The 243,793-nt window shown below is 40.3% G+C and overlaps 2 protein-coding genes and 1 long non-coding RNA gene across 4 annotated transcripts; 1 reads left to right on the forward strand and 2 right to left on the reverse strand.

Annotated features, from left to right (window-relative positions):
- Positions 1-109,277: 109,277 nt before the first annotated feature.
- Positions 109,278-204,309, reverse strand: TMEM245 (transmembrane protein 245). 2 transcript variants are annotated; one of them, XM_068396433.1, is made up of 19 exons: positions 203,677-204,309; positions 192,423-192,540; positions 191,097-191,198; positions 190,037-190,144; positions 184,478-184,558; positions 182,901-183,113; positions 177,681-177,850; positions 172,716-172,739; positions 166,182-166,286; positions 164,782-164,864; positions 162,585-162,675; positions 161,704-161,802; positions 158,265-158,396; positions 150,082-150,204; positions 142,202-142,347; positions 123,693-123,793; positions 121,644-121,818; positions 118,731-118,925; positions 109,278-117,711 (listed from the first exon to the last, which is right to left on the reverse strand). In XM_068396433.1, the coding sequence occupies exons 1-19, from the start codon at positions 204,307-204,309 to the stop codon at positions 117,666-117,668; spliced, it is 2,745 nt and encodes a 914-aa protein (XP_068252534.1). In that variant the 3' UTR covers positions 109,278-117,665. The 2 variants fall into 2 exon arrangements, with proteins under 2 accessions (XP_068252534.1, XP_068252535.1); XM_068396434.1 differs by lacking the exon at positions 184,478-184,558.
- A 16,192-nt stretch (positions 204,310-220,501) lies between these two features.
- On the reverse strand, positions 220,502-227,518 carry FRRS1L (ferric chelate reductase 1 like). Its single transcript, XM_068396117.1, has 5 exons — positions 227,311-227,518; positions 225,472-225,556; positions 224,860-224,998; positions 221,412-221,658; positions 220,502-220,945 (listed from the first exon to the last, which is right to left on the reverse strand). Exons 1-5 carry the CDS (start codon positions 227,516-227,518, stop codon positions 220,773-220,775), a joined length of 852 nt encoding a protein of 283 aa, XP_068252218.1. The 3' UTR covers positions 220,502-220,772.
- Positions 227,304-228,577, forward strand: LOC137660912 (uncharacterized). Its single transcript, XR_011047808.1, has 3 exons — positions 227,304-227,374; positions 228,231-228,368; positions 228,491-228,577. It is a non-coding gene; the product is annotated as an uncharacterized lncRNA (long non-coding RNA).
- Positions 228,578-243,793: the final 15,216 nt, after the last annotated feature.

Below are 243,793 nucleotides of genomic sequence, written 5' to 3' on the forward strand. Positions count from 1 at the left end.
ATAGGCTATATTCCCCCCCCCTCACCCCTTTGCTTAAGTGTCAAAATGAAGAACACTTTTATAACAGATAAATGCAAGTGGTGAAAAGATTGTTCTAGGAGCTTCACTTTTGCAGAAGTTCATCCCCACTGTTAGCCCTGCATTTCTAAAGTGTGAAAGTTTCCCAATAAAACACTATCATCAGCCTCATCTTACTTTTGTAAACAAAGTTGAAGCCAGGTGCAGCACAATAAAAAAATTTATTTAGGTTCACTTACATCTTTAACAGGATGAGAAGCTACTTAAAACTTAGAGAATAGTTACAAAATAATCATTTATAAAGACAAAAGGAAGTAATATGGACTCTTAAGAAAAAATTAAGACTTTCAGGGACTGCACTATTCCAGAGGGATCTATATTTTTACAATAAACTGACAAAACTTGAAGATACAGTGAGATATTATTTGGAGACTAACATCTAAATTCAGCCACTGGAAAGGGCTAGTCATGCTCTGCTGGTGAGTGCTTTGAAGGCAGACTCTAGAATGACAAGGAAATGAACAGGGAGATCGAGAGAACTAGTTGGAGCTATGCCAAGGATCCTTAAGGAGAGTTCAGAAGGACAGACAGCACCCTGGAAAAACAAAAACACCCTAACATACCATGCCTTTTCATCTTCCAGCAAGCACTGAATAAACAAGGATGATCTGTGTTTAATATGCACTTATTCTACACCTAAATACAATGCCCCAGGACCACAGTGATTTGAAAGCATCATTCTCCTCAGCAATGGGCTACATATGGAATACATTTGTCTTCAATGGACTTCAACGCAGTTGTTTGGTCCTGCACTTTGCAGACCTTCCCACCGTTAGTGAACACCTCTCTTTAAAAGCCTCATCTTTTGGAATTTGCAACATGAAAAGTTTCCATCAACTTTTCCTGTTGGTGATTAAATGTTGACATTGTCCTTTGTATTTGGCTCTTGGCAAATCATGAGCACTGTAGAGGCAGCAACACCTGTTGTTTCTTTATCTGTCTCTAACTAGAGCCGTTTAGGAACTTTACCACCAATCATTTAATATTGTGCTCCATTAACGAGCATCTTTCCCCTGTTTTTTCATCCATCCTTCATTGACCTTGATTAATGTGAGGAAGATTATGATGACAATAAAAACCTAACCATTGAAAAAGAGGGAGCGAGAACACAGTAACTGACTAACCACACCAACTGACACTAACCAAGTGCCTTTGGCTGCTCAGTCTCATTGCTGATGTTACAGATCTTTCGGAGTGAATATCTGTTCAGAGAAGCCAGTATATCTTCCAGCTGCTGATTTTCATCAGTCTCCTCCTGTGCATCCATCCTTCATCCCATATATACTGTCTTTATGTATTCAAACCGTGCATTTCTTAAGTCTTTGCAAGGATGCCCACTTCTCTTGCATTAATTCTTGTGAGGTAAAATTGCTTTGTTATCCCATCAAGCTGCTATGCGCTGTGCTTTTCAGGGACATATCCTCAACGGCAGTGCTGCACAGCAGCAGCTATGTTTGTGTTTGTTCCACAGCTCTAAAAATGAAAGCAAAGAAGTCTTAAACAAGTCTGCTGCATTGTAGCAGCAAACTTTCTTTCCCATTAGCCCACCCACTGCTGGCACCCATATTTTTGCATTAGTGTCTAGAGAAATGGACAAGAGACTTTAATGTGTGTCAATATTCTCTTCAAAAATATTCACTATTCTTTCCACAAACACTAGTTTCATTAGCAAAGGGAAGTGTCATCCATGTTTCATCTGATGAAAAGGTCAGTCCATAAACCCCAGAACATGCCTGCTTGTGGAAAATAAGCAGTCTTACTTCCCACAAGGCAAAAATTGACACTTCACCTGCAAAAATGTACCTGTCATGCTCTCCTAGGTCTGCAGTGCTCCCTGCAGCCTTGTCATCCCTCCCCAGCATACTGGCATGCTGCAGAAACCTGCTTGCTAACAATGCTGTGGCCTCACATTGCCCTGTTGAATACTGAGGACAGTACTACTGCACATCCCAACTTGTGATTTCACCTGGAGCTGTGGGTGCTTTGTACTCTCAAAATCCTGAAACAGCACTTTTAGTGATGCACTAATTGGTTTGTGCTCATCAAAAGCCTCGTAAACTTGTCTCAGTTTGTGTTACACGTTATCGCTAGACAGAAGAAAGACTTTCTGGTTCACTAGACATTTGGAACTCATCTCTCTCAAGCAGACTTTTTGTTTCTTTCAGATTTCCAGTAGGTTTATCACAAAATTGTGTTAACTGATGAGGGATCAATGGACTTAATCTGTAACAAAACCAGTAAGGATTAACAGTTAGTTAGTAGTCACTACAATTATTTTATTTTAGAAAAACCCTTCCATTTTCAGTATTTCCTAAAGGGGTTTAGCATTTAGATATAAAATGCATTTCCACTGGTATTTTGCTTTAATATTTTGTGTTAGCCTGCTAATATATTACTAAATGACGTCAGTGAAATCCAGTCTCTGGCATTTGAAACAAGGCAAGCAAAACAATTCCACTCACTGCATGGAACTAACATTTTCAAATGGCCAAGTTATCTAGACATATAGTAGAAATTAATAACACCAAATTTATCTTTGGACTTGTGGTCTTAATCAGTTTGTAGATACTCTCCATCATCTTTGCTAAGTCGTGGGCAACGGGAGAGGTGCCTGAGGACTGGAGGAAAGCGAATGTCACTCCAGTCTTCAAAAAGGGCAAGAAGGAGGACCCGGGTAACTATAGACCGGTCAGCCTCACCTCCATCCCCGGAAAGGTGATGGAACAACTTGTTCTTGATGCTGTCTCTAGGCACATCAAGGATAGGGGGATCATTAGGGGCACTCAGCATGGCTTCACCAACGGGAAGTCATGCTTAACCAACTTGATAGCCTTTTATGAGGACGCAACCAGGCGGATAGATGATGGTAAAGCTGTGGATGTGGTCTATCTCGATTTCAGTAAAGCGTTTGACACGGTCTCCCACAGCATCCTCGCAGCTAAACTGAGGAAGTGTGGTCTGGATGATCGGGTAGTGAGGTGGATTCTGAACTGGCTGAAGGAAAGAAGCCAGAGAGTGGTGGTCAATGTGACAGAGTCCAGTTGGAGGCCTGTGTCTAGTGGAGTCCCTCAAGGGTCGGTACTGGGACCAGTACTATTCAATATATTCATTAATGACTTGGATGAGGGAATAGAGTGCACTGTCAGCAAGTTCGCTGATGACACAAAACTGGGAGGAGTGGCTGACACACCGGAAGGCTGCGCAGCCATTCAGAGAGACCTGGACAGGCTGGAGAGTTGGGCGGGGAGAAATTTAATGAAATATAACAAGGGCAAGTGTAGAGTCCTGCATCTGGGCAAGAACAACCCCATGTACCAGTACAAGTTGGGGGCAGACCTGTTGGAGAGCAGCATAGGGGAAAGGGACCTGGGGGTCCTAGTGGACAGCAGGATGACCATGAGCCAGCAATGTGCCTTTGTGGCCAAGAAGGCCAATGGCATCCTGGGGTGTATTAGAAGGGGTGTGGTTAGCAGGTCAAGAGAGGTTCTCCTCCCCCTCTACTCTGCCCTGGTGAGGCCGCATCTGGAATATTGTGTTCAGTTCTGGGCCCCTTAGTTCAAGAAGGACAGGGAACTGCTAGAGAGAGTCCAGCGCAGAGCCACGAAGATGATTAAGGGAGTGGAACATCTCCCTTATGAGGAGAGGCTGAGGGAGCTGGGTCTCTTTAGCTTGGAGAAGAGGAGACTGAGGGGTGACCTCATTAATGTTTATAAATATGTAAAGGGCAAGTGTCATGAGGATGGAGCCAGGCTCTTCTCAGTGACATCCCTTGACAGGACAAGGGGCAATGGGTGCAAGCTGGAACACAGGAGGTTCCACATAAATATGAGGAAAAACTTCTTTACGGTGAGGGTGACCGAACACTGGAACAGGCTGCCCAGAGAGGTTGTGGAGTCTCCTTCTCTGGAGACATTCAAAACCCGCCTGGACGTGTTCCTGTGTGATATGGTCTAGGCAATCCTGCTCCGGCAGGGGGATTGGACTAGATGATCTTTCGAGGTCCCTTCCAATCCCTAACATTCTGTGATTCTGTGATACACACTTGTTTCTTTTTTCAACTCTAACAATAAAAGTATTTTCTACAAGTATTTTTAAATTCACATTTAAAAATACCTTGGAGTAAGAAAATAAGTGCTGCTTTCGAAGTGCACAAAATCTTATTTGGTCAAATAACTTAATATTTTCAGAAGTATTTATCTTTATGTATAAATAACTAGAAAGTGGCTGTCATCTAACAGCCTAACATAGCGGTTCTTACAATTTTATTTAATGTTTGTAATAAAACTACAATGCCTGATGCTTGCAATAGAGAGTCAAGGCACTCATACACGCAATGAAGCTAGTGCTTGACAAATTTATAATGATCTTATACATGCGTGCCCAAACCTGGCAGCTGTCCAAAGCTTAAGATTTGACATTTGGTTTAAGCCATATCCTTCAGTTCCCAACTCTCAAAAAATGATGGGAAAAGTGAGAAAAAGGGGTGCAAATACAGCAGACAGTCAAGGGAAAAAAAGGGATAAAAGGGCATAACGTAAGAAAACATGGGCAAACTGTTCCAGTGAAGAAGTAGTAAATTTTCCTTTCTGTGTGAAGTCTGTTTCATTAATTCACTGGACTGCTATTTAAAAAAAAAAAAAACACAACCCAAACATGCAAGTTAAAAATAATTTCAGTCTGTAAGGGGAATTCACCATAATTGTAGCCTCTTGCAACTTTCAGATGCACAGGATACACTCCGTGGAAGTTTAGCATACACACAGATTGTGGAGTTACAGCCCTTCCTTATCTCTAGTGGTGTTTGCTATATATGTGCAAATGACTGAGTGTACTGCAGTTACTCTGCTAGCAGCACTGGTAAGAGCCACTTTAAAGTCAGCCTTCTGTTTTGCTGAGCATGAAGCAGTTTTGAAAGTCCTGATGGTTACTAAACACCAAAGGAAACAGCAGGATCTTCTTGGGTGGCACACAGGGATGATCAGTATCTCTCAGGAAGTTTGCAGGATCTTTGACTTCCCAACAAAAGTTTGTCTGCTTGAGACTTCATGAGCCTGCTACATCTTCCTTTCATAAATACAAAATCATTAACTATTACAGTTATAACATTATAATTTTTTGGCAAGTTTATTCACAGGAAATCCATACTGATGCTTCATAATTTTCATGGTAGTCTTCTCACTGTTGCAAGACAAAGCTTTCTGTTGTAAGACAGAGCTAAGGCAAACCACTCTCCAGGTATGCCTAATGCAGAAAAAAAGTTAGGTAGAAAATTTACGGAAGGACATCATTTTACCAGAAAAATAGGACAGGTGTCCAGACAGAACTCTTTCTGTACCAGTATTCCTTACCCTGATCTATGGGCAATTTAGAGCATTGAGCCCTAAAGCCACCCCTATTTTAAACAGGCAATAATGTTACTATGAATTTACTGTAAATAAAGCTGACTTAAAATTTTGCATGGGGAAATCTGCATTCTGCCAGCTGTATACAAAGCTGGAAACCAGGTTCCCACAGTGCCCATAACCTTGAACACCCTGATGGCCTGTGAAGCCTGCTGCCTAGGGAATGGCTTAAAATAAAATGTTTTTCTTTTTTTTTTTTTTGTTTCACCGTGTTTCTCCTCATAAATATTTAAACTACATTAAAAATACTCTTTTTATAAGCATTTGATCCAACTTTGTAGCAAAATAATTCCTTCTTCCAACCCCTTCCCCACACCAGCTAAGAAGAATATTTTCCTCCACATGAAAATTGCATGGGAGACAAATTCTCTTTTCTAGCCAGCACCATCTGGATGTGAAGCTTAAAATGTCAAGATGGCATGAGGAGAACTGCAGCAGGCCAGCAAGTAGATGGGGAAGGCTAATGTTCATTTGCATACTCATAAAAATTCAGCATGCTTCAAAGAGATAGAAGAAAATCGAAAGAGATAATGTATAAATGCAGTACAAAATAACAACAAGCAAAGATAGCCTAAAACCAGGAAAGAGAGAAAAATTACTGCAAATATCAGGGCAAAAAAAAAGTTCAGTACTTCCAACTGGAAAATTGAACAATTTGAGAAAGGAGACTGCTGAAAAGTCAGAACTTGAAACAGCACTTTAAATAAAAAATAAAAATTACTTCATATGGAAATCCGGCAAATGCTTCTAGATCAGCAGTTCTCAAGCTTGTTTGGACTAGGGCTTCATCCAACAGCAGAAGCTATTTCCAGTCCCCAACCCCATATCATTACTTAGAAGATCAAAGCTGCTGAATACTCAAGACTCTCAATGGACCATTACTGCTCCTGGTGCTCTAGAAGTTCTTCCCCAGTTTGGCTTTACACATTGAGACAATAAAGCACAGTAAATGTAGAAGGAGCGTTCTTAGTGCAGAAGTGCCCTGAAGCTACTATAATTGGTCCAAGTAGGATTTCCTCAGTTCAGGGGATAGCATGCAGCAGTCTCATCCATTTTCATAATTACCACAGAGAGCTAAATGTCCTCCCCCTCACATGAACATGCAGGCAGCCTTATAATGTCACAGTCCCAGGTTCATAAAGGCACTTTATATAGGCTTCTCAACATCTTTCTGTGGTATTTACACAAATTTCCTTCACTGGACTCCAGAATCAGACACTTGGAAACATTTTTGCTGTCTTTCTCCATATCACTGCATTGCTCTATACTATAGGAAGAAGAGAGATCACTCTGCCATGCATCATGGGATCTCAGAAGCATAATGAAGCCTCTGGAACTCGCTAGCATCAATTTTATCCTTCTTACTCTTGACATTGGAATCAGTCCAGAACACAAAACTTACATTACACAAAAATTGTACAATATCCTACAAGGGACACTAAATTCATTTAATCTCTAAAGTTTTGTATAAACTCTGCACACTTAGCTAAATAATCACCAGAACTCAGAAGAAGAATATATAGACTAGTTGGAAGGAGTCTAATGATATATGCAGTCCACCATCAGTGTCCAAATGCCAAGCATACAGAAGCATAAAAGTCGTCAGTCACAGAAGTAGAAATCCTAATTGCAGAAGGGAAAAAAAAAATCCAGCAGAATGTGCCTATATCAATATTTTATGCACTGAACCACAGGATACAGCAGAAATGTTGCACCAGCTCTTCTCACCAATATCAACCACACATTCCTTCTAAATCAAAAAAAGGGTTCACTGCATCTTGAAGATAATACTAACATGCAGGAAAGTGTAATGGAGAGTGCTTTACAGGCTTCACAGTAAGTAATTTGCACAACACACCACCTAATAGAGATACATCTATTAGATAGCTATGGTAAACTCAAGAATTATTTCTACCTTAAATGTATTACACATGGTAAAGCCTTCATAAACACATGCTGGTGCCACAGTAAAGATAAAAGAAACTGCTGAACATGTGGTAGGAATATCCTCAGGCAGACATACAGGAAAATCAGCTGGCACTAGAACAAGGTTGATTGGGTCTTTAGCATTAAGAAACATGCAACCAGCTTCCACCCCATGAACTGGGGCCTTATAAATTCACAAAGGCAGCCATAATCACAAAGCCTCTCTGATGTTGCTCCTCGGGGAAGGGTCATGCTGCACAACAAACCTGAGAATGTGAGTGTGAAGAAATGTGGGATCATGCCTTGGAACAGTTGAAGCTTCAGAAGCTCATTACCCAGGCCTGCTCTCTACCGTTTCCTTTCTCAGGTCTTCCTTCTTGTTTACACCGTTTCCCTTTATCTTGCCTGCCTTCCCTTTGGTAGATGCAAAGTTAAGACTTCACCGTTTTATTACTAGCTTTAAATCTAGCTTTAAATTATTAATATTTCATTCTTATAGTCAATGTTAATGCTATCCAGCATAATAAAGTTAATATTGATCTCTGTACTACAGGTAGTGATTTGGAGCTTGCTGTTTTCACAGAGGGCAGAGCTTTTGTTTTGTGCTGTGACCTTTGCCATGAAAAATGAGAAAAAAAATTAACCAGTCCCATGAAATGGCTCCTCCTGGCAAAGATTCTTCACATGGTGGTTTTCACTCAGTTCTAACCCAGCACCTCATAAAATCATAGGATCAGGGGGCTCCAAGCAGATAGAAAAACATGTACACATCGTCACTGACAACACAGGCCTGAATGAGGCCAAGGAGGTGCCTGTATTTCACAGCAGGATGCCCAGTGCCAGCTGGAAACACCAGGTCAGTGAAAGTGACAGGCACTGCAGAGATTACAAATTTCACCACTTTTCATCTCAACCCACTTAAGAGTTTTCAGGGTCAAGTAAGTCCAAAATTCAGCGCGCAGGCCAGCAAAACAAATCCTTTGAAGCAAAGATTCTTGCGGGGGCTCATGGAAGCCATAAGATTCGGGAACAGCAGATTCATTTGCTCAATACAGCTTTCAGAGCAACTCTTAACAGAAAGGTAATACAGTCTTTATTTAACAAAGGGCTTAAGCACAAAGGCCTACGACTAAAGCACCAGCATTTAAGGATGAAGCTGTGGTGAGAATTTCAAACGTGCTAGCTCTCAAGTCTGTAACAACAAGGTAACAAATCAGCAAGATTCAGACCAAGTCTACAGAAGCCACATCTTAATCTGGCAACTTGTATGACTTTAGTCTCATACTCCTAAGAAAGTAATATCCCCATGTCCTCATTCTGTCACTCTAGATTTCAATGGTGCGTATAGAGTTTTGTCAGCTTGATTCCTGACACAAAAAAAAAAAAAAAAAAAAAAAGAAACGGTTTGAAAAAAGCAAAAAATATATGTGTCTGTCTCTCCCACCACCCCTCTTTATTATTAAATAGAAGCCTAACAAGCTAACTCCTAGGGATTTTATTTTTATCATCTTGTTAGGAGTCATGATCTCTTCAGAATTAATTACAACAGCAGAAACAAGAGAAGGTGCTTTGTTTCACAAAAACACACACTTAAAGACAACGAAGCTGCTTTGATTTATTTCTTAACCAGGAAGATGTTCCTGTAAATTAAGATTAGCGATACAAACAACACTCAGAGCTCGACCCCCAAACGTTATAGTCAGTAACTTTACTGTGTTGGGTGACCTGTGCTCTAGCAGCCATATCACCAAGTCTTTAATGTCTTAGGGGTAGATGCAGCACTGCCGTCTTAGTGCTTGCTCTAAGCCAGCCACAGAACCGACACACTGAACATCCAGAATATAATTCCATAGTCTCAAGAGCATGCAGCAAGTCATAAATATGTATAGCCAATCAAGCTTACAAAAGTATCTGTATATACAAACTGAGCTTGGTTTCATTCAAAAACCAAAAGCAGCTTACTTTTGTTTTATGTCAAAAGAAAGATTTTAGCCAGCCAGAGTATTATAACAATCTACAGTTCTTTCACAAAGAACACTTACTAAAACTACATGCAATAATTTTTCAAAAGTGTGTTTTAAAAGGTTTAGTCCTTGAATTAATCAAACCAAGTGTATTTCAGAGTAGTCAGAACTAGAGCTACAGAACAAATTGACTTCTTGGTTCAGTAGCTGAAATGGGAAGGTGTAGGCAGGGAAATCAGTTTCAGGATGACCCAAACAAAATATTTTTCACTTTCAGCTGACATAAACTGAAAATATTTTGGTTTGGGTTGAAACATGAAGTTTTGTTTCCTTTGTGAATGCTTTTCCTTTTCTTAAAATTATGTTTACTACAGCTTTCTATAAAAAATACACTTCAGGGGAAAAAAAAAAAAAAAAAGTGTTTTCATTTCCTCACTGTTCTTGTAATTTTGACTGCAGATGAGACTGTTTCCAAGTTTCACCAAAATCCATAGGTGGTTTTGCTGACTTGAAACTGCACCTTTTGGCAGCAAAGCTCCATACCAATTTTTGTGCTTGACTTTACCAGTCAGCTTGTGTTACTGAGTCATAAACACCCGGTGACATCCTGTCAACCAAATTCACTGCAGGCAACATACAGGCAGATAACTATCTTTGTGCTACATTATATCAGTTATGGACTCAATCTGGTGATGTGTAAACCAGTACAAGGAAAGCAACAGGATTATTTTTTCTCTCTCCCTCAGATTAAATTCAATTTGCTTAGTGCAACCAGGAGGAAAGGGAAGGGGAGTGAGGGGAGTTCCCCAATATTACTTTAGCTAAATATGTTGTAGATCTGAATTCACTGCTGTATTGTGGGGGGTGTTATGTGTATGGTAAATGGCCCCAAGATTTTTTCTGTGCAGTTCAGCAACAGCTAGTGCATGTTATTCGTCACCTCGCACTTCCTCTGAAAAAGCCTCTTTCCCATTCTCTTTAAAAACATAGTAAATAAATATAAATACTAAACCAAACAATCTTCTGTCCCTAGTAGAAAGCCAATAATGCCAGGACAAAGATTTCATACAACATAGAGCAATTATTTAAATTCTTTCCTTTCTTAACACAATTTTGTAGGTTCAGGTGGGAGTGGCTAGAGAAGTAACTTAAAGGGGGCAAGAAGCCCCGATACACAAGGAAAAATCAAAACACATCTGGCATGGCAACGTACCTGCAGTGTAAAACCACTGGTGACATAAGTTAGCATGAAAAGCAGCAGGAAGTAGAAAAGAGACAACAGAGCAACTTTGTAAGGAGGAGAAAGAATGCAAAGAAAGAAATTGCAAGGAAGGAGCAAGTGTATGGATTAATATCTTGAGTGCTAGAAGAGCCTGTTGAACAAAAGATAATTCAGTGGATCAAGGCGGTAGTGTGCAGACCCCTTGATCCAAAAGCAGAGTCAGTGTCCCTTTAGGACACAAAGGCAATGGGGTCACTAGCAACAGGAACATCTGCACCTTTCAAAATGCATCATGGTCCCCTTCTGAAATTTTGCCAAATGTCACAAGCTAGGCAAGGTCTGGCTCAGAGGCCTCACAGAGAATGAGGTGACCCAGCTGGTGAGCTGGTGATCACATGGAAGCAATGATGTCTTCTATAAGTCACTCCTGAACTTCCTTCATTTTTGGATGCTGAAGGTGCCATCTTTAACTGTGAGGCATGAATGATATTTGGCTTACCTGAGCTTAAAAAGCCCAGTTTTCCAGAACTGGTCATTTTATATTGTTTCCTTGGCCAAATTTAACTTTCGGGGAAACACATTTCTCCGACCCAAGTTCTCACTGCACTTTCAACCATCTGCTCTTGAACACTTTCTACCAGTTGACCCAACTGTGACTGGTGATGGGGTTCGCATGATTCAGTCTGGAAGTTACTGTGGCTTACAACACTGTCTCAATCCTCAAATCTCTATCATCAAAGAAAGGCATCTCTATACAAATAGGATGGTCTGTGTGAAAATAGGTGAAAACCGTTTGTCACATCTTTTCCTCTGGAATATTCATTGCTTCCAGGAGTTAATCCATATACTCTGTTTATAAGATGAAACACCTTCTCTCATTTTTTTCAATAAATATCATGAAAATACATTAGATTGTTGGGATTTATACAGAGATATTTGGCAGGATTTCAGGGCTGTCAAAGATAAATTGAATATGTGGTTCTACACAGAGTGAATATCTGAATAAATAATGTATTAGGAGAATTTCACTTCTTATCTATTTGTGATTCATTCTCAGATAAATATATATACTTTCACACTGATGTCAGTGAGGCTGCAGAACACATAACAGCAGAAAGTATGTCCTTAGGCTGTTTCTGTAATATCCATGATGGAAAACTGACCAATAATACTGATACAGTAAAACAAACAAAAACCATCTCTTGAGGTATAGGAAAGGGAGCAATTTATTTTGCTTGTTTCAGCTTTTCATTATGCTTGGTTTTAGTTTTACCTTGTAAAGTTTTAACACAGGAAACACATATAACCAGCAATAAAACCTTTATCAATTGCATCTCACACAACACTGCAAAGCACTTCCCAACAGCTCTTAATTATGGAAAGCCAGCACTAGGTTTAGAAGGGCAATTGGCTTCCTACTATTTTTGGACATATATCGGGCCACCAGGCCACTTGCCTGTACACATGGACGATGTCACAGCATAGCATACACAAACCTATTATAGATAGGCAACTGATATGTGCATATAATCAGGCTTGACATACACTTGTCTCCATAAACTGAGAGAAACTACAGAGGTGCTTACCTGTGTAGCTCTGAAGGAGAACGTCATGATCCTCTACAAATTTTCACTCTTTCAGATACTGGAACATACAACCTTTTGTTACTGGTATCAGAGAAGTGTTCAGTCTCACAAGGAAGATATACTGTCCCTCACTCTGGAACTACTGTGAAGTCAATGACAACTGACTGTTCATATCTCAAGAAGGAAAAAAAAAAAAAAAAAAAAAAAAGTTGCAGTTGAGAAGACTGTTCCTGTTCCAAAAGAAAAGGGAGCAAAACCACCTTAATTCCAGCAGAGATGAAAGAAAATAGTGGTATCTGCTTTACTTCTCCAAAACCTCAAACATTTGAAAATTCTGTCAAGGGAAGAGACCATGTATGGATGGTCCTCCCATATCCATTTAGTGATATAACCATGCAACATTCAACTAATACTGAACTCTTCTATATGTTCATCTTAAAGATATGTCATGCAATTAATACAGTAGATCCTACTTTTGTCAATGAAAGATATCTTCCTTAAGCATTTTTTTAATTTTAGTTTTTCAATTACAAGAAACGTAAGATATTTCTGCCTTAGATCTGTAAGAGACAAGTGTGGATGCAAAGATGTTTTTTTAAAGACAGTCTCCTACTACTCAAGAGCAGATGACAACTTTCTTTGCTGGACAACATAGTAACACTTTTCATGTTTGTCAATGGTTGTTTCAAAGAGTGAGGGAACCCTCTGTTCCCCTTACCCAATTGGTTATATCCATGATATAAGTAACAGGATTAAGTTGCAAATTCATATTTGACAATAGAAAGTTTTGAATGACCAAAGATAACAAAGCACTAGACAGATTATTCATCTTTAGACTGTGAGACTATCTTCAGTTTTCCTGGACAGAAACATGTGGTTTTGCAACACAAAAAAGGGTAGGTCTACAACACCACCATGCAAACAGGCAGCTGCTCTGGCCAGGCTTCCTCTGTGTCAGTGAAATATCTACAGTCCACAACACCTGCCTGAACAAAAATTGTTGGCAGGAAAATTGAGAGGTAGCTGGAAAAACTCAAACAGAGGCTATCCTAAATCTCAGTGTTTCAGAAGTCAAAAGAGCTTTGAGCAAGCAGCTCACCAGCCAAGATTGATCTGGCTTGGCCTTATCTTCCAGTGAAAAGACTGAGAAAGACAGATGGAGCTCAACAGAAGATGACATCTCTGATTCTAGATCTGCTTATCCAGCATTAAGACGAAGCCCAAACATTTCGCTGCACCTTCCATTAAAACATACAACCACCATGATTGCTTATAACTGCAACAAAAATAAAAAGCTAGAGCTCCAAAATTTATTTGAATATCAATTTCATGCAAAACTTACCCAGGTACTCACTTTCTATTCCTTTTGCAATTGGAAAGATAAAGTGTATTCCAGCTGCCTGCTGCAGCACTGGCTCACAAAAACCGTGGCGATCACACACTGGCCACTACAGGTGATAGGAATACAGATGGAGTAAACTTCAGTCCTTACTTCGCATGCCAAAGATACAGAGGATTTGACACGGGTACCTTATATTGAGCATGAAACGAGAGAAATCACTCAGATGCTCAACGGCTGTTTTTCTTTTATTCTATAATTTCTCATATCCTAAAAAGATTTGTTATGCCTCAGAAAAGTAGAGCTGTCCTAGATTAAAGCAACAGAGAAAAACAGCAGCATCTTACAGGTTGCTTGCCATGCAGAAGCCCAAAAAAAAAAAAAAAACAACCCAAAAAAACAAGAGACGTGGGTTCTCTACCTGCAAGACTGAGCAAATCTCTAATGTTCAGCTTTCTCTTCCCTCATTTGTAAGACAAATAACAGCAATCATCTGTCTCAAAGGACGACCATGAGAGTTAGCCATAGATCGAAAAGCACATTAGAGGTGTTGAATATCTCTTTCAGAAAACTAGAATTATTAAACTGATAAAACAGCAAAATAATTTAGGATTGCAATAATTTGACTTCAGATTAAAATAAAAAAACACACCACTGAAAATTCTCTTTCGAAAGAATTCCCATCACAAATTCCACTTGCAAATTTCAAAGCAAGGTCTCAATCCTATGTACGTTCAATATGGATTTAGAAAAAAGCCATATAGAAGAGAAAGAATCAAGATTTCCTTTTCTTATGGGGGAGCTCAAGTTGGAGGATTTTAAAAGAAAGCAAAACTAGAGAAGCCACTAGACTATTTCTGGTGCAAGTTTCCCAGAATAGTACTTTAAATGAGTCCTTGGGCAATACCTCTTCTTCCAAGGGAAACTATAGAGTCACTCAGATGCCTACGCATACACTCTACCACTTTAAAGAGAATTAAGGTTTAGTTCACATTTAGGAAATGCCTTTTAGTTTTTATACTTTTTTAAAAAAATAACAGTGTCAATGGGAAAGTACAAGAAAGTGCTGCCATCTTCAGTAAAAATTCCCCACAGCATCTAGGGCACACCTGCTTTGGGCACAGACATTTTGAACCTCACCTAGCCCAGCAGGGTGGACTTGTACTCTAAGAAACCTGTCACCCCACCTACCCACCTTCAGTCATCACTAGCCTCCAGCTAATTAGCTGCCAGCATGAGTGGACCACATAGAGCTTTTGGGCTAGAAACTGACATGATGTGATGGTTTGCCAATGAGAAAACCTGGAGAAATCTCATTTTCTGTCATTCCTCCTGTATTCCTATTGGAAGTAGGAGGACGATGGAATTAAAACAAATCACCAAAAGGAACCTGAAGTTAAATGTCAATGGGCCAGCACTGATTGAGATTGTTCCCTAGCATAAAATTCTAAGCTTTTAGAATAAGCTACCATCAAAAAATTATGACAACCTGTAGGTCTGTTAAGACTTTTCCCTCTTCCTTAGAGCATTGCGTTGCTCATAAAGAGCAGACATTGTCATCATCACTATTTACTGAACATGAGGAAACACAGTGCCTGAAGAGCAGCTGTCTCTCAATTCACTCAGTTTTCGTGTTCTTTCCACAAAGGATCCTATTGTCCAAACATATTTACATTTGAAATATATAACATATGGTCACAATAACGTTTAACACAACTCTTGCTTTCCTTGTGACCATGCAAGCCAGTCTGGCTGTTATCATGCCTACCCCACCCACCTCCCTCCAGCCCAATAAGCCACAAACCCATGGGCCAGTTTCAAGCCAACATGAAGGGAGATTGAACCTGTGGCAGTGAGGACAGGACAGACCCGACTACCAGAACAGGGCAGCAGCCTGTCCCTCACTGACAGTGCTACCAAGAGCCTTCCAGAGCAGCAGAGGACGAACACCAGTGATGCCAACAGCCAATGTCTAGGTGCCACAGGAATATGAAAGAGTCAGGCTCGGGTATTTGCTACCTGACCCCAGAAGGGAGGGGGCCTGCAGCCACTGCAGGAGAGGCCCAGAAGAGACCCTCAGGAGCACCTGAGGAGTAGCAGAGGAGACCCCCAGACCAGTCCAGGACTGTGCACCTCATAGTTGGACCTACTATATTGACATGCTCTCTCTCCCACCAGACACAGAAGTCATGCCTCTCTCCAACATTAGTTACAGAATAACCTGTCCTAAAACATAGAAAACACCTGTCTAATATAAACAAGACTCCCGCTACAGCTGAATCTGTCAGCAACAGTTCTTCATTCTCTGTACTGATCTAGACTGAATAACTTTTTCAAACTCTGAACAGCTATCTAAACTGAACTTCCATGAGTTTTTTCAGTTTCACTAGTCTCTTCAAGATAAAACATGAAAATATGATTCTGGCAAAAGCAGATTAGTCCAGCCACCAGGGAAGCAAAACTTGTACATTGAGTGATTGCTTTGGCTCCGAGCAAATTTAATCTTTTCCCATCAATTCCTTTCCCCTTTTTTCTGGCATTAGGCAAAAGCTTCATATCAGACTACACTTTTTCTATGGGCTCTGATCCAAGTTATGGTTTGACAACATACAATTAAAATAACTTTAAGTAAGAGAGCATGATTAATGTGTGTCCATGCCTGTAAACTATCTAGAGAATTAATTCAATTAAATATCCACCAGTTACGACATAAGAAAGACTACTACCATTAAATCTCTATCAAGAAAGGATAAATCAACAAAATAAGATTTGTAAAAGAATCCAAGTAACCAAAATTTACTCCCTTCCAGTAATGTAATACTTTGCTTTCCCTCCTCAAATGACAGATGCCAGACAATTTAGTCTCTTCTTTGAGAAGAACCTTAATTTATGTTTAAATGGTCATTAATTCCAGATTTTTCCATTCACATGGGGGAAGTTTTATTATAGTCAAAGGGACCCTGTGAAAACTGAGAAAGAAAACACACAGATATACAGATACATTTAAAAAAGATGACTAGCACTGCTTTTTTCCTGCTGACTTTTTCTAAAGATCTGTCTTTGCTCTGTTTGCCTTCCTACAAAATCATTGATTTTTATCTGGTTTTAAATTATCACATCCTAAAATATGCTGTGAAACCTCTGAATGCCCATTTCCTCTTAAAGCCATTCAGATTCTCAAGCAACACAGAGAAGATGCTCAAAGATTTATCTATTACCAGCTATACGTATTACTTACAAACTGTTAGCAAGTTGGTGATTTTCTCTCATTTACTATCACTTAACAGGAAAAGTGACAAGACATACATCAAACCTTCACACTTGCACTGTTGATTTTTAAGTATTTGGCCGTGTCCCTCTACTACGCTGCAGCCACCACATCCTGCAACTCCTAAATAAAAACACTGTGAACTTCTGTCTCCTTCTGGAAACACTCTCCGGAACTTACTGCTTCTCCTGCTGTGAGAATGGTAAATTGCTCCAAGGGTCAGTATCCAAAGTTTCCAGTTTGGCAGATCACATAGCTCCGTTCCCATCACAAAAGCTGCAGTACATACACTGTACAGTTAGTCTATACCTGTGTAGTAGGTCAGACTTTTTCCAGAAATGCAGTATATGAACTACAAGTTATACCTTTGATAAAATTGTACCTTTGAAAGCATTGGTAGCAAGGAACAAGCCCTTGTCCTGGAAGAGGACAAACAGTCCAGGAACAACAGGCTGACCCTAACTACTGCAAGGCCATTTTTCGGCAAGTGACACCCATATGTATGTAATTATTGTTCAGTGTTTTCTTCTTGCACTTCACTATTATTATTATTTTTTTAATATATGGATGCTTCTGCATTTTAAGGCTAAGGAAACTAGCAGTGCAAAGAGACTTGGGCATGGCTATGACTCCTAGTTGGAAGGAAAATGCTATGTGCTACAGAGGCAGAAAGACAATCTGACAGCTGTCCATAATTAGGCTTTTCTAACCCTGACTTATCAGAGGTAACTCACACATATCATACCTGTACTCGACCCATTTCCTTTATACTTACTTTCCCCAAATGCAAGAAACCTGACCGCAGGATTTGCGGTAGCAAGGATTACATTTTTGTGTTCCGCTGGTGGGGAAAGGGGGCAAGGTGCGGGGAAAAAAACACAGAGCTCAAAACTCTAGAGAAGGTAGTAGGATTGTCTTCATCTCCAACAGCTCTCAAGTGAGGATGGGAGAGAAGATAGATGATTTCGTCTATCACAGAACAGGAATATTTCGTCAGAAAAAGGGCAGACCTTTACTTTTCTGGGGGATGTGGTCAGGTCTCTCTTTTACAACAAAAAGGGTGGGTCAGCTGAACTCTCTATGAAGAAGATGATCACTTTCTGTTGCTTTTGTTCATAAAAATGACAAGTAGCTACAAGCAGAGAGTTTATACAAAGCCTATCAAATACATGTCTCCTTTTCCTAGAATGATGTGGGTGAACTGTGAAACTCCCAAATCCTTACAGCTAGCTGTTGCACCCTCTACCTCACTCTTGCAGGATCTCATCTAACCTTCAAGATAAGTTTTGCAGGATCCTTCCTTCCTGGCCTCAGTCAGGGAAAAAATAATTTTCCCTGTTCACTGAAAAAGGACTGATGTTTTCCTGCACTTTCTTGTGCTATTGACCAATCAGTAACCACTCCCTAACAAATAAAAAGGCAAAACATGTTAATGCCCAACTAGAACTCACAAGGGTGCGGTTTTGGTTGGGTGTTTTTTTTTTTTTTAATTTAAGTCAATCAGTTATTCTGGCTTTAGCTGACACCACCTATTTCAAGATCAGAAGTTTTGACTGTCATATTAAATATACCAAATAACTAAGATTTTTCTGAATAAGATACCCATTTTTCAAAGCTCTTTCTAGAGACTGTAAACCCCAATACACTATTCATCAACTACAAGAGTTTTCTGTTCATTCCAGAGAGCAAAGTCAAGATAGGGGAATCTTGGGATAGAGGGGATGTATCTGTTAGGCAAAAAGTAAGTATGTGCTTAACTAACAAATACAGATGAGTCTTCTGAGGTATTTTATTATATCATAAAAAAAAAAAAATCAAGATTAAATTTTCATGACATATATTCCCCAGCTACCGTAAATACAGGATAACTAATGGCATTTGGGAGTTAATTTTATTTCATTGCTTCAGAATAAGTTTTAAGTCCAGTATCCGCTGCTTTATCTGCCCCAATGCACATCTCTCAACCTCATTCTCTCTGTACTCTTTCAATTCAATTGTAAGTAGTATTTCCACATTCTTAACAATGTTTTTGTTTCTAAAACAGCCAGTTCCAAAAGTTTGATTAAAAAAGAAATCAAAATCTTGCTACTTTTTCATACATGCACACCAATGCCTAGAGAATGAGTTCTAGAGACCACCACCCCCACCCTCCAGACTGTTCTGAGTCTTTAAGTCATTGACTGTATTGCTGGAGCATGGGCAGCCAGCCACCCTCAAGCCTGCTTGCAAGGAAAACATGCACACTGTAATTGGAGATACACAGATCAAAGGTCAGTCCCCTCCCCTCTAATCACCCCGCTCACCACCTATGCATGGTAGTGAAGCAGAGGATATGCAAGAAAAGACTCCTTTTGAGGGGTGAGGTTTGCAATACATGGTTCCACTTTTTTGCGAAGCAGATCATAGCCCTAAGTTTAGAGCAACTTTGTCACTGTTTCTGAGCTCTTCAGAAACAACCAGGAGCTATACAATGCATAACAGTTATGTACCAACAGCCTAGAGTATTTTTTCCATTCACTGTTTTGGGAGAAACAGATGCCTGCCTCAGGAGGATCAAAAATGTTACATGCTAAGCAGACATACCACCTTACTGCAGGGAAGACACATTCAAAGGAACAAAGAGGGTTGCAGACATTGGCTTACCATAATTTTTCCTTCATTTGGCTAGACTACAGTCATTCTGCTAATTGATACTCCTACCACGGTGTCAAACAAACAAATCAGATAAAACACAGTTTGCCAGTATTTTGTCAGATTCCAGGCTTCCTGGCATTAGTTACTGACTGTGTATCCTGGGGCACCAACAGATGTAAGGTCTGATAAAAGCTGTTTCCCTAATTTCATGTCCAAGAAAAATGCAGGCTTTATTCTGCAATGTATGCACACCTGGCAGATTAAAAAAAAGACCACAACCAACCAACCCCTGCCCCCTCACCCACGCTGGATTTCAGAGTTTAAAAAGGGTTTTAAGCTTCTCCACTCCACTCTCCATCTGTCACAGGCTACATAAACCTGGGAGAGGGTCTGCAAGTGTCAGTTTTTCCTAGCAAAGATGCCTGAAGAATCTATCCATTCTTCAGCTCCTCAAGAAGATAATGTGGGAAGGAATTTACCTCAGATGGGCCCAGATCGCAAGTGCTTAATCAACCAGAACCCAAAGTTGCTGCCACTGAGCACTACTCCAAAGTAGGTTACACTTTGCACACATGTACACTTCAAACACTGAAGAATGTCTGGGCTGGGCCTACAACACATCCGGTCAAGGTTTTCCTTAAAAACTGTTCATTGAAACTGAGGAGGATTACAAAATGCCACCAAATAGCAACAGTGGCCCACAAAACCGGGGAAAGTTAATGAGTCACCACACAAAGTCAGCACCAGAGCCAGATCCAAAACTACTCTTTAGTTTGATACTTAATTTCTTCAAGAACACCTTGAGATGCTAAGCATTCAAGATAAGCACCCAGCAGTGCTTGCTCCTCCTGGCGAGGTTAGGTCCTGGCATATCTTGTGAGGGAAGAGTCAGCCTACTTCAGTTGTGCCAGCTGAATTACTTTCTCCAGAAAGATTGATCTAATCTGTCTCTGGAGTCAATGTGTGTGTTTTACTCTCAACATTTCTGTTTAAAATAGTGCGTATACATAAGAGAAGACTAAGTGGTAGACATTTAAAGTTTTTAAGTAAGGTAGCACAGACAAAAAACTCAACTGGAAACTAAAAGACAAATGTTGAAGACTAACTTAATGTCTCCATTTGTGGAGCTATTCTGCTATACTGCTTGAAACATAGCTGTGATGTCTATCACAGCTCTCTTCTCACACAAATCCTGACCCAACTCATTTAGATTTCTTCTTCCCATAGAATATCAGGGTTTTCATCTTTTCTTCATACATTCTCAGTTCCTACACTGGGGAAGTCAGGGTTTGTCACTGCAGATAAAATTCAGAAGGCTCCCTCAAAAAGTCAGGATTTGGACACTTAACAACGATTCTTCATATATGTTGACCCTAAGGTTTCTTATGGAGCCATCACTGTTGACCTGTTGAAGCGCAAGAGACTTCAGTTTTATCAGGTGGTGCTTATAGCCTGCTTGGGCCCCTGAAACTAAAAAGAGTGAAAGACAGGTGTGATATATCAACTTGATGTCCAGGCCTTACACAAAATTAATCTGAAATACTTTTCAATGCTCTGTTTCCAGATTTTCTCTGCTTCTCAGCTCCCAGGGATTCCTCTTTTATTGTTTGCTGTGAACATATCTGCACTGAGCCATTTCATTATAACAAGCTCTTTTTGTAACCAACCACAACAGTAACAGCTGTTCATTCCAGAGCCAGCACAGACACGTTGCACCCAAGTGGCACGCTGAACTCTAGCACTTTAGCTACCCAAATCAAAGGCAATAATAACACAAAGTACGTGTTGGGGAGATGCCAAAAGGGTCTCGCCTGATTCTGAGTGGTCCAGGATTGCAACAAACCTTATTGTCCATGACTGTAACAATAAACCAGACATTTTTGTAGGGCATAATTTCAACTTAAGGTACAATGCAAAAAAATACAAAGCTTGTCCAAACTAGGAGAACAGAAAAGCCCATGAAATATAATAGAAAATAAAGTAACTGAAAAAGAATGTGAAGAGTGTTTTGTAAATACTCAAGACTAAACAGTAAAAAGTCTCTTAACTACACTAGAAGTAGGAGACCAGCAAGGGAGCTGGTAGGACTACTTGATGACTGTGTTATAAAAGGGGCACTCAGGAATGATAAGGCCACAGCTAAGAAACTCAATGCACTCTTTTGGTCAGTTGTTGCTCCAGAAGGTACTGGAGAGATCCCACACCTTACGTATTCATCACAGCAGACAGCTTGGAGGAGCTAGATCAGTTTAAAGCAAGAACACAGGAAGTATTACATCAAATGGACAAACTGGAGGATTAGTACATCACCAGGAGAAGATGGCATTTACCTGAGAGCTCTGAGGAAACTCAGATGTGGAACTGCAGAACTGCTGGCCAAGGTCTGTAGCTGATAACCATAAAGAGCTGCGATGTCAGAGGACTGCCAATGGACTTCCATTTACAAAAAGAGTTCCAAAGGGCATCATGGGAACAACTGGAGAGTGATTTCTAGCAGCAGTATGATATATGCAGTCTATAATAAACAATAAGACCAGTGAGAACACAGGTAAACTGAGTCTGTGTCAAGGAGTCACCATGGCTTCTGCAAAAGGTAATCCTGCTTCATCAACTGGCTGGACTTCTACAGGGGTGTCAATAAGTACACAGATACATTATACCTGCAGGATCCCATTTATCTAGATTTTAAAAAAGCCTTGAGCAAGCTTCCACACAAAATTAAGATGCCATAGGACTGGATAATAAAGGCTCTTTCACATATGAAAAATGGCCGAAATGATAAGAAGGAAAGGATAAGCCTTCAAGCCTAACAATCACTTTTAAGGATTAAGAAGAGTAAGCAGCGGGGTCTTTCAGGAATCAGAGTTGAGACTCGCTTTGCTCAATATCTTCATCAGTGACCTGGAGAGGGGAATGAACAACTAAACCTTGGAGTTTGTGAATGCTACTGAACACTTTTAAGCAGCCGAATGCTATTCTGATGGCAAGGAACTTCAGAAGGAGCTCACAGAACCAAGTGAGGAGACAAAAAGAAACTGGCAGGTGAGAAAACTGCAGTGAAAACTAGACGTAAGAGGTTATTCTTCCACTATGCAACATCTCTGCATGGCCACATCTTGTGTACTACATGCAGTTCTCATCTCAAGAAGGATGCAGTTGAGTCAGAGACAGAATCACAGAACTGTTGACACTGGAAGGGACCTCTTGAAATCATTTAGTACAACTTCCCTGCTCAAGCAGGCTCAGCTAGAGCAGGTTGCACAGGACCATGTCTGGTTGGGTTTTAAATGCCTCCACAAATGGAGCAAACTGTTTCAATTTTCACCACCCTCACAGCAAAAAAGGGGTTTTCTCGCATCAGATGGAATCTCATATGTTTTAACTTATGCCTGTTGCCTCTTGGCAATTAAATGATTGATGAGTGGATCCAGGGGGTAAGTGCTTTACAGGGAGACACTAGAGGCTGAGAGAGAAGGTGAGTGGAGAGTGGTATCTCTGAGGTTTACACTGTCATGAGCACAAATGGAAAACTGCTGTTATCATCTCTGGCTAGCCAAAAGACTATACCACCATCTAAGGATATGCTGCTTAACTCTAATATCAATTCACATATTACCTATGAACCAAAGAACAATGATGACTCAAGGTGACAGCAAACTGCTGTTCCCCACTTGACAAAGAGAGCATATTTCTCCACCACACTGATCTCGCCACTTGTTCCATACTGAATAAATAGGTAAGTAAAAAACTTTTGTAACTTTGACAGTAACCCACTACACTAACTTCTGGCCTCCCAGGGGCAACCTTTCAGATGACCAACATCCCAGCCCATCCTATCCACACTCAAAAATCTTCTCCCATACCAGCAGGCACAGGCTACCAAAACTAAATTCTGGCCTGAAGCATCACTCTCTTCTAAAGAAAATGAAGAGCTTAGTTAACAGAAACTCCTAGAAGAATTATGAAAGAAAGTCTCCAGACAATAGGGGAAAGGAAATACAATCACATTTAGATTATAGAACAATGAATTTTATTTAAAGAATCTTACAGTTCTTGCTAGCACTAGCATTGTGAAACTTGTAAATTTTCCACTCCTTCATTTTCAGTGCTGAAGAAACAAACCAAGCTATGTTTGTTTAATTCTCTGGATTAACATTTACTTTTCTACTTACTTCATCAGTTGCATTAGCAAAGGTGTAAACAACTTTAGAACTGGGATATCACAGTGATTCCTGTAAATCTTACTAGTCCTTATATAGGCCAATCTAATATTGCTATTGATAGCAGAAGACACTTCAACATTAAAGCTATACAACTCTGCAAAGTAATACACCCAAGCTGGGTCACTCCCAATAATGTCAGTGCTACCAGTCTTTGCATGCTGTAACAAAATACTTCATGTCCTGCCTCCTTACATTCAGCCAGACCAGTATTGCACCATTCTGGCAGTGTTGAGCTAACAGATGGTAATTCAGGAAAGCTTTTCAGTGGAGGTCATTAATAACATCAAGTTCATTTGATACTTCAGTCATAGCTATCCCTTCAGAAGAGCCGTAGCCATCTATCCTTTTCCCACAAGGAAGAAAAATTGAGGGACCACAAGCCAGTTCTGCTCTCCTAACCCTCAGTTCTTTTGAAGCCTAGAAGCTTCCTGACAAGTGAATTCTTGGACTTGTTTCCGCACATTATCACTTAATAAAAGACCCCAAGAACTGTCATTAGAGCAAGAGCAAAATGGCAGAATGTTTAAGCTGAACCCAAATACTCTTTTTTTATTGCCTGAGTCTTTTCAGTGAAATGTAACAGTGCAAGAGATTAAAATGAAACATTTCAGAGATTCTACAATCCCAATTTTCTTAAAGTTTGTATTTAGTTACAAACTTCAGCCTCTCTTTCCAGATCCCAAAATTTCTTACAAATTGCTAATTCTAGCTCCAAACCAGAATTGCTTCACATTTCATAGTGGGAAAACAAGCAAAGAATTAGGCCTATGTATTTCCTTTAAGTGTCCATGAATTTGTCTCTTAACTACTTCACATATGACACCTAGGGTCAATCATCCAGTTTTAAGGCACTGAACAGCACAGGTCTATTGCCCTGAAACAACTACCCAAAAATCAAACTGCTCAGATTTTGTGGATAGTTCCAAACAACAAGGCCTTTGTGATTTGTCCAAGACCACAGAGAAAGTCAGTGGCAGAACTGGAAATACAACCCATCTTTCAGATTCCTGTTCCAATATTATAACCAGAAGAGCCTTTCTTTCTGAAAAACCTTTTCTCTTTCACAGAATTTTTTTTTTTTTATAAGAAATTTCAGTCAGGAATGAAGAAGCTTTCCTGACAAAGCTCCTTTACAAAAACCTCTTACTGCTGACAGTAAGCTTAAATGAACTTGCATTTTCCAAACAAATCTGCTTCCAACATAAAACAGCTCCACCGTCAAATATGCTCCACTGATAGTTTATGACAATACTTATCAAATTACCATTTATCTGAAGAAATTCAAAGACCTTCAGCCTAGTCAAAGAGACATCTTGAACATAGAAAATGCAGGAATAATTGACTGAGAGCTTGAAAATGTACAGTTGGCTTGGAGAAACGAGTTGTATTTTCCTCTTTTACTCCCTTCATTTTCACAGACATACAGTTTTTCTTAAAGGATTTTAAAAACTACTTTCTTTGAATAAACTTTTAACTGTTTGGTATTCAGTTTTTTCCCCAAAAAATGTTTTTACATGAAAACACAAAAACTGAGGCATTTTGATTGACAAAACACTCTAGCCAGTCATGTAGCATGAGTCAGACTGCAATGTTTGGACCCCTTTAGCTACTCCAAGTCTTGGCAGACTGTGGCATTTGGTTTCTTCACATTGGAGAGGCAGGGAGTGAAGAGAAGCCCAACTGCCTTGACCCTGCAAGAAAAGTGCTACCTTTTCCACCTAGAAGCTTATGTATATGTTCTGACTATTATCCAGGTATGCCGTACTACAATTAAACCCTACAGAGTTATGCATCAAGTATTTATTCAAGCTAGACTCTACTCAGTTGTTCCATAACTAAGACTGCTCTTTAGTTAACATGAGAAATACGGGTCAAGAAGAAAGAAAATACATTCCTTGCATATTCACCTCTCATTTTTTTTTTTGGCCATTCAGAGCTAAGTTTTGGGTTGTGTCAAGTTCCTTCTGATGGTAGCCCAGGATTCTCTTGGCAGATTACAATTTGTCTCCTGAAGTCTTCCCAGCTCATTCACGTTGTCTGACCTGGTGGGTCTCAGCAAAGTCAAGCACCCTCACTGCCCTAACAGAACAGAGTTCTCTCTCAAGGTTCTTTTTATTCCCTTCCTTATCACCTCTACTCTTTTGTTCTCCCTGAGAGATGCATTTCCTACATCCCTCTCACTGAAAACAGAGGGCAAAAGGTATCTACTCACCATGCAGCCCTGAGGAGAAGGACTTGGGGGTGACGATTGATGAGAAACTCAACATGAGCCAGCAATGTGCGCTTGCAGCCCAGAAGGCCAACTGTATCCTGGTGTCACGGTTTAAAGCTGGGCTGGCTATTAAACCTGCAGCAGACGCTCTCTGTTAACCCTCCCCCCCCCACCCGAAGGGAAAGGGAAAGGGAAAAGGGAGAGAGACTTACGGGTTGGAAAGTTAAAACAGTTTTAATAAACCTATAATAATGAAAAAGAGTATAATAATAATATTGGAATAATCAAATATATACAAATATATATACAAAACCAAGATCGAGCTCCCCCGATGTCGGCAACGTCACCACCGGCACTGCAGGGCAGGCTCCGGGAAGGCCCAGGCTGGGCCTAGCGACGGTCGAGAGCTGGATTCAGGGATGCACGGATCGGGATCGGGGGCAGCAGGAAAACAGTCGGAGTCCTCCTTGGACACCGGCCATAGCAGAAAGAGCAAGAAGCCCGAGACCCTCCTGATCCCCCCGCTTTATACCGAGAATGACGTGTATGGGATGGAATACCCTCGTTGGTCAATTTTGGGTCACCTGCCCTGTCTGCTTCCCCCTGCAGCTGCGACCCCTCTTCGGCTCTTCACTCATAAGCAGTGAGGAATTCAGCAGTGACCTTGGTTTCTCTAAGAACAAGTACAGCAAGAGCCTTACTGCACAACATCCCTACCGGTGCCTCAGCGATAACTACAAACTTCGAGCGTTATCAGTCCTGGAAGCAGACACTGTCTGCAAAACATGTAGTTAGTTTCAGAAAGTGCAGTTACTTAGAGGAGACTTAGCTGAAAGTAAAAATCACTGAAAGGAAAATCGGCCTGGTTTAGGCCAAACCAAGACACCTGGGCTGCATGAAAAGCAGTGTGGCCAGCAGGTTGAGGAAGGTGATTCTCCCCCACTCTGCTCTGCTTTTGTGAGACCCCACCTGGAGTACTGCGTTCAGCTCTGGGGCCCCCAACATAAGGAGGACATAGACCTGTTGGAGCGAGTCCAGAGGAGGGCCACGAAGATGATTAGAGGGCTGGAGAACCTCCCCTATGAAGACAGGCTGAGAGAGTTGGGCTTGTTCAGCCTGAAGAAGAGAAAGTTCTGGGGAGGCCTTATAGCAGCCTTCCAGTACCTGAAGGGGTGGCCTACAGGAAAGCTGGAGAGGGACTTTTTACAAGGGCATGTACTGATAGGATGAGGGGAAACCATTTTAAACTGAAAGAGGGGAGATTTAGATTAGATATTAGGTAGAAATTCTTCCCTGTGAGGGTGGTGAGACACTGGAACAGGTTGCCCAGAGAAGTTGTGGATGCCCCCCTCCCCTGGCAGTGTTTAAGGCCAGGTTGGATGGGGTTTTGAGCAACCTGATCTAGTGGAAGGTGTCCCTGCCCATGGCAGGGGGTTGGAACTAGATGATCTTTAAGGTCCCTTCCAACCCAAACCATTCTATGATTCTATGATTTTGTTTCTCAAAGCAGAATTGCAAAAGTTCAGTGCTTCCCATTGTCTCCAGTCTGGTGTGTATGTGTTAACGAACTCATCAGCCAAGCAGTATACACAGAAGTCTTTCGGATTAACAGCTTCACACGTATCAACCACATTTGAAGTTGCACCCACCTAGAGGCCCCATGGTGTCACAATATTTTCTCACAACACTCTTTAGCCTCCACCCATACTCATGCATAACCCTGGCTTTGCACAAGAACTGACTCAAGCAATGCTCTGGAGAACCAACAGCCCATAATAGGTGACTCTACCCAACTACCTTCCTCTTTCATCTTGATCAAAAAAACCAACTACTCAGTTACAACCTCCATACTCAGAGCTAAAGTTTTTCAATACCTTTAAAATGCTATTTCACAGAGAGAGGTTAGTTCCATTAAAAATCAATTATGGGCTCAAAATTCAGGATAAGCGGTAATGGTAGTTTAGGGCCTTCACTGGGTGCCACATACATGTCTGTTTCCAATTTAGTTCTCTGATACAATGTCACTTACCTTTAAGCCAGTCCAGCAAAAATACTTCCTTAACTCTCTTCAAAATCAGTGTTGTTATAGCAAGCAACATCAATTTTCATTTGGTTCTCTGCTCAGAGATCGAGAACTGAATACGGAGAGAAAAAAGGGCCATTTTTCTTCTCTGAGAAGACCTCTGTAGGTCAGGGCTGCATGGAAGTGCAATCAGCAAGGGTAAAAGGAAGGTAAAGGGCTATCAGTCTGTAACTCCTTGGAGGTACTAAAATTACTATGATGAGAAAGAGGAGGAGGAAAAGGATAAAAGTCTTTCTACTGCCCTCAGGTGCAGAGCAGCTGAGCAGTGACACAGTACAGGCTGGCAGCCATTTGACTTCTGAGACAAAAGAACAAAATGTCCAAGCACTGCCAGTCCTGACAGCAAAAGTGTGTCACTCCTCCATCTTCTTTGCAGATTAAAGAATCAATAGCAGCAGCTTGGAAGATACTGAGTTTGCAAAAGCTCCTGAGACATGACTTTAAAGCGGCTGGGCCATTCCATTTGAGCCGATAACAGTGATCATTGCAGCTGCTTCCTGCAACACAGCACTAACCTGCCCCCTTCCTCCATTCAAATTACTGTTTTGTTTGTTTGGGGTTTTTTTCTAGCCAATTCACCCAAAAGCGAAAAGCCACTGACTTGTCTGTCGGAGTTTAAGATCTGCCTGTTCTGCCAGGTCTTTTCTGAGAGAGAAGAAACAAGGCAAAACAGATGAGTTTCAGCTTGGTCTCAGCAACTGTTAATCAGTGCTTACATAAATGTTAAAGGGAAACCATTTTATAAACTAATTTCTCAATATACTTTCAAACATCTTCAAAAGATATTCCTCTCACTAGTAGCTACTAAAATAAGTTATTCCATTTATTCTCATTTAAGCAGGTCTTAAGGGCAAGAAGACACTGAATTAGGCTTTCTGGTATTCATACAGTTCGCTTTGCCCACAAAAAGGCAAAAACTATCTACAAAAATCCAAATATTCTTCCTCCAGACTGCCTCAGACTTCTGAGGTGGGTCATGAGGTATTCCTCCCTGCTATAGGAGACATCAGCAGGACAAATACACTCCCTCGCAGAGCTGCAAATTCCTGTAGCTCTCCCAACAACAGCTATCAGGAAGCAGACAATCATTCCTGCTTGACTGCTGCAGAGAAGCAAGAAAAACAGAATGCAGTTTACAACCTATTCAAATTGCATCCATTTATTTCAAAATGGAATTTAACTCCGGGTACAGGATGAAACCAGAAGTCTCTCAGAGAGCAGTATAGCAGGTCAATCTATGAGACAACAGCGTCTCACCTGGCTCCCAGACACATCTACATAGTATGACTGCTTTCCAAGATGTCCTTTCCCAGAAATACAAGTGATCTAAACAGAACACAAAGATGGGAATAAGAACAACTGCCTAAATATCCTTCCAAAATGTTAGAGAGTTCAAGGTTTTTGTCAGATGCATCAAATGCATTCAAAGGGATCTTAACTTAAAGGGTCATTTAATTATTAATCCGTCTGCCAAATAATCACAGAATCAACTAGGTTGGAAGAGACCTCTGGGACCATCAAGTCCAGCCTTTGACCTAACACCACTGTGTCAACTAGACCATGGCAGTAAGTGCCACATCTAGTCTTTTCTTAAACACCTCCAGGGATGGTGACTCCACCACCTCCCTGGGTAGCCCATTCCAATGCCTAATAACCATTTCTGTGAAGAAATTTTTCCTAATGTCTAACCTGAACCTCCTCTGGCGCAGCCTGAAGCTCTCCCAGGTTAGTCTCTTTCCTTCCTTCCCAGCATAACAGAGAGACCTCTCTTGTAGTCATGACAGAGCTGCATATTGTTTAAACACAAATGTTTATGGCAAGAAGCAAGTCATCTGTCAGCTGGCACAGTGAACTATGAAACAATTACTGGGAAGTGATAAAGTATTATCAAAATAATAGTCTATTCGTGCTACAGCTGTATTTGTTATTTCAGAGTATCTGAACCACCCTAGCAGGTTTCAAAAGGCAGCAACAGAAGAGGCCTTGCAGTGGTGGGTACAGGACAGAATGCACCCTACTTAGGTGCTGGTTCAGATTCAAAGGAAAAAGGTTTGGTAGCTGGAAAAGACAGTCTGTACTTTTGGTTTTCCTGCATTTGTGTCCATTTTCTCCCCCGAAAGCACACAAAGTCAGACAGAACCAGGGAAGAAGAAAGTCTGGGGCCAGATTCTTCTTGGTGGTGCCCAGCGACAGGACAAGGGACAATGGGCACAGACTGAAACATGGGAAGTTATATCTGAACATGAGGAAAAACTTCTTTGAGGGTGACAGAGCACTGGAACAGGCTGCCCAGAGAGGTTGTGGACTCTGCTTCTCTGGAGATATTCAAAACCTGCCTGGACATGATCCTGTGCAACCTGCTGTAGGTGAACCTGCTTTAGTAGGGGGTTGGACTGGATGATGTCCAGAGGTCCCTTCCAACCCCAACCATTCTGTGATTCTGTAACATGAAAAGACTCCTGTGACTCATGTCCCAGGGTGCCTTATTAGATGTGGGCTATGATGGAAGCGCTAAGAATTGAGGCCACAATCTCAACCGCACTTGCTGGGACTACAAGCAACACAACCCCCAGGCCAACTCCTCAGTCTGGACTTTGACACTACAGGAGTCTCAGTGCTGAAAAATAAGTGCTTCCAAAACTGTGGTGCTGCTCACAGACTGAACACAGATCTCAGCTCCACAATCAAACATCCTTTATTACACTCCAAAATAAAACCAGAGTCTCAAACCCTTAGATATTTTTATGTGGCTGGTGATAATTTCAAAAACTTAGAGAGCTGGTCAAATATCCGGATGGGAGTCAATGTAATGTGTCATTCAAACAGTGCCCTTCCGACTACAGAAGCCCTCCTGAATGGCTTGCACAGCTGTGACCCAGGGCATAACATCAGAACAACCTATCCCAGCCATTTCTTCTGAGGAGGTGTTTGGAGGCAGTGAAGGTGACTAACTATGCTTTCTGGTGCATCATCTATGTTAGGCTAGCAATTACCAACCACACAGGGAACACAGGGGATGTCTATGCAACTGCAAGTATTTCTAGTCCTCTTTCCAAAAGCTGTTACAAGTGTTTTCTATTATTGTCTGAAATACACTTCACACAGCAATAAGAAAATTATCATAAAACCATAGGATAAAATACCTTAGCCTTATGGGCTTACTTACATTTTGAACAGATTTTTGTTTGTTTGTTTTAAGAAACACAACACTGAGTCAAACCAAAGTTACACTGCGGCATCTATAATGAGATTTCCTTAGCTATCAGAGCTGTGAAGCAAAGGTCACTGTGTTGATATTCCATGAAAGCCTGCAGCATTTAAGGCATTTTGAATACTGTAAGAATACCTCTGCATTTGCACAAAAGTCTCCCCAAAATACCTAATGACATTGTCAGCACGAGGTGGTTAGTCAACATTTCTAAGATCTATGCAAAGGTCAAAGCAAATAAAATATGTTGGAGTACTGAGCCCAAGGGCACTCTCAGAAATTTAGTTTGAACACAATCCATCAATATGTACTTTTTCTGTTCTATTACACACATAATCACCAGCCCTGTTTCACCATAAATCTGTTGTTCAAAAGTGTTCAAAACTGTCACAGTATTGGTCATCTGTGTCAGTTGCCCAAGAGTGATTTATTAAAAAGTTTGGCTAAACAGGTCATCATCCCAATGGCACATAATAAATCGGGAAGCACTTGACAATATTGCTGTTACAATAGGTGTGACTGATGGTGATGCCAAATATTAGAGTTGCCAGGCATTTCCATGAAGAAGCCCTGTTTTCAGTTACTTGCAGCTTTGTCAAATTGTTCAAGTTGAAGTTTTCCATGCTAGTGCTGCCTTAGACTTTTTTTTATTTTGTTTAATGGAAAATTTTAGCCAAAACAGTTCACTTGTTGTGCAAGCAGGCCAGGGTATAGTATGTTTTATTTCTGTCAAGAAAAAAAAAAAACAAGAATGTAGTCTGTTAGAAGCTCTAGCACTCTCGTGTTTTTGAGAAGCCATCTTGACATTCAACGAGGATGGGCTGCATTTATCGTTGTGATCTCAGCTACCTAAATATCATCCTAGATTAGGTCAAGTTGACAGCTTGAGAAAAATTGTACTACAGTTTGCTAGGTGTTACAAGCACCATAATAGCATGGTCTGAATCCCATGTGTGCCTTCTGACCAAGCAGTTATGTTGCCCTACAGGTACAGCTCCCAGCTGCTTTGGGCAAGCCTGAGCCTAGGCACTGATTAAAGACTGAGAGCCTGGAAGGGGGGAGCTGCTTCTGTCAGATCTTGAAGAAAGGAGATAAAGCAAGACTAGTCAGAGAAGCAAGAAGCAGCTCTGTGATGCTGCCAGCAGAAACACCCATGTGAGGGATGTGTAAGCTATAAGGTAGGCACTGACCCAGGACTGCTGCAGCCGGGTTTGCAAGGAGGCTCAGAAGCCACTGGAGACTCTAAGGAACCATTTTCAGCTAGTACTTGTGAAGTAAGCTCATCAGGATTGCAGCTGCATGACAGCTTTACAGATTTAGTTTTTTGTTATAAATTCAAAGAGAAATTTGATTTGCTGGCCCCTCTGTGTAGGGGTCAGCATCATCTGCTGTTGTATCTCACACCCAGAATGACAAACAATTCACAAGCAGCACCTTTATAGAATCTGTGGTTATTGATTAAAATAAAATCTTACGGAATCCTCCAGAAAGCTGAGGTACCAAATAGGAGACAGTGAATGAAAAAGTCCTTTTAATAATCAACCACTAAAATAAAAGCTTCATTTAGACTGACCAGGTTAGCAATTCTACACATACTACCAATCCCAAAGCACCTGGGCTTTAACTGACAATCAGCTACAGTCCAAGAAGGGCAATGTATTAAATCATTATTTCAGCCCTCAGAAAATGACAGGTGAGTACCTCTGAAAAACTAAGTCTGTACACAGGGTTACTACAGCAGAGGAAGTAACACATCTCCCAGAGCTTGGAAGTTTCTTACTCAAGTGCTTCAGCCTCTGCTGATGGAAGTAGTAAAAGCCTGTTAGTGACACTGCTCAAATACACACACACGCACCTCCGAACTGCACTGACATCAAAACTGCCTTCCCACAAACAACCGCACAGCTATGAGGGGTGATGAAGCCCTCAGTCATGATTCGAAAAAACCCAAGAGGCTGAGAGGCAAAAGGAGCCAACTGCCTTCCCTAGAAAAAGCTACTACCTATATATTGATTTCAGTAAAGCATTTGACACGGTCTCCCACAGCATCCTCGCAGCTAAACTGAGGAAGTGTGGTCTGGATGATCGGGTAGTGAGGTGGATTCTGAACTGGCTGAAGGAAAGAAGCCAGAGAGTGGTGGTCAATGGGACAGAGTCCAGTTGGAGGCCTGTATCTAGTGGAGTCCCTCAAGAGTTGGTACTGGGACCAGTTCTATTCAATATATTCATTAATGACTTGGAAGAGGGAGTAGAGTGCACTGTCAGCAAGTTCGCTGATGACACAAAACTGGGAGGAGTGGCTGACACAACGGAAGGCTGTGCTGCCATTCAGAGGGACCTAGACAGGCTGGAGAGTTGGGCGGGGAGAAATTTAATGAAATATAACAGGGGCAAGTGTAGAGTCCTGCATCTGGGCAAGAACAACCCCATGTATGAGTATAAATTGGGGACAGACCTGTTGGAGAGCAGCATAGGGGAAAGAGACCTGGGGGTCCTAGTGGACAGCAGGATGAGCATGAACCAGCAGTGTGCCCTTGTGGCCAAGAAGGCCAATGGCATCCTGGGGTGTATTAGAAGGGGTGTGGTTAGTAGGTCAAGAGAGGTTCTCCTCCCCCTCTACTCTGCCCTGGTGAGGCCGCATCTGGAATATTGTGTTCAGTTCTGGGCCCCTCAGTTCAAGAAGGACAGGGAACTGCTAGAGAGAGTCCAGCGCAGAGCCACGAAGATGATTAAGGGAGTGGAACATCTCCCTTATGAGGAGAGGCTGAGGTAGCTGGGTCTCTTTAGCTTGGAGAAGAGGAGACTGAGGGGTGACCTCATTAATGTTTATAAATATGTAAAGAGCAAGTGTCATGAGGATGGAGCCAGGCTCTTCTCAGTGACATCCCTTGACAGGACAAGGGGCAACGGGTACAAGCTGGAACACAGGAGGTTCCACTTAAATACGAGGAAAAACTTCTTTACAGTGAGGGTAACTGAACACTGGAACAGGCTGCCCAGAGAGGTTGTGGAGTCTCCTTCTCTGGAGACATTCAAAACATGCCTGGATGCATTCCTATGTGACATGATCTAGGTAATCCTACTCTGGCAGGGGGATTGAACTAGATGATCTTTCGAGGTCCCTTCCAATCCCTAACATTCTGTGATTCTGTGATATTTAACAATATTCAATAAAACCATCTTAAACTAAGTGCTGAATAGCCTCCAATAACTTGCACACAAACATATCCCAAGGAGCCAGTGATCTGTGGCAGGTCTGAATGACTCGTGCCTGAAGACAGAACTGAATGTGAGCTCTCCAACAACACAGTGCCTAGTCTTCACACCACAGTTCTCTCATGCCTCTAGAGCTGGTTGCAAAAAGCCTGCATTCCTCATAAAGTAAATACAAGCAAAAAGATTCACAATCAAGAAAATACACACTCCAACTATACAGGAAGAATATATTAGGTTATACTTAAGGAACACCTAGAATAAACTTGCAACAAAACAATTTAAGCAACCTGTCAAATATTGAGAGCTGGAAGACTGCTGAAATTGAGAAAATGGTTTTGAAAGTACATTCAACACCAGCAGAAAGGCACAGATTCCAAGGAAAGAAGTAAAGAAAAAAAATCAGCAGAGTGCCTAGGTGACACCAGCTCCCAAACTTGTCTTTAAGTAAGGCTTTTGGACAAAAAACCTCCCTCTTCCCTTCCCACTATAGAAAACAACAGTGAACTTGTGTTTTCTGTTGATTAAATGTGCTTTCTCATGCCCAGGAGGAGTACAGTTACTTTACAGAACAGCAGCTGAGAGAGAAAATTGTACAGCAGCAGTGAGCGTGCTTCAGGGCTTCCTCCTCCCGGGGTGGGGGAGAAAAAAACCCAATGTCCTGTTTTCCTGAAACCATTTCAGGTCATAGTCTCTGTAAAGCACTAGGCAACACTCTCACACTGGCAGAGTCTTCTCTCTCCAGCTTAGGTAACAGCCAGTGTCCCTCAGCAACTGCTGTGTTGTGGCTCAAGGTTGTTTCTTTTCACTATCCAGAAATATAGAGAGTGAGTATATACACAGAGAGAACATATACACTGAAGGCAACACATCACAAGAACGTGCAGCTTAACTGTATAGCTAACTCACAATAAAACCCCGAGACCATGACTGTTGCAACACAAGTCAGCAAGCGCAAACGCTTGGTTATTTAAATAGAAAGTATTGCATTCTGGGTATTGGTACGCAATTTCATGGAAGTGAGAATTTCATCTGCACAGAAAATAAAAATATTAAGTTTTGTTCTACTTCTCACGATGCATTTCTAATGGTCCGAGGACAAGCTATTGATGGGCAAGTGTCAAATACAGAGATGCACGGTTAAACAAACAAACAGATCTCTCAAGTCTCAAGCACTTACCAAAACCACATTTCAACATTTCTGAACACTGTGGACTTCCCTCCATTTTCCTCTCTCAAGTCTACCCAAATATAATCATGACTTTTCCCTTTAATCACCAATTCAAGCCAAAACTTAAGGTGCCAGTTTTTGGCAATCACTCCAATCTTGATACCATGCTCTCCTGTGGAATCCAGTCAGCCAATTTATTCAACGCAGGATATATTACCAGGCTTCTCCGAATCAAATTATTAGGGCACTTCAGTTCCCTGATTTGGTTAGGTTATATTCACCTAAGGGTAAAGAAAATTCTAGCTTGGAAAAGTTATTCTTGTTAGTTGTGATAGTTATTTTAGAAGCTGCTTTATATACCATAAATGTGTTCCCTGTCTCTTCAAATATCACAAAAAGGCTGCTAATATCTATCTGTCCAAGAAAAAAAAAAGAGAAAAACAAAAAACCCACCAAACCCAACACCAGTCCCTCCCCCCAAACACTATATTACACATTAAAAAAAAAGTTTCCTGCTAAAAACTTTCAAAATTCATTTCATGCTTGCTACCCTTTATTTGAAATAGCCTTTCTCTGCATATGTGTTCAGGAATCTGTCATTAAAACATTCTGGTTTTTAGGAGTTAGATACAACACGTTAATGAAAAACAGTGTGAAAAGATAACACTGTGAACAAGCCTCACTAGACTAGAAGGGGCAAATTAATCAAATTCCAGATGGGATTTAACCTTCAAAAGTAACTGCAGGCACTTATCAGCACTGCTCACACCCTTCCTCCTCCTCTCTCCTGTTAGATTTGAAGTTGCAGAGCACAAACCATGGCAGAGGGTAGAAAACAGGACAAGGACTACACTCTAATTGCAACCTTTTAGTCACCACGCTGGTCCAAACATAGCACACCCAGAGGCAGCTGTACATCTCCTGTTCACTGAAACAGGAAGATAATGAACTTCCATTCTGAGTTTTTCTCACCTGCACTGGCCTTAGGAGGGGAAACAGCATTGCTAGGGGCAGACTTTTTTTGCTACCTGCCACAGAGCTTTCCTTTCAAGCATGGGTTGCCTGAGACTACTGAAAAATTTATGTGAATCAAAACTGATCTGCTTAAGAGTCTACTTAAAAAACCTCCCTCTCAGGAACTTTTGTAACATCCTCAAGTGACTAACCCATTTCTGAATAATAACAGATACGCTAAACCAGATACTAAATTACATTATCTGATATCACACCTTGACATGCATGAAGTATAAACAACATTAAAGGCAAGCGCAAGAAAAAAAGGAAGCTGATGCTCTGATTTTACTTTTGTTCTTTAAGTTTCCGGCAAGATTTCTTGCAAGACACATGGATCCTTGAAAATTCATCTGTTTGTTCTTGTAATGCCCCAAAATATTTCTGATAGTATATTTAAAAATCCAAAATCCTCTGCAGATCAGCAGAAAAAGAAAAATGAGATCAGTTGGAGAAAAATCTTAATTATATTTTTTTCTACAGAACTACAAAGAGAAGCTACCAGTGCACTTACTCTAGACACAGTAATAGTATATAAGGACTCTCATTTCTTCAGCCAAAAAAAAAAAAAAAACAAAAACATCTCATCTAGCTCCCCCTTGACTAAGATAAAGCAACTTTTATGACTTGATGCTATTCATTCTATGAGTAGTTAGTGTACAGAGGAACTTGTTACCTATGGATTTGAGAGGTTTATTGAATCTCTGTAAGTCAAATCGCACTTTACTGAAGGAAACCATAACAATATGAAATTCAATCTGTACCACAGTCCCTTACCCAGTTCGTCAAAGGTCCCTTCACTCTGGTGTTCTGGTCTTGTTCTGCATGCAGCCTTTCATCTACGTGCCATGAAAGAAGACAGCATCAGTCTGGTCTAACCTGACTAGAATTTAGGAAGAGGCTTTTTCCTTCTCAGGATCAGAAACCTGGTATCACTGTATGCAGCAAGCTTAAAGTCTACCAATATCAAATGAAAAAGTCAAATGCCCTTGCACGGCAAGTAGCATCAACACAGTCCCTTTGCAAAGACTGGATCAGTGCTCCTTTTTGTAGTATGCTGGGGGGAAATGAAAAGGGGAGGAGAGGTGAGTTTTCCTAAAGGTAACATTTTCTTAAAGCCTAAAGGCTTACAGGAGTTTGGAGTCAGTCTACTGAGCCCAAGAGAGACAGCAACCTCATTTTCTTGCATAAGAATACAACTGCTATGCCTGACCTCTGGGCCTAGACATAGACTGCCCCATCCCACCTTAAGATACTCTCCAGCCTCACTAGCTGAGACTCTCTCGTCACTCTCAGAATCCCTGACCTGATGATTCACACTGCTGGCCCCACAGTGCTGTTTTCTGCCAGCTATGAAAATAAATAAAAAAGCTCCCACTTTTTATTGTCAGTTATTAGCCACCAAACTGGGTCCTCCTCAACTGGTCTCACCAGAAACTTTCACTGCATCCTATCTGGCTCTACTCCTCTGCTTCCCTCTCCTTAAAGCTGTATGCCCAAGTGAAAACCTCAACTGATGTTATAAAGCATTACTCCTTTGACACCACTGGTAGCCCTGGCTCTGAACTTGACTAGACTCTTAGTAGGAAAAAAAAAAAAAACACACCAAAACCCCTAATATTTGCCTATTTTCATGAAACAGACTTTTAATGTCTCTGATTTAAACAGAGTGTGGCCCTACTGCAACAACTTGTACACAAAAACTGCTGAGTTTTCCATTGCTTTTCCTCAGGATCTGGTGGTATGCTGCCATCCTTACAGGGTCCTGGAAACATATAAGCTCTGTCCGTGACATGCTACTCCTGTCTTTTCTATAATGTATGTACTGCCCCTTGCTCTTGTTCTTGGATAAATGTGGACCATTTCCCTTTCTCGAGGATCAGTTCTGCATCCTTTGCACACAATGCAAAACCATCCTTCCTTCCTTGCACATGCACTTACCCATCACATGCACCTTTTTGAAGGCATGAATGGCCATTCACTGCACACAAGTTTTTCTCAGGTAGCCACAGAAGTACGATTATCTCTTATTGTACAGCAAAAATCTATCAATTTCAGAGGAAAGGCCAGTTCTTGCCAAAGATCCCACCTGTATTTCCTTTTATAATCTCAGGAGCTGACTACACAGAATACTGTATAGACTCATGACATCATACTTCACTTTTTTAAAAATTCATTGAGTCATGCACAAGGACATACCTGAAAAATACCCTCATTTGCACTACCAGTGCAAAGGATTTCTCTGGGATTCAAAGCTAGGAAAACTGCATTAGTACCTAACATGTTTTCTTTAAAGCCACATGAGTTTTATAACCATCATCACTAAGTAAAAATAGTAATTAGATGTTATTACTGCTTTTGTATTTTTTATGGACACATTGAAACAGATTAGTTTGCTAAATGTTATTTAGTATTAATACTGCTATCAGAACTGCTTAATATCCAAGAAGATCTCACTTGATTTCAAACATTCTTGCTAATGTTCAAATGAAAAGCTATTTAGAAAATGATGTTTCAATTACAATTAAAAAAATCCCAAATCTTTCAAGGTAACATTTCGTGTTTGAGCAGATAGCTGGAGGTGCCAACCTAGCTGCCTGTGGCTGTTGCGTTACTCACACATTACCCAGAAACTGAGAGTATGTGTTCAGCATTTGCTGAAACCCTTTACGGTTTAGTATGTATATGAATAATGCAAGAATAAAACGTTACCTGGTTTTGCTTCTTTTTTTGCCATCAATACTCCATCTCTATTTGTATCCCAGAGAGTAAGAAAGAATCCACTGTGCTATACACTGCTTGTGTAGCTACCCCATTTTCACATGGACATGCAGAGGAAAGACTACCTTACAGTAGAGTCCAGAACTCACGCCAGTAAGATACCAGAATCATCTCAAATACCACACAAGCATCAATAACGACATTTTACTGTGTGTCTTACTGCTTATTACCGAGTGTTTAGGAAGACACAGCTGCATGCTGCCCTTGCTGTGCCAAGTTTCCCATGAACCTTCTCTCCAAGACCCACTGTCTCTATATACAGGGCTTTGAAGGTACACCTGGTTCTCATCACAAACCACCCAGCACAATCCCATGCTAATTCCTATTGGCTTTTAATTCCAAGAATACTTATTCTTAGATGGCATGGATAATCCTGGGACAGACAACAACTTCTCCTTGCTTGCTTTTCCCTCCTCCCCATCTGCTGCCTTCACTGTTGTATTTCAATTAGTTTTACTAAAGGAATCCATGGGGAGTGAAGGTTCAACCTCCTTTCCCACAACTAAATGGACCATAATGCATTTCTTGCAGCCTCCAAGTAAACTGTACCTTTATTTGCACTTCTTCTGATTGCCAAAAGAATTACTCTTGTCCTTCCCTGTCACACGCTATGAGGAAGTCGTGGCACTACAAGACTGACACCAAGTAATTGCTCCAGTGATCTCCTGCTACTTTAGTGACTTAGAACCCATGATTCCCATTTTTCCCCTCAGTCTTAGGAAAGCAACAGGCAACAGCTATCTGACAACCACAAGCTCCACAGTTCTTCAATTATTTAATGTCAGGCTCCCTCCCCGTGCTGCCAGAAACATGCTAGAAATACAGCTGCTAGGTTAGCTACAGAATAGACTTGAACTATACCAGCTTATTTCTTACTGGAGAGATAAACAAGGGGTGATATTACACAGCAGAGCCTTTCTGCAGTGTGCATTAGCAGTGTTCGGAGACTATTCCCACTTCTAAGAGGATACCAGACTGTCTCAGACAGCGATGGACAACCTCATCTATAGTTCCAGCCAAGTATTATTTTGGGACTATTTTTTTGTTGTTTGTTTTTAAGGACTGAAGACATGAATGTTAGTTAGCACTAAGAAACCACCAGCTTCATATATCAAGGGAAAACAGCATACTATAGTTTTCTCAAGCATCTGAAGGGATCAGATTCTTTTCCCTATTTACTGTGTTTCTTACGGCAAAGGTTTTCAACCTGCTATGAAAGGGACAAACAGCACTTACAGAATGCCCCATGCAACAGGGAGATAAATCAACTCTTTTTATCTTATTCTCTAATATGGAACTACAGAGTATGCAATGCCTCTGAAAAAAAATAATTTGTATAAGATAGCATCTCCCATTAATTGCACAATTAGCATCTCCTGCCATAGGGTATCTTTCACCATAACTGCTTTTTCCAAATTCATCCAGTAAAAGGAAAACACTGTCCTGCTAGGATGACAAGTCTCGCAATAAAAATATCTTTATTAAACTCTGTGGCAGAGGCAGAGTAGCTCTCTGTAAAAATGAAATACTGATTAAGAAAACTGTCAGCAACCTGATCACATAACAGAACAGATTACCCACACAAGAGCAGAAAATCTTGCATTCCTTCAGTCTTGCTCACGCTTTTCCTCATAGCCTGCTGCACAAAACATATATTGCAGTCCCACTGAAAAACAGCAATCCTGTATTAACTGAACATTAAGCCAGCACTGTAATATTCCAGAGGTGCAAAACCTAAGGCTAGATCAGTAAACTTAGCCCTGCTTCTTCAAACGCAAACATTACAAGGCAGAATAACCATATGAGAGCGCATTAAAATGCAGTCAGACCAGTATGGCTGTCATACACCTCCTTTCCTGGTCCTACAGAAGCACAGAACAGCTCCCCCTCAGATCTATGACCTAATCTGTCCTACGTGCGGTCAGCAGTCAGGAATCCCAGATGTCCATCAACTCCTGTCATTCTGCCATGCCTCAGTAATGCTGGGCAACGGAGTTCATCTCTTCTTGCTTTCTAGCTTCTCACACAGGTGTACAGACAATGGCAGTCATTTTCTTTTAGCTTCTATTCTGACACACTCACTTTACCTTTGTGCTCTGACATTTTAACTCCATGATCTCCATCTGTTCATCCTCCAGCTCAGCTATGTATCCCTGTCCTCTTCCTTATTAAGCTGAAAAGCATCTCTGTTTATTAATGTGTCTGTCTGACCTAAATGCTCCTAAACACCTGTCTGCCTTTCTCAGCTCCTAATTTAAATAACTCCCAACTACCAGTCTGTTTTTTCTGCCAGAAGTTGCACCCTGGCTAAATGAGAATTCATTCAAATTTGACAGGTAAAAGAAAGAAGCAGGATCCTGCAGATCTGTCATTTAAAACAAATGCAGTTCTACTTTTTTAAAATTAGAAACATATTTGATGAATACATTTTTATTCCTTCTACTGCTCACCTCCTCAACCCCAAACAGTATTTTTAAATATTTAAGAAAAAATTGATACTGTAGAGGTCAGCCCAAAATAAGCATAGTGGCTTTTCAGCTGAGTTCATAACATGAAGAATAATTGCCAATTAAAGCTAAAGAGTTTATAAAAACATCAGTCACAAAGAAAATAGTATTTTGACTTTACCAGTTTAGATAAGAGGTAATGTCTATGTTGGCATTAGATCATCTCTTCATTGATCAGCTTTCTACCCTTGGAAAAGTCATGTGAGTGACCCTACCCCTTCAGCTTCTTCATCTCCAGATGTACCCTTTTTCCTCCCTAGTTTGTAACAGTACAGACTAGAATATCAAGCTGTCAAAGGCGCTAGTCACATACAGTTATCCTACATTGGATAACTTTTTGAAACATAAAAAAATAGTCTCAAGGTTTTTTTGATGGAGAAGATACTAGTGAAAAGAACAATAATGTTTCCAGCCAGAGATACTACGTATAATAGCAGCACGAGACATGCAGCAAAGAACCCAATTCTGTAAGCACAAAGCACTTCCCAACATACCACTAAATACGACATCAAAGCATAAAAAATTGCATTGAAGCGCTAAGCACCAAGGCACCAAATACCTCCCTCATGATCAGTACTCAGGCTCTGTATCATCATTTGAGAAAGTCTCAAAACTCAGCACATGTTAATGGGTCATAAATACCCAGCTGCTCAGGGAGAGCTAGTTTGCCTTGCATGCAAGCTGTTTCTACAAATGTCCACAAAAACGTAGGAAGACCTACTAAAATGGCTGGGAAACAGCCTACGAAGCTATTTGCCATCTACACAGAGGACAGGAGGAGTTAAATTCAAACCACCACAAGAGAAAAGAAATGGGGAAGTGCCCGGCAGTACTTTGAGGGAGAAGGAAAAAGTTCAGTCTAGTCCTGCAAAGATAAACAAGCAGCAAGGAAAAGTGGGGAGGGGGGGATAAAGATCCTCATATCTGCCTAGCTAGAAGGTGGGCAGGAAAGACAATGAAAACTTATCTGGGACTCTTCAGGTTCTCTCCACGACAGAGTAAGATCACAGTTCTGCACACACAGCTCCAGAGGCTGTTGGTTCCTCTCTCCTCACAATGCTTGTTTCAGTAGTATTCCAGGATCTTAAAATGCTTTTCTTTGAAAAATATCACACAAAAATATACAAAGAAATAACAGCTTTGATATTCTTTAAGTGCTCAGAACATAGCAATATGACAGAATATTGCAAACAAATGGTTTTTTTTAAGCATACTACCTGTATGCAATCCTCCAATTGGGTTTCAGAATATTTGAAAGTCAATGCTAGAGGTGCTGACTGATAGTTTTTATTTGGCATATAATTAACAGTGAACTGGTTTACACAGATGTAATAATGAGCTGAAAAGTAAGGCTTCCTACCCTCCTTGCTTAAAAAAAAAAAAAAAAAAAGAATTCTTTCCTGTGAAACTACAAATGTCAGAGTAAGGAAAATAATTTTGCCCTATTATCTAAATTGAAATCATCTGAATATCCCAGCAAATAATGGATAGAACTCTTCCACTGTTAATATCTTTCTGGATCCTCTTTAATGTATCATAAGGACATATAGGCTCTGAAAAATCAAGAAACGTACTCTTCTTTTTCCTCCATTAGAGAAAACAAGCCTGATTAGTAAGAACTTGTACTTAAACCCCATTCAGCAAGTAGCCAGGAGAGCAGAAACTGAGTTAATAAATGTCGTAAGTTTCCGAATGGAATACTTTTAATTAAAAGTAGAAAAGGAAGTGACACAAGTAATTCCTGAAAATAGATATTTTTTTTTTTTTTTTTTTATTTAAAAAAGCAACCTCTTCAAGTTCTTTTACCTAAGCATCTTTTTCTCAGAGTGACCTTTCTAGAAGACAAACACCTCATTCAAAAAGATCGGGTTATGTCTCTCATACCAATGCCTTCTGCAACTTTTACACTAGCATACTTAGGTTACAGTAAGATGGAATGTAACCAAGACCAACCTCTAACAAGGACAATTGTGCCTGACCAATCTATAATAGCTCTTTAAGTTCATCAATAAAATAGCGAATAGAGGAGAACCAGATGACAATTGGTGATGAAAAATCAATTGCATTTATTCCTGGTCATTACAGCTTGCCAAAAAAAACCAACCCAGCAGGTTATGAGGGCACAGGAGAAGGCATAACATGAATATTGTTATCGCTGTCACAGTTTGATTGTTGAACCTGAGGTACGATAGTCATTTCAGATAGCAGAATGGGTTAAAACTCTGGTCAATTGCAAAGATTGGGGCTTTCCTGTTTGCTGAATCAAAGAATTCTGAAATGTACTTGACAACACATTTGCATGAATGGGTTGGAAAAGGGGACTCTACACACTCATCCCGCAGAAGACAAAGGCACCAACAAAATCAAAAGGTCCTTTAGTCATTCCCAACAAAAGGAAACATTATGAAGAAGCCACAGAAATTACAAACACTGAAGGAAGCAAGTCAGACATTTTGTACAGATGACTACACTGACTAGAATCATATATCAGAGAACAGCACAAGATACAGGAGGAGCTGGCGACAGAGCACACTTCCCAAACTGCAGTGGGCACTGGAGCCGATGAAGTTCTCTTAAGCAAAAGTGTAACTACAAACTAGATACCACTAAACATCTCCAGCTATCGGAGTGGGTAAGCCAGTGCAAGATGAAACAGCAACAAATATTCTTAGAGCACCCATCTAAAGAGGCCTTGTAAAACAAAACACTGCCATTTTCCTGTTGTTGCAGGACAACAGGAATCAGTACGCGACCAAATATTTGCTCCTAACAGTGAAAATGAATTAACTTATTTTATAGCAAACCCTAGCACTAAAGGTACATTATCTTCAGTTATTAAACAAATCAGCAACTCCGGAATCATTTTGACCTCCAAAGGGCACTGCACATTTAAACAGATCTACAGATATAGATAAATATCTTTTAGCCTGTAGAGCTCCTCAATACATTCAGTAGGTTCAACCAGACATTTCTCACCTTGGATTTTGGAGCCACGGTGAGCAAGAAAATTGGGCATCTTTAGGAAACACTAGTGAGTACAAAACAAAACACCACCTTGACAAGAGAGCCATAAGCTTTTCATTTCATCACTCAAGTGTATTTATTCAGCTGAGAACCAGGGAACGCGAGATATTGTGTTCTGCATAGATGTTGTTCCTGTATTAACTGCACTACACTAGATGTACAGATACTAGCATTAACAGTGACCAGACTGGCTCAGACACCACAGACCATGAAATCTCATCAGTTCGCTGTTTTATCTAAGGCAATTAGCTTTGCCAAGAGGCAAAGTTTATTAGCTCAGAGTAATGCTGTGCTTACAACATCAAAGCGCTTCTAAGACCTCACGTGTTATCTCTGCAGAGAACTGCGATGAGCTGCATGAATGTATAACCCTACTCATGAAGCACTGTATTATACTATGCTACAAGACTTATACTGAGCTCAGAGGATATTCATTAATGACTTGGATGAGGGAGTAGAGTGCACTGTCAGCAAGTTCGCTGATGACACAAAACTGGGAGGAGTGGCTGACACAACGGAAGGCTGTGCTGCCATTCAGAGGGACCTAGACAGGCTGGAGAGTTGGGTGGGGAGAAATTTAATGAAATATAACAGGGGCAAGTGTAGAGTCCTGCATCTGGGCAAGAACAACCCCATGTATGAGTACAAGTTGGGGACAGACCTGTTGGAGAGCAGCGTCGGGGAAAGGGACCTGGGGGTCCTAGTGGACAGCAGGATGACCATGAGCCAGCAATGTGCCCTGGTGGCCAAGAAGGCCAATGGCATCCTGGGGTGTATTAGAAGGGGTGTGGTTAGTAGGTCAAGAGAGGTTCTCCTCCCCCTCTACTCTGCCCTGGTGAGGCCGCATCTGGAATATTGTGTTCAGTTCTGGGCCCCTCAGTTCAAGAAGGACAGGGAACTGCTAGAGAGAGTCCAGCGCAGAGCCACGAAGATGATTAAGGGAGTGGAACATCTCCCTTATGAGGAGAGGCTGAGGGAGCTGGGTCTCTTTAGCTTGGAGGAGACTGAGGGGTGACCTCATTAATGTTTATAAATATGTAAAGGGCAAGTGTCATGAGGATGGAGCCAGGCTCTTCTCAGTGACATCCCTTGACAGGACAAGGGGCAATGGGTGCAAGCTGGAACACAGGAGGTTCCACATAAATATGAGGAAAAACTTCTTTACGGTGAGGGTAACTGAACACTGGAACAGGCTGCCCAGAGAGGTTGTAGAGTCTCCTTCTCTGGAGATGTTCAAAACATGCCTGGACGTGTTCCTGTGTGACATGATCTAGGTAATCCTGCTCCAGCAGGGGGATTGGACTAGATGATCTTTTGAGGTCCCTTCCAATCCCTAACATTCTGTGATTCTGTGATACTCACCCTTACTATCGTAACTATCTTCAAAGTAACCACACACAAAGAGTACAAAGAAGCTGACAACAAGGAAAAGAATGGAGTTGGCTTTAGACTAAAGAAACGGTAAGGAGCTACCCACAGACAGTCTCCACAGGAATAACCTTTTTTTTCAGTTTTACTTTTCCCTCAGCAAAGTCATTACATGCATACACACACATACACAACCCAATATTCTCAGATTAAGACAGATAAATATTTAAACTTGATTAACAGATAATGCTTGCACATTTTTGGAAGAGCTCACAGCTTTTTTTAGTGCTCCAAAAAATTAAGACAAATGCATGAACGTATAGCTTTCTCCTCCTCTACCCCATCCATGACTCTACCAGTCAGTGGCACTCAGAGGTGACCTAAACAGACTTGATATATTTCTTGTAACTATAAACGCTAGACTGTATTAATGATGAGGCCTTTCATTGATCCACTGTCGCTTACTAAATAAAACAGAATGAATGTACTGGATATGAGTCTTTGCCCAGAATAGTAGAGATCAGGATTCAAAACACATCTAGAACAGATTTTAAGGGACAAAGACAGAAAAGAGTAAAAGGAGTCAAGAGTTCTCACTCTCTTGTCAGCTAGTTGCTAATTCTTCCTTCAAATAAATAAATTTAACATACTTATTAAGGAACAACACATTACAGAGAACAGTTTATTTCCTTTTAACTTTTTTTTTTTTACTATCATTAAGCAAGAATTATAATGAAAGAATATTTCCTTGAGTCCTCATTCTGTATTCTCCCCAGGCAGGAGTGCCAGGTGGTACTACATATGAGGTCAGCAGAAGAGAGCTACAAGCATTTCTTGAGCTTTAGTAAGGCATATGTGATTTGATGCCATATGTTGCTCACAAAACAGTTTTCAAAGTACAATAATAAGTACCTTCTTATAGCCCTAGATTTAGATGAGAAAAATGTTGGGTGGCTCAAACGTGAAATAAATAAATAAATCTTGATCTTCTCTGATATATATATATGACCATCTTGTCACACCACTCCTCTTATTTCTTTTCCTTGACCTTCAGCTGCTGTATGATGTTCTTCTGAACTTCAGGCATCCTTCTACTTTTGAAGGTGGAACATGTGACCTTGGAAATAAAGCCCAAGGACAAAAAAAACCAGAACTTAGTGTGGTTTCTGCAGCTTTCTTTAAACAATCTGTAAAGCAGGAAGGAAAGCCAGTCACCTTTATAATTTGAAGAGCATCACACCTGACCCAAAGCCTCAAGCAGGAATCATTTTCCCTCTGATAAAAGTCAAGGAATTTACATATTCTGAAAATAGAAAAGGAAAACTTCTTCCACGCATGAGCCCTGAAAGCACTTTTGCTACTGCTCCAGTTATTCTCACATTAAAAAAAATAATGCTGCTATTGACCACTCCATATTTAAATGGGTATTCACAACCTCTTATCTCCTAAAACTTTTGTTACATGTGTGTACTAGTTCAAAAGCATCAGATCTGGAAACAAGGCATGCAACTACCACGAGTCATGATACAGCAGACATAATGACAGGTGAAATAGTTCCATTTTGTTGTAGAGGGGTTTTTTGCCTGCATTTATATCACATTATTACCTCCTGTCATGAGAATCTGGTTGAATATTTTATCCAGGCTCTAACACATCTCCAGTTGCTCCCCAAAGAACAACCTTAACAACCCATTCCACAACATCTGTCAGCCATACAGACTGGAACAATCATGTTTTCAACACTCAGCCTTCCAGTCACATCTGTTGGAAACAACTGGCTGAACTGAAAGCCATTACTTGGTTTCTGAAGAGCACCTTAGGAATTTTCAAAATCCACTCAAGAGAATTATGTGGGTGCATATGCACACACAGAGGACTACTGATGATGATGATGAACATCCATCCTCCTGCCTGTTACAAAGTTTTCCTCCCATTGCCACTATCACGGCTGACAAACTAGTGAAAGATTTCCTAAGCGCAGTCTCACAGCATAACATACAGCAGATCAAACATACACAGGAGCATGTAACATACTCACACAAAGAGTTTACAGAACACAGCAATCTTGAATGCAAAATTACATACGTGTAACATAACAAAAACAAACTATCCCTCTCCTACATAGGGAACACCTATGTAAGTACATAAGTAACTTATGTACTTAATAAGTACATAAATAAGTAATTTACTATAGTAAGTTTTTTGTTGCTCTTTGAATGCAAGTTGTACTGCATAAAGATTTTAGGAGTAGATGCACAGTGGATGTTGCCATGTCCACGCACTCCATGAGCTAAGTTAATAAGGAAATAAAAAAGCAAGCTGCAGGACTGTGATACAAGATGGGACACTTAGCCCCTCCAAGCAGCCTAGCAAACGGCAAATATAAGCATAAGCAACCCCAACTAATGAGGAGGCATTGTAGCATTTCCAACACAACAATTTTTTTTGGCCCAACTACTTTCATTTTCACTTGCTTCTCATCAAAAGACAACACTGTCTCTAGATGTTTTTCCCTAAGTAAAAATCAGTTCAAAATTCTCTGAAAGATTCTAGGAAAATTTTCCAAGAGTGCTGCTATTTTTCACCGATCCCCACTGTTAGCACTGGATACATGAATTACCAATTTACTGAGCCCCACATTCAGCTAAGATGCTCTGAGTTCCAAAGTACTAGCATAAAAATGGATACTAATATTGCCTTATAATTGATTCCAAGACAACAATGCTGTACATGTGCTAATGGCACATCTGTCAGGGATAAGGCAGGAAGAAGCACAACCTGTGATTCACTTTACTATAGCAAGCTTTCTTAAACTTGGTAGACTAGGAATAGGTTATACTGGAATAGTCAATAGAACTAAAACCCAGGTGGATCTTCCCAACAATATGCAGAGTATACCCAAGTCCCAAAGTGAAGGACTTGGTTTCAGTAGGGAACTATAAATATAGTGATAAAGGTTATCTTCTTTTGAGGGGCAAAGAGGTATATTTCTTTACATATTTGTTTTAAATCAACTTTTTATCCTTTTGAGAGCTGACCTTCACACAGTGGAAGGGCTCATATGAGCTGACAGCTAAGCCAGCAGCTCCTTTGACTTCTGGTAGAACATAAGATCTGTTAAGACTAATAGCCAAAGTAAAACAGCCACTTGATGCTGATAGAAGAAGGCTTGAACACAATTCACTTCCTTTAAAAATCAATACAGATATAAAATATGACAGCTATTCCAGGAAATGGCATTACAGCTATGGATGGTATACACTCATCTGTGCTTCAAGAAAAATCCCACAGCCTGGGAAGGAATCAGGGGTACAGTAAGATACTTGGCTACTAAAATGAGGGTATAAATACTGAGTCTACCAGCATGAAGAACTCCAAAACCCAGCCTCACCCCTGGAGCTGCACTTCTGTCATCACAGGATGAACTTCACAGTATGTCTGCTTGCTGTTCAGCTTGAGGCACCAAGGGTGTCCTGGTTTGGCCTAAACCAGGCCAATTTTCCTTTCAGTGATTTTTACTTTCAGCTAAGTCTCTTCTAAGTAACTGCACTTTCTGAAACTAACTGCATGTTTTGCAGACAGTGTCTGCTTCTAGGACTGATAACACTCAAAGTTTGTAGTTATCACTGAGGCACCAGTAGCAATGTTATTCAGAAAGGCTCTTGCTGTACTTATTCTTAGAGAAACCAAGGTCACTGCTAAATTCCTCCCTGCTTACGAGTGAAGAGCCGAAGGGGGGTCGCACCTCCAGGGAGGAGCTGACAGGGCAGGTGACCCAAAATTGACCAACAAATATATTCCATCCCATGCATGTCATTCTAGGTATAAAGAGGGGGGATCATGAGGGTCTCGGCCTGTTTGGGAGCTTTTGCTTGAGGCTTGGGCTGCTTCTGCTGCTTGAGCCTTCAGCCCTTTCTTCTCCCTTCTCGCCCTTCTGCTATGGCCGGTGTCCAAAAGGACTCTGTCTGTTTTCCTGCTGCCCCCGATCCTGATCTGTGCATCCCTGAATCCAGTTCCTGTCCATTGCTGGGCCCAGCCTGGGCTTCCCCAGAGCCTGCCCTGCAGTGCCGGTGGTGACATGGCCGACATCAGGGGAGCTCGATCTTGGTTTTGTATATATTTGTATATATTTAATTATTTCTATTATTATTATTATACTCTTTTTCATTATTACAGTTTATTAAAACTGTTTTAACTTTCCAACCCGTAGGTCTCTCTCCCTTTTCCTTTTCCCTTCAGGGGGAGGGGGGGAGGGTTAACAGAGAGCATCTGCCACAGGTTTAATAGCTGGCCCAGCTTTAAACCATGACAAAGGGTTAACCCAAATCCCTCATCTTCATTTAAACTTGCTATGGTGCTGGCACTACCCACATTCCCAGGACAGCAACTTCCTCCCATTTTCTGAACCTCACACTCACTTCACACATGCTTAGGAGAGCTTGAAAGAAGCCATAGTGCTGCCCTAGAGATTTGAAAAGAGACACAGGTGAAGGAGAAGGACAGGAACACTTATGCCCTCACCTGCAAAAGTTTTAAAGCCATTCTTTAATCAGCAAACATGTACCAGCAGTCTTCCTCTTGATTAGGTCTAGCCATCACACAGAAAGTGAAAACACCAGATCCATATTGCTCCTGGGACATTGCAGGAACACTAAATTGGAAGTGTATCATCTGTGTGTGTACCAGCACTCAGCTCCTCTCAAGCACCTTGCAATGCACATGCATGACACCAACCAGCAACTTCTCAGTCATGCTAGGTTTAACTAGCTTAAAATTGCAGGTTCTAGATTCACACATTAACAAGAGAAGCTTTTCTTTCCCCCTGTTTAAAGTAATTAAATAAATATTGCTGAACCTCATACTATTAAATAAACACTCAAAAACATGACTGAGATACAGTCTCAGCATTCAAAAGCAAATAAAAATAACTGATGTTATTAAAATCTTGTGATTTCTAGCCCAGTCTATTGAGTTCAAGGTTTTCAAACACTTCCAGCCACCAACACTATGTTAACAAAGGTTTCCAATATAATTGTCATTAAGCCCTTATTGTTTCCAAAGATAGAACCTTACAATAAAGTTTTGACATTCGAAGATCCCCAAAAGTGGAAGGCGTAAAAAACATCTCCCCCCCCCAGCAGTAATATTCCCCAGAGTACTAAAATCCATGTCAACCTCAAAAAAGACAGCTTGCATCACAGATGTATAAACTGTTTTAGGATACGTTGACAATCATATTGTGCCAGTAATACTGCATGGCATATATGAGAGAGCTTCCACTCACCATATGAGCCAGTGGCCTAGAGCTCAAAACAATTCCACAAGACCACCTCAGAGGTAGGGAGGGACTTGGATGGCAAACCTGTGCTGAGCTTCATGCACAACTGATTAAGCAGTTAAAATACTCAAGTTAGATACCTCAGGTGTGTCCGTATCGCACTGCTTCCCCAGCATTATCCGCATCCCAGGAAAGCCCAGAGCTTCACTCATGTTAGGACACTGAGGACCATTTACACTAGGCAATCAGCTGATGAATTACATCTTCACACCTCCATTTATTTAGGGAATCATTACAATACCATCCACATATTGTGTTGCTCAGCCCTTATATACAATCTCTTTGTAACAGAGCCTTGCTTGACAGAATTAGTATTTTCTCCCTTACTTGCCAAAGAGTTAGAGGGGTCTGCTAGTGCACTTCAGAGTTTCTTCAACACTAGTACAACTTCATCCGTTAAACAAATCTGGTATCTATTTCTGCACATGAACAAGCTTTAAATGAGAAGCTTCTCTGGTCTATCATTACCTTTTCTTCCATTTCTGTGTGACTCTTCCTCTTCCCTCATCAAATGATAATAACCTCCCAGAGATGTTTTTTCAGATGAGCTCAATATCAAGCAGAACAGAGCAGTAGGAAATGCACATGTATTATGAAATTTTGCAAAGTCTGCTGAATTCCAGTTTATGGAGGAACTTAACAGAAACTCACCCAAGTAATATAAATTACAGAGGCTTTCACTAGCAAAAGCAATGGAATCAGTGCGCTGGGTTGTTTTTTGTTTTTTTTCCCCCTATCTTTCAATCTGTTCCTGAGAGGGAACCATACCAACTGGGGACATGCTATGCAAAGTTGGTAAATATTGTAACTATTAGCTTTGCATACATTTGATTACTTGTGATGTCTATTTGCCTTGTGGGTACAGAGGAAGCAGCAGAGGATAAATGATAGCTTATTTGCTTCTTCTCATTGCTCTTTTCATCCTTCTCTCTCTCCCCCCCACCCTGTTGAGGGCTGCTGAGTGACTGCCCCAGCTGTAATACCAGCATGGTTCCATGAATCACATGAACAAAGGGTGTGCAGACAGTGTTGTTCAGTGGCAATATCAGAGCTCCCAGCTCACATCTCTCCCACAGGCTATGAATGCATCAATCCTCTAACCTAATTTGCTTTTTACTGGTATGGTAGCTTGTCAGCTGCTTTGCTCCCAGCAGACATTAGAACAACACAGGACTTTCTGAATATTCAGAGAATCAAAAAAAAAAAAAATAGTCTGGGAGCTTACTCAAGCCTATCCCCCTGCCTCAGGGAAGACCAGCTAGACACAAACCATTCATGGCAGATTTGTCTCACCTGCTCTTACCAGCCTCCAATGAGGCACTCACAACTTTCTTAGGTAACCTAATCCAGCACTGAGCTATTTTTCTGGCTATTTTTCTCACCTAAGGCTAGAGAAATATCTCATGCTCCAATGTGATCCCATTATTTCTTGCCCTGCCCACCACAGCCATAGAGAACACACTGTTCTCTTCCTATTTTACATTGTCTTTTTCATATTCCAGTCTTCTCATGACTAAGTTTGCTCCTGAGAGCAAAATCTCCCAGGTCTCCCTTGCTGGTTATGCTCTGGATTCTCCACATTTTTCTTCAGGCTCAGAGTCCCAAACAGGACATCACACTACGCAGAAGACTTAGCAATGCCCACTGTTAAGGTTACTATTCATGTATTACATGCATCTCTCATATCTATGTTTTGCTTGCACCAGTATTAATATCATGATCTGGCAATAGTCATGAAAACACACACTTCTTTTTAAAAAGCTTGTGCTTCCCTTATGGCAAATCTGAGGGAAGCAAAAATCTGTTAGAGGATAGGCTACATGTTATACTACCAAAGTTCACAAACAGAAGAAGCAGAGCTAAACCTTACAAAAAGGGAACATTTTGTTTTGATTTGAGCAGGGTTAGGATAACTTATTACCACTACCATCTTGTTCTTCAGCAACTGGAAACAGAGCCAGCATGCTGAGCATCTTAATCTGACATTCCAGCCTGGTCCCTCACTATACCAACTGAGCACATTTCTGATGCCTCTACTGCTGCTTCTAAAAACAGACAAAACAGCATAGTCATGTAAACCCAGTGCCAAGTCCCATGCTATGGCCACCTCTCCTCAAGCATGGTAAAAATCTGTGAAGTAGTTGGGTATGAACATCTACCAGTTTCTTAGCTTCTCCCAGAGGGCATGACACCTTGCACAACAACTGTTGGCAGCAGTGAAGTGGCAAGTGGAATATAAGGCACTTAAGTCACAACAGAAAGAACTGTAGCAGAGGGAGACCATTTATTTATTGCTTCTGGTGCACGGATCATCAAGATTATTTACTAGGGTGAATGAAGAGCCTGCTGAATGTTTTGCCCATTCTACACCTCCTGATCCACAGCACTGCAGGGCGGCAGTGCCTGAAACCATGTCAGCGAAGACTTAGGTCTTCCAAATAATAAGGAAGTCTGACTGAACGGTTTATTTATGGAACTGTAACACCTCCACTTGGGGTGCCCTCCCTCAGCCAAGCAGAAAGGCTTCCATCATGCCTTTCCTTTCAATTACCCTTTCAGCCTTCATAAAGCAGAGTCTTGTCCCTGCCCCAGGCAGGCTGGGATACTGAGCCCCTCTTCTCATTCCTCTACCTTCACCCCAAGGGCTCCTCAGGCTTCCTCCTCTTTTTCCAGGGCTGCTTACAGGAAGCACCTGCTTCCTCCAGCTGAGCCCTTAGTGGTTCCAGAGACAACTGGTGAGCCCCAGGCAAGGCTTTGGTCAACTCTCTCACCTACACTTTCAGAGTTAAGGTGGTCAGCCACCAAACTACCGACCATTCTCCTCCAGCCTCCTGCAAATCCTTTCCAAGACTTGGATCAAAAAAATTTACCAGGAAACCATTAGATATTAGTCATCCACTGTCAAAAGTCATTTTAGAAGCCACTATGCCCACACAAGGATTTCTGGCTTCAGAACTGCTATAGTTCAGCCATGTAATATCCTTCCCCCCCAAATTTAAGGGCCATCTCTGTTCAAAATATTATTTATAAAGGCTTCTGTTATAAGCTGGGAAGATTACAAAGAGAAAAATATTAGAAGACCAAGTGCATCTAATGCTAGTTCAGGTACGTCTATCCAGACTCTAGAAGAGCCTGTACTAGGAGTTATAACAGATGAAGTTGTATGCCATATATTGCACTCTACTTTAGAGCTCATGCTCACTCCCACATATGTGAGCCCCAAACCACCTTTCCTGTCCGTCTGGAAGAATAGCAAAACAAACACTTAAGTTTAGGAGCACTGCACTTCCACAGGTCCATTAAGAAAAACAAAGTATATGAATAATTTAATAAAGGACTTACAGGAAAAATTTACTTTTGAAGTGCTTTTCTGTAACCTCAAAAATTGCACAGACAGAAGTTGGCTGACATTTCCCCAAACTTGAGAGTGCAACTAGCTGACCTGTCCAGACTCCAGTATAATTACCGACTAGCACCCTTTTCACATACACCTCCCAATATTTTCAGGTGTCTTTTGCCTTCTTTTTCATTTGCTGTCCTTAACTGTTGTTGTTCACTGTTAAAGAGCTGTTAGGGTTTACTCTGAAAGCAACTGAGTATCAGCGCTATCTGTGAAATGCCTTTATACATTACCATACATTACATACTACTATACATTATTATTTCTTCCAAAGATAAGGCATCTGCTAACAAAGACACAAATTCCTGTGAATAAACACTGCTGGATTTTGGGGTGTGTGTGGTGTATGTGTGCACATATATACAGATTCATGCATGTTTGCATGTGTGTGCATATACATAGGCAGATACACATACACAATCTATATGTCATAAAAACATAAACGGGGAAAAGCTAGAAAAATCTATCAAGGAAAGAAGCATCAACTCTTTGAAACGCAGAGCTGGTACTGCTATTAACAGAATGAATATTGGGCCGTAACTAACACTGGTAACCAAGGGGTTAACGGTTAACAGTAAGCCACTAAAACGTGTGTGAACTCTTGTCACACCAAATAGTCCATGACCCCTACATGAAATCCCAAGCAAAAAGCACCGCATCAGCTTTAACAAAACTTCCTGATTTCTGTCTGTTTAGAGTGAAATGGCTGCAGAGCAAAATCCCTACAGGGAAGAGCGTGGGGGACCCAGCAGGAAGCCTGGCCCACAGTCCATTGCTTCCTGCAGTCAACAAGCTTAAAGAACTTGCACAGAAACAACTCCTAGCTGTTTTAGCAGCTGCTGCTGCTTATACTGTCACAGACCTACAATTATAAGTAGGCTTTAAAAATAATTTTGGGGGGATGAAATTGGGAAAGAGCCTTCTCAGGCAATGAAAGAAACACGCTACAGTGAGGGGAGCACTTTGCTCATCTAGAACAGGCCAACACACAAACCTTGCCTGCTCTCCCAGTACAGTTCTGATTTTTAGATACAGGGTTTGAAAACAGATCTTCTAGTTTTCAGCTATTCTTAGTTCACCTGTATGGAAAGAGCATGCACTGGCCTTTATTTTGCCATGGGAGGAGACCAGTTGACATTATTTAAGATACCATTTTCCTACACTGTACGTACCTAAAAGCACCAAAATATACAGCCAGGCTGAGCTTTAATGGAGCTAAAGTGGACAAAACATATTTTTAAATTTAAATCTGTATGTTGAATCCTGTTTAATAAATTTCTCACTGTAGGGAAACTTTTTACATGAGAAACACTCAAGGGAAGAGGTTTTTGGTACCTGTGCAAGAAGCAGATGATACATAGGATGCAGTTTAGTGGGGATCCAAACAATTACAAAAAAAAGATTACAAACATCAAGAGGAGATTACACTTAATTGGAACTGCTGTACGATGAACAAGCTTTCAAGTCCTTGAGTCACTCAAAGGCTAATTCTGATGTCTTATTTGATCTGATAAAAAAGATTAGTAAAGCACTTAAAAAGACTAAACTGCATAAGTAGGGCTTCCTACAATAGTGACATAACAAAAAAGGGATTCATTGTGTGTGCTTTGTAACTCTAAATCAACATGCCGTTCTGAGTTTTTAGAAAAGTGAAATAAGGAAACATAAAATGGAAAAAAGAAATGGTAAATACTAATACACATCTTTCACGCAAGTTTTGCTTCTTAGACTTCACCACTGTCAATTATTACAAAAGTGACAGACATTGTTCTGGTTTTAACACATCTGTATAAACAAAGATAAATCATCAGCAAAACCCAGTATCAATATTGTTATAACATGGGTCAGGTTTCACTGATCTTTTCAATTAAAATTTAGCAAATATTTCTCAGTAACTGAAAAGAATGGAGGCTTTAAGGTCAGTTGTAATGGGGCTTTTAAGGTCAGTTCTCCTCATCTAGAATTAATCCTAATTTTCACCCTGTGAAAAATCTTCAGGAAGAAAACCATTTCCAAACACTTAAGTATATTTATTACTCTCATTTCCACCCTAATTATGCAGACTACTGACTAGAATAAACCAATTTGCCATGTATTCTAACAAGGGTGCTGTTATTGGCAACCCACTTCAACTGAAGGACCTACACTGGCAACTTTCCTGCAAATGGCAGTGAACTTGCATAAAAGCCAGAAGATTGCTGCTATCACCTTTCTAGCACAAGGGCACAGCCTATGAAAGGTACCAGCCTCAGCATGCATAGCCTAAGATCCAAATCTGTGTGCAACCTGTGGTCCAGGCTTGGCTTGCCAAACACACATGCGATCCTATGATTCATCAAACACAGTAAATGCTAACAATGAAAGAGCATCCAGTTCTTGTCTGCTGCAAGAAGTGGGCCTTTCTGTCTGGTTGGTTGGTTTTCACATCTCAGCCTTCACTGTATCACAGGTGGAGAGGAACTGAAGTGGTTTGATTTGTGCCTGTAGGAAAACAATAATTAGGCAGCTCAATTCAGAAAAAAAAAAAAGGATCAAATTCAATTTACGTGGGATTTGCTGCTTGAGGTAATTATTCCTTCAAGAGCTGAACTGCTGTGCACTAATGCATTTGATAGAACCTAGTGGAGAACCAAGAAAGACAAGTTCACATTTCTTTACTAGAGTGACTCAAGAAGACTTGAGGTCAGTGACATCTGAAAATAAAACTAACAACAAAACTGCATAAATACCTCACACATCTCAACAACTTCTATCGTAGAGCCTACAAGGTTTTTGCCAATTATGCACTAAGCATAATACCTTCATAAGACAGCAGGGTAAACAGCTGAATAATTAATGTTAGCATAAGCAGTGCCCTCTCTGTCACTGGTGATGTTACACAATTGAAAGGAGGCAGGATGGACACTTCTTGAATACACATTGTGATTCTGGGATTCAACCTCAAATAAATCAGGGAAATGGAAAGCCACTTCAAAACTAAATCTCACAGGAAGCGTTCCTGGCAAAATTTATTTCCACTGTACGTCATGGTAATACAGCTAGGGAAAAAGTAACTGAAAGTCTACAACTTGTTTGTTCCTGTGTGTGGTACGAGGGGAAAAAAAATTATTGCACATTTAATACACATTCCACTTTGAGAATGATCATTTGAGAAAGCATTAATCAGATCTCTTTCTAGGCACATGCAGGCTATCTGGTAATTTATGCACAATGAACACATTCTAAAAGCCAGGCAGTTCAACAGGACTTGCAAAATCTTAAGTTTGCAAATACTTCACATTGCAGTGTTTCAAACTAATGTGTTATTGTGCTGTAAACAAAAATACAGTGTCCATGAGCAGCAGCATTATAGGGTAACTGGAACACAAAACAGAGACTCAGAGATTTTTAAGTTGGAAAGAGACTGTTACCATTGTCTAGTCTTACTCTTGCGCCATTATGTGACAGAAACCAAGATGTTTTAGGGTACTAAATAACCCCCAGTTGGACAACATGATTGTAAAGACAATACACGTTTCGCTATAATTAAAGCGGCAGATATCTGCAGAACTTACTAAAGTATAAATAAAAGCTACAATAAACTGAAAATAAAATAACAGATAGTGTATAAGACATTAAGAAAGCCACATTGTTAAACTAAAGGATTTCAATAAAGATCATCATAACCAGTGAAGTGGAAAGCAAGGCAAAAGCTGATGAAAATGCAATAATAAATCCAGAGTAAAGACTGAGAGTAGATAGCCGGCTCCAACACAATCACCCCTGCTTTTGTGTGTGAAAGGATTCACACACAATGGAAAATAGAAAAAAAAAAAAAAAAAAATCAAACTGATGGTAAACCCTTTCACGCCTTAATCAGAACAGTGTTTTGGAACAAAAGAGGCAAAAGAATGGAGAAATTAGTTGAGAAGGCAATAACAGAAGCAAAATCCACATTGGTCCCTATTTAGTCACAAACACTACACGCATGCTGTGGATTCCCCATGCAGCCCACATGGTGTTCTGATGATTTGCTGCCATCTAGAAACAGAGCTCCATCTATGTGATTGCTACTTGGCTGCTCAAAGACTTCGATCTCCAAGCAAATCAATTCAGCTCCCTTTATTAGTGCCAATGTTTTTTGTCAATAAAGTTGAAGTGTTCCACATATTAAAAAAAAAAACCCCAAGCAAATAAATTCAGGCATGAAGTTAAATTCATCTAAAACAATATGTTAGTAATAATCCCTAAGCTTTTCACATTGTTCATAACTGATATTCACTTGTTTAAGCATGTCTTGCAACTGCTGTGTCTTCATTGCACCTTCTCGTACTTCAGAGGGTCTCAGGCATCTCTACTCGGGCACACAGCTTGTTCTGGGTGTTAACTGCTGAACTATTCACCAACGCAGATGTGCATTTTCAATGTGTAACAGAACTTATTTCTTGGATAATACATAGAAAATGCAGAAAGGAATTTCTGCTTAGAAAGTAGCCTCAAAGCCCCCACCCCAAAGTCACAAAGACAAGTGAATAATCCAATGGATTAGCACTCTCTCTTACGTTTTTTCTGGAAAGCAAAGCTCACATTGAACATTAGCAGTGGTGTTTTCAGCACAGCACAGAAGCAGTAACATTGTACTTTAAGGACTGCTTTGTACTGGCAAGATGAAGTTAATTTTCTCCCCTAGCTGTAAGATGTCCTGCTTTGTAACGTGGGTCTTACTAATGGAACAAGTTGGGTTTGGTCTCTGCTGCCAAAGCACATTAATTCCAATGCAACCTATTTATCATTCCTAGTGTTTTGTGGAGGTCAGAAACAGGCTCTTAATGTTTATTAAGCAATGAAGAATGATGTTACTCAGAGACAGCACTGTGACATAAATCAGCCCAATTTATGATCCAGAAGCAGACTGTTCCAAATCAGAAATTATCTCTGTTCTTTTCACAGCTGTGAGAGCCTTACAAACACAGCACTTTGCTTTGCTAATCCTTTTCTTAACCCATCCTTACTGGGTGGAAATGGTGAACTCCCTCAGAAAAAAAAAAAAAAAAAAAAGTAACTGCCTTTGGGAAGTAATTCAGCTCCTCCTGAGGCAGAAAGAGATTCACTCCACCTAACCCAGGCAGCTAAAAGACATTTAAGTGTGAGCTCTTTCCAAGCCACCCTTTATAGTCAAAGGAGACAAAAGGGCACCTGAAGAAGGAAAGTCATTTCATTCTCACACTGGTTTCTGAAGCACATCAGAGGAACACCTCTCTGGAGGTGCCAGTTTCTCTCCAACAACAGTAAATACATGCTAGGATAGCTAGTCATTTAGATGCAGACGTGCAATTTTCAGCTAAGGTCAGAAGATATGAATACCACCTCAAGTGTCTGAAAGAAAACCGTGAGACTTCCGAGAACAACCTCTGAATCATGTTACTTGGAAAGAATATCAGACAGTGGTGGCACCACCCAGAAACAAAGAGCTTGAACAGAAGGCTTCTTCGTGCAGGTGCTGCTACTTCACAGCACCTCAAAGATTTCCCTGACTGTTTTTTCCAACTCTGCTTCAAGGTCTCCACTGTGAGGACAGCGGCCAGTTGCTTAAAGCAAATTCTATTTATTTTATCATGCTGCAAGTTAGTTTCATAAGGCTGTTTCTTTCAAAATATTTTTACATAAAGTGCTTCAGAGTCAAGGGGAAGGAGGAGAAATAAGAATACTCAGCTGAAAACATTCAAGAAATAACTGGTGCTTTTAAATAGAAAGTTCAACAGTTAGGGAAACTGCTCTTTAACTCTTATTACTAGATTATTTACTCTTATTCACTACAGCACAAGTCCAAGTATGCTTTAGTCTCAAAGGCAAGAATCATAAGAAAAAAAATTCCTTAACTTGCACTTTGCTATAAAATGATTTCTTTTTATTAATGATATCCTTTAATGAATTTCTAAATATTTCAGAAACAGTAACAGATGCAAAGAATGTGCTACATCAGGACTATATATAATTCCTTTGACATATTTATTTTCCTATTGTCTCTCCACAGCACATTCACTAGTTACACAAAGTACATGTTACTAGATCTGCTTAACAGTGCACTCTCCTTCCTCTGCCAACTCCAACCCAACTGAGAATAAAAAAAAAAAAGCAAATGCCACCAAATATCCAAAAGTAGACGATTTCAATTTCAGAGAAACAAAGCAGGGTATCTGATGCTAACAGAGAATCATGAGATCAAACCATTTATATTTCTGACACAATCTTTTAGTAGGACTAAATGGGCCCTCGACAATGTCAACCACATTTTCTCTACCTATAAAGTTTTCTTATCTCGTACCTGTACCATTCCCTTTCTTCAGCTAAAGAACTGAAGTAACAAGGCAGATTAAATAGCACTGCTAGCATTCATGATTTTTTCAGGTATTTTTAAAACACACTCCCTAGTAGCTTCAGTACTTTGGCAATTACATGAGAATCACATCTTACTTCAGTAGTTAAAAATGCGTGGAAAATGTGGATTTAAAGCTTGTACGTGTTTGTGAATATAAAAAGTTTTCATAACCCTAGAGAAACGGCAGCAAAAAAAATAAAGTGAGTTGTCTAAAGTCACACCACAAATCTGCAAAGTCCCCAGGGCATCTAGCCAGTGCTCTGTCTAATGGCTGTCCTGTTCTGCTCTAAAAGGAAAGACACTCCAAGACTGGGAACTCAATCTGACTAGTAGTGAGACTTTGAAATCCCAGTTAAAGGATCAACAGAAAGAGTAGACTCTAATTGGATATGTTTTAGGAGGAACACCTTGAAAAAATTATTATAGTTCTGGGTTTTTTCCCCATACACCTACAGGCCATGTTAAAAATTTATAACACTGCCTTTCAAGGTCGTATACCACACACTGAATTACATTTACAAACAGAATGAAGAGCATGCACAACAGTTTTGCTTACAGGCACCTAGATCAATTTATAATTGCTACTTCAAAGAGCATACAGCAGGACACGGAACTATTACGGCTATATCCATGCAAGACAAGAAAAAACCCTGAAAAAGCTAAAGTAAATTAGGCATAATATTGTGAAACTGTCACACTAATAGCAAATGTTCCCACTTAGAAGAATAAATGAGAACTGACTGACTGTTTTTCCTCAAAAGTTCCCCTCTCCTCCCTGTTTTCTATCGCCACTGGCTGCAATAAGAACTTTTAAAAAACCAACCAACAGGCAATATTCTTCAATGACTGAATATTAAGTATGCGTTTCTACAGTGATGCAAAAGCACTTTGTCCTGAGAGCGCTGTGTTTAAATAGCTAAACACAGAAATGTGAAAACAGAGATTCGTACTCCCAGATCTTCCCTTTACTTCCACTGCAACAGCGACCAGCAAACACTGCCTATACATGATGCCTCTGATAGCCACTACTTTTTGAGAGGCAGAGTGAAAGCCCAGAAAAGCTGGAAAGAGGCACAAAGATCTAATGATGGGACTGTGTTTTGAGAAGTATAAGCTAGCATTAGTAAGGGATGTTCTTCTGTAAGCAGCCAAGCTCGTTCAGTGCAAGAGTTTTAAAATTCTGCAGCTCAGTGGAATTGTAGTTGCCACTGGTTACATGTGCACTTCAGCAGCATTTTGCGGTTGTGGCACCATAAAAAGTCCCAGTGACCTCCTGTTCTCGCAACAGGGAAAATTATGTTTCCCCATGTCTTTATTTGATCTCAGAATCCTTTTTTTTTTTATTTCAGTAAAGTGACAGGACAAGCCATACAATACATCTATGAGAGATGACAGCCCTAAGTGTTATGAAGTAGAGGCAAAAGTTTAGAAACATCAAGCATTCATGGTGCAATTTTATGTAGTCTGCCACTGCACAAAGCCTTTTCTGCCATCACAAAACAGCAGTTTATATACAAGAAAGCAGAAATCAACCTCTTCCTTCAAAGCAAGGATTATTGCTACTGGCTGATACCGACTGCAGAAGAGAGAGCTTCATTAGGTCCTGGCATTCCAAAGCAATTGTATAATAAACACATAAGGTAGACCCTTTCAAATATTCAGGTCCCATAAAAGACATTTAGAGATTGTGTTTTTTAAAACTAACTTGCTAAATTCTGCAGATCTCTCTGTGATGCTTCTGTCTTCTCATTCCAGTGAAGTCCCTGAAATAAGTAACTAGCCCAGAAGCCCCAGAACTTTAAAACATGCATGTAGTAGGTTTTAAATGGCTATTTGTTGTAACAACTTTGACAATAATTGCACTGTCAAAACAGCTACAGAAACCAGCCAATGTTAGTCCCCAACACCCAACATCAGTATTATCCTTTCATAAACTCAAAAAAGCCAGGGGCTTCAGGACTAGGAAATGAAATTCAGTCTCCTGCCATCACTTTATTAAATGGCTTCTGAAGTGATCAATGGAATAAGGCAAATAAAACCAATTAACCAGACCACTATTTCTGAAAAAGCAACTAACAGAACTAGAGACAGCACTCTCAGCACTTACAAATTTTTCCTCAACACAAGTACTGGTGTCAAATAAGGTTGTCGAGGGCAAATTCCCCCATGCTACAGCACATAACAAGAAAAGATTTCCAGAAAGTATGCAGTGTATTTGGGTGTAGATGTCAGAAGTATCAAGCTGCTAGAAAAAGTCACTCAAAATATGGCTCCTTCTAAAACATCATTAATATTTTGACTTTTAAATCAATCCACATTGAACGAAGCCCCTTTCAATACCTTGACTGAACCTACATAAACTCTGAACAGTCAAACTGATCCAAGACCACAGCAGCCCCAGAACCAGCAGCCCTGTCTTACCCTAGGTTGATGCACAGTCTAGTGACACTTCAGTATTCAGGGTCTGTACCCAGAAGCTGACCTGATTGAAAATTAGCTTTTTTGTTGTTGTTGTTGTGTATTTTCAGTTGGGCTAATTTTTCAGCAACATCACCTTGTGTCTATGAGAGAAACTACTCCCTTTAGCAGGCACTATTACCACCAGCTAATTTCACCAACAGCCACACAAGAAACTCCATCGGGTTCCAGAGCAACCACAGAAGAAGGATGTTATCCATACCTGTTAAAACTTCATGACTGCTAAGGAGGAGAGTGGGAATAGGCACATACCTTTGATCGAGATGAATTTCACCCTGGAAATTGCCTTTTATTTCCATTTGCTATAAAAAGAGGTGAGAGTGAGCAGCTCAAACATACATGTTTAACTTTGAAAACCTACTTTCACTAGGTTGGCAAGTAGACAATGGGGTCGTATGTCTCTTTTCTCATTGTATCCTTCTTTGTTCTGCTTCCCAGTTACACTTCAAATACTTTCAGGTTGGATCTGTCTGTCCCCATCATTTTTAGGTGCCCATACTGAGCAGAAGTTAAACATGCAACCAATTAAAAGTTAGATATGCAAGTTTAAGCTGTTCACCCTCACCTCCTTTTACAGCAAACAAAGACTTCACAAAGAGGAAAAAAACCTCAAAATGTACTCAAGCAACAACACGTTTCTTAAAAAAAAAGATTGTTGTAATGCAAAAACGCCCAAGAAACAAAGAAAGTTCAAAGTGTTAGATACTACTTGGTTCTGAAACACGGGAACGAAAAGTCCCATCTAGACAGGCTGGGAAGGAAAGTCTGCAGATGTGAATTGTGATGTAGGCTTTTTTTTTTTTTTTTCTGTGGGACGTATGTAAAACATAAAATGTTTAATAGATAGAGGGACATATTAACACTAAAATAATGAATGTTTGCAGCAGAAATACTCCCTCTAGCTATGGAAAGTAAAATGAAACTGAATCTGGCTCCGTAGCCAAATGATGACTGAATGAGGTCAGATAAAAACAAGCTGGGTTGAAAGGAGTGGTGGATTTAGACTGCTCAAACACAGCTCAGGCAGCTAGAACAACTGGAAATTATTAGTAAAATTTTCAAAAGTACTTTTGAAGCAGACACAGTTCTTCAGTCATTTGCATGTTTTCATGGCCTGAATATGATTCAGCAACTTTAGCTAGAGACAGGAGAAGCGCAAGCCAAAGGTTTTGCCACATCAGGTATAATAAAGGCAATAAATAACCCACTCTACTTTTTCTTTAGAATAGGCAGATTTTTGAGATGTGCTTGAAGAATTACTGTAAGACCTGAATTAACATGGTACTAGAGAGTTTTCAATCAATCCTCTCCAAGTCTTCCAAAGCAAAGTGCAGGGATTCTTTTTAATGTGTTCTTCTGACATGCCAAAGGAAAAAAAAGCCCCAGAGAGCTTAAACTGAGTAAATGTGAGGCTGCACAAGCCAGGGAAATAAATCCAAGAATCTCCTCCTAAAACTTGGAAAATCTCTACAAAACCAAATTGCTGATGACTAGAAATGAGACCAAGGCAGTAGTCATGAGTCTGTAGAGTGTTGCATTGTCTAGCAAAGACACAGACATATTGTAAGACAGAGAGATTCCTGGAGGTCTGAGCAATACTGTGGCATTTACAGCACTCGAGCAGCAAGGCGTGCCTTTGGAGACTCAGAGGCACAGTAACATCTCTGATCAAATTTACCCTCATCTGGCCATAATTAGATTCTCAGTCAGAGTGCTGGCTGAGGACAGAAGATGTTGACAAGGAGAAAAACATTTTGGAACTTAAGACAGAAAAGCTATACACATCAATAATCTGAGGGCTGGATCTGATAAAGGGTTTGGGTATGCATGGACTAGAGGTTGCAATATCTAACTTCGAGTGCCTGGCTCCCAAAGTGGGAATGAGAGCAGGATGCAGTTTGACAATAGACTTATAGCAATCTAAGATCACAATGCTGCAAAATAGGCTGCCCCTCTACCACCCTTCCAGAGATCCTCCTGAACACAGTCATGTGTTCACTATTCCTACCCCATCTCATGAAAGAATTAGTAAACCTGTGACCACAGTCACATAAAAACACATTTCCACCACCATCTCTCACTTATTTCCAATCAAAATGGGGAGACAACGGTACTCCCCACACATCAGTATCACTAACTACACCGATAAAAGGAAGGAAACAAAAACCTACCATAGCAGAAGCATCAGGGCACAGCAAGGGCTGACTGCTCTCTAGGGAAAGGCAAGCCCAGGGTGACCCCAGCGCAGGCAGTGTCCTTACCAACCAGGGCCAGTCGCACAGCACCTGAACACAGACGGAAGAGCCAGGCACCGGTAACAGGCTCCACTGACAGCCCCAGACACGGTGAGGGAGCAAACGAGGTGCAGGGTCCATGTAGGGATCCAGCCAAAAGCAACAGACAAGGCAGAGACAAGCCTGCAGCCAGGTACACCTCCAACATAGCTCAGAAGAGGAGTGAAAGCCCAGACCTGAGCTTAAATGGAGCTCAGGTGGAGGCCCCAGGTGAGGTTGGTCAGGATAATTAATGCCTAGCAGTGCCCTGAGTGCCCTGACAAGGACTTCTACAGCAACACAGTCTGAACACCTATACCAGGATTTTGGTGAGGGGGTGCTGCAGGGGTGGCCTCTGTGGGAAGAGGTCAGGGGCTGCCCTGTGCTGGACACAGTCAGCTCTGCCATGGTCCCACTGCTGGCCAAAGCTGAGCCCATCAGCCACATGTGTGGTGCTGGGAAAACATATTTAAGGAAAGGCAGAAAACACCCGACAGGCAGGACAGGAAAAAACAAAATAAAAGTGAGAAACAACAGGGAGAACACTGAGGTCAGAGAAGGAGGGGGAGGAGGTGCTCCATGGTGCTGGAGCAGACACTACTGCTGTCGATGGAGGAGACCCTGCCAGAGCAGATGTCCCCACTGCGGCCTGTGGAGGACCCACGGCGGAGCAGTTGGATACTTCCCGAAGGAACTGACACCTGTGGAGAGCCCACACTGGAGCAGATTTTTCCAGAAGGATTGCAGCCTGTGGAAGGACAAATGCTGGAGCAGGAGAACAACGTGAGGAGGGGGGAACAGCAGAGACAGTGTGTTATCTATTGACTGCCACCTCCCTCACCCCCTGTGCCGCTCAGGGTGAAGTGGAGAGGAGTCAGATATGAATCATTGAAGCTGACCCTGTGAAAAGGAAGGGAAGGTGTTCTTTTAGTGTTTGTTTTCTGTTTTTCACTACCTACATCTGTTTTAATTGCAATCAATTAAAGTAATTTTCCCCAAGTTGAGTCTGTTTTGCCCATGACTGTAACTGATAAGCTGTCTCCCTGTTTTTATCTTGACCTATTAGCTTCTTCATCCTATTTTCTCCCCCAACCTTCTGAGGAGGGGCAGTGAGTGAGCAGCACCAAAAATCAATTGCCTCCACTAATGCTTTCCAAATTTACCAGCTCTCTTCCCCAAATCCTACAGTTTGAGCAAAGAGATAGAAAGAGCTAGTTTACACGTAATGAGCAAAACAATTACTCCCTTGAGAAATAAAATAAAATGTAATTAATTTAAATAATTAGTTAATATAATTTAATGTATTAATTAGAGTAAAACGAGGCAACAGGATTAAGAGCTGTTAGCAAGCATCTCTCTCCTCAATCTAGAGTCCCAAATCCTCTCCTGCAAATGTGAGATACCCACATGTTGAGCAAAAAAGAAAAGAATACTGAGCAAGGCTCACTGTCATCTTTGGAAAAACAAGAGAGAAAGGTGCCACAGTGGGCTATCTTTAATCACCTCCCTCTTAAAACAGTAAGCCAGCAAATAGAAGACCTGAGGTCAATGCTTAATTGAGCCTGACGGGATTCAAATTTATATTTTCTGCCTCCTCAAGGCATACCTTAACCACTTGCTGAGTATGGCTAAACGGGGGAAACTTTCCAGCCACTCTGGGCCACTGTGCAGAGGAAAATGCAAAAATCAGCCCGCTAAGTCTTGCTGGTGATCATGAGTCCTGCTTCCTCCTATTGTAACATCACTGAAGCAAACAGAATAATCCAAAACAGAGAGTTTAGGATTTTTCTCCCAGATGAATGCCCCAGTCACTACAGTAACATTCCCCTTGTGCTCTCTCTCTTTTGATCAAAGACTCTTACATTCTCAATCTTATACTAACCCTGTTTAAGGGAAGGCAGCCTGATTCAGCCTGGGAAAAGAGCTTCCACTCAGCATTTCTACTCTGGTAGACGAGTAACGAACGTTAAAACTCCTTCAAACTGAGGAAGGAATTTATCCTGGTCACACACTCTCAGTAGGTGTTCTAGCCAATTAGGCTGTAATACAAAAGATATGTAGGTGGACTGTCACACCACTCTCGCAGCTTTGGAAAGGATGTGATCAAATCTGCTTCTTGTGAAAGATTCTCTGTAAGCAGGCATTAACTGAAATCCATTTGATCTGATTAAGCTCCTGAAAGCTGGAAGAATGACTGCCCATTTTCTGAACCTTTATTACACTCAGGGGACCTCGGTGCTAACAGATCCAGCCTGTCCTTGAAACTGCCACAGCAATGAGGAGCTACCCACAGGGAAAGATGTTTAAACTCCTACCTGTGATGGGCTGTGCTTTTGAAAGGAATTGACCCTTATGATCCATGCTTCTCCAGCACTGAACTGGCTGATCTTGTTCAGTTTTCAAGCTGAAAAAACACAGCTTAACTTCTTTGACTGGTTTATTAACCAACTTGCTTGCAGCTTTATCCAAGTATAGTGATTGTTTATCAGCTTTTTGGTCTGTCATGTACTAACCTTTCTGCCGGGCAGTTTGACTTCCAAAGTTCTTTAAAAACTGCATAGTCATCATTCAGAAATTAAATTACACCACATGAGTATTCATGATAAACAGTATGCCCACCTGCATGCAAAAATCCTAGGGTTAAACAAACAGCTCTTTCATTCAAAGGAAAGAGCAAACAATGAAAACATGTAATGTCCAAATAATGAATCAGATACTTCAGCAGCAGGCCTGACCCCAGCCTTTCCCTCAACATCTGCAAGTTGCTGCTTGGTCAGCGTTAGCAGTTCATTAAAAAACTTCTCTCCTAATTACATCCCATTGACCAAGCTTGAAAGAGTCTAATTGCAGGCAGGTCTGTCCTTTGACACACAGGAAGCCCCCACTTTTTAAGTATTCTGCTATGTATCCCAGCAGAAGCAATCACAGCTCTGACACTGAGCAGGAGGTTCTTAACGATGCCAGTACAGGCATCCTTGTCTGCAGAATGTTCTTAACAATGCCAGTATGGCAGCGGGCTCAAGGTCTTCACAGTAAAACCAGTCTTCTCATGCCACCCTCCACTTCAATCAAAGCCCTTTCACTTCAGCTTGTCAACCACAAAAAAAATCTTCTTTACAGACTCAGGCTTTTAGGCATGCAGAATTGCCAGTAACATTTAAATGAGTGTCCCTAAATTGTGGGAGAGGTGCATTCCTTTGGTATTTCCAGCAGGTTTTGCCTTCCACAGCTGCATTCTCTGCCCATATCCACATAGCACATCATGATGAGACCAGGATGCGCATCCATCCCTCCTGTTCCCTGGTATCCCTTGAAGGAACTCAGTGGCATAAGCAAGGAAGGAGCCACATGCACTTCAAGATCTCTCCCCTGATCTCAAGCAGAGTGTTCAGGGATCTGTGTTCAACCATAGTCACACTGCAGAAGACAATTCAAGAAAGTACATCTAACATGCCTACTGGCTTTCAAAGCAACTTCATCCCACCACTTCAGCCTGTGGCAGAAGGGGAGTGCTCTCCACTTAGGTATGTAAGGAAATCCCAGACTAGTGCCAACCTCACCTTCTAAATCAAATGAAGTTTTAACAAGAATGTCCCAACTGTTTAGATCTACCAGAATCCTAAAGGGCACCTGGCACACCCCCTCTGCTCCCCAAGCTGCTCCTTCACCTATGTTCATCTGGAAATCTTGCTTATTCTTGTCCATACCATCAAATCTTGATGCTGAGTTCCTCATATTTTTTCTGCCTAGAGGAATGTCACAGCCAAGTCAAAGTTTGCTGAGGCTCTGTTGTCTATGTATTTGTCACGATTTTACTTGAAATGGCTGCTGTTCTCTGCAGAACAATTTAAACTACCCAGTAGGTTCACATGTGTCCATGGTCTAACAAACCAAGGCCAAGTGAACGAAACCACCAATTCACAATCAGAACTGGGATGAATGATGATGTTCCTAGTTTCACCTCACTTCAACTCAGGTTATCTTTTCATGCAATTGCAGTCTACCATGCGTCAATTCAGGAAGTAATATATGGATATCAAAGACAGCAAAAATACCTGGAGAGCCTGGGTACTGTGAAACACAGAGGAAAACACGGTGCCAGCACCACAGTGGCTGTACACAAAGCCATCTTAGGTTCAGCAGGGTGTGCCAGTCTGAGTTGTGCACTGACTCTCAGACCTGGACTATCTCCGCAAGCCACAGTGTTGTCTCTGCCCCAGGCTACTTAACGCTTCTCTGCTTTCTAGCAAGACCCATTAGCTTATGCATGGCACTGGATGAGGCCCTTAGCTAACAGGGAAACCCAACAGCCCATGCAGAAAGAATGAAGAGCTCCCTTTTATGATAGCAGGCAAGTAATTATGTTAACTAAAGAGTTAACCTGAACAGTAACTTACTAAAATTTTAGGCAGCTTCCAGAGAGCTAAAGAGGAATATCACAGCTTTTTGCTTTTTTCCTGGGCCTCCTCTTTTTAATAAATAACTCACTGCTTGGACAGTGTTCAGCAGAAATTAGTCTTTAATTAGAATTTAGCAAAATACATTCCTTATGCTGGCTGACTGGACTTCCCTAAACAGTTTCATTATCCTTCCTTGATGAAGTAAACAGCACAGCTACAATTTTCAGGAGCACTTTAATATTTTTGCTCTACTAAAGGCATCTTCATGTTCATTTCCTAGCTTGAAATCAATGCCTGCACCACAAAGACAATGCAGCTTTCCTGTAATAAGGTTAGTTGTGCCTGTGATGAATTACTTTTGGGTCTTAATGACTCTCAGCATGGGGTTTCTTTTCCTCCTGCTTCACTGCTTGGAACATTTGAATTATTTTTTTTCCCCTTTTAACTGATGTCAAATATCACTGCTTTGGATCTTAATTAAAGCAGTTAATTGTTGAGCTGATTTTGTTCCTCACTAAGGTGGGACAAGATACTGTTGGCCTGTTATTATTTCTCTCTTTCTTTTTCTTTTTTTTTTTCTTTCTTATACCTTTTAAGGAAGAACTCTCATTGCAGACGTTTAACCAGGGTTTTTTTCCTACTGGGGGTGGGTTTCTCTTTTTATCACATTCTTTTCAGTCATTCCAAATATATTGTCTCTAATCTACTATCTGGCATGTCTCAATCCTCTGTTTGAATCACTTCAAAAAGAATTCCAAGCAGAATATTCAACTAGAATGACATGACTGAAAAATAAAAATGAAAGTTTAATGATCTAGTTATAGCCCATGGCTACTTCAGCTAGGTTACCTCTAGTTCTGCTTTCATGAGCCCAAATGTATTCAATCATTTGGGCCACAAACTGTTCTTGCTGTCATCTCTTCATTAGTTAAACAAACTCAAAAAAAAACCAAAAAAGAAATAAGAGGAGGAAAAATAAAAAGCAAGAAGTCTGATCGTTGATCTAGAAGAGGCTCTCCTATAGAAGCAGCACATCCAGTCATAAGCAATGACAATGACACAAGGAAGGGGACTTCACATTGATCAGTGTTTATGAGACAAATGAGAGTTAATTCCTCACTTTTCACCATACTGGGTCTTTTAAATCAGCACAAATGAATCGCTCAATAGTCCCTCTCCTAGCACATGACACGAGTCACTGCATGGATTCTAGCTACGCTTAAGAATACAGGGGGCTGAAACACTGCTCGTCAAAATTAAAACAGATAGACTCCATCTCATAAATTATTTCCTTTTTGTAACCAGCAGCCTCAGAAGACGTAGCACACAGACACCCTGACCTGCTTATCATACAGACAGTTGACTTTCATCTTGCAAGGTGGTTATGATTATCTGCCAGATTATACTCTGGCAACAAATTGGAATGGAGCTGTACACCTACAGAGCTTCTGGCAACCATTTACAATGGGATCACCACGGAGAATAAAAGCACACAGAAATGAAAAAAGAGGACTTTCTCCCACAACTAACTACATCTCTTACAAATATCCAGCTATTGTTAGAAGCTATAAGTGCGACTACTCAAAGCAAAAGCAGAAAGGTTCAATCCAAACCAGAAAAAAAAAAAATATCTGTTCCATGTGTTGGTAGAGGACAGACCAAATCATAGAAATTAAATATGGGGGTAAAGGAGAATTCATTAAATGCCTGAGACAGGCAAGTCGTCAAGTCTGTGCTATGCTTCCGAGGTTTCATGAACAAGGTGGAAAAAATCTCAGCTGAAATAAAGTACCACCGGGGCCTCCTGCCAAATATAACAAAAACAGTGAAGGCAACAGTGGGAAAATCACTCCTCAACAACAGGATACGTGCAAAATGTCCAGGGCATGATACCAAAAAAGCTGTATGTGACCAGGAAAACCACAGGAAGTAAAACAATCTACCTTGCTAGAAGATGTTAAGATGTCAGCCTTGACAGAAACTGAAGGACAACAATTATCATTAAGGACGCAAGAAATCGCCTGACACCAGCTTTCCCACAGGACAAGGAAATTACCTAGCCTAGCTTGTTTCTGCATTTTTTTCACACTGGTTGTTCATAGCAAACTGGTTAAAATGTTATTTAAGGCATTGCAAGCATAAAAGTTAAAGGGATACAACATGGATATGTATGTTAAGTCCAAAAAAGCCAATGGTGTTGCCAGAAGGGGTGTGGGACCATAGTGTAGAGCACTGAAGGTGTCGTAGGTAGTGAGAAAGTACAAGTGTATGCAATTGGCATTACCAGCTCTCACTACAACTCTATTATGTAGGCTCACATGGGCTCCCAAAAAATTTACATCAAGGAGACGAAACTCAGCACTGGAAGAGGAATGAGACAATTAGGCTATGCTAAGCAAGGACTTCACGGAAATGTTTGATTTTAGCATTACAATGGCAGAAAATATTACACATGCTATGGCAGAACCAGTTCAGAAGCTTAGGAACTTAATGGGATGAATGTAAGAAGAACTTGCAACAAAATAAACTCCAAAACATTATTTTGCTGAGGTGGTAGTGGTGTGATGGACTCTTTTTTTTTTTAAAAAAAAACCCCACAACTTATTTAAATGCTGTATGATTTTTCCAGGTGTTTGTGTACATGGACATAGGACCGCTACATCACTAAAGTTGGAGAGAGGAAATAAAAAATAATTTGAAGGCTCGGGCACTCCTGAAAGAAGTCATTTGGGATTAACTACATGTTTCTGACAGAATATTACCCATGTTGCAGACAATACAGAAATTTATACCATCAGATTCAACAGTGACTGGGGTGATTCACCAGCAGTTTCAGGCTACAGCATGCAGCAGTGATTAGCATGCATTTGTCTTCTTTTGCTATACAGATTTTGTCCACTTGGGTTTTTTAACCCAAAAAGTGCTATTTAGAAGAGGAAGGCAAAATGGTTTTAAAGAGCTACTGCTGAATATGGGACATAATTTTGGCAGGGAGAGGAAAAGAAGTACATTCTAAGTTCAGTTTTCGTGGCAACTTTGACAAATAACAGCACAGACAAAAACTTGTTCAGATTCTAGTTTTGCCTCCCAGCAATATTTTGTGCTTTCCATGTTACTGACACCCTGAAATCAGTCATGCCTTCAAACATGAGCCTTTAACATGTTAAGACCTAGGCTACTTCTATTTCTGCTAAAATATAGGATTTGAAATATACATTTAACTTTTCTGGCTGTAATTCTTTTCTCGGCATCTTTTTCCACATTGCTGCAGAGCACAGGAAGCTCTCAGACAGCCTGAGTAGCAAAATACCTCTGATTTCTCTAATCCTTGCATTCAGCAGGGAGAGGTCACACTGTAATGATAAAAGCACGCTGACAGATAGGAAGTCAGCTATGATAGAATTAAATTAGAATTCATGTTCATCCTCTCTGGAACAACCTGACAGCTTCTCTTCTCCTTCATTAACAGAAAGAGGATGAGAAGGGAATGTAAGTATGCAACGGTATAATTTAAACAACAAATTCGAACAGGAAGGAATGTGATAAACACAAGTAACCATTATAAAAGGTGACTATACAGAAAACGCCAGCAGAGAGTCATTTCACTTTCATATATTTCCCTTAAGGAAAAACAATACAAAAATTAGATATTCAAAGAATTTGCTGTTACATAAAAGAAATGCCTCTTGGAGTAGTCACTCTGAACACGTACCACACAACAGCAAAAGTATTCCAGCATTAGCTTTCAAATTTTACACCATCTGCACCTAAGGGAAACCTGGAAAAATAACAGTAGACTTGTTCTTGTCTAAATCACCTGCTTAGAAACCAAGACATACAGCAAGGGATGTCTAGGGAACACAACCACATACAATATTTATATGTCATCTATCCAATGAGAACTTATCCATGAGGAAAAGGGCACATTTTTAGATTATATTTTATTGTGAACTTTGGGCATCTCTAATCCCTTTCCTTGTATGACAAGCTGTTTGCTGGGAATACAGAAGATTGCTTTCAAATGGAGAAAAATGAATTTGCGCACACATCTGAACATAAAATGGTGAAGCCCAACAAGGAACATAACCTGAAGAAATTCTTGGGAGTCTATTAAGAAGTCAACCCACCTGGCCTCTTCAAAAGCTTCTCCTTCTCCTTGATCTCTATAGGGAACTCAGATGTCTGCTGGCAAATACCTCTGAAGGCCATACTGCCAAGTCTCAGAGTTGGCAGCTGTGGGGTTCCTACAGGGCCATTACAATTTGATCCCAAGCTTGCTAAGTGCTGCACAAAAGGCCATCAGATGTCTGACCAGCATATGGGTCCCAGGGCCATTTCGGGAAGAGAAGAATAAAATTAAATTTTAAAATGTGATCTTTTGAGGAAACAGCTTGTCTGATGTGCAAACCAGAACTAAAAGGACAGCCCTTGTATGTGTTTCTCCTGTTGTATTTTTTCACTGAGAGGACAGATCTGTATCTTGTGAAAGGAATACGGAGAGCTTTGTAAAGTAATATTGGTATATTCACATCTGTCACTAGTTTTCAACACCAGTGGTCTAGGCTAACCAAAGGGGTGAGCTACTTAATGAGGGATATGTACATACACTTTTCAGGTATGAGTATGCATCATTTCCCACTGGAAGGATAGCTACTTCCTTCAGAAATGTCATAGATGCAGCAAATTGGAAAGCTCTTGAGTAAGAGTTGAATATCGCTATTGCTCTCTCTCTATACACACACATAGATATGCATACATGCTATATATATATGCTACATATGTTTTTATAGCATATATATATATATGTTGCTTTGTTGTTGAATAGCTACAGTTGCTTCAGCTCCATAGCACTTCTTGGACAACAGACAGGATCATTCTCTGTATTTCACAGGCAAGAAGATATAGCTAAGCATCTGCCCAAGGTCATGCACAAAGTCTGTGGCAGGGCTGAGAACTGAACTCTGGGCATAAAAATACCTTTGCCTGTTGAGGGAAAACCCAGAACATTCATTTTTCTAACTCTTAGTGAAGAACAGATGTTTCACTGATGTAGATTTGATAGACCAAGCTATGCCAGGAATTACAACAGGATTCAGATCCAGGCCAGGACAAACCATGTCCTGTCTACAGTTGTCAAGGTAACAGCAGCCTTAGGTGTCCTAGCTACAGAGGAGCTCTGGTAACTCCAAATTCTCCCCTTTAGGAAGTACTTATTGGCTGGTTCATAGTCACACTGTGATATACTCACTGATCCTGCTCAGAAGACACTAAGCCTGTTCAATTCGCCAAAGAATGGCAGCACTGTTGGAAAATAATTCACAGAACCTATAGCATAACTCAAATGTCCTACATGCTGAAGCCAGGAGTTAGATGTATATTTGAGCAGCAACACGAGGGAGTGTATTTCTTGGTAGCAAAGCCTCTAGTCCCTTTATATGTATGTGATGCCAAGGAAGGATCACGAAGCTGACAGAAAAGTTACAAGGCTAGTCCCCTCTGTAGTCAAGGAAGAGAGACAGCTTTCTTTAAAGTATCATTTGGAGGTGAAGGCAGACACTGATGGAATGGAGAAATGAAACAAAGGGTAGCAGTACCAGGATACCAAGAGTAGCCATCCCTTGCGGAAACAACATAGATCTAGTACTGTTACCAAATCTCTCAGCTCTTTGAAACAGGAAGTTACAGCCTTGTTATCTTTCAAAGCTTTATTCAGCTAAAAGACACGGGACAACTTGCCAGAGGAAGAGACCCTCAGGTAAGCGTGAAGTAGCAAGATGGTGAAAGAACCACATTAGTAGGTAGTGATTAAGGCACATACAGTAGCCTCAAAGGATTTCCTTGAGCCTGGATCTTAGAGTGGAGAGAACTCTCCCTCCGCCCTGTGGTCCATTCCTCATCCCATGACCCGCACAGCTGCTCAGCGGAACATAGAGCAAACAGCAACTAGCACAGAGTTGGGCTACAGCACTGCTATTGAACTTGCAAGAGGATAAAACAAGACCAAGGCTGACTGTGGGATGATGATGTTCATGCACAGCATCTGGCTCATCCAGACCACATGGAGTATGGAAGAGGTCTACACCACTGATAGAACAGTTCATAGGGAACAGGTTTTTATTCATAAGCTGCCGTATCCCCCATTCCCTGACACTCATACAGTGAGACAAGACTGTGATACTACTTCAGAGTAGCAGTGGTGTTCAATGCTCGTTACTCTCCAAAGGGGAGTATTTTAATCTTTTTTTTTCTTTTTAAACTAACTGCATTTCCTTCAGCACAGACACAAAAATTCATTTCACTTCTGTTTACACTTACAGTCAACATAGGGTCAGTCCTCTGTGCTTCAGGATTTGGGTTTTCAAACAGTCCAGGGAAATGCCTGCATGTTTTGTTTATTGTAAAATGAGAAGATTTTTTTTCCCCTATCAGTCTTAGTATTTTTTACAGCTTATTTATACAAGATGCTAACGATGGGTGGGATTTAAGCTGACAATATCTCCTTAAGTTAAGGCTGGTTAATTCTACAGTCTAATAAATTTTAACATTCCTATAAATATATAAACTTCTTCTTCTTCTCAGGACTAGCTTGACTTTGGCAGTTTTTGGGAGAAGGTCATCAGGTCTCTTTACAAAGCTGACACAGGAATGGAGAGCCATCCGAAAGCTGGATCACACTTTGAAGGGGATCTCACTAATATGACAAAAAGGAACTGCTTTCCAGCTAACTTCAGTATGAATGTCTCCTCCTCTCTTGCCAATACAATGGCAGTAATACCAGTAATATCATTCTTTAAATGGAGATACTTCAGCAGATCAACAAGGAAACAATGTTAAAAAAAAAAAAGTGGCTTAAGAGCTAGTGAGAATATGACTGATTAGGCAGACCGAGTTACTAAGATACAGCTGCTGTTTAAATATGCCCGAAGAGAAACTTTCTGGGAAGTACCTTTATGCTGCTTTAATGTTAACAGACTCTTAGTTTACTATCATCTTCACTAGCAATGGCATTATTGCATTCATCCTTCATCCATGGATCTTTCACAGAGGAAGAAACTGAGACAGATGGGTCATGCAAGGCCAGCATCAGCAATGTAAGCAGCCTAAGCACCTTGTGTACTCACTCTGATCTCCATCTGCCTGGTACACTCTATGCCTCAGGTAAGAGCAAAGAGGGGCCTGGATCAGTTACAGGGCTCATCGCCTTTCTTTGCATCCAGTCACACAGAACAGAAAGGCTACCATTACCTGTTACTCTTTGCCAGGTAAATATTGAGATGCTATCCTCAGTTATTTGGGCATAAACTGTTCAGGTAACGATGCCCTTTGGCTGAGTTCTAATGTTTTTGCATTCAAACCTGTCATTCCAATCTAAATCTTACGTGCAGCTGCCTACTTCAGAATGAATGGTCTATTTTAACTTTCCAAAAATAAGGATTCACGTCCTTTAAAAACATCTAAGCTATTTGCACTGCCAAGGTCTTTCCCTGTCTCCTTGACATCTCTTCCTGCATTGAGATGTAGGATGAAATTCTCTGCTCCTTAGAAAGGACTGGAAAGAGCTAAAATGCAAGTAGATGAAGGGGAGTTGCTTCTTTCTCCTTTAAAGGAGTGTCTCCCAAGTGTCTGTAATTTGTCCTCCGGTCCGTCCTTGCTCTTTGCTTCCAGTACCCTCTGGCTTTAGCAGAGCTGTGCTGGAGAGCTTCCAATCATTTACGGGAATGAAAAGTTTAAAAATAAAATAGACGCTTTGATCAAAAGAGAAGTTCAGCTAGGAAGGAAAAAGGGAAACACAAGCACTGACAACTCAGGCGGAAAGCAAGGCAAAAGCAGGTTCATTATGAGCTGACAAACATTTCTATGCCTGCTTGCAAACCAAAACTCTCCCTGCTGCTCATTCTTCTTCAAAATGCTCTGCATTAACAGTGAAAAATATGTTTTGTTTTCACCTCTGGCTTTTCTCCATGTGCCAGGATTCTTTGTTTTTTCAATTGCAAAATATAATTTTGCAGGAGCTGTCAACTGTACTAAACTCTGTGTGTGTGTGTGCATGCACATGTACGTGTATACACACATGACATACAAGCATCAGTTTTTCAATTTCTGTTTATCCATAGCCAGTTCTCCCCCCCCCTCCTCCATGTATTTATGTCTTAGTTTGCAATAGCCATGCCAGCTGCTGCTAATGGAGAGATCTCTTCACTATTTTTCAATTATAAAGGGGGTAAAAAAGCCAACATGAAAAGGTAGAGTAGCAGCCCTCTCCCAAATTTTTCATGATATACACAACCTAGGCATGAGTTTTAGGCATGAGAATTAGGTCTATGAGCAGATTATTCTTGTATTTGTATCCCGATTCTAATACTGGCTCTTCGAAGAGTTGAGCCAATCCTGTTCAGTGCCTCAGTTTTGTCACTTTGAAAGTAGGTGGGAGTTTATTGACATATGGAAGATTATAATGGCTTCATACTCAGATGATTGTTATGGCATGCTTGGTTCTCTTGCATACACTTCAAGAATGACATTGAAAAAGCGGAGGAAGTGTTGCAAAGCATGACTGGAAAACTGTAAGATACATCTTCCAGTGAAGGACTTCCAGAACTCCATTTGTTTAGCTTTATTGCACAGAGAGGTGACTAGATGAGTGAATTTCACAAGTACTTTTATGAGAAGAAAATGCTGAGTTCTTAAAAGGCCGTTTAATCTTGCAGAGAGAAGCATAACAAGAAGCAAAGGCTGGAAACTAAATACAGACAAACTCTGTTTGAGAGAGGAACAGTTAAGTTCGGGAAACAGTGCACGTGTTTTTAACAGGGAGAGTGATTAACTACTGGGATAAACTGACAAGCTCTCAAAGTTTTCAAGAAAGAATGCGATGCCTTGCTGAAGGATGTACCATAGCAAAATATAAGTTGTTGGGTTGAAGCAGGCTTGACAGGCTTTTACTGTATAGCAGATTGAAGTAAATGATCTAGTGCTCATTTCTGGTTTTAAAACTCAGAGCTCTATGCGCATAACATGATCCTCAGCACCTCCACCTTCCTCCTCCCCAAAGCAGCATGAGACACACCACCCTATCACATTCATCTTCATGCCTAGACCAAACCAGATTCAGTCATCTGTATCTAATCAAGAGACAATCTCAAAATACAATGAGAACAGACCACTTTCAAGGAGATTTAAATGGCAATCATTCAAATCGCACCCTTATCTAGTTTTACACACAGGACAGAGGAAGTTTTCCTAATTAAAAAAACAACTAAATGACTTAAAATTCAAATATCATAAAAATGTCAAGCAGGAGGGAGGAAATTGTGAATGGGAAAACTCCAGTCTAACTAATTATCCAGTATAATAAAAGTGAGGTAGCCACAAAACACCTCACAGACTGTTATTAGACTCAACTCGGTTATGTCTAATTAAGGTAACAAGGAAACTGCACACGTATAGACAGTTGTATGCAATCCTGTTTACTGTCTGTATGTGACCATCCAAGGCCTGGTTACATTCACATACTGTTCCTGTTTGGATCAGGCGGCTTCTACAGGAGACTGGAAAGCCACAAGAGGAAGCTCTCACAGCTGAGGGACACCACCCAGTTCTTGCACAGAGTTACAGAGGGTCACAAATGCTGCACTTCAGATTCCTAGGGCAATCACTCTTGATTTTTCATGTTTTTCCTTCAGCAGAAAATGATGTTGCAAGGTAACAGTGCCTTGGTGCAGGAATAGCCAGTACCTCCACCCACAGCACTGTTGCTCTCCAGTTTCCCAACAGAAATGCTCACACTGAACAGAAATGTGTTGGCAGCTAAGCATCTTGTCATGGTTTAACTCCAGCCGGCAACTAAGCCCCAAACAGCTGCTCGCTCACTCCCCCTCAGTGGGATGAGGGAGAGAATCAGAAGGGTAAAAGTGAGAAAACTTGTGGGCTGAGATAAAGACAGTTTAATAGGTAAAGCAAAAGCAAAAGCTTTGCGTAAGCAAAGCAAAACAAGGAGTTCATTCACTGCTTCCCATGGGCAGGCAGGTGTTCAGCCATCTCCAGCAAAGCAGGGCTCCATCACGCATAACGGTGACTTGGGAAGACAAATGCCATCACTCCAAACATCCTCCTCTTCCTTCTTCTTCCCGCAGCTTTATATGCTGAGCATGACGTCACATGGTATGGAATATCCCTTTGGTCAGTTGGGGTCAGCTGTCCCGGCTGTGTCCCCTCCCAGCTTCTTGTGCACCCCCAGCCCACTCGCTGGTGGGGTGCTGTGAGAAGCAGAAAAGGCCTTTACTCAGTGTAAGCACTGCTCAGAAGTAACAAAAACATCTCTGCATTATCAACGCTGTTTTCAGCACAAATGCAAAACACAGCCCCATACCAGCTACTATGAAGAAAATTAACTCTATCCTAGCCAAAACCAGCACATATGTGCATGACAGTTATAATGTATTAATTGCCCAAACTGATTGTGAAATTGCCCCAGCCCTAATTCTGGGGGTTTCGTTTGGTGGTTGTTTTTTAAAAAAGAAACCACACAAACCACACTTGGTCAAGTTTTCATTCCATAACCAACAAAACAAGAATGTACATAACATTCTCACTGTCTTCTTGCTACAGGCACTCACAGCCTGCATCGGTATTTGTGGCTGTAGTCCAGAAATTGCTCCTACAGTTTAGCAACCATTCAACTCCATGGAGAGCTGATATTCAATTTTCTTTCAGCCTGCTCTGTTGGATTCTTTACTCATAGCTGTGGTAATTGCTGTGCAAAATCTAGAATGGATCTTTGCTTCCCTAGATGTCTACTCTACCCTTTCCTCCCCCCCTCCCAACCTCCCACATCTCTCTGGCACACAGGGATTGTGGTTGAATCCTGCAATTTAGAAAAGGTTATGAAATGGGCTGTAGGTTTTTTTTGTGGAAGTGCATCTAAGTGGTGGAGAGAAAGACATTTAGAAAATCATTAGCTTCCTCTTCCTTTTAGAAATCACAGGGTCACAGCAAAGAATCTTGGGAGTTCACTACTTGCAACCCAGCAATGGGACCAGCGCTCCAGAACAGGGATACACATCTTTGTAAGGCAGGACAACCCATGGGAATTCAACCCTCTACCAAATGATACATGAGAAATATTTTCTTATGGGGGTTCAGAGAAGAAAATAAAGCACAAAGAAGAATGTGTCACCTCAACATGCTGTTCAGCCTCTGAGAAGCAAAAGACAACCAGTTAAAAATATAATGTCATGACAATACTGATGTGCTGGAGTGCCTCCCTTTCAGTTGAAAGATCCCCATTTAAGACCTCACCCTGGATGTTCTGGTCTCATTTGTACTTGTTTACAGGGTTCAGTAGTCATAATGCTTAATGGCAGAAAACAACATTTTTCAGAAATGTTTGAAATTACCTCCCCAAATAACTGCCTCCAGCCTAGCGAGGAACCCATGTATTCTTACCCCGTGTACACTACAGACCCATATAAAGGCCTCTGCACTACTCGTGGCACTTACACAAGTCAGGGCTTATATCTCCCTCTGCGATGGTATCTCACCGATTTTCCCACTCAGACAAGTGGGATGTTGCCCAAAGGCACTCCAGGCATACTGGACACAGAAATGAGATACATCTAATTGCTTTTGCCATATTACTTTGAGAACAAACAAGCCAAGCTTACAGACCTGCATATGCTGCAAGTCTGTGTGTAAGCACTGCTTCAGCCACCACGCTACACCTTGCCAGAAAGCGAAGCTACTGTTTATGATACAGTGTTTAAAAATATGCTGGCTACCAGAATCCCTAAACTTAGAGCCAAAGTTTAGAGATACGTCCTCTGCAGGCACCCCATACATGAGAGAGAAACCCTGATCTGTGAGAAGCCTAGGACAGCTATGTGGAAAACACGGTATGTTCTCCTAAAACTAAGGGCTGTGACTATGCAAGTTGATCCATCTTTGAATAAGGATTACACACATAACCTTTCCTCTTGCATTCACTATGTTCAACCACACAATTTAAATGTTCTTTGAAAAGTTACTGGTGTGTCCCAAGGGCACAGATAATCACCTCAGAGCCAACTGTCTGTGCTTTACCTGTGGGTCAGGATTAAATTCTGTTTCCATTTAGGCCAGGTGGTGGCATGTGGATGCAATATATTTTCTCTGTCTCAGAACTAGCTTATCATTGCACTTTGCAGTAATTAGCAGTGTGAGCAGAAGAGACCAGACATATACGTACCATGCAGATTAAACTAATTACTGCTCCTAAGAAAATTCCTTAAACTTCCCCATCCCAAAAGGCATGCTTGCACATTTATGTATTACAGTTACTTTTTCTAGTTAATCTTCTTCCACAGCACTATCAAGAGGACATCTCTTACCAGCATTACATCCAGACTGTTAAATAAAAAGGGACAGGTGGTGGTGCGTGAGAGAATTATCATTAGTGCAAAAAGGGTATTATCTTCTGATTTTTATACCATTTCACACACATAGCAGCACAGCAGCTGAGCCAAATTCCTCCAAGAGTATTATTCTGGGGCTTGCAGTTAGATAAAGAGGTCCCCAAGAGTTTTGGAGGTCTCCCCAAATATCTTCAGAGAAGTTCCGATGAGACCTGATCAGCCAGAACCAAAAAAAGAGAGGCCGTAAGAGGACAAAACAGTCAGAAAATACATCGCCTATATATGCAGTTGTTGCAGGTTCACCCTACCTGTAAAATCACTGCAGACAGCCTGACCCATATCAGGCTTTGTTTCTTCCATAAGATCAATCAAAGACAGGTAACAGCGTTGCAAATACATTCAACCTTCTCTCCAGAAAGTTAGATGTAATTAAAAAAGAAAAAGAAACTGTATATTGTAAAGAAAATTTCTAAGAATTGCCACGTTTTAACCTAATTTATTTCTATGGTCCCTAACCATAAGTCAGACTATCTGCCATCCCACCAGTGATCTTTATTCAGTCTGAAATACTCCAAAGCCTCCAGGAATATATGGTGGTTGTTTTGTATTTAGTTTTTAATCTATCATTTAAGCTGCAAGGTGGCTGTGAAAACACAGAAGTTACATTTCTACTTACAGGTGCAAATTGCTTAAAGATGTCACAATACTTCCAGGACATTCGTAACTGCTCTCGGGTAGACATGATTTAGAAGTGACATGAAGTTCATTCTCTGACTTCCCTTCAACTAAAACTAAGTATGTGAGAAAAATTAGCGTACCTCAATGGATGATTGGTTAGTGGTTCACTAAGTGTTGTTGTAGTTAAATTACAAAAGCTCAGACTTAACTCAAATTTACACATGATAATTGAGAAAGTAAACACTATTGATTTTAGTTCAGTTAATCAGTTTAATTTAGTTCAGTTCAGTTTAATCTTCATTCCATCAAGGACAGAGAGAAGTGAGACTTGTAAAGTTCTGATTAAATCAATCTAATGTAATTAGCCTTGAAACATCTCTCTGCCATTGTGATTGTATCATGATAGTGGGAAAATAAGACTGCAAACCCAAAGCATATTATAGAAAAAGGTGGTCATGCAATACAGATATTTCCATCACAACCAGATACAGCTCTCATGCACTTTTTAACAGCCAGCCACATAGTTCTCAACAACCTGTCAGTCCTCTCCACAAGAGTGTCACAAATACCTTTAGAAATAGTACAAAAATATCTACAGAGAGACTTTTCGAAAATTGATGCCTCACCTGTCAAATTTGCCAAGTCTCAGAAATAAATACTTTTGCACACCTCTTTGAATATATATAAGACAATAATCTATGTCCCTCATTCTGACCTTGGGAGGAAGCCAGTAGTGTCACAGAGCATTATTTTTATGGCAATTAAGCCTTACATAAATGTATGTAACCAACTTTCTTGGTAAGCAAGTTTTTTCTTTTTTAAAAGGAAAAAAACAGAACATGTAAATTGAACTTCTCAGAGAAAGTAAAATAAAAAATCTCCCCTGATCATGCCAAAGTTTTTGTCTAAATAAAATACTTCCCTAATACAAATAAAGTGTAAAGAAATTAATAAACAGCTTCTGAGTTATCCACCATGTAACAAAATATACAAGAGTGATGTTTCTGAAGGTGACATGGAGAATTTATTTGGAGTTTCTGAAAACTTTTAATAATGACCCTCACAGAAGCTTTATTTAGAAAAGTCAGTCAGTCAAGCCTCCTCTCATTAGCTCACAGTACGGGACAAAAGTAGGAGAGTAACAGAAACTAAATGGATAAACAAACAGCTTCTTAAACTTGAGCAAAGTCAACAGCAAGGCACACCAGAATGGTTGCAGAGATAAGAGGTAGTTCATATACTTATTAGTGAATCACAAGGAACATCAAATTAAGTTTTGGATTACATCAATGTTTTCTAGCTGTTAAACACTGTAAGAAGCTTTGGAAAGAAACGTATTGAAGAACTGAGCAGCAAAGTGGCAGAAAATTTGCTTTTTTAATACATTTATAGCAGTTAGAGCACTAGCAAAGAACAAGCACTCTTCTCACACATGTTAATGAACTTGGAATTTTCTGGCATTCTTCAAGATGTGACTGATAGCAGTGGTAGGTCAGTAAGAACATTTCAGTGAGAATCGTGGACAACTTTGCAGCAGCAGCTGAACACAAATTTAGCCTGAAAGCAACTGGGATGCTTAAGTTGGATAAGGATGCGATCAATGCAGTATCAGAAACAGTGACATGAGCAATGAAAGGGATGTCAAAAAACATGTTTGTAGGGTTTGTAATAGTGAGCTAACCCTCACTAGAACAGCGAGATAAAACATGTGAGTAAATACCAAAGGTGAACAAGTACGTTTTTAACACTTCTAGATTAAATGGATTAGAACATGTTCATACCTAGATGGTACACACAGTGGAGGGGCAATGAATAAACAAATAAAGGAAAGAAGTCTTACGAAGTCTGTCAGCAGAAACAGAAACCTCTCACTGAGCACAGTACAGGTCTGAACAGCAGGAACGATGCTTGCATTGGGAGCTGCTGACATTTTGTTCAACAGGCAATAGGAAGATCTGTGTTGTGAGAAACGAGTTGGGGCTCTGCAAACAATCAAGACGAAAGAGACAAGCAAGAGAAAAGCAACTCACTATAATTTGGAGTCCCTTTAGTTGCCGCAAAGTCAGGTAAGTAATACTGAGCACAACTTGCAGAGGAAACAGCAGTTATAAAAACAAGCCAGACAACTAGAGTACCCTGTAAAGTTGTCATCAAAAAGGGACGTGTCTGGAGAATCAGGTGATAACCCAAGATGAAAAACAAAGGGCCCTAAGACTCAAAAAGTTCTCAAACAAGCAACAGCCAGATCTTGCAAACTTGTAAACAAAGAGAAGCAATGTTGCCTTTGCAGGAAAGCCTAACTGATCCATGGAAAAGCGTACGAGCCATATGCAGATGGAAATATGCCGATTAATTTAAGGACTCCTCATTATAATTTCTGTATTTTATTAATTGTAATGTTGCTTGTAAATTCTCATTATTATCACTGTTTGCCTGGGAAAGGAAGACACAGAACGGTGCTTGAAGATGCTCTTTGTAGTCAACTGGAAGTAGACATTATATTACGCGTAATTCCCCTGGATATAGATCAAACATGAAGGCAAAGGTGGATCGCATGGCATATTTACAAAGATACAGAAAGGAAGCTCATCACCTAACACAGGTGCCTAAATTATCCAGATCCCTTTAGTCACTGTTACAAATGTGCAGGGCATTTACACAGTGTTCTACCAAAAGCAGAGGGAGTTCAGTACCAGTAAGGATACAAGTCAGGCTACTTCTACACTTGGAAAAATTACAACCAATACTCATTCCATCTTCCCACTCACACCTATACTCCTTTTCATAAGCAGGCCATTAAGCACTCCAAAGCAAGATAAGTATCATTATTCCCGTTTTGCAGATGGAAAAAAAGAAACAAACCACAAACCTTGCACGTGAAATCGTTTCACCAGCGTCACCTAGCAAGGCAATGGCAGAAATGGAAATTAAATTGAAGTTGGAGGAATCTTAGTGAACCAACACAGTTGGTTGGCCATTCTGCCAACTTCAAGTGCTTTAAAATGTCATTAAACTAATGTAGAATGGTTTTCCAGTCTTTACCCCACAAAGCTGGATTCAATTTACAACTGCCATTTTCCACGTTCCCTAGGTCACTTTCAAGCATACTTTCAGATCTTATTCTTTTGTTTTCAGCTGCTGATGTTCTAAAAAACAAAACAAAAAACGCCCAAGAAAAAAACAATCATTGTGATATAACAATCACAAGAATGGGTAACAATGCCTGCCTTAGGAACGAAGAAATGCAATTGCTTGGGCTGGATCTTTCCTTACTGACTATTCTTTTTTACAGATCTGTTACATTCTACTTCCATGACTATCTCTATTTCTGTCAACTGTATTACAGAGATTTTGTTCATACCAGTTTTTTTTATTATAAGGTCACAAACCCAATCTGCTTCTGTGACCTTAAAGAGCAGTTTCACAAACCCCCAAGGCCTTACCTATTCTGAGCTAATGCTGCCTTTGAAAAGGTGTATCAAATGTTATCTCATAGCATTCCTTGAGGCATCCAAGTCTTCCTCTTGTGCAGAAGTGGAAGAATGAGGCACTGATCACTCTCTGTTGTGGATACAGTCCCACAGGCAAGGGCTAACCCAAACTTACACCTTCTCTCCTGCCTCTCCCATCAGCACCTCTTATATATTCTGAGTCATAGGATACAGTAGTTGTTACATGAATCTACACCACCTTCCTCCATTCCTGTTCCCAGCAGCAACATAGCTGCATACAGCCCTCTATAGTTCTTGAAATGCACTTAAATATTGTATTTGGTACTACAACACAAAGATATCACAATTTATGAAAATTTTTCTTGGGGTTCAATAATTTGTTCCAGAAAACTCAACACAGCCAAGCTTTCCTGATGGTCCTGATACCAGACGGTTCAGTTCAGCAATGGTTTAGCAAGAGTAGGCCTCAGAGTTAGCAATGGTTTAGCAAGAGCAGGCCTCAGAGTAGGCTCTAAAAGGCCTGCTCTGTGTTACCTTTACACAGAACAAGCTTTCCTGTCAATAATTTTCCTTTTAGCTAGAATAACAGAGAATAACAATAGGTTCTGAAGCAAACTACATGTTTTGTAGATAGAGTTTGTTTATGGGATTGATAACAAGGTTCTAGTAGACAATGATTCATGCTATTTACGCTTAGTCTTAGAAAAACAAAGGTCTCTGCTAATCATAAAAGGGCCAAAAGACAAAAATAAACTGTAGAGAACAACTTTGTGATGTCTAAATTAACTTGATTCATAAACTCTTGTGTCAGAGGAGAGATAAGTTCAAAACGATATCTTCTTCTTGAGAACACATGTACTTGTAAACAAGAAGGCCTCGACCACGCTTGCGCACAAGCACGATTAAAGGGGGATTGCGACCACCAGCGACCCCCAGAGACCACCCAAGACCCCTTCCCCAATTTAGTACGCATGCGTAAAGACATTACGTAATGCATTACATAACGTAAGTTTTTTTTTTGGAATGGGTGGGCTTTTCTTGGAATTATGTATATAAGGAGCAAGCTTTTGTTCCTAGGTGTGCATGCTAGGAGGAAAGATCCCCCATGCACCCAGCGCTGCAATAAACCAATGTCGGCTTTCTATCATTTGGTTTAGAGAGTTTTCTTGGTTACTATTTTCCGGTAACAGTCCTAACTCCTCTAGTCTGTAACAGAGGAAAAATTTTCCCCTACCATATAAAACAGAGAATTGCAAAAGACAGGTTCTTTTCAGCAAGGGGCTTTGTAGGTAATGGTCAGTTCATGCTGTTGCCAGAGATATGAGGCAGCTGCTCCCCTGATAAGATTGGCATACACGACTACCCTAAACACATCCTGTAAACTATTCATGCTTAACACTTATTTGAAGTCTGTTGACATTTATTTTTTCTCTCCCTCTCTAAAACATCAAAGTATTTAACTGACTCTAAACATAGGGTCAATCTTCCACTTTCCTCCTCCCTCCCTCTGAAAAATTCAGCAACCTGGAAGTTTAGAGATTCACCACATTGAAACTTGCTGTATACAAAGCCTGGATTTCACTTTACTCAAAAAACATCTCTATGTCATATATATCTTAAAAAATTAAACATTTTTTTCTGAAGGATATAAATATCCCACAAACTTTGCCTGTATTTTTCAACTCTAAAGTTAACTAAAAAATGGCCTGGTATTACAAACTCCATCCCTTTTCCATTTTTCCACCCCTAAATCCTTTATTTGTCTCTTGCTCTGTATCTGCCTCCTCCTTTTCAATCTCCACACCTGTTCCACTTCTCTCCTTTCTGGCTGACATGCTGAATATAATCACATGCAGTGACTATCTCCCCTGCCACTGCTGCCACATCACTTCATCCCTTGAACTCCCTTGTCAAAGTGCTTTTGCAACATTCCCAGCCTTAACTACTCATTCAAAGCTCTCCAGCTACACCAGAAGTGTACCAAAACCCATCTTCTAGAAATCTTCTTATACTCCATTGCATTCACATTTTACTCACCCCTTTCAATCACAACTCCATGAGGTCTCCCCTGCTGTGCCCTTGGGCAGTGCTCCCACCAAGCTTCAGTTCACCTTCCCCCAGATCCCACATACTCACACTCTTTTAAGTCATCTTGATCTGAATAGGGGCCATCACAACACCTGGCAGATCAATAGGTTTGGAATGCAAAGCAGAGGAGGGAAGAAAAACAAATTTCAAACAAAAAAGCCCACCTTCAGGCCATTGAGTAACAGCCAATGAACAACACTGAAAGGAGGTGAACTAAAGAAATGCTTCCTCCCGAGTTTACCTCTGTCTCTGCTTTCACTGACACCGTCCTCACCCTCCTCAAATACATCACTGCCTTATTCCAGCTGCACAAATCAGACTGAAGAGGCCTCGGAGGCTTTGCTCATCTTGTATCTGAAAAATGTCAAGCAGATCTAGACTGCAGTAGGTGGTGACAGGTGATAGAAAAGGCTGTGTTTTTATTTAGCTCTAATTTAAGTATCTTAAGACCAAATTAAAACACAAGTCCTAATACACATGCATGATAAACTGGGAAGTCACTCTTCTTCATAAGAAAACTTGTCACTGACCGCTTGTTTGCCCCTCCACTTGCTAATATCTCTCTCCTCAGCAAGCATTTCAAACATGTTTGTCATCCCAGTATCCCAGCATAAATGCAACATGCAAAGAACCTAATCCCAATGGTTGATGTGGCAGAAGCTGGGCTGCTGAAAAAAAGAGTCTAAACTTGAGGCAAGGTCTGTCCATAATGATTCCTATTTTTTGCCACACATCTTCAGAGCAGTGGCAGATCGGGTCTTCAGACTTGAAGGTCTTGGGGGTGCTAGAAGAACCTGGCACACAGCTCCTGCCATTGGGCATGTTACTCTCTTGCAGAACTGCACTCTGACCCTTGCAGCCCCCGCTCACAGAGGCAGAGCCTTTCTGAAAACCAGACATTACAGCCTTGTCTTTGTATATGGGCTAACACGCTCTGCTCATTTCTCCCAGCTGAGCTCATGAAGCTGAATTTGCAATCCCACATGAACAGCAGCAGCCCTTCTCCTGTCAAGGGCAGAATCACCCTGATGACAGCAGTGCTTGCAGACTCCAGGGGAAGTACTCAAACACTTCAGATTCTGCAGCACAAAAAATTAGAAACACAACTGATCACAGAGATTGCCGTTTGGTTAAATATTCTCTTTCTCCACATTCACTGCACTGCAAAATCACTTCCCCTTGCCTTAAGCTCTTTTATCAAGTGTTTCCCTAAGGAAATATTTCTTATTACCCAAATCAATATCCACTGAAGTGGATTTAAGAATTTTAAAGGCCTTGATGTTTGCTAATAACATCAGCTCGGGTAGCTACTCTGTTAAACAAACACACATGCTTTCAGTGGTGATTCATTTGGAAGAGTCTGTGTGCCCGGGCTAGTGAGTTTATTTTCCATCAGAATATTCTGTACCAGCTTCTAGAAGGCATCACTGGATTGTCACTGTTTGTGGCAGAGAATTGTTTTATGACTAACTAGAGTGTTTGCCTGAAAGCATTAGGCTTCCTCCACCTATCCTATACCATCACCCTGAGACTCCTACCTACTTTTAAGAGGTTGGCATGAGTAAATCATCCACACTGCCTATTGGATCATCATGAAGCATCCAGAATAGAGGGGAAAAAAGTCACAAACACTTTACATAATGTAAACAGCACATTTTCCCACATTTCAAATGAAGAAATACCTCAGAGTTACAAAAATGTACACTTATTTTGTTTGTAAGTTTCTGTTTACCTAACAAACTCGATTTGTGTCTACATTTTCTCAAAAACTAAATCAAGTTTTATAAGAATTTACAGTACCTCTGCTTCCAAAGTTAATGTCTATTAATGATGCGTATTTATGTTAATAATACACAATATCACTAATACCTAACCCTTAAATAGTTTGATGTCATATGTATGCTGTGTTCACATATTCATGCATCTTTCTTCATCAGTGAAAAGACCTAGCCACAGAGGGCTTGACCTCCTGAATACTAAACACTCCTGACTGCTACAGAACTCCCACAGTTGCAGGTGCTCAACATTTCACAGAACTGAGATCTACAGCTGTATGAAGGGTTTTAACATAACAAATGCATGTGCAACAAGGCATCAGAGAGTAGCTACGTACAGACAAGCACACACTAAGGCCACTCTATAGCTACAAAAACTGTATGAAGCTATACACATGAATACATACTTATTAATAAAACCTAAAGTATACATTAAGATTTTTTTCCATTTCTTGTGACTCTGCTGCACCCTTTCTCCTACAGTCAAAGGCAAAAAAAGCAGGCTGGATGACAGGGCAGAGCCTGTTGGTTACAAAAGGGCCACCATGCTGCATTCAGCTCACAGCCTTCTGCATCACGAATCCCGCGCAAAGATGTTTCTGCAGAAAGAAGCTCATGACTGAACCAAGGCGCAACCCAGCCTAATTCAAGAATGTACAAACAGATGGTCACTGGAGTTAGGTTCTTCTGAAGACCTTTTACAATTTTGGCTCTTCAGGCTCACTTGACTAGGGGGAGACCCCATCTTAGCTGTTATACACATAAGCCTGAAGGGAAAAAAGTGGCTAACTATGCAAAAAACTCAAAGCCTATTCCTCACGACAATCCGTTAGGCCCAGAGTGTCAAAATGCACGTGAAGGCCTTAACTTACACTTGCAGACTCTCACAAGTGTAGAGAGGCTTGGGATGTTTGTCTCTGTATTTCTTAAATCTACTAGCTGTAACTGATTCCAAAGAAAATCTTATCAACATCAAATCTTTCCATCCTCATATATACACCTCCTCCTTCACAATGTATAGAAAAATCAAAGCTTAAAGACGGTATAAATGCAATTAACCTTAATTCACCTATCCATTCTGGGAAACTGAAGTTCTTGTCCGTCAAGCTGAACATACTTAAACTGAGGGACTCCTATGTGGTTTTAATCTTTGAAAACTTGTTAAGTTGTTCTTAAATGGTAGATGAATTATTTACTTCAATCTTTATACAAATTCCTGTCTGACAAGTACTCAGGTAGAAGAAACTGAAGTTTTTAAATTAAGGAATCTGATAACCCATTCCATATGAAACATTCCATCTGTGGAATGTGTTCACTGTGTATCACTGATGCTGCCAAGACAGAGTTTCTAACTCAGCTAAAATTTGCAGAATTTCACATCCTTATGTTTTATGGTGGTGTTTTTGGTGGCTGTTTGGTTGTGTTTTTTTTTTTTTATTTTTACATTATCGCTTAAGTTACTTAAATCTTTCAAATTCTTCTTGCATATTTCCTTATTTAAATTTTACTTAACATTTTAAATCAAATATGAAATAGTAATTGCATTGTATATAATTAGGCAAAATGCACCAACATCTTTTACACTAAGAGAAAAAATTTATTTAAATAAGAAAATAGATCTAGTGTATTTATATAGCCTCAACTATACTTCGCACTTGTGTAAAAAAAAAATCTCTAAAGAAAGTTTAACTCTTCATGAAAGACATACTGAACAGTGATTTGTTTTTCATCCACAGCACCTTGTAAAAAATCCATTCAATCCATTTACAAAAGTGTAGCATGAAATGTTTTGGGATACTTTTTTCTTCTACAGTACCGCTTTTGCACAATTTTTCAGACAGAGCAAGAGGGAAGCCAGGAGAAGTCCATTTGTGTGCTTGATGATTTACTGCACTTCATGGACTCAGAACCATAGTTTGCTAGCTTTATTTCCTTCGTGAGCAAGGTTCATCTTAAGAAATCTACACCAGATTCACCTCCCATGCTCCACAAGCCTCTGACTGGAACATACTGCAGATGGCGTTTACACAGCAGCTAACCAGCACTGAACCTCTTTGCATTACGCAGTAATTACTATTGTCATCACTTACCAAAGACTCCCTTAATTCATTGATTGCACCTTGGATTCTTCCCTCTTCTTAAAACTGAAAGCTGCTGACCTTCATTTTAGAAGGAAAGGAATTTTAAAATTCTGTTCTGACACAATGCTGGTAAACTACTGTGAAAGGGATCACTTATATCACAGCGAGGTGACGGGCAGCTTTAGACCCAACAGCTCATATTAATGGAAATCAAATCAGCTGAGGGAAAAGACATTTGAGAGGTATACATGTAATAAATGTTTTGAAAATTTACAGCAGAGTGGGGAAAAAACCCCACAAACAAGTATAAATTAGGGGAATTTGTACCATTTTTCATTTTTTACCAGTTCCATTATATAATCTCTAGTGAAGGGGTATTTGTAACTTACCCATAAAATTCTCAAAGCTAAAATCTTTACATAGAAAATCTCAACACAAATTTCATTATCTAGATGCAAATTCAATAACATAAAACTGCGAAAAAATCATTCTTCTTCAAATGCATCCATCTACTTCTTCACTTCAAAACCTGTTCTAAATGAAGAGTCAGGCTACCAGTAAATATATTAAGACAAAATAACAAATACTTTGATTGCAAAACCTAAGTTTCTTATACTAAAAGTGAAGGTCTCAAGGAAAGAGAAAAAATCCTGGAGTGATTGTGGGATGGTTCTCTGCCACAGAGAAACAGCAGGACTGAAGTACCTTTTGGTTGACATTTCATCAGGCAGCATGTAACTCTGTTAGTTCCACAACAGCAAGCTGCATTCTTATACTCTAAAAATCTAAGCTCTTCATCACACTGACTCAGAGGGATGATTACAAATAACCAGTTGTATGCACAACTGGAAATGGAAATGGAAAAATTTGCAGATGTTTGATAAACACACAGATGTAATTATCACTTCTGATTTTTCAGCTAATGCTGAAGAAATCCTTTACTCTCACTGCAATGCAGGCACAAATACACAATAGCTATGATATTTCTTCGACACTGCCCTCCAGCTGTTTGCTCATCCAATATAAAAAATTACTTTAATTATTATTTTGGATAAACATACTTGAGATTTCAAAAAATGTTGTCGTATTTATTTCACTGCAAAGAATGCAAAAAAAATCATCTGATCCCTGTAATCCTTAGATCTCTTGCAGTAGCATAACAAGGCAAGAGGAAACCAAGGCAAATTAACATATAATTCAGTTGGGTTCCCCTTTCTCCTGCACCTCAGAACAGCCCTTGGCTGAAGTACAGGCTGAATTCTATTTTTCCTGAAAGCATTACTGAATTCTCAAGATTCTCATACACAAGGGATATATGTCAGCAGCTCCACGTCAACTCTCACAGGGCATACCACACAGTTTCTAAATAACAGCATTTAGACTTCATGGGGAACATTGCAAACAGTATTTAGAAAAGTCAGAATTTTTAAACTTTTACACTTATAAAATCTATTACAAAGTAAATCCAGTGGTTTCTTAACTTTTCCCCTTTATTCCTGTTAAAACAGAAATTATAATGCAAAGTTACAGTATAAAACATTTATATTTCTGTGCTTTACTACACACGCAAAATGTATTTTCCCCTATCTCTTTCAGAGGTGACACCTTAGGGCTCAGACACGCAACCAGGTTACCATGGGTCCTATGAGCACTAAGAATAGCTGATGGGCACTCTCTAATACCAGGGAAAATGCAAGGTAAGGCAACTCTACTGAAACACTCTTTATTACATCAACTTCCCTTGCATTTGCCCTGGGCTAAGAGCACACACAGAGACATGCAGAAATGTCATAACTCAGTCCCATGCCTGAACACTTGGCCTTGACAGTGCGGCTATCAGACAACTCCATGTTAACTGGAGTCAGAGACTGAGGAGAAAGGCAAATATCTCTATCCTTGACCTCCACCTAAAACTCAGTCATCAAATAGGCTGGGGTCTCTGTAGCTACAGTATTTCTCTACTGCTTAAATTAATTGTTAGACACAAAAGCAGAAATCTGTAGCCTGTGTCTAAAGCAGAGAAGGACCACACTACCTACCTGCACAAGAACCTCTCCCCTACGGCTAGGCTCAAGCATAGGCTAGGACTCTGATCACGGTTAGGAAAACTAATGGTCAAACAGCGCTCTTCCTTGTTTCAAGTGAATCTTACTTCAAGTATACATATAAACACGCAGTCAATGTTGTCTTTTATATTTCCTTGTTATAAATCCAACTAAATCACACGTACAATCTTGCTCTGACTTATTTTCCTCACAGTGCTCTCTGTAGCCTCTGGATTCCTAACTTGTCCTCCTCGGGACACAACTAAGCTCTCCAGAGGTAACCGGATAGTTGACTACTCAAAATGAAACTTCCCTATACCGTTTCAAAAATACCTACTGATCAGTTCATGTCTTCTCTCCTTTGCATCTCTTCCTTTCTTTTGGCCAAAGACAAGACAGACAGTACAAAAGAGTAGTAGAAAGTTAACTGCAACCTGAAAATCCAGTGAAAACTTTAACACAGTTAAGTACTGTTTCTTTGACAGACTTAAGAATGAAACTGGCAGCAGTGTCACATTTTCTATGAAAAATGTATGACCTGGGGTAGAAATGTTCAGCTTCCAAGGGAATATATATGTCTATATGAAAGGTTGCATGGGAGTAGACTGAACAGCTGACAGCTCCCTTATGTACATGAAAGTCATAGTTTAGATTTAAAAAATATTTTTAATAAGACAAGAAATAAAAAATTACTCAAATGCATGCCAGCATTATCTGTTAAATGCTAAAGCTTTCAAGTGACCTTTACTTTCAGATGTTAATTATGCATCAGACAACACAGTCTTCCAAGTTCCTGCTAAGACAAAACAAATCAATACAGATACTTTCCCCAAGAAATAACAGCCTTACTTTACAACAGCATAAGTCTGTTGACAGCACTGCATACTAAATTCTGAAATAATCCACTGGAAGTAGCAGTTTCTCCAATACTGTTGGCTTAGTAATCAGTACCAGTCAGTACAGACTGGTCAGTAATGGCACCTGATGAGTACAGGATACTCAGCTGTTCCCAGGATGAAACTATTTGCTGACACTGAAGATCACAAGATTACTATTATTTATCAAGTGTCAATGAGATAAAACTGTAATATATGCAAATATGGCACATCTCTCCCAAGGTATTTACCGTACATATTAGAAAGATAATACAGTTTATCACACCACAGTGAGTAATTAGGTAAACTAACTTCAAATCAGGATTTTTCCTTGGGAGTTGCTGTTTGTTCTAATGATATAGAGAGACCGGTTTTGCAAACCAAACTTCTCCTGAACCAAGGGAACTACCTTTATTTTCTAAGGTCACTGCTGAGTCCCTATTGAAAAAAAAAAAAACTTTTGGATTAAAGAAGTATATTAAATATATAGTAGACTTGGAAAGTCCTAGCTTGGTAAACTACTACAATAAACAGCCTATTCACATCCATTTTTTTTTCAAATCACCTACTTGCAAGGATAGGATCAGTAGCAATGCCTTTATGCAAAAATACTTCTGTTTACAAAGTTCAAAGCCTATTTGTTGCTTTTCTGACCTACTATCTTTTTGCTTCCAAGATGATGATAGTTTCCCTGACAGAACTGTTCTGTTAAGGAGAAAAATATACCGCAGCTTCGAACTAAGGTAGCCTTTGATTAACATTATCAGAAAGTGATAATATCGACTGGCAGTAAGGACTGTGCATGTTAAACACAAGTCTTAAGAGAATTCTTATGACATCACTTGTATCTGGTTTTATTTACTGAAGTCTGTGCATATTTCTCAAATAAACATTTACATAACCAATCATATTAGACTATTTTATATCAACCATTGCACTAACCATATGCTGTGCCTACAACCTTTGCTTACACGCAACTCCACATAACACATGTAGCTATTCATATTTAATTTCTGGTTTTTTTTAAACAGTTTGCCTAAATACTTATTTTAGCGATGGTTCCAGATTACCTTCCTTTTCAGACCAGTCTCGAATGAATTTGTCGGTTGATAATAGGTAGGTATTCCTCCTTATCACTCACCACATGCCAGACTGGCATATTTTAACTCTTTCTTTACTTGACCACACAGTGTTAGTCTAGGTCAAAATTATCAAGGTGGAATAAAGCAAGTACAGAGTCCTGAAATTTCCTTCTTTCTTCAGAGTCTGCTTTAGACCTTCATTTAAGTATGAAGTTCCATGCAAAGCATCTCTCCCATGGTCAACAGCCTCTACAGCAATACACAGTAAAACTGCCCGGGGCTGGCATTGCTACTGTTCCCTGGGCTTACAGGAACATTCCTCTGATGGAATCATCAAAGACACACAAAGCACCCTGAAGCTACCTAGGATCTTCCTTATCAGAAAGAACTTCTCAGAGCAGAATCAATGAGAGTTCTGACTTTCTGCTTCATGAAACAAGAAGCCTTCTAAGAAACATTCTTCTACATCTTTTGTCTGTTGTTGAAGATAAGACAAAATTCATATTTTAATCTGGTGTGCCCCACAACACGCCAGCAATACATTTTTCTCTGCTGGACTTCTTTGGTTATTCTCCCATATCCTCTGAACCAATTCTATCTTCCTAAAAGGGACAATCAAAAATTTTGCGTAGGTAGTCCTCCTCTCAGAAGCTTCTTAACTGAATTTTTCCCACAGGAATGTGGCAATTCCCAGCAAACATTTCAGATAACCGGTGAGAAATATTCAAGTGATAATTATGTGTTCAACACAAGTATTGCTTCAATATTCAGCTTGGAAAAAATTATTCTGAAACTTGGTCAATGACAGATGAAAGCAACTCGAAGTTTAGTTTTCAGGAAAAGCACTCACCTTTTTAGTTTGCCATTTCTGGTGGAAAATTTTTTGCATTTTCATTTTGTGCCATTTTCTTAGTGGTTCCACTTCCTGTTTTAATTAAAACCTCATTTTGAAATGTCAAAATTATTTGCAAGATTGTTGTCTTTTCTAAAGAACTGCAGCTCCTAGAAAGAATATGGTCATCAGCACAGCTGCAAACAGAACATCAGAACCTGCTAAACATGAAGGTCTTCACAAGTTTCTGTTACGTAAGCTGCCAAGTAGATCTTTATTAGGAATTTAATTTTCAACTGTGCAGTCACACCCCGCTGTTAGATGGTTTACTCGTCCATGAAAACAGATCTACTGCTGAAAATTGGGTATACTACACAGCTAATGCTATCACGCCATTGCTTTTTGGAGAAATGGCTATTATATGAAGAGCAGCATCTGCTTTTCATAATGTTCTAACCTGTTCAGGAACCTGCTAAGTGGATGTTCTGGAAATAGCAAGTTAAATGGACAACACCTACAGAATTCAGAATCATACCCTCATTGTTTTTTTTTCTTACATTCTCCTTCAACACAGACAGACATGCTCTGAGCAATACCTACTGGACACTTATGCCAAGGATGTGTTTTACATCCATTTTCCCTCGTGCTTAAGCAACCTTGCTTGGCACCATTGGAGGAACACTCTTTGGCTTAGGACTAAAAGCTTGGGACCTTCTCCCAAAAGCACATTTCTGATACAGACCAGCAGGTCTCTTTTGTCATAAAGCAGCCAAAATGAAGAGGGTTGCATCCAGCCCCTTTTTACCCAACTGTTAAGCGTTTGAACACCTGCCTGAGAGGGTTCAATATTCTGCCTAAAGAGACTAAAACATTACTCTTTCCTCCTCACTGCTTCTTCCATCTAGAGCTGGGGAGGCAGTTTCCTTTCTCAGCTGAAGCTGTTCTGTTACACACTGAATATTTAAATAGCAATTAAATCAGAGCGAGCAGCAGTCTCTAGCCTGGGTATAAAAATAAGTTCACTTGCTTTATATGACATTGCTACCAGAGCAGCAGCAAGATATTAGGATCCTCTTCCACACAGACTGCTCTCAGGAAGAAGAGTAAACTGAACTTGCACGCCCAATAAATATTTAAGCTACCAGGGTCATTTACAAGGGGAAAAAACCCAACATATATAATGCTGATATTGGCTGTGCTTTACAATACAATGGCAGTTACTTGTCTGTTGGGCCAACAGCCCAAATTCAGACATACAGATAGGTCTACTGAGAGTATGTGCACTTGACAGAGGCAGAGGAACACCACCAAGTTACAGGTTTGGAAGGGCTCACAGGCATTTGCATTACTGAGCTCCTCAGATTGGCCAAGCTGATGGGCTTCTAAGCTCATCCAAGAACAGATTCTGGGGAACATGGTAATAAAAACAGCAATCCTACAAACTTCAGCTGCCTTCAAGATTAAAATCAACTCAGTAATTCATCAAAGCAATTGTGATACTGGGGGCATACAGATCCCAGTTCTCTTTCCAGATATGACCTTTAGCCCATTCCTCTATTCTATGTCTCTGTGGGGATGTATACCAACATATAAATAACAGCTTCCCTTGCTTATACTTCACAGAATCACAGAACGGTTAGGGTTTAAAGGGACATCTGGAGATCATCCAGTCCAACCCCCTGCTAAAGCAGGTTCACCTACAGCGGGTTGCATGGGGTTGCATCCAGGCGGGTTTTGAATATCTCCAGAGAAGAGAGACTTCAAAACTTGTTGGCAAACAAAAGCAAAGGGGTGCCTGGAAAGAAAAGTGGAATGAAATCCAAAAGGTAATTAGCACCATCAGCGGTCAGAGCGAGAGCCTAAAGCTCCAAGTGTCTGACAGAGCCTGAGGAAACCCTGATGTAGCAGCACTGCCAGAACCATCAGCAGAGCCGTGATTATTTTTTAGCCTTTCAGTGGAAAAAGGCAGCTGTAAACGCAATCTGCAGTGAGCAACAAAGGATATTCCATAGCTTACAACAGCCATGAACATTAAACAAGCCCACAGAAGTAACAAGGGTGCCCATTGTGCCAAAAGACAAATCCAGAACAGATCCAGAAGGGGGACGTCCGCTTCCCCCAGGCTGCTCCCATGTCACACAGCACAACACCGCAGCTCAACAGGGACACAAGGCAGCCCTGTGCCTTCACCCCACATGCAGCCTCACCCCCCCAGCACCCTCCTTCCAGCAGCCCCACCCGCTGCATGGTCCCACATCACGCTAAAGCCCCACCGCCTCTGCACACCCCCAGCAATGGCTGGCCCCACAGGTGCCATTTAACGGCCAGGTGAAGGAGGCAGCTGCTGCAGTGCTTGGGTTTGCCTGGCAGGTTGTTTAAAAAAAAAAAAAGAGGGAGGGGGTATTAGGCAAACCTGAAAAGGCTTTAATCAAAATAATCTAAATGAGAGCTAATTAGAAAATTAACTAGCCAATTAGTTCAGGCGGTGCAAGCAGCCGGGAGGGGTAGGGAGTGCTCCGAGGCCTTACCCCTCTTTCCAGGCCGGTGCGGCCCTGCATAGGCTCTGCCCTGCCTCGGGCAGGTCAGCCGCCACAGCCACCACCTGTGGCCCCAGGGCCTGGGGAAGGGAGAAGTGTGTCTGCTGCCACACATCTCAGGGAGGCAGCAAACACCATTTAGGGACTTGGAGGTGGCTGGGTGTGAGAAGGGAGTGCTTCAGGAGGCTTCATCCGGTTACACCCAAAGGGCTCCTTCACACCTGTAACACATCTGCCCAAATTGCTCAGCTTTATCTTTACACAAATCCACATTATCTGCTGGAGAGGTATCCCAAACACTCTGAAGTGTCTCTCAGATAACGCAGCTTTGGTGGTAGTAGGTACACATAGATGTCGCGGATGCATGGTGTATCCTTTATACATCATGCATCAGGTAGCGCACATGGGAAACCAAAATCCCTGATCCCTTCTGCCACCACGCTGCTGGCTTCCTCCATCTTCAAAGCAAACCATGCACGGTGGGATTTTTCGAAGTCACTTAGTACGTTGGTTTGACTCTGATGCCACTGAAGTACCCAATTAAACTCCTGTTTGTAGTGAAGGCACAGTTATATCAACACTGCTTGTCCCACCCAGAATTTCCCACTATCTCATTTTATCTGTGAAAATAAACTATTATCAACAGTCTCCCACTTTGCAGTAGGCTGAGATGTGCTGTTAACAAGTTACCCAAACATCCTCATCTGGAAAGAAGTAAAAGAACTGTCTGGCAGTAGGAATATCCATCTTTTTCCATGAAGGACTCCATGCATTAGCAAAAATCTTCCACTATTTTTTTTTTTTGATAAAATACTTCCATTATGAGGGAAAAAATGGCTTTAAAGGTAAAATATAAAGCCATGAGTCTTGCTCCACATGTATGCAAACAGTACAAGAAAAAGGTCAGTCTCTTTACAAAAATGGCACCAATACCTCAGTAACACTTAACTGTGACAAAGAGGCTGCAGCCAGCAAGAGTTTACCCAGTTCTTCTGAACTGGATTTCAGTTGGTGCCAGTGGGACTTACCCATACTTTTATCAACTCAGCAAAGCTACAAGGTCATTCTTGTGCACCTTAGAGCTTTATGGGTTAGATTGCTCCTTCCCTAAAGAGCAATTAATACTTGGAGGACAGCTGGACACTACATGTCATTCCAGAAAATATACTGACCATGGAAGAAAATGAAGCACCTAAGCAAGCCAGGAAAGTCGACAGCATTTTCCAGCACCACAAGCAATGAATGTTACTGTTAAGAGAGATCAAGGCAAGGCATCATTTTTTAAAAAACAAGACAAAAAAAGCAGAATGTTTTTTCACTCGACATCACAGATACTTGTTTGGAAAACATAAAAGTCAACAAGCTAACATCAAAGTAAATCCTCACAGAGATAAAGAACTTCTTTTGCTTCAGCATGATTCATGAACCCATTTCCACTTCGTAATCCCCAGTAAAATGCCTTTTTGCAGCCACCATTTTTGTGTTACGATAAAAAGATACATTAAAGGACAAAGATCAGTAGAATGCAAGGAATTATCATGAAATTGCAGGTCCTGATCTTGCAGCTGCCATGACAGCAGGCCTTGCTTATCTTTGTAGACAACAGATGCTTTAAGCACATGAGGGGGTTTAACTGAATGAAACATTCCCTATTTTAAGCCTTCACAGAATTTTGTGACAAAGGGATTGTTCTAGCTGCTATTTTCCATCCTATACAACAGAGGCCATAGAATTCTTTCATTCAGAAACACAGTTGTCCTAGAGACTCTGTAATAAATGATTTTAAATCCTCAAGGATGGTTAATACCTTAATGAGTGAAATTTTTCCATTGGTTAATTAGTGTTAAAATATGTGCTTTGACTCTAGTCCGAATTTGTTTAGAATCAACTTCCATCCATCTGATATTGACATTGTTTCCTACTTGAAAGGAGGACTCTGATTTTTAAATTTGCTTTTCCTTGAGTTTGATCAATACATCATCAATAACTCCTTTCTTGGCTAAACTCCAAAGGTGGAATTTCTTTAATCTCTCATTAGAAGGAAAATTTGTCAGGCCTGAATCACCTTTTTCTCTTGTTTCAGGACTTTTTCTACTATCCAACATCCTTTTCAATGCATAAGCCTCAGAACCATCCCAATTATTTTCTCAATTTTCCTATTAATGCCATAGACATATACCTGGTACACCTGGTCCTGTTTATATATCTAGGGACCACATTTGTTTTAACCATCATCCAACACCAGAAATATTCATCCTGTCAGATATCTAAGCTGAACCATAAACCCCTTAAAGAGGCATTTGCTTCCAAAACACAATCCTCATAACAGATGTATAATCCTGAATACACCACCTCGCATTTGGCTCTATGTAAATTGTTAAAATGAGACCAGTTTGATATGTAAAGAAGCAATTTCTACCTATCCTTGCAAATACTGATCGTTACCACATTTAACCTTCAAATAATTACACTTTTTCTTCCTATCTTGGTATAGATCAACGATATTGTGATAGACCAAGAACAGTTTTTCACAGGAACCTACCGCAATGCTTTCTAGAACAAATATTCTCATTTCTGCTCTCTATAGTCACTTGACCAGTGTGTAATCCACCTATTTTTCCTGTGTGATACCAATTTTTTAATCTTGATGTTATTTTGACATAGTGTTTGTCAGCTCTCGCAGGAGCCTGCCAGGTCAACAAAACTCTTCATGGTCAATCAAAATGAAAGTATTTCCTTTGGCAACACCTGCCATGTGCATGACTGTCCAGAAGACAGGAACACCCTTTATCAAAGGATCATTTCATTTTAGCCAAATAATTATTTTTTTTGTGTTTTATTTAATTCGTATGAATATTCAGAGCACTTCTACTTTGAAAGACAGGACATAACTGTAGAAATAGGCTGCTGTATCTAGGAAGAAGAGAGTGTATTATTTGCTCAGTGGCCACGGATATGGTGGATTTTTCCCAGCTGGGAGAACTTACCCTCAGAATCCTTTCCTTCAGATATTTATTCCTGAGAGATAAAGAGAGTAACAACATTTGAAAGTGCACAGGCAAATCTGATGTTCTCATACAGGTACTGAGAAATTTCCATTTAGCTACTTAATAACTACCAGTGCAAGGTAGCTCATTCTGACCAGAAAATTAAATGTATTGGAAGCTTTTGTCACCACAGGACATTCATTTGCTCTCATAAGAGACCAGAAGTGCTTTGAAGGCAAGCTTTTTAATACCTATAAACCAGTGGTGTTGGCAAGCAGAAAGGCAAATTAATTGCCATCTCCATAGTTTTATTAGGAACCCACAGGCATAAAGTTGACACTTTCTCAGATAAATATGGCTGGGAAAACATATAGGACTTCATCAATTTGCAATAATTGGCAATACTCCAAAGAGAAAATCAAAGTTATTTCATCCTTGAGAGAAAAAATTATTTAATCTCCACAAAGAAATTGGCTTTGCAGTGTACAGGCAGCTCACAGTCTGTCAGGATGTATCGAAAAATGAGATGAGAGTAACCACCGCTAGAATGATTGCAGTAGTACATCAGTGACAGTCTAGCTACATCTATCTACTAACTGTATTTCATAAAGCAAAGAAATAACTTATTACATGTCAGTTACAGACCACTGAGAAGCATACAAGAAAATATGACATTCCCAGTGTCTAAGCTTCTGAATTCCCCTGCCACTGCCTCAGTTCTTGAGAGTCTACAGCAAAACCAGCATTTGATGAAAGCCAGCAGCCTTGCTCTTAACAGAACAGAATTTATTTGAAAAATTCTGTAGGTTATTAACTTAAAGAAAAAAAAAAAAAATCTATCTAAAGAAAATCTGACATTGCTGCCTCCTGACGGGGATATCTACTGGTTATAGGCTTTTACTCAGACATCTGAACAGGAAGCTGTGATTTTTAACTGGTTGAACTGAAATGAGTAGAACTGAACTGTATTGACCAAGAAAAAGTTCTGGAACACCTCAGGGAAAGATGATTTTTTTAGGACTTTTCTTTGACAGGGATCTAAAGAACTATTTCCTTTGATAAAAATCAGATCTAGATTCCCTTTCTGAATTGTACATACTGTTTTTTTTAAACCCATCACATTTAAGCAAAATCTTCTAACAGGCCATACCACATAGCCCTCTTGAAGCATCACATGTTCTCACTGCAAGACTGATATCCCCATTGTCACAAAATACTGCAGCAAACTCCCAACCAGCAAACATAAAATAATGAAGCTACACTTTAATTATCAATTAATATTATTCCACTCTTTCATCCTACTTTTGGAGATCCACAGACTTGTAACCTGTATGTGGACACTGTTTGGGAACTTCTATGCCTTGACACCCACTGGACACGTGTTATTTTTGACATTTAGCCTCTAAAGCCTTCCTGTCATCAGTCCAGTGCCAAAATCTCTGGGATGGTTCTGGCTAGCAGAGCTGCCATCTCAACTTTGCCATCATTAGTTTGAGTTCTAAAGCTACTCAGGGTAGACCTGTTCTTGAAAATCCCCCTCGTTTGATAAATGTACCTGGATAAAGTCTCCCTTTAAATAGTAATTATAAACATATACATCATTACAACTCATGGACTGTGGCATCTTAGAAAAGATTAATTATTTAAAGTGTAACAGGTCAGTTACCTCTGTTGGTAAAACAGAGGCAGAAGAGAATTTTATGGAAATACTTCTTTGCCACAGTGCTTCTTGTTCATCTGGTAATCATTAACCTGTTTGCACCATTAGTTACTCATTAATTTCTAAATCTCCATATCAAGTGCTCTTAGCCTTTCAATCCATAATCCCAGACTGGGGGCAGCAAGTTTAACTCACCAGCATAAGGGGCTGATCCCCCCAAGAAACTGCTGAAGTTCAAACAGGCCAAAATTACCAAAGTATGCCTTTTCTAAACAAGCCCAATTTCATTCACAGCCCTGACAATGAAGAGAAATTTTTTTCTTCTGAAAACTGAGAAACAGACTAAGATACAAAACTTGCAACCTAACCTCTCTCCAGTTTTTAGAGCAATCACAGTGTGTAGTTAGCAGTGCTGCAAAAAGGATGTGCTCAGTAGGGTCGTGCAAAGGTTTTCAATTAGATTTTTCTTCTCCCATAAAAAAACCAAGGCGGCTAAGTCAGGCCAGCCAAGATTATGTGTGAGTTTCCCTACAACTTGTCAGACAACTTCAGCTGAAAGATGCTTATCAGGAAATTATGAAAGCACCAAAGGTTCTTTCTTACAACTTTTATCACAAAAAGTGAAAAAAAGCCTAAAACCCAAACCAACACAATACCCATCACCCCACACAGCTGTTGGTACATACTTGGACCCCAGCTTTCAACTGCATGCATTGCAAATACCTTCAGTGTTTAAAACCGAGTTATACTGAAGGGAGGAGGAACTAGCTGATGGAGATTTTTATAGCTATTACTATACTACACACAAAGAATGGTGTAGAAACAGTGGAAGAGTCTAGTGTGCTTCATTTTGGTTGTACATTGCACAGGGGGCTGATACAGTATTCCTGCCAGGCAGACCATCAGCTCTGTTGCATGTGGTCACAAACACAGTTTTGGATGGGGTGACAGTGAGGGCAATGTCTCCATAAGCAGCTTTCAATAATTGTTGCTGCTTCCAGACATTTCCAGATACACAGCCTGGTCTTGGTGCTACTCAGGCATGTTCTTGGCTTCCCACTGCACTTTGGTACTGTGCTCCTATCCTACACACCTAAACTCAAGCTTATTCTAGTCTTAGCACTGGGGAACATGGCACAAATTAAGAACATAAAATAAGGAGCCTAAGAGACCAGTAAGGGAGTTTGGGAAACAAAATTATATTATTCCTTTGCTTCATGGCTCCCATCCTATCTTTCTCGGCTCTTCTCTGCTCCAAGGCAGCAGAAGCCCATGCAACACATGACAAGACAGAGCTCTTGAGGATCTAGAACACTTGGGGTTTTGTTTGCTTAAGACAGATCGTTTCAGCCCTACAGAAGGCTATGCACTCCCCTGCAGCCACCACATCAGTAACCCTTGTGGTAGGTTGTACCTTTCAGAGAAGCACCCCTCTTTAGTTGAGCAGAGCCATGAATTAGTAGTTTTCTACCATTGCGCACCTGTTAAATGCATTTCCTGTCTCTTCCTTAAACCATCTTGCATCCACCAACTGGACCAAAACGCTTGCAAGTGTGAATGCTCAGAACTTCAGGGAAGTGGAACTGGATCCTCAAAGAAGTTGTCAGGGTCCATCACAGCACAAATAATTGCAGCATTACTATAATTCCAAAGATTACCTCATATAAAGAAAACAAAAGGAACTACTTGCGTTTCACTCATGTGAAACATGAACTTCCTTGTGAAAAGTAATTACTATGGAGTAGTTTCTGATTTGGGGCAGTAGAAGAAATCTATTAATTGTTTAATACAAAGCTATGTCAAAGAATTTAAATATCCTTCAGTCAAAGGTAAGAATAAACTTTATGTTTCATATGGAAGGTCAATTCTTTTTAAATTTGATATGTCAGGATTACATTATATATTTCAGTTGCAGCATGAAATTTTATACGGCAGCATGAGATACCATCTCGGTGTTTTTCTGAATTGCTTTCATTCTTCATAGTTTTGTTATCATTCATTGTGTGTTTGGATTCATGTCAACTAGATATACTTGAATGTCTAGAGTACTCGTTTCTCAAAATGACAATTGCTATTTTAGCGAGTGCTAAAGCCAAAAGACTGCAACTGCTTTGTTAACAAGGGACTTCAATGTCCATGAGATTTAAAAAAAAAAAACCAAACAACAACTTACCAGCTATTACTTTTCAGTGCTGTTTAACTGAAAAACAAAACTTAAGTGTATCACTACAGTCTTCTGAAGCAGTAAGAATAAAAAGAGTTGAAAGGAATCTTTGGAAAATTTACCAGCATTCAGTGAGTGTTTCAATCTGATTTTTCAAACGGAAGGTGCGGGTTGTGTCTACTCACTGTCTAGGAAAAGATACTCCAACCTTACCAAGCAAACATCTTCACAGCTAACTGCCCAGACCTGAAGCTACATAAAACTGTCTCTTACATCATCAGTCTACTCAAAATAAATGGACTTGAACTATGTGCTTTGAGTGTACATACACATAAACCACCATGGATGAACAAGAGAGTGCATTTTGACATAGGCAGACATGGTGTTTAGTACGGCAGTCGTTTGCTTTGGCCGCACTAAACAGGGAGAGGAAATGCATGTGTCGCTGCTCATCTTGAAAAACTTTGGAACATATATTAGAAACCAACCTAAGATAAAATTTTGCTCCAATTTATAACACATACAACAATAATTATTTCAGAATGGCTGAAAAAAATGCACTATATGGTAAAGGCTACTCTTCCAGTTTTAGTTCCCACAAACCCCCCAAAAAACAGCTACTTGCCACAGATTTCTTCTCACTTTTCAATTAAATGCTAACAGCTGAATCCATCTGATGGAGAAGCTTTTACTCCCCCTTTCCCAGAACTGAGGAGGGAATGGAGAAGGTGTAAGGCCTTCAGAGGCTTACATATATTCAGTGCACATCCTCAAAAGCAACAGAGGCGTTGTAACAAACACTGTGGTCTCGAGTAGGCAAAGTGACTCTGTTCGGAGGTTAAACGACAGTTTGATTTTCTTTTTTTTTTTAAAAAAAACCCTCAGTATGAGAGAGAAATTAATCTCCAAGGAAATCTCCTACAGTATAAATCACTGTACCAGAAAATCTTTGCATAGATTAACAAGCCAATTGAATTCTCCAAAGAGTAAATTTGTAGTTTGGAAGTGATGATTACATCTTACAATGAAACAATTACCTTCTAAAATGTATCTCTGGTCAAGCTCAAAAGACATTGGTAACATACTTTCAGCATATTTTTTGTTTATGTATCTGCCTGACAACTCTCATATTCTCTACCGTCCCACACGCAAAATATTAATCAACGATACTGGACATATGCCTCCTGAATTGCTTTTGAGGAAACAACTGAGACTGAGCAAATAGGCTGCTTCAGCAGTGCCACATCATTATAAAGCTGTATCTGCTGTAGGTGCTGAACAGAACTACTTATTATATCTTAATAAAAACAAACACTGTATCTGCACATTAAAACCACTAAAAAAAACAAAGGAGAGCTAAGGAGTTCTCACAGAAGTGCACGTACTTTGGGCTGCCTGATTACAGCTGCATTTGTCTTGGTTCCAACTTAAAAGGAATTCTGAGCATCTTGAAAGACTTATCCCAATTTTCAAAAAAAATCATTATTATGTTACTAGCATAAATTGCTAAAAAAACCCACCTTCCATGCACTAAACTGAACAAGGTTTGATCCCTTCAGAGAACTAAAGAGATATTAGCTAAAATTGACTGTGCTATATGAATTACTTCAAGGTGATGAGTCTGGTCACAGAACAGTGAGAGGGATGAAAAGTGGAACATCAGCCATCTCTCTTTTTAAAAGGTGTGAGCAGTCATGCAGGGAGGGTTTGATCACCTCTGCTTTATAGTCAATAAAATTATCTAAAATTACGCTTATATGCTAAACAACCAGTTCCATTTCAGAGAGTAAGCCATAATGGGAGTAACTTGAATAACCTACAGGTGCTGAACCTAAGTTTTTGTAGGGTCTGGACACATGTTGCTGCAGGCAGTGTAGCAAGTTGCCAGATGTCAGCTGAACCATAGTTACTGCTGAGGCACATGTCCTTCCTTACCCTGCGGAAAATGTGAAGAAAAAAAGAAAAGTACAGCTTCTCTCAGTGAAATGAAGTTATGCTGAGGGATTGCAGATCCAATGCCATTATTTGTGCTTCGTCTCCAGCAAACCTGTTACTTCAACAGATTAACAGGTGCCTTTGTGGCACTTTCCAAAGATCCCATCATTCAAATCAAACTCAGATTTCTTTACATTAACAGCATTTTATTTCAAAATATATTAACCGTTCTATGCTTACAAAGAACTGCAGTGTGAATACAATATTAAGTTAAAAGCTTCTTAAACCTGCTACAAAAAACTGTCTTATTAGGAAGAGGACTGCTGCATACAACCAAAATTATTTAGTTTAAATAGCTCTGCAGTCTACACAAGTACTTCTCAATCTTAACTCACACATTTTGTTCTGCCACAGACAGACACAGGGGTTATATTATACATGCAAAACCAGGTACTGTACCAAAACCAATTATGGTAACATTAGTTTTAAACATAGGTCCATTCTGAAGATGGATCACATGTACATTTACAGACAAAATTTATGTCAACGGACAACAGAAGTTATTGCTCCAAAACCCCACAGGTTCTGGGTAGGAACGCACGCTTTACAACAACCCACGCTCTGTAATGCAAAAGGTCTGGTGTTAGGTTTGAGTAGCGTCTATCCAGTCTTAGGACCCAATGTCAAAAGTCTCTTTGGATTTGGTTTGGTGAAATTTACCAAAGGGAAAAAAAACCCTTCCCTAGTCTTCTGACCAAAACATCAAACACTAGTTAACATATATATAGGCAAACACCTAACTATTAGTATAAAAAGTTGGTTTCCAACCATCACTGAAGCATAGAAAATCTGTTTTTAAAGGTAACAATCTGAACAAATTGTGTGCTTGCAGAATATACTGGTGATGACATTGGAAACTGAAAACATTGATCTACACAGCCAGTAAGTTATAAACAACACAAAAATATTTTTTACTGATACTTCTTGAAATAGCTTCCGTTTTGGACTGAGACTGGCAGAAAGGAGGCCAAAAATTTGGATTTTGTTTTTCCAACCTTATGGCATGGATGTCAGTTCTTAAGCTTACGAACTTCTGTTCTGTGGCTACTTTTTGTCTTTGTGATGCCTCTTACATTTAATCTACACCAATACCATGAAAAGTTGCTTTGACTTTAGGTCCTCATTGGATCATTGTATACAACAGTGAAGTGGTAAAAAGTGAGGCTAGGAAAAGAAATCAACATTTTTGCTTTAAAACCATCAGTCTGAAAATTCTTCAGATATATACATGGATGCTAGAGCACTCACTCTGACTTTATTAGCTTGCAAATGCATCTTGCTGCAAACAAATATGCCCTGCTTCTAACTCAAACCTAGCTTTGGTATCGCTACATAGTGCTGCATTCAAAGAACAATCTCTAATTCAACACAACAAGAGTTATGTTTGTCCAAGTCCATCTACATGCAGAGCACATCAAGGATGCATTTACTTTCCAATTAGTAATTCCTTCCTGAATTGTACATACTATTTCTGTATGGAAATTCAAAGCATACCCTGGAATCGATCCCAAAAGAGCGTGAAGCAGTACTCTCATGTATTAAAGCAGATTCAAAACAAGGTACCAGATGAGGTATGGAAGAGGTTAAGAGACAGAGGAACTGAAGACGTATTTCATGACCTATTTATTTTGGCAGCTCTTTAGTGGATGTATGCAAATACTTCCAGAAACAGTAATCTCTTAGCAATGGATTACTAGACAGGAGAACAGTTTTTCCCAACTTTATATTAACTACAACAAAACAGTTCTAGTTACCCTACCGGTATTTGCTTGGCTCTTCCCCGACGTTTATCAAGTAAACATTAATTCTAGAAAATGTTGCTTGTTTTCACTATATACAGGCACTATTTTGTTCTCAGATATCTTTAAAAAAAAAGGTAGGACAAAATTTCAGTTAAAGTCTGAATAGGACAGACACTGCTCGTATTTATATAATGCTGCATATCAATATATACACTTACAAACCCAATGTAGAATACCTGAATATGCTCATCACTTCTGGCATTATTTCTGGTTTCAAAATACCAAGTTCATTTTCCGTGTTGCAATTTTTTTTTTTTCATTTCCAATTTTATCATTTAAAAGCAATTTTGGAGCATTTTATCATAAAGCATTACGGTATTTTACTAAAAGTGACAGATAAACAGTAACAGGCTGAAGATCAAGCAAACCTCCCTAACATTTGTTAAAGAGTTCTAGCCAACTCTAGTTTCGTAGAATTAGAAAAAAAGAAGGGAATTGCCAAAGTATGCTTCACCAAAAAGTGTAAGAAATAACAAGAAATCCTTTGAAATACAAGCCAAGATAAAATTTATAAAGATGATGCATCCATGGATTTAAGAGATGCCAGCTGTCATTCAATAAAGATTATTTAATTGGGAAATCATTTTTCTCTCGTAAAATTGCAAACTTCAAGGCAAAGAACTGCATCTCTAGAAGAATGCTGCTTCCATTATTAAACATAATGAATACTAACTCCAATCCTAACAGCTTTCAGCACCCTCTGAAGAAAGTTGTAGCTGTTTCCAGAGGTAGTATCCATAAAGATGGCACTATCCACAGTGACAAACTTAAGCAAATATAATATAAACACAATATTTGAATAAAGGCAATTGTGGGAGCATCTTCTGCCACTGATGCAAAGCTTCAGAGTCTCAGCAGAATAATGGTATTTTCCCCATCCCTAGTGTATCAGGTCTCTCAGGAAGGCAGCACTCTGCAGTGTTCTGTCACCAGTACCAGGAATTAGCAGCATAGCAATTCTGCTGCTGCTTTTACTGGCAGACAATTTTATCCTGTTTTGTATTTTCAGGCCTTCTGAAAAACAATGTTTAACACTGCAGCCATACACCTATTTCAGAATATACACTGATACCCACAACGTATAACACTGGAGACAGCATCCAATTTTCCCTACACAATGCTTTTCTCTTAGTTTGTTTTTTTTAAACAGATTATGAATTTCCTAATCCAATAATCACTGAGAAAATACACATAAGTATATCTTTCTCCCCAAAGTCTTGAAGAGAAGCCACATAGTCCTTGAAATCAGAGAAGCCTAAATGTACCCTAGATGAGCTGCAAATACATACCATTGCACATGGAAATATCTCACTGTTGTCTCCATTATTAGATACGTGCATATCAACTTAATATCTGAAAAATGTATATTGTATAAATGTCTACAATGTTGAACTTTTTTTTTTTAAAGCAGTGTCCTGGTTTGGCCTAAACCAAGCCGATTTTCCTTTCAGTGATTTTTGCTTTCAGCTAAGTCTCCTGTAAGTAACTGCACTTTCTGAAACTAACTGCATGTTTGCAGACAGTGTCTGCCTCCAGGACTGATAACGCTCGAAGTTTGTAGTTATCGCTGAGGCACCGGTAGGGATGTTGTGCAGTAAGGCTCTTGCTGTACTTATTCTTAGAGAAACCAAGGTCACTGCTGAATTCCTCACTGCTTACAAGTGAAGAGCCGAAGGGGGGTTGCAGCTGCAGCGGGGAGCAGACAGGGCAGGTGACCCAAAATTGACCAACGAGGGTATTCCATCCCATACACGTCATTCTCGGTATAAAGGGGGGGGGATCACGAGGGTCTCGCTCTCTTTCTGCTATGGCCGGTGTCCAAGGAGGACTCCGTCTGTTTTCCTGCTGCCCCCGATCCCGATCCGTGCGTTCCTGAATCCAGCTCTCAACCGTCACTAGGCCCAACCTGGGCCTTCCCGGAGCCTGCCCTGCAGTGCCGGTGGTGACGTGGCTGACTTCAGGGGAGCTCAATCTTGGTTTTTTATATATATATATTTGTATATATTTGATTATCTCTATTATTATTATTATACTCTTTTTCATTATTATAGTTTATTAAAACTGTTTTAATTTTCCAACCCAGACGTTCAAATAAGTCATTACTGCTCCCAGCTGGTCATGGTGCATCTATGCTGAAAGTCACCGTATTGTAGTAAGGCTGGCAAAACGAATGTGTGACAGATCTCGCCCATTGCAGTTTGTTGCTTCATGTATTCAATTAAGCCAGTATTTACAGTGACCTGAAGTTAACATGCTGGGCTGTAAACTGGCACACGTTCACTTCTGCTAGCTCTGCTACAGCACAGTAATGTTCAGCTAAGGTACAGGAAGGGGAGGAAGGGCTAACTCAGTGCAAAAACCAGTTGCCACTAGCCCTTTGGCACTACACTTATTTGCAACAAGCCTTATTTGCTAGAAGAGAATGATAAAAACCAGCACAGTTGTATTTTACAATACCATGAGCCCACATTGTCTTGGTTTACCACAAGCATTCCTTTCTGAATTCTAAATTGGTTTTGTTCCAACTGAATACTAAATGTACTAAATACAAGTAAGTACCTGCTCCTGGAATGACTGTTTACACTAAAGCTAAAGACCATCAACTTTTTGCCTATAAGCACTATGAAAAAGATGGTCTCTCCTAAGAAAACAATAGTTTAATGACACTACAGAAAAGGGCGTGTGAGGAGTATTCCCCCCCCACCCCGCCTTTTTTTTTTTTTTATTTTGAAACCCACAAGCCATCTGAAAGCTCATCCCACAGAGCTGCTGCTTGCTTTTGCAGATGAGGGAATATAACCAGGAACTGGACATTACAATGACCAGAAGTCAAAATGACCAGTTTGATTATTTTCACATTAATGTGAGATTGATCTAAACTAAACTGTTCTTAAAGAGGCTAAGTCTTTTCAGAAAAGAAGATAGATTGTTAAATATACAAGGACGAGTTTTTCTATTGCTACTGGTAATTAGACACTAAAGACAAACGCTAAATAATCAAGATACGCTTTTTCATAAGGTGGTGGTTTGTTTTTTTTAAAGAGAAATTCAGGTAGTATTTCATATTCTAAGAAGGTATTATTGGAGGTTGTGTTTCTTCTTTTTCTTTTCTTTTTGGCAATATACTGTAACTGTACCACCACTGAACCATAAAATTGGTTCTTGAATCAGACATGGCACATAGCATGAGCTCCTTAATCTACATTTACTGAGAAAGACTGTACTACAGGTGGTTCTTCATGGCAAGTCTTAGCTGAATTTGAAACAGGAAGCAGTAATATGAAGTCTCATTTAAAAGCAGGGTCAACTAACACGACTACATCAGATCTGAATTCTCTATACAAAACGATTCTCCGCATGTTGGGAAAGGAACATTTCAAAATAGCAACATATCTTCTCAGCTGGCTTTACTGATTTGCCATTATTGAAGATAATTGTATCTGAAATACCATTTTGATCTTCACAACGATCCTTTGATGTTGTCCTGGTTTGGCCTAAACCAGGCCGATTTTCCTTTCAGTGATTTTTGCTTTCAGCTAAGTCTCCTCTAAGTAACTGCATGTTTGCAGACAGTGTCTGCCTCCAAGACTGATCCATTCATTTTCAGTTAGGCTCACTTCGGCCTCCAATACAGATAACGCCCGAAGTTTGTAGTTATCGCTGAGGCACCGGTAGGGATGTTGTGCAGTAAGGCTCTTGCTGTACTTATTCTTAGAGAAACCAAGGTCACTGATGAATTCCTCACTGCTTACAAGTGAAGAGCCGAAGGGGGGTTGCAGCTGCAGTGGGGAGCAGACAGGGCAGGTGACCCAAAATTGACCAACGAGGGTATTCCATTCCACACACGTCATTCTCGGTATAAAGGGGGGGGATCACGAGGGTCGCGCCCTTTTTCTGCTATGGCCGGTGTCCAAGGAGGACTCCGTCTGTTTTCCTGCTGCCCCCGATCCCGATCCGTGCGTTCCTGAATCCAGCTCTCGACCGTTGCTAGGCCCAGCCTGGGCCTTCCCGGAGCCTGCCCTGCAGTGCCGGTGGTGACGTGGCTGACTTCAGGGGAGCTCAATCTTGGTTTTGTATATATATTTGTATATATTTGATTATTTCTATTATTATTATTATATTTTTTTTTTCATTATTATAGTTTATTAAAACTGTTTTAACTTTCCAACCCGGAAGCCTCTCTCCCTTTTCCCTTTCCCTTTCCCTTTGGGGGGAGGGGGGGGGGATAACAGAGGGCATCTGCCACAGGTTTAATAACTGGCCCAGCTTTAAACCGTGACAGATGTAAGGAGGTCGGCATGAAGGGAGAGGGAGAAGAGAACACTTAAAAACAAACAAAAGAATGCTTTATAATGACTCTTTAAAATTACTATGTTGAGTACCATAAGAATCTGCAAGACTGTGTCAGAAATAACTGGGATAGCAAATGTGGACAATAGAAATGTCTTGACAAGTGAGTAAAGAGGAGCAATGGAAAACTGGAAATACATTAAAGATGCATATTTCTTGCTAGTAATCTTCTTTAAATGCTGTCTACAAGAAGCTATAATGAGAACACAACATTTCTGTGCAAAATTCTGAAGTAAGAAAGTAATATAATAAAGAAGCTTCCCAAGTATCACGGTGGACTCGTTCAAGCTAGTTAGAATGTTGGGGGAATACTAGGAACAGCCTCAGGTTCTTTATCATCCTCCACCATAGCGAGCAATAATTATAAAAATGTGTTTCATTAAAGGTTTTACAAAAATGAAACACAGGACAGTTACCTGAATTCAAGCAATACATCCTTCCTATTCAGTTAGTTGGAACTGATGTGTAGGTCTTTCAGAATTTAAAACACTAAATGGGATGTTTCCGTATTTCAATGAACTTGAGTCAAACCACTAAATTAAGCCTGTGTCTTTCCTCCAAACACATACCTGCAAGTTTGCAAGTGCAAAACCAGCATGCTTGAAACCCCACATTTAAGCATAAAATTTCATCAGTAAAATTGCAGCAGCTAATTTAGAGAAGCTGAGGAGTAGGCTGCCTGGATCTTAACAGGCAGCCTGTTTATTGCAAACCTATACCAGGACTTTCTTGCCTAGTAAATATCAGAGTACTTTACAATCACTTTCTATGGCAACGTAGTCTTAGAAACAATCTAAAAATACATGCAATATCATGAAAATAGGAGCATTCCAAATCCATCAGCACTTCTGCAACTCGAGTAGAACAAACATTTAACTTACCAAGAGCTGTTTGTACACAAATCTCAGATATCCTTATCCCTAGATAAGACAGATTTTTGTTCCAACAGTTGCATTACCATCAACAATAAGTGCAAGGCATGCCTGTATTTTGTATAACTCATTACCAATCAAACACTGAAATAAATTCAAAAGAAGTTACTAACTGAAAGGTGGTTCTTTGGTTAAGCATGTGCACCTGCTACTTTGTACCTAGGGCCTCACTGTATTTGTGGAAGAGCTGTTCAAGTACGAAATGTCTACCAAAAAAACCCCTTCCTATTTATAAAAAGGATCCATTTATAAAGATACATTGTGTCAAAATACTTTAACAATCAATACAAAAGGTCTTAACTGTCACCAAAACTGCTATTTAAGCAAAATTATGTATGGAAGAAAAGCACTAGAGTAGTTCGATGCTGTAACCTAGGCACCATACCACTTCAGGAATTTAAGAACTCTGTTTATTATTAAGATATATCTTAATATATATCTTATATCTTATTAAGATATTTGGCCAGAGACTTACAGGGGGAAAAAAACAAACTAAACTAAATCAAAATCCATGCTCTCTCCCCTTCCTCTTTGGAAATAAGCTTAAATTTGTTTGAAAAGTTAATTGAACTCAGCCACAGTATTTGGAAACCAACATTAAACAATCCCCATTCAACTTCTTCCTATTACTGGAAGTAGACGTGACAATTGTACATTACCTTGGCCTGAAAACACTTAAGGCCTTTGATTAAATTTAGTTGACAGGATGACTGCACTGGGATGGTGTGTAAACTGCAAAATTCTATGAGATTTCACGGCAAATGAGAGCAAGAGTTAAACTATTTAAACAAGTCCTCCTATTTCAATATGCGGAAACCTCACATTTAACAATTTGCATGTCTACTAATTTCAGGAAGATATTAGAAATACCAGTCTCCAACAACATTAAATGTCAGTGTGTTCAAGAAGATAATATTTAAGTGTTATTATAAGTTACAGATGATGGTCAAAGCCTCTAAAGAAATACTTTGAGGAGCAGCATATAATTATATTCTACTTTCACTCAACACTGAGTGGTTTACACCTTTTTGCCACCAGACTAACTGAGAATAAATATTTTGGAATTAGCTTTCTTTAAAGATACTACAATTTAATAACACAAATAACCCAATAAAAAAAACCTAAGTTAGTCATTTCAGCAGATAAGATAATGACTCCAGTGCATATACCTGTCCTCTTAATCATTCTTTTTATGAAGACAGAAGGGTCTTTAAGGTCTTAAACAAAGCAGCTGAACTGTGTGTTAGTATGCAGAGCCATGGGAAGCAGACATTCTCTCTTGAAGAGGCAAAGTGCACAATAATGTAAGGCCAGCAGATGTTCAAGAAGTGGTTTCTCCTAAAACCCAAGCTATGCTTCCCGGTGAGCTGCCCCTAAGCACAGCTAGAATAGAACAGAAGGCCATGGCTGTTGTGAACTCAAGACAGAAGACAGTGATTCTCTCATGTTGAACAGGTGCAGCACAGCACCTTCCTCACTCTGCAGCCGTTTTCATCTCCTCAGGACTCTCTCTAGATGACCTGGGGGGTGGGGAGAGAAAAAAAAGCAAGACTCAAATCTGTTGAGTGATTACAAATATCTAGTTTCCTAAAATGAAACAGGAAATGAACACACATGCAGATTTTTGTGTGTACTGGGGGAAGCTCTGTCTACGGTGTATATAGGAAGTCTTGGAACACAACTTCTACGAGTCAGAGACTACAGACAGCTCCAATTAGTGGTTTTTCTCCTAAGTACCCATATGAAAGATGACAACATTATTCATGTGGATGAAGCAAAGGATTATTTCTGACAAGCACAGAATCCTCTTTAATATATATGTATAATGAGCTAACCTATGTAATTGAACAAGACTGTACAGACATTTAAATGGTTACTGTCATTAATAACTTCACAATGTGATTTCCAACTCTAATTAAGTATTCAATTAGGAGTTTATTCAACCCATTCCTTAACTGTACAGTTTAAAGATACATTTCTATATTCCATGTTCGGTAACTTCAATAAAGAGATTTATCAAGATCATACTTTTAATGGCATAATGGCATATAACGTTATCTCATTTTTTAAATTCAAGTACGTTTATTTATATTTTGCAGTATTTACAGTAACACACAAAAATGCAGTATTTGTAGGCAGGCCTCTTATTAAGTCAGTGTTTGTTGTCCTATTAGCTACCCATGAATAATAGTTTTACACAGGAAAAGGATGTTCAATCATCTCCTAGCACAACGGCAACATATAAATTATAGGATACAAAGGTATCATCAGCGACTTTTCTAAAAGAGCCTTCTGTAATAAGTTGAGAGACATGAAACAAACATTTCAAGTTTACAAGCTCCAGTGAGTATTTTACTTTACCCTAATTTTTATTTCTAGAATATAGGACAGCTGAATCCTCTCCAAATACTTCAATACACATGGAGGTGTGTATGCACACTCACATATAAAACTCATGCACACATTCTCTATACCTACGCATACATATACTAATCCATTTAAAAACATAATGAATACATGTAAGACACACATATCTTACCGGTGAATCTGTAATGGCCATGCTGCTTGTGATGGAGTGGGCACCGAATTTGTTGGACTCACCAACATGGCACTATATATGTTGGAAGCAACCACAAGTATACAAAGTAGAATTGGTCCTATGATGGCTCCTTCCAGTCCCAGGTAATATGCCCCTCCAGCTACCGCAAGACCTGTCAGGTAAGGATGACCACCTCTGGAATTAAGGCACAAGCAGAATAAAATTAAATTAAGAACAACAAACAACAATACTATCAATTATGAAATATGAATTCATCATAAAGTTTTATTAAGCTTAGAAAATGACATAGCTAGTTATAGATACCCATATTTACACTATAAACTGCTGTTTGAATGACTGCATAAATATTCCAAGCTGTATTCTGCACTATATTTGCACAAGAGATCAAACACTGTTTTATAGCGTCTAACACTGGTAAAATCCACAATGGAGTGGCTACTTTATAGACATCTGCTGAAGAATGTCTGAACGAGTCAGTGGCAAAAACATTTCCATTTTGAAAATGGAAAGATGATTGATTACAAAGACTGTTCATGCTTTATGATCAAGAATTATTAAATTTTAATACAACTAGCAACATGTGCTGTGAGTGCCCCTGAGCAAAGACATCAATTTACACAATGATAGCAACTTGCATTGCATCTTCAAAGAATAGTTAGCATATATTCTTCAAATGAACAGTCATGTCTTCTCATTCTGTTACAAAACAACCTCTCAGATTGAGTGTTTGTTATCATTAGCTTTTAATGTTTTCAGATGAAAAACAAAACCAGATTTTTATGAACATATTATTTACTGGAAATTTGGGGCCAACGGAGCTTTTGATATTATGGCTGGAAGTAAGCCATTCCGTTTTTCTTTTCCATGTTTCAGTTCAGATGCACAACACGAATCCTACCAACAGCATTTACACAAAACCTGCTCATCATGCTTAATCCTTATAGGTAAAATAATGATGTTAATATGGAATTATATAAGAAAAGCTAGATTAGCACCCGATTTTCAGGAAGTTGCTCTAAAGCCTGAGTGTAATGGAGTGAAAATACCAGCTAGTCAGTTTAGAGCTCCAGCAGTTTCTGCCTGATTTCTACCCAACTCCCACATTGGCAATCTTTGCCTTCATCACAACTGAGTGGGAATGAGACCATGAGACGTGACCTATTACATCATACACACCTCAATCATGTCTTACCTAGATCAAATGTAACTTACTGGTAGGGCCAGATTAATTTTTGAGGGGACAGACTTGACCTTAAAGTTTTATCTTTGTCCAACAGTAGACACAGGATTCATTTCTAAACCTTGTAAAACTTCAAATAATTTTTTCCAGCATTTGCATCAGTTTAAACGTTCTTCTGGCTAGTCTGATAAATTAAACAACATATCACCTCATGAAATAGGACTATAGTATAAATTTAATGCATTCGGAAAACCCTGCATAAGCTAATTATAGCTATTTCAAATAGATTTAATCTAATCTGCAAGATAACATGATGCTTACTGTTCTATTTAATGGGAAGAATACAATTTTGCTCCATTTAGGAAAATCTATTCCTGCCACAAGTCTTCTGGACAGTAAACAGAGCCTGCATCCCCTACAGTCAAAAAATGTTTTCTAATAAGTAGAAGAATTATTGTCTGGTTAAATAGCTACTAGCCTTAAATTTATCCATGATTTATTGTTGGAAAAAAATCGTAATTTGATTATACTTCACCTGTTAGCTTTAATTCATGCAAAATAATTACTGTCACAGTCAATGAAAATTATTAATATCACGCATATTATCATTAGGTTCTCTCTGGTTCAGTGTAATTATATTTGGTGAACAAAAATATTAATTTTTAACTTAACAAAGAACTGAAACACTTAATGTCCTTATTCTACGTTAACTCCACTATAATAAAAATCAGCAGAAATGAAGGACTAGTACCAGCATGTAACTAAGTCTGGACCATGATGTTCTCAATTCAAACAGTTTACTAGGATTGTTTCTGATGATCAAGACTGAAGCAGTGACTAGAGGAGTACAACTTTCTATCTGTCTTGTACATGGTTGTGAACACGTCTTGCACACACAAAACTTTGCCAGCTCTGTTACACAGCGCTGCTTTATCTTCTAATCTGAATTGCATAAAGGAACTAACTAGGTGGACATTTCAGTTGCACTCCAGATAACAACTGCAGACGTTGACTTTGCCTCCATAGTTTGGAGTTTGCTTCTCTGTGTACAAACTCAAAGCTGAAACCAGGAGACATTTCAAGTCAATAGAGGCAGTCAAACACCTGGCAAGATTTTTCAAGAAAACTGTGCCTACCTCCCACAACAGGAAAACAGCACTGGCTACTGTCTCAGTAGGAGCCTATCTCCAGTTTCGCAATTTCATCTGTCTCAACACATTTAAAGATCAATCCATAATCAAACGATTTTTATACTGGGGTATGGTGACAGACCACAAAGGCTGGCTTCAAAAAAAATCCTCAAAATTCTCACAATCCTTTCTGAAAAATTAAAGTATTTTTTCAGGTCCCTAACTAGCTCATGGATTTCTTGTTTGTTCTGCAGCATCATCTGACATTAGGTGATGGAAAGGAAAATGCTACATGTCTTTAGTAAATGATTAAATAAATAGCAAAGGTATTCTTAGAATTACTTTACCAACTGAAACAGTTGATTTTGCTGGCCTCTGAAGTGACAAAGTTCAGAAAAAAGAAGCCTGGGAAAGTAAAGGCACTTAGGCCAGTAAGACTTCTTACTATGAGGTGGTATCACTTCACCTGTTCCTATGCTTGAAGATACTTTTCTGCATGGTTCAGAAAAGTTTAATTGAAGGCATCAATGATCGTTAAGCATTTTTACAATATTAACTTTAAAAAGTCTTCAATGTACTTACCCTGATATATCTGAATAAATTGCTGTATCTACAAAATAGGTTGGCAAGAGGTGAAAAACCAAGAGCAAAATGGCTTTGCATCCCTGTCCTTGCACAAGCCACAAATCTAGGACTGCAGGGATGGCTGCCCAGTATGTCCCCAGAAACGGCACTGCTCCAAGGATTGCTGCTAATGCTAGAGCACACAGAAGCAGAGGTGAGAAAAAGACCAGAGAAACATATTTCACAAATATATTTACAGTTAAATTCTGCCACTTTTGACACACCGGTCATCCCACTTCTATCAGCTGTTGTAAATAAGACACTGAAGAAGTGCTACATGAGGCTCTTGGTGTTTTATAGCTGTGGTTTAAGAAAAAAAAAGAAAATTACACTATTCCCCATACAGAAAAGCTTCACCAACTGTCAGTCATGAGGAGTTACTTCCCAAAGAGGCACCAATTCAAAAAAAATTTAAAGTTATACCAATCATGCTCATTTCAAACTTTTATATAACTACAAACTAGCAACTGCATCCAAGGAAGTATACAAGCAGAAGTCTCATGGTAACTTACTGGATCCCCTGCAGTCAACCACAATAATGTAGGCAGTACTGTGAGAAACCAGGCAAATATAAAATCCATGACTTAATGTATTTCTGTATGCACATGTGTACACACAGGCATACACCCTTCTGATTATACAAATACCTGTTGTAATCTAAAGTGATGCAGTACTGCTGTCATTCTAATTTAATGCAACAGGAATGAACATAATACAAAAAAAAATTAATTTTTTTCTCTCTTTTTTGTCTCATTAACCAGAAAGCAAAAACTTTCAAGATTTTGCATGTAGCTGAAAGAAAAAGAACAATTATCTTCTAAGTAGGTCTAATGACAACCAATGCCTTTAAGGTAGTTGCACTTTATAATACAGCCATTTCCTATTATATTGGGTTTTGTTTCTTTATGGCTTTCCCTTTTGTTCCCTCACACATGAAAGTATATTATTATTATTATTATTATTATTATTATTATTATTATTATTATTAACCTTAGGGGAAGAGAGGCAGAAGAGGAACAGGGGAGAAGATTTTTCAGTGAAAACTGTTCAGCTATTTCCAAAGCTAAGATTAAAGAATAACAGAAACCCAGAGGCTGGTAATACAGTCAGGCAACAGTACTGAGAATAAGAAGCATGCCTCTATCCTGCATTTTCATGATACCACGTCTTCCTGCATTTAAACATCTTGAAAAATCAGCACCCGTCAACTATGGAAGAAACAAAAGCAAAGGCAGGCAGAATGAAGTTAAAACCTGGAAAGACTTGGACTGAAGAGAGAAAGAATTACATTCAGCAAAAGAAACAGACAGAAGAAGTGAAATAGCTGGCAGGGGATGTGTTATGAAAACAGAAGAAGGCAAGGCTCGGAGGTAAGATAGCAATCTGGGACTTCTCACCACCTTACCCATGGCCATCCTGAAACACCCCTGGAATAAGTTTTCAGCAGTGCTACATACATTCAGAGTTGGAACTAAAGATTTTGAAAATAAGAGCTATGAAAAGCTGTACGGTCTTCAAAGAATAATTAAATATACAGTAGTTTAAATTAAACTTGGAAGAATCAATCAATGCTAAGAAGTTCTTTGGAACCACAATGCATATCACAAAAGTATTAAACTTCTCATAGTATTTTCATAGTGGGGTTTGAACAATAAACAGGAAATAAAAGATGAGGTCACATATTGAACAGGAAATAAAGAAAAAAATTCTGAATAGCTAGCTACTCATTAAGTTAATACTATATACTGAGTTCATCAACAGACTCAGGTGTTATGATAAAAAAGTAGCCAATTCTGTAAGTAGAAACGGTCTTAAGACATTTGCACAAATCAACCATATTAGGGTTGCCTGTGCAACTCTAATTCTGATAGTTGCCAGCTTCTGATTTAATGTTCTCTAAAAATAACTTCAAGACTAATCTTATCAGCAACACTTAATCCTACTAATTTTGTACAATAAATAATGTAATGTAATCTATAAATAGATTATAATTGTTCACATTCTTACCAGATGGTATGAAGACTATGTTAATGCCAAATATAGTGTGAGTCAGCCAAGTGTAGAGTCCATAGAACCCAGCCATTTTGAGGGAAGCATCAAATACACCTCTAAAACAAGCAAAGAAACTCTGTTAAATTTTATTGGCAATAGTATTCTGGGAACTATAAAGATATAATTAAAAACTGCAAAGCCATTAGTGCCACAGATAACAACTCAAAACATAACGCTGAACCCTTTATGCATTTGTTCCCTATGAAAAGAATAAGCATCCATCACATCTGTCATTTAAGGCATTTAGACACAAAAAACCCAGACTGTTCTTTACTGTACAATGGGTTCCAGGGATAAACTCCTTGAAAGAAACTGCTCAAGCATCAGACCACATCCTCTATCAAAAATAACCTTTTATCTATGAGAAGCACTACCATTCCACGTACGAACTACTTTTTCTTTGCCCTTTTTCACTTTCACCTCTTCATTCATTTTCTATATCTCCTTACATTTCTATATCTGCTCATTCTCATCTGATTAAAGCCACCGGTCTGTGAAGTGGAACGGGCTGCTTAAACTCTTACTTTACTACATACTTACATGGCTTTCCGGATGAAAATAATAAAGCACCTCATATTCATTACTGGATTTTAGCCTCAATATCTTTATATTCCCAGCTTTTAGGTTGCTTACTAGGTTACATCGCTAACAACCAAATAGAAATTCTGGTAATCTAATTCAATCCTGCTGAATCTACGTCCAACCTGCTGGTCACAAAACAAAGTTGTCCTCTCTTAAGTGAGGCCACAGCTTCATGAGACAGCAAACAGGCAGCTAAGTGCTGTATCATTTTTACAGCACTAGCGCACTTACACATGTGGAGTATCCTATTACTGAACTGAAAACCTGTGGCTTAGGACTACAATCACAAAAATTACACTCTCAAACTGGTATATCTCACCATGTATTATGGCAGGTTTTCACTCTCATTTGAGAAAGGCATGAAGTTTCCTGAAACCACTATTTTAGTCTGGATCCGAGTAACGAAACTATCCCCGAGTTTCTCTCCTCAGAACAGTCTTAACAGTTACATCACTGCAGAAGTGGTGGCACACACACCCTCTTAGCAAAGATAAATGCAAAGTTTGCTGACGTTCACTTCCCATTTTACATTTCATGCTTTTAGTTACATTGTTTGTGTCTTTGCAGTTTTGGGAACTCTGGCAGGAGGGCAGAGAGGACAGGAAGACATGCAACAGAAATCATGGAGCCAGATGATTAGTAGAGAGGTTTTATTTGCACTTAAAAAAGGAACAAAGTTTGCACAGAAAACAGTCCTTTCTGGAACTAAAGCCTCTGAGAGTACAGCTTCTTTCCTCTGTTGAGTCAATACAGCCTTCTAGAAGAGAAACCTTCTCTGCTATTAAACTACTAGGTAGAATCTTTTGAACTACTGTCAAGAATTCCAAGACTTCCAGTTTTTGGCTCTTTGATCACTATCCTCATTATTATTTCCTTGGGCAGTTTGCATATTTTTGCCCTCCCTTCCCACCTAAAGGCATGCATAGATTCCCAAACGACTGCTGAATCAAAATTATCTTATTTAACATTCACCCACTGGAAGTTATGAGTGCATAATAAACCTCACACATAGAATCACCGAATGGTTTGGGTTGGAAGGGACCTTAAAGATCATCTAGTTCCAACCTCCACATCAACACTGTTGTTGAAAATGTGAGATTCTCCTAATAGACTAACTAGGAACAGCTGTTGTCAGCCATTTTGCCCCTAAAAATAGGGAAAGGGAAAATATGGAAAAAAGCAAGCTTTAAAGAATGACCTGAAATAACAAATTTAACCTTTGACAGACAAATACTATGTGGTGCGTGAGAAGGGGAAGGAATATTTACAAATATGTGGTGGCCTCAGTGAAAAGAGCCTAATACTTCGCAGTTTAGATAAACTACTATAATATTAAAATGGAAAATCAGAGACTAAAATATACAGAATATATGGATTTTGAAGAGTGAAATACTCATCTGTATTTTAGTTATAAGAAAAGTAAACTTCTGGCATAAAAAAAATTTGGCAAGGAGGAGAGAAGACCCCAAAAACCAAAGCCACAGTGAGAATGCTAAACATGAGTTTGCATTAAAAACTCAAGATGTTTTCATACTTCAGCTACTCAAAAGTCTTAATTTTCTGTATTTTCTGTGACATTTAATTAATGTCTGCTCTTTCTGAGAATATCAAAGGAGCATAATATTTTTGTAACAAGAACCTGTTTATTAATTGAAACTGATTCTGTCAACCATGAAGTATAAACATCATATAAAATGCAGGGAAAAATAATCAATCAACATTTTATTTAAAGATACCTTACAAAAACAGAAGGCTAAACACCGCTTTAATCCATATGGGCAAGTTATCTGTGGTTGGATTTTAAGAATTTAGAACATGAACAATTACAATAGGGTCTTTGGCAATGGAAGCCTCCAGGCAGCTGGAGAGATGAAGTGTTATCTGCACTGTGATGATCATGAGGGTGCAACAAAAAAACTCTCATCATTTCTCCTGGTTGCACTAAAGATACATTTGCTCCCACTAAACCCTTATGCTTTTGTCAAGCCCACTTCCTCAGCCTTGCTAGTCTCTTAAATCTTAGACCTGTCCCATAGAAATCCCTTTGCACTATAAAGAAGGTATCTCAATTTCTGAAACTCTTCATCGGTGACTCAAAGTTTTCAACTTTTTGTAATGCAAGTTGCTAGGTCCTTCCAAAACACAACCAAAATGACAAAAATCCCAACATGTCCAGAACAATTTCTTAGAAGGAAGCATTAAATCTAAATATTTAATAGCATCTATAAGAACCCAGATTTCAACGTTATAAATAAGTCTTTGCGTAAATCTTTTTCCTATCAATCAAACAGGAACTGTGGCACAAATACATCTCAGTTGTCAAAAATATTTTAAAACTGTCCTTGAAGTATCTCCTTATTTTTCCCATAAGGATGTTTTCTGTACTGTAGTAAAATTAACAAGGTCTTAACAACTTCTGTAAGTATGCCCCAAAACTACATTTCAGTACAGAGGAGGCAAGGTAGGCCTCTGGCTTGAAGAAGGTATCTGAAGTATCAACTTCACCTGAAATTAAAATATCCATTTACAGTTACAGGGAAGACTGACTTTTTAAACAAGCAAACATTTTAGATTTCTGCACAGGGACTACAAAAGAAGGGAGGACAGTCTTATTATGGTAACCAAATGAAAGACAACAACCCAGAAAAATTACTCCAACAGCCAGAATTAATTGCTGTGTATTTAACTATGCTAGCGAGTAACTGCAAAACCGTTCCTCATGCATAAGAAAGCATCCAAAACTGCCATTCTAATTTATGCAGCTTTCACGTTTCAGTTCAGACAAGCATAATTTTTATCCTCAGATGAATTATACTCAAATTTACATTCAAGTTCTGCCATGTCTTTTGCTGATGTAGTCATGCAACTTATAAGAAAATTTTACACTGTTAAGTCCATTACTCATTACAGATACACTAGCAGAGTAACAGAAAAGCTAATCATGGACCAACAGGTATGTCCTGGTCTGATGTCATTCTGCAAGTTGATACGTAATATATTTCAATAGCAAAATAGCATATACCTCTAAAAGACTGTGGAACAGTACGGCATCTCTCTAGCTCCTTGCTTCTAGTGCACACAACTAAGAAGCTGAAAGGAGGAGGCATCGCACAGTGCTGAGAAGCTGTGAGGTGCCAGTAGTCAAGCAGGAAGCGAGGCTATACCTAATTTCATTCTCATCCTCTCCTTCACCTTTCTTTGTGTCTGCCTCAACTAATCAGAAAAAAGCACAGGAGATCCTACTTTGAGGCGAGCGTGGCCCAGGAGAACTCTAAAGTCTCTGAAGGCTCATGTTTGTTACTTCTGACAGAAAAACTAAGAATCAATATCTTAAAGTTTCTAGAAATTAATATTCATTTGACTTCATGGTTAAGGCAGCTAAAAAAATAATGCTGAAAACACTAACCAGAATCTTCATGAACAGTCTGCTTCAGCTACTCTGCACCTGCGATACCAGATCTTAAAGATGATGTGGTAGGCTAACACAGACGCTGAAGGAATTTATTACCATCTGTACAATGCAGACCTTCCTGGTGAAATTATGACAATAAATTAATCTCATCTCTTAATGTGTTATTGGCATACATACAGCTTCCTTGTATATACAAGAGTAATTGTATGTTTCAGAAATCACAAAATCCAGTTGCTGCTCATGTCTCACTTTGGCACTGTATCTGGATGAACCACTTTACCTGCAAGAGCTGTCGTCTGCATACATGTAATTTATGAGCACTTCATGGCAATTTGGTGTAAGGAGTACTTAGACATATGTATTCCATTTTACTGAGCTTTGAAAAGCATGTAAAATTAAAAATAAAATTAAAAAAATCAGAGGATATGGGTCATACTTCACATTATTCAAATTAAAAATGAAGAAACTTCTGTCAAATTGTCAAATGTTTCTGCATGGCTGGCCTAAGTCTTTTTTTGTTGCAGTTCTTTCTACTTCACTGAAAAGCTAGGGAATTTGCCTGTAGATTTCACATTACAGGTTTTGTGGGTTTTAGTGGATTTTTTTTTTTCTCTTTTACTGATTTGCCATAAGAAGTCTACAGCTTCCCCTTGTTTCTACTGAAGTTTACACTAAACATATGTCCACCTTAATTCAGGTTCACTTCACAGAGCCTGCAGGTAAGGTCTGCTCACCATTAGCGACACAGTGAAATTTAAAAAATTTCAACGTAATGCTGCAACAACCCCAGTTCAAATGAAAGAGGCAGAAAAGTGAAGACTCCTGGGATGCAGAACAAAACTCAAGCTTCAACTCAGAGCATTGACCTAAGTCAATATGATTTTCTAGATCTCTCTGTTCCCAGAGCGCTGGAGGAAAGAAGAGCATACGGGCTGAAATCACAGAATCACAGAATCAATCAGGTTGGAAGAGACCTCTGGGATCACAGAGTCCAACCATTGCCCTGACACCACCATGTCAATGAGTCCATGGCACTAAGTGCCATGTCCAGTCTTTTCTTAAACACATCTAGAGATGGTGACTCCACCACCTCCCTGGGCAGCCCGTTCCAATGTCTAATGACCCTTTCTGAAAAGAAATTCTTCCTAATGTCCAACCTGAACCTTCCCTGGCGAAGCTTGAGGATATGTCCTCTTGTCCTATCGCTAGTTGCCTGGGAGAAGAGGCCAACTTCCACTCCACTACAACCTCCCTTCAGATGAGAACTAGAGTTTCCAGAAAGATCAGAGTAAGCATACGACAAGTTCAGAAGAGAGATTTACTGGTTACTATACTAAATTTATAATGAAGGCATATTGACCCTGGCCGCTGAATGGGCATAAGAGTAAAAAAATAGACAAAAGCAACACTTGTCTTTGGAAACGTTTGCAAGAATTAGCATTACCCTAAATACCTTACAAAACACTTTACAACCCATGCAGTGGTCTATAATCCAATTAAAATGCAAGTTTGATAACAGGAACACCCTAAGGCAAAAATACTATTAGAAAAAGACAATTTCACTCTTTTGTCATCTTCTTTACACCACTGATGTTTGGAATTTTACCATATTCTCTAAGTTAACATTACGAGGATTGCACATTATCTTTGGTGCAAAATCTTCCTGTATACAGGACTAGTTCAAAATGATGCTTTAAGAAACTCCAGCTACTCAATTTCTTTTGAGAAAACAACTTCACATCTTAAAAGTAGAGGGTTCAAGGTATAAAAACAAATGCAATGCATTCCAAACTTCACAGCACAGTTTCACAATTTATTTCAAATCAGGTTAACTCAGAACTGCCACAAGAAGAGAGCGCTCCCATTCCCCTGTTCTCAAGCATGCAGTTCTGCCCCAGACCACCCTTCCTCTGTCTACCTGCCAGCAGAGTCTCTTTTATGTGCCACAATGGTTTTTACAATGAATTCAGCTAACAACTATTTTTTGCTGGGTTGGTTTTAACTAACTAGCTCAGCTCCCTACTCCCCATCCAACTCATAGGGCAGTGGCATAAATAGCTGCGTTCCCAGCAGAAAAGAAGCCAGCACGCTCACGGCTGGAGGGCAGGAACTCTTGCTTTGCACAATACTGCTGCCTTATCCCAGCTGAAACTAACAGCTGCTGTCACCACAACTTCAAAACCAAATAACTAATTTTCTTCCTTCAGACACCACCAAGATCCGTTGCAAAAGACAAGCTACCAGTGACAATCAAAGGACAGCTACTACCTTAAAAAGGACTATATTATTCCTCTTCTACAATGATCCTCCACTTTTCAAGTGATCGCTAGGAGAAAACTGAAGAACGAAATGACTGAAGGAAGTCCTTTTGCAAAAAAATCTTAAGCTGTTCTTTGACTCTCTTCAAGAGTTCTTTTAGGAATAAAAAAGACCCTCACTATTTTCCAGTTTCAAATTACACATGAAAACAAGCAAAGAGTGCTAAGATATACTCCACCTATGAATAAAGCAGAAGTGGCAGTAAGTGTTTCTTGACAGAGTAAGATCATCTCACGAGCAATATAAACATGCAGATAAATTTCAGAAACGACTCCATGACATGACACTTTTGCTGTTGAAATTAATTTCTCCTTAGGAATGATATAACCGAACAAAGAGAGGTAACAGCTCCAACACATGGAGGCTAGTAATGACACTAGTCAAGTAAAGTGATATAGCCTTGAACAAAGCATAGGTCCTTGAGATGGTGTAACTGATGCAAGTATTACACCTCTCAAGGCAGGACAGGGCCCCAGTGACTGTATCAAAACATCAGACTTTTAAACAGTGGGAACTAGTCCAAAGGACACAGCAGTGAATGGTCTTTCTTCTCTAACAGAGAAACATCTGCATTCTCTGAAAAAGACCAATTAACATGTAGTCTAACTTGTAAGAAATTCTACATCTGATTATTTCTTTGTAATACTTCGAATATTTTTGAATGACTATTTGTGCCTGGTCATATATACTACATAACTTACAACGATTCTTCTGAGAAGTGCATTTGAAAGCATTAGTTATTTCTGAATCAACTATTTCTAACACTTTCAGATTTTTATCATGAGCAGACCACAATGCTTACTAAGTGCAATACCTAACTATTCCTAAAATGGATCTTGGAACATCACATATAAAAAGCCAAACTAGTTCAGACCAAAGGTCTGTCTAGCCAGCATCCCACCTCCAGTAGAGGCCAGAAGCAGACACTAAGGGAACACAAGAAACAGGACAAACACATTTAACAGTCCCCTCTGCACATTTTTCCAGCCTCTATTTCCACCTCAGGGGATATCATGAACCTGATGCAGGCTGTCTATTTAGTAATCCTCAGTTAATATCTATTCTTAGCCCTGTCCAATCCTGCAAGTTGCTGCAACTCCCAACTTTTTTTGGCAAGACCTTCCCCATGTCTACTGCCTGTTGCATGAACCAGCACACCTTTCTTATTTTTTGAACCTGCCTGCTTGCTTTTTGATGATCCCACGATTTTATGTTGGAAGAGACCACGAGCAGTCCAACCCCAGTCATCCTTTTCACACTGGTTCTGATTTTGCAAACCTCAATTGTGTAACATCCTTTTTCCAGGCTGAAGAATCCTAACCAGCTCAGTCACTCATACAGAAGCTGCTGCACACCTTCATTCCTCTAATCAGTCTTGTTGCCCTCCTAGCTTTCTGAGATGCAGGAACCAGAATGGCACACAGTAATTCAGGATATAGGCAAACCATAGATTCATAGAATGAGTAATATTCTGTGTTCCTGTTGTCTACGTCTGTTGTAACAGATCTTAATGTTTGATATGCCTGGCAGATGTCTTTAAGTATTAGCAAGCACTGAGCTAGCATGCCTACATGAAAATATATCAGAACTTCTCTCTGTAAAAACTCTATTGATTCTTTGCAACTAAATCATATTTACCAGGTGCTGGTATGTCCTTAACTTTAGTACTGATGTCCATCTTACACATCTGTACTTCCTGTGTTCCCGGAACTTTTTTTTTTTTCCCTAATTTTGCTCTTGAGTTTTCTTTGGTGAGTTAGTATGACCCACTCTCACCAATTTGCTATTGCTCATTTTGTCTGTTCTTCTACAATCTCTTGCACAGTCACTGTAATTTCTGAGCTATTCTGCTGCAGCTCACCCATAAGAAGGGTTTTACAGTGTGCCTCCCTCCACTTACCTTCACGGCAAAGAAGAACACCGCATCAATTTAACCTCCCTGCTCTGCAACAGCCTGCAGCAGCCTTGTTGCAGAGTACTCGTCATCCCTCAGCCCCACTGAGTGCTTCCTGCTCCTGCTCCATGTGAAAAGTGGTATTTTGGTTTAATAGCATTTTGTGGAGCTTTGAGCAAATGAATCAAACTCTCTCTCCCCCTCTGCCCCTTTCTGGACTATTTCTATCTGCCAAAGTTTATGATCCTTCTGTTTTCTTCATTTAACTAAAACGTCACCTTTATCAAGGATAGTTTCTCATTTCCCGTGACCTTTGTTACTTTGCTGTTTAGCTATGCAGTCAGTCTTCCCTTTAGCCTTTTACTCAAGCCTTTCTTAGCAGCTGCCATGCATTGGCACGGCACATTGAACATTTATTAATCTCCACACCACTTGTAAGGATATAACACTTTTAGATCCCCATTTCAGCTTGAAAACTTAATGAATGAGAGCAACAGCTAGTTGGACGCCATAAAGCTCGAGATCCATTGCAGTCTTATATTAAGAAACTCCCACTCTGTACAGATTATTACTATTATAAAATTATGAATCACAAGCATAGAGAAGAGGGTATATTGATTGCTTATGCTGGTGAGAGAATAAGTAATGGATTGACCTTATAATTTGACCTAAGATGACAAAAAAGCAAAAAGTTAAGCTGTGATGTTAAATCTTTGAAATGTTAGGAAATCTTGAAGTTTTTTATCAGACTTCATGCTGTCTTCTCACATTACAATAAATGGGTATTTTAAACAGCAGAAATCTAACTAAGGTTATAATAATATATACTGCAAACTTAAATACACACATGAAGAATTATTAGATATGCAAGCACAGAATTTTGCAATATGTTATACTAAAAATAATTCCCATAGTATCCCTTTATTCTTAGAAATGCCTGATAGAAGATCTCTTCCCTATATATTTAATAATTCTTTCAGCAACCCTTGTCTTTCCATCCCTCCAAGTTAGCTACTGGCCTGCCTTAGAAGCAAGGAGAAAAACTAACTGGCTGAGCTGAATTCCAGATGCAAGTGTCACTGTTCTTACTCATACAGTCTACATCATGTAGCAACTCAACTTTCTTTCAAATAAAGGTTGCAAGTTGTAACATACAAATAACTGTTTAAAGAAGTTGGTGGTGTAGAAAAAGCAGTGTAAATACATAATTGCATAAGTGCAATATGTAATTAAAGGATTAGTATCTAAGACGCAATGTAGTTACACTACTCTTAAAGATTGTGTGCAAATCTGCTTATGTGTTTAAAAGTGCGTGCACACGCACACACACGCAAAAACCCACATCCTCTACGTGTTTACAGATACCCCCAGTCTTAAACAAACTGGACAGTCACAGAATTACAAACTACAAAAACGCACTAAGAGCAATTGCTGTTAGACCATACAGAATGTGCCATCTGGAACACGAAAGAAGCAAATGGCAGACTATTGGCACTGCCTGATATAAAACAAGGCAGCCCTCAATAACCCGTCAATGTGTTTGAAAATACACTCTACCAGTCTGCGCAGCATAGAGAACGGGACTGTTTGTTTCAGCATCACATTATGCACTTGCATAATCTCGTGAATTAAGGGTATCAAACTTCAGAATTCCTACAGACTTTGTGACATGCTTGACCCAAACTATGTGTGTACAATAATGAACATTTTTTCACAGTTTCAGGTAAATTTGGAAAAAGAGTAAAGATTAAGCATGAGCAAATAAATTATTTTCTGAAATTTTATTTGAATATGTTTTTCTTTGAATTATTCTTTGAATAACTTTCAAAAATCACGTGTACGTAAAGAATATACAGACAGCTGTGTTTAATAAGAACAAGTATTTTTGATATAAAAGAAAAAGGAAGTACAGGTAAAGAGAAATCTTTTTTTTTTTTCATATAGGAGAATATTTAAGACTAAAATAGTGGTACGAGCAAGTCATGTGCTTATTGCTAGTAAAACCATCAGCCGATAAATACTACTATCTATCCCACTAGGATAATCAGGTTACAATTACTGTCAATTTGGTTCTGTAAATGTACTGAAACATTGCGGCATCTCTTCTGGATTTATAGACTACTTTCTACTTTTTATTCAGGAACTCCACTGAAGCTTTCCTTTCCTCCATGTAATTTAAAAAAATAACTATCGGTTATTCCCAGTTTTAGTCTAGGATATGATTTCATTAAGACACAATCATTTTCAATTCTATTCCCATCTCGTAACACACACCATAAGTAGAGCTTATGAAATCCCAGTAAGGTCCTGTGAAAAGCATTCCTGTGACAGAAGAGATTTCTGCAAGAGACACTCGTGCTACTTGTGCTACATTGCATGCAAAAATTCAGTCAAAACATAATCAGTTAACAGTTGTCTTTGAAAAATTAATCTGAAAGACATTATTAATGGTGCAGTAAAGTAAACAAGATCACACATTTTGCTTTTTCTATGCATTAGCTTAACATGCTGGAAGATTATTGTTTTCTGTGGGAATTGTATCACCATCTCATTTTCTCCATCATTACTGCTGGGATGCCACTGCAAACCAGCTAGGTGCTTCAACAGCTGAGATTTTTTTTGTTTGTTTGTTCACACGGTAGATCATTTCAGATCTCTTTAAATTTTAATAAGTAGAAGTTGAAAAACCAGTAAGAACCTATGTCAGCCATCAAGGCACTATAGGTTTTCTTCATATCAAATCTCTCTTTCTGGCAAATTTCAATTAAGGATATGATTACTATCTCCCCTTTAAAAACACCTAGTATTTTATATAACTTTTATATAACCAATGAAAAATCTGATCAAATTTGAGGTGTACATGGCAAATGAAGAAAATGAAGCAAATAATGATAACCCTTCTCAAACTGAAAACAAACAGTACTCATCTTCCTGGCATTACAGAACAAACTTCCACTAACACAAGTTTCAAGGCATCACTCAAAATACTGATCAGGGTTTAAGACCATTTCATAATGTAATTAGGCCCCACCAAAATTGAAAGCTGCAGTAACTTTAAGCCACAGCCATACCCGTGTGCATGCACTCATGTGAAAGTATCGCACACACTAAATTGCACTGAGGCCGTGACAACATGCAACTTAGTAATGTGCAATATCTCCACCAGAGCAAGCGGAATGGGAGCTTCAGGGAAGAAGGGTATGGTGCATTCAGGAAGAGAACGACATGCTGCTCAGGGAAAGGAAAATGGTTCAGGCAAAGGTGTGCATGCTACTACTTTGGAGACCTGTGAATTGGAGAATTACTGCTTCATCCATTCAGGGGAAAAAAAAAATCCAGACAAGAGCACTGCCTCCCTATTTCAGGGGTAAAGGCCATACTTTTCCTACTTATGCAGTGAGGTAGTGACCTATAAATTAACTTGATTTTACAGAACCTTTATGAACAAAGCAAATCTCACACTGATATGTGCAGATAACGATCTCCTCCTGACCCTCAAAATACTACATTATTAATATAATTATAATTACATGAAAAATTTCACGAACTAGTATTGAGAATTAAAATGATCTAAATCCAGTAAACTGGTCCAAGTGGTCCTCATATTTCTAAAGCAAATCATCTTCCCAACCCTGACTGAGAGTGCTGCCAAAAGAATTCCTGCAGCTCAACCTACTATGGCATACTCCTTCTGCCACAGTCGCCAGTCCTCTCCCTATTCCCATTTCTCCATTGGTTCCCGTAGCTGACTTTTAGCATTTTCAGTGAAAGAAAATAATGTATTTACTATATCCACAGGCTAATAAACACCGCTGCCAGTCAAGGGAGACTCTTGCACATGATGAAGGTGCAATGCTACCTTCATAAATAATCACATTTTTGTGTTGATACCCACTTATGTAATATGGAAAACAGGAAAAAATAAAAATTAAAAAAGAAAAGAAAGGACAGAATGGCAGGAGGGGCGAAAGGCAAAGGGCAAATGGAGCATTTATCAAGAAGAAGAAATAGTAATGAAGTGTGCCACACCAAGAAAGTTAAAATTGCAGTGAGAAAGACCTGACATTTGATTGCATACCAAAGAAAAAGAGAAACAGATAAACCAGCTGGGCATGAAAGACCAACACTGTTACAGAACAGAAGCTATTTTGCTACTGAGGCATTAGCATATTAAGGATTATTACCATTTTCCTCAATGTTTACTTCCCGTCTCATTTGCAGGCAATAGCACACAAAATTCCAGCACAGAATTTGGCACTGTGAATTCTGAGTGAGTTGCTTTATCTGAAGTAGCACCAGTACTTCAGACATGGGTTAGAAAATCCTGCGGTCACACGTGCCTTTGAGAGTGATCTTCCTCCCAGGCTTTTAAATGTTTTTTAGGGAATCATCATCATCTGGGTGGAAACATAGTGATAAAGGATGAGGAAAAGGCTGAGGTGCTTAATGCCTTCTTTGCCTCAGTCTTTAGTAGTAAGATCAGTTGTTCTCTGGGTACCCAGCCCCCTGAGCTGGAAGACAGGGATGGGGAGCAGAGTGAAGCCCCATAATCCAGGGGGAAATGGTTAGTGACCTGCTACGCCACTTAGACACACACAAGTCCATGGGGCTGGATGGGATCCACCCAAGGGTACTGAAGGAGCTGGTGGAAGTGCTTACCAAGCCACTTTCCATTATTTACCAGCAGTCCTGGCTAAGCAGGAAATTAGCGAACGCGATGCCCATCTCCAAGAAGGGCTGGAAGGAGGATCCAGGGAACTACAGGCCTGTCAGTCTGACCTCAGTGCCAGGGAAGGTTATGGAGTAGATCATCTTAAGTGCCATCACACGGCACATACAGGACAACCAGGCAATCAGGCCCAGTCAGCATGGGGTTTATGAAAGGCAGGTCCTGCTTGACTAACCTGATCTCCTTCTATGACAAGGTGACCCGCTTACTGGATGAGGGAAAGGCTGTGGATGTTGTCCACCTAGACTTTAGAAAAGCCTTTGACTGTTTCCCACAGCATTCTCCTGGAGAAACTGGCTGCTCATGGCTTGGACAGGTATATGCTTCGCTGGGTAAAAAAACTGGCTGGATGGCCGGGCCCAAAGAGTTGTCATGAATGGAGTTAAATCCAGTTGGTGGCCGGTCACAAGTGGTGTTCCCCAGGGCTCAGTATTGGGACCAGTTCTCTTTAACATCTTTTCAATGATCTGGACAAGGGGACTGAGTGCACCCTCAGTTAATTCGTAGACAACACCAAGTTGGTTGGGAGTGTTGATCTGCTTGAGGGTAGGAAGGCTCTGCAGAGGGATCTGGACAGGTTGGATCGATGGGCTGAGGCCAAGCGTATGAGGTTCAACACAGCTAAGCGCCGGGTCCTGCACTTGGGGCACAACAACCCCATGCAACTCTACAGGCTTGGGGAAGAGTGGCTGGAAAGCCGCTCAGCAGAAAAGGACCTGGAGCTGTTGGTCGATCACCAGCTGAGTATGAGCCAGTAGTGTGCCCAGGTGGCCAAGAAGGCCAACAGCATCCTGGCTTGTATCAGAAACAGTGTGGCCAGCAGGGCAAGGGAAGCAATAGTCCCCCTGTACTTGGCACTAGTGAGACCGCACCTCGAATACCGTGTTCAGTTTTGGGCCCCTTACTACAAGAAAGACATTGAGGTGCTGGAGAGAGTCCAAAGAAGGGCAACGAAGCTGGTGAAAAGGGTCTGGAGAACAAGTCTTATGAGGAGTGGCTGAGGGAATCGGGGTTGTTTAGCCGGGAGAAAAGGAGGCTCAGGGGAGACCTTATCACTCTCTACAACTACCTGAAAGGAGGTTGTAGCAGGGCAGGAGTTGGTCTCTTCTCCCAGGTAACAAGTGATAGGACAAGAGGAAACAGCCTCAAGTTGCACCAGGGGAGGTTTAGACTGGATATCAGGAAATATTTCTTCACCGAAAAGGTTATCAAAGCAGTGAAACAGGGACATGGTTTAGAGGTGGACTTGGCAGTGCTAGGTTAATGGTTGAACTTGATGATCTTAAAGGTCTTTTCCAACCAAAATGATTCTATCATTAGGCAAATATTGATCCTCCCTCTCCCCCACAGATTAAATGCTGCCTTCCCCAAGATGCAATCAATCAGGAGGAGCAAAGGCAGTATATGGTGACAAAGCACACACAAGTGCTTGCTCTAAAATGATAGAAGTGTTTTCATCATTAAATTACTCAAAATTGGGAAAACTGATTTATGAACGGTTTGCAAAACCGCATTTGTTCTATAGTCCAAACACTGTCGGTCCCTTTCTAGAGGATAGCTTGGAGGCTGGCAGGACTTACCTGTGAGAACTGGGAAAACTCCGTCAAAGGCAGATATCTGGCGCAAAGGCAAATGCCCAGCTTACAAACTGAATTGCATTTGCAACACGGGAAAAACCAAACCAGCAGCCTTTTTTTAGCCTGTAACATCAATAATGTGATTATATGTTTTTAAATGAAGTGATAAAGGCATTGAACTCTTGGAATTTCTTGTTCCCAAATTATCAGTCTCACTTCAGTGCCAGGTAAAATTACGGAGGTCATTCTGGGAGTTACTGAAAAGCTCTGCTGGGTGTTCCCTGATGTCACCTTGTTCTTCGTGTGCCCTCCAAGTGACCTTCTGTCATTCACCACTCTGCCCCTGTAGCACTAGGCTAGCCAATCAAGCTCTCGTGTCAGGCACGGCATGACTTGCACTTGGCGAATCCCTGGCTGGTTCCCACCACCTCATACGTGCTGTTGGCGTTTTGCCTCTCTTCTGTCCTGGATGAACAGATTTCCTGTCAAAGGCTGGGAGGGCATTTTGGCCCATGGCTTCCAGCAGGTAACTCTTGTATTCCCTTCAGCGTCTTTAAAACTCCTGCAGTGTCACCACAGCTGCATCTTTTTTTCTCCCACTACTCAAGCGCAAATTTAACACCTGAGGTACTGTGACAGAAACAGTTACATTTAACACTTGGCTCAGAATAGGCTTGAAAGCTGTTCTTACCCCAATACAGCTCATAAATCAATCTGCCTGTACGGAGAACTATCAACTGTCTTTGCAAACTCATCACCGAGGGAGTTATAAAAATATTTATAAAATCTATAGCTACTTTTAGTCAGGACAATAAAAATCACAACACAGCTCTGCTGAGAGAAACTGCAATGGGAAAAGCTCTCTGATTAGGTCTTGCTGGATTACAGCTTCAGGTTAAGGGATTGCTCGAGCTACAGAAACCATTTGCTGATTGTCCCCCTCTTCTTTCCCCGTTGCTCTTCTCACAAATAAATGGCGAAGGACACAAAGGAACATACTTCCTGATTGTATCCAAGTTCCCTAGCGCTTTTCAAGAACACGTTTTAAGTAAAAGAGGAATGGAAGTGACTGACAACGTGGAAGAAGAGTATTTTCATGTCATTTGGTCCATGAGCAACAGAGATGTAACTGCATCTCTTGCCGGGAGGATCCCTGCCCTCCGGACAGCACTAGGTAGATGCACTCTTAGCTTTGTGCAAGTGCTATGTCCTGCTGAAGAGTGATGGCAGCTGGAACACAGCTGGTGACTTTCAACATTTATAACCTGATCTTTCTGTACTTCTGGTCAACTTCAATGCATGAATATTCTGAGGCTGAATTCGTGTTGTGTAATGCCGTCACAGCCTAATGATGAAAGTGACTCCAGAAGTTTCATTATTTGATAATTCATAATACAAATGGAGCCTCTTCCTCCCATCTTACCACCAAGTACTAACATGTATTTTTCATATCTTTTATAGATGAGGGGAACAAGCCATTTTTAGGTTTCTACCCTTCTAGCAACAACTCATCTTCAAAAACAAAGGACAGCTGCTGCTTTGTGACAAAAGAGATGGCTTGCAGTGGCAATTGTTTTCGTATGGCAATAGACTGGGCGTGCATAAACTCATGGGAATTTGTTACTATGCTCTTCATATTTATGTACTGAAGATCACATAAGTATTGAGTGGAATGCAAGCTAATCTAGAAGCATTATGATAAAATCCTTAGGTACAACTAAGCAAGAGAGAGGAACTTCTGAAAATCTCAGAAAAAGCATTTCAAAGAAGTCAAATAAGGCACCAAGCACAGGCTACTCCAAAGAAATACGAATGACTTATTCAGGCTACCGCAGTGAACACACAGACCGAGTTCCCTTGCGTACGACAAGCAGCTTCACATTCCACATTCTCCAGACACTGACTTTTTCTCATCATATTTGCAGTTACTGATGCTTGCTGGCTCTTTCCTACTTGTTTTCCTGTGGCTTCTCACAGAACTGCAGAATGGTTAGGTTTGGAAGGGACCTCTGGAGATCATCTAGTCCAACCCCCTGCTAAAGCAGGTTCACCTAGAGCACGTTGCACAGGGTCGCATCCAGGCGGGTTTTGAATATCTCCAGAGAAGGAGACTCCACAACCTCCCTGCGCAGACTGTTCCAGTGCTCTGTCATCCTCAAAGTAAAGAAGTTTTTCCTTGTATTTAGACAGAACTTCCTGTGTTTCGGTTTGTGCCCATTGCCCCTTGTCCTGTTGCTGGGCACCACTGAGAAGAGTCTGTCCCCATCCTCTTGACACCTACTCTTAAGGTATCTGTAAGTATTTGTGAGTTCCCCCCTCAATCTTCTCTTCTCCAGGCTAAACAGATACAGCTCTCTCAGCCTCTCCTCGTAAGAGAGACGCTCCAGTCAAATTCTCCAACATTATTTTCTTTCCTTCCACCATTCTAAACTCTATGACAAATATTGTGGGCCACCTGTGTCACAGACCTTTAAAATTAAAATCGCATTTACTACAATCCTCCTTGCAGGGTATCCATGCCCAGAGAAGCCATATCCTATTTTTTGGCACTGTTCCCCTCCACCAAGGACTAAAGAGAACAATTTGAGACAAGTTTCAGTTTCTAAATCTGCTTGCATTCTTCACAAGAGATAGAACTGAGATATTAACCATGTGGTCAATGAAAACTCAATAGCAGTCATGCAAGAGAAGGTCTATTAACTTTTTGTCAGAATCCCAAAATCATTGTTTTCTTCCTGGATTGCCCCTTCATTTGAAACAACTACAGTTATCATTGCTGTTTAAGATCTTATGCAGCATAACATAAACTTCTCATTGTTAAAATGGACCCAGAAACAGCTTATTTCCAGTAACAGACAACACCACTCACTTGTCAAGTACACCTAAGAACAATGGCGAACATTTAGCAATGAGTTTGGAAAGCAGTTTTAATACATCACTGGTCTAAAGTCTATTCATGTTTTGTATGTATACACAAGATGACACAGAAAGCAGTAGTGTAAGAGACAATAGCTGTATAGAATTTAGCATGGAGTCTGTTGACTTTGCCTAGTCCATCAATTTTTTTGAAAAAGTGAGTTATGACTTAAATCCCTTATTTGAAACCCATTTATTATTACGTTACCAACATATTAGTGTTTCAGGCTGCTAACAGGTGAAAGCTGACAGTTTCATTCATCTGTGCTCAATGAAATACATTACTGTACCACCCCAAAAATTGCTTTACTGTGAAATCTCAGTGAACCATATTTAAAAACACAAAAAAATGCTCCTTCATTTATGGTAGCAGTTTAGAGGTGAAACGTAAAAACGGTAACCAAGCATGAAACACTATGGATGCACTCTGGAACTGCAGTACAGTAGTGGTTTAAGTGGAATAAGGAATAGCGCTCTCCTGTTGTTCCCTTTGGTGTAATTTGGTTCATGGAGATCATGAACTAGATTTCTCTCAGATGAAACTGCACTGGAAAATGCACTCCAGATGCATATCTAATACACTCCAGCTGCAAATGGGCACTGAGTCCCCAAGATTAGACTAAAAATAGTTCACACTAAATAACTCTGAAATGTATACAGCACAGATGTCAGGTCCTCCGTTTCAACTGTTTTGCTATATGAATCTGCTCCTACTGAGCTGCACTAGCTGTTAATGCCAACATAGCTGCAAACACACTGCTTCCTGATGGGTTAGGGATGTGATGGGTGTATTGGTTTTATAAAACACTAGTATTCACTACAGCACCGAGCTCTGAGATTTTTTTTTTAGGCAAGTCCAATAAAATTGCTCTTTTAACAATCAAGGGGGAAAAATCATCAATGCTAGGTTCTTGAAAATCTCAAAGATTTGCAACTCATCTTTGAAACATGAGCTGTTGCAATTGCTAAGAATTTGTAGTTTAACATCAAATTTAAAAAGAATTTTCCAGAAGGGGCAAGAAATCAACAACATACCTTATTGCTTCCTCCACAGATTGGCCAACTATATTTGAGGAGGGACCTGGCTGAGACAAAGGTGTCAGGCTTATCACCCACTTTACTGGCTTGTAGTACTCATCACTGGAACTCAATAGGTAGAACAGTGTGGTCAGAAAAATCACCTGCAAAACAAATGGGAGTTTTAAAATTAAAGGCAATAAATACTTTCCAGAACTACAGTATGCAGCTATGCTTCAGGTATTGAACTTCATTGAAAAGGCAAAATATACTACTCCACAAGCTGGAATTTAGAGAAACACACAGAGCTACAAGAATAACTTTCTTCCCTGCTCCACAAAGGACTTCACAGTTATAGCTAAAACACTATAAAACTTTCAGCTCTGTTCAGCTCCTTCCCAAAGTCGCATCTAGATCAAACAACTAGAATGTTGATCAGCTGTTGATCAACGTTCTAGCTGGTGGGGTTTTTTTTCCCAGCATGTTTAACAGATCAAAGAATTGCTGAATAGTAACATTTATTCTTAAAAAAACAAACAAACCAACCCACCCAAAATCCCCCCAAAAAAGGTCAAATAAATCTTGAGTTGTCTCAAGAGTCATTATGCAGCTGGATATTGGATATGAATTAAACAAAAACTCACAAACAGAAAATTCATAATATTTATTAGGCTGCCAATCCTGACTGAATACTCCTTCTGTGAGCTTGAAGATGAGTCTCAGCAGAAGTAATGGCAGTTCCATCGTTTCAGTTTAAAGACTAAAAAAATACAATCAGATTGTATTAGTTTCCTGTATGTTGCAGTCCACTATGTTTTTTATAACACATTATCCTATCAGTGGGCTCCGCAACTTCTTGGGCTAAACATACATCACAAAAAAGTGTCCAGCTTGAAAGAGAACACCTCAAACAAGGAAAATCCATTCTATATGTTCCAAGGGTAAACTATGGTTTATATTTGCTTCATCCGCAAACCTTAGATCTTTTTTCTTTCTTCCTAAGATTAAGAAGAATTCTTTCAACTTTCCTTATTTCCAACCTACTCATACGCCAGAATAATCCACATCTTAATCTTTTGATAGGCCAAACAGCCTGACCTCCTTAAGTCTCTTACTTTCAAGCATGTTATCCGGTCTGTAGACACCTCATGCCCTTTTCCTGCGTTGTCTCTGAATAAGCTCAGGAAAAAAAAAAACCAACAAACCGCAGACAGCACAACATGCAATATTCCATTACCAGTCTCAAGAATGCCATCCATTTGTCTCTGTTCCTAATTCCTTTCTACTCTGTGAAATGTTACTACAACTCCCCCCCACCCTCCCAGTCTTTAACTTGGAAGTCACACTCAGCTGTTCACCTGCTGTGACCCCTTTCCAAAATGTCATATATAGGTGTAGGCTGTATTGCATCTTCCCAGGTATGTAACTCCTGCCTTAGGTGATAAACCAATCTATCAACTAAAACAAGTCACTACATCAGCACATTTAAACAGCATACTGTTAACATTCATTTTAAGATCATAAAAAAAAAACAAACCACAACACAAAAACACTGAATTAGGCCTTGATTTAATAGGAAATAATCCAGCGCCAGCAGCACTATCACCTATGGTTTTGTTACAATTTCAAATGAGTAAATCTTAAAACATGAATCAGATTTTAACATCCTCTGTAACGCTGCAAGTATGGTTATTTTCTTCTTGATAGGGCCTGCCATTTCTCCTAAGCTACTGTAATATTTCCTGATTTCGCTACAAAACTCCCTATACCAAAGCAGGCATCCAGGTGGTGTTTTGACTTCCTTCCACTGGGATCCAGCTACAGATCCTTCCTGCAGCGCAGTTTTCAACACCAGAAGCAGCATATTGCTCTAAGTACAATATCTGCTCGTCCTGATACTCAGAAAAAGCAAAGTGAAAAACAGCTCCACTGGATCTTGTTTTATTAGGACAGCCTATGTTAACTTTTGAAGATGTTGCCTTCTGAAACGAATGCAGCAGCCAGGGAACGAGCAACTTAACTGCAGCAAACAGGCAAAGCTTGGTTCCCGGTGGTACGAGAAACATACAGAGCCGACTTGAGGCAGGCTATGAATAAGAGCTGGGGATTAGTTCAAGTGGCAACACTGACTGGAAAAGCTGTTCTTCCCCATGTTTACACAAGAAACTTGCTTTCTTAGGGAGTAACAGCACACCAACCTACACATACCCACCTTAACTGTAAAAGCCAAAGTGATGGCTGCGGATGAACAGCAATGGAATAAAATGGTGTTAAACTGAACTACAAGCTAGGAGAAGATACAAACCTAACCCAATTTCTGTTAAGACAAGATTCACAGCACCACACAAAATCAACTGAATTTTAGATTATCTGCATTTTGGGAAATTAACATATTTGCTTTAGCTCAATAGGCACAGAAATGCAAAAAGAAACAGTAGCCACAGAATATAATAATTTATCATCAAGTGGCTTACTGATTCTTCAAACAAGTAGAATAGCCTCAATAGTACATTTAGCAGTAAAAAGATATGTCCTACCTTATATCAACTGGAGCCTGAAAGTTTTCAGACCTCTTTTACAGGATATCTGAGATTTCAGACACTACCTAAATGGTTTCCTAAGCAGCAGTTCAAGATCCTGCTGATGACTATGAGGAAGAATTCACTAAAGATAAAATAATAAAAGATCTTTCCATTGTTAAACAATTGACAGATTACTATTTCTTGCTGTAGAATTTGTTCTGTAGCCCAAAATGTTAAATACTCTAATTAGAGTGTGGAGAGACTGAATTCAAGGAGAAAGCTACAGGTAAACACTATATACTAAATGGTAATTCTGCATCTCCACATATATCAAGAAACACATGACTTAACTGCTTGTGCGTCAGGTCTATAGACATGGGAAACATTTTTCTATCTGCCTTTCATACTCAATTTTCTGCCCAAAAGCTGTGTTATTGGTTGTTTTGTTTTTGGTTTTGTGGGTTTTGTTTTGTTTTAAAAAAAAAAAAAAACAGGATCAAAAATTTGCATATTCCCCACAGGACTGTAAATGCCCATCAACCAAATGGAGCTTTTCTCTTCTGATCTTTGTAACTGAATATGAGCAGAGTGTGTGTGTACTTGTGAGCATACATGTGTATATATATATCATAGAATGGTTTGGGTTGGAATGAACCTTAAAGACCATCTAGATCCAACCCCCTGCCATGGGCAGGGACACCTTCCACTAGACCAGGTTGCTCAAAGCCTCATCCAATTTGGCCTTAAATACTGCCAGGGAGGGGGCAGCCACAGCTTCGCTGGGCAACCTGTTCCAGTGTCTCACCAACCTCACAGGAAAGAACTTCTTCCTAAAGTCTAAACTATATCTACCCTCTTTCAGTTTAAAACCATTCCCCCTCATCCTATCACTACATGCCCCTGCAAAATGCCCCTCTCCAGCTTTCCTGTAGACCCCTTCATGTACTGGAAGGCTGCTATGAGGTCTCCCCGGAGCCTTCTCTTCTCCAGGCTGAACAGCCCCAACACTCTCAGACTGTCTTCATAGGAGAGGTGCTCCAGCCCTCTGATCATCTTCGTGGCCCTCCTCTGAACACACTCCAACAGCTCCATGTCCTTCTTATGTTGGGGGCCCCCAGAGCTGAACGCAGTACTCCAGCTGGGGTCTCACGAGAGCAGAGGGGCAGAATCACCTCCCTTGACCTGCTGGCCACGCTGCTTTTGATGCAGCTCAGGGTACAATTGGCCTTCTGGGCTGCAAACGCACATTGCCGGCTTACGTTGAGCTTCTCGTCAACTGTCACCCCCAAGTCCTTCTCCTCAGGGCTGCTCTCAATCCATTCTCCACCCAGCCTGTATTTGTGCTTGGGATTGCCCCAAACCACATGCAAGACCTTGCACTTGGCCTTATTGAACTTCAGGCAGTTCGCACGGGCCCAGCTCTCAAGCCTGTCAAGGTTCCTCTGGATGGCATCCCTTCCCTCCAGCGTGTCGACTGCACCACACAGCTTGGTGTCGTCGGCAAACTTGCTGAGGGCGCACTCAATCCCACTGTCCACGTCATCGACAAAGATGTTAAGCAGCACCAGTCCTGTATATACACACACACAAAGGCATATATATACATCCATGTGCACGTGTGTGTGGACAGGTACTTGTATTCAGAAGTGAAATAGAAGTGGCACACTGGTAACTAATGATCAGTTTTCAAACGCCTCTTGAGGATTTGAACATGGTCTTACTGGATCATGGATGGATATGCTACACAGATTACTTCCTACAGAATGTTTTGACAGAAGATGTATTTTTCAAAATTGAGGTTCTGAACAAAGCGTTCGTTATTTCTACGTTTTATAGCACAATTTTTTAAACCATTTATCAGAAGAAAATTCACTATTTCAATTTTTATTCAAGATGACTAAAACTGGACTGAAATGTAAACAGTTGAAAAGCTAACCACTTCAGGAATTATCTTGTTGGAAAATTTAAATTAGTTTGTGCCACTTCAAACTAGTAAAAACTCTTCTGTAGCAACTAAGAATCCTGCAAAATGAAAAGTAAGAGTACAGTTAAAGCTGGAGTAGTACCTTCTTTTAAACATAGCTCTACCTAGACATAGTTTAAAAGAATTCCTTCTGTTTCACATTTACAAAAAAAAAAAATCCCCTCAGTAGCCCATTAAATACATCTTTTGTCAAAACACAGACATGTCATTTTCAAGAGAGTTAGTTTTTTCAGCTGATGCTGCTGGCTGGACCACAGCAACAAAATGTGCTCAAATGCTGCCTACCTAGCTTTAGTGTTCAGTCCATCCAAAAAGTAAAGATTCCATTCCAAAACAGGGCTAAAAAAAGGGAGATGGAGAAGGGAGATCAGGCCAGGTAGCAGTCAAAGATGTAAGCAACTAAACTAGAGCAATCAAAAACTCTTGAAACTATTTGCCTTCACATTCAAAATGAACTCTATACAAAAGCTCTTTCCCCTTACTGGAGAATAGTGAGGGTTTTCCCAGGAAACCATGAACTTCTTAATTCAAGGCCTTCCAAAACAGCAGAAAACAGCTCATGCTGAAATCTCAGCTTAAAGAAAAACTAAACTGTTAAAGATATCCACCTTTGGAAAACAAATTATTGGAAAAAAAAAAATCTCACTACAGCAAAAGATGTAAGCATGCCTTGAGACCTCAGAAGAATATGAACTGTTAAGATCACTTCTAGTCCTCTCCTCCTCACTTGGAAGGTGTTTTTCTTTAGCTCTGAAGGAAGGAACAAGAATAGCAGGGAAACCTAACAATCACATAATACCAAATGGGATTCAGTAACAATGCGCATCACAAAAGTTAAGAAAGCTGCAGTGATTTATCCTAGGGTCACATCTGGATTTTCTCTGCTTATTGCATTAAGCTGTTGCAGCAGGGAAAGAGGAAAAAAAAGCACAAGGAAAAATTAAGAAGCAGTTATATTATTGGACTCCATGACAGTTCAGTTAAGTTATCCTAAAAAGTACTTTAAGGCTCAGCTAAATTCTCACAACAGCTAGCATTTTCATTTACTTATTGCCTCAAAAAATGGGCTCTATTAATCTTTTTTTAGTGCAGGCTATTTACTGAATATCCTAAATTTAAGTCCTTTCTCTTTCAGTCATAAGCTATTAACAAACTGACACTAAACACTATTAAAACACGTTTAATTAATTTACTTGTTGTTTTTTAAGAAAATCTGTTTAGTTTTTGTAGCAAGAACCTTTGCGAAAGGCTTCCATAAATATGAGAAACCATGCCTCTGAATAGACAAAACAGCCTATGAACTGCACAGTGCAAACAAGACTAAGTTATAGCACTCTCCCACAATGTTTAACAGCATTAATAACTAGTCTTCAGATAGATGTGCAAATTTTAAACACCTTCAAAAGAGGTAGTTCATACAGTTACAAGAACACCAGCACTTATACATGACATTTTCTGTGCATCGAAATGGAGTCAAGCATAACCCTTTACCCTGGCATATTTTAAGTACAGTTAACACCACACAAAATTGTTCAGTGACTTTTTGTCTTCTTAAAAGTTGAAGTACTTCTGATTTATCAGTTCTGCTGTTTGCATTTCAAGGCTACCATTATCAAGCACCTACAGAAAGAACCTATACATGTATTAAAACAAATCTTTCCTATATATGGAAGATTACTAGGAGCGCAAAATGGAAGCTCATGGTCAAATCCAAGAAACCAAGAGTGTAGGACTGATGTGTTTTGGTGGGGAAAGTTTTATTTGACCATTTTTAAGTAACATGTTCAACCTACAACAGAAGTGGAGGAAACAGAGGCCTTTAGGGCATCTAATCTTTAAAAGAATTCCAACGCAGCAGTGTCCCAACTAGCTCTGCTAAACCAGCTGACTGCACAGAGCCCCAGCAAGTGGCAGGACCCTGACGACACACAAAAAGGGAGGATCATGCATCACAGCAACAGCATGTAATGAACTTGGTATACGCCATTAGGCATCTAGAGCTAAATTTTGTGTCTGAGCAATGAGTGCATTGAAATCATCTGCAATTATTATCCAAACTTGAAAAAGTTAGTACACTTAAAAATGACAAGTTACACTTGAAACACTGTTTTCAACATGTCATCACTGGTGAAGCTGTGTACTAAGAAAGAAAAGAAAATCAAATATAAAGAAAAGAAATTAAAGAAAAGAAATTAAATATTCCCATGCAATCTTTTCTTGACTAACTGGAAGATAATCAGAGAACAACAAAATTAAGTGGCAGTAATTTTCTTCAGTTCAAGACAGCCATTCCATTAAGTCTTATTGTGAACTGTTCTTTCTTCAATATTGAAGAGAATCCACACAGCTGCCTTGTAATGCTGTTAAACATTATTTCAATTTTGCAGCTTTGTCTACGAAGACCTCCCTCCTGAGCAAGCATCAATGAAGGCAATGAAGTTAAACTGGCAAAACACTTTGCTTTCTAGCAAATGTTTTTGAATCCTGAACTAAAATCCAGGACATGGATTTCAGCCAATCAATCAGTATTTGTTTAGTTAAAACAGGAAAAAATGCCAGGCCACTGTCTCAGATGAAGATGATCACAAGCTTTCAGCTCTGTTCCAGCTATTACAGGTCATTTTAAGAGATTTTTATTTTGAGTAACAGCTGTCACAGCAAATGACAAGAAAGGAGTTACCTTTATGATTATAAATTACTCCACATAGCTGTAGCATTTAGAAACAAAAGCAGCTATAAAAATCTAGCTCACATAATACACTAAAAAGTAATACATCCTTTAAAGAAAACACTCTTAATAAAAAACGTTTCAGAGACTACTACTTAGTGTGGGCAACAACATTAACAAGAATTAACTTTGTATAGGAAGCATTCTGCAATGAAGAACTCACAGAGGTTAAACAAAAACAACACAACAACCCCCTCACACAGATTTGCTGAAGACACTTCATTAAAAAAAAGGGAATATAAGGTAATCCTTGTGAAATAAATACTTTTGCTGACATTTCCCTGTAACGATTTTTCCCCTCTTCTGAGAGCACTGACTTGTTTAAGGATAAGCTTATGAGGACACGCCATTAGATTTCAGTAGTTATGTAGGCTATCACAAGTTACAGCTCAGCAGCTTCAATGCCAGAAACAAGAATTTTCCAGGAATAGAATGACAGGAAGACTGCCAGCTCCTTAACGTGGAAGTTACACAGATATTGCCCTTTGCCTAGAATGCCCCTCACACAATAGATTTGAAAGTTGCAAAATCTTAACGGATTTTGGTATTAGATAAGGTTAGAAAATGTTTTCAATGCTCTAGGTTTGATTTTTCATTGTTAAAACATGTGCAATTAGATTCCTTCAGTAAAATGGACCATGTAAATCAATGACATACTACTTACCACTGAAAGCACAAAATTGAGAAGAGCTGTCCCACTGTGGAAGAGGATTGTCACTAATGTTGTAACTGTAGTAAATAAGAGGCTCACATTGCGACTCATCACTATCCACAGAGACTCCAAGATCTGGAAAAGGAGTGGGAAGCGAAGACAAAGTCAGGTACCAGGTGGAATTAGCTACGACAGAGAACTGCTTACAGAGTGATTCATCTCCATCAAGCCATACAAAGACCTTTTTTTTTTTAAAAAATCATCTTCCCTCACTCCTAAATTACAGCAGGTAATATCAAGTGAAAATGTCTACTTTACCAAAGACAAGTTTCTAGGTAGATGGTTACAGGGTTTTAGAATTTTTCTCCCAATGTTCAAAATTATTTCATTATGTAAAATTGCAAAAAGTCTAGATGCAGTGACACTTGTTTATTGTGATTAACATCACCATCAATTGAAAGCAGATCTTGTCTTGGAAGAGAAAACTTATCTTTTCAAAAGCAGAAATGCTAAAACATGAAAACCAAGGAGTAGCGCCACAAGGCAGAAATATATCTGAAGACCGCTTCAAATCAAATAATAGAATTACTACATCAATAAATTTGTTTTAAAAACTTTTTATGTTAATGAGATGCATAATTTTTATAACATGTGCAGACAACTACTCAAGTTGTGATTTTCAGTAGGGATGCATCAGTTAGTCAAGTAACTATGGAAAACAGATCAAACAATGCTAGACAATCTACTAAACTTTGTACTGGTTTGGGGAACTGATTGCTTATTAGTTACAGATAGTAAAGAGTAGCTTTGAGACATGCCTTTAAACACAGAATACCTATTACAGCCAAATTAGTTTACATGTGGATGCAGACTATCAATCTGAATAGGGCAGCGACTTCATGAGACAGTAAGGACATAAAGGCATGGCATGGCACATGGAGGCATCCTAAATGCAATGCACAGCAGTTTCATAACAAATATTTCATTCAGAAGGAATACAGCAAGAAAGTATGGGCCAAAGTGATTCAAACATAGAAAAGAAGCAATGTTACAAACAAAAAGCCATATCTTCTTTCAGGCTAACTAATAGAATTGGAAAAACTGTAAAAGCTCTGACACAAAAGCCCTTCTCCAGGTTCAAAGCTGTAAGTAAAGACTTCAAAACTAGCAACAGTTACTCTTGGTTTAATGAATATCTTAATCAATTAGACTTGAATTAAAAACAAAAAAAAAAACTAATACAAAAACAAAACAAAAAAAACCCCACCAAACCAACCAGTAGTTGGCATTTGTAGAGCAGACAAGGGAGCATAAACCATGAGATCGCCTCTCCTTTGGAACCAAGTGAAACAAACGGAAGATAATTTATTAAGCGTAAACTTGGGAGGGAATAAGTGCTAGGGAAAGTGACAGGGAATTACAACACATAGTAAAAACAGAAAGATCTACTTAGTCCATGCTTCTTACTATTTAATGGGAATTATTAATTTTAAGACTCATCTTTTGAACAGATTTTATTAGCCTCTCTTGAGAATTCAAGTGAGGTTAGAAGTGAAGAAGACATTCTACTGAAATATGTTCTCCCACTAGTACCTGACCCCTTCCTTCTTCTATGGATTAAGAATTCATTCTGGGAGTGCAGTAGTGGTATAAATTCACACAGCCACCAGGTAACTTTATTAAATGTACACTACACTATAAGGACTAAACACAGAAGACAGAGATCTTTTTCGAGGGAACAGTTTGTAGCTAAAGCAGGGGCCTTTCAGTTGGTTTTCAGTAAGAATAGTACTGCCATTGCTAATAACAGGCCCTCAGTTGTATGCTAACTGTGCAAGGCTCCAGTCCCAGATATTTAAGCCTGTTATTAGAAACTGGAGTGTGAATAGGAGTGTGGTGCCACAGGTCTCCTGTCATGATGTGGAATTTAATCACAGAACAGCAGCAAAGGCCTTGAAAACAGGAAGACACAGGTTGAAAACAAAGGCCCCTGAAACACAAGCACCTGCCATGGCCTAGAAAAGTAATGCCTCCAAGTATCACACAGCATACAGTCCACAGCAAAGGTCAAGGGGTAGGAGTTGTCCAGAAACAAAAACACCTTATGAAAGGACAAGCTCCTTAATTTGGGGGAAGATGATGTCCATTTCAGTTCCAGCTTTCCCTATTTAAGAGGTCTTGAGCCTGCTCACTTTGACTTCTGTGTCTTGGACCATCAAGGATAGTGGCTGTCAATGCCAACTACACAGTATCACCGCGATGGTATTCCATCCTCCCAGCTCATGTAGGATATGACTGTTAAGGACTGACCACTTAGAATATGTAACAATAACAATTAGTAGACTGGAAAACAAACCATTTGCATCAAGTGTGTTGTTAATAAAAGTTGGTCTAGTAAAGTTTTGTTTTAAAGATTAAAACTGGCCTGACTTATCAGTCTTCTAGATACTAGTCACGGCAATCGTTAATTCCCTCCCCTGCGCACTGTCACTTGCAACACATCAGCCGAGCTGATACTGCTGAGCAGCTCACAAGGAGAGGGGCTTCTTTCATCTGCTACAAGAGAGCGTACATCTGGTGGGGGCTGTGAAAGTTTCCTTCAAAATAGAATGTTCCTCCAGTATAGGTTGTATTTGTTTAACACTTTCCCCAGAAGCTTTAGCCTAAGGAGCTGATAACCAGGAGTACAGAGCTCCAGTCAGGGCAGCACCTCTTTCCCCAAAACACTGCTTTGGATGTAGCCTTAAGACATCAGTGTTTAAAAGAGCTATGAAGCTGTACAGAATTCAAGACTCCCTTACGCATCACACTGGATGCGTCACCATCAGCGTAAGTTGCTGTGTCTTTCCAGTCTCTAACAGGCAAGAAATCAAAATTGCCCTTAATGTTCTTAGCCACGTAAGGTGTCCTATCAGCCACTTAAACTGGCCAATATCCGAAAGCAAGGTTTAAAAGGCACTTGACCAAAACAAGTTATTTGCTGAGAAGTTCAAGTCAACAAACTTCTGGAAGCCAGGTAAATTCATGCACCTAATTTGAATATAGAGATCATTAACTGATTTATAAAGGGAATAAAACTGGACACAAGAGGTATTAGGAAAAAAACCTTGTCCTTCTGTATACTTTTAATTATTTTTCTGTTCAGAAAGATGTATCATCCTGACAACTCAAAAATGGCAGCAACAGAACAACTCAATAAACCTTTACGGTAAAAGACAAGCAATGGACTTTGTGAAGAATAATACAGCATGCACAAGATCAAAGGCTTCCTGCTCCAATTAAAAGCTGATTTAAAAATCAATGCTTACCCATAAAGTTCTGGGCTAACGCTTCAGGGCTCAACAGCTTATTTTTGAAAAAACGTATTTGCTGGACCTTTACATGAAATGGAGACAAAATAACAACAGAAAAAGGACTATCCTCCAGCGTCATGTCTTTGACTTTGTGATTGTAAAGAAATCAACTCCTTCTCTAAAAATACCCATCAGGTTGAATTTCACCTATCCTGAAAACAACAACACCTCTTATGAGGAAGAGAACACCAAACCTCTGAATGCTTACCTTACTAGGAAAAAAAAAACCAACGCACAGTAATCGAATTATTACTGAAGAATGGACTCTATTAGCTATAAACTTAGGAGATATTACTTGAAGAAATTCTCAGGACCAGAGAAAACATTAGAATATATGGTAACTCAGTGAAATATTTGAGAAACGGACTTGATTTGGAACGCACAGATCAGTCATGTTAAAGGCACGGATAGAGAAAACTAACTGAGCTGAAGCTCGCTGTGTATGTCTTAATGGAAAGTCTTCTGTCTTTCTGTCTGGGAAATCTCTGAATGAGATACCGGCTGCTGGTGGAATGATGAATATTCTAGTGCAAGAAGCAAAAGGATCAATTTAAGGAGACATTAGCACTGTCTCATACACCATCAAGGGAGTTCTGAGTGATCATTCACAGATTTAGCCAGCAGCAATTTACTTTTTCAAGGTCTCAAGCTTTCAAGAAATGGAGGAAAAGGGTATGAATGGAAAAGCAAGTAAGTGAAGAAGGAATGAGGCTTTTTTATTTTTCAGAAATTAAATCTTAATAGGCCAGCTATGTATTGCTGAAAAACTACCTTAGAATAGAGCATAGGGTGCAAAATACAAGGCATAAGTGAGGATCCACTCTAGTTCTTTCCCTAAACTAAGAATAGGATGAAATAAACCCCACTTCAGAAACACTTCACTGGATAAACTGGTTTATAACGCTACTGCTTCGAAAGAATACTAGAAAAATCCGAAGATGAAAGGCAGCAGTGCTGCTAACACCAAAGCTTTTAGAAAAAAAAAGCAATCAGATTATTTGGAAAAGCTTATCTTCATATTAAATCCTCAGGCAATTTACATGTTTATATGGTGAATTACTTTAAAATAATTAAAGTAATTAAGGTCTGTCTACATCATCTACGAGCTAAGTATAACTGTTATAACGAAGAGCACATTTTGAGGGGGGGGGTACAGAAGTCTTCTGTGCTTTATCTGACACTCATAGTTAAAAGTACTGAATGCATATTGTTACAAATTAAATGAATGCCAGTAATCCCCCAGCACAGCTATACCAGTGATTTTATTATATTCTTTCAACTCTAATATGAAAGTCTCTTCCCCTACAGGAAAAGCCTGAAGTGAAACACTTGAATCTGTCTTAACATTTTTCTTACATTTGAAGATGAACACTTCCTAGGATTTCCATCAATGGAAAAGAGCTTCTCTCTTTGCGACTGCAATATGACACTGTCAAATAGCTATATTTTCAGAGAATAAAGAGTCACCTGTACTATTCAAAAATATTTCAGAAAGCCAAGGTGCTAGCAAGACAGTTATTCTATGGTAAACTCTAGCTTCAATCTATGCGTAAGTATTTATTATGAGCAAGTAGTGTAATCTTAGTTTATTCTTTTCCAAAGGTGGAGGAAATCTCACTATAGCTGCATATTCACACACATTTCAAGGAAAGAAGCCAGAGAGTGGTGGTCAATGGGACAGAGTCCAGTTGGAGGCCTGTGCCTAGCGGAGTCCCTCAAGGGTCGGTACTGGGACCAGTACTATTCAATATATTCATTAATGACTTGGATGAGGGAATGGAGTGCACTGTCAGCAAGTTTGCTGATGACACAAAACTGGGAGGAGTGGCTGACACACCGGAAGGCTGCGCAGCCATTCAGAGAGACCTGGACAGGCTGGAGAGTTGGGCGGGGAGAAATTTAATGAAATATAACAAGGGCAAGTGTAGAGTCCTGCATCTGGGCAAGAACAACCCCATGTACCAGTACAAGTTGGGGACAGACCTGTTGGAGAGCAGCGGAGGGGAAAGGGACCTGGGGGTCCTAGTGGACAGCAGGATGACCATGAGCCAGCAGTGTGCCCTTGTGGCCAAAAAGGCCAATGGCATCCTGGGGTGTATTAGAAGGGCTGTGGTTAGCAGGTCAAGAGAGGTTCTCCTCCCCCTCTACTCTGCCCTGGTGACGCTGCATCTGGAATAGTGTCCAGTTCTGGGCCCCTCAGTTCAAGAAGGACAGGGAACTGCTAGAGAGAGTCCAGCGCAGAGCCACGAAGATGAGTAAGGGGGTGGAACATCTCCCTTATGAGGAGAGGCTGAGGGAGCTGGGTCTCTTTAGCTTGGAGAAGAGGAGACTGAGGGGTGACCTCATTAATGTTTATAAATATGTAAAGGGCAAGTGTCATGAGGATGGAGCCAGGCTCTTCTCAGTGACATCCCTTGACAGGACAAGGGGCAATGGGTGCAAGCTGGAACACAGGAGGTTCCACATAAACTGAGGAAAAACTTCTTTACGGTGAGGGTACCTGAACACTGGAACAGGCTGCCCAGAGAGGTTGTGGAGTCTGCTTCTCTGGAGACATTCAAAACCCGCCTGGATGCATTCCTGTGTGATATGGTCTAGGTAATCCTGCTCCGGCAGGGGGATTGGACTAGACGATCTTTCGAGGTCCCTTCCAATCCCTAACATTCTGTGATTCTGTGTTATCTCATTGTCTTTAAACGGTTTGTGTTTTAAAGAACTGTCAGAACAATTTTGGGACTGTACTTGCCTTGCTGTATTCTTAAGAATTGCAGGTTAGCATTGATTTAAAGTGTCCAAATGCAGAAACATCCTACAGTTTGAATTATAGCTAAACTATTTAAGTCCCCCAACCCCCCTCACAATCCCCCACCACACACAATACACTCAACCAAAAAAAAAAAAAATCCCAAAGTCCCACAAAACACAAAAAAGCCAACAAAAAAAGCCAAAAAAATCCCAAACCAATCACAAACAAAATCCAACGAAAAGAAGAAAGAAACCCCCCTCAAAAGCACCCACATAATTTAAAATATTGATCCTTCCCAATTCAGTGTGCCATTTTAACAACTCATTGTTCGTCTTCAAAATACCAAGAGAAACATTTTCATGCTCTGATAAAAATATAAATCTTGAACACAGTAAGCTTCCATTGTATCCTAGGGTAGGTAAGCAACTTGCTTAGAAAAAACAGACTTAAGTCAAAACTATTCTTACTTTCATCATCTCCAGGTTTTAATGACCTAAACAAGCACAGAAACCAGACTTCCATCAATTTTTATTTGAAATATCAGTGTGAGTAATTTTTATGCAATGCACTGTGGATGAGCAAGCCAGCAAAGAAAATGCTGCCCAGTAAGGATGTGAAATCGGGATTTAGAGCTTCATACTATGCTGACTGGTTTACAGTCTGTCATCAAGGACATGAGTGTATGGAGAAAAAGGACAGGTGTTTCCCCACAGTTGATGAGTAATGAGTTCATGGAAATAAACAGGAAAGCAGGTCAACTTCTGGCACTTTTTTTCCTGAACTTCTAAACTAGATTTTTGAAGTAAAGCAAAGCATGCTAGCTAGATGAAAATTTTAATATTAATGTATTTCAGTCTTAAATATTTATTCTCTTTACACTATTTCCTGCATTATTCTATCCTATTTAGATTACTGAAGCACACTTCTCATCATGGTTTCTGAGCACTGTGCAGCAGTGCTGTAAATGACATGGCTAGCACCTATCGTGTAGTTTCTCTTCCTTCTCTCCCTCCTGTCTAGAGGGAAACTCCATATTGATTTTAAATGATGATGTGTTTTGCATATTTATAACTCTGCCTCAAGCATGCACGGTCAATCTTGAGAAAGTATCAAGCGAATTTCACTATTAACTGAAAAAAGGTTCACTGCAATAAAAAGTTTCTCTCAACTTTTTCTTGACTCACATTATCTTCTATGATAGAAACTATAACCATTTAAGGAGCAGTTGAGGAAGGACAGAAGAAGCACACATGCCCATCAGTCTAAACCAAGAACTGCCTTGAGGCAAATACTACCTTTAATTGCATCCACAAAAACATGTTGCAAGTTAGGTATAAATAATATCCTAAGGCTAAAATGGATAAACAGTAACCTGAAGATACTTCTAGTTTATGACAACAGCTCAAGTCAAAGACAAACTGTATCAGGGATTGACTCTGTATATAAAGCATTTCAGACTTAACATAATTTTTTAGATAAATGTAGCTGCTTCAGGTTGTATTGCTTTCAATGCTTTTTCTTTTCCTCCTCATGAGGTGAAAGGTCCAGTGCATTAATTCAGGAATTCAGATGGTGTAAAATATTAATGTCATTCTCCAAAGAACTTTCACAAAAGAGAGAAAGCAGCTGCTTTCAACCCAATGAATAATAATCTGAGGGGAAAAAAGTAAGACTACAAAAAATATATATATTTTCTTTTCACAATCTCTTGGTCAATAGTTTCCTCAATTATAACCTAGACAATTTGGTATCTTTTTTTAAAAAAGAAAAGACTATATAATATAAAGCATTTAAAATCATCTTGCAGGTGACACGGGTAATCCCACAGTAAGAATCTCTCTCAGGAAGAAGTCTGGGAAGCTAGTATTAATGAAGATGCTGAAATCAGGAGGACTTCTTCATCACAACCATTTGTTTGTAGTATGGTTATATCTTAAGCAGGCTTACAATAACTGCTTAGGTAATTGTAAGTAACACTAACAGTGTTTCCATAATTTTCCACGTACTGGAATCCATAACCTTAGTGGTAGTCCAAGGAGGAACTATTATCAGTTAAAAATGAGACCAATTTGGTAACAAGGTCAAAAAATACATACCGAAAGAAATGTTTCAATGTTATCATGAACAAATGATGCAACATCTTGCCAGTCCAGAATATCACCAAGCCAGCTGTTTTGACGGTTTATGTGCCATTTGTGTCCTTTGTGTCTTCCAGAATGCGTTATGTTCTTAAAAAGAGAGACAAAGATGTAAAGAAAAGAGACATTTCAATAACCTACAGATATAAGAAAGCCAAAGACTAATGTTTTCTTAATGAGGAACAGATCCAACATGCATCTAAATACTTAGAGCTGCTTTAATCTGCATCCTCAAAAATACCTGGAAGTACTCTGTACACTGGAGAAATTAAAATCTGACAGAAAACTGTAGTTAATTATTCCATATAATTACCATCCTGTATATAGTACTGATTCACCTCAGTTAAACCTTAGCTTTACTGCTTGACTGATACAATGGTATATATCTTGCTCTTTATGAAAGCACACGACAGAGGTAATGATTTCAGTTACTGCCTACATAATTTACTGTTTACAACATACAATTTTCCCAGTACAACCCACAAAGGAAAACACAAGCAGGAGCCAAAACAAGTGGTTTTCTCACAATTAAGTGTCTATTTCTCCACTGACAATGTTCAGCCATGCAAAGACTAAAAGCTAAACTGGAACCATGGAGGACGTGTTCTGACTAAACAGCTTTGTAACTGCAACACAGCAAGACAACAGGAAATGGCCATAACCACAACAGCTAATTCCTAAATTGGCTTCACCCTCATTATGAAATTGCCTATTGTCCAACTGAATCACACCTGATCATTGTCTAGTATGAGACTATTTCACTCAGTCTGGGACTGTGACAAGTGTTTCAAAAAAGGATGCCAAAATTCTACTGCAAGCAAGTCTAAGTGAACCTGTTGACTACAACAGATCTCATCCTAATCTTTAATAGCAAGAGACTTCTCAAGCTCTCAGCTCTGATGTTTATATAAGCATCCCACTACTTTTGGTAGAATTTTCCCAAAACTTTTAACCTTACTAGCCTGCATTCAAAACAACAGTATCTTTTTTGGCATATATGGCAAGTAGTATTCAAAGTGAAGTCCCTGCACTGATTTATATAAGAGCATTATTTTTTTCTGCTTATTACAAGTTCTCCTTAGATGCAGTTACACTTCATGATGTGCAATTAGCAACATTCTTTAACAATCCACAGCAACACAGAGATCTTTCTTCTGAGCTGGCAGTTTATTTAGAGCAGAAACATAGGAGTAGTCAAAAACCTCCCTCCAATAGGCCTTCTGTATTTGTAAACTGTATCAAGAACCTGTTTTCTGTTCATCTAGTTCTGCTTTCAAAGACAGCTCTCACCCTTGACTAGCAAAATTAGGTATCATTTGCAAATTTTGTAACATTGTTATTGATACACATTTCAAGTTCATTGTTACTCAGCAACTATACTGTTGTAGCACCTATCACCTCAGGTGTTGATAAATATGGGATTCAAAGAAATTGTCAGCTGGTTCCTCTTCAACAAATTCACTAGATCTTAAAAACAAAACCAAACCCCACACCTGAATGGACCACGAAAAGGAGATTCTTCTCTTTGAAAGAGACACATTGATTGCAGAGTTATGCCGTGATCTTCCAGGTGGTTTATTATTCTGCTGCTATTGTACTTCATTGGGTACATAGATGCAATGGTAACTGATCTATCACAACACCTCTAGAACCTTTTAAAATATACACTATTTGCTCTCTACTGATCTTCTCAGCAAGCAGCAGTTAATGGTTGAATCCACATTTGGTCAGCAATTCTTCCTCAGTTCCACAGCTTTCATGGAAGAGTATCACCTGAGCATGGCTTCTTCAGTCACCTACAGGCTACAGCAACACTATGCAGGCCTCAACAGTGAAATGTAATTATTACGCTCATACAAATAAAATAGTGGGGAGCTTGAAAGCTGTACTGAGAGAGTTAGATATGGTACAGATGTCCTCCACACTGCACTATCATCTAGTTTATCAGTTTTCAGATACACTGAAGGACAAGCAAGGCTACTGCAATATTACAGAAGGAACTAGCCAGGTGGAAAGCACTCAGATGAGACATTTATGTGGATACGAAGTGCGACAGAAGGGGCTAGATTAGAAATAGACTCTGGAGAAGCTACCTGCAGCCCACAGATAATCAGTTGCAGCCCAGCATGCCAATAGTAACACAGGGTCTCTAGTGTGCAAACAGCAGCCAGGGGAACAGATTTTAAGCAAGCATCAGAGCATTCCTGCAGCTCTTTCTGCCATTTTGATTCCTAGGAAAGCTGTTTCTTACCCTACCAGAAGAGTATCTACAAAAAAGAAGCCTCATAGTATTCCCTCAGATAACAGCTGCAGAAAGAAATCACATAACGCAATGAATAAAGACACAACCTGTGCTGCATGCTGCAGCAACACAAGTACTCCTGCAGCACACGAAGTGACACAGAGCCCTACTGAACGATACAGTGCTTCGGACCATCTGACACACAGGTTTTATCAGTAAAAGCAACAGATTTATCAGTATAACTCTATCAAAAGTACATGCTTTTCTTGGTCAAGCATTTAACACTGAATACTGCCAAGTGCTTAAGGCCAGCAAAGAGCTTTAATTTCTCCTCAGTGGTCCCATATTCCTCAACAGCATGATGTTATCTCTTCACATGCTCTTCTACAGCATTATCTGGTCAGAAAAAGAAACTGGTTCTTTCCCCTACTATACTGAAGCTCTCTTACTTGTTTTAATACAGAGATGATCTTGGAACTTTAGAGGTACTTTAAAAACGACTGTATAAAGAAAAGGTGTTAATATACTACAATTGCAATTATTTAAATATAGAGAAGTACTTCAGGGGTACAACTTCTGGATTTTGATTATTTCCATTGCACCATGGCTAATTAATTGCTTGCGTTTTCCTTTAAAAGGCAAACAGCATTGGAGGCATGAAAATGATTTAACTCTCATGACCTTTTCAAGATTCACCGTGCAGAAGCCATTATAGGAAGGCAAGTACAGCTGGCAAAAATGCATTGTAAGAAACTCAGTGAAAGGATATTTTTCTCAAAATTTCAAATTAATAAAAGTTACACAAATGATACAGAATACCATTTTCCTTCTCCTAACCCCTCAAGATCGCAAAAATTCAACAGAAAGCTCTAAACTATGAAATACTAAATGTAAAAAGTGAGCAAAGTATAAATTAGATAGCATACATAAAAACACATAACTACTTAAGTGAAGGACATAGTTCTGGCTGTACTCAAACCGTGACTGTAGAATGATCTGTCTTATACACTTGAAATTTTTACCAACTTTTTATTATTATGACCTTTACTCAGCATTCCAACTTTTTGCTAAACTGCTTCTCAGAAATGCAAACTTAGCATAATTACCTCAAAGCACTGACAGTTTATATAAATGCCATTTAAATAAGTCACCCACCTTCACAAACCAAGAGTGATAAAGCCTGTCCCAGAGCTCTAGCACTTGTTTTTCAATCACAGCGGTGTTATTCACTTTTTCTCCTAAAATCTTATGGAGCTAAAACATATAGAAATCTTTTATTATACAGGACAATGAAGCTGGCATCTACTGACGCACTCCAAGCTAGATGAATCACATAAGATTGTCAGTAAAGGCATGTCTCAAACCCAAATGATTAGAAAAGCTGAATGTCGGTATGGAATACACACTTCAGACAACATGGTTCACAACATGAAGATCTTGTCTGTAAAAAACATTCTGCTGCACTAAGCTGAGGACTTCTTTTTGCACTGAAAAACCAATGCTGTCTCTAAAATGCTTAATCCAAAATCCTTGCTCAGCTTTAAATATTTCAAATAATTTGAGATGTGTGCTAGATACCAAAATATATAAATAAGAATCTTGGCAAATTCTTCTCAAGAAAGTTAACTTAAATAAATAAATTATAATTTAAAAAAATCCAATCTATACACCCAGCCCACATAGAAATTGGAATACTGGTGGGGAAAAAAATAATAAGTCTACATTGCCTACAACTGGACAGCTAAAGCCAGATGAAAAAAATTACTCATCTTTATTTGATGCATTTTCACTGGCCATCTTATTAAAATGATGACAGATTTTTCAGCTCTTAAAAATAAATATTCCTCTGAGCAGAAAAGACTACTGAAATGACTCCCACGCTTCCTTCAACTCAGAAACTAGAGTGGAAAGAATAGATCTGTCAACAAAATGGTTAACCACATAGAAAAGAATCACTGACAAAAATCTGTTTCTTTTTACTTCTATGAAATACAAGAAATGAAAACATTAAAAAAGGTGGGGGAGCTCACCCTTACCTTATGTGTAATCCATTCTCGGCCATATTGGTATACATTATTAGCTGCTGAATTGAGTGCCTTCTGAATAACCTGGGCTTCTGGGAGCCAGCTAGTTTTAAAGAAGGAAAACAAAGTTAACTGCTACGTATTTTACCCATTTCATTATACCTGAAACACATTACAAATTAACCTTTTGAAACAACAAACAGTTTAGGTTAAGAACATATAAACTTACTGCAACTAGAATATTTCCTTCTACATATCAAGGAACAGACTTTCTCATAAGCAAAGCACAATTAACTCTAGGGCATGTCATTGCATTTGGAATTCTCAAAGGTTCCTGAAACCTTAGTCAAATTGGTATCTCAACATTTTCCAAGAGATCTGCTCTTCATCTATATGTGTGCTATTCACATTACCTTCTTAGAAATTTTCCTAGTGTTCTAGTTTTCTGAAACTACTATATGAAGCAGTCTCATCTAGCTGCAAAGACAACCTTATATGAATTACAAATGGAATGTAAACTATTAACGTAGTTTCCCTGAAAAAGCAACCAGATGAAGCAACAAGTTTGGGAACCAGTTATTTCTAAGTCTCCACCAAACTATCTGCTCATGAATTTCTTGAGGGATTCATGTCACTTTCAAGCAACGGACCTAATGAGTTGCCAGTATTCCAACACTTATGAATACAAGGCACACATTCTCTGCTTTGACTTTCTTTCTACATCTTGATTCAATGGCACATGTTGGAGCCCTTTCAAAAGAAGGAAGCATTCAGGAAATAAAACTGCTGCATTTGTTCACCTGACTGAAGATCAACATGGAAGCTTTTCTGCCTGTATAATCCTTCAGAAATGTTCTTCACTGGAATTCTAAGACATTTCAGTCACTCACCTCTAAACGTAATGTGAGCAACAAGCTCTGAAAGCTGGTGAAGCTTGATGGATTTGACAATAGGTATACTTACTCTTAATGAATTAAAAGATAGTGTTTTGGATGCTTCAACTTTGGATGCAAAATTCTAACTACTCAACTAGAACTTCAGTATATTCATTATGTGAATAAGCTTCTCACGGTCAAATTTCCATTTTCATTAGTCCTATTTACTTCCATCTTACGGCAAAATGGAAAGGCCAAACAACACAAGAGATGCCATGAAGGAATAAACAAACACATTTTTCTGTTCTCTTGATTGTGATTACTTATGTATTGGTAAAGCACGTATTACTATAGCATTTATTAACTATATCATTTTAGTTCTGTTTTGAAAATTTCTCTTGATTTTATAATACAGCATGCACTTTCTTTCAATCCTGTTAAGCCGTCATCACTTTTGTTTAGAAAGTGCCCTTGAAAAAAGTCAACCATTCTTGTCCAGGTGACATGGTAAGTGCCTGGACTCACCTTTACTCAATGTCTGTTTAGCTGAAGCAGAACGAAAGCAAACTGGAATACCTCCCCCTCAAAATCGTACTCCTCAGTCTTACCTATTCACCCTCTTGCTGCCCATGCAACCAGTTCTTTGCTCACCAGTGTGCCCCTGTTTTTCTCTCTATGCATTTCTCTCAAAATCTTCTCTCCCCCTTAATATTTGCCTTGGTGTTTGCTTTAATCCTTACATAGACTGTATCTTACTAACTTCCCACTGTGTACACTATACACACCTACTCTTAATAGGAACAGCCCTTCCCAACTGATTCATACCAAACTCTCCCATCCACCATTCTTTCCACCCTTGAACTCTTTTTCAGTTCACTCCAAAAACATTTTCTTCTAATCCTATTCCCTCAAAGGCACTCTGCAACCAGCTCTCCACGTTGTAAAAATAATTCAGCTCTCATCTTGCAACCTTCTCCAGAGATCATTCTGTGCCATTACTTTTCTTTCGCCGGTAAAAGGGAAAAGAATATTGATCTCTTTATTCTCTGCACTAGGCAAGTTTTTTGCCAAAACTGTAACTAGAGAAGTTTATACAGCTGTCCTTCTCCACCAAAGTCCAACTAGTCCTCAAATGAGATACCACACTGACAGTCCTCCAGAGTAATGCATAAACACTACTGTTGCCTGAGAGTTTAGCTTTTACATCTGCCTGCAACAGCCACTCCTATTTCTGTTCACCTAGGGGATTTTTTTTAAATTAAAAACTATGCATAAGAGTACCTGGAATCTTGTTCACCCACCCTATACTATTCGCTTAACTTCAGCATTCTTACTTTGCCCATTCTGGGTGACTGGCTACTGTCTCATTGATCAAGCTGCTTGTGACTTGAATCATGTGAACACTCTCTTGATGTACCTAAATTAAATATAGAGAAGAGAAATGTTATGTAATGCAAACTAGAACTCTTCCTACATTCAGAGAGGCTTCTATTTTATTTTTGGGGGGGGGGGGGGGGGGGGGGGGGGGGGGGGGGGGCTGGAGGAAGAGTGGTGACCAGTTTGTACATTTAAAGAATAATTCTTCCAATGCAGACAACCCATTACGAAGAAGTGCCATTAACCCAAAAAAAAGCAGTCAATACAATAATCATCAGTCTGTTCTGACAATTTTGGTCACACACTGTGTGACTAGTAATAGCAAATGGAAATTTAAGCCTTATCTCATCAGCGGAAAAAAACTTAACAATACAGCAGTGCTGTCAAGGGAAAAACTAAAATACAAAGCACGGTTTCAGGTATAACTTTTTATGCCATGGATCAAAGAAGTGTAAAAATTAATGAATGCTCAGCTCTAACATTACCAACCATGCTATGAAGTGCCTCACCAAATTAATTCTTCAATAAGAATGATAAAAGACACCTTTTACAAATATCTTAATGTTCCTTTTATGAATATAAGGAAGCTTTAGGAAGGAATGTTTGCACAACTTTTAAAGCTTTCAAGTTTAAGTACTCAACATTATATTAGCCTACATTTTGGAAAAAGGAGATTGACATAAGAACCCATTCATTCTTGGTCCGTAACTGTATTCAAGTCAAACATTCAATCCCCATTGACTATTTCAAGTATGAACACAGCTCCATTAAAAAAGGAGAGGGGAGGGGGGGAAAAAAAAAAAAAGTATGAGTGACCTCTTCTGGTGAGCAAAAAAAAAAACACAAACCAAAAATCAATTTCCGAGAACATCCGATCACAAATCTCAGCACATTTAAAATCAGAACAGGATACCATGAGGTTATTACAGGCAATTACACAAACAAATTGACAAATACACCTTAAGCATTTTGCAAATACATTTCTGATGCAAGATAAATTAAAAAAAAAAAATTCTAAGTGGCTCTGCTGTTGACAAAAAAAGTGTAACATGATGCAAAACGGATCTGTTCTTCTAATATATAAGCTAGTAATTCTTCTAGAATAAACTTCTTATTTCCAAATGTCTATATACTAGTTTTGTCATGTATGTAAATAAACATATTAATATAAATAAATACAAATATATAGATTTTTATATATAAGTAGTCTTGGAATGGTAACAAGTTCAACTAGAGAGCATTTAGTTGCTACATTTTTCAAAAAATTATTTAAGCTACACAATTTTGCATAAATGTCAGTAACTTTCATTCAGTATTTAAAACAAGCTCTGTGAGTACATTCCTTAACGCACTGTACCTTTGCAGTAAGGAGCAGGGCTAGCAGAAGGGTTCCTATCACTAGCAAAAATATTATGAAAATGCTGATTATTTTATCTAGCATTTTCTCCAACCACACGATCATCTGCACAGAAAAAAGAAAAAACAAATCATAGCATATAAATAAATCTTTAATAAAAGCAACACAATATGACAGTATTGTTATCTTTATTTACAATCAGAGTGCAAAATCAGGCTCTAATAAAACAGCATTTATACCCAAGCTTGGAGATGAACAATTAACAAGCGATGTTAGCATGATTAAGGTCATGATATGACATGTGATTTTGCAAATGACATTTACACATTACCACAAGACACAGCAAGCTCTCTGCAAAGCAAGCAATAATTCAACATTTACTTACTAGACCTAAAAGCTAGCATTCATGTCAGCTATGAACCTAGATATTTGTCTTTGTTTCTTGTCCTTCAGCAATTTGGAAACTTATAGACACTATCTGCACAGGACTTGGAAGCTATCAAGGTATACTGTAAAGTACAACTGTGACTTTCAAATTTGAATAGCTAATAGCCATCTAAACAACAAATGAGGTATTTCTGCAAGTAACCAAATTTTTAAAGCTGCTCATCAGCTTCTGAACTGAAATGGGGCTGGAGGTTTTCTACATTATTAAACATCAGGCCAATTATTCAGCACTGACTATTTCTGCCCACTTTCAGTCTTGAAAGGATGCTCAGCATTAAATATGCATCAGCTAAACCTACTGATACAGCAAACAAGTGTGTATGTTGGTCTGTCGGTTTATGGAAAGGCCCATTCTATACATGTCCACAAACAAATAATGATACCACTTAAGATTAGAGAAATTCTGATAACGTCATTCAAAACAATGAAACTGCTCAGCCACATGACTATGCAGAGTGCTCTAGAATAGCGCAAGCTGAGCTTCATCTCACACACAAATTGACTGTTTACATAAAAAGTTGTGAAAGCCCATGCAAGTATGATCAAATAAATGTTTCTAGCTTCTATGGTTCAAATACCAAGGTTATTTCTACTCCATATGGCATTACTGCAGGAAAAAGCAGCAGCAGAAGTACAACTGTAAAATTTGTGCTTTAAGAGAACTGAGGTCAAAGCAAGTGTGCAGTAGATTAAAGTATTTCCAAGTGAGTACAAGTTATATATTCAGTGATTAGGCTGGTAACTTTTTAGTTAGAGATCTTACAAAACTACTAGCATGCTTGCTCATGTTTTACATTAGTTCTTCCTTCATTATTTACCCTATTCTTACATGTGAAATTGGCCCTGGAACTTCTACAGGCTGCTGTGTGATGATTGAATTGGTTAACACTGAAGTTTTATCTCCTATTTGAAAAAAAGTAAGAATATTTTTCTGGTGCTCATCTTGTAGCACCTGAGCAGGTAATGTACATTAAGAAATTATTTTTAAACTTCAAGTTCTTTTACAACCAGCTCCTTGTTTGATCTAAATTAACACAAGGATTATAGTCAGCATTTTAGAACTGTTGTTCAAAATGATGAAGAAAACTGGAAGAAAGCAAAATCCTTTTAAAAGAAACCAGTGCTGAGCCATCAAGTTTTTGTAACAAAATCTGCACTGTATTATGACCTGCTGAAAGCAATTCAGAGAACCTGAAAGAATCTGCAAAATCTTTTGTCTTAGACATTTTTTAGCATTTTTCAGCATTGCTGAAATATTTCAGCCATCAGAAATGCCTTGCCAGTGCTAGAGGGAGGTTACCTGTCTGCGGCAGTACTGCAGCTTTCTGAACAACTCAGAGCAGCCTCTACATGGGGCTGTTACCTCTTTGGAAATAAGACTGAAAACAGGATTTGCTGTGCTCTTCCAAACATCACATACATTTTGGGATTAGGCAAGAGAAGCAAGAAATAGAAGTCCCTGGTTTTAAAGGCCAGAAATCAAAAATATGACTGAAGAATACTGGATGGCCAGGGGATGGAAATTTTATAGCATGGGCTTCAAAATGAAGCCATTAAAAATTAAAGCTGCCCTTGTTATTCCTTAGTTTATGAACTTCAAACTAATTGCTATTTACTTTCTAAGTAAAAGATAAAAGAAATCTGCTAGTCTGTCTTACATATAGCACCTTAATCAGACTCCCTGAACCCAAGAAATTGGAGGTGCTGTCAGAGATTTCCAGAAATGCTAGCCTCAATGATTGTGTGAGTGGTATCCAACAGATGAAATCTCCGTGCAGCTGAAGCTGGATGCTTAAGGTGTTCCACTATGGTAGCAACTACTGGAAGATCAAGCTCCAGAAGATCAGGACGAGGACTCTCTTTGAACTGGAACACAACCAACAGGGGATCTTTTCTTGACACTTCGTACTGTGGGTTGGAGTATGCCTACACTGCCACTGAAGTGCAGCTGCAGCACATGTAAAGCCTGAATTACCTTTAATCTAGTTAGTAAAGTAATGGCAGCACTGATGTTGTACCAGTACAGGCAGCAGCCTCAACCATCCCAGCCCACCTTGTGTTTATTTCCTGGGCAGGTATTCAAAGCAAGCTAGATGAAAGCCAACTCTGGTATGCCTACAGGTACTGCAATTACACCTCGCGCCATAGTCTTAAGGAGATCCAAGTTATACAACTGGTACAGACAAACCACAGGAGAAGACTGTACTGGACTCAGTATTGTAGGAGTAAAAGCAGATGCACAACACTTATTTAGGGCCATATTTACTCTCTCTCCTTTAATTTGCTTGCTACTAAACCTCCCTTCCTTCCTCTACATTTACCCACAATACCTCCTTAGGAAGCACTTACCTCTGCTAAATAATACATAGGTGCTGTGTTACTGCAGGTAAGCTAGACTGTTAAATCCCTGTGTGCTTGTACTTACCACTGAATCAGGTCCAGACTTCGTTCTTACCCCAGCCATGTCAGACCTCCCTTTACATCCTTCCTGTAAACCATGGGCATGCACACAAAGACAAACATATACTGACTAAACATTAGTCATTAGTCAGAGATCATGAAGTTTTAAATTCAGTTCCAAGCTTCTAATCTAAAGGTTAGTCAACAGCGGGAAGCTGATGCTGCCACAACATCCAAAATTAAACAAAGGTAAAGGAAAACCAGGCTCCTAAGCTACAGAAGGTCACACTTGTAAAACCAAACTGGAATGTTACTGATTTGTGATAGACTGACCACAAAAAAATATCCTTAATTGTCACAGTTTTGAAGGGAAAGGTATCAACTTTTAATTTTTTTTTAAAATATAGCTCACTGTAGAAAAAAAGTTTTTAAGATGAGTTGTATTCTGTTAAAATGCTTCTCAATAATTTGCAAGTTCTCCCTGCGTTCAATTTTCAGGTGATGATATAAACCATATTACCCTGAGCTGTAACAGAACTACAGCTCATGCTTAACAATCAGGAATCCTACTATCTAGACAGGTTCTCCATGTTATGCAGTAAGATACAGCATCAATGAATTCATATTTTCATCTTTCATGCTGCATAGCCATCAGAACACTAGTTTTTCTATTATGTTTTATCTACTGCATTACCCATGCAATGAAGCATACCCAAACACCTACTTAATTTTCAATTAAATCTATATGAAATTACCAAAAAGGACCAATATTTTTTTAAGCAGCTTCACTATCTATCATGATTGTTTCCAAGACATTTATTAGACTTGTTGACATTTCCCTTTAGTTTAATTAATATTTGAGGATATCATCTTATTAATATCATCTGATGAGAATAAGGGGAAGCCTGTAATCAGGACATATCTCAGGGTTACGTTGAAATGAGGCAGATGAGTAGTTAAGTTAGAAAAGATAGAGAACAGTCTAGATGAAGTCTCAAGTCTACTCAGACCAGTCTCTCCCAAACAGCAACAGCCGAATTTAGCAATTCTTTCTAAAGACTCCTGCCATAGACAATGTTATAAAGAACAAAGCATGCTAGCCCAACTGAACCTATTCTGTATTTTGGGCTACACAGATTGTGTTAAACTATGTGATTATATACTATTCTTGTTAGCAAATTAAAAAAAAAAAAAGTTTCAAGCAGCTTTTTGACAGAAGCTCTTAGAAAGAAAAAAAATAAGGTTTATCACTAGCAGCCATAACCAACCATCATTTCAAACTCTGCTGTCTCTAGGTGGTGTATTTTTAGTTTCTTCATGGATTATCAGAAATTTATCTTGGGTGTTCTCACAACCACTTCCCTTCAAAGACAGGCAAAAAGGAGAAAGGTGCAAAGGAAGCAACCTTTTAACTGCATCCAGTGCTCTGTATTACAAATCTCCTCCTTTCTTTGCCTCTGGTAGAGTATGATTTTTTTTTTAAATGTAATTATTTTTTTAAAAAAAAAAAGAAAAGAAAGAAAAACCAAGCTGACAAAACAAACCCACGAGAACCTGACACAGTTTGCACAGTATTTTTGCCTTTTTTTTTTTTTTTCCCTCTTGATTATAATATTATTCTACTTGCTCATGCACAGGAGTCAGCACTGCATGTAACACTATAGGACTTTCAGGATCTCTTCCTATGAAACTGTAAAGTAAAACGCAGTTTTCAAAAATGGCTCCTATGAACTAAAAAAAACCAAACAAACAAAAACCTGTTAAGAAACTATATCCACAGGGTTTTGCCCAATAATGCAAATCTCTAAACTAAAAATAAAATCCAGACATTTTAGAGTTCAAAGCAATTACAGTGAAATTATTTTTGCAATGTATCAATATTAAGGAAGAAACTGATCTACATACGTGAATTTTCAAACAAGAAAATGACAAACTCTGAGCCAGAAAAAAAAGTAATTGAGACTAAACTTTCACCTATTGTCTCCCTGAGCTCAGCTCTCCACCTAAACTGTGCTAACAAACCAATACCTAATCAAGAAGTTTTTATGAAGGGTTATGGTTGCACATATTTACTAATCGTAAGCCACTCACATAACACAAGCATTTCAAAGTCAGGAAATGTAAATTTAAAACAACCAAACTGTATTCAAGTGCAAAGGAACGTTCAAGACTTCCCCTTTTAGTGGGCAATTATAACTGAATCGTGAAGCAAGCAACTCTTCCCTCCTGTTCAGAAACACAGAAACACCCCCATCATACAAACCTAAGTTCACTGACTAAATACTGAAGATCAAACTTTCTAAATTCATTACAGCTACTCAGCCTGGACACTACACGCAGCATTATTCCCCATCTGCCACCCACAGCAGACACCAGCTCTGCAGCCCCATATCATTGTTTACAACAACCTTTTAGAGAGCTGTGCCAGTGCCCCCATGGCCTGCATGCTCTGCTGTGTTCTGCTTGTCTTCAACGCTGCTCACAAGGACAGTATTTCAGGTGTCTTTCACAACATGCAAGGCAGATGTATGGTTTCTATCGTACCAGCTACTGAATGGAAGGGATGGGTTGTTTATGAAACCACAGTAACCATTCTGACTCTCCCACCGATACTGAAGTGGTAAAGATAAAAGTTGCTGCTGGAAGCATAACCCATTTCCAGATAATGTATTTGATTTTTTCTCTTCCACTTAATTACTTGGTTTTCATATATTTTATCACATACTAGACTTTCACCTTTAAAACTCTGAGGTTGTGCAGATGTACACACGATACAGGCATCCCTCTCCAGCTCTGTGCTTGTGAAGCAATGACACTGCCCAAGTGTCAGAGATCAGTGCACCGAGGGCTTCTCCAGATTTCAGTCACACATGAGGCCAAACATGGACTGAATCAGTTTTAACTTCTCTTGGGATGACAGTTCCCCAAAGAACAATAGTTAACCCTAGTTGACTAAGATGAACCATGGGAACTGAGAAGTACATTTCTTATAAAACATATCACACACTTAAAAGCCCCACAAAAGAAAAAAATTCTTTAACTACACCAACTGCTTTAATTATATTTTTTAAATTTTTTTTTACTAGCCCTTACTTTCCTTAGGACTGTCATTAGATTGACCAGGTCTGAGACCATAAGTATTCTCATTTCACTCCTGCTATACTGAATACCACTTATACGCAAGCCAATTTGACACTTCAAAAGTAAAAGATTAACTGACTGAAGCCAGTCAATGCACCATCTGCAAGCACTTACATTAGCAGCTTTACAGCTGTGCTTCACCCTCACCACTCCCATGTTAATCCAGTCAACTGATGCCTTCTCTGAGCAGAGGACAGCTCTCCAGTCCAGGAGAGAACGGGTTTTGTTATGCATATAAGTGGGCACCAGGTGGAGATGAACTGTTCTTAAACAAAAGTGCCACTAAATCAAACTACCGCTTGAAAGGTTAATGTAATATTCCACTGTACAAAGCATTTAACTATGTGCATTCATTTTAGTAGAAGACAAGAGATCAGGTAGAATTATATGACCTTCAGTAGCTTATATTAAGAGCTGGAAGAGACACTTGGAGAGAGAACTAACAAGCAAAGCATGTTAAGGCGTGTTCATGCTGCAAAAAAAAAAAACAACTCCCCAAAACCACAGAATCCATTAGTTGGAATCACAGTTTTTCTGTTTATTTACCTTCTTATTAAGCCAGTGCCACAGCTTGTCAGTGGCAGGGGGAGATGGAAGAAAAGGGAAAAAAAGACAAGAACACAGTGGAAAATTATTGAAAAATGCAGTAATAGGGGGAAAAAAAAGCAATGAGAGGCAGGCAAAGTCATCCACAGAATGAAAATGAAATTGTTCCAGACACAAAGGTAAATTGCAATAGGAAGAAAAGACCATAACAACTTCTAATGCAAGAATCTAGATTTTACTATTAACATGCGCTTTTTGAAACAACGAGGGATATAACAAATAAGAACAACTGTAATGATATTAACAGAGATATCGGCATAATTTGGGCAATTCCAGTTTAATTATACTGCGAGCTAACATTTCAGACTTCAGAGCAAGACTTGTAAAAGTTCCCAAAACTTAACATGAGATACTTCTTTATTGCATTAACACTCCCATTCAGGCAGTTTCCTATGTATTTCAAAACACTCCTATTATGTCAACTACTGTTAAACAAATTTTGTATGTTTTTTTAGCACCACATTCATATTACAACATTCACATTCAATGGCACAACATCAAATACATAACTAAATCTGACATACGCACAACGGCAAATTGTGGATCAAATAAATGTATGGATTTCACATCATTTTATTGGCTGTGCAGAAGGCTCTTTGCACTTCTCAACAGTCAGTATCTCCTTTGGTACTACTAACTCTCACCCATACTGCTTAAGTACACCCATTTTAGAACCTAGTTTGTGTAGGACTAGGCTCTTAATTCTAGCCATTAGTAACCAGTTAGCAGCATAATCACAACAGTAAAAAGCTTTAATGTTATTATTCATCTGTGCAAGAGGTTAAGATCAAGTAAGTGAAGTCTGTTTCTCCCTGAAAACAAGATCACTGAATGCTCAATAGATCTAGTGTTTTCACCAGTTGCCAGAAATTATATTAGCTCCCAATGAAAACAAAATGTAAAAACATTTCAAATTTAAAAATATCTTAGAATGTTAATTAAGTTATATCAGAAGCAAGAAGCAGATTTACAAACAAACATGAACATCAGGAAACATTAAAATAAAATATGTCACAAAGCACCCAGTTTTACTAGCTTTTACTACTCATGGAAAGAATCACAGTAATGGAAAGCAATGACAAAGCTTCAAAAGCCTCAAATTGACACTGTTGAATTTGTTTCTATTTTACCTCTTCACCTATGGAATAATTTATCAGTGAAAAAAGGTAAAGTTGTTTACTGATTCAACAACATACTTTTGCCTTTAACTTTACTTCTGCATATTAAAAACCACCATACACCAGGTTCATTGTGGAAAAACGTAGATCTCATGGCTGTATTTCTCCACTTTGCACTCCAATACAACAAAAGCTAGAGGTCTATTGTTAGCTTGAGATCTTTGCAGAATGTGAAAGCAAGTCTTTCGGGTTTTTTTCTATAATTTCAGCCCCATGGAGCTGGATGATAAATACAATAACTAGGAAATAACATTCAGAAATAACAATAATTTTTTAATTAATGTTTAAGACAAAATCTGGGAGGTTCTACCTGCTTACTACCCTACCAATAATAATGTTTAAGTAGTTCTACAAATGTAATCAATCTCCATTTAAAAATAGGCTACGGCTTAATTCTAATCTTTAAGTCATCCAAAATTAAGAAGACTACAGCCACTTTTCCAGTATTTTATTGGAAAACTATTTATATAAGTTCATATATGTCTATGGAAGTATTTCCTAGAATAATATATGCACTGGTAGAGATTCTGCCCGTTTTCTGTGCTTGCTTTAACTACATGCTAAACTTGGTACCAGAAGAACCAAACCTTGACTTTACCCAAAGTTCAAACAATCTATTGCAGTCCTCCATACATAAAATTCTAGTACGCTATACCTAGAAAAAGCATACAACTACTAAATGATTCTGAAGTCTACCAGAACGCATGCATGCAAAATACTAGCACATTCTAATTAATAAGTCTAGTGCACACAGCTATGAGCAGCTACGTATGTTGCTGAACTCCCATGCAAACTCTAATCAAAATAAAACTATAGTCACCATATTAAAAGACAACAGTGGTCTCTTTAAAAAAAAAAAAAAAAGTTATCAGCGAAGCAAATTATTAGTTCCTGACCATTGATAAGAACATGCATGATACCATATCTATTACATTTTATGATGACTTGATGGATGACAACAGAAACCCCCCTACTCTTTCCTCCAGGAAGTCTCTCATATCTGAACTGCTACATCTGTTGGCTCCATGGGCAAATGCACCACCAGGGACTAAAGAATACAGTAAGAACATCTTATTTCCACAGTCTACGTTTAAACCAGGCCTGCACATACAGGCACAGCTTAACCTACTGTTTATAAAGAAAATGAAAAGCAATGCCCTACTTTCTTTCCTCTTGATCAGAACTTCTCTTCAGTTCCAATTTGTCTGCATTTCCAAGATACCCAGAGGCTGATGAGAAGGGGGAAAGAAGAGCAGTTCTTTTCTTATTGCTTTTATTTAAGAAACAGACATAATCAGTAAAGGTCAAAGATTTCCATGCATGAGCAGTACTCTCCCATAGTTTCTCCCAATGGGTTATTTTCCAGACCATCTACACTAGCCTCCTAAACTTCATTTGAGAGAAAAAGACACGCCACTGTAAGATGTCTTCCTCATCCTCACTACCTTTTATTCAAAGCTGGAACTACTTCCTAATAGGGCATACTACTTTAGAAAGATCAAGTAGTACAACTAGATGTTTGCACAAAACAGACCTTGTCAATGGCTTGCTGTACTTAGCTAAGAGCCCTGACAGGTCCTGATGCTGAGATTCAGCCTCCAATTAACTCAGCATATCAAAACCAAAATAAACAAAAAACTCACTAAGTTTCAGCTCCCAGGAAAAGCAAGTACAAATAAAATATTAAAAAATTAAACATCTAATTGCAAGGGAAATGATCCTTCAATCTTTGTTTCTCACACACACACATAGAAGGTAAGCTGTTAACAATTTACTCCGTGAATTTCTATTTTCTGTTTGCATATTTTTACTTCCTCTTCAACAGCGCCTACCGAAGCCAAAATGTTTGGTTATCCAACTTAAATACAGCTCATCCATCCTTTCTAAAAAAACTTGCAAGGATGTCATTTCCATCCCTCTACTTTCCCTGTCCCCACAAAAATCACAGTTGCCAATATCCTACAGCTGCCACATTACACAGTTGCCAATTTTACCTACAACTGGCATTGCTTCCCAAATTCTCAGAGATAAGATGCATCCACAATCCTACAATGTGCAGAATAAGCATATCCAGTAGAACTTAAAAGATATGAAAGCATTAGTGTGACAAGCATCAGAAGATCACACGTAATTCCAGCCACCCATGATAAAGCTAGGTGAACTGTAATTAGAATAGGCACAAACGAGGACAACAGAATCATGCAGAGTATCAAGTGTCTGTCTTATAAAGGCTAGAAGAGCTTGAATTGCTTTAATACACACAGCACAGACTCAGAAGGAATATGACTGTCATCTAAAAAATGGGAGGGAGAGGGGAGATGAAGAAATGAGTTGTGCCAACACTGATCTTTTGCTTAGACAAGAACAACAGGAATATAAACTGACCTTAAATACATTTAAGCTGAAGAGTGGGAAGTTCTGCTGCACATTAGGACAAAAGCCCTACCTTCTTTAAGAAGAAAAGACTTAGTGGAATTAGGAAGGATACTATATCATATAGTTATGCCACACAAGGATATCAAACTTCACAACTCACGAAATACAATGCATACAATATTGTGTCTAGAGAGTCTTTTTAACTTACAAAACAAAAGCTTTTAATGAAAAGCTTTCTATAATGTAAGCTCACATGTTAATATTTCCCACTACCTTTGGAAACCCCCTTTATCTGGTTCATAGCTGTATTCTGAAAGGCTTTTCCTTTTTCAAATTCTTCCTCAATGAACGCTGTGAAATGGTGACATTTCCTACGGGCATTTTAACGCTTCTCTCGACCTTTTGACATCCATTTACCCATTAGACCAGGGCTTAAGCTCTTCCTTTTCCTGTAGGAATTCAGAGCTATAAACCGCAGATGGGTCTGCTGAGGTAGAGATGCTCTGATAAATACACTTACAGGGTTCAGCTCTTCAGTTATAGAAACTCTAAGGTAACGGCTTTTTCTAAAGCAGAGAATACTCAACAACACAGTTACAGAAAGCGCATTCTTACACACTGGCATAGCTATTACAAACAAAATAATCTATCAGGTTAAGCCAAACCTTACAATTCTGAATGGAGGAGCCTTCATAAATTTTATGGAGCTTTCCAACTCCGCAATTTGCAATGCAAATGTGGGCATATTTTGAGTGGGGGAGAAGGGAGGGGAGCACACAAACCTTATTCTATGGCACTTCCTAAATACCTTATCCCACATATTTCTTCTCTTACAGAGGGAAGCCTCCCTTCTATACTACCATGCCACTGTGTTCAACAGCTATACTTCCACACAGCACAAACAACTGCATTCAAACTAGCTCAGGTCCTACTTACAGAAGAAAACGGGTTGCTTTTTCAATTGAGTTTTCACAACAGAAGTAGGAACATCTCATCCTTCAGATTAAAGCTTGTTAAGTGTAACTTCAAAATCTTTGTAATCAAGTAAGGTGACTGAACCATGAGAAGTTTGCCTTATTCAGACAAGGAATCTTCTAAAGATAACTCAACATTTAAAAAGTGACTTCTATCAAGCTTTGCATGTAATCATTTAACGAAGTTTAAATGTGTACTTAAGTGTGAATAAGGACAGAAGAGACATGGTTTAAAATACACCATAAAACAGATACAGTTTTATGAGAGACATGTCCATTAGTGACAGACATTTATTTTAGAATTAAAGCATCTCAGCATACAGTGAACAGAGAATAAAACAAACTTTCAGGTTGCTTAAGGAAATAAGTAGAAATACCTTACTGTCAAGCTTTAGCATGACTCTTCCGAGTCCTCTGATGGGCCTTGGAGCAAGAGCTTCTTGGCGTTCCTTCACAAAATGTTCAACAAGTTGCCACCAGCTTCTGCAATGCTTTGCCATGAAGTTCAAAACTCCAAAATGAACCACAAGTTTTTTAAGTGCCCAAACTGTAACCATAAGAAGGAAATAAGTATTAGAGATTTCAGAGGAGCACCAGAAGACTACACATCTATTCCATTCTGAAAGTCCTATGGAAAAGAAAAAGATTCTTGAGTTTTACTTCCCACTAGAAGTCACTTGCAGAATTTTCAAGTGGTTTTAGTACTAATCTCCTCATTTGCTTTACAGCCGTGCTTATCCACATGGAATTTAGATGGCAGCAGAAGAAAGGTGCCTGCACACTGCCCGATTATGCAGCTAACAGACTTGAGCAAGGCCTGGGATAAGCAGGTGCCATTCCATGATTCCACTACAGTGGATTTATCATATCTCTACACAAACACCATGCCAGATGACTACACGTAAAATACTACATTCAGAACTTAACAGTATGTTACACAAATGAAAATTTTCAGCCTCAAGTTTTAAGCCTTCTATAGTGCTAAAGCTGTATCTTTCCTTTAAGAACTGACAGCAGATCATGCACCATTTCACAGTAAAGAACTGTTCATTTAAACCTTCACCTGAAATATGACTACTGATTAATCTTGCTTTTAAACATCAAAAACAATATTTTGAGATCAGCTTTTTAGCTTGGCTTGAAGATCACCACACAGAGCTTCAGACAAATCCATACTGCTCCTCAAAACCAGACAACAGAAAAAATATTTACAACTTTTTCACCCCCAAAAGAAGCATTTTGCTACCACAGCTTTTTTCCAACACTCCTAACATATATCCACTGTAAAATAAAGAGCTTCTTAACACTAGAAATGTCTACCATTACAGTTACAGAAATGAAAGCTCATGTCCGTTTACTTGCCATGAAATAAAGCCCAGAGACTTTTGCATTAGGCTTATGGTTCCAATTCTGCAACGGCACTGCTCTCCCTCACTTACTGAGTATACGTGCAAAACTTGTGAATCATCACAATCAGGAATGTAAAAGCAAAAAAGCATGATACATATGAAACTTTCCTTTGAAGCTAATACACCTTTAACAGTCATGAAATATTTGCCATATCTTTTTTTATTTAACAAAATGTTACACCACTCCATTTACCTATCTTCTCACCACTGAAAAGACGAAAAGCGAGTCATCTTCCAAAGCCACTAGCAAATTTAACGTTAGAACAGAGCAGTTAATTCACATTATAAACAAAGATTTCTATTACAACTAATTTTACTGGAGTATTGATGCAAAAATACCAGTCACAAAAACATCATTACAAGATGTATCAACTTAAAGGATCATAATTATTATATGTTGCAATAACAGATGGGGAGGGTCTCACAACCCAGTCCTGCCTTGAACTACTGATACACAAACCTCCAAACAAAACTATACTGCATCCCCAAATACTGAAAACTATGGTTCCAAAGTGAAAATATTAGCAACAGAATCACACAATTCTCCTAATTTCTCCCTAATTTTTTTAAACAAGAATTTAGTAACAATGAATGTCACCTGTAGATCAAAAGTTACAGTAGGTGCCAAAAACTCTACTTACACAGTAAAATAACTTTCAGTGAAAACACTACCAGCACTCCAATTATATCACCGTTAGAGCAATATTTGATACTGAATTCCTCATCATTACATTCACAACACCACAATAAATCCCTCGTCCTCAGAAATTCACACCATGCTTCTACTTGGAGATGTGTAAAATGACATATATAGCCGAAAAGGTTAACTTTCAATATCCACAGGGCATTTATCAAAGTTCCACAAGAGCCTATTACCTGTAAGCTCACTTGTGTGATAGTTCACGTTCTTGTTCACGGAGCGCTCATTCAACAATTTGCTGACAATTTGCTGACCCTCTGGCACCACCATGTGGCAAGCATGGGATTTATTATCTTGAAGAAATAAGACTAATCTAATAATGTTTCTACTAAAGGTCATGTGGCAAACATACGAAAAAGGAGGAAACACCGTGCGAGTGCCAGTACCTAACTTGCAGGCTCAAGTTCTGTTCGATGAAATGCATCTCATGGTAAATACACAAACTGTTGCTCAGCAAAACAGGGCAAGCATGCATTTTACAAGGTGAACAACATATCTGAAATGGCATTCTAACCTTCTGCTATTATTTAAACATTTTTTAAAGAACATCTTCTAAAATAACTGAGTGTACACTCAGTTAGGTGATGCCAGGAGGTGCTACAGTCACACAGCTGTAATTATATTAGGTTAAAAAGAGGCAAGACAGAAAAAGCTAAAGGAGGGCTGTTATTAGAAAGTTGTGAACAAAAGAAGAGAAAGGCTGCATAATAAGAAATTCTAAATATGTCCAGGAAGTAGAAAATCACCTGAAGACAGAAACAGAACTAAAAAAACGATGCACAGAACAAGTAAGGAAGTGAATGAAAGATCTTAAAAAAGAGACAATAGGATTCCCAATCATGGTTTATTGCTTAGCGTTTGAATTCAAGTGTCATTTTTTCATCTTTTCATTTTATAGTATAATTATGGTATAATTTTTCCACCCTCTACATTAAGCAATTTTAAAAGAGCATCTCACTGTACCGAAGTACAAATGCATTCAAGGAAAAATGTTAATGGTACCAAGAGACTTCTAATAATCTAAATGCTGCTTCATGTAAGTCCTGTCTACCAACGCAAGGAACCCTGGTGAAATGAACACCTTTCTATTTAAGGTTTTAGGGGTGCTTTTTATTTTTTTTTCTTTTTACATACTAGAAGCATGCTCCTTAAGGTCTCCAAAGGGCTTGAAGTTATTAGTCTCCTTAAACTTGAAAAGTTGCAAGGAAACTTGCTTTATAAGTCTTCCTATTTTCCACTACTAAATACTTTTACTACTACCTCTCTTTGAACAATCCAGGTTATCATCATTCACCTTCTGACACTTTATGTGATCCACCGTTCTAAATTTGGCTCTGTTCCTCTTTATACTGCCTTTTCATAATATTTTTGTGGTGATCTAGTTATATTCAGTTATATGCCAAGAAAAAGCACTTAATGGCCCAGTGTCACTGATAAGGCAACAGGTCACAAATATTCTCAAAATTAATTTTTATTTTGGCATGAGTTTATCGTTCAGGTAGCTAATTTAGATCTAGTGACTGGCAGCAGGAGTATTCATCCATTTCAGTTACAGATGTGCACTTCAACCTAGATTTGTCTGGCTCAAGCTTAAAACCAGTTATTGTTGTCTGCCTAACAGTAAACTATTGGAACCATTTTTCCTCCCACCCAAGTACGTACTTCTAAAACAGTGGTTAAGTCACTCATTCACTTTTCTATAAATTAAGCCACATAAGCTCTCTTTCTAGTAAATCTATTTTCTAATCCCTTTATAATTTTTATGATGCATTTACAAGCTACACCCAACCTGCCATCACCATTTCCCATGATGCCCAGAAGCCAAAACTGGGCAGTTTCTTCCATAGCACTACACTTGGCTGGGAAAAAAAAAAAAAAAAAAAAATATCGAACTCCTCTCTCCTCTCATCCTGTATTCAGCTATTTATATGCCTAACAATCACATTACCCTTTAGCTGCTGCTACAGTGTCACCACCAAACATGCAGCTGTTCCTTTCACAGTGCTTCTCAGAGTTCACAGCCCCTCAAACCTGTAAGCATGGCCCCACAGTCATGATTTCCAGATGCACAACTGCACAGTTTATAATGGCTTTGTGTATCAGGTGTAAATCGCAAGGTTTTGGTAGCAGGGTGGCTGCTGGGGTGGCCGCCATGAGGAAAGACCAGGGGCTGCTCTGTGCCAGGCACATTCGGTTCCAACTGGCTCCGCAATGGACCCACCACAGGCCAAAGCTGAGCCCATCAGGCACAGGTGTGGTGCCTCTGTGAAAATATATTTAAGAAAGGGCAGAAAACACTAGAGAGGGAGAAGGGGAGGAAACACAAAGAGAAGAAGTAAATAGAGAGGAAGAGGGAATAGAGAGACTAACAGAGGGAATAAAAGGGCCAGGGGAGAAGAAGTGCTCCACTGTGGAGCAGGCACACCACTCAGGGACCATGGCCTATGGAGGACCCGTGCCGGAGCAGGTACACCTCCTGAAGGGACTGTGGCCCAGAGATGAGGAGATGCCTGAGTTGGTACCTCCCCAAAGGGACTGCAGGTCACGGATGAGCCCCCACTGGAAGACAGGACAAGAGTGAGTGTCTCTGTGGGTACTTGGCTGCTAGCTGGGGCCACCCCACCACACTTGGTAAAAGGGAAAACAGCTACATTTAAGTGTTAGATACATTAAAAAATGCTGAAAATTAGTGTTTTAACTGAAGTTTAGAGAAAATCCAAGCAAATTACGAAACACACTTTGCTTACAGTAGAGGGATGGGAGGAAATGCCTTCAGATTCATAGTAGCTCATGCGTATTTCCAGAGTTCACATCTCCCCTATTCACTCCCCAAAAGAGTAGTGGAAAAAGTAGCACTCCATTTTAAAATAACCTCTTTAGATAGCTATCATAACAACTCCTTCCTTGATATATAAGAGAACAGATGCAGATATATGTGAAGCAACAAAGCTAATTAACCTCAGAGCTACAATTAGAATCAAATTTATCTTGCAACTTGTCCACAGAGCCTAGCAACCCATTTTTAATGGAAATTAAAAGTTAGCATGAGCTGTACTTCAGTACTGAATAACAGCTAAAATATTCTTTACCTATAGGTGCAAAAACATGAAAGACAAGACATCAAGAGGAAGAAAAACAAAGTACTCTAAACCAAAAGTATTCTTACAATGAAAAGTACGGCACTAAATTATTCCAGGTAACTACAACAGTCAACAGACAAAGCAATTTTACAGAGTTGTCCACTACGTTGTAACAGACAGTGCACATGAATCTTCTTATTTGAAGCTACCATTCATCAAGAACATCATAATGTTCAAGAATAATGTTCAACACTTACGTTCTTGATGTTCTTAACAAAAAATCTTGAAAAAGTTATAAATTAAAACTCCTAAAAGCCTACAAGCCTTTCCTTCTATTTTATTTAACACAAAGCCTAAGGCTATCCAAAGTCATCATTTAACATGCATTTCTAATAATTGGATTATTACCTGCAAAAGGCACCGGCAATAGCTGCACTATCCAGAAATTTAGCCAGATCTGGACAATGACAATGGCCCACACAAGTGTAACAAAGTAAATATCACTAGTTTTCTTTTTTCTAAGAAGAGATCCGATCTCAGGTCTTTGTCTGCTCCCAGAAGAGGATGAAGAGGAGGAGAAAGAGGATGAAGCATGTGGAGGCTGATCACCGTCTGCTGCTCCTAAACCAAACAAAAGCAAACAAAGAAGTAGAAACGATCACATTGATGTTCACAAAACAGAATATGCTCCCTAGTCCCAAATGAGTCCTTTTTTTCCTAGGACTCCCTAGTCCTTTTTTTTTTTTGCTGTCGTCATTTTTTTGGGTTGTTGGGTTCGGTTGGTTGGTTGGTTGGAATTTCTCTAAAAGACAGAGACAGTCTTGGCACTCACCTGAATTTTGAAAAGCTAGAACAGGGCTGTGTAAGCTCTCCCACATCATGCAACACCACGCCAAGCAGTGCTGGGAGAATGAGAGAAGAAAAGACACTACAGCCTCTAAGAGGCCTCCTGTCACTGCCGGTAAATTACAAGCCATATATTCTTTATCAAATAACCATAAAACCCTGAAAAATACAAAGTGTAATTCACTTCTAAAAGAAACCTAAAGCCTTAAAAGAAATCTTTGATTTCTCTTTACTTCAAGGACTTAAAGAGAAATCTTAGATTTGCTCAAAGCTCATTTAAATAAAACAAAAAAATACAGCATACATTGAAGAGGAAGCTTGTATCTTACAAATTTCTTACTACACTTTTTCTTTTCCTGAACACTCACATTACAAACACAGCACTCATACTGTGATCCTAAATTACTTGCTTGTGTAACATATTTTACTAACAACAGCAAGCATAAATTAATGGGTAAGAAATGCTGTCATTCTCTCAGTTAGTTAGTAAACATGAAATTCAATTCGAAAATGTGAACTCATGTGTTAAAGGCACTTATAAATAAACAGTAAATAGTCATTTCAGGAAAAAATATGTCCAAATTAAAATTCTTGTATAGAGAACACAGTCATTTATTTATTTATTTAACTTTTTAGTTGGTACATCTGCCTAGTATCAGACTAGCATCAGTGACACCAAATACATCTTCTGTCGCTGTATGTAGAATCTCTTCCTGAGAACATCAATATTAACTTTTACTGAGGTTCCATGCTGGTGGTGAAATGCACACACTTCCCACACACCATTACTTCAAAAAAGTTTGCAGCCATAGTGGAAGAACACACACACAAGAAAATCTGAAAAATTACTCTATGCTGAAGAACAAAAAGCAATTTGTTATGTTGGTACATACTGCAGCAGGTAAGCAAAGAACACAAGTCTTTCACCAGACTTGTGTCACGTCAACACCAAACACTTTCCTCCCATGAAGAAAAACTGCTTTAAGAACTGCATTACAATATACTACATGCGTATCAGTCAAACAACTCGTGTTTCACACATGCGGTTTTAGCTGTAATGGGTCACTAGAGCCATTCCTAGCCTAAAGCATGACAGCTAGAATGTACAAAAGGACAAGACAGATTTGTCATATGTGTACCGTAGTGGTAAGTGACAAATTCTGCAGCCTCGCACACTGGATGAACACTCTTCTTTTGTTGTAGAAATCTGCACTGGTGTTCTACAAATAAGGGGAACTATTTTTAGAGCTTATAAACACTTCCCCACCACACTAATACAATAAGGCAGATCTACTGATTCCCCCAATTGATAGACACTGGGATAATGACAGAAACATCAGCTGGTTGCTGGTAACGTATTTGGTGGAACTTCAGAATATTCCCAAAGGAATTACAGCATGTAACCTGAAAGAAGGAACTCTGCAAGCAGCTAAACACAGCAGAAGCTTCAGATGGAGTGCTTCTTGGCAAATCAGTTCATGTCTCACAGGGATGAAGGCCAGCCCTATCATACAAACTATGTTTTGGAAAAAAAGACACGAGTTAATTTTTCATTTGGGGAGAGATAGTTACCTGTAAACAGAAGCTTTCCTAAAAAGACAAAGTGTTTTTGTCATAAGAAATAGAGGGTCTATCATCCCCCTGTACTTCTCAGTCTATTTTTAACGAAGCAGAAGAGTACTAATAGAAACAAATGGATCTGGCTTACGATGCACTAAAGGAACACAAATTTGAAAGCAGTATATCCATAACTGAGAATTCTTCCCTATCAATTCAACTTACTCAACACTTTTGATTTTACTTTTTTTCTTCAAAGTTAATATAATAAACATAAGAAGGAACACAACAACAAGCAGAAAGCCAAATATTTATCAAAGGGAAGTGTATGCTAAAAGCCAAAACAGAAAAAAACAAAGCAATTTAATATGCTGAAGCCTATGCCTCAAGATTAAACTTACCTGACACTTTTTGACCCAATAGCCCTTAGTAGAGTCATTTTTATGAAAGAAAAAATAATATTTCTTCTTTTGGTAATGAAAAATTTGATCAACATTTTTGCAATGAAGAAAACGTTACTGTTGCTGTTACTTGAGGTTAAAAGTAGTACCAATTAAACTGCCTCATTCTCTTACAATTTCCCTATTAACTTAAGCAGACTGCACACAGAATGCAAAAGACAGATGAGATAGAGCTGACAGGAAAAAAAAAATAAAAAAAAAAAAGACTAAAAACTCCTAGGGGATCCCAAGACAAGAAACCTTTTTCAGATCTGCAGCACTTTAAGCCAAACTAAACTGGCACTGCCAATGACCCAGTATTCTCCCCATGACAAACAGACTCCTTAGCATCAGAACTGCCAGATGACTGTATCATAAGTCAGTTCACAAAGCTGATCCACCCAAAAAAACCCCAAACTTTGCAAATCAAAAGAAGTCACATTTTGTAGGCAAGATATGCTCTGCAAACTAAGGCATGAGTGCCTTGTCAACACAAGTAGGAAAGAAAGGACTATCAGAATACTGATTTAGCGTAACTTCAGGTTCTGTAAAATCCCATTTAGTGTGTTTCATGATATTTTTAGAGGTGAAACCTGAAAAACACCTTTCTATCTTCTAGCTCATGAAAGTATGACAGTCTTTCCCAAATGGCTAACATAATACCCAGTAAAGAATTCTAGTAAAATCAGAATGTATGGTATCTATTTGAATACAATAAAAACAACAAAAAAAAAAATCCATTTTCCAGTCTGTCTTAAGACATGTTCTTTTTACATATTATGTTCTCTGTCAAGTCAACTTCTTGCTGGCTTAGCATTTTGAATTATTCTCCTCCCTTCCTTCAATAAAAGGAAAAGGAACAGCAGCATAAACAGGAAGGCAAGTGTCTGTATCTCCATGGAGCAGGGTATTAGAATAAAATCTTCAGAGTTAGATGAAACAGTGATCTTGCTACTATTAACGAAAAAATTTTTCAGAACACCAGGATGAAGGTACCCCTTCATGAATAACCACACCTTTCTGTAATTTCAAGAGAAAGAAATTTTTCTTCTTTTTTTAAGGAAACAAAGAAGGTTGGGCAGGGAAGGGAGAGCAAGAGGCATGACTATGTTTAAGGATTTCAGTACCCATCATATTTAAAGCCAAGAAGACAATAGAATCTTGCCTACAAAGTAGCTAACGAAATACTGCAGTGGTATCCGCTTCTTAAGTTGTGGACTTCTCATTTGCTGAACACTCTGGAAATTCTTGGACCACCTGCACTGGTATAATTAAACTCCTCATCCCCAACACTAAATACCAGCATTCAACAACAAAACAAGGAAAAATATGAGTGTTCAGAAAACCTATAAAATCAATACTGCTTATTTCCCCTCCTGTTTTTTTCATGAGCAAATTTAAGCACAAGGAGAGCAGTAAAAACACAAAGCATTGATTGTTCTATAATTGATTTAATACAGTATAAGTATTGTCATTGCTACTGACAATTAATCAACCTTGACAACCACTGCCATATTTAGAATAGATACTAGGAAGATCTCCTCCTGAAGTCTGCTATCCACCTGGCTGAAGACGTGAAAACTTTCAAAATCTTACATTTCTCATAAAATAGATGTGTGTTACAAGTTCCAAAGCAATATAACAAATATCCAAAAATCTCTGCAGAGGAAAACCAAAAGAGTTGCATTTCTTAACCCTGCAGGTAAAACCTTTTGCTGTACAAGAATGAGGTTCAACAAGAACAAGTGCCGGGTCTTACACTCGGCCACAACAACTCCATGCAGCTCTACAGGCCAGGGGAAGAGTGGTTAGAAAGCAGCCCGGCAGAAAGAGACCTGGGGGTGCTGATCGACAGCCGGCTAAACATGAGCCAGCAGTGTGCCCAGGTGGCCAAGAAGGCCAACGGCATCCTGGCCTCTATTAAGAATAGTGTAGCCAGCCGGTCTAGGGACGTGATCGTCCCTCTCTACTCGGCACTGGTGAGGCCACACCTTGAGTACTGTGTCCAGTTCTGGGCCCCGCACTTCAAGAAAGATGTTGAGGTGTTGGAGCGAGTCCAGAGGAGGGCGACCAAGCTGGTGAAGGGTCTGGAGGGTCTGACCTACGAGGAACGGCTGAGGGAGCTGGGGTTGTTTAGCCCGGAGAAGAGGAGGCTCAGAGGTGACCTTATTGCAGTCTACAACTACCTGAAGGGAGGTTGTAGTGAAGTGGGAGTTGGCCTCTTCTCCCGGGCAACTAGAGATAGGACAAGAGGGCACAGCCTCAAGCTTGGCCAGGGGAGGTTCAGGTTGGACATTAGGAAGAATTTCTTTACAGAAAGGGTTATTAGACATTGGAATGGGCTGCCCAGGGAGGTGATGGAGTCACCATCTCTGGATGTGTTTAAGAAAAGACTGGACATGGCACTTAGTGCCATGGTCTAGTTGACAGGGTGGTGTAAGGGCAACGGTTGGACTCGATGATCCCTGAGGTCTCTTCCAACCTGGTTGATTCTGTGATTCTGTGATATTTTAATCACTGTTCACACAGAAGATCCAAACCAAAGACAACCAAAAGGATGCTTAGCACATATCATGAAATAGAATGCTACTTCCCAACAGACTGTTGGAAAACTATTTGAACTATTGTTAGAAGTAAACACGAAACTCCATATTTGTTGTTCTCCTGCTGTTGAAGAAAAACAACAGAATTTGCATCTGGTTAACTGTCTCAAGAAAATAAGTCAAAAAACATTCGCTATAAAAGACATATTGGTAAAACCACTGTAGTTTTCTTTTGGCCAAGAGAGGTTACAACCTGAAAACAGAAAAAAAACCTGTCTTAAAGACAAGAAGAAAATTAGAACTGGTGTTGAGTACTTTGTCCAGTTCTGGGCCACCCGTTCAAGAAAGACAATGAACTACTGGACAGAGTCCAGTGGAGGGCTTCAAAGATGATCAGAGGACTGAAGCATCTCTCTTATGAGGAGAGGCTGAGGGAGCTGGGTCTGTTTAGCCTGGAGAAGAGAAGATTGAGGGGGGATCTTATCAATACTTACAAATACCTTAGGGGCGGGTGTCAAGAGGATGGGGCCAGACTCTTCTCAGTGGTGCCCAGCAACAGGACAAGGGGCAACGGGCACAAACTGAAACATGGAAAGTTCCATCTCAAGATGAGGAAAAACTTCTTTACTTTGAGGGTGAGAGAGCACTGGAACAGGCTGCCCAGGGAGGATGTGGAGTCTCCTCCTCTGGAGATATTCAAAACCCGCCTGGACACGACTCTGTGCAACCTGCTCTAGGTGAACCTGCTTCGGCAGGGGGTTGATGATCTCCAGAGGTCCCTTCCAACCCCAACCAATCTGTGATTCTGTGGTGTGTATTTAAAAAAAAAAGAAACAACAAACAAGAACACTATCACTTACATAGCACATTTGCGGGAGACTGTTGCTTGACCGGATGTTCAAAATCCAACTAAAAAAATTATCTCATTCCAAAATTAAAGACCAGAGACAGCAATATAAGAGGACTGTCACCATGATGCTCCGTTCTCGAGCTTCAGGACATATGTCCATTGGGTTCTATATTTATTTTTATGATTAGTCATATAAAATCTAGAAACAAAGATAAGAAAAGAATAAGTTGTCTAAGGCTGCCCTTTTTATATTGGAAAAAGAAGCATGTTTGCAACTACAGCTTCCACTGACATATTTAAAATCAGGAAGCGTGTTGACATTTCACTGAAAGATTTCTGAAGAGCTTGTTCTACACCGTTTCACCTGGTGGCTGAAGTAACTTTTTTAGCTTCACGAATGGTAGCCTTTTTAAAGTAGAAGTTTTTAAAGCCACATGCTCAAAGCATTCTCTCCTGCACAATCACTATGTTTCCTCCTCTGAAGCACGATTTACATATTACAGACAATATTAAGAACATACTGTCTTGAAGTAGACAACTCTTAGACACAGCCAATTTCAAACTGAAGTTTTGGAAGTTCACATTCTGTCAAGATGAACGACCCGGTTTGTCTACTTGCAGGAAATGGATGAAACCTTTCAGTTTCCAGAGACCTCTATAATAGCTTATTTTTCTAGTATCACATTCCATCAAAGGTCTACCTGGAAAAATGACGGTAAAGCTCAAAACCAGTGATGGACATCTAAACACCCTCTTTGCAACTCTTTCAAGCCATTTCTTACAAATTTCTAGTTATGTTATTGCAAGTGAAAGTATTGTGACTCAAGCTACAATGTCAACTAAACACACTAGACGAAAGACTTTGAGCATGCCATAGTTAAACAGAGAACAAAGGTTTTTTTGTCACTGTGATGTACACAAAAATTGCAGTCTATCTGTACCTGGTCCAGAAACCTAGTTATATCTCCTAACTGCCAACAAACCAAAAGAAGGCTAGGGAAAATAAAAAAGTTAATAATAAAGAATAGAAAGAAACCACGCCCTCATTACGGAAAAAAAATTTCTTCCTAGTCAGGCCTTCTAAATGTACAGACAGCCACGTAAACTATCACTTGAAAGACAGCTTTTATATTATTGTCTTCTTAACATTTTTAAAAACAGACAAACTTGTTTCACAAGGTAAGCATAAATGTGCTATTTGGGACAGGATGAAGAGGAAAGGGACTATTTTGAAATTCATTCTTAATTCCCTCCAATTTCATGCCTTTAGAGCAAATTCAAATGTTTTCTTACAGAGTAGTCAGTCACCTGAGGGTTGTGAGGAACATTCACTATTGGACTCATCTTCTGTCATTGAAATTGCCATGGCAATTGTTGAAGCAGCAATGGAAATCATCTGACCAGGAAGCTCTGCCCCTGTAAAATATATATGTGTATGTAAATAAAGAAAAGTCTTAAAATGTTTTATTTGTTGCTCAGTATCCACCAAAGCTGTCAAGCAACAGAAATTCCACGGATAGACACTGTCGGTTTTTAATATGTACTATATGCAGTCAATACGATCAAACAGGAATGGGTGCTATTAGTTTCAGTACTACAATACACCTGGAGCTAAAACACAAAACTACTATTTGCTTAGCACCTTCCTCGCTAATGAACTGTTACCAATCAAGTCATTCACAGTTGCTCGCAACCTGATTAATCTAAAAACCTCTATGCCAGATAATTTATTTTGCTAACCAAGATTATGATGATGTTCAAGAAAACTAGAACAGCAAGACAGGAAAAAAGTCTCCCAAAACCATCACACAGCTAGTACTAGAAAGGAACACTTGACATCTGCTTTTATGCAAAATTGACTCACAACAGGCAAAACCTGTTTTTCTTAAAGTCTAAACACAACCATACTTTTAAGAAACCCATATTTTAAAAACGAATGACTGGATATAAGAAACTCGCTGGATGGAGTGGTCTCAGTTTCTCTCATACTCAATATTACAGGAGCTACTAAACCCATATTGCTCATTTCTTTCAAAATTAGCCTCTGATTCCAAATTTTCTGGGCTTTCTTTATGCTTGAAACTACATAAAGGATTCTGTAAACTTGAGCAGTCAGGCTTGATAACGAGAGTTGTTATTCTGCTATGGTAAAGAAACATCAGTCCATTGCAATGATTTTCTGTAAAGAATCAAAGATTCACTTCAACACGTGTAAACCACTTTGAAACAAACATACTAAGAATCTTACAGTAAATTGTTGCAATTCATATGATATTGAAAATTTACAGTAATATGGCCCAGATTCTTTCACCTGACTTTACAGAACTTTTGCCTCCAACAACAAAAGAAATAGTGACTCGTTCCTTACCAGAAGACTCCTTTCCATTCTGCTGTTCGTGCAACATGCCTACAGTCATCAGAACAACTATAACCAGAAACACAGCAATTCTCCAGGAACCTGCCACAGAAGCTGAAAGATACAGGTTTTTTTTACAAGAAAAATTATGCCATTAATAAACTCTACATCTAGCAAAACCAAGAAAGGCACCATATCAACCAAGAATAATCTGGGAAGAAACTAAGAAGAGTCATAAAAGCAAACAGGCTTTCTACATTCACGGAAAGGAAGAATAGAAAAAACAGGTGAACAAGCTTCTCAATGAATAAACCAGGTTGTGACTGTTCCTAACTTCAGTGACTTTAAACTATGCTGACATAGTGAACAATTTTTAAAACAACATGCAAAACTACATGAAAATACACACAGAATAAAAACATTTTAGATACCAGAGGCACGCACATCAAGTTCCCCCCAAAAAATCTTTCTTTATGTTAGATCTCCATAGAGTGGCATCAAGCAGTGCCTTCTTGGGTTTTGGCTTTTCAGCTAGTACTTCCAGCAAATACAAGACTGTCAAAATGTAAGCAAATGCAAAGCCATTATGTGTAGCCTAAAGCCTCAGGAAAGTGTCTCCACACGGTCAGAACAACCCTTGAAACCTGCTGCTAAAGCAAAGTAAATCATGAATTACACTGTGAAACCTTCCATCATGAATCTTCTATTATTTGCATGATACTTCCACTATAAACTCTGATATGGTAATATAATCTGATAATTTTTATACTAAATATGTAAAATAAATTTAATACTAATAGATTACTATAAACTTATGTTTGTATTAACAGATTATATAGATCACTGGCAAATTTGATATTGTTGCTATCATATTGACATGCTCATTGACTACTGATAGTAGTAACAGAAGCAAAAAAAAAATTTTATGAAATGCATTTTACAGCTTCAGCCTTGGTTAATGGCAAGCTCTCAAGAAAATAATCATATCAAAAATCACCACAAATGAAACTCTAAATCCACCCACCTGTGACCCCAGCCCTTCCCCACCGTCATGGAGTCAGCACCAGGTCTGGGAGCCAAATAAGGGAAAACCATGGGCAGTACAAACTGGGCAGGAGTGGAAGACACGTGTTGCTCAGCATCTTGATGCCTTCCCATTCCCTCCTCCAACGCCCCCGGCTGGCCACATGCAGCCAGAATTACTGAGCAGAGAAAACAGCCTGCATCTCAGCTAAGACTCCACTATAAAGATTTAGCAGAAGAGCAAGTGACTAGCTTTGTTTGCAAGACAACAGAATCCCAGCAGGCACATTAGAATAATAACTTCTTGTTACTCACCTAAGTGAAAGAGCAGCATAATCCAGACAGGGACAGAGATTGCTTTTAAGTAACGTTCAGTGCTTATATTCCACTTGAATGAAACCACCAGCAGGTAACCAACTACCAACGTCCATATCTTTAAGAAAAAGATACACACAGGTATGTATATATACACGAGTTCAATGGAGCTATATTTTGATGTGTGTGTATACACCTCCCCCCCCCCCCCCCCCCCCCCCCCCCCGCCATATCGAGAGAAATGAAGTCAGGTTGTAATTCTTTAAGAAGCCTACGTTTCAGAACTGCCCATTAATTACAGGAGGTTTTGCTCCATTTAAGAGAAATGCAAAGTTTGTGCGAAGTGTAAGGACGGGCTAGACATGCCTTTGGTCTGCCTTCAGTATGGTTCTAACGTGAGGGGGGTACACACGCTTTTCTGGACACAAACCCTGAAGGAAGATGTTTTTGCAGCTGAGACCAAGCAATTACTCTGGACCTACTATTGAAAAGTGAGAACCTAAATGAAACAGGGAGCCAGAGCCAGCAGAGCATCACTCCTGCCAGCACAGAGCAGCTTGCCAGCCCCTGTGTTCCAGTCCAAAGAGACAAAGAAGCTTTGAAGCCAAAGAGAGCCATTAGGAAGCACAACAAAAACTGCTGTTCCTCAGCAGTGTTGGTCCACAAAACAGCCATGCCTTTAAATGACTTGTGACACGTAATTTTATCAGATATTTAACTAAAAACACTAAAGAGACAGGAAAATGTCCGTGACAATGTAGTAAGAGGCAGATGTGGTCATTTTGGTTTTGCTGCTTCTACCTGCCTTCTACAACTCTGCTCATCAGATAAATCACAATACAGAATTCTAAGTAAGAATCTTGAGATGAAGAATTTGAGCTTGAAAATGCTGAAAAGAAGAAAGCAGAGAACAGAAGAGGCAACAGGAGGTAAAAAGCTGCTATGCAGAAGACGTGAAATAAGAGAGGTTTGAAAACCTGTACAAATAAAAACTCAGTGTTGCATTCTTAAAAAAAAAAATAAGAAGTAAAAAAAATAATTAAAAAAATACATTCCTGGCCCAAATTCAACAAACACTCCCATCCATAACCACTTAAATTCACACTTATAAATCTCATAAATCCCAATGAAGTTTAAACAGAACTCCTATTAACAGCCTTGGCTGAATCAAACATCGCTGTAAGAAGAAAGAATGCACTGGCAGAGACACAGAACAAGCAACTAGACAGAACACACCGAAAGAGCTTTCACCTTTCTACTCTGCGCTATATGACTCACGTCCAACAGGCAACAGTCCCTGTGAAAAGCAGGTTCATGTGCCTACTCCCATGTACCTAACTGGTGTAGATGAAATCTTAACTGCACTGAATTCAGCAGACAGTCAGTGATGGGCCCTGTTAGCTTCAGAGGGAACGCTCATACACACAAGGTGATTTTAAATCGCTTAAAAAACCATGAAGAAATGTATACCCTTTTCATACTAAGCTTTCTCATCAAAGCTCATCAGTCCAACTTTTCACTGCTATCTATTTCTAGTTTTGCATCAATAGAGCTGCGTCATGCTTATGGCCAAACATGGACTCAAGACAAATGTCTAAAACTAACACACCCCTGAGCCATGAAGACTAAAGTCATAAACAAACAAAAAATTTTGATCTGAAACACACAGCAGCACTCCTTTAACAGTATAGGTTCGTAACATAAGTGCACTCACAAGGCACATTACAGCACAACTGCAATTGCAAGATATAACTCAGTGTGAAGATGCTACTCCACTCAGCCACACAGCATCTTTGTATGCTAAATATTCCAGCATCAAGGCAATTTTTCTCATTAGCTTTTAAATGTAACGATAAATTACAAATAGGAGACTCAGTAAGTTCAATAAATTAAATTCTGATTAAAAACATGCCAAAAGTAGAAGGCTAACAGAGCACAAGCCTTTGTTTAACAGCCAACAAAGCAAAACATGTTGCACTGCTTTTAGCCATGCGTGTAGCTGAAATAAAAGCTAGCATTTCAGGATTTAGGATTCAGTATTTTTTTTGTGTTCTAAGTTATAATAACACATCAATTCTCAGTTGTAAAAGCTTAAGAAATGACCCAAGTAAAAGTATTTCTTGTTTCTATTCAATAGAGAGAAATAGCTTATTTTAAAATTAACAAGTCATCTTGTTTCAGAGATCAAACAATAACAATCCTGAAGCCCTGAAAAGAAGAACTGTGTAGTCAATTGACTGGTGCAAGAGGTTTAATTTCATTGACACCACGGAGCAATCAGATATTTATCAGTTAACATTATGGCCAAGAACTTCCCTACGCTGCAAGAACTACACTGCAAGGGAACTAGGGTAGGCTACTTCTCTAACTTACTTGGGTAGCCTCTTCCAACAATTCATAGCTGAAAGCAACTCACAAAGCAAATTAACTTAAATTGACATGGACCAGGATTTCATCCCATACTAACTTGGCAACAGCCTACTTTCCGCCCCCCCCCCGCTTAAGCCTTTAAATGCATGTTATACAACCTTTCCCACTGTTTTTCTGAATGGTCTCCAAAGGTTTTGGCTACAAAAGCATGAGAGTATTAATAGTCTCTTTACTATTACTTGTCCATCTCAACAACTGATACCATGGAAATTAAGAATAAAAGATACTGTCTACTTCCATTAAAATCAAGCTACCGTAATTATTGCACTGGAACTAGAATGGATACAAATTCCATGCTGAACCAAAATGCCTACAAATTTGATTTCTAAGAGTATACAGCTAACCAGGTAACTAATACACACACTTCAGATACTGCAGAATGCATTAGCTACCATAAACTATTTATTGATCAAGCTGAAGCCAGTTGCAGATGCTTAACTTTCACCATGTACTCTGAGATTTTAAATGCCTCTTCAATCATAATTAATATTCACAGACGTGCACAACTCCCATTTATCAGAATTTTAGGATGGTTTAATCCTGTAAGCTTTCCTCCTTCTTCCTTCCCTCAATTATTGTCATTGTCTGAACAGACAGCAAAAACCTCATTTCTCACATCTCCTTTGCACTTTGTAGCACCCCTCGCAAATTGAACAAAATGTTGTTTTGCCTTTAGACATAAAAAGTAAAACTGCCTGCTTCCCTGAATAAATAGCTGTAAGATGGCAGGGCAACTTCTTGGACTCCAGCATCCACTTTTGGGTTTCAGCAGTAAATTTAAAAGGCCAGATTTAGAGATGTCTAGGCGAGTCTGAAGGTTTTCAGTTCTCTTTAAACTGCCAACTGGAGGCAAAATCACACCACAGAAAGACATAGCTTTTATGTTAAGCTCAAGCATCTGCTTCAGTGTTTTGATTTTTCTTTTAAATTTCAGAGTTGGAAAGTCTAGGATTTATCAGGATGATCATATCACCAATTCCAGTTGAAGTTGAGAGAATCTGAAAATCTGAGACACTCTTTTGGCTTTGGCATCACTTCTCAATGAGAACAAACTCTTACTACTCAACTCCTGACAACATTTACGTTGATTTATATTGAAGAGTAAAATTCTTTATTTACACAGTTCACTCCCTTTTCTCCTATCAGCAAGTTAATCTCTAAGGCAGAGGTTTTACAGATGAGCTCATGCAATAGCTCACTGCTACGGAAAGCAGCAGTTCATTCTCTCCCACTGCCAGCCAGGCAGTCCCACCTCTTCTGCACACCAGCTTCAACGTTCATCCAACCAGCTCAAGCTCCCTCAGCTGATAAAAATCTTATACAGAAAAAAACCCAAGAGTTTATAGTCTAATCCAGTTACAGCTAAACAGGTTCACAGAGGTAAGACAGGCACCAACAACAGGGCAACTGAAGCATGTGTCAGGAGTGGGATAAGCAGGTACAGCTCCTCACGAGTAGCAAAACTGTCGGAACGACTCAGCCTTCCTTGAAACACTGCCTCAACAACTCGACATCCAGCAGCGAACACGTTTCCTACCTGCTTCATGTGAATGATCCCATGGTAAACGTAACAGTGAAGACTGAGTAGAATAAGCAAGTTACTTCTTTTGATATATGCCCTGTCAGCCTTCCAAAAGTTTGCAGTTTTTAACAGGGTAGGACCTACCAAACGGCATGTTTCAACTCTTTCATTTTCTAGTTGTAGCTCTACTCTCTCCCTTTGCCATTTCAAAGTGGTGTTTTTTTCCAGGCTGCTCTCTTCCACTTGGAAATCACACGGCAAAGTTTGTTAGGGTTTGTTTTGTTGTGGGTTTTTTGTTGTTTGTTTGGGGTTTTTTTGAGCTATTTAAAGCTGTTTGATGAAACTACGAATCCAATTCAAACAGCTTCCTATTTTCCAGTTTATTTCAGGGTTATGACCAAAAATAAGTCCTAATTATCTCACCACTTCCCTTTAACATTTAAAAATAAATTTTTCATTTGGAAATAAGGATTTTCATTAGTTTTTCTTAAAATAAGAAATCCTTAAAAACATTGACCAAACATTCACATGGCACTTTTGCAAATTTTTAAAACAGGGCTGCACTGAATGAAGCTGGCTGAAGTGACCTTATGACCACAGTTCATTATTTCTACCTCTTCCTCCTCAGTGGCAATGCAGGCTGGTGAAGGAAAATGAACCTGCCACAAAAGCCCCGCAGAATAGTGTTGGACTTGAAAAATGAAGCAACACAAGGCATTAAATGCATCGCTAAAAGTCAAACTGTGTTTGCTGTTATGAACATCACAGTGTTTTCTCTATCTGTCTGTTCATTTGAAATGGTTTTCTAAACAATAAAAAGGACAACACGGAGGCAGGTGAGGAATTATGAAAATGTCATTTTGATTCCAGTTTGCAGAATCAAAATTAATTCCACGTGGCTTTACTGTATACTCCACAGTACGCAAGAGGAAATATCCCACAACGTGCAGAGTTTGGCAGAATGAAGAAAGTATAACTGCCTTTCATTTAGCACGGAGACAGTCTTTGTCGAACAGATACAAAATCAAAAAAACCCAAAACCAACTAATTGCATGTGTAATACTATAACCCACCTCAGAGCAAACTCAGCCACCCCTTCCCTTCACTAAGGAAGCCGTCATTTACCCAAGCAAATAAACTACATCCTGTCTTTTTTTCCTAAGTGAACACAAGTGAGCACAAACCTGACAGACTGCGTTACTCCTAGTCCTGAACCCAAAGGACCAGAACAGCGTACCAGTTCTGTTTCTTCTGGAATCCCCTACTGTGACATGTATCCATGTAGATATGTTTGGCATTAACACACACAGACTGCTAAATCACATGAAACAGAAGCCTGGTGTTTGGCAAGACCACCCCTTTCGAAGGGACAGAAGTATGAACTTATAACTAGAATCCTGGGGCAGAGGGTAACTGACCATCAAAATCATCACTGCCACACACGGATTAAAAGCGTTTTCAATGTGTCCCGCAACATTTCCTACGCTGTAAATTTAAGGAAATCCATTAAATCTAAGCTATCCAGAAGACTAGAGCTGTGGATGCTAAAAATGCTTCACCTTTAGTTCACTTTTCCTGTCTTAATACAAAAGTTATTTATGAGAAATTCCATTAACAAAAATGCTATTCAGAAATCCAACTTTTCAAGATTCACTTGTGAAAAGAGGTTTTTCAGAGCACATCATATCTCTCCCTACCAACAGAGTACCACTCCTCTGACATGCTTCAAGATGACACTTTCACAAGAGATGGCTCCTCAACATACGCAGCTTCTTCACCTTCTTGCTTTATTATACAGAGCACAGTTAAAATTTTGCTGGACAGTTCATAACAATCATTCCTTTCAGAAGTGGTAGGAAAAGAAATATCATTGTGTTCAAATAATACATATAAATACCAAAAACTAACTAACATTATGTATATTCATTAGGCTCAAGGGTAGCACCAGCTTACTGCCTGGGGCTGCAGTTCATGCATATAAATCTAAACAAGCTCCTAAGCCTTTACAAGAAAGGTACCTCACAGCAGGTTCTCCCAAAACTGAGGGTGGGTGTGCAAGGGAAAAAGAAAGGTGGAAAAGAAAACACTATCAACATCTCAGACTTTCCCTGCCCCTACCCATCATGTTTTTAAATAGGCCACATGTGGTCTCTACACAGTTGATCTCTACCAAGTTGTGAAAACAAACCAAAAACTGTGGTTTTGGCAAGATGTGTTTACAGTCAGTACCTGGCTATATGATTTATAAGCCATGCTACCAAATAATGAAAGGACTATTATAAACAGCAGAAAGAATACTTAAGGGCTTTTTCAGGTGGGTTTTTTTTATGCTTGGCAAGTTTTAGAAACCTTCAAGCCTGCTCTAAGAGAAAAGGGAAGAAAAAAAAGAAAGGGAAGAAAAATAGAAAGGAAAAAATAGCTGAAACATTCAAAAAATAGAAATTATACGCACCTCAAAAAACAGAACTGTGTTTTTCTCATTTATAGTTATTCCCATATTATAGGCAAACTTAACCCTTTCCTTTGCTAGAAGAGAAATTGCCCCATCAGTTGAACTTGACAAAATGTAGATGCTTTTTCGCCTCCACAGCTGATATTCAATAGCACTGTGGAAGCCAAGCATCTTGGAGCCTGGGACCCAAAACATTTGCTAAGAAGCACATTTGAGAATTTCAGTCTGCAAGGGTTACTTTAGGGACTGCTGACATCTAGTGCCAACACAAATGCCAGTTTCCCTGGTGAATGTCTTTGATAGCTTCCCTGACAGGGAGCAGACAGTCAACCGCCCAAAACAAGACACCACCCACTTTGACAATATTCCAATGCAGTGGTCATGGCAAAGGGTGTTTCCAGATTTGCCCAGCACTGTGGTGAGGAAAGGATTGATTAAGTCCTCTAACGGCATGCTAACCACTAGAACAAAGTGACCTGTACCTAGTACAGTCAGAGATACAAAACCACACTGACATGCACACATATGAGTACACAGTTCTGACCCTTACCAAGGAAGAAAGACTGGGCATGGGAGAAAGACTGACAGCCCTGTAACCAAGTTCACTCCAGAGTATTCTGCCAACTGTATCAGATTTAATTTACTAAGATGAACTTCAGAGTCAACGTAGAGCAGCTGTACAATTCATTTAATCTGCTGGGATCTACAAACTAACCATTTTCTAAATAAACATGGGCATGTGAACCCTATTGAAAAAAAAAGAAGAAAATACAACCAATAGTTGGCATTTCCTGTATGTTACTGTAAGCGTAAAATGTCAGGCTAAAGTAGTCTGAACTCTCGCCGCAAAGCTGAAGAATTTCCCGTACCTTAGATGACAGTGCTGGATACAAGCGTACTTCCTACAAAACCAGGACAAGGCAGTCCGAGATTTGTCTTCAGAAGGTATGCTAACTGCAAGAGTAACCACACTGAAACTGCCACAGCCTACAAACGTGTAAGGGTATATTCAGTCCCCTGTGGGACAAACTCCTCTCCTTTTCAAGAATAAAGGATACAGAAAAACATTCCCCTTCCCTATTATATGTAACTGAAGTTGATGTAGAGTGCACATCCTCTACATAAAACTTCTGCAAATAACCCATAGAGAAGGCTAGAGTCAGAGCAAGGAACTCATCTGGAATTTATAACCAGCTCCTAGCTTTAAGGCCCAGCAGCCTCCTACAGTTCTTGAGCAAGCTGCTTCAAAGACGATGCAGGAACTGTAAAGCACGAAGGGAAAGAAAAGGAGACAGTGGGAACAAGATGCTTGCAGACTAGCCTAAGATCCTGGAATTGTTCTTCAAATGCAGTGTTTTGCAATCACCTATCAAACGGTCCTATCATGGAGGTATCTAGGATTCCTAATTCCTAAATTGCAGGTGTGACTTAAGAACCACAGACAGGAGTATGGCCATTTCCACATCCTCACTCATCAACACCATGAATGGCCTTCCCAGATTCAGGGACAACAGTAAAAGACAGCTCTGTGACATACTGGTGCCAAAATACAGTTTACTATGTCATTATCACATGCAGCTGCTGCATTTGGAGAACATTTTTTTCTGGAAGTGAATTCCTGTCTCTGTATCATGGCCTAGTAGATACCATAAAAATACCTTTAGTTAGAGAACATCAAATTGGTATCCCAAAACCCCATAATTGTTCTCAGTTAAATTCCAATGATAGGCACCCTCTCACTTCTCTAGTACAGCAGAGGGAATCAGAACGGGAGAAGAAAATCGTGCACGTTCTTCCTTTCTGTAAGCAGCAGCACCACCCAGGTTGGTCACAGCCCCAAATAAGAGGAAATACACTGGACACCTTTGCAGCCCAAGGCAGACTCGTTGGTGGGTGCAGCACAGACGCTCATAGCTCACAAGATGAAAATTACCATGAACAAATGTACTATGCCAGTCAGATACTGGTCTCACACTTAAAACAAGCCGTGCTTGCTCGTCTCTTTTATGCTTTTAATCAATTATTTATGTACCATATTCTTGGCAAGAAAGTATTGCTTGCTGTCTAAGGGGGAAATTTACTTATGTTAATTAAGCTATTTCATATCAAAATATTTCAAAACACAGAAATCTAGATTGGCTTAGTGGGCTGCTAAAAGAAACAGTGCAACAAATGAAATTACCATTACTTTTGCTTATCACATAGAGTATCTACAAGCAAAACCAGTTGTCACCTCCATGCAAGATAACATACAGAATGAACCATGGAGGATTCAGATCCCAGAGAACAGTACAATGGAGCAAACTGACTCGTAATATCCAAAATTCCTGTGCAGCTGACAAGCAGGCTGTACTCATGCAAACAGAGTCCTGCAATATAACATGTCAATTGAACAGCTTTAAAATGCTTAACTGAAGTTACAAGCAGATACTATTAACTGATCCAGCTTGAGACTCCTCAGCAGCATGGATAAAACTAAGTTATCCTGCTACAGCTCTGAGATAATACAAATCAAGTAACAGCAAAATTTAAAAAAAAATTGAGTAAGAAAGCACTGTCAAGTGTATCGATGATGCCAGGCTGAGTTGAAGTTCTCATTAAAGGGAAGCCCACAGCTTCCTTATCCTATAGGCCCCAGAAAGAGACACAGACAGCTTGCTTAGAAAGCTACTGCAAGTGGTTTGCTTAAGAAAGTCCATGGTCAGTTATTTTCATATGAACCCAAAATCCTGCCAAGGAACTCAAGTCAGAAGAGTTCTGGGAACTTACTATCTTTCGCCCAGCTAAAATCTTAGAGCACTTCAATAAGCACAGATGTCGTATCAGAAACACCGGCACGAAACAGAAGTGTCAGACACTGCCAAACAAAATTGCATTGAGCACGCACAGACACCCAGCGGTGCATTGCAACCATAGCTGCAAGGTTCAACCAGTGCCACTTCCTTTAGTACCCTTATACTCACCCAGTTCAAGTACAGCTTAATTAACCAAGTTTGAATAAAGGACTGGACTTAGCCAACCCGGTTAGTGCAGCAATATCACTGATTTGTTAAAAATAAAACGTGTCGGCCAATGCAAAGGAAAGCCTTAAGCTCATCAAGTAAATAGTGTGGCAACTAATCAAAACTTCCCATCAGTACCAAGCCATGCTCAGATTCTTCCATCGCTCAGCTGAAGGTAAAGATGGTTGTATCTTGCTTTTTTATAAAAGTAGAGAGCATGTCTCTGTCTACCTACTCAGTCTTAATTATACTTCTGAAAGGACAAAACAGACCAGAAGCACATCTCCCCTGACCTCTTCCAGCATATGACAACGCTTCAGAACAAAGCCTAGAAAATTTCTTCTTCCAGTGTTTGCCTTCAAGAGACAAAACACATTCTCCAGTCCATCCTACTTACACTAGAAATAGCTCAAAATACCCTTTGTCAGTACATTCAAGAGAACTATTACTTTGTTGTTTATGGTATACACCTTCAAAGTTGTATTTGAGATACTAGCATGCACTGGCTCCACCAAAGGAATACAACTAGTATTCAAAGAACATGTGTAATTCAAAATCAGAAGCCTGGACAAGCTTGTTAGAGTATTTCTTTTCTCGACAGTTTCTCTCTTGCCCACATAAGATCCATTTTAGATAGTTCTTCAGTTTTATCTCCACATATATCCCCGTTAAACCAACTGTATGTCATTTTCCACCCAAGGGGGGGTGGGGTGGGGTGGTGTTTGTTTAAAAAACTAGAGCAGCTTAAAAAAAAAAATAGTCTTTGACATTAAGCAACCTGAGCACGCCAATCATACACCCATAGTTAATAAAAGTACAACTTACTGATTTTCTGTGCTTTCACATACCCATTTACTTCAGATATGTAGCATTTTTTTGCATTTTCAATTACAACTAACAAAGTCAAAATGAGTTGTGCCAGAGGTTTTAACTAGTCAACAGTTGTTGAAGACAACACAGGGAAAAGTAGTCTCTTAGAATCTTTATCACCATAAGTAGAATTTGTAAGTTAAATAAACAGATTTTCGTTTCAACGTTCAAATTGAGTTTGCACGTTTGATACGGTGCAAAACGGTATCAAGAAGCAAAAAAAAAAAAAAACCGTACACTGAGAAACGAGCCCTAAGATGCCTCCGCCCCGCCAAGTCACTCGCGGAGCTGAGCTGCTATCTCACAACACTTAACGCACATCTCGCAGCTCAACGAGAGCCGATGTTTGCCCCAAGATCTCACTTGAATTACCTTTGACTTAACAGCATCTCCAAACTGCGGCATGAATGAACTACGAAATACCGACAGAGAAAACGTACCTGCTCCTGCTGCACCCACCTGACCACACAGAGCACCTCTCCGTGCCGTGGGTTATCACTCGGGAGCTTTTTTTAAAGCTATTTTACATAAAGTTTTCACAGCGAAGGATAGGTTTGCCCGACACCGCCGCGATGCTGTGGCAGCCGGTGGTTCGCCCCGGGCATCCCCGGCGCTGCTGCGCCCCCCGAGCAGTGCCCGGCGCCCCCCCCCCCCCCCGCCACGCCCCAAGTCACACCCACGTGCTGCGAGGGGAGTTTCTGCGTCTTTTTGCGTAAAAAATAAAATAAAATAAAAGTTCCGGCGACTTCCAACAGGCGCCTTACGATTTTAAACCTTGGCGTCCGCAAACCCACCCCGCCGCCGCGCAACAAGTGTGATGGCGGCCGGCGCCGCAAGCGCCCCCCAGCGCAGCCCAAGGGCCACCGCCCGGCAGCGGGAGCGCGGCGGCCCCCGGCAGGGCGAAACTGGCGCCCGCCTTCCCCCCCCGGGGAGCTCGGCCACCTCCGAAGGCCCTTCCCGCCCGAGGCGGGCACTCACCCACTGGCTGCTGAAGTAGTCCAGCCCCTGGCAGATAAGGCGGGCGGCTTGGGCCAGCAGCATCTGCACGCCCAGGGAGCTGCCCAGGCAGTAGAGCCCGTAGAGGAGCGGCCCCCCGGCGCCCAGGAGCAGCAGGAGCCGCCGCCGCCGTAGCACCTGCTCGCCCAGCGCCTCCACCCCGTAATTGGCGAAGCAGATGGGGAGGAGGAGGGCGGCCAGCAGGACGGGCGTGCGGGAGCGGTGCAGGCGGCAGAGCCAGCGGCGGCCCAGCGCCGTCAGGGAGCTCTTGAAGGGGTGCAGGAAGGTGCCGCAGAGCACAGCCCAGAGCAGCGGCCGCAGGAAGGCCTCCAGGATGAAGTAGACCAGGACGGCGGCGCCGCAGCACAGCCCCGCGAACAGCAGCGCCCCGGTGTTGTAGAAGGCCTGCTTGATCGGCTTCTCCAGCCGCGGCAGCGACATCCCCGCCGCCCCGCCCGGACCGCCCAGCGGCAGCCGCGGCATGGCCGCCGCCGCCGCCGCGCCCTCCACCCCGGCGGCACCCGCGCTGGGGGAACCGCCCGGCCGCCGGTTCTGCGCCGGCGAGCCCGGAGGGGCCGCGGCCGGGGCCTTCGGGGGCTCTCCGCTGTCAGCCATGGCGCCCGCCCCCTCCCGCGTAGCGCCGGGCACGGCCGCGGCTCCGGCCGCCGCTGCCGCCACAGGCGAGGGCGCGGAGAGGCGGCCGGGGCTGCCGGGGACTGTAGTGCCGCCGCGCCGCTTCGGGCACGGGCGTGCGCCCAGCCCGGCGGGGAAGGGGAGTTGCCGGCGGGGAAGGGTGCTGGGAAATGTAGTTCTGCTCCGGGAGAGCCAGCAGCAGCGCTTCCCCCCGCGGAAGGGCCTGCCGGACTGTCCCGGGGGGTCCTTTATCCCCTCCCGCCCGCTTCGGTTACCGCCGAGCGCGGGCCGAGACCTCCCAGCGCCTTGGTTACTTCTGCTGAAGGCGACTGCCGAGGGCTGGAGGTTGGAAGAACCTAGCAGCTCGCTTTACATCCTCATCCCCATCCCAGCAAGCACAGCCCCGTCACAGCCCTGCTAAATGCTCTCCCGCCCTTAATGCTGCTTTAATCCCTGGAAGATGAAAATATTTGGAAATTTGCAATGTCATTGCAAGGTGGAGAGCAAGACTGGTTTGACCAGCTGGAGAATTTTGTCTTGTCTGAACCTGCTCTGGCATCAAATTATTTAACAAGGAAGCATCTGCGCTTTTACTGGGAACTGGGCACACAGAAAAAGTAGTTGTTCTGTCTGGTTTTTTAGACCTGACATTTGTGACATTACGTTGCATCGAATGTTTTTTGCAAATAATCTAGGGAGGAGCTAATTTCCTGCATCTGGCATACACCAGATTTCCATGTCCATGCAGGAGGGTGACAGCTAATGTTTTACAGGTGGTCTGAATGCCTCTATAATAAATATGCTTGGTCTGAGCAAGTTTTGTGAGGGCTGGAATCCATGACATTTGAACTAGCTCAATGCTGGCACTGTGCTACTCAAACAGTTTTCCTTTCACAGCTTAACACAACCCTCCAGCAGGTACTAAAGCTATTGTTAACGCTATCATAAAACCCCCCGAGGCATCTTCCTCTTTCTTCTGAATGAGAAGTGCAGTATATCCTTTACAACATATTACAGAGGTTGTATACCTCTGAACATGTGAAAAGTGCAAAGATATGGGAATTTGATTTTTTTTTTCCTTTTTTTTTGCCCTTTTTTTAGGATTTACAGGTAAGTTTAACATTAACATTCACGGTAGATTTGTGTCCACCAGGACTTTGGTGGAATGTTTCTTGCATGATGCAGTTGTCTAAATGCTGAAATTCCCTTGAGCCCAGTTGTTTTTAACTTGTAAAATGGGACTACAACCATTCATAGCCCAGCTGTTAAGGACAGAGCAATATAAAGACAACACACTACAGCTGAGACCTATCCCCATCACTGTCCCAAGGAGGAAAGGCAGAGGTTTTTCCACAAGCTCCCTGTAACCATGTTGCATCCTGCAGCTGCAGGTAGGCCTGGGCCCAGCCAGTTTCCTAGAGCTTTTGCATTTCAGTCCTGACTCCTCCATGCTGCAAAGCCTTTCCTGCCAGTTACACACACATTCATGCTTGTAAAGATACCTCTTGGCTCCTGCAGCTCTTTTGTTTTACATTGCTGAAGAGATCACCTGTAGGTTTGACAAAGTGCTTTAATTTCATGCAAGGACCTACAAGTACCTTGTTTGATCCTGATGGTGATGAGGCATTACAAGCATTTGTCCATCTGAGAAGCTTTTATTGCACTTTAAAATGCTACTGTCACTCACTGCTCTTTGATCAGACAGATCTGCCTCCTGGCAGGGTGTTGAAACAGGTAACAAGCACACGTTGCTACCTGAACCTTCTCTCTTCAGTTCCTGCAGAGCAGAGGAAGCATGCCAAAAAGAGACTCTAATGGCTCATTATAATACATTTATTGCATTAAAGTTCAATTAGCAAGTGTCAATTAAGATTTACACAGGGGGGAGCTGAGAGTACAAATCCTCTGTTAGATAAACAGAGATGCCAGCAAATCAGATCTTCAGAGGCACATCCTTATTCCTTTGATTTTTCTTAACAGACTCAGGCAGTCATGTTCTTCAGGAATAGAAATTAGTGTCACCTCTTTGACTTGAGTGAAGCTATAAATATGGACTTACATAAGCTGAGGATTTGTTCCCAACTGTAGAAAACCTTTCCTTTCCGATTCTGTGTTTCACTATTCATTACAAACAACTAAATATATCAGAAATATATTTTTTAAAAAACCAACACAACAAACCCACAATGCAATACAATAACGATTTCTAACTCATATATTACCACAACACGAACACTTAACATGGACATGACCATTAACATCAGAAAACAATCTTTGAGATGACAGCTGAGGGAGGAGGTGTGATCTTCACAAGACACGCCTCAAGCTCTGAAAACTTGATTCCACAACAGATTTCAAACAGTGACTGCAGCCTTAACAGCTGTTTTTCTTCAAGATTTGAAACGGTATGTGATTTTAGATTAGATGCCAATTTAGGTATAAATTACACTGATATATTGTGGTTTAGGCATTTTTATGGCCATAGGTAAGTAGTTCACCTCAGGGTCCTATACTACCAGAAATTCTCCAACAGTCCCTTTGGATATACTTTTGCTGTTAGTAATTCTTCAAGGGTGAAGATGGCAGCAAAGGACTGCTTTTGTGTCAACGTAGGGAACATGTATGTGCCTAAAAGTACACGTGGTTAAACATTGATAGTCTTCGATGCTCTCTTACGTAGAGGGAAATATAAAATGAGGAATTAACTAGCTTGTAACCTCTGTCTGCTGCTGCACTAGCACCCATGATTTTGTGCACTGAACTGAAGATTTTTGAATCCCCTTCAAGAGATCCCAGTCACCCATAGTTCTTATTCATTCGATGTGCAGTCACCACAGTCCAATGTTACAAGCTGTCTTACACATGATACCAAACTACTGGGTACTGGGAGGGCCATGAAGCAGAGGAGACAGACAACGCTGGCAACACCAAGTTAATCATGATTTATACCCGAAATAACCATATGAATCTATGAAATAACTCAGTAACAAAGCCACAAGGTGTCAGCACTGGCCTGCGTATTTAGAAAATAAGTCTGGGCCTGCTTGAGGGCAGTTGTTTGTTTTAACCTGTTTCTGAACATTCGTGAACATTCAGTTGAGGTCAATCTCACTCCATTAATTCACCTCAGTTTAATGAAAAAGTAATATCCTCTTCAGATGAATGAAAAATACTCAACATAAACTACTATAGTTTCAATAATAGCACTACCAAAGAAAAAAAATATATCATAGAATCATAGAATGGTTTGGGTTGGAAGGGACCTTAAAGATCATCTAGTTCCAACCCCCCTGCCATGGGCAGGGACACCTTCCCACTAGACCAGGTTGCTCAAAGCCCTATCCGACCTGGCCTTGAACACTGCCAGGGAGGGGGCATCCACAGCTTCTCTGGGCAACCTGTTCCAATGTCTCACCACCCTCACAGGAAAGAATTTCTTCCTAATATCTAATCTAAATCTACCCTCTTTCAGTTTAAAACCATTACCCCTTGCTCTATCACTATATGCCCCTGCAAAAAGTCCCTCTCCATCTTTCCTGTAGACCCCCTTCAGGTACTGGAAGGCTGCGAGAAGGTCTGCCCAGAACCTTCTCTTCTCCAGGCTGAACAAGCCCAACTCTCTCAGCAGGTCTTCATAGGAGAGGTGCTCCAGCCCTCTGATCATCTTTGTGGCCCTCCTCTGGACTTGCTCCAACAGCTCCATGTCCTTCTTATGTTGGGGGCCCCAGAGCTGAACACAGTACTCCAGGTGGGGTCTCACGAGGGCAGAGCAGAGGGGCAGAATCACCTCCCTCGACCTGCTGGCCACACTGCTTTTGATGCAGCCCAGGATACAATTGGCCTTCTGGGCTGCAAGCACACATTGCTGGCTCATGTTGAGCTTCTCATCAACCATCACCCCCAAGTCCTTCTCCTCAGGGCTGCTCTCAATCCATTCTCCACCCAGCCTGTATTTGTGCTTGGGATTGCCCCGATCCACATGCAGAACCTTGCACGTGGCCTTATTGAACTTCAGGCAGTTCGCACAGGCCCAGCTCTCAAGCCTGTCAAGGTCCCTCTGGATGGCATCCCTTCCCTCCAGCGTGTCGACCGCACCACACAGCTTGGTGTCATTGGCAAACTTGCTGAGGGCGCACTCAATCCCACTGTCCATGTCGCCAACAAAGATGTTAAACAGGACCGGTCCCAATACCGACCCCTGAGGAACGCCACTCGTCATTGATCTCCACTTGGACATTAAGCCATTGACTGCAACTCTTTGAGTGCGACCATTCAGCCAATTCCTTATCCACTGAGTGGTCCATCCGTCAAGTCCATGTCTCTCCAATTTAGAGACAAGGATGTTGTGCGGGACAGTGTCAAATGCTTTGCACAAGTCCAGGTAGATGACATCAGTCGCTCTTCCCTTATTCACCAACACTGTATCCCTGTCGTAGAAGGCCACCACATTTGTCAGGCATGATCTACCCTTAGTGAAGCCATGTTGGCTGTCACAAATCACCTCCTTATTTTCCATGTGCCTTAGGACAGTTTCCAGGATAGTCTGCTCCATGATCTTGCCAGGCACAGAGGTGAGACTGACTGGCCTTTAGTTCCCCAGGTCTTCCTTTTTTTGCCTTTTTAAAAATGGGGATTATGTTTCCCCTTTTCCAGTCAGTGGGGACTTCACCAGACTGCCACGACTTCTCAAAAATGATGCATAGCAGCTTAGCATCTTCATCCACCAGTTCCCTCAGGACCCACAGATACACCTCATCAGGTCCCATGGCCTTGTGCACCTTCAGGTTCCTTAGATGGTCTCAAACCTAATTTCTCCTACAGTGGGTGGTTCTTCATTCTCCCAGTCCCTGCCTTTGCCTTCTGCGACTTGGGCAGTGTGGCTAGAGCACTTGCCGGTGAGGACTGAGGCAAAAAAGTCATTGACTACCTCAGGCTTCTCCATCTCCCAGGTACCCAGGTCTCCTGCTTGCTGCCAGAGAGGGCCCACATTTTCCTTAGTCCTCCCTTTATCACTGATGTACCTATAAAAGCTTTTCTTGTTGCTCTTGACATCCCTGGCCTGATTTAATTCTATCAGGGCTTTAGCTTTCCTAACCTGATCCCTGGCTTCTCGGACAATTTCTCTGTATTCCTCCCAGGCTACCTGCCCTTGCTTCCACCCTCTGTAGGCTTCCTTTTTGTGTCTGAGTTTGTCCAGGAGCTCTTTGTTCATCCATGCAGGCCTCCTGGCATTTTTGCCTTTCTCTTTGTTGGAATGCATTGTTCCTGACCTTGGAGGAGGTGATCCTTGATAGCCTTGATATAATCCCTAAAGTTCATCATTAAGATATGAACTTTGTATCTCTAGATCATCAGCACATACCTTCGCATTTTGAGCTAAAGAAAAAAAAGAATCTTTTATGCAGATCAACCAGATCAACTGCTAAGATGAGATGACTCCAAATGAAACAATTTACAAAATAGTGGTAAAAAGAAAATGAAAATCAGTTCTTGGGAATATCGGCTCTGGTTGTACTCAGTGATTATAGCACTGACTGACTTCATTGCAGAAACAACTTTGTTCAATGCCTCAGTTGAAGTACATGGTATTATCAACAGTGTTACACTTGAACAATTCTCGTAGAAGACTGTGAATCGTGTTCAGTTAGCAAGGGGAATGAAATGCATGGTCCTAAGGCAGAACAGTCAATAGCACCAACACAAAGATGTTCACTCAGTGGGCCAGCATGCAGAACACAGCACCGGTAAGACCTTGGGATGAACAAAATCCGGAGCACTGTCTTGCAGGGTTAGCCCACATGGCAGCTGCATGAATGGAACAAGAGTCAGATATGCAGAGATCTGAGTAACAGAAGAGTATTTTGGCCTTGTCAGGTTTGTGAGAAGATACCTTACCAAGCCATCAAATGTTGTGTAGCACAAGACAAACAGAATATAATTTAAGACCTTCTGTTGAGTATATTCAAGGCCTCTGTTGATCATGATCACTTGGATAGTGCACAAGTAGCTGAGACTCATGAGACCCATCCTTTCTTGCAGCCTGCAACTACAGGGTAGCAATACTACAAACACAAGAAACAGAGCACACAGTGTAAAAGCAATCCATTTCTTGGTGCCTTGAGCCAACTCTTCTTCTCAGTCCCCCAACAAGAAGCTAAAATACCTGCTCAAACCTGAGAGATGTCAGAAATTACAGAATCACAGAATCAGCCAGGTTGGAAGAGACCTCAGGGATCATCGGGTCCAACCATTGCCCTGACACTACCATGTCAACTAGATCATGGCACTAAGTGCCATGTCCAGTCTTTTCTTAAACACATCCAGAGATGGTGGCTCCACCACCTCCCTGGGCAGCCCATTCCAATGTCTAATAACCCCTTCTGAGAAGAAATTCTTCCTAATGTCCAACCTGAACCTCCCCTGGCCAAGCTTGAGGCTGTGTCCTCCTATCCTATTGCTAGTTGCCTGGGAGAAGAGGCCGACTCCCACTTCACTACAACCTCCCTTCAGGTAGTTGTAGACTGCAATAAGGTCACCTCTGAGCCTCCTCTTCTCCGGGCTAAACAACCCCAGCTCCCTCAGCCGTTCCTCGTAGGTCAGACCCTCCAGACCCTTCACCAGCTTGGTCGCCCTCCTCTGGACTCGCTCCAACACCTCAACATCTTTCTTGAAGTGCGGGGCCCAGAACTGGACACAGTACTCAAGGTGTGCCCTCACCAGTGCCGAGTAGAGAGGGACGATCACGTCCCTAGACCGGCTGGCTACACTATTCTTAATAGAGGCCAGGATGCCGTTGGCCTTCTTGGCCACCTGGGCACACTGCTGGCTCATGTTTAGCTGGCTGGCGATCAACACCCCCAGGTCTCTTTCCGCCGGGCCGCTTTCTAACCACTCTTCCCCTGGCCTGTAGCGCTGCATGGAGTTGTTGTGGCTGAAGTGTAAGACCCAGCACTTGTTCTTGTTGAACCTCATGCCCTTGGTCTCGGCCCATCTATCTAACCTGTCCAAATCCCTCTGTAGGGCCTTCCTACCCTCCAGCAGATCGACACTCCCACCCAGCTTGGTGTCATCTGCAAATTTACTGAGGGTGCACTCAATCCCTACATCTAGATTATCTATAAAGATATTGAACAGCACCGGCCACAGAACTGAGCCCTGGGGAACACCGCTAGTGACCGGCCGCCAGTTGGACTTTGCCCCATTCACCACCACTCTCTGGGCTCGGCCATCCAGCCAGTTTTTAGCCCATTGAAGAGTCCACCCATCCAAGTCCCAGGCAGCCAGTTTGTCTAGGAGGATGCTGTGGGAGACAGTGTTGAATGCCTTACTGAAGTCTAGATAGACTACATCCACAGCCCTGCCCTCATCTACTAAGCGGGTCACTTGGTCATAGAAGGAGACCAGGTTGGTCAAGCAGGACCTGCCTTTCATGAATCCATGTTGTCTGGCCCCAATGCCCCGATTGTCCTGCATGTGCTGTGTAATGGCACTCAGGATGATCTGTTCCATCACCTTGCCTGGCACCGAGGTCAGGCTGACAGGCCTATAGTTCCCTGGATCATCCTTCCAGCCCTTCTTGTAGATGGGCGTTACATTTGCTAATTTCCATTCAGCTGGAACTTCTCCAGTTAACCAGGACTGCCGGTAGGAATTCAAGCCCACAGCACATGAAGGAATTGTTAACACAGGACAGCAGCAGAGACTTCTTTAGCTTCACAGAGACCTTTTTTTTTTCCCCCTTTTATAAATGCCATACTACACATTTTCTTAGACCAAAAAGGCATTTATTATAACAGGTTTATAAATATTATTGTTTGTCACTGTCAAATAGTTAACAAGGCTCACTTGAACACCAACATTTAGTATAAAACAGATGTTACAAAGCAATATTTTAGGGCATGCACTGATAGTAAAGTAGTCCTGTAGTTCACCATAATTCCATTATGTATTCATCCAGTGTTATTTTTCTGAAAAAGAGTACTGCATAAATACAAGGAAGTTTAGTGATTACTTCTGGACTACAAAGCCCCAGCTCTGCACTCTTACTCGACCAAATGCTCATTGACTTCACGTGGATGCTGGGTATCGGCATACAGAACAGAGCCTAACATAAAGAATGCAGAACAGCACTTAGCACTATAGTTACAAGTTGCTTATTTGTAAGTTTTATCTATATATTAGTCTTGAGAATGCTGAACAAAGTCAAAAGGTAGAGATGACATTTCAGGTTCAACCATTACACTTCATGTAATACAAAACAAAGTCACAAGAGTTAACATAGTAATGACAGCCTGCTTACTTGCACAGAGGTTAAAGAAAACCAGACCTCAGGATATATTAATCAGAAATACCAAGGCATACCAGGCATCTGTTTTAATTTAAACAGAACTCATGATGCTTCAAATATGCTAACAAAATACATCTGCCTAAATAAAGGCTGGGGACATCACATACAAATATCAGGATCCCACCATTTAATTTTTCGTATGAGTTAATAGGTTTGGAATTTCAGCTTTGACTGTCTGTGTCAAGACTTAAATCATACTTCCAGCTTTAGAGAAAATCTGTCGTGGTAATATTTTCTATTTCAATTTTTATCATATCACCAACTGTGAAAAACTGAAAAGGAAATAATTGCTTTAAATGTGAGCAGTCCAATATTTCAGAAGCAGATACCAGATTTTGTACTTAAATAGTAAGATTTTTCCTCCTAGATTTGGATATGGCATCTGTACTTCCTTTCCTATTATCCTGATACTCTATATGACAGTATTTCCTTGACTTATTGAATCTATCCTCGTTTCATCTTGTTTGGAAAAAATGTAAATAATAACTGTAAAAACACCGATGTGAGGCTAATTTTTGTACCGAAGAAGGTGACAAAAGTTTAGTATATAAAAACTGCAAACATAATACCCTAGCAGGTAACACCTCAGGTTTCTATATGTTCTTCTGGATCACTCTGCCTCCCAAAATATCAGCTAGGAGCCAGGGAACATGTAGGATTCTGTGTTTTGCCTTCTTTTATCTCCAAAGCAGAGTCCACCCTTTTGTTTTTAAACTCTCTTGTATAATTCTCAGACTTACACACACACACACAAATATATCTTCAGCAAATTTACATTGCCTAAATATTCATTCTGGGAAGAATATTTTTCATTAATCTAAGCTTTGCAAATCACTGTTGTGAAAATCAGCAAAGAATATTTTTATTCCTTGGCACACAACCTAAGTCAGTTGTTCCTTTATTGTCTTCTACTAATACCATCTTACGAAATTGAACTGAATGATGTCAAACTTAAGAGAGAGACGTGAAACTAAATTAGGCAACACGTTGCAATCAGTAGTTGCCATAAAACATTCACTGCCCTGAGAGCCATAAAAGATTTGCAGCTGCTTGGCACTTTCGAAAAAATCCAATTACTTCTTTAAATATGTAAACATGAACTTGTGTAAGTATCATTTAGAAACAGCTCAGAAAAGTACTGCTACCAGGTAATTCTGTAATGCTCTAGTCTATAAAGAGCACAACACCTCTACAGAAAGTTTCACAAGAGTGCCATACAAAAGTTTACCTTGTAAGGACATTCCTAAATAGCCTCTCATTGCAGATCAAAACTAGCCCATATGGAGCAGCAGCTGTTCTAAAATACGGGCTGTGAAGTCCTGCACATATTCCAACCTCACATCGGTTTGAAAGAACATTCCTAGTTAGATAAGAAACACAGAAATAAGGCAAAACCAACAGCCGTGAATGACTATGAAGCTGCGTCAGGGGAAGTTCGGGTCGGACATTAGGAAAAGGTTCTTCACTGAGAGGGTGGTTGGTCACTGGAACAGGCTCCCCAGGGAAGTGGTCATGGCACCAAGCCTGTCAGAGTTCAAGGAGCGGCTGGATGACACTCTTAGTCATATGGCTTAGTTTCAGGTAGTTGTGCGAGGAGCAGGGAGTTGGACTCGATAATCCCTATGGGTCCTTTCCAACTTGAGATATTCTGAGTGCAATTCAAACTACTTAGCAATCCAAGAAAAAAAAAAAGTCTGCCCCTTTCCTTATAGCAGATTCATTGCTATTGCCAATACAAATCACAGATTTTCAAAGTAATGTCTTTTCAGTCTGCTTTTTCACACCTATCAGCTCCTCAAGCAGCACACATCCTCCTTGACATTTCAAAATTACATTAGTTTTGCCTCACTATCTGAGCCCAAATTAGGTAAGTTAAATAACCAAGTTCAAGGATACATCATTTTACCAAACCTACTAAAAAACTAAAAAAAAAAAAAAAAAAAAAAAAAAAGGAAGTTACCTAAGTGGTTATTTCATACTATAAAGTAGGTTAGAAAATGTTTACCTAGATCTTACTCTGAATCTGCAAAAATCAGACACCCTGATATATAAATTGCACAGAAATAAAAAAAAAGATGTGGTGAACAGTTGACATATGGTCACTAAATATAAATTATTTTCTTTTGATTAATCTTTGAAATTGGGATTTTATTTAAAACCTTCCAGTAGATCCGTATCTGTGCTGGGCAGGCTGTGGGAGAGTTGCATTAGGCCCTAACACACCGCTACAGAAATACCGATAATGAAATTTTAATTAGGAAACTAGACAAGGTACAATGAAGGCTCTTAAGAAAAGATGCAGAGCCTCCATCTTTTGATACTCCAACTGCTGCAGTAGTCATTTGTAAAACAGCCAGTGAGCAGGTACAGAGGCAGCAGGGCAGCAGCTGACTGCCACTACTGTCTACAGAGTCTGGACAGGTTTTCACACCTCCGAAGGCAAGATCAAGCCTCTAGCTCTTACCTTGGACTTTGATGGGAGCACACATCTTGAGGCATAGTCTGACCTTGTGCGCACATCGGCCCTTACACAGCTAGGGCCTGTATAAAAGCTAAATCCTCATTAAAGTCAGACTCTCCTCCTTCTATTCACATCAAGTTGTATTTGCTTGTGATTAAGAGTGCCAGACGTGCTCTGCCACATGTGAACTCATGCAAAAACAGGGAAGTATGCCAAAACCATTAGCCCTTCCTTGTCAGTCAGCCTTACTACCAGTCTCCTCACTCTTCTGTCCCAGACTGTTTGAGGTCACCTATGCCTCACTGTGTAGCATTCAAGCAGACTGCTTCGTCCGTTCATTACACGCTGTGGAGTCAGGGTTGAAACGGAGGATGCCAATTCATGCAAGTTATGCACATACACAGCTCCCTGAAGCAGCAAAACAACTGCAATATTTAAAGCTGTTTCCATTTCTACCATAAATCTAATGCTCTATACCAACTTATAATTCGTATAAAATATTAGCACTCTCACAATAGTTATCTCTGAAAACGAGTGATATTAGACCTTTTGTAATTCTGTAATTGCGTGAGATGCACATTTCCTTCTCCTAAAGCTATCACTGACTACTTCTCTTTGGGGAAACTACTTGGATATATTAAAAAATGGAAAAAACTACACCTGCTACACATCAGTGTGGCAAACACAGGCATCACAAAATGCAATTTAAATGCTAATAAAAGTTATAAGGTTTGTGTATAAACTTTAATATTGCCTCTAGAGTACAGCATTGTGCAAAATTCCAGTGGCCCCAGAAGAGATCAGAAAGGCCAGACAGGGGGTCTGTTCTCTAAAAGGAGAATAATTTGCTTCTTTGTAAATGTCTGATACACTGGATGGATGGGAAAGTAAGGAGAAGACAGACAAAAAAACAGGGGGACCTGCATCTTCCCTTAAACTTATAGCAGTCATTTACTTACAGGTAACTGGAGTATCATCAATGACACAGACTTCTAATTGTGACCTGGATAATCATGAAGACAGCTGTTGTGTCAGTCCTCCTTACCCACTAGCTCCTCTTCACACCTGGGCTAAGACTTCTCAAGATCACCTCCCTAAATAGCATAAGGCATCTGTGGACACAGGGACAGGACATAGGCGAGTGACAAGGAGTGTAGCACTTTTCAGAGGAAGAGGAGATACTAACACTCACAGTAAGAACACCACCCACAGTTTGGCAAGAGAAGATATGCATATCTAAGGGATTGGTATAAGATGGGTCGTGCTGTTTGTTATTTCCATTTCATAGTAGCCATTGAGTACTTGGAGGCAGTTGCAGGGCTCCTCCTCTTGGTTCAGATTCAGGATACGGTGCCCCAGGTGAGCTTCAAAATTGCTGCCTGCATTTGCTGATGTACACCACGCTCCAGTCATTCTCTAATCCCCGTGTTGAAGACTGGAAAAGTCAGTGCAAAACACAGCTTTGACAACTTTTAACCCAGTCTGGAGGTTTCCTCAGATTAGGGAGGCCACAAGAGTTTATTTTCTTGCTATTTAAGTATTGCAAAACTAATCAAGAAGGCCACAGAGGAATTTCAAGCTTTTCTCATCAATACATTCTCTTTCAAAACCAGAGTATTTCCCTTACAATAATAGAATTTTGAAGAAAGCATCACCCTCTATCCAATGACATTATTAAATCAGCTAGGCTTTTTTTGGGGGGAATCAATTAACATCTAGGAGTATCTCACCTATACACAAAAATATAGTTATTTGATTCCAGTGAAGAAAAAGGCGGCTTTCCAAAAGTCTGTCCTCTCCACTTATTTTTCTTTCTTTCCTATCCTACTTATTATTACTGTCATTTCAGGCCTACCTTATTATTTGTAGCAGGGTACCAGTCAGACACTAAAGTCAAAAAAACAGGTCCCTTTGTGATAGGCACTGTCACAAACATAAGCAGCTCATTTCTCTTCCAACTAACTTACAAACTTTAAGCATAAAACATTGTAGATAAGATGGACAGTGAGCAGACAGTGATAATATGGTTAGCGTAACAAGCAATAATCACAACTGAATTTTGTTCATATTCGAGGATGTTAATTAATAGTCTTTGCCAGTCCTATGTTTCTAATTAATAATCAAAGTTAAATTTCCAAAGGACACCATACTGTGAACATGCACTTTGTAAACTCTATATTAGGTCACCCTGGAGCAAGTAATTCTCATAACAAAAGCACTTTGGAAATGTGTTCTTTGACAGCTACTTGCTAGTAGCCACCATAAAGAAACTAAAAATTACTTGATTTGGAGAAGGAAATGTCGGCCTCCTTTCCTAAGGAGGCCTTTTCCTCTAGTTTGTGTTGGTACCTGTTAATTAGAAAAATAAAGAAAAACATATTCAAATTGCCATAATCACTTAAAAATTACTTTGAAAAAAGTTACTTTATAGTAACTTTGTATAACAGGGATCAATCCTGCTTTTCAATATTAAAAAGAAAGAAAACAAAACACATGAAAACCAAAATGACAAGTTACTATGCCCACTCAAATGCAAAGACTTACCAAGTATCATACAAAGTTAAATACCACTGAGTTAAAGCCTTTTCATTTATCTTATGGCCTTTTTCTTCTCATATTTCTTCCCAACTAGTAATTTCTAAACACTTGTACCTTCTTTGTTTGTCAACTTGAATCTCTCAGAGAAACTCAGTGCTAAACTCAGCAATCAGTTGAAATGTTAAAGAATAGACTGTTTTGCTCCTTGTTGTGGCCTTCTATTTCGTCCCATTGGATTAGAAATACTTAATTAGTGCTAATTAAGTACTTTGAAGCTTGGGTGAAGGTCTTTATAGAGGTGCACATTTCTGCTAATACTTCAACAAGAGAAAAACATGATGACAAAAACACCAGACAGCACACTGACAAATAAACTGAAAAAGGAAAAAAGAAAAATGTATTTTTTACCCTAATTGAGAACATGGGTACAGCTGAAGACTGAAACAGTTTATACTTTGCAGCAGACATATCCTTAAGCAGCTCTGCCTCTGCTCTGAATTTGCTGTTGTTTTAGAGCCTGAGCTTTAAACCTTTAAACCACTTCTGACTCCATGTAAGTGGAAAGCAGCTTTACACGTGCCACATGTTTACCTTGGTATTATTATTGTCATCTTTATCATACCTCTGTGCCTGGGTCCAGCCAGACTATCTTAAATCCAGCAGTGTATTAAACAAGAAATGAGGAGCCATAATGGGTTTCTATTCCTACTTCAGTACCTTTCAATCATTAGATTAGCCCTTTAGTGGGTAATCAGGTGAATACCTGAAACTGAAACAGTAAATACAAGGCCATAAACTAAAGCAACCCTGAGGCTCCTTTAACTAGTTGTGATCTCTGCGAAGGAACTGCACTGTCTCAGCTGCCTACAAATTAGCACAAAGGAGAAAGAATTTCCCCTAACGATTTCTTCACTTCACCTGGTTGCTTAATATAAAACTCATTATCCAAGGCTTCAGCTCTCTGCTTCACCCAATCTTAAGGCTAAATTTTACAGCCATCATGGACCAAAGCAGACCTTCCTTATTAGGTGGTCTCCACTATATATTTCATCAGATGATGAGTAGGTTATCCAACTTGAGAGAAGTAATTTATACTAAATAAAGACACTATATGCACTTTTAAAGTTCACTTCATTCTAAATTTCTGTTCCCTCTCCTGAACTCTAGACAAGCAATTTTAAGTGAACAAATTCTTAAAGACATCAATGAAAATATATATTACCAAGCAATCTTTCTTTTGAAATAAGGATAAAGTGTTTGTGATGGAGATAAGTTCCTCTTCAAACCTGTCCTGGTTTGGCCTAAACCAGGCCAATTTTCCTTTCAGTGATTTTTACTTTCAGCTAAGTCTCCTCTAAGTAACCGCACTTTCTGAAACTAACTGCATGTTTTGCAGACAGTTTCAGAAAGTGCGGTTACTTAGAGGAGACTTAGCTGAAAGTAAAAATCACTGAAAGGAAAATTGGCCTGGTTTAGGCCAAACCAGGACAAAACCTAATTCATATACTTTAAGCATAGAGTTGAAGAATGCTGAGCCTAAAAAAAATTAGTCTACAAACTTCAGTTTGAATAATGATGCGAACCCAGCAAAGCTAGTTAATCTTTTTCCTCTATGCAGCAATGAAAATAGAGGTTAGGTCCATCACATACTTTACCAGATCCTGTTACAGAGTCCTCAAGCGTACCACATGAGATAGAACTTTGGCACAATTCAAATTTTAATTCTATTTAAATAGCATGTTAATGCAAGTTGGGAAGTGAATGAGCAATCTTATCTAAGCACAGTTGACTACTACACATATACATGTCATACACTTCCTATTATGTGAAGAACAGAAATTCTCCACAAGAAATCAAAGGTTTTCATAATATTCTGTGGCTCATAAATATGTTTTGACACTTTAAATTTCAGTAATATTTAGCACTCATCTTTGTAATATTTATTGGTGGTAAAAAAAAATCTAATGTGTTTCCTCTTCAGCTCATCTTTTTCCACAGCAACTACATTTTAGCAATGGTTTGATGAAACTAAAGATACTGCTTTTCTTATTAATCTCTATCTTTCCCTACAAATAATCTAAATTATATTTCCATTTCTTTGTAAGTTAACACCAGCCACCCAAATTCATCTTCAACATGACCGGGATATACAGGCATACAACACAGAAAAAACGATTACTTCGTACTATTACACAACTGCTTAAAAACATATTTACACGTCAGCAATATTACTGGTTTTTAACAAAAAGAGAAAAATTGATTTAATCTATTGAGAGGACGTCCTATGGCTTGTTGGGAACTTCTATATTCTCTATGATTTACATCTGTTTTTCCTCTGTATCAAGAATTTACATTACTGTGTTCTCCCTTCCGCTTGTTTAAACAACTTTAAATCTCACTCATAAAAGAAGTAGCCATTTCTTTCAAGAAGGCTGTTGAAACACTATTGTTATAAAGACATTCATCACCTCTTTTCCATTGAGAAAAATCATGTTAATGCTTGATTATGCAAGTTTAGGTTCAGAAAGTACCAGAGCAAGTAAACCTTGATAAATATAGAAAAATCTGGGACAACTGTCTGTTACTGAAGGGCAGGTTTTATACTGCTGTATTGGTATTCTGATCTTAAGTTCAGAAACTGCACTTGGTGGTATGCTGTCTGCACCAGAACTACCAAAGAGGATTATAATGTTTTCCCAAATTTGCTTTTTGGGAGCAATTTGGAAGGCAATTTTGTTATTTGATAAGATGTCCATCACTAAATTCGCCTAAACACACATACAGACACCCCTCCCACACACAAATACACACGCACACACACACGCATATTGATTTTACAAAAGTCTCCTTTTCTTTAAGCAAGTAGTCACAACACTGAAAATATTCTCCTATGTGTTCACTGATTATTCTTAAATGATTTGTCACCACTCTGCCACACAAAGGACATGGTTATGTCATTCTTCTGAGAAGCTGTGTTCAAAAGCAGCTAGATGATGATGGTGGTGTGATATAAATTCCAATAGAGAAATGCATCGTCCATCCATACAGCAGTCCATCCTGAGAAACTTCCACTGACAAATTGTTGCTATTTTCCATCGGTCATGGGGTTCCCATCAATAAATAGAAGGTCAGTGCAACAATGAGGAGCAAGCAGAATGGAGAAGAGAAGGTCTGATAGGCAGCTGATGGCATGAAAATATCTTCATACTTGTAAATACTGACTACACGCTCTGTTACGGGTGGTGAGTCTATATCATGACGAGTTATAGAACCTTCAATAAGTAAGGGCAGAAAGAAATAACATCAGATGCATTTTTTCTGTAACTCTACCAAAGAAACAGGTAGAAAGCCAAGTAATTTTCAAATCCACAGAAGCATGCAGTATTACCCTGTCAGTGACTAGGGTCATTTCTCTGCTTTCTGAAATTACACTTCTGAATAAAACAAATGAAATTCATGTAAACAATAAACATTGTTCAAAGGAATTAAAAACTTCTAGTTATGAATTTTTCTTACCTAAATTTATCTTTGGGGCGCGGGGGTAATAACTACATAGTGAAGAAAACACGTCAGGTAGGACCATTATTTATTTTGTCCTCCTTTTTATTTGTTTTAAGCCTCATGCTGCCAGAATTTTAGTTCATTTAAAAAAAGGGGGTCTAGTAAGAATATTGTAATTGAAAGACATTTATCAATTTAGGCACCCCAGTTCTGTCAGAGGCAGGGAAATCAACTTACCCTGAATTGCTGGACCCCAAGCAAAGAGATAGTACCAACTCAAATGAAGATCTACGATGGTTTCCTCTCGGGGAACGTTTACAGGACGCTTGAATCTACACGCTACACGATTGTTTTCAAAGACCCCTTCTTCATCTCTAGCAGGATTTCTCTGGATTTCTTTAGCCCACTGACCGACATTATAGAAGTGCTGTATACGGACTCTTCCATTATCGTCATGAACACAAGCCATGACATCATCCCCTCCCTACATGGTAAAAACATATTGGTAGAAGGAAAACAAAAGTGTCACAAAGCATTTCCTCATTTATGTATATAATTTTAATTATTAAAAACTAAGCAAGACCTGGAGCTCTCATTCCTTCTTTCTAAGTTACATATACACAAATATTTGTTTCCCTAACCATGTGTCTTCAATCAGATTGAACAGCACAAAGTGGATAGTAATATTTACTTACCCTTACTATCTCTGAATTCTCTTTTGGATCTTTCTAAGAGTTATTTTACCTAACATATATAACATACTTGTAAGACATAACATCACCCTGACATCATCACAATTAATTGATCAGTGGAAGGCTGTTTTCTTTTGTAATTTGTGAAGTTCTGGGATTCTGCTTCATAAAAACTGGCGGTCTTGAATCCTTGATGTGTGCAAAATCCACTGCAACAAATCAGCAACAGAAATCCAAAAAAATTTGGTAAAATAGAGGAGATGAATCTACTAAATCTGGGCAAATAATAGCATAAATTCCAGTCTCTTTTTTTCGAATCTCTTCTCATGTTCACTTAAGGGAACATCACTTCTTATATCTTTTAAGAGAAAATTAAAAATGTTCAGCATGCAGTAACAGAGTATAAAACACCATAAGATACAAGAAAAGAGTAATCAATATGAGCTTCCTCAGATAGTACAAACAGCCACCAAGCGTTACAATCGAGCAAAGAAGCAATGGACAGAAGGAAGTGCGAGACAATTGCTTGTAGCGCTCATTCATAGAAATATTAAACCAGTTGCTAAAAGAGTTACGCAAGGTCACTGCCAAAGTGGTAGAGCACTGCATCACTCAGGGATTAGCACTAATTTTAGGAGTACTATCTCGTGGAAGCCTTAGTATCTAGAACCATTAAAACACTGTGCAAGTTGGATGAATGGCATTTTACTGAACACCACTGCCACAGGTATTGATGACATATTAAATACAGGTCCTACTTCTCCAATACTAATCCTTCTGATATGTCATGCTGATGATATCTCAGTGCTCGCTTGCGTGATCATCTCTCAGTCCTTTGTTACAGGGAAAGGCGAGAAAAAGGGTACAGTTCAGCTCTCTGGGAGTATTGCTATGTGGATTTGTAAAAGATGTGCCGAAAGTGAGGGAAAAAGGGGGCAACAGGTAAAACACGTGCTTGAACAGTTTCTGCACCTTGGTGCTGCTGCAGGCAATCTTTCCAGCTTCTGTCTTGAGCCTATCTTTGCTCTCCATTACTTATTTTCAAAGTTTATTTTTTATACATCTGAGTACAAATTCCTCATTCTTAAGTACAGAGGCAAAAATAAAGCTGTTTTTACATAGAAAAAAATAAAAAGGAAAGAAAAGAGCGTTCTGTATCTCAATTAATAGAATGACATTACAAAATCCTGCCTGGGCACAAAAGCCTACAAGTGGAAAAGCATAATGTTATTTTAGACAAAGAAATAGGTCACAGGACTTTTAAAAAAAATCTATTGAGGACACAAAATAGTTTTTTTTCCTGAACTTCTGTAGCTATCCAGGCCACACCATTTTGATTAGGGCCTCCAAGGCACAGCCCACTTCTCACAGCCAAGCTGTTTTGACCCAGAGTCATTTTACCATTGTAGCCTCTGTATCCCAGGACACCAAAACATTCTGGAAGTTATAAAAAAGGATGAAGTCAGCAGGGGAACAAGAGAGGAAGACACATGCTAGCTGGTTTAGTCCAGCTGACTGATAGGCATTAGTTCATGTACACAGCAAATTTAGAAGCAAAACCTTTTACTTTATGCTTACTTTATTCTTCTTACTATAAGCAGAGACATAATGTGCTGCTTAGTGTGCCTGGGCTGAAACGTAATGGGTGCTTTCCAAGGGCTGATGAGGTGCAGGCTGTGGGACCCTGGGATCTACTGCAGGTATATCAGAGTTACAAACTGGTAACACCATCTCTGATCGCGTGGGGCCAAGTACTTAAAGGTGCTGAGCTGCTTTGAAACCCCTGTTGAGTACTTGCATTGCCAAGCATCTAAACTCTTCCCAAAATTTGGTTCCTCACAATATTAAACATGAACTGTTTTGTATGACGTGAACTGTTCTTTATGACACAAAAGACTGCCAGCTTTATTGTGTTTATTTACAGTGTCATATTGAAACATATCTAGCAATGACTGAAAAACACCTGCCCTCACATTTTCTTTCTATTTCTCATTTTGGGTCTGATAAAAAAATTATTAAGTCAGTGCGAGTCTTGACATTGACTTTTGTGGGTCCTAGCCTAGGACTTCTAAATTCTGTATTTTTTTCAGACTACTGCTTACAACTATACAAGAAACGCTCCTGTCCTCTGACTTGTGATTTAGGACACAGGCTCAGTATTTTTTTATATACTCAGGAGTGTTTCTGTATATGAACAACTACATTATGAACTGCATTTTAATCCTAAACATTTTACCATGGATCACAGACAAAACATGTTTGCATTAGTCATCTATTGCTCAGGTTTTTTGAAGTCCGTACACTATATGCTCCTGTTTTGCTCACTGAAACACAATGAAAAGTGAGGCTTTTGAATGAAAAAGTAAGAACAGGGATAAGCATAAAGCCAAATCCAATAAAATCTAGGAGAGACAGAAGAACTCTTAACAAGATTGCCTTCTAGAGCATGTATGTTTAAATTAGCAGTAGTCATTTTGCCACTAATTTGTGGCTTCCCTGGAACAACACACAAGCATGAAAAAACCCAAAAGATTTCCAAAGTTTAATGGTGAAAGCTATATTTATATCACTGAAAGTCCGCTGATTTACTGAAGAATAAAATTATTTGCTATTTAGTTTCTGATGTGCCTTTTGTCTGAGTAACGCTGACATAAAGCATGACAGGACATTTCCACATGAATTGGCTTACCCCTGAGGGCTTCTCTAATAAAAAGGCAAAAAGCTAATAACATTCAGACATTCAGAGCTGAACTGAAATACTGTTGTTATTCTCAGTGAAGAAGGGAAAGGACATGTTAGGAAGGACGAGGCAGTTTTCTGGGAGGCAGTAGGCCTGGCTTCTGCTCCCAGGCTGGCTACCAAGCAGTGCTTTGTTTTCAGCAAGTCAGTTTTTCCTTATATGCTCTGTTTGTGACTGATCAAATATAAATCATTTATATCCTAGCATGTAAAAGTATGCACAGTGTCAACATGAAGAACGGTACATGTCTTACCATTTTCTTGTCTGAAGAAAATCCCACTGCCACCCAGCCATCGGTGTCAGCACTCAACTCAAATTCAACATCAGCTCCTATCCTACGGTAACTTAGAAAGTAGTCACAAGTCTCCGCATTGCACCCAGGTTTACCGTACCTAAATGGAATTGAAAATATACTTAACTTTTCCTTTCAGTTTCCTGCTGTGGAACCTAATTATGCCTCTGCAAGAAAAAACTAAAAGAATGCATTTTGGTATAAAGGCAGTAAAACATATTATATTGTACTATACACAAAGCACCATTAATGATTACTCTTTTAGTCAAATAATGTATAGTATTTAAACAGTATGGCAAGCAATTAACACAATATTGCCCTGCTGACCTTCCTAGCCTGGTTTTGTAAGTGCTTCATGAAAACACAAGAAACAGGAAATAACTGTAGGTCCATAACTATGACATATATCCTTAAATAATCTAGTTTCCTCAAATAATACAGTCCATAACTACAAAGGATGTTCTTAAAATAACAGACATTTATTAAAACGGACATGGAACATTTACCAAAGTCTCCAATGCAATCAGTCAGCATTTGCAAACTTAAAGGTATCTGCACTCATTTCAGACTGACCTGAAGCATCCCTTGGTTTTCCCACAGTCATCCACCCTGATTTTTGCAAATGGATCCACAGGAGGAGCAGTAGGGAAAGGGTAACCTGTATAATCAGAATAAATCGTTACCAAACAAAATACAAGGAATAAAAAGCAGTAATACTAAAGAGAAAGGGTTCCAATAGCATTTACTTTGTCTGCTGATAACCAAGCTCTTCAGATTAAGGACTACTTTGTCACACACACAATCCCTTGCTCAGATGGTCCTGGATCCAGGTATCAAAATAACACTGATAACTGAAACAAAAAATTTTCTCAGGTTTCCTATATTTGTCAAGAAGGGAGAAGGATGCCGGAGCATGGCTTTGCTACACCAAGGGCAAAAGTTAACTTAAGGGAGCAGGAACACAAAGTAGCGCAGTCAGCTAACAGTTAGGGATCTCCACTCAGCTATCTCTTTGTGCACTCTTAGTCCCCTCAGGAAACCCATAAGGGAACTAAATTTGACTCCTTAGCTATAAATGACAGCAGTAAGTATAAATGCAGGGCACCAGATTCAGAGCTGTAGGAATGGATACTGAAAGGACCTTATAATACAACCTCCATTAAGAAGTAAAATAAAATATGCTTTGAATTAAAAGTTAAGAGGGATCAAAATGGGGAATTGCCTGCAGTGATGACCTGCAATCACGTGTGAACTAAGACTCAGAAGAGCCGGACAATGAGAGTTACTACTCCAAGCAATCCCCTGTCTGCTGTATGATAGTGCAAACACTTGCAAACAGACTTTTTCTGCCTTGGCTTGTAGAAGTTTGTGTCCGCTGCATGAACATAGATATTTTAATAGGATATTCTTCTATTTAGTGCTAATTGTGAAACTAGAAAGTCCTCTGAAAGTGCTTCATTGAATAGGATATAAACACTGCAGTTAGTTACAGCATCTGCAACCAAACGTTTAACCTAGACAACTTTGGCCATTTGGGAGCCCTGATTCGCTTTCCTAGATTTCCGACGATGCCAATGGAGAGAGAAAGTGCACTGTAAACTGCAAATTACAGCCTCCATTAACTGTATCAGGGGCCTGGGTAAATTACACAGCCTAAACATATAAAGTTGGCAAAATTTCACCGCATCCTGTAGCGGAGCATCACCGGAAAACTGGTCACAGGACATCCTATCTTCTCACGCCTTCCTTTTTTTAAAATGTATCGAACAACTGGTTTGCAATGCAGCCTAGCCACAAAACTGGAGGTTTAACATTCTGCCGTTTGTAGCTCAAAATAAAAAAGCCACCAAAAGCAAACGCAACTATTATATTTTTTACCAATTAAGAGACCACGGGGCATTTCGATACCCACAAAAACCAGGACTCCTCCTAAGTCACCAGCCCGGAAAGCTTTTCGCGGGAGGGTTTGCGCCTCGGAAGGCGCCCCACCGCCGGCCGGCCCCGCTCAGCGGGACGGGGACGCAGCCCGGCCCCCGGCCCCCTCCCTGTCTCCTCCCGCGGCCCCCGGCTCTGCCGCCCGTCGTGGGCTGCCCCGGCCTTCCCCGGGGGAGATGCCTGGGCCCGGGGAAGACGCTGCGCCGCAGCCCGGCGGGCAGCGAGGCGCCGGCCCTGCGGAGGGCCCGGGTAGAGTACCTGGGGCTGCCCGCGGTCCCGGCCCCGGCCCCCGAGCGGCAGGGCTGGAGGCCGCCCGGGCGGCGGCGGGCGGAAGATGGCGGCGGGCGCTGGCCTTCGTGCTGAACGCCGCCGCAGGGCCGCCACCGACCGCCCGGACCGGCCCTCCCTTCCCCGCGCCGTGCTCGCCCCGGCCGCCGCGCCCCGCCCGGCCCCGCCGCCTGCCCCCGGCCGCCGCACCCTCCTCGGAGAGGTAGCGCAGGTCGTAGAACTCGTTGGCGAAGGTGCCGTACGAGGAGTCGTGGTGAGGCCGCGCCGCCTCCTCGCTGTGCTCCCCACCGCCCGCCTCCCGCCGCCCGCCGCCCTCCTCCGCCGGGCTGGCGGCGGAGCCGGCCAGGAGCAGCAGCAGGAGCAGCCGCCGCCAAGCGCCGCGGCTCCGCACCGCCATGGCGGCGGCGGCGGCGGCAGCGGCGCCCGAGCGCGCCTCCTGCGCGGCCGCCCGCGGGCTCCTGCGCCGCCGCCGCCGGCGGAACGGGGGAGGCGGCCGGGGAGGAGCCGGCGGGCCCGGGGACGGGCGGTGCCGGAGGGACCGTGGGTCTGGGTGAGGGGAGGGTGTTTGGGGGGAAAAGGTGTGGGGGCGGTGTGTGCGTGGGGGGGTGCGCGGGAGCGGGGTGCGGTGTGGCCCCCAGCCGCGTCCCAGGCAGAGCCCCGGCAGCACCGAGCCCCCCCGCCGGCACCACCGCCGAAGGGGTGGTGGGTGCACGGCGGCCTTCCCCGCTCGCCAGCTCCCCGCGCCCCCCCGGCCCCACGCCGGGAGCACCCTACAGCCCGCCCCGCCCGGTCGCCACCCCGCCGCTGGGACACCTCCCGCGGGCCGGTGCAGAGCTCTCGGGGGGCAGCACCAGGCCCTCCCCGGGCGCCCCCGTGTCCTCGATTCACCAAACCCTCTCATCACGTGCCCGAAGAGGACGCGGTAAATCCCGCTCGGTAATTGCTGGGCGAACTTCTCTCTTTTCTTATTTGTCATTTTTAACGACTTCTGGGCTGGGACTGAAGGCGCAGCGCGACTTAACGTTTGTTTCAGGTAAAACCCCACGCTGGTGAGCGTTCGCTGTCTGATTGCGTGTTCTTGCTTTGTGTTTTATGCAATGTAACTGCAGCGATACGAATATGCTCGAAACCTGCAGAACTGAAAGGAAGCCCAGCCTGTGCCCCCAGAGCCTCGCCTGGGTCCTTGTAAGTGACGCTGGACTTGCAGCTAAGCGTTAAGGATGCGTTTGCGTTCTCGCTGTGCCGTGGTATGTACGGGTTGGTGAAGGAACAATGACCTTACGTCTGCCGTGTTCGCTGAAGCGGCTCTGTCCTCGGGTTTTGTCTTCTGGTTATAACTATGATGTCTTTTTTATATTGTTATGCATAGTTACACTCCCTCCTCAGAGTCTGGAAGAAAATTCAGCAAAACATCGTGAGGGAGGGAGGGAGACAGAAGACACAGCAGTCGGCAATATTCTGAAAATTAAAATAACCCTCAATTTACATCTTTCATTTTTTTAGCATCAATGACTGAACTGAGTTACTTTTTGCTGGGGCACTGAGACTGCCCAAGACCCAGGCTGCATTAGGGATAAGTTCATTCCCTTGGGCTGAGCGGTTGCTTGTAATACTGGAGTGTGCTCAGCTGCATCCAGTGGAGGATATTAACCCACATCTCCACGCTTTAGTCCAGTGGAGAAGCATGCTCCCTCTCACTCCAAATAGAGAAACAGACACATAGAGGTAAAAAATAAGTTGCAAAAGCAATTTTGATCGCATGCAAATTCAATGTGTTTCATACTAGTGTATGGAAAAGCTATGGAGAGCAACACCAAGCTCAAGTGCAAAAATGAGTTCCTTCTTCCCACCTCACTGAGCCTGGCAAACTTTACCAGGCCAGTGGGAAAAAAACAAACAATTGACAATAGAAAAACCCTTATAAATGAGGCTAACAGGAAAATAAGGCTGCAGCTTATTCTTTCTGGCAATAATCAACTCTGATGAAGGCCCCCCGTCTCCTTTTTGAAATAACTAGCTGAGGGTTGTGAAGCCTGTGAAGAGGCATTTGCTCAGCGAGGGAACAGCTGTCAGCTGCACGCTGTTTTTTCCTCCCTGGAAACAGGCTTTAGCGCACTGCGATGCAGGCGATGCTTCACAGTAATAGTAAGCACTTAGGATATTTATCATGTATTGCTTGTACCTACATGACACCTGTCATTTTAAATCTGACAGCTAAGATAACTGTCTGATTACAGTGGAGCTGCACTGATTTTCTAAGGTGAAGATATGGCTAAGAGACTGGCCCTATTGCATGTGCCTCCCTCCTCGTAAATCCTTAAAAATTAAAATCAAAATACTCCAGACACATTTTTTCCCTAGTAGAACCTCTTGGGTTTTCCTGAAGGTTGTCCCTATCACAAAAATGGGTTGCTTACAGGAAGCAAACTGCATGAAGTTCAACAAGGCCAAGTGCAAGGTCCAGTTGCTTTTCTGCTTCCGTGCATGATCTAGCAGGTTTTCTCCATTTGATAGTCTTCTTATAAGAGGCTCAGCTTCCTTACTCAGCTCTCAATGAGTTAATCCTCATCCCAATTCACCCCAAAAAGCCAAAGCTGGTCAAGTTCATACTGCCCCATCTCTTCCCAGCTCCTTCCTCAGGAACAGCTCCTTCAAGTCTAGTGCTCCTGGTTATTTCCATCAAATTGACATTTATTGAAAAATCAGTATGTGTCCACCAGTGCTGACTGACAAAACAGCTCCTGAGGCAGCAGTTTTCTTACAATAACTCTGCAATAACCTGAACCAGAATTTGTAATTCATACGCAGTTTTCTCAAACCCTAATTACAATCTTATTCAATACGTTGAATGTATCTGTTCTACCAGTAATTCATCTTGGGCTTTCCTTTATTAAATGACAATACAAATTTTAGAAATTGAGAAATCATCCTAATTTCGTTAATAGTCATTCGTCCCGTGCTCTAGTCACTACCTGTCACTCTACAGAAACATGCTTGCTGTGTTAGTTACTTAGGCTAAGATCTGGGAGAAAATATGCTAGGAATTTCTTGAAAGCAGAGCTTTTTCACGATGTTGTACAAAACCGACTGATGAAGGAAAAAATGTCAAATGCCAATTCATTAAGAATATCTCCTATGAGAAAAGTAAAAACTAATCTATTGCCTTAGAAAAAACAAAACACTATGGAGGAAAAAGATGTGTGCTACTAAACAGAGAGATGAGTGAGTTTTTGGAGGCACGGTACTGCTTTGGGCCTTCTGGAGAGAGGCAAGAAAATACAAACTCTAAATATGTTATCACCCAAATAAAAACTGCATTAGATCATTAGATGATCTTTTGCTCAGCACTGGTAAGTCTTTCTTTTTCTGCCTCCACTGAGTTATGTATCTGGTCTTGCTCCAAGGGCAATCTTGCCTCTGCAGCCAATACTGCTCACAACAGCACTCTTTCTATAAAATTAATCTAATGTAGGAAAAAAGCAATGTCTCCAAGTTCTTTTCCGAAAGCATAACGTACACCGATCTAAAGACTAAGTCCAGCAATCTCAGACACTAAATCAGCATGAATTTCGCTTCAGTAAGCACTCTGGACCCTTCCCAAGGTATATTAAAACTGTGCAGCTTGTTTTCGTGCTGGTTTACATCAGTCAGCTTATGTCTTTGCCTCCCAAGACTGCATTTTTTACCTCTCTGGCACTCTTTTCTACCCCAGCATGAATGCAGCACTGGGAAGTAAATCTACCCTGAGAGCCAGATCTGCCAGATGGTGGCACAATGTGTACCAGGAGGTTTCGGAGCAAAACTTTTCCCATTTTTAAAAAAGTCCTTGTTACAAAGAGGCTATTTATAGCGTTACTCTAATAAGGAGCCAAAACAGAGCAGCCTTTTATTAGAACTTCGCAATAGAGGGCATTACATTGAGGCCTCCCCGTGCATAAATTCCATTTACTTATTCTGCATAAATTGGCCTGGAGAGCTGAAAAATTCAGCTTGTATTAGCAAAGAGCTCATTTAGGTAGGAATGTTTTAAAGAGTTTAAATAGTACTGGCAGAATTCAATTAATTTTGTGTGTGACAATGTCATTTCATCCTAATTAGTTCAGAACTCAGAAATAAGAAAAAAAAAAAGAGAAGACCCTGTTCCCTCATGAGGGTCTGTCTGAAGAGTTATGATAGAAGTTCTGTAAGTTTGCCTGTTGGAAAACAGTAATTTAAAACATCCTCTCCCCAGCCCAGACTCAGACAGCTCTGAGTCTAAATAATAATAATAATAACAACAACAACAACAATAACCATAATAATAACCATAATAATAATTATAGTAATGCCCTTATCTTCCAGGTGAACGTAAGGGGGCAGGAGAAATCAGCAGAGAAGCTCCTTCTGGCTTGCTCCTCTGCAGTGAAGTTGCTTTCTCTATGTCCTAACTGAGGCAGCCCCTCCAAGGAACCAAGGGCCATAGGTTACACCTTGTCCCCTCCCGGATAAAAGCTACAGGAGTGGACACTTTGCTTCAAACAAACCCAGGAAAAACTCCTGGATTAGGGGAGTTTTCTCTTTCTCCTGGGGATGTTGGAGCCTGGGCAAAGGGCAGCCCCCAGGCTCCAGGGACCCACTCCAAGTCTGGCTTTGGGCTGGAGCACCCCAGTCCCCCCTGCTGCCCCCAGCACTGCACAGCCCAGAGCCCCCCAGCCCTGCTGCCACTCCCCCCCACCAGATATACCCAGTGCCTCCTCCACACTTTTTTTGGGCTTGGGGAGCAAGACAGGTGCTCTCTCATCCACAAATGAGGTAATGCATTACATTACAGCTACTAAAGTATGGCTTTTTTTTTTCTTTTGAGGAAGGGGGAAGGAGAGCAGGGGAGAAGGGAGAAGAAACTGGGGAGAAAGAGGCAAGTTTCCCCAGGGCACATCCCATACCTATGCACATGCTGAGGACGATGCAGCCAGTGAAAATGCTGTCAGTTGCTGTGCAGGGCTGGCCTCCTGCCCCCTGCCACGGCACCTTCACAAGCCCGCAGTGAGCTCCACCAGCCCTGCGACTCACAGCCATGCTGGGCCAGCTGCTTGCCGGGAGGCAGCGGTTTTGGCAATGGCACCCACCTGCCGGCCAAGGGGCACCGAGTCACCGAAGTACCACCAGGTCCCTGAAAAACTCCTGGTCACAGAGGTGGTGAGATGAGAAATGGGGCTTTTTCCACCTGCCAGCAGGAGGGGGGACCAAGGGGACACTGCCCAGGGACCCACGGTGAGCCTGGAACCCGAAATATGAACCCTGAGAGAGTCTGGGGGAACATGGGGCAGCCAGAGCCGTCCCCGTGCATCCCTGCCTCTTACGGTCACTGAATACATATAAACTAGTTTGCGAAAGCCATTGGCCATTAGAGGAACGGGCTGAGCGAGATGTACGCCCAAATGACTAAAACACATTTATGGGACTGCAAGAGTCAGACTTCTCTGTGTTTAAGCAGTAGCGAGGTAAAGGCTTCTCAGGCAGCAAGGGTGAGTTACGCAGCACTGGAGGGAAATTACAGCTCAAATTCTGGCCTTTGTCTCGAGCTTGTCTCTTTGCCTGTCCTTACCTAAAGGCACGTCTGTGTTTGTTATCTACAGGAAAGCGGGAGAGGGGCTTTTTACAAGGGCAAGTGATGACAGGACGAGGGGGAATGGTTTTAAACTGAAAGAGGGTAGATTTAGATTAGATATTAGGAAGAAATTGTTTTCTGTGAGGGTGGTGAGACACTGGAACAGGTTGCCCAGAGAAGTTGTGGATGCCCCCTCCCTGGCAGTGTTCAAGGCCAGGTCAGATGAGGATTTGAGCAACCTGGTCTAGTGGAAAAGTATCCCTGCCCGTGGCAGGGGGGTTGGAACTAGATGATCTTTAAGGTTCCTTCCAACCCAAACCATTCTATGATTCTATGATTCTATGATTCTATGATCTGCTCTCCTTTGGACGGCAGAGAGAGTCAGGTGCACAAGTGGCTTTGCTGACTTTAAAATAATCTGTTCTCTTGTTTGCATTTAAAACAAGTGAAAGTTATACCGAAGGCTGTGGGTACTGAAGGGGTACATTAATCAAGAAGAGTTAAGCCTCTGAAAAGCCTCCCCATGGGCTTTGTTAACATCCACGAGGTGCATAAGGGTCTTTGAACCTTGGATGCGGGGATGAACTAAGCATAAAACAATCTACTCCGATGTAGAAAAGATCCCATAGGGCTGCTAATGGCATAACAGCAGCAAGCAACTTTGGAGAGCTTGGATGCATATTGTTTTGAAATGCTTGTAAACTAAGTTAAAAAAGAGAGATTTTTAATATTTTAATTTATTTAAGTTGTTACTAATATTTAAATTAGCAAAGCCACATTGGGCTTCTCACCATGCCCATGAAGTCAGAGTTCAACATGGTTTGCTTATCCAGAGATACTAGAATACAGGAATGTTTTATAAAACACTGTTATTGAACAGAACAAAACATTGTGTAATGGCCGAGATTTAGAAACACTTATACCAGTCAGTGTGTGGGTAAAACCATTGTATCTGAGGGTTGTTAGGGGAGAAGTTGCCTCTTTGAGAGAGGAGCTCTAACCACAGTTACGTCTCTTGTTTCTGTGAACCAAAAAGATTGTAGCGTTGACAAATGGTTGGGATTTTCTTGTTAAGATCTTCATGTGAACACCAGCAATAAATAATAGTAAACTTATGTTTTCTTGTTTCTACTGTGCAGCTACGTAATGTATCCTAAGGTTACTTCAATGTTTTTCATACAGATGTTTACAAGGATAAACCTAATTAAAGAGCAGGTATTTAACTGGTTTATCTTCATTTGGCAGTCAACATGTGCACGGAGGAAAGGTTTCCAACAGCCTCAGGTGTATGCTGTGCAATAACCCCTTCCCTTACACTTCAAATAAATGAGAGCGTATTATGAATTCTGAAGCCATTTCGGTATGTCGTTAAGTCGATGCTTCTGAGTTTTGTTCTGATGCTGTTGCTATGCCAATTTGAGACAGGAAAACAGTCTTTACAGCATTTACTGAAAACAGTGCTCATCAGTGGGGGGAAAAAAAGATGGGGGGGCAAAAATCCAGACACCAATCTGGTACTTGGAGAGAAATGCAAACTCCTCTGTTCTGATGTCCAGTTCTCCCGCACGTGCACAGAGCCCTCTCCCTGCCATTGTAAAATATTTGCATATGTCAACACCCCCAAAATGTAGCAGCAGATAGCAAAAAAGCACTAAGCTGAGGCTTTCTCACCTCTCCTCACAGGCAGTCACAGTGTTGCTGTGCTGGCATCCAACAGCTTTACCAAACCCAGGCCACGCTGGGGCAGGGTCCTTTTTCTACGTACAAGGAGACGTGCACAAGCCCTGAACCTAAACACAGAAAAAGCAGTTAAGCTGGGATCTGCTACATGATGTAGACACTTTAAATCCTCCATCTGAGTTTTCTTCTGAACATCCCCTAAGAGAGATGAGTTTGCCCACTCCCTTAGCCCTTTGGTACCCTGGCCACGTACGGAAGAGAGACGTCTCAGGCAGACAGGGCTGCACGACTGGCTGAGGAGTGCCGTGATTTAATTGTGCAGGCTCCAGGCGAAATGGTAACCATCAGGCAGGGACTGGATGCTGTTATAGTCCCAGCCCCAGGCAGCCCCTCAAGGATTGGTGTTAAAGTTGTATGGCATTAGTGCTCACAAAGCAGCACAGTTTTTTCCATCCATAGTAATCAATGCTTCTTCTCATGAAATGTCACAACATTTAGTTGGAGTATTTTTAGAAGCATTCACATTTGCTAAAATGACACAAAGCAAAAAAAACCCCTCAAATTCGTCAAAACTCTCATATGTAGGGAAGTATCAATATTGATAATATTTTCAAAGTGAACATCAATAAAAAGTTTTCAATTTTCTTATTTTCTTTAGGGAATCAGAGTTCTTGTTTGATTCTAGCATTTTGCTCAAACTCATGACATAATTATTATATTCATATTTATTTTGTTTGCCATTGCCCAAACATTTCAGCAGCATCAGAAAAATGAGTTAGGATACTTTGTTAAGTTTTATCCACGGGGAATTTTAGCTTTTCATTCCCAGTTTGAAGGATGTGCTCAAAGCACAAGAAACTCCTACTTCTCTGATGATCAGTCTGTGCTGAAGTTAAGGTTGCCAGCCTTAACTCGCCCCAGCCCCTCCACCCAGCTCCCTGCCCTTGCATGAAGATTCAGCTTCTAATGACATGATCATACATGAGTTTTTCCACAGCACCTGTCCCATTTGACAGCCTGCAATGAATGAAAGGGCTGAGCAACATTTATTTTTAGCTGCTCTTTTCTATTTGAGCTTTACTTTGGGGGCAACTGTCAAAAGCATATTTAACCACTTACTTTTAAAAACTTGCACGCATCCTTCCAGCCGTGGCCCCACGCTTATGAAATTGACCTTCAGAACTACAGCTAAGCAAAGTCACAATTTCTTAGTAGAAGACTATTTTGCTTTACTTTTCCAATTATGTTAAAGAAGGGGCCCAGTAGCAATTTGCTTTTCTCATAAGGGAACCGGGAGACCTGTGTAGGCTTGAGATGCAGTATTGGCATTTCAACTTCGGGGGGAGAAGGGAGCTCTTCCAGCTCTTCCACAGCACCGTAGTTTTAACAGACATCCTCATCCTGCCCCATTTGGTAGAGGAACACTGTTACAGGTATTGCATGTAGACCATTTAGCGAGACAGCTGGCCACGGGCCCGAGGGATGCTCGCATGGACAACACAAGCTGTGCAGACAAGCACTGGCTTAAAAAGTGTGTAGGCAGGACCACAAAAGTAAACATTTCTGGTGCTTCCTTGATCTTTGTTTGAACAACTGACCTTCACATCGCTTCCTCTTTTCTTCACTGGTTGTCCTCCGTCGTCAGCAGTCTCATCTTGTGCTGCTTTCTTTCTAACTGTTCCCGTACTGGGAGGGTTTGACAGGTACCTGACCCCAAAAGGGGGCTGGCAGAGGGCCTGAATGGATGCTGGGTGCTCTCTGTAAACCCTCAGCACCTTCTCCTACCCCAGAATTTCCTCTTCAGTCCTGGCTGTTCCTCCCCTGCAAGCCCATCCGTCCCCTCCCGCTGCTCAGTTACTGCAGGCAGGAAACCTTCCTCTGGCTGCGTGGGAGCCTGCCAGGCAGCAGCTCACCCGGCTGCTCCGGCTGATCAGGTGTGCTGCTCGGCCAACAGAGACAGCAAAGTGTATATACTTCTAGCATAAGAAATGTGCAGCGAAACCTCTGCCACGTAACGCTTGCACAGACAAGAGCACAAGCGTTTCAATCCATTCATCAAGTGTTTTCACTTCTCTGCATCCCAGGTGGAGAGGATACGGTGACCATTCGGGGATGTGCAGGGCACCGAACCTTTGGCTTTGTGTGCTCTGGAATAACATTTCCCATTTGCTCACGTCAACCCCTGTTTACAGATCAGTCCCACAAACCTCCGTGACTGGGTGGTAGAGGAGCAGTTCAATCACAGAGGACCATATCGTTCATTAGCCCTGACCAGGTTCATTGCTTTCTCTGGCGTGATGGCTGAGCAGGCCGGCTGGTTTCCTAACACACACAAGCACCTGTGGACCATATTTGCACAGCTGTGTATCCTTCAGGTGAGCTGCTCACCTAACCTGACACTGTCAGATCCCTGAATTGTGTTGCAGGTGAGTAAAAAGGAGAGCACTCCTGGATGCAGTTGTATACGGGGCCACAGGACATTGAAAGTGATGCCAGTTGTGCACTGCCTTGCTTTCAGCATGTGACAGAAGAAAGTAAAAAGTGAGTTAGGACAACATTTACAGTAGCCATCAGTGGAAAAAAAATGGGAGGCTTTATAAAAAAACCTCTTTTCCAGTTATTATTCACATTCATATCTAACAGTGGTTTTTCAGGAACCTGCCCATCCCATGTCCCTTTCCCCTGGCCCAGGTTTCTGCTCAGTAGGTACCACAGGGGTAATGGGGTCTTGAACTGAGATTGCTTTTTATAAGCTATCAGTGGTTATTGTCACACGACTCCCACAGATGAGATCAAGGTTTCATTGTTCCAGGTGATGCATCCACACGGATGTCACAGGTCCCTGCTGCAGGGCTGGCACTGAAATGAGGCAGCAGATCACGGAGAGCTTTGAGATACTACCCCGAGCTGCTAGCTCGAGGTTCAAATAAGCCAGCGGAGTTCCTCAGAGAGTGACATTACCAAAATCTCTTGGTGAGCTGACTTCATGGGCTAGAAGGGAAGAATAATATTTCAAACAAGTGGACTGGCAGAGTTCAAAGGGATAATAAGCATTTAAATTCAACATGAAAGACATCTTCCTCTGCAGAGCTTTAGGATGGAATGTATCCAGGCAGATAAACTATTTAAAAGCCCCTTTAATCAAGTCTATTAACATGGAGATTTTTGTCTTAATTAGAAACATCCCCCTATTCAATTGCATTAAAGAGAAAGTGATACAAAATGTAATTTATTTTTCTATTTGAAATTGTTTTAAAAGAACAGTAAAAACATTTTTCCTTGCAGAGAATCACTGCATCATTAAAAGTTATCTTTGAGAGAAGATTCATTTAATCCATTCCATTGCTCACATTTTAACTTGGAGCGAACTGTTGTACTTATATTTCAATGAAAAACCTACTTTTTGGCTTCCCAAATATTTAATTTTCTGACCATAAGCAATAGTGAGACAGCCTCAAAGGAAAATTTTTCTTCTCAGAAATTTCATGGGGTCTCAAAAGAAGCTGCAGAAAACAATGCTAGCTCACATGTAAAGCACAGTTTCTTTTTCTTTTTTTTTTTTTTTTTGTGCTTTTGGAAGCAAACCACCTTAAAAGGAGCCTATCCATTCTGCAGAAAGCAAAGCACCCAGAATATTACCATGCACTTGTATTCAGCAAAGCCTTTAAGTGAGCGCCAAAAAGGGAAGATGGTGCTTCAGGAGCCAGAGAGGACTGCCAACGCACCTCCCTCCTTCCCTCAATTAGGGCCTCAAAGTCCTGCCTGAACTGGGCTCCCTTCTTCCCTCCAAAATAGCTATCTACTATTTAGTTCACCATGACAAAGAACATGAGAAAGATGAATAGGACCAGAGAAGCCGTTACAGAACGGCCGCAGCAGGGATGCTTCACACGGAAATGTGGCACCTGATGGAAATAGGCAGTCCTCAGCAGGACGAATGTTGCTGTTCACTTTATTTTCAGACAGATTTGCAGACCTGTGTGGTTATAGAGGAAAAGCAGCATATGGGACATGCGTGAAACCTCACTGAACCTCCCACACAGGGCTAAGCCTGCCAGCTAAGAAACATAACCCTGAGCAGGGAAAATATCACCATCTGATGGAGCTTTGCCAGTGTGAAACAGCATTTCTCACAAGCTGAGAGGTGGTTCAGTGGGACAGCTGTGGTGGAGCTGAAGACATACCCTGTTGGTGCTACTAGACCTCAAGTGGTTGCAGGGTCATTTGCTCATCAAGGTCCTCTTGCTTTGCACTCCTCAGACTTTTAGGTAATGTTTCTGCTGTGAATCCATCTTCCTTCCCAAGTTGATACTGACTAAACTGGCACACCCAGAAGAAAGAGCATATATGGCAATATAACAGATACATCAGTGCAGTGCTACCTCTGGTTTACAGCACAGCCGTGTGCCAACTGAGCTACTTTGCTTTGACTCTGTGGCTTGGTTGGCCAGCTTCTGTAAAAAGCCTTTTGTCAGATTGCAGAAAAACTAAAAATAGCTTTGAAAGTAGCCCGTGTTCTCCAAGATGTCTTGAGCAGTGCAATGTCAAGGTGCATCTTACGTGGGGCACTCTCATGGTGCCCAAAGTGATCAAACATCCCCTTACATGAACTGAGTAGCGCTGGAGCAGCAGCATAACCAAGCATCTGCTTCATAAGGTAGAACGTCCCCATGCAACCACCCATCCATACAGTCTAGTTCTTCCACACCCTCCTCAGCCCTGGCATGCTGTGCAAGACTAGCTTCAGATAGCAAACATTTCAGCTTCGCTGTTTTGCAATAGTCATATTAACTTTGTCCTGGTGTAGCTGCCCTGTTTGGGCAGGAGAACGTATGTTGGACGGCAACTGCATTCTGAGGTTGCTGTCCTGCCAGGGCTCTTCAAAGAGCAAGGTTGCTCCCTGGAACTCACTAAAAATATTATATGTGTACAGCTTGTCCTACAGATCTGTGTGGGTACAGAGCAGCATCTACCTTTTTACAGGGTAGGAGCATCTGTATCACCATAGCTATCTACAAACAATGTAATCTTTTCCAAGCAGGTCTAAATCACAGGCATCATCTTCCTTTACTTGGCAGCTTAGTCCTCTACCTTAGCCCTTCAGAAACGTGATGAAATATGCTAATTTCCACAAGCCTGTACTTGCTCCCGTTTCTTAGAAGGTATTTGTGCAGGCCACAAGCTGAATAGAGCTGTGCCAGCTTACAGCAGCAGGCATCTGGCCTGTACCCTCTTGTGAGCAGTGGTAGGACTTGCCTACTAAGCCTTGAGCATTGCCTTGTTCTGCTTTGTGCATTACAGACAACTTTTCCTTGAGCATTCATTTCTGGAGGAACAGAAAAGGCAGGATCTGCCTGAGGTGTTTGGATGGTTTCTAGGCATTAAATCTACTTAGTTGCTACTTGAAACTAAATCCATTTGAGAGTTGTTCGATGACTTTAGTTAATTAACGAGGGTTTTATTTGGTGCTGGTTACTCTTAAATTCAATGAAAAAAAGATTATTTCCAGTATTGTCTTTTCAGATAAGAAGAATTATCTGCTCTTTCTGATGTAATAACTTCTTAGCAAGTAGCCAAGAAAGTTTCATTACTGCCTCCTGAAGGTGAAGAAATGTCAAAGGTATTAAAACATTGACATTTTGCTGCAGCGAGGTCTGTGAGTTCAGCCAGACAGCTGCCTGAAGGCAAGCTCCAAGATTACTCATCCGATTTTGTTGCTGTGATATGGTATTGTGGCGTACAACTGCCGTGACTCACTCCCTCCCTTGTCAGGCTGCACACAAATGGCTTTGCCCCATTTGTTGTGGTTATAACTGATTTGAAAGGGCCAGCACTAGAAAGCCAGAGCTGCTTGTGGTGTTTGTTTTGATAATGGAACAAGAGGTTTCTAGAATCTGTATTTATTTTACCAGTGCAAAATGAAATGCTGCACATGACCTGATGAGCAGATGCTGACAAAACCAGTATTAAATCCTTTGAGTTCAGGTGGTTGGGATAGCTTGGCCATGTCTAAATGCCCTAACAAAAGATTATTTCCTCCAAATGATCCTTCCTTCCTTCCTTCCTTCCTTCCTTTCTTCCTTCCTTCCTTCCTTCCTTCCTTCCTTCCTTCCTTCCTTCCTTCCTTCCTTCCTCCCTTCCTTCCTCCCTTCCTCCCTTCCTTCCTTCCAGCTTTCCTGGTCCCATTTTCATTTATTACAGTCCTTTCCAAGAGCACAAGAGAAGACAAGATGAAAAAAACCTTGCTTGGTGAGAAGAGCTTGCCTGTCTGTGTGTCCAAGATGCCCGTTCTTCTCGGTCACCTACTGTGGACTCTGGCTACCATCCAGCTGTAACTCTGTCCTTCAACCTTGTGCTGGTGCCTTTAAGCTTACCATCACCCATATTTTTGATCTTGCTCGAATTAGACCATAAAAAGGCAGACAGTGGTCATCCAGCATGTAGAAGCAGCCTCAGTTTCTCTGTCTGCTGGCCAGGACAGCCTGCGGGATGCCCTTGGCTTAATTCACCAGTTCTCCAGGCTGCCTGAAACTGTTGCAGGTCACAGTGGGACAACCATTTCACTAGCACGTTTCTTCCCTTTCTCTATGTTTCAGAGACACTGAACACTTCTGGGCATCACTTTCTTTTTCACAGAAGAAAACAGGACAAAGAGCTTTTTTTGACAGTTTGAAAAGAGCAGATTTACTTGTCTCCATTTCTTTGTTCAAGGAGGTGGTAAGAGATGTGCTCTAGCAGTACAGCAATGAGATTCAGCTGGCAGTCAGTCCTTCTCCCCTAACCTGTGATCTGGCTGGGCACCCAAACCAGTGCAAAAGCAGAGGCCTGAGTAACATCAGGAAACACCTTTCCTCAAATCCCCACTTTTGAATTAGAGTGGATTTTAAGATCAAAAATCCCACCACCACCATCAATGCAGTCTTCACAGGGTAAGGAAACTCTATTCAAGCTACAGCAAGACCTTACTGCCTTCTCACCAACTCTGTTCTTGGCCTTGGTGTTCCCATTGCATTTTGTGCACCAGTTCAGAACAGTGCAGTAAAGTCCAGCAAATACACTTTTACTCACCTGAATATTTTTAAAGTCTTACCTATATTTTGAAAGGTTTGAAATCCAACACACACAGCAGCATGGTACATTTACAGATTATGATTTTGTGTTTTTTTTTCCTAAGCTAAGTAGTAGCAGACATTCTCAGGGCTTCTCTTTCTTTTCCCTCCAATAGGCAAAGTCTTGTCTCCATGGTCATAGTACAAGTCAAATGGGAAGACAGTTTCTTCTAAATCCTTTTCCATCCCCAAAGGCCCCCAAACTCTTTCCCTGAGCCTGACCTCAAGGGAGAAGTTATCACTGTTTGTGCCTGAGGTCTCCTGGCTGCCTTTTCTCCTGTTGCGTTTCTGCCTTTGCCTTGGCCCTTACAGACCATGGTATCTCTGGAGAAATGCAAGCTGTAAACCCTCCTCAGCAGGACTGTGAGCAGCTGCATCTTGCCAGCTTTCGCTTGGAGCAGATAGCTCTGCCCGCAAAAGGGCTTTATTCTCTTGCATATTTACCCTGCATGAGACACAGCCGCTGTGCAGAAAACATCAATGAATTTTAAAAACGCCAGTGAGCCATCACCTGCTGCCTCTGTGAAGTACAAAGCAGAGCAGGCTGAGGGTAAGCCCTTCGGGCAGAAAGGAAGTCCACAGATTAGAGAATACAAGTAGGACTGTGGATAAAGCCTTTTCCAGTGAGTTTGGAAAGCCACCAAAGCAAATACAGGCAGTTATTTATTTCTTGTTGGTATTGTATAGGTTTCTTCCCAGGTGTGGACACGAGCGTTTATTCACGTGTGGCAAGTTATCCTAATTCTGCCCTTTTATTTCCCAGGGTTTTAGTTTTTCTACTGGTTTCCCTCTTTAAGCATTTCTGAAACACACTGCTGGTGCCATGGTATGACCTCCCCTGGCTAGTGCCAACCCTCAAGTCTTCCGTTTCACGAGAAGCGAGAGCTCTTTCAATTTTGAATGGCAGGGTTTCTTCAGAGCGGAAGCAACACTGCGTTCCTGTCAGCTCCTGAATGAGCCTGATGACTGCAGGGTGTATCTTGTGCTCACAGGAAAGGGATTTACATTGGTCTTCATCCCCCTGGAGCTGTTCAGCTGAGGAAGCTCTGCCAGGACATAAGCTTCTTGCTCCCCCTCGCAGACTGCAGATACCTCTGTGGTTACCCGTGCTACCAAGAGCTTCTGTCCATTTTAGAGTGTTTTTCAGTGGTGAGCCCTTTCCCTGCCTCTCAAGAACCCCAAGACAAGGGAAGCCCATTCAGTAGGGCTGCCCTGACTTGTGGGTTTCAGCCTGTTTTGTGAGTGATCCCATGTTAATCACCAGCCTTTGCCTTTGGAAGGATCCCCAGAACCTCAACACCAATGCACTGTGCTTATGCGTCTCTTGCTGGGGCTACGTCTGGGCTCTCTGTAACCGAGCTATCTCCAGACAGCAAGAGCTGAAACAGCATGCTGTTCTTTATATCTAACTGGTATTTTACCCAACAGAAGTGCTGTTAATCAACTGCAGTTTTCACATTTTCACAACTTCAAGACAAATTCATGGTGCTGGCAAACCAGAATTTTTCAAGGTTAGCTGTTTAGGCATCATCTCCTGTGGTGGCAGCCCAATTGCTCCACACTGGGCCACAACTGTGCTCTTGTGAGGCAGTTGCTGCATTTTCCTAATGTCTCTCCACTGAAGGAATGCCAGTACTAGGATTTTCTGTAGATTTCCCTATACCCCTTCTTTTTTTGGGAGCTCACTCTTCTTTGGTTTCAATATCCAGTTGACATTTATATGTCCATTGCTCATCTTTCTGAAGTGATCCCATTTCCATGCAGATGCTTTAGATGAAATTCCATTGTTTAAAGTTTATTTCTGTCGCAACCATGTACACACAAGTAAGAGAAACCCAGGAACACAAAAATAAGTCAAGTATGGCAGAGTAACTTTGCAAGCCAAAAGCTATCTTTTATTGCTTTCAAAGCAGAAAAAGGCCCAGAGAAGTATTTCTCCTGTCTCTCAAGTCCATTTCCACTTGCCAAGACACATTTTAAAAGTATTGTATTAATAAATAATAAAGAGTCCCACAAGTTAACACGGCATGCTAGGCTCATCTATTTGCACCAACATATAAAAATCACCTACAAAGCAACCAAAGTTTCCCGCTGCCCATGCAGACTTTGGTGCAACTCTCCTTCCCGCCTCCTTCCACTCCTCCAGTTCAGAAAAACAGGAGACTGCTAAGACCTCTGCCGTGCTTTCCTGGTACCTTTTCCCAGAGGCCACAAAGCCCCTGCACCACCTGCGCTGTGCTCCGCAGCGCTTGAGGGAGGGATATGCACTGGGCACTTGTACCACTGCCTACTTCTC

This window comes from Nyctibius grandis, chromosome 3 (genome assembly GCF_013368605.1).
Source record: "Nyctibius grandis isolate bNycGra1 chromosome 3, bNycGra1.pri, whole genome shotgun sequence".
NCBI lineage: Eukaryota > Metazoa > Chordata > Aves > Nyctibiiformes > Nyctibiidae > Nyctibius > Nyctibius grandis.

Coding starts and splice junctions, on each gene's coding strand:
- TMEM245 (XM_068396433.1), bottom strand. CDS start 204,309: ATGGCTGACAGCGGAGAGCCCCCGAAGGCCCCGGCCGCGGCCCCTCCG. Junction 192,541..203,676: donor ACTACTTCAGCAGCCAGTGG/GTGAGTGCCCGC, acceptor TTTTTCTTAAAG/ATATGGACGTTGGTAGTTGG. Junction 121,819..123,692: donor CATAGTCTTCATACCATCTG/GTAAGAATGTGA, acceptor TGTGTGCTCTAG/CATTAGCAGCAATCCTTGGA.
- FRRS1L (XM_068396117.1), bottom strand. CDS start 227,518: ATGGCGGTGCGGAGCCGCGGCGCTTGGCGGCGGCTGCTCCTGCTGCTG. Junction 225,557..227,310: donor GCGCTACCTCTCCGAGGAGG/GTGCGGCGGCCG, acceptor CTGATTATACAG/GTTACCCTTTCCCTACTGCT. Junction 221,659..224,859: donor TTTCTTCAGACAAGAAAATG/GTAAGACATGTA, acceptor TTTACCATGTAG/GGAGGGGATGATGTCATGGC.